Source organism: Leptidea sinapis, chromosome 47 (genome assembly GCF_905404315.1).
Source record: "Leptidea sinapis chromosome 47, ilLepSina1.1, whole genome shotgun sequence".
NCBI classification, from domain to species: domain Eukaryota; kingdom Metazoa; phylum Arthropoda; class Insecta; order Lepidoptera; family Pieridae; genus Leptidea; species Leptidea sinapis.
Window position 1 is genome coordinate 3,793,504 of NC_066311.1, and position 283,048 is coordinate 4,076,551.

The following is a 283,048-nucleotide window of genomic DNA, read 5'->3' on the forward strand; positions in this document are numbered from 1 at the left end:
AGTTGATAACATAAAACCTTTAATAGGAGTAGAAATATTTTAGATTTGGTAGAACAATATTGGTAACTTCGTGCGAGCATGTCGTTCAAATATCGTTGACGCGCGATGGAACTTCAATCATGTGCAAGATTACACGCACACACTTGTTTATCTAAATACATTCATCATCATCATATCTGACGGAAGACAGCCATCATACTGCTGGACAAAGGCCTCCCCCCAAGATCTCCACGATAAACGGTCCTGCGCTGCCCTCATCCAACGTATTCCTGCTATCTTGACCAGATCGTCGGTCCAACTTGTGGGGAGCCTACCAACACTACGCCTAAAGGTACGTGGTCGCCATGCGAGGACTTTACTGCCAACGGCCATTTGTCCGTCGAACTATGTGCCCTGCCCACTGCCACTTCAGCTACGTAATCATCTGGGCAATGTCAATGAATTTGGTTCTCCTACGGATCTCCTCATTTCTGATTCGATCTCGCAAGGAAACTCTGCACATAGCCCACTCCATTGCCCTCTGAGCGACCATGAGCTTCCTCATCAGGCCCATAGTTAGCGACCACGTCTGCGTACCGTAAGTCATCACTGGCAACACACACTGGTTGAAAATCTTCGCCTAATTAATATTATTGAAAGAAACTCAACCGAGTCCAAAGAGTCAGTTAAAGCTTATGGTTACGTTTCAAAGTAATCATAATTATACACTAATAAAACTAACTAATATTAGGGGTTGGAAGACGGGTTGGCCATATGCGCTGTTCGGTGCCCTGTTATGTCATGCCAATTAAAAAGGGGCAATTAAGATTCCTAAAGTATTTAGGGGATCATAAGAAAGGTAACATTGGGTATTATTTCCGTAAAATCTATTGATTCCAGATTTCGTTATGGTTATGATAAAATTCATCAAATCGTTTTTAACACCATATAATACCAGTAAAACTCCCTCGCGTTGGTTCGATGATCAAATTAACACAAGACTATTTTACTAATGATAATCTCACCTCTACTACGACAAAGATTTCAGTAAAAGATTTTGCAAAAATATACACGTATAAGAATTGTTCTTTATATAAATAATAGGCCGTAAAAAGAATAGGGAAATCCCAGGCCCAAGGGTGTCATAAGAGGCGACTTGGAGCACTACTGGGAGGCTAGGCACAGGATGCCGGCTAAATCATGGGTACCACAATGGCGCCTTTTTCTGCCGTGAAGCAGTAATGTGTAAGCATTATTTTGTTTCTGTTTGAAGGGCGCCGTGAAACTACTGGCCAAATGAAACTTAACATCTCATGCCTCAAGGCGACGAGTGCAATTGTAATGCCGCTCAGAATTTTTGGTGTTTCAAGAATCCTGAGCGTCACTCCATTGTAAGGGGCAGGGCGTATTAATAACCATCAGCTGAACGTCCTGCTCAACTCGTCCCTTATTGTCAAAAAAAAACATTTGTGCATCCAATCTATAGTAAGTATTTTCTTTGATTAACGCGAGTGTTACACATTTAAATAAAACACTTTTAAAGGATTACTCACGTTTTAATCCTTTAAAAGTGTTTCATTTAAACATTCAATCTCATAAGTATCTTTACAGGGTGAATTTTCAAGTGGACGTGGACTGCCAAATCCGAAAGCATGAGGAATCCCAATTGTTTTCGATGTATATGCAGAGAAAATAATCTAAGGGACAAAAATCCGGTGGCATCGCTGCTCAAGCCACTTAAAAAATCATCCTGTAGGTATAACATGTTCAAACCTAAATCAAATATTTTCATTCAAAATAGAATTTAAAATCACTTATTACCATTAGAATACCTCAGACCTGACAAAACGGGCGTAAGAAATTTTATTTATAAATGACTAGAACGCTTGGTTTCAATAATATGTGTATGTTTGACATTTTAACAAATGAATGTAAGTTTATATTCATATAAAATAATAATATTCTATTGATTGAGATATACCAGGGATTCACACACTATTTTGGGCAAGAGACCTTTTTTCTAAAAATAAACTGAAACCTTTTTCTTATTTTCTTCACTCTCAAAGATTTCCATATTGTACGAACTTGTGAACGGTAATCGACTTGTTGAGTTTTTAATATGTAGGTACAACTTTCTACTAGAATGTGAATCATTCTTATAACAAGACCAAACACTTATAAAATAATAACTATTAAATACATATCATCATAGAACAACTAAATTATAATCCTCCCGAAAAACCTATCCTTTATCAGAAAGCAACGATCATCGAACCGCACGCGACAGCACAATGTGGTATTTAATGACATTATTTTAAATGTAAATGAGAGTCCATCTGCCACGCCACCTGGCGGTGCAATGCTGAATTAATTAGGATACCGTTTAGGACCGCGCGTGCCCAAGCGCATCTCGAAAACTATGGTAATCGTACAACAAGCATTATGCGGAGGATGAAATTTTATTTTAGTTGTAGCAGCTAAATAAATCCTATATTAATATTTATTTATTTTGAAGGTGAAGCTTAGATAATTTATAAGTCTAGATAGTCTCTTGCTGCTAGACAACCGATACAAACAGGCCAGGAATATTAGTTTGGTGTACGTGACAAGCTACGTCTTACACTCGCGGTTTGTATGACACTTTGTGTAAATTGCTCATAATACAAGTTAGTTCTAAACTCAATTTTTTCGACGTTTTAACAGTTGTCATAGTCTATCTATGTAGACGTATAAATGAAATAACGTTTCTCTAAACGAAAAGTACCAGTCAAGTATAAACCCTAGTATAAATCCACCAGTGCATACGGGTCACTTGAACAGTGATCGCCGCCGCCCACATTTGCAACACAGGAATTACAGGAGCATGAAAGGTATACGCTTTTTTTGAAGGTACCCATGTCGTATCGTCCCGGAAACACCGCACAAGAAAGCTAATTCCACAGTTTTGTTGCACATACGAAGAAAGCCATACATGCAGATGATGGGGATGATGTCATAAATTGTGGCGTGTCGTATGAAGTTGGAATTCGGCGGCGGCACTCCCCGTGATAAATGCAAGATATAAAAAGATCTTGTATAAAATAAACGTATTTACAGCAAATGTTTTTTTACATGCTGACCGTTTTGGTCATTAGTGGCAAAAATTAGGTTTCTTTCTGCAAGCTCGCACCAGACATCCAGATGGTTGGGATGATATCCTTGCGACCTGTCGTTTTAAGGTTCTTCCAATTCTTCATCAGGCACTTATTTTATTGAATCAATCTTATCAAACAAATAAAATTTGAAAACAAAATTTTATGAACGATGTAGAACTCGAACCCGCGACCTCTCGCGATCCGTGCGAGCGCTCTCCCAACTGAGCCAACAGTTCGTGTGACGTATCGTTGATAAATTTTGTATGCTTTGTTCAACTCTCAGGTTGTGGCTTCATTTACAGCATCTACTGTATAGTTGAAAACCTGCTCAACCCCAATGTTTGCATATTAGGGTTGGTGGGTTCTCTCTGCATCTTCTACCGCATTTATCACGGGGAGTGCTCAGAGGAGCTGTTCGGGTTGATTCCAGCGGCCGAATTCCACCATCGGACATTACGTGCAAAGTACCATCCGCATCACGTAGACGTCTGGCATTCCACAACTGCGCGTTTTCTTCGAAATTTCTTGCCTCGCACAGCCACTTTGTGGAATCAACTACCGGCAGCGGTCTTCCCGAACAGATACGACTTAGGGACCTTCAAGAAAAAAGCATACTCCCACCTTAAAGGCCGGCAACGCATTTCTTGACACACCTGTTGTTGCGGATGTCCATGGGCGGTTGCCTCACCTCGTCGCCCCATCCCGTGAGCCTCTTGCCCGTTTGCCCCCTCTCATATAAAAAATAAAAAATAAATTAAGCGACCATTGATAGAGCGACATCTCAGGTCAATTTTAGCGGGTTCGATTAATTTGTGTAATTAATCCCAGAAGTGAAGGTTTTCATTTTAAAAACATATTGTCAATCTTATCATTTCATTCTTATTCTGTGTTTAAGCTTGTGCGATCTTCTCTTCACAGCCAAACCCCTCTTATAATATAAGAAAACTTTTAAAAGATAAAAATAACAGACATGAGTTATACCATGCGTTAAAAAGCAACTCCCTACAAAGGAAGGACTAATAGACCCTTTTACGGTACTCAAAACAAGACCAGTAATTATTTAATATCTCTGATCTAAGACAATATGTATCGCACCCACAGGCGAAGCCAGGTGCATATTACTTGCACCATATGAATGTAGACCTAGGAATATGTAGACGTCGTCAAATTATCAACATTTAACTTAGAATAAATATTAATGACCGGTATAAATACTTTGATTTTTTTTAAATAATACTGACTCTTTTTAATACATATAAAAACATACTAACGACAAAAGATTAGTAGCAAAACTGTATGTTTCAGATGAAGATTAGGTTAAGTATAATAACTATTAAATGTATACACTTTTATAATAAAGTCCTAGCCACTGTTCAGTCATTATCTATAAATAAATTTAATTTTTTTATTAAAAAATGGCTCTGTCGTAAATCCTACTACTCCACAGCTGAATATCTAAGTGATCCGACAGCCCGGGACTGGATTATGATTATGTAATCATATCAATAAATTAAATAATTTTAATAGCAATAGCAATGACAGTACAATATTGTATATTATGTTAAAAAGAGCGAAAAAAAATATACTGGGAGATTTTCTTGTGCCACTTCTTCTCTCTCAAAGCGCCATTTGTTTCCGAAGCGGTAGTAGTATCTAGTATATTAGAAATGCCTTTTTTATAAGTGCTTGCTATGTAATCGTAATTATTATTATTAGTAAATTCAAATATAGGTTTAATTGTTACTCTTTAACGCTTTAGCTACTCAACCAATCTTAATGAAATTTGGCACACACTTAAGAGTGCGTAGATTTATAACTGAAATTTTTAAGAGCTCCTGATGAGCGCGATACAAGTTTAACGGGTGACGTCGCGGGTAGAAGCTAGTATATTATGAAGCATAAATATTTGACATTTGAATTATGTTTAATTTTTTGCTATTTTTGGACTTACAATAATTACTTTTTGTTTTAAATATATGATTGTTTTTCTTTCCCATAAAAATGTAATTATAGTTTTGGTGACCAGTATGCCTTTTTAACATTTTTGTACACATTTTTGTGTATTTTGATATTAAAACTTACTGGTTAAGTTAAACATAAGCGCTTTTGATCAATCTAAGTGTGGATTTTTTTGTGTTAGTGCAAAATTATATTGATTTCAACATCTATTTTTTTTTCGAGGTAACACACATATTTTGTACACAAAATGCTTCGTTCTTTTTCCGGTATTAAAAGAGGACTTAAGGGATTTTTTATGCAAGAGAAGGACAAACGAGTGTACGGGTCACCTGATTTTAAATAATCACAGCCGCAAACATTCTCTTGCAACACCAGATAAATCATAGGAGAGTTGCCGGACTATTAGAAAGTTGTACGCGCTTTTTTTGAAGGATCCATGTCGTATCGATCTGGAAACACCGCACAAGGAAGCTCATTCCACAGCAATGTACGTGGAAGATATATCCTTGGAAAGCGCACTGTAAAGGACACATCGAGATGGTGGGGATGATATCCTAATTTGTGGCGTGTCATGAAGCGTCGTCTATACGCAACGCCAAGTGATCTAGCCATTTAAAGATTGATTGTTATCAATAAGTATTTTAAGTGGTAAGAATTTACATAAATAAATAACAATGTTGCCCTAATAAACAGTTTAAAAATTTAAGACCAATGATGTGCGAATTAATGCATGTTTCAGACATTTTTCATGAATATCCCCTGATAAAAAAATTAAATTCCTTGAAAATGTGTCTGTCTATATAAATTCGTACTCTATGGTGAAGTGAGTAGCAATCTTCAGACAGGGGTAGTCCCAAATGAGCTATTTTCCAATTTGTTCAGCACCTGGAGTCACCCTCAAGACTTTGGAGGGTAGATATTACTTTACGTGAATCTTGTATTTTTAATCTACCCTCTTTAAGAATGTATGCTTAGGTCAAAATGGCCTAATGTTACTTATACATTCGACAATTTTGTCCGCGATTGATGTCAGCGTATTCAAAATTAAAATATTTTTATTCAAAATAGGATTCAAAATCACTTATTGAACGTCAAAAACTACCACCCATTCAAAATAGACTGCCTCAGACCTGAGAAGAACGGGCGCAAGAAACTCAATGGGCTTTTTGTTATAAAAATATGGATTACAATGTAATATCGTACAATAAACGCTTCATTACCAGTCTGGTATCAGTAAGAAAATCGATTATGCTATAGTAACCTTTCCCACACAAACGTTTCTTAACAATTCTTTTAAATTTCGTAACATATTTGTTTTGTACATTGTCTGGGATCATATTGTAGAAGCATATACATCAGCCAATAAAAGACTTACTAACTCGACCTAACCGAGTAGTAGGCATAACAGGTTTATGTTTGTTCCTCGTGTTAACATTATGATTGTCACAGTTTCTAGCAAATTCCTCATTCTGTTAGTTACTTTAGTTAGCTAGTAGTTTTGTGTAACACATATATTTTACGTACTATTTTAGTTTAAAATATAGCATGTGTTCATCCTCTTATATCATGCTAAGTTAATCTCATAAAATTGCTTGACTACTTGCTGTTGCTGTTCTACAGAAAAGAACAGTAGACAAATAGACAGACAGACTTATTTTCATATTTTTAATTTTAGTATAGATATCATATCTATGACATAGTAAAATTATCATAAATAATGGAAGATAATTTTCGGGGAAAAACAAACGGGGAAATACATAAAGGTAATTACATAATTACATATGGGGCAGGCCAAAGGTAATTACATAATTACATACGGTATAATAAGAGATGGAGCGATGACATAGTAGAAACAGCAGGAAAGATGTGGACAAGAATTGCAAGAGACAGGAACAATTGGAAATCAATGGAGGAGGCTTTTACCGCTAAAGGCGGTCCTTATGTCGAAAATAATAACTAATTATACTAACAAAATAGGTATTTTTAATTAAAATAGTGAAATACTAACACATACTAACAATTACAATTTATAAGTAAATATCTAAATGTAAGGAAATAAAGCTATAAATAAATAAAAATAAAAATTACATAATTTACAGATACGAATACACACCATGTATTTTAAATTTCAATATTACAATGCAGTATGTTTCTTCTCTCTCCGAGCACCATTTGTTGCACATGCGATGATAGTGCTTCAAAAGGAACCATTGTGCTTTTTATGTTTTTTAATAATTGATTTCAAAATAAAAAATCTGTTTACCTGGGCACGGTATGAACGAGATGACCAGAGACTGTCAAATGATAGTAGATATATCCCATCAATCAACGCAGAGCTAAAGGCTCTTTGGCGTTGCGTAGATTCTCTTTGATGTGGGTTCTCTCTGCATCTTCTACCGCATTTAACACGGGGAGTGCTCTGAGGAGCTGTTAGGGTTGATTCCAGCGGCCGAATTCCACCACCGGATATTACGTGCATAGTACCACCCGCATCACGTTGACTTCTGGCATTCCACAACCGCGCGTTTTGCAAGAAATATCTACTTTTTACATAATTTGCTTGATTGTACCCACTGGTGGTGGCAGGGTGATCCTGTTGCCGGAGACTCGGTTTCAGATTCTTAAAAGTTATTGTGTATATATATGTATGGATATATACATATTTATTTATTTATAATCGCTTATAAAATGCTTTATTTATTTATAGTGTATGTGGATGATGCAGCTACTGTACTCAATAACTTTTGTATTAATTTACGTTTACTTTTTTGACTTACTCGTGTAAGACATTGACTATTTGACGTTTGAGTGTGTCTGTTGCATCATTTTACATATTATATTGTAATTGAAATGATTTGTAAATCGATGTAAATGTAAATCTTGATATAAAAGAGGGGCAATGAGTTTCTTGCTACTTCTTCTCATTAGCTCAACCCTTTACGAAGTAGCGGTAGATTCAATAAGAAAAATTTTTTTTTTTTACATTCATAAGTGTCATTTCCGTGACCTACATGAATAAACTGATTTTGATTTGTTTTGATTTGTTCTCTGTAATATGCAATTAGCCAAAATATGGAACATGCCACAAATTTCACGATAATATGCTTTGACTGCTATTATATCTATACTATGCCGCATTTACTCCAGTTCTTTAAAATATTATTGTTCAATAAGCAGCAATGTAAAACAGTTATTCAGTTCCGATTACGTATGTTGAATTTAGAACTCGATTCGGACAGTGACAGCGAATTTTATTTATAACCGATAAAGAACAATTTCAAAATTAAATTTTGAATTTAGAATATGTCAAATTATACCACAGACGATGAGTACGCTGCGCGTGCGCGTTTCCGATGCGTAAAATTTATGCGACACAATATTATACAGGACAAGGTGGTGGCTCTACCACAAGGCATTTAAATGGCTTCCTACCAATGATAACATAAGTACCGTTGGAAATATTTTATCACGAACGTGCCAACAAAAATGGCAATATTTTAGGAAACAATTAATAGGTTCAATTATGCTGAGATGGTTTGGCCATGTCGAGAGAATGAATGAAGAACGATTGACGAACGACGATTGAAAGTGTTGGAAGGGATAGACCTAGGCGGACGTTCCAAGATCAAATCAGGGACGTCTTGAAAGTGGACGAAGCGAAACAAGTATGTAAGGATCGTAGCAAGTGGAAAGAAGTGGTCTGTGCCTACCCCTACGGGAAGGAGGCGTGATTTTATGTATGTATGTACAATTAATCGGGTTGGCACATTTTTTTATGTAACTAAGAGACGAGACGAGCAGGACGTTCAGCTGATGGTACCTAATTGATATGCCCTACCAATTACAATGCAGTGCCACTCAGGATTCTTGAAAAATCCAAAAATTCTGAGCAGCACTACAATTGCGCTCGTCATTTTAAGACATAAGATGTTAAGTCTCATTTGCCCAGTAAAATCACTAGCTAAGGCGCCCTTCAGACCGAATCAGGCCGGCAGAAATAGGCGCTGTTGTGGTACCCATAATCTAGACGTTTTCTGTGCAAAGGAGCCTCCCATTGGTAGGCTCCTTTACACATTCTATAATGTAAGACCATTTCGAGTCTTGAAAGCGGAAGGCGTTGAGATTATCAAATTCGTTTTCTCTCTGTCGACTATACTAGTGAAGCCATAACTTCTGGTGGACATATGTGATATAAACTGTTCTCTGTGATCAAACTATCAAACTTTTGACCATAAATACGTCTAGAATCAAGATAGCTTGCTGCGAGAAAACAAGCCAGGTTTATTACTTTAGTGTGCGTGACAAGCTACGTCTTACACTCACGATTTGTATATATGTCACTTTGTGTTATTGTGCGTGCATTGCTCAAAATAGAGATTAACTGTCAGCCTCAATTTTTTTCGACGTTTTCACAGCTGTCACAGTCTATCTTGATGGATGATATAAGCTTTTGAATAGTTAATGCGATATTGTAGATTCGACTGTAGATACTCTAAGGATAGAGATGTGATATTTGAAGTTCCATTGATGACTTACCGAATGTGCCTACAGGTGGCAAGTATTGTCATTTGTAGCTTATCAACTTATTACAGGAAAATGGCAAAAGACAAAAGTAAGTATTTCCTCCAGTGGGAGGCTCCTTTGCACGGGATGCCGGCAAGATTTTGGGTACCACAACGGCGTCTATTTCTGCCGTGAAGAAGTAATGTGTACCTAAATATTATTGTGTTTCAGTCTGAAGGGCGCCGTAGGTAGAGAAATTACTGTGCAAATGAGACTTAACATCTTATGTCTGAAGGTGACGAGCGCAATTGTAGTGCCGCTCCGAGTTATTGGGTTTTTCAAGAATCCTGAGCGACACTGTATTGTTATGTGCAGGGCGTATCTATTACAATCACCTGCGTCCTGCTTGTCTCGTCCCTTATTGTCACAAGTTATTAAGATTACCTTTATAATTTCCACTACGCAATTCAATGTTTGAGGAACTGAGAAGAACAGAAGAAAATTGGAAGGTGAAAGATTTTAATTTGAGCACAGATATAATATTATACTATAACAATAACATTAATTCATACCTACGAAATTACTTATTTATTCGATACATTTCTCAACATCTGTACATTTGTTTGGGGTAAACGCTCTCCCTCATAATACAAAGAAGCTGAACACAAAATGATTGATACCTCATAACCTCAACTGCAGCATAGCATCTGACCATTCACCATTGTGAGCTAAACAGATGTGCAATGATGCCACAACAATGGCCAATCAAAAACCGCCCCTAGCGCATGCGCAAAGCGATCGCGTGCCTGTTACCACAATGAGTAATGAACCTTTTGTTGATAATTAGCGCAAATTGTTTAAGCCTTTGAAAAGGTACGAGATTTTTATGTTAAATTATTCATTGCCACATGATTTTTTTCAGTATTATGCACAAACAGACTGGATAAATGAAAAATCTTTATTGCAGTAATAAAACTAGAGAATTAAACAAACATGATTTTTTTTCCTGACTGAAATTAGTTTTCGTCACCATCAAGATATACCAGTGGGAGGCTCCTTTGCACAGGATGCCGGCTAGATTATGGGTACCACAACCACAAATTTCTGAAGTGAAGCAGTAATGTGTAAACACTATTGTGGCAAATGAAACTCAACATCTTATGTCTCAAGGTGACAAGCGCAATTTATGTGCCGCTCAGAATTTTTGGGTTTTCCAAGAATCCTGAGCGGTACTGCATTATAATAGGCAGAGCGTATCAATTACCATCAGAACGTCCTGCTCGCTTCGTCCTTTATTTTCATTCAAAAAAAGATGTCCGATTTATAAGAAAATTTGCACATGTATCAAGAAACCTTGCCAACAAAAAAAAATAATACCAACCCATTCACTAAACCACGCTACGGATTTTGACGTAGTTTTTCAGTATCATTTAAAACACCTTTCACGGGAGGTTGTTGGTTTGATACATAATTGACCTATTTAACACTATAGAGACTATCCAAAAGATTTGAGTTTTCTTTAGAGATAATTGTGCCAATATTTGTCTTTAAACAATACGAATTATTTAAATACAAATATAGGCGGAATTATCACAAAAGAAAACTCAAATCATTTGGATAATTATTATGGATTTCCGCAAAGTAACGCCTACTTCAATAAATTTATTATAGAAATTTGTAGTCTTACATATTCTTTGCTATAGATTATAACCAAATCCCGAATAGTTAAATGACACGGCTTTCGGAGGCTATCCCTTGAGAGATACAACATGGTGTACCTACAGAATTGTTGTTCTACTATAATATTTTATGCAACAGTTATATAAGAAGAGTCTAAAACACGAGTGGTCAGGGTCAAAAATGACAGACACCACGAGTGTTTTTGACCTAGTAATACAATTTGTAGTACAATAATTTTTCTACGAATATGTAATTTTAAATGACACTGAACAAACAAGATTTCGAGTTGCCGCTTAAATGGGCGGGAAATGTACTTATCTATAATGAGTGGTTTTATTTTTACTTAAAGGAATGGCAAAGGTACACCCATACAGCCAACGCAACGCGGAGAAATGTGAAAATTACAGTTTAAAACGAGCAGAATCTTGGAAAAATATGTATTAATAAGATTTTTTTCTTAAGTTGACATTAAAATGTTTATTTCTTATAATATCTTATTTATGATTCAAACATACAAATATTTTGTATGTAATATAGTATGTACTACGTATAACTTATTATTTTATCAACTTACCATACCTAACCTAGATTTAATTGTCTGTAGCATGTCAAAAACTGTGCTTCAATAAATTTGAAAACCTGAAAGATAAATACTTTGTTAACAGCAAACGGAACTAAAAGCAGAATCTGACTTAAATTTACAAGTAAAATATTCTATTTTTTAAGGCAGAAGATGTCCACTGCTGGACAAAGGCCTCCCCCAAAGGTCACCCTGACGATCAGTCCTGCAATGCCCTGATCTAATCTACTCCGGCGATATTGACCAGATCGTCGGTCCATCTTATGGGTGGGCTACCAACAATACGTCTTCCCGTATGTGGTCGCCATTAAAAGACTTTACTGCTCCAATGGGCATCTATCCGTCGAGCTATTTACCCTGCCCACTGCCACTTCAGTTTCGCAATCATTTGTGCTATGTCAGTGACTTTGGTTCTCCAACGAATCTCCTCATTTCTGATTTGATCTCGCAGGGAAACTCCAAGCATAGCCCTCTCCATTGCCCTCTGAGCGACCATGGGCTTCCTCATAAGGCCCATAGTTAACGACCACATCTGCGTTCCGTAAGTCAACACTGGCAGCACACATTAGTTGAAAACCTTCGTCTTTAGACACTGTAGTACTTGGAACGAGAAGATTTTACGGAGTTTACCGAACGCTGCACATCAGTTAGATTAGCGATAACGAGATGGAACCAGGGACTACCATTTTGGTAATTAATACGTAAGTAAACACCTCTACTCCCTGCCATTAATACTACTTTTATATTACTAAATCTACCATATGTTCGGAAAAAGTAGAGATCGCGAGAAGAACATACAAGAAACTCAATGGCCACTCCTTTCAATCAATAAAATATTTTATAATGGCTGTAATATACAAAACAAATTAGTTTATAAGGTGCTGCATCCAATACTTTTATGATTTTTTAAAGTTAAAAGCGTTTTTAATGTCAAATATTTCATAAAAAGTAATAAAGAACAAACTATATAAATATACATCAAAATCGTATTTTGGATGCATCGACCTTTAGAACTTGAATTCATTGTTTGTGTAAGGATGCTTCGTGAACACGATGGTCGTGATTACTGTCATAATTAGTAATCGCATCAAACTAATCGAAGGTCAATAGCTTCTTAACTTACATCCAATGACATTCTCATCAAACATTTCATGCTCTTTACAATTCAAACACCCTATTTAAAATGTGTGGAGACTGCAGTCCATCTACGCTATGCCTGACCAATCCTCAAAATTACTACTGGTAGAGTATCCGATTATAATGATGCACATGCATGGAAATGAAATGGTTCGAATATACATTGCGAGTAAAGTTTATTTTTGTGTGGTTTTTATTGGTTTAGGTAATCGAACATTGTTTGAAAAACGCGTACTATTCTTATTTGTACAATTTTTGCACCTGTGTAACTTTTTGGAACTTTTCGGTTATCGGTCCTAACTTTTATGGGTTCTTTTTGCGCCCAGATAATGGGAAAGGGCTACCGACTCCGGGATAACGACGGGAGGGAGGTGGTGAATGCTCATGCATACCACCGCAGCCTAAATCTGCGTCGGTTATGGGGGACTCACATAAGAACATAAGTGCCTACCCACTAAACACCACCTGAGGTTGGCTTTGAGCAATGTGCCCTCTAAGAGTTCATCGGAGGTGACCATCTCTTGGGCAAGAGAGGCGTAAGCGGCACTCCCTTGAGAGTGTTCGCTGGAATCGCACAGAAGGAGCTATCTAATTGGCACTTAGCGACATGAGGCTACATGTATCTGCTACCTGGCAATCCAGGTCAGACGAAAGTTTGAAAGAAGAGATAAAACGTGATTTAATGGATCGAGTGACACGCCTCTAGGCTTCACTCATACCGCACAATGTGGTAAGCGTTAGGCACTTTAGGTATTACGTTTTATGGGAGATTTGGATTGTGTTTCTTTACAATTATCCAGATTTCAACAACTGTTGTACTGCATTTAATACAAAGAATAAAAATTCCCGGACTTGATTGGAGCGTAGCGTCATCTATCGACGAAGGATGAAACTTCTTCGACTATAATTTCTCAAAAGGTAAAGGCTAAGTTTCTAAGCTAGCTAATCCTGGTAACGCCACACTGTGGCTTACAAGTGAAAGTAGTGGTTTTATAGATTTTGAAGTTATACTAAAGAATTAGGCGCGTTATGAAAAGATTATGATAATTAAATTTTAAGATGCGCGCGCATCACTGTAACACCAAAGTAACTGGCTGAAGTTGGTTCTTAAAATTTTCTGACGTTTGCGTCATTCGTTATTTTTTTGGGTTCTTCGTCCATTATTAGGACAGGTAAAGGGTTCAAGCCCATACAGCCGTATTCATTATTTAATAATTAATTGTCAAAGCCATCTTTGCAAGATTTCTACAAAGTTGTTCTTTCTAAAAATGTAGAATAGCGCGAGGAATAAATAATTATAATGATTTTTGATCCGTTAGGCTAAAGAAGTGTATCTTCTTGTGTGCATATAGTACATAGTACATAGCATAAGTACACACACACTTTTTTTTATTAAATTATATATTTATCAGCCTATATATTTTGTATGTATATCGTGTATGAGTGCTGACCCGGCAAATGTTTTTTTTTGCCATATAAACTAAGTATACCGCGCCCGCTCATTGTATGAATTGTCCTATGTTATTATTTGTAAATCTAAAAAATATAGGTTTCCGGATAAGAAACCACCATAAATATACTAAAACCTTCTCCGAAACACACAGCATCTTATGGTATAAGTATTATTCCGATCGGTTCAATAGTTTTCGCATAACCGAAGGAAAAAACGGCTCTACGTTTATTAATATAGATTAATTAAAACTTGCACTGTTTTACTTCATCTCAAATTTTCAAACAAGAAAGAAATTGTAAACACATACGCTTTTCTGACTGAATGCAGTATACGAACATCTAATTTACAGAAGCAATCACTTTCAGGACGGACTGCTTTCGTTATTAAAAGTTATATGTTATATTAAAAAGTTTTAGCCGTCGGAACTAGTTTATTATGTTATATAATGAAGTTAGAATAAATGATTTTATTAGGGTCTCTAGATTTTCATCTCAGCTTCAATAATAATAAATGCTATTGTTGATTTAAAAAGCTTACAAAGAGGTGACGAAACTTGTTTAGCTTTGCTGTGGTTGTACGGTACCTCGTGCTTATCTCGTTTCTGTCAACAATAGCCTTAATTAAACAATCAGAAACATTGTCTGGAAATTAAAAGAAATGATTTTTTATGACAATTTGGGGCGAGACGAGTAGGACATTCAGCTGATGGTAATTGATATGCCCCTTACAATGCAGTGCCGCTCAGGATTCTTGAAAAACCCAAAAATTTTGAGCGACACTACAATTGCGCACGTCACCTTAAGACATAAGATGTTAAGTCTCCTTTGTCCAGTAATTTCACTAGCTACGGCGCCTTTCAGACCGAAACACAAGAATCATTACTTCTTAACGGCAGATAAAGGCACTATTTTGGTACCCATAATCTAGCCGGTATCCTGTGCAAAGGAGCCTCCCACTAGTCAAGGTAAGACGGCGGAGGTGATACGCCGATAAACTTTATGTATTCTATCGCATTTATGAAGGGTTCGTGGAGTGTTCCGAAGAACCGTTTGACGTAATTCCTGTCGAGGAATTCCAACATCGCAGTCAACTTAAACATCACCTTCATCATCTGGATGTGTGTGTTCCTCTATATAGCAGTCTCCAAGGAACTTTCTTCCACGTACAACCAAACAATGGAAAATGTTTGAATTCTTCAGTTAAAACGGAAATTTAAACTAAAATATATAACCCTTTATACTACAATAGGTAGAAGTGTACTAGAAATCGTCGTCATTCACGCTAAAATAAACGCCTGGTAGAATTTTATGTCACTATTTCTTTAACGTAGCTTTTGACTACTTACAAGACACGGAGATCTTAGAAACGCCTTATTGAATCTTAAGGCATCTTTCTTCGAATACATTTTTGCCGGATTATATTTTAATACTTTCTCTGTGCGTTCTCATTTTATTCTGTATTTTTGAATGATGGCTTAACAAATATATTATGCACAAAAATATGATACGCCTTGATAATCTTTTATGTATTTAGAATTGAGATCTACTATTGTTGCGATATATCTTTAAATTTGCTTTTATAATAGGAGGCAATTTAGAAGTGATGATAAGAAATCGGGGAAAAGTACCCCATTTTGAGGTATTTCAGCTGTATCACATATTTCCGTTTAGAAGATATTTTAATGCGTCGAATCTTCGACTTATATGCGTGACGGTTTCGTCTTCATCGAGACAGCCTCTTCACTAAGTGTTGTCCGTTACACCTGAGAAAACGCACCTGTAAACGTCTCGTTGTTTCATTAGTACTGTTTGTCCCATTAGCCTCACAAAAATTCGGCCGTGTTTGCACTGAATTGTCAACGGGTCAGTCGGGCAATACTGCAGATGTCGCATCAAATGTCTGCAGCTTGTGAGGTCTACCTATCGTTAAGACAGCGTAGATATGAGCGTATTGGATGAAGAACAAATGCAAGGTGGCACTGGGCCACTGAAGTACTAAGTCAGGTTGCTAGTTCATCCACTGTATCATTATCTAATGAAGTACTGTGTAGGTACAGTGTAGCCAACTCATTGAAGACTAACTTTGTTATAAGAACTCATTCCAAGGATTGGTGAAACTCGTGGTTAAACGCTGATGTAAAGGCGTTCTGTAGCGTAGTTTCTTGGAGAGAATTCTGATATTATATAAGTAGCCATTCACTTTCTTTATTTATATGAAATGACTAGCTGTTGGCTCTGACTTTGTTCCGATTGAATCAGCAAATAAACCCTTTTGCTAAAAAAACGTGCACCCAAAACTTTTCTGTGCAACTATGGAAATCTTATGCAAAAGAGGTTTTATATGCATTCAATTAATTAGAAACAATTGTCTACGTAGGTATTAAAAGTAAAATAAAATATTCCAAATTTGAAAAATTTCAAAGTTGTTTAAAAATATTTTATACAATGCGAGCGTTTGCTCGCAGTTTGTGTTTAGATATTGTGCTATACCTATATAAATAAAAAAAGGATTTTGTTGTAAATTTAAAGAATTGATGTTGATGTAAATTTATTTAAATTGGTTTTTGGTGGCAAAAATTATAACGTAATATGGCAGAGAAGACAATTATCGCTGGTAATATAGTGACTCTTGTTTAAGAAGTCTATGCTCAATGTTATGTGCCGGAACAGTTTGATATCAGTCCTTCTACTAGCAGAGGACCTGGACTAGGTTTCAAGAAACCGGTTCTTCGAAAAGAAGACCGGGATCAGGAATAAAACGATGTACTGAGCTTAGTCTCGATATATTGTGAGCCAAGCATTACGAAATCGGAAGTCTACCTACAATAACATCAAAAACAATCTTGAAGATGATAGAAATGTAACTGTTAGCGTACGGACTCTCAGAAGACGACTTCTAGAAGCCGATATAGTTTACGCAGTTTTAGTTGCTAAATTACTCCGTCGGCACCGTATTGCAAGGTTATGATTTTCCCAAAATTATTCGACGTGGATAAATGTAGAATGGGGCAAGGTTTTATTTTCTGATGAAGCTAGAATCATTTTATTTGGTAAAGACGGACTTCGTAAACTACTAAGAAGAACAGGAAAGCGCTATGCAGAGGTATTTTATGTATAGATTACGCCGTACGGTGGGGGCTCTGTCATGTTTTGGGCTAGCATAACTTCTGAAGATCGTTCGGAGTTAGAATTTAGAAGGGGTATTACCCAAGAACTCATAAAAACCTCGTCCAAAGCATGCCTTCTTCCTTTTTCTTAATTCTTCGAATTGCAGATTAAGAATTAGTCTCCGCTGCGCTTCAAATAAATACCGCAGGCGTAGTCGCAATTAATACTACGCCCAAGTGGGCGTACTCGAGGCAGTCTCGAACAATGTGTGACATGGATGTGTCACATGTTCTCTTAAACTTTGCTAATAATTGAAACTAAAGTACCGGCTTGCATAGTAAAACTGGGACACTGGGATCACATATCATCAGTAAGTATTTTGTATTTTATTAATTTCAATGTAAAATAACACGAAGCGTATGTTACAAAATTTGAAAGATGCCATTGAGTGTCAAGATGCCACTCACACAAGCATCTAATAATTGCCGTAATTAAAGAGCAATTGTTCTTAGGTAGAACGGTATCTAAGTAGTTGGAGCGCAGCGGATACCAATCCTTAATCTATTGTCTTAATCATGTACACCTTTTTATAAATTTAATTCGGATGTTAAATACATGTTTTACTATCGTATTGTGATAGAAGGTCGCGTGCCGTTTGAAATTCTTAACACATTAGTCATGTGAGTTGTTACAGAATGACGCATTCCTCAACCCTTTACTTTTTATGCGGCCCTAGTACTAATGACTCATTCAAAGGTATGGGACATCGATTTTTCAAGTGAGACGATAACTTGCTTTAACTTTGTTCAAATTTAGTTTTCTTCTTGGTCATACTTTCACTAAATTTTTCTCAATAAAAATATAGCTATAACAGTTGCTGTTAAGTCTTACTTCTATACAATATCACCAGTGGGAGGCCCTTTTGCGCGGGATGCCGGCTGGATTATGGGTACCACAACAGCGCCTATTTCTGCCGTGAAGCAGTCGGTAATGTGTTTGCACTATTGTGTTTCAATATACTACGGCGGTAAGGGCGCCGTAGCTAGTGAAATTACTGAGCAAACGAAACCTAACCTCTTATGTGTCAAGGAGACGAGCGCATTTGTGGTGCCGATTAGAATTTTTGGGATTTTCAAAGATCCTGATCGGTACTACATTGTAATGGGCAGGGCGTCTGGTCCCTTAATTACATAAATGAAAAACTTATTTCAAACCTCACTGCACGTTTTAGTCTAAACTAAATTTCAATTTTTACTTTGGCAGTGCCGCCTCTTATTACGTAGTACTTACATCCTCTTTGTTTCAACTCATGATCGCTTCTGCCGATTCTTATTACACATTCGATTGTTCGAAATTTAAATTACAGCATTTGCGGCCAACAATGTAACAATGAGATCTCATATACGAATGTTTTTTTTATAGAAAAGGAGGACAAACGAGCGTACCTACAGGTCAACTGTGTGTTAAGTGATCACTAATCACTATCCTTGCTACTGCTAACTTAGAAAATACTAACTTATAGAAAACCTGAGAGCTCGATAATGCGGGACCCATTTTGATTTGCCAGTGTGTACGTTAGCTAGTTGTTTAATATCCCAAATACTAAGGAGCTAATGACTGTTTGACTGACACTGACAAGCGTGGCTGACTGTTTACGACTTGTCAATCAAAATCAGTTACAGTGACAATAGATTCGCATACCTTGTCTGTCCTGCAGTATTGTCGTTAGAGATGTTCTTTTCTCTCGCATGGTTCGTTTGTCTTAGTATATTAGCAGTCTGGTTAAAGGCCGGCAACGCTCCTGTGATACCTCTGATGTTATAAGAGTGTATGGGCCGCGGTTATTACTTACCATGAATGAGGTGACCCTTGCACTCGTGTATTTGAAAAAAATTCTTATTAAATAAAAAAAAAACTATATATAGATTTAATCCAGTCCTTTTATTTGTGAAGCGTAATATATAACTATTTTACATAATATGTTTTTCTGGTTATAACATACATATCGATATATTTTTTTAAACCGATTACTAACTTATTCTCTAGGTAATGCACCTTATAACTAGATTTGTATGTTACTAAGAGATAACAGTGAATTATTACAATGCACTCCTTTTGAAACATAAATTACTAAAAATTTTTTCGAAATCAATACATAATTTTCAACTTAACGAAAACTTACATAGAAAGTTGTGCATAACCCTTGAATTTTACTAACTTTTAATATAAGCATGTTAAGTATTAATTATTTTTAACTTAAGCACATGTTGCTGTTAAATATAGTTAATTTATTTTGTTAAACTCGGAATTAGTACATCTACTTAAGTACAATCTATTTTAGGAAGTTCTTATTGCGTTTAAGTAAGACTAGATAATAAATACATAAATTAAATATAAACAATTTTGTAAGTAGTTTAATTGATTTAATTTATAAGACTGTATAACTTTTATAGTTCATTATTTAAATTTCTAGTTTTTAATGTATAAGCGATGGACGACTAAATGGTGCCATAACTTACCTGATTTTATGAACCGTAACGCATCACAGAACTACCTATGGCGTAGTGTACCGCAATACGACCCGGCAGAATAATTGATGGGGATTGCAGTGTATGTTATGACTAACAACCGTTTTAATTACCATTAGAAACCATTAGAAAGATGTCACATTTGGAGCGAGTCATATATTTTTCTTAAAATTAAAACTATTTTCTGAAGAGATCATAAATTGATTAAATACTACTACAAAATAATATAATTCTTTGTTATATTCTCACTATGATACAGAAAAATTAACAATGAATTTTTACGAATGAAATGCCGAAAGAAAGAGCCTCGTTAGATTAAGATTAATTTTGAACAACTTATCAAATATATACTATATTATTGCTATTAGTTTCTTATGATATAGATATACCGAGGTGAACACACGCGCTACGCACATCAACCTTTTAACCCAGAAGACTTCTTTCATCGCACGAGTTGAATGCAGAGTTAAGGAATGCGATAGTGATGTGACCCAATAATAATTATTGACTATAATTTTGAATGTGTCGATAAATTTTAACAATGCTTTAAGTTTACCATTTTACACTAGGTTAAAGTAATGAAAAATTATTTTATAAATAATTATATATCAATTTTTTTTGTCTTTATTTATGAAAAAAGAAACGAGAAAAGGATGACGTTCAGCTGATGGTAATTGATACGCATTGCCAATTACAATGTAGTGCCGCTCAGGATTTTTGAAAAATTCTGAGCGGCATGACAATTGCGCTCCTCACCTTAAGACAAAATGTTAAGTCTCATTTGTCCAGTAATTTCACTAGCTACGGCGCCCTTCAGACCGAAACACAGTTATGTTCACACATTACTGCTTCACGGCAGAAATAAGCGCCATGTCTCTTTCAACACTCACGTCTAAAATGCTTGGCGATGAATAAAAACTCGTTTTTTTAAGAACTGAACCTGATGGACAGGGATCCGTCATTATTAAAATCAAAACGATAACCAGGGATCACAGCTTTAGTATTATCGATAACACGGTAAGCGTACGATAACTGTCGAGGACGGCACAGCACTAGACTGTAGGCGCACGAGGCGAGGCGTGCGGACAGCGGGGGGACATGCTCCCGCTCTTAACCTCAGGCCCCGTCTGCATTCAACTCGCGCGCTATCTGTATGTATTTGCATTACAAGCAATTAAGTCAAACAATTGAGGTGAGCCGGAGCGGGGTACTGAATGCTGATTGGTGAGCTAATAATATCGTAAATAATCGCTAGTTAGCCCTTTATTAGGCGTCTTGGGTAATAAGGTCGATGGCTACACAAAAGTTAAAGTCAAGTTTGTGCCAAAGTATAACCAGACGTTAATAATTAATATAACAAATTCCCGACTCTGGTAAAACTTGCGCTTAATAAAATATAATGAATTTACTAATGCAAGCAAAACTGTCTGTTTTTGTTCACCCCGGGTTTTTCTATAAATGTTTCATTCAGTATAAATCTTAATTACATTTTTAATAAATGCTCTTTAATAATTTATAAAAAAAAACTATCAAATTAAACAACATTAACAGTAATTAGTTTTCTTTGTCGCTGGAAGTCGAATCTGTGTGCTTCCGTAGAGTCCAATAATCTGTAAAACAAAAAAAAACATTAAAAATATGATAGGATACATACTAAACTAATCTATGCTAAAGTGCGCGTCATATACACTGGCCTGCAAAAGTAAGTATCACACTTTTCAAATTAATTTTTTTTCTTAACTATAGAAGGTAGAGATTTAAGATTAAAAACGTTTTGTTGCAAATGTTATAGGCTTTAATTCTTAGAAACTAAAATTATACATTTGTAACATTTTTAACTTAAAAAAGATAAAACAATGAAAATAGACATTTTTAGTTTAGTGTAAAAAAATTAAACTAAAATGTATTACAGGTTATTTAACTTTTAATAACTGGTATTGCCTCCTCGAGCTCTGGTTACAGCTTCGAGCCGGTTTGGCATAATGAAGACTAGGTTTCGGAGCCGATGTTGGGGAATATTCTCCCATTCCCAGTAGGTGGTGGTCTGCGATTTCTGACTAGCCTCCCAAGCTCATCCCAGGCGTGTTCAATTGGGTTGAGATCAGGACTTCTTGATGGCCTAGCCATCACGCTGATACCGACCTCCTGAATATACTCTTGTACGATATGAGCCGTGTGTGGCCGGGCATTACCATGCATCAGCATCGATCCATCACCCATATTTGCTAAATACGGCACTGCATACTCATTGAGAATCTCTTGAGCATATCTTTGCCCAGTGAGGGTGCCATTTTCTATGGCTACTAGCTCTGTGCGACGATATGCCAGCCCATACATGTACACTGCCTCCACCGTATTGGACTCTTTCTGAGATGCAGTCTTGAAGGTATCGCTCACCAGGTCGCCTGTAAACACTTCGCCTTCCAGCAGAAGTGTAAAGGGAGAATCGAGACTCATCTCCAAACAAAATTCTTGACCATTCTTCTTCATCCCACTGCATGTGTTCACGGGCGTATCGCAGTCTCGCTACTCGATGCTGTCTCTCGAGTTTTGGGCCACTCGCTGGTCTTCGGGGTTTCAAATTTGCATCAGCAAGTCTTCTTCTCACTGTACTGTCACTAATGTAGTCCCTCCGGGTCTGAAGTAGCTGTTGCTGGACTTCAACTGCATTTTGGTGGCGATTTCTTAACACAGTGAAAATAATATAACGATCTTCTCGGGCACTGGTACACCTGGGTCTGCCATAACAAGGTCTCCTCAGATGGTGTCCAGTCTCTTCGTACCTTCGCTTTACCTTCTGGACCGTTCGCACCGTCACACCCACCATTCTTGCAGTGCGACGCATACTGATGCCTAGTTCCAGAAAAGCCATGATCCTAGCACATTCTTCAACTGAAAGAGGCATGATAAATAAATGTTATGTGCTTTTTAGCATAAATTTTTAAAACAAGACCCATCGATCTTGAAAAAAATTTAAAACAGAAAGAAAAATGTGAATGGTAAAATTGTAATTCGGAAACGTCCACTTTGAAAAAGGAATGGTTTTGTTTTTGATGTTTTTTCCAGCCAATTCTTAAAAGAAGGTTACCGACTATAAAGTTTTTATGTACAAAATTAAATTCTCTTTGGAGTCCTTTTTATTTCGAAAGTATATCTTGTGAACTTAAAACGTTATCCCAATTTTAAAAGTGTGATACTTACTTTTGAAGGCCAGTGTATCTTGGGGATCCAGTTTGGAGTTTTTACTACAAGAGAGAGAATGTTGGCAAATAGAATTTTCTTAGCCTGATTTGGAGAATACTGACAAGAGCGTTATTCATAAAAGCAAATTTGATTAATTAGTCCGGCCCGTAAGAAGTACCATTTATCCGAGGGCTAATAGCATAAACAATATAAAAATATGCACATTCCCTCAAATTCACTGGACAAGCCTTTATAATAAACAAATAACAACAGAAAAAGTATAAAAACAAACAAAATGCCAAGATATTTGTCTACTGAATGCAAATAGTTATCTGAATACGATTACCTATTGCTGTTTGGATCTACGTTTTTAAAAGGATGATAATTTATGCTAGTCAGAATATAAATATTGTAAATTGGATTAATTAAATAATAGTGTTATTTATTGCAGCCATGTTTTCAACGACCTGTTAATTGCTTATAATTAATTCATAGTTCGATTTAGCGGCCAGTGCTACTGTGAAAAATTTATAATATTATTTTAAAACGATCGTTTTTAATTTTCTAAATTCTGGTATTTTAAAATTGAGGGATGCTCGCTGCCTTCTATGATAATTCAATGCAGCAATACATACATAAAATCGAGATTTACCAAAACCTCGACCGCTATCACCGCTCTTCGACAACACTTCCCTTAAAGCCTCGCCTAGTATCGGAATATTGGGTCTCGAAATCTCGAGCGATTGCCAATTTCGTGGTCATCTGGAGGGCAAAGCCAAATTGGCTTCAAAGCAACTAGGCGTCATTAATAGAGCACGATAATACTTCAAGCCAGCCCACATACTAGCGCTACACAAAGCGCAGGTCCGGCCTCACATGGAGTATTGCTGTCATCTCTGGTCTAGCGCACCCCAGTATCAGCTCGATCCATTTGACCGCGTGCAACGTAGAGCAGCTCGAATTGTGGGGGACCCAGTGCTCTGTGAACGGCTGGATCACTTGGCGTTGCGTAGAGAAGTCGCTTCATTGTGTGTATTCTACCGCATTTATCACGGGGAGTGTTCCGAAGAGCTATTTAACCTGTTTCCTGCCGCCGAATTCCACCTTCGCACGACACGCCACAAGTTAGGATATCATCCCCACCATGTGTGGCGGTCGTCAACAGTGCGGTTTTCAAGGAGCTTTCTTCCACGTACTACGAAGCTGTGGAATGAGCTTCCTTGTGCGGTGTTTCAGGGACGATACGACATGGGTACCTTCAAAAAAAGCGCGTACACCTTCCTTAAAGGCCGGCAACGCTCCTGTGATTCCTGTGGTGTTGCAAGAGATTGTGGGCGGCGGTGATCACCTAACAACAGGTGACCCGTACGCTCGTTTGTCCTCCTATTCCATAAAAAAAAAGATTTAGAAAAAATCGATTGTCTAATAATTCAGAGGTCACGAACTGAATAAAGACAAGATGAAAAGTATCTCATCCTTAAAACCAATATCAAAACCCTTTTAAATTTAATCGAATTTTCTAATTATTGCCACCTGCATAATTATGCTAGATATACACAAATATAATATAAATACGCAGACATGTTCCCGTTATAGTTTATTATCACCTCTTTACTTTAAATATTTAAATATGCATTCAATTTGTTATAAAAGTCACTGGACCTGTTATTCGAAAAGAAAATGCTAATGATGTTTAACAATAACACAAAATGAATATTGAATGCAATGCAATCAATTGCCGATCGTAAAATTCGGCCAAATTGAAGCTATAAAAGTAATTTATTTTAAACTGATCGTCCATATTTTAGTGCTCATATATTATCTTGATTGTAACTCACAATAAATTTTAAAAACAGACACAATAAAATTATATTTTGTTTATTAAGAGCATTGGCTCATCAACTCAAACTAAAATACAATAAAAATATTAATATTTTTTTAAATATATTCGATAAGGGCAAAAAATTCATAATTTAGGTGAGACCTCCATTTTTAAACAGACACAATAAAAACCGAAACATTCATAACTTTCTACATATTAATATTGTTCATACTTAAAATAGATTTAATATTTTATATGAGATTATATGATAATTACTATAGCTATAAATACACGTCTATTATAATCTTTCGTCTAAAGAAAACGAATACACTAATATTATTATACACACGCATGATAACAAAATGACTCTGTTATCTTCTTACTTCATAATAATAAAATTATAAACATTACTATGATAAAATTCATAGTAATTAAATCTAGGGCAGCATACAACATTATCAAACAATAATCTACGTTTAGAAAAATCTTTAACCTTTGAGCAACAGGTTATACTACAACGCTACGTCACGTTGACGTAGCAACTCAGCAGTCAGTTACCTAATCAATGTAGGAATTTAAACGTCAACGTCAAATACGTCATGTCACGACTCAGATATCAATAGTTGTCATTCCAATTCAACTTCCAAATTATTCGTTTGACCACCGTGGTGTTAGATTGATCTGTTAATTTAATTATCATCTATAAATTAAAACTGAATAAATTAGCTAATTTGAAAATAATATAAGCCATCTCTAATAATGTCGGAGAAACATTTGAAAACTGGTGAGTAGTTTTATATTTCGACCGGTGCAATTCCTGTCAGAATATTAATCCGTGTATCATTTTTTGTAGATTTTAGAAAACTATGATACCTACTGATTCTTCAAATGTTATGTTTAAATTGCAGGTGATTCTTTGCCTCCGTACAGCGGCAAGCTGCGCTTGTTTGCTATGAGATTCTGTCCATATGCCGAGAGATCTGTTCTTGTTTTAAATGCAAAAAAACTCGCCTATGATTTAGTATTCATTGATCTGGATAACAAACCCGAATGGATATTTAGCTTTAATCCTAAAGGTAACTAAAATCACTGGTTGTATGTGTTGTTTAAAAAGAGTGAATAATTTAAAGTTTATATTTAATAACAGGTTCGGTACCAGTCCTGGAGTATGAAGAGGGCAAAGCAATATTTGATAGCACTATAATTAATGTGTATCTCGATGAAAAATATCCAGAAGTACCACTGCAAGCTGCAGATCCATTAAGAAGAGCTCAAGACAAATTATTAGTAGAACTTTTTGCTCCTGTAAGTTTTTTTTTTTTATTGGGAACAACAAACAACTATACATGACATCTTACTTAATAATTACAATTCTTATAATATAAATACATGTATAATCAACTACGTTATCCACAGATTACTTATTTGTGTTGGAGAAACAAATTCACTAAAATCACCTTATCACAAAGGTATTAAAATAGATACATAGAATCATTCAAATATACATATTAAAACTTATCCACATTATATAACAATATTAGTCAAAGATTACGAAATGATTTTATGCAACTTGTTAAATATAAGTTTCTTAAAGGTACCCACTCTTGTTTCTAGTATGTCAATGTCAAGGAAAAGTACTTCTAATGTTTTGATAGTATGAAGAGGTACCACACTATTTTTCCTAATTATTTGTTCACCAGTACAATCATGTAAAATCCTGCTAGTAAAATTGTTGATACAATAATTATTTTATTATATTGTTTTATAGTGTGTGTTTTAACTAGCAGGGTAATAATTAGTGTATCTACAAAGCTAAGACACTATAGCAGTGTTATTGCCTTGTGTCCAATTGGGAAAGGAGTGTAATATCTATCAGAAAAGTCTTAGTACTGCTGAGACAAGTTGGGCCGTATTAAAATGGGTGGAAAAAATGAGTGAAATTCCTATTCTATGTGGTATAAAGCAATAATTATGTATCATTCAATAGTGTGGTTTTATTACTTGGGTATATTGAGAACTTTTGGTTTTAATGCTTATAAATATAGAGGTCTCATAGAAATTTTTGACACTTTCCCTTTGTAAGATGTTCTATTGTTGTTATGTTATGTATAAAGAGTTTTAACTTAAAAATAAACATTTTTAATCATGAAATATTTACCCCCCTTATTCATAATAGTCTGCTAACTTAAAGCATTGCTAATTCTCACTCTGTCTTCTTCTATTGACCTAAGTCGGAATGAGAAAAACACTCCTTAGCGGCTGTTTAAAGTTAGCGGACCATTATGAATAAGGGGGTTAATGTTTATGTAAAAGCTTAAATAAGTATTCTTTGTTATGGAAAATTTCAGGCTCAATCAGCATACTATACGGCTGCGTTTAATGCCCAAGCATTAACTCCAACCTCAGCAGAAACCTACCATAAGGGATTAGAAATATTGCAAAAAGAGATTGAGAGCCGTGGAACTACTTATTTGGCTGGAGACCAGCCTGGATTGATTGATTATACTATTTGGCCTTTCTTAGAGCGGTTCCTTGCACTACCACTGTTGGGCAAAACTGATTTTGCTATTGATCAATCCAAGTATGAAGTTCTAGTAAGTAGAGAATGTTTAAATTTGATCATTACTATTTTTGACTATATTTTTTTTTCTAACAAAAACATATTTCATTTATATTTATTTATATGTTTTTATTATTATTATATTTGAATGATGAACTAAGATTTCTTTAGAAACTAATTAATATAGGGAATATCTGGATATTAAGTGTAATATAGAATCTAAAATGTTTGTTATTATAATAAACAGCAATAGCGCAAATTTGTCAATATTAAGTCTAGTTTAGGGTTTGTATTCTACAACAATCACACAATCCGAGTAAAGCAATCCCAGACATCACTTTCTGGTAAATTGAGTATTGGAAACATGGAATAGACTACCACAAACAGTGATAATTCCTAATATAATATATATTTTTATTTGTATTTTTTTTTAATGGAATAGTAGGACAAATGAGCGTACGGGTCTCCTGGTGTTAAGTGATCATATTCTCTTGCAACACCAGAGGAATCACAAGAGTGTTTTGCAGGCCTTTAAGGTAGGTTTTTTTGAAGGTGTCCATATTGTATCGTCCCGGAAACACTGCACAAGGAAGCTTATTCCACAGTGTTGTAGTACGAGGAAGAAAGCTCCTTGAAAACTGCTGTTGAGGACCGCCACACATCCAGATGGTGGGGATGATATCCTAACTTGTGGCGTGTACTGCAAACATTTACTTATACAAGTGCAGTGATATACACACATCAGCACTAAATGCTTCTAGTGTATTCAGAATAATAATAATTTTTAAGATACAACTGGATGTGGAAGTGTTTTATATAATTTATTTTGTTTATTTTAACTGTCACACATAAACTTAGGCCGTCAATATGCAGACCACACCTAAAACCTATAATCTAACCTTCCATGTTGCTGATATATCAAGGATATTAAATAAATTTAAATATTATCATTAAAAAACATGAAAGGGGCAAGAAGTTTCAATTCAAATCTTTTAACTATCACTTTATTAGTAGAAATGGTTTGTCTATCACTGTGATTTCTCTAGTTTTGCAAGAGTTAAGTTGATTGCCCATTCAAGTGGGGCACATACTCAAATATGGTACGGTTTATATGCATCTTTATCGTTTAGTAGTCACAATGACTTGCAAAGTTTGTTGTATTAAATATTGCTTATTTTCCTCATATTAGGATTTACTGTTGTTTGAGGTAAAATAAAGCAATTAACACATAATATCAAAGCTTTTAAAAAGTACAAACATAAAACTTATAGTATCCCTTTTTTGGACGTATGTAATGGGTAAAAAAACCAATATTTAGACTTTCAGTTACACCATAGTAATTTCTATATACTTAACATTGTAAATAATGATATATATATATATATATATCTAATATATAACATTCTCATGTCACAGTGTTTGTATTTAAACTCCTTCGAAACGGCTTGACCAATTGTCATGAAATTTTGAGTGCATATTAGGTAGGTGTGATAATTGGACAACATCTATTTTTCATCCCCCTAAATGTTAATAGTGGTCCACACGAAAGTTTTTTTTTATTTTTTTTTAAATTTGTTTGATTATGAGTCAGCATAAAAAAATACATACAACTTCAAAACCAAGAGTTACTTTTGTATCGCGATTTTAATATCGGCAATACAACGTTTGCTGGGTCAGCTAGTATATATATATATATATATATATTTATTAGAGAAGAAAAGATAGTGGAGCAATTGCCCGTACTTTTATCATAATTAAAGTCACAATTTGTAGTTTAAATTCAATATCTTATCAACAATTATTGTAGTGATGAGTCTTGTGACTTCATATCTTGGATTGGCCTTGTTATCTGATGATTTTGTATTGTATAATACTTTGGTTATATATAAGTAAATACACTTTAGATATTTTTAATTTACATACATATAAAAACGCCTCTTTCCCGTAGGGGTAGGCAGAGACCACTTCTTTCCACTTGCTACGATCCTTACATACTTGTTTCGCTTCGTCCACTTTCATTATTCCTTTCATACATGCTCTTCGGTTTAGGGTACTCTTGACCTGGCCTTTTTCCAAGATGATTTTTAATTTACAACTTAAATATTCTTTTGAATTTCAAACATTAATAAAAAAAATACAATTTTTTTATCATTTCTTCGTCTAGATAGGTTGTGACAGCTGTGAAAACATCAAAAAATATAAAAACATTTTTAACAGTTGACAGTTACCTCTATTTTGAGTAATGCACGTGCACTAACACAAAGTGACATAAAAATCGCGAGTGTAAGACGTAGCAATATTTTGATCACTATACATACATACATAAAATCACGCCTCTTTCCCGTAGGGGTAGGCAGAGACCACTTCTTTCCACTTGCTACGATCCTTGCATACTTGTTTCGCTTCGTCCACTTTCATTATTCCTTTCATACATGCTCTTCGGTTTAGGGTACTCTTGGCCTGGCCTTTTTCCAAGACGATTTTTAATTTACAACTTAAATATTCTTTTGAATTTCAAACATTAATAAAAAAAATACAATGTTTTATCATTTCTTCGTCTAGATAGGTTGTGACAGCTGTGAAAACATCAAAAAATATAAAAACATTTTTAACAGTTGACAGTTACCTCTATTTTGAGTAATGCACGTGCACTAACACAAAGTGACATAAAAATCGCGAGTGTAAGACGTAGCAATATTTTGATCACTATACATACATACATAAAATCACGCCTCTTTCCCGTAGGGGTAGGCAGAGACCACTTCTTTCCACTTGCTACGATCCTTGCATACTTGTTTCGCTTCGTCCACTTTCATTATTCCTCTCATACATGCTCTTCGGTTTAGGGTACTCTTGGCCTGGCCTTTTTCCAAGACGATTTTTAATTTACAACTTAAATATTCTTTTGAATTTCAAACATTAATAAAAAAAATACAATGTTTTTATCATTTCTTCGTCTAGATAGGTTGTGACAGCTGTGAAAACATCAAAAAATATAAAATCATTTATAACAGTTGACAGTTACCTCTATTTTGAGTAATGCACGCGCACTAACACAAAGTGACATAAAAGTAAGACGTAGCTTGTCACACACACTAAAGTAATAAACCTGGCCTGTTTTCATCGGTAGTCTAGCAGCAAGAGGCTCTATGTGGATGTATAAATTATAAGATTTTTATGATGACATCAATATTTGGAGATGTGAAAACAATGTAGGATAGTCAAAGTACTGCAGTGTCTTTATAAGTGTGATAATATAATTTATATGTTATATAAATGATATTTCATACCATTTTGTTGGCTTGCTATTCAACAGATACATAATATCTTTAAGGGTAAATGTATTAACTTTCATAATAAAGTCCCAGCCACTGTTCAGGCATTCAATATAAATAAATTTAATTGTTTCATTAACAAATGACTCTGTCGTAAATCCTACTATTCCACAGCTGAATATCTAAGTGATCTGGCAGCTTGGGACTAGATTATGATTATTTTATAGCAATGACAGTACAATATTGTTATTAAAAAGAGCGCAAAAACAAGTATGCTGTGAGAGTTTCTTGCGCCGCTTCTTTTCTTTCCGAAGTGGTAGCAATATCTAGTATATTAGAAATGACATCAAAAAGATATCAATTTTGAGAAAATAAATACCTTTTAACAACAGATTACACTTATATATGATAAGTTATCATACGATCCATGGGCACAATGTGGTGAGATTCAATGCTGCAATCTTTTGCGCCCACAATACCATGATGATAATGACTGAAGGTTGTGGTATTATATTGAACCCTTTTTTAGCATTAATCATGTAAAACATTGAAAATGTTATTAATTATTGTATTTATTAAGTATTGGGGAGACTAAGGCAGGGTTGCATCAGCTCACTTTAGTAATATAAACATGTTCAAGTACCAGTTAAGCAAAAAATGGAAAGCATCTATAACTTCAGCTTAACCGCCCAATCTACGCCGGTTAATGTTCAGTAGCGTTATAACCTGTCAAAAGTTTCAAATAAATATTCGATATTGACTTGTTATTTCACTTTTTAACTTTAACTAGGAATATTATAGTGCAACACATTCCTCAGTCTATGTTAAAGTCAATATTGACTTAAACCTTAACTATAACGGCTAATATGATGCAACTCAGCCTTAATATTTTTAATTAATTGATGTTTTATATTTTATAATTTAGTATTTTTACATTTACAGTTGAAATACATTGAAGCAATGAAGACTGTACCAGCAGTGAAATCGTATTGCTTAGCTCCAGAGACTCATTCCAAGTTCACTGAGTCCCGGGTAAAGGGAAACCCAGATTATAACATGTTGGATACAAGTGATGTAGTTTGTTGCATGCGCCCCAGGAAGAAGAAGGAGTAGAATATATTGTTAATGTTTTCTTTATTTTTTTTCTATAACATTGTCATAACATAATACAATAAAGTACAATGAACATGTATTAAATCTTTTACTATTTGGGCTTTCAACTTTAACCACATAGATTTCGCCCTAACTTCAATTTACTTCTTTGTTTATGAACTGAATGCATAAAACACAAACCCCCTTATTCATAATAGTCTCCTAACTTAAAGCATAGCTAATGCTAACTCTGTCTTCTTCTATTGACCTAAGTCAGAATGAGAAAAAACACTCCTAAGTGGATGTTTAAAGTTAGCGGACCATTATGAATAAGGGGGTAAATATTACAGGAAGTGTTGTCACAATACATCAGGGAAAATGTATTAAAATAGGTTTAGACATTAGAGGTGTTATTACAAAAAAATAATTTAAACATGGCTTAGACAAATGTTTTGTTAGACCTAAATATAGCAATGTCAGTGACCTAACAAACAACGATGTCTAAAATGGAGTTTATCTTTTTCTATTACTAAACAGTGTTTAGCTTGTGTTTAACTAAAACGTAAGCATAACATAAACTGAAGTGTACGGGTATAATTAAAGGAATGGCTTGAGATTTACAAAAAAAATGTGAAAATGTTTCATTATTATTTCTTGAGACCAAACTATGTGGTTGGTGATTTTACATGGTCAATTACTTTGTTTTGTCTAGGGTCACAGTCAGACAAAGCTACAAAATTGAACTTTTAGTTTTCTGTGATAACATAACTTGTATATATATTAGTATCTCTAAAAGATTATTCTATGTGCGGACATAAACACACACACATTTGCAAGGGTAATAAGAACACTTTTTAATATTGCATTAATTTATAATAAAAAGATAGATACATCCACTCCCAGTCACCTTAGGGAGGAGAGGATGGCTGAAAAACAGCGCTGCATGGAAACATAAATCCATAATTCCATGTCAGGTGAAGCTGAGCCTTTTCCTTTTGCCTTTTGTTTCATCGCGTATCCTAATTGTTTATTTTATATTTGTAATGTTTTGTATGGCAATAAAGAATTTAATTATTTATATATCTATGCTCCCAAATTAATCTGTAGTTCTATTCTGGCCTTTTACAATTAACATTAGAAGTAAATATAAACCCGTTCCCTTATTTTATAGCAGAGTTTTGCAATCAAACATTGACTATTATTAATAAGTACAATTTTAACTATTAAAATTAGACTTAAACTAAGCGCTTTTCACTATAAATATTTCTTTTTAATAACAGACTTTACCATATGTTCGGAAAAACTTGAGCTCGTGAGAAGAACACACAAGAAACTCAGCGGCGACTCTTTTCAAACAAATAGTGGTAGTTTTTATATATTTACATTATATAACCAAAAAAGAGACCTTATTAATATCTTTAGAAATTTATTCTTTATGTATTTATAAAGCTTATATACACACCCACACCTTATTAGTGTTAAGTAGGTACCAACTAACCCCCTTATTCATAATGGTCCGCTAACTTTAAACAGCCGCTAAGGAGTGTTTTTTCTCATTCTGACTTAGGTCAATAGAAGAAGACAGAGTGAGAATTAGCAATGCTTTAAGTTAGCAGACTATTATGAATAAGGGGGTTTATGATTATACATATGGAAGAGCGGGATCGTCCGACACAGGTTTTGTGACCTAAAAGAAGGTTCCAACCAATTGCATCATTTGGTACCAATAAAGAAATTTAAATTTGATTAACACTCAATTAAGCTCAAAAGATTACACAAGAAGAACTCCTTAAAGTTTAAATTTCTGAGCAACAAAAAGAAATTTTAAAAACAAAATATCAATTTCGTTACGAATAATGGATTTTTATAAATATAGATTGACGAAAAAATAATCTGATTCTGACTCTGAATCGGAACGCACTAGAAACAAATATGATAGGTAAGTTTTTTATGGGAATAGTTCAGCTGATAATAATAGATACGCCCTGCCCATTACAATGCAGTGCCAGTCAGGATTCTTGAAAAATCCAAAAGATCTGAGCGGCTTACGCTCGTCACCTTCAGACATAAGATGTTAAGCCTCATTTGCCCAGTAATTTCACTAGCTACGGCGCCCTTCAGACCGAAACAATAATGCTTACACATTACTGCTTCACGGCAGCAATAGACGCCGTTGTGTTACCCATAATCTAGCATCCTGTACAAAGGATCCTCCCACTAGTTTATAAGTTAGTAACGCTGATATTTTGAAAAAGATTAAAGATATCCTATATTTTCGAAGTTTCTTTGATAAAGACGCCATTGTACTTTACAAAACTCGAAAAAAATACTCAATTTAAACCTGTGTTTGGTTTTGCCGACACTGACTTGTATTTTTACATGTTTATTCACGACAATCGTTTCTAGAAATCGTATTATAAGAGTCCTATTCTTAAATAGTTATTTATTCAAACAAAAATTTGCGAACAGAAGCTCAAACAGCTTATGCCGTGTGAAGAATGATCGGAGATAAGATTTCTGCGGCATTTACAAAAGATTATAACAATGTTCACTATTGTATTGCAAAATGGGCCGTATTACAATAGCAATACGGCTAAGATGACAGATAAGATACCGTTATGTGATACTTAACGCAGTGCGAATTGCTTATGAAGTGTTTATTACAACTCTAAATGTAATTTATGAATAAACAAAATGGATTAAATCGAATATGTAGTCCTACAAGTGCTATTGAGAAAAGTTTAGGGTTCTATCCTTAAAATAAACCCTTTTAGAATCACTTCGGTCAGAGTCGCGTATTTATTTATTGAAAATAAGGGACGAGACGAGCAGGACGTTCAGCTGATGGTAATTGATACTCCCTGCCCATTACAATGCAGTGCCGCTCAGGATTATTGAAAAAACCCAAAATTTCCCCTTGAGACATAAGTTGTCAAGTCTCATTTGCCCAGAAATTTCACTAGCTACCGCGCCCTTCAGACCGAAACACAGTAATGCTTAAGCAGTAAAAAATATTCAAAGAAAATATTTTATTTATTTGATTCCCTGTCCACTATATCGTTTTCGGTATTGCATCCAAAAATACTATATTCGGTCTAAAAAAAAGTTGGCAGCCTAACCCCTGACGTCACTAACATGGCGTCCTGTCCCATTTAAACGCGCGGGAATCCATTCTCACTTTCGATTCAAATCAAAACTGAAGTCGCTTATAATTCTTACTCACACCCTAGTTTATTATTATTACTATTCTACGCACTGCTCAGGCTTTATGGCAGTACTAAGTGCATAAAAATGATATTTTAGTGACACAAAATCTTTAGGTATGCAACTACAAGCCGCCATTTTGTACTAACTGCTCCACCGATACTACAATATCACACAACTCCGTAAAAGTAGAATAAAATCCTCAACCATGTATGTGGTTCCACAGTGAGAATTTCATCGAAATGTTCGCTACATGGCTCGATACGACATACATCCTTTAAAAAAATTGTACAGAGAGAGTTGTAAAGAGACTGCTGAAAGGAGTGAAAACTTAGAAATTTTAGTATTAAAACTAGAAATTTCATAATTCAATTTTATAACTTATTTTCAATAATATATTAATCAAACAAAATACTATTTCATATTGTACTTTTTACTAAATCCATCACTTATAAGATATACACAGCATTAAATTTGCACAATACGTCAGCTGTATAGCTACAGATAGACTGCTATAAGCATTACGGTGAATTTACACACGAGATTTCACCCATCCAAAAATAATGTCTAACCATATATTTATTATTGCGTGATCTCAGGATCTCCTCGCGATTGTCTTCCGAATGTCTGCGCAGAGTTTTAGAATACTTCGGTCACATCGCAAGGAAGGACGATGGAAACCTTGAGAGGCTCATTGTGGTCGGCAAAATAGATTGAGAGGCCTCGTGGACGCAGTCCAACACGATGGTCCGACCAGATCCGCTCCGCCCTCGACTCTACGGTTCACAATGCCTTTCACACCGCCAGAGACAGGAATAGATGGAGAGCGACCATACGTGAGAAAGTGATACAGAGGGGTGGTCACGACCCTCAGTACTGAGGATTACGACGCAGGGAGGAGGATATATTTATCGCGCGCGCCAGTCATGAGCATTCCGGTGACGCGAACCCTAAGGTTCTCCCTTACCAAAAAGTGCCCACCGCGGCCAAAGAAGCTTTCACTTCAAAAAAAAACCGCGTACTTGAAAGGATCGCCAAGTCAACCGTGATCCCTCTGCTGTTAGAAGAACCTCTGACTAACACACAAGGTTGCCAATATGGTTTGTCTTAGCAATCCAAATAATAATTATTAACGATATAAGGAAATAAAACTCAAAAGTTCAAATCGTATCAATCCTCAATATTTGAACTGGCCACAGAATTGCCATTTTAGGTCACAAATAAAATCTTGATTTGCGATATCTTCGTCGAGTCATTTTTAATTAATATCGTCTAAGCGATGAAGCATACTTCAAAAACCCGTTCTTGGGCCGTGTTGGGTAAAAAAAGCAAAAAATGAGGTTGTATTTATTGAGTGGGCTACCTGAGTTACGCGTTACTTTGTAGTTGGTGTTTTTTATTTTTTACGTAACAATGGTACATGTGGTTTCTTACGGTTACCAGAATGCTTGGTAAATAATACGTTGTTGGAAATTATTTTTGTCCTGCGATTGTGAGAGAAGCAATAATTTGGTTTAGTGGCCGGGAGTCATTCACGGGTTTTGGAGGTAAACAAGCGAAGGTTGGTTAGTTTAAATGTTATTCACGCAAAGGGTCATGGGTTCGACTACGTCGTTATATGATATTTAGATCTTTACATACATACACGCAACGATCAACTTGCCATAAATCACCAGTGGGAGGCTCCTTTGCACAGGAAGCCGGCTAGATTATGGGTACCACAACGGCGCCTATTTCTGCCGTGAAGCAGTAACGTGTAAGCATTACTGTGTTTCGGTCTGAACTGCGCCGTAGCTAGTGAAATTACTGGGCAAATGAGGCTTAACATCTTATGTCTCTATGTGACGAGCGCAATTGTAGGGCCGCTCAGAATTTTTGGGTTTTTTGAGAATCCTGAGCGGCACTGCATTGTAATGGGCATGGCGTATCAATCACCATCAGCTGAACGTCCTGCTCGTCTCGTCCCTTATTATCATAAAGAAAAACACATTGTATAACTAATTATGACACTAATCACGACCATAATACTCACGAAGCATCGTTACAGTAACAATAAATTTAAGCTCTAAAGGTTGATGCATCCAATATACGATAAATTATGTTTTTACAGTTTATCTTATGAAATATTTGGTATTTAAAACGCTTTCAATATGAACATGATTCACATATTGGATGCAGCACCTTACAAACTAATATGTTATGTATATTACAGCCAGTGTAAAATACTCTATTGGTTGAAAAGAGTGGCCGTTGAGTTTCTTGTATGTTCTTCTCACGAACTCTACTTTTTCCGAGCATATCTCAAACAAAAAAATTCAATGAATAATACAACATTTTCCATGCATCTCTCTCAAGCGAATTCATTATATATGCAAGAATCAAATTTTACGCTCACAAAAACCTTTATAAAAAGCATCCTAAAAATGTAATGGTATACAGATCCCGCTTGGCTGCTCGGACAATATGCCGAGAGCTTTACAAGATTAACCTTTTTTCCCTTCATCCAATTTTATGGTTGTACAGTTTCGGCATGATGTGATTCGTGGGCGTAATATGAACAGTTTATTTATTACACCTTAAAGTCTCTCAAATATTTGGAGCCACATTTTATATTAATACCTATATCTTTGTTAAAAATGTGTAACTTTGTATATAACGGATTGAGTGGATCTAGAGGACAAACGAGCGTACGGTCCACCTGGTGTTAAGTGATCACCGCCGCCCACATTCTCTTGCAACACCAGAGGAATCACAAGAGCGTTGCCGGCCTTTAAGGAAGGTGTACGCGCTTTTTTTGAAGGTACCCATGTCGTATCGTCCCGGAAACACCGCACAAGGAAGCTAATTCCACAGCGTTGTAGTACGATGAAGAAAGCTCCTTGAAAACCGCACTGTGGAGGACCGCGATACATCCAGATGGTGGGGATGAAATCCTAACTTGTGGCGTGGAATGATCTCAATGAAATGTGACGCAAGTAACATATTATTAGCTGGATCAAAAAATTTGATATTATGTTTTATGTATCTAGTGTTGACGCGGAGGGACTAACTACCTACATTTATAAAAAAAAGTGTGGGTGTACTTACGTATGCACGCAAGAAGACATACTTCTTCGGCCTAACAAATCAAAAATCCTTAAAACTATTTATACCTCGTGCTATTCTACGTTTGTAGAAAGAATAATATTGTAATAATCTTGCAAAGATGGCTTTGACAATTAATTATTAAATAACGAATACGGCTGTACGGGCTTGCCTGTCTTCCCTTTGCCTGTCCTAATAATGGACGAAGAAACCAAAAAAAATAACGAATGTCGCAAACGTCAGAAAATTGTAAGAACCAACTTCACCCTGTTACTTTAGTGTTACAGTGATGTGCGCACATCATAAAATTTCACCCTCATCATTTTTTCATAACGCACCTAAAGAAGTATAACTTCAATAAAGTATAACGTTGTAGTAAAAAGGCATAAAAGGCATTTATTTTCTCAAAATTGATTCCTTTAGAATTCTTTTTGAAGTCATTTCTAATAACTACTAGATACTACTACCGCTTCGGAAACAAATGGCGCTCTGAGAGAGAAGAAGCGGCGCAAGAAACTCTCCCAGCATTCTTTTTTTGCGCTCTTTTCAATATAAATATACAATATTGTACAGTCATTTCTATCGCTATAAAATAATCACAATCTAGTCCCAGGCTGTCCGATCATTCTATCTCAGAAACGGTGGCTCGTAAGAAAAAAAGTATTGATACATTTTTTATAGATAATTTTATGATCTACAATTTTTGTTTGAGGTACTTTTATGATAAACCTTGCCGTTTTGCTGAAAATCGCGAAAACCTAATTTTTTTAACCTTGAATATTTTTTTTTCCATACACGGGAATGATGGGGAACTTTTAAACATTGTTTATAATTATGTTTTGAATAATTTTAACTGATTTTCAGCTTGTTGGGACTTTATGTAACTGCACTCTCATTTTTTGGTCTAAATTGACCGGACTATTCCTTTTAAAAATATGTTTTAGTTATTATATTATGATTTTTAGTTTTAGGTTCATTGTTCTAGAATATTTCTTTTTATTTCTTTGCCTTTTTATATATATGCATAAAGACATACTCGTTTTAACCGACTTCAAAAAGAAGGAGGTTATCAATTCGATCGGTATTTTTTTATGTATGTACACCGATTACTCTGAGATTTATAATCCGATTTATGTAATTCTTCTTTTGTTCGATGCGAAATAGATGCAATTTGGTCCCATAACATTTTACATGTATATGAAAATTATAATCTACCTGGATGACATAATTGTTTTCTGTGTAGGGCTTTTTTTTTTGGAGTTTTCATTCAGGTTGATTATATATTATTATTAACTGACACTAAAGCGTAAAAAATAAAAAAAATACTACGTTTAAAAAAACCGACTCTAAAACTGAAAAGTATCAAATAACTAAAACATTAATTTAATACACCTCTTATGCAAAGCTTTACGTTTAATATTAATAAAATACTATTATTTGTATGTGCTACATATTGATTTCGAAGTCGGTACCAAGCCAAATGTAATAAAGGTACCTACACTCGCCACGCGTGACTTTGAGCGGGATAGCTTCGTCTAGAACCAAGCGGACAGACACGCGTTGCCAGACAACCTAAATAATTATAGTAAGTAAGCTGTTTATAATATTAAGTTTCATTTTGTTTAGGGCTTAGCACTGACTTAAAACCTATCAATAGGTAGCACATATAAATTATAGTATTTTATTAATATTAAAGGTAAAAGTGTATTTAATTAAATTTTTAGTTATTAGATACGTTTTTTTAATAGTAGTAGTAGTATCTAGTAGTTATTAAAAATGACATCAAAAAGAATTCTAAAGGAATCAATTTTGAGAAAATAAATGCCTTTTATGCCTTTTTATGCCTAATAACGTCACGTAACTGTCGTCATCTTAATATCTTTTCATTTTTGGTGAGTGAACCGCCTAAAAGCCCCGTTAAGGTCAACGGTCGTACAAATGTAGAATACCTCGAACATTGTAAGCATATTATCTTTATTGTTTGTGATAGTAGGATATTTTCCTACTCGTGAATCTATTTAAGATAAATCCTAGCATAATTTAATCCATGTTATAGTAGATAAACACTTCCATATACCAATTAACTCGCACTGGGGAGTTTATTAAATGAAGCCAAAGTGATAAATGCTTGACCAATTTGTGCGTTAGTAAGTGGTTCGATATTCAAAATACTAACGGCATATACTATCTACAGATAGAGATAAATTACTACCTTCTACTGTCAGTAATTATTAGCTGTCAATAATCTGAAGCTGTCCCAATATACACGATAAGTCATTCTTATCGCCTTATATTGGGACGCGTGAATTGCAATTTCCATACAAATTTCTATCGCTGGTAAGCTATACGTCGTCCCATTGACAGACAGCGTGTATGGATAAGGCGAGTTACCGTTGATAAGTTTATTGGGACAGAAAAGTCAACGATAGCTACGATTTTTATCTCAAGTAAGAGATAGACTGCATATTGGGAACGGCCGTAAGGTGGTAATGCCAAGCCTATCTGAATGTTTAAGATTAACACTTGCTACCGCTTCAGCAGAGGCGTCGAACAGCAGATTTGGAGTATTTATGCAGTATAGCGAACAGTAAGATCGACTGTCCAGACTGTACTTAGCATGCTTGGACTAGTCGCGCATGCCTTTCCAATTCGTAACCCTAGCCTTTTACATACTCCCATAGCGAGGTGTAACTATCGTGCAAATAGCTTCATTACTAGATCCTGCAGAAGTTATAACGACTTGTCAAATGACGTAGATCTAGATTTATTTTCTATATCTAGTACTAAATTAAAAATAACCTTAACTAATAAGTACTTCCAATTTAAATAATTGTATTAATATAGTTTTAAAGCGTAAAATTAAATAATATCAATAGTTCTACATAAATGTGGAAACTTTTAAGTAGCCTTCATTAGTTTTAATTATCTCATAAGTTATAATTGTAAGCTAGCTGTAAGTCTCCCAAATATTAATAAACAAAAATAAAAAAATAAATAAAAAATAAACACTAATCAAAATCGGTTACAGTAAGAATAGATTCTTTAGACTTTCCTTTTTTATCTTGCTGTTTCTCCGTTAGAGATGCTTTTCCCTCTCGCACTCGTTGTTTATTGTCTATGGACTTTTTTTTATGAAAATACGGGACGAAACGAGCACGACCTTCAGCTTATGATAATTTATACGCCCTGCCCATTACAATGCGGTGCCGCTGAGGATTCTCGAAAAGCCCAAAAATTCTGAGCGGTACTACAATTGCGCGTTAAGTCTCATTTGCCCAGTAATTTCACTAGCTATGCCCTTCAGGCCAAAACAGTAATGTTTACACATTACTGCTTCACGGCAGGAATGGGCGCCGTTGTGGTACCCAATATCTAGGCGGCAACCTGTGCAAAGGAGCCTCCCACTGATAAAAATAGTATTACCACGATTATCTCCATATTATTTTTTGCGCTCTTTTTTATAAAATACTAGCTGACCCGGCAGACTTCTTACTGCCTCAATCGATAAATAATAATAATAATAATAATAATAATCCTTTATTCAACTAATAATATGTGGTACAAAATGTTTTTGTGCCCTACCCTCTGCGATAGGATACCCTGAGTTGCAGAGGCTAGGTCCTTCCGAAGGGCTATCCATTATTAAACATAATTAGCAAACTCACTAAAAGAGGTATGTGTGTGTGCGTGTATGTGTATGAGTGCGCGTGTGTGTGTGTGTGTGTGTGCATGTGTGTGTGTTGCTGTGTGTGTGTGTGTGTTTTTTTTTTATTTTTTTTATTTTTTTTTTATGTATTTGTTAGTATGTCAAACTGTGCACAAGATTAAATAAATGTTAGTAATTGAGTATTAAGTTTTAAATAAAAGACCTAAACTTAATCAATTTAAAGCTTTCTGATAAACGTTATTTTTTGTTTTGTTTTGCGCTGCGGCTAACCGCACCAGTAAAATTTCAGAACCTAAGTTCTGAAATTTTATTTTATAACAAAACTTTAGATTTATCAATCTACCAGTTTGTTGTCAAATGTTAAATAATACTGTTTGCGTTCAGAAAATGAATTTGTGACAAAACTTAAGCTCATCAATCTTCATAAAAATAATCTGATAGATAGTTAACAGCTGTAGTTCATCTACCAACCATAGTAACTAAAATTAAGTTTATTTATTACCTCCTAAGAAAATTAGAAAGATATAAAAATTCTAATTAGTTAATCATTTTAAATATTATTTTAATTCGATTTCTGAACGACGGGGACACATCTAAGGAAAAACAAAATGGTTATTTTTTTTTAATTCCGAACATTAATCCTTCTCTGGACTTTCACAAATAAATCAAGACCAGAATTAGCCAAATCGGTCTAGCCATTCTCGAGTTTTAGCGAGACTTACGAACAGCAATTCATTTTTACATTGAGCTGTGGATTAGTAGGATTTAAAAAAAATTTTTAGCATCCGACATTTAAAAAAAATGCTTTTAGCATCTGACATTTAAAAAAAATGCTTTTAGCATCTGACATTTAAAAAAAATGTTTTTAGCATCTGACAGATAACGGTAAAAATGTGAGGTATTCAGCTGAACCAACAATCAATGCTTGAGTTGACTTGTCTGAGAAATGTTATCCGTATACGAGTAATAAATAAATTACAGTCACAATTGCAAGAAAATTCCTCGGAAAATGAGTTGAACGACCGGCCCCGTTCTGATAACCGTTCCGCCATGTTTCCCGATAACGCACTTAGCTATTTATACTTTTTATTTTGACAACTGGTCGCCCAATGGTCTTCTTTTTTTTTTTTGGCGTTTATGGCCTGGTATCTAGACCTTTAGGCCAAGTCTTGATTATTTTAATGGGGTCTATTATAATTTCCCAACTATATTTTTGATGAATTTATATAGAGGCACGTAATAGGATCTATTTTTCAACATATCACTCAGGCGGCGGGAGGGATCTTGCCAATGGTCTTCTCATGCGGCCATAAATTATAAAAACTTAAAATTTTTATAGGTGTCATCAATCGACAAATACATTAATTTGAAAAACAAAATTTTGTGAACGATGCGGTACTCGAACCCACGACCTCCGGCGTTCCGTGCCGGTGCTCTAACCAAGTGAGCCAAGCGTTCCAGTCACCAGTGTCGTATCTTTATAAAATCTTGTATGCATTGTTCAACTCTCAGGTTGTGGCTTCATCTACAGGATCTACGTTTCATTTGATAACCTGCTCAACCCCAATATTTGCATATTAGGAAATTGACTTGAGAAGGCGTTCTTGTTAATCTAATCTTTGGTGAAGTCGCGATGAAATCGGTCGAGTCGTTCGAAAGTTATACACACATACAGACATAAAACGAGATCTGATAAAAACTGATTTTCTAAAAACGGCGTAAAAGCAATAACTTCACGATTTTTTTGAAAATATTCAAATTTCTTAGCGGGAAGTAAAAAAAAATGAACGCTCTTAAGGAAGTTTTATCTTTAAGGCTCTAAATGATGTATGCTGTGCAGTGGGTTCAAATCGTAGTCATTTTGTTGTCACTGTTATGGGCGGAGAAAAGAACGATCAGTCAGACCGAAGTAATTTTAGGTTATAACTGGGAATCAAATCTGTCTTTCTAGAAAGTTTTATAATCCAAATGCACAGACATTAAAAGCCCATAAAGGCTTTATAAACGACACTACAATTAAGGTATATAAAAATAAATTATATGTTTTAATCTACGCACAGGGTGGTCGCTATTCTGGAGTTATATTTTTTATTTGATGGTTTTGTGGTGATTTCTTTTAGTTGAGGAATTTAAAAAACCGATTATTTATTTGCAGTAAAAAAATGTTGAGAACCCCTGAACTTGTAGACTCCGTAATTGTTTCGCCCAATAAAAAGCCTTTAAACGCAATAAAATATTCGAAAATCTTTTCATATCACGCAATAATATTTAACATTCTCTTGATAACGGGGGCTTTTAAGGTCGTGTCAGAAGGCTTTTACGGAATACCTTACGTGTTCGGTAAATTGGATACCCGGTTAATTCGTGAGCCAGGTATGTTTATTTATGGATTGGTATGTTTCGAATATCACGAATGTAAAAACATTTATGTGACGCATAGACGAACGAGCCTTTGCTCTCTTTTTGAGGTGATCACCATTGAAATTATGATAACTGATAACTCAAATATTTTTTAAATAAATTTATAATAATATAATAGTTTATTTAATTTTTTTACACTCACTGCAAATAACTCAAATTACTCAATGTACAATGTTAATTATTAACATATTTTTATTGTTAATTTGTAATATGTGTGTTGGTCGATGTTGATGTGTATGTGTGTTATATACCCAAGCTGATGAAGGCTTAACGCCTTATATATTAGTTGTAATGAAAGTGGACGAAGCGAAACAAGTATGTAAGGATCGTAGCAAGTGGAAAGAAGTGGTCTCTGCCTACCCCTACGGGAAAGAGTTTCTGATATAGATGATAGATTATATGTATGTATGTATGTACCACTAGCTGTTTGATTGAAAAATATTATGTTAAAATATTATGCTAGATGTAAGGTTAGTCGGCTATAGTTTCAGACTTTTTTACTCAATTCCTTTGATCACTTAATAGAATCGAAATATATTTATTTACCAAAGTAGCCGACATAGTCCAAACGATTGCGAAACTGAAGTGGCAGTGGGCAGGGCACATAGTTCGACGGACAGATGGCCGTTGGGGCAGTAAAGTCCTCGAATGGCGACCACGTACCGGAAGACGCAGTGTTGGCAGACCCCCCACAAGATGGACCGACGATCTGGTCAAGATCGCCGGAATACGTTGGATGAGGGCAGCGCAGGACCGATCGTCGTGAAAATTTTTGGAGGAGGCCTTTGTCCAGCAGTGGACGTTTTCCGGCTGATGATGATAATGTTGATGATATTTATTTACTATAAGAAGTGACAATAACATAACATATTGCAACACCACTTGGTAAACGTCATGAAGGCACATCAGTTCGTAAAGAGGCTTTGACGTGGGGAGAAGATAAAAATGAAATATGTAATAAAGATAACGAGAGATAGAACGAAACTAGAGAAAAATATGTATATATATACTAGCTGACCCAGCAAACGTTGTATTGCCGATATTAAAATCGCGATACAAAAGCAACTGTTGATCGTAGATGGGTGAAAATTTGAAGTTGTATGTATTTTTTAATGCTGACTCATAATCAAACAACTAAAAAAAATTTGGCGTGGACCACTCTTGACATTTAGGGGGATGAAAATGCGATTCTCAGACCTACCCAAAATGCACTCAAAATTTCATGAGAATCGGTCAAGCCGTTTCGAGGGAGTTAAACTACAAACACCGCGACATGAGAAATTTATAGATTAGATATATAATATACATAATGAAAATGGTCTTTTTTGAGGCTCTTTCACGCCTAAACCACTAATCGTATCGACATGAAACTACCACCATTCGATGCGAAATTTATCCAAAATGGTTTATGGCTTATTTTTTTAGTGTATTTGTAATAAGATGAATAAAATTTAATTTATTTCCTTTTAAAATTCGTCTAGCAAAGCGGGCGGGAACGGCTAGTTCTTGTATTGTATATAATCTGAATCTCGGAAACGGCTCCAACGACTTAAATGAAATTTATTATACAGCTTCGGGGGCGATAAGTCGATCTAGCTAGGTTTCAATTAAAAAAAATGTAGTTTTATCCGTGTTTTAAAGAGAAACTGCTTCAATAACATTAGAATACAAGGGTAAATTTCGCCACTATATACAAGACTATAATAGCTCAGATGGGACATTGGGTGATCCGGAAAGCAGAAGACCCCGGTTCCAATCCAGATGTACCATTAGTTTATTTTTTTGTTAAAGTTTTATACCTTCTTAAAAATCCGAGCAAGGCTCGGTCGTCCAGATATTAATTATCGATATTATGAAATATTCTTGACAAATTCATTAAAAAAAGGGGGTATTTTATTTATTATGTACAGAATAACGTCTGTCGGGTCAGCTAGTGGTTTAAAGAATACCCGATTACATTATTACCGGCATAGTTACAAAGAATGATAATAGTTTGAAAATTTAAAGTAACGTAAATTCCAGGTAGCGTCATAGGATCGGCCAATGAGAGACAAGATGAGTTCCCATAGGCCACGGGGCTACGGTTCGGTTCTCGTCACGGTCCGTGCTCCGCCACGCATCGCGGCACAAGGGGATTTTCAAATTATTCTTTTTAACCGCAACCAGCTTGAGTTTGAAGCTTTACATCAAATTCGGTGTTATATTTCCATCACAGGAATAATAATAACATTGACACACTTTTTACACAAATTATCTTGCCCCAAGTTAAGCATCTATAGCCTGTGTTATGGGTTACAAGACAATGATTTATTTAATACAATATACTTACTTAAACATACATAAATACATTTAAACATCCATGACTCGGAAACAAACATCCATATTCATCATATAAATGCTTGCACCTACCGGGATTCGAACCCGGGACCTCTAGCATAGTAGGTAGGATCGCTAACCACTCGGCTATACAGGAATGAAACAGGTGTTATTGTAACACCATAAATACAATAAGTAAATAATTTCCATAGATAATTTATACGTCTAGATAGTCTCTTGCTGTTAGACAACCGATAAAAACGGGCCAGGAATATTAGTTTAGTGTGCGTGACAAGCTACGTCTTACACTCGCAGTTTGTATGACACTTTGTGTTAGTGTGCAAGTATTTATCAAAATAGAGGTTAGTTCTAAATACCTATTTTTTTTTTCTATGTTTTCACAGGTGTCATAGTCTATCTAGGCGTATTAATGATCTGAGATTATTTATTTATTAATATCTTTCACAACAACGCCTTATTTACGCCAACACACTTATTTTACACAAATTATCTTGCCCCACATTAAGCATAGCCTGTGTTATGGGTTGCAAGACAACGATATATTTAATACAAGATACTTACTTAAACATACCTAAATACAAATAAACATACATAAATACTTTTACTTCTGCCGTGAAGCAGTAATGTGTAAGCGTTATAACTGTGTTTCGGTCTGAATGGCGCCGTAGCTAGTGAAATTCCCGAGCAAATGAGATCTTATGTCTCAAGGCGCAAATGTAGTGCCGCTCAGAATTTGCGGTGAATTGTAATCGGCAGGGTGTATCAATAACCATCAGCTGAACGTACGGCTCGTCTCGTCCCTTATTTTCATAAAAAAAAGATAGGATAGGTACTTTTTATTTCGCTTCGCGACCCTTATTATTTTTTAATTAAAATTTATATCTCTGTGTGATATAATTTTTGACGCACAGTTGACAGTTCTGCTGTGGCATAATTTTATTAAAAATCAGACTAGCGTAACTCTCTAAAAAAAAGCGATTCACTCGATGACTCGTGCAGTCACATTGACAGATGACGGCTATAATCTTGCAAAAAACGGGGGTAGCCGAAATCTGCTACGTTTTAAGCAACTGTTCGCTTTCAAACTTAGCCGGATTATACTTCGTCGCCAATCGCCATACTTTAATTACTACTATTTAACTCTTACGTCAAATCACTGCACGTTTCATACTAAACTAAAATTCATCATATATATACTTAAGCAATCCCGCCTCTTATTACGTAGTATTAGGCATAAAAGGCATTTATTTCCTCAAAATTGATTCCTTTAGAATTATTTTTGATGTCATATCTAATAACTACTAGATACTACTACCGCTTCGGAAACAAATGGCGCTCTGAGAGAGAAGAATAGGCGCAAGAAACTCTCCCAGCATATTGCACAGTCATTTCTATCGCTATTAATAAATCATAATCTAGTCCCAGGCTGTCCGATCATTAAGATATTCAGCAGTGGAGTAATAGGATTTACGACAGAGTCATTTTTTTATAAAACATTTAAATTTATTTATAGATAATGCCTGAACAGTGGCTTGGACTTTATTGTAGAAGTGTAAACATGTACCCTCAAAGCTATTATGTATCTTATGAAGCCTACAAGAATTAGTTACAAGCAATCTTTTATTTTTAGTGTTATAATAATGAAAATCACTATTAAGAGCAAAAAGGTGACGATTTTTGTGAACGTATATTAACGTATATAAATGTACTGACAATGAACAGTCAAAATATATATATTTTTTTAATTTTTCTTTGAGAGACTGTCTCCATCATATTTCCATCCTCTTTGATGCGACTCAGAATTCTGGCTTTTTCAAAAAACAAGCAGCTCAGCGTTGTAATGAGCAAGTCGAAAAAAAAACAAAATATAAATATTTCGTCCGACAGGTTCCACAGCTATTAAAATTAAACTTGTCTATGCAAATCTGATTTATGAAAGCATAGATTATAAAGTAGACGGGCGACTTTTGCCTGCGACTGCATTAAAAAAGAGGTTGACAACCTCGTTGCATTAGAGTTAGGTGATGTTTTTATTAGACCGGTTGACTTATGCTCTTGTATCTTAAAAACTACGTGTGCTCCAAACAAGACGACGGAAAAAACTCTGTTAGGGAAAGGATAATAATACCAAAGAATATGTAATAAATAAAATACAATTTTTTTCAAAACTATGTAATTTTTTTTTATGGAATAGCAGGACAAACGAGCGTACGGATCACCTGGTGTTAAGTGATCACCGCCGCCCACATTTTCTTGCAACACCAGAGGAATCACAAGAGCGGAAGGTTTTTTTGAAGGTACCCATGTCGTATCGTCCCGGAAACACCGCACAAGGAAGCTCATTCCACAGCTTTATAGTACGTGGAAGAAAGCTCCTTGAAAACCGCACTGTGGAAGACCGCCACACATCCAGATGGTGAAGATGATATCCTAACTTGTGGCGTGTCGTGCGAAGGTGGAATTTGGCGGCAGGAATCAGGTTAAACAGCTCTTGGGAACACTCCCCGTGATAAATGCGGTAGAAGACACACAATGAAGCGACGTCTCTACGCAACGCCAAGTGATCCAGCCGTACACAGAGCACTGGGTCCACGACAATTCGAGCTGCTCTGCGTTGCACGTGGTCAAATGGTTCGTGCTGATACTGGGGTGCGCCAGACCTGAGATGACAGCAATATTCCATGAGTACAAGGAAGCTCATTCCACAGCTGTTTTTTCATGGAATAGGAGGACAAATGAGCGTACGGGTTAAGGAAGCTCATTCCACAGCGTTGTAGTACGAGGAAGAAAGCTCCTTGAAAACCGCACTGTGGAGGACCGCCACACATCCAGATGGTGGGGATGATATCTTAACATGTGGCGAGTCGTGCGAAGGTGGAATAGCTACCTATTTATTTCCTATACTAAGTAGGTTTGACTATGTCGTGTTCTTCCACCTTGCATATTTTTAGAAGTTGACCTTGTATTAGGTAGGTACAGTTTTAGGGAAAGAAGACAACCCTAATGTCGTCAGAAGAGATAAGAGTCACGCGATAGAAAGAGACAACTACTAGGTCATTATAAATGTAGGTTAATAACGCTGTGCGATCTGAATTACACCTTATTATATGGCAGCAAGAGTCCCTATAGAAATAGGATTTAATTGATTTTGCGGAGTGAGACTTCTGTTCTTATTTATTTATTTATTAAGTACAACCACAATATGTTCTTGAACTATTACATATTCTGTGACCTAGGAAATAGTCTTGGTGACAAATTTGGTCTTAGCAAGTAAAACGATTAATTGGGAAAGTACGCATCATATTATCTCAAATGGCTAAGGCTGCTTTTCCACCAGACATGTGCGAGGATGCAAAGCGAGGGATGTGTTTGTAAAGAACCAATACTATCGCTTCATTTACCTCGCCTCGGTCAGCACAGCTCTGGTGGAAAAGGCTCAGCGGAGCTAGATTTTTGCGCATACAAAACAAGCGAGGGATGTGTGCGAAGGATGTTTCCGACATACTTTACCAGACAGTCCATACGCGGAGTTTGTTGGAAGTAGAAGTGCGCAAAATAGATATGGATATTTGGAAAAAGAAGATACTTTTATATTCAACCATTTTCAATGAAGAAATGGAAGCAGAAGATGCAGAGTTTATTAGTTCTATAATTTCACAGCTTCGCAACACATCTTCGCACCACACATTTTCCTCGTACAACTTTGGTGGAAACCTTCACACATTTTCACAGCACAGCTAGACATCCTCGCACGACATATTTCATTTGAACATCTCTGGTTGAACGCAGCTTTACAGTGGTAGAAGCTTTATCTGCCAACGGAACGTATGGTTTAAGACTTAAACTTTAAGTGGATATACGTTCTAAAAACGTGATGTAGTAGGTACATGTACTAACCGCACCTTCTGGTAGTGACTCACGGGGAGAATCGAACCCGCGAATGACTCATCAATACCTCTGCCGTTGTAGTTATGTCATCACGGTTTTTAATTCTGATGTGTTTTGTTAATGATTACGAAATATGTTGAGCTTAGAAATAAATACTGCTTAAATAATAATTGACGCATATTAATACAATATATACATTCTTATCTGGCCTCAATTAGGACAATATTTTTGGACCTGTTGGCTTTATTGTATCCAATTGTATAAATATGTTTGCCCGAATATTGCATAGCGTACACATTCTTAATAGTAAATATAAAGATACTAACTATGAACCTCTAAATGTTGTATGGGTTGTATGTTGGTAAAATATTCTTCATAACTTTAATAGTATCGTAAAGTATCAGAGAATACCTTTGCCAAGGATAGTATGGTTCAACATATAGTTATTGGGTCTGTTTGTTTGTTTGTTTTGTGTACTTATTGCTTGGGGATATGAAAATAAGGATCTTGTTATTAAAACATATAGAAATATATTTAAAAGTGAGCATGAAAAATCATCAAAAGATTAGATTTCTTTAATTTTCAAGAGCGTGTTTTGTGCCCTGTGTTTACCCGGGGCATAAAAAGAATAGGGAAGTCCCAGACCCAAGGGTATCATAAGAGGCGACTAAGGGCAGTAACAAGTAGGAGGCTTATTTGCACAGAATGCCGGCTAGATAATGGGTACCACAACGGCGCCTTTTTCTGCTGTGAAGCAGTAATGTGTAAACAAATAAGACTTAGAATCTTATGTTTTAATTTGACAAGTGCAATTGTATTGCCGCTCAGGACTTTTGGGTTTTCAAGAATCCTGAGCGGAACTGCATTGTAATGGGCAGGGCGTATTAATATCCCTTTCAATGATGAAACATATTTACAATTGAAAGCACTGCAATAAGGAGAATGACAAACTAAGCTCCAAAGAAGCCTAACAGAAGATTGTAAATTTATCGGCATCGCAATAATTTCATTCTACCCTCATTTTAAGCTACAAAAAGTACATCCAAAACTAAGCGTAGTAGCTTGTTAGATATAGATTTAATATTATAGTACGTTCTACAAAACATCACTGATTGGTCGAGCAAATATTGGTATTAGATAAACATGCAGACAAACAGACTTCAAGTGGTGGGTGCGTCACTACGCTAATATTGATAAAACTTGTCCTATTTTCAAAGCTAACATGCGATCATGGTGTTACTAAGTAATAAACTAAATCTTTATTTTGTACGAAATGCGCAAGGCTTACTGTAAGACGTACGTGTTAATTAGAATCAATTTTAAGACATACAAACTGAAATCGAAATAGCTAAAGATATATATTTTTTCCTTTTTTTTTATGACAATAAGGGACGAGACGAACAGGACGTCTAGCTGATGACAATTGATACGCCCTGCCCATTAGAATGTAGTGCCAGTGCTCAGGATTCTTGAGTATCTCAAAAATTCTAATCGGCACTTCAATTGCGCTCGTTCCCTTGAGACAAAATGTTTAGTCTCGTTTGCCCAGTAATTTCACTAGCTGGCCCGACAGATGTTGTTCTGTACATAATAAATAAAATACTGTTTTTTATGAATTTGTCAATAATATTTCATAACATCAAGAATTATTTCGAAAATATGAACCGTGCGTCAATAATTTCTGTCATAAAAATTATGTCCATAGAAAACAAATATTGGAAATAAAAATAATTATGGGTCCCAAATCGAATTAAAAACTATCCTAACTCTCAAGTTGGACTAAACTACATTCCATGAAGTAATCCCCATTAATATCCGTTTATTTAAAAGGCATTTATTTTCTCAAAATTGATTCCTTTAGAATTCTTTTTGATGTCATTTCTATTATACTAGATACTACTACCACTTCAGAAACAATTGGCACTCTGAGAGAGAAGAAGAGGCGCAAGAAACTCTCCCAGCATTCATTTTAATATTTTTAGGAGTTCACGGGAAATAAACATCAGGATACTGGATTTATATTAATATATATAAATTACGTGACACGTTGTTTGTCCGCCATGGACTCCTAAACTAATGAACGGATTTTAATGGGGATTACTTCATGGAGTGCAGTTTCGTCCAACTTGAGACATAGGATAGTTTTTATTTCGATTTGTGACTCATAATTATTTTTATTTTCAATATTTGTTTTGTATTGACATATTTTCTATGAGAGAATTTAGTGACGCACGGTTTGACAGTTCCGCTGTGAAATAATTTCATTTGAAATAAATCTTGATGTTTTGAAATATTATCGGCAAATTCCTATAAAACAGTGTTTTTTTATTATCTACAGAACAACGTCTGTCGGTTCAGCTATTATATATATATATTAAGATTATTAAACTCACAACTCCAACACGCACACATAATAATCTTAAATATTAAAATAGACATGAGTACATACTGTGAGTCTTACGTCATGGTGTGCGATTTTTTGTCCAAGAATGAAAGATAGGCCAATAAACTAAAAAAAAACGATGTATGTACCAGTACTTACTTATGAGTCATAGGTATAATAATTGTTGACGCACCTTTTTTATGGAATGGTGGGGCAATTGGATTGGTCAGATGCTAGTAACCTTACCAGTGGGAGGCTCCTTTGCACAGGAAGCCGGCTAGATTATGGGTACCACAACGGCGCCTATTTCTGCCGTGAAGCAGTGATGTGTAAGCATTACTGTGTTTCGGTCTGAAGGGCGCCGTAGCTAGTGAAATTACTGGGCAAATGAGGCTTAACATCTTATGTCTCAAGGTGACGAGCGCAATTGTAGTGCCACTCAAAAAATTTTGGGGTTTTTTGAAAATCCTGAGCAGCACTGCATTGTAATGGGCATGGCGTATCAATTACCATCAGCTAAACGTCCTGATCGTCTCGTCCCTTATTATCATAAAAAAAAAGTAAGTGATCAGATCATAGGAATAGAAATATACACAATATATACAACACTTGGTAAACGTCATGAAGCGACGACAGTTCGTAAAGGGACTTTGACGTAGGGAGAAGAAGTAATAAGAAACTCCCAGCCCATCTTTTAAATCATATATAACAACTTGGCCTAATATAATCTACTATAAGCCTTGTTTGGAAAGAAGCTTTAATATAATTCATGAATTTGTGAATGAGTCTCAGTGAGTCCTAGTATATAGAAATAAACTTCTAAATCAGTATTTTTATAGAAAAACGTATCAACGCCACCCACATTCTCTTGTAACTGTCAATATTTACAAAACCATCCCCACCCCATTTTTTTTATGGAATAGGAGGACAAACACGCGTACGGGTCACCTGCTGTTAAGTGATCACCACCGCCCACAATCTCTTGCAACACCAGAGGAATCACAGGAGCGTTGCCGGCCTTTAAGGAAGGAGTATGCGCTTTTTTTGAAGGTACCCATGTCGTATCGTCGCGGAAACACCGCATAAGAAAGCTCATTCCACAGCTTTGTAGTACGTGGAAGATCTTTTGTCACATGTGGAGGAAGCCCCAACACGTTGTTACTAAACGCGAAGTTAATTTATTCCAAATTTAATACTTTGTCTTCATCTTACCTTTGTCACTACAAAATTACGTGACTAAGTAATTTTAAACTTGAAATAACTTTACATTGCGTATAAATTAGTAAAAATGTGTTGTATTTTGTGAATGTACAAGTTATCGCAACACACAAGAGATTAAAAAAGACGACCTGTCTCAGGATATTACTTGAAATGTACTTGATAAACAACCGCCAATCTAAAAACTAGATTCTTCATTTTGTCCTGAGACTGGTTTGCCGTACTCAACAACAACAGATCATATCGTATGGAGTACAGACACTCAGTCTGTCTGTCAGACAACAAATAGGTGTCGTACACATTGATAGATAGTCCTCAAACAGCGCACGAAAGCTCGCGAAGTGATAACACGCGTTTACTTACGATACGGAACCTCAATGATAAGCGCAGTACCGATGTTTACACTAAATATTGCAAAATCTGAATCAATATTTAACTAAATGCATTTTTATGTGTTGTATATTTTTCATAATTATATTTTCCAGCTTATAAATTGACCCAATCAGAAGATACGGCCTTTTTAACGTCATATTTAATCATTAAACTTTTAAATATTTGCTGACAAATGCCTATCACACACTGTGAAATTTCACGGCGCGAGTTAACACGCGTATCGGCGATATTCATCAGTTCCTGCCTAGCAATATTTTGATCACTATACATAAATAAATAAAATCACGCCTCTTTCCCGTAGGGGTAGGCAGAGACCACTTCTTTCCACTTGCTACGATCCTTACATACTTGTTTCGCTTCGTCCAATTTCATTATTCCTTTCATACATGCTCTCCGGTTTAGGGTACTCTTGACCTGGCCTTCTTTCAAGACGTCCCTGATTTGATCTTGAAACGTCCGCCTAGGTCTACCCCTTCCAACACTTTCATTCACACTGGCCTTATACACTTTCTTCGTCAATCGTTCTTCATTCATTCTCTCGACATGTCCAAACCATCTCAGCATAATTGAACACTATACCCGGAGATAAACAGATAATCAGAGAACCTAGGGCAAACGACCACGGAGTCATTGTGCGTAGGGCTGCCACGTACACGATACAGTCGTACGCGTTTGGTGTTCTCGTGCCTCAGCACGACTCCGCTACTTAGGTTTTATGATCTAACTAGCTTACCTGGCAAACGATGTTTTGCCATATAAATTATATATGTAAACCTTCCTTGAGCTTCAACGAATTTATTACAAAAGATTTCATTGAGATCGGTCATTAGACCGAAACTATTGAGTTTAGGAGTTATTAGGGAACATACAAACATACATTCTCTTTTATATATATAGATTAGTTACTCTTTTACTTTTATTGTTCTACACTATTGTGCTATGAGTGGCGGAAACTCAAAATATTATAGCAAGATTTTGTGACAACCCTATTAGCTGCTAGATATCGAGTCAACGTTGTAGATATATAGCGACTTTAGAAACAAGGAGTTTTCAGCTTACTCTTATGAATAATTAAATCGACTAGCAAGCAAACGAAGTCGCGGACAAAAGCTAGCTTTATTACAAGCGGCAATGCATTAGTATTATGTCCGTATAGTCTTACGTCATGTAACATTATGTACTTTATCAGGACAGGAAGAAAGACTGAGGTTAATGAACTACCAAAAAAACTATCTAATTCTTCACTACAATTACATCACATGAAATGGTCTGTATTGAAAAGCAATAAGGAATAGATGGTGAACAAAAAATCGTACGGCTTAATAGACGGGGCAATGAACTGTGGCGTCACTACCGGCATTGCCACAGAGTAATGTATAGAGAACTTTTTGGATTATAGATTTATCTTCTATATTTCAAGTTTGTTGTTTTTCGAGAAATGGTCCGTAGGTTTGATATTTTGAGATAAACAATCTTTACGTATGGGTTTCATTTATTATTTTGGGTTTTCCTTGAGCATCGTGAAGTATAAACAGTGTTGTGCAGTTCTGTTATTTGTACCATTGAAACAACTTCGAACCGAAGGCATAGAAATAATGATTAATAAATTTTAGGTCCTCGTCTAAACATAGTAAGATTTTATTTTATAGTTTTTTAATAATAAATTTAGATTAATGATAAAACGGAGAATACTATATATGAATTTTGATTCATTTGAGATACGGAACCCTAAAAATAGGAAGTATAATTTTAAAATAACAATGATTTGAATTTTGAATGAAAATAAAGTACGCACAATATAATTAAAAATATCTCGTACATTTTCTGGTCGGTTCAGTTTGATATTCCATATATATATCATATGATAATATGATTAAAGAACTCCACCTTCATACTACACGCCACAAATTAGGATATCATCCTCACCATCTGGATGTGTGGCGGTCCTCCACAGAGCGGATTTCAAGGAGCTTTCTTCCACGTACTACAAAGCTGTGGAATGAATTTCCTTGTGCGGTGTTTCCGGGACGATACGACATGGGTACCTTCAATAAAAAGCGCTTCCTTAAAGGCCAGCAACGCTTCTTTGATACCTCTGATGTTGCAAGAGAATGTGGGCGGCGGTGATCACCTAAAAACAGGTGACCCGTACGTTCGTTTTTCTCTTTTCCATAAAAAAAAAAACCTGAATTACACACATTGCCGGTGACACATACATGCAAAAAAGATATTGAACATACCAGCTGTTCTAGGAACAAGTTTAAGTTTAAGTTAATAAAAATAAAACAATATGCGTGTGTATTTTATACTGTTGTAACATTAATCTTAAATACTTCAAATTTAATAACTTATAATGGCCTGCGACTTGGTTTATAATCTTTAATTACAGCAGGCAATTATTTAGATTGCAACAACAGCTTTTATGATTAAAAAATATACTTGAGTATAAACTTTTAACATCAGTCTACATCTAAAATTAAGGATTGTTCTCCGCTCCGCTCCAACTAGATACCGCATTACCTAAGAACAATAGCTTTTTTATTACGGCAACTATTAGATGCTAGTGTGCGTGGCATCTTGACACTCAATGGAATCTTTCAAATTTTGTAACATACGCTTCGTGTTATTTATATTGAAATTAATAAGATACAAAAAACTTACTGATGATATATGAGCTCAGTGTCTTTTTTATTTCTGGTAGTATACATTTTACAGAGTATTGCTACGTCACCCGGCATTTTGTTTCAATTATTAGCAAAGTTTAACAAAACATGTGGCATGTATATAATAGGCCCTCTTGGACGTAGTATTAGTTGCCGAACTTCGAACTACGCCTGCGGTATCTAGTTGGAGCGCAGCGGAGACCAATCCTTAATCTAATGGTATCGTCCTACACCGTACAACTGATGATATTTTATTTTATTAATTCAATAGGGCTACCGGAAACTCAAGCGCTGGCAACTATTTCGGTCAACGGATCAGCTTAGCTATCCAACGTGGTAATGCTGCCAGTATTCTTGGTACGCTTCCCCGAAATGAGTTTTTATTTAATGTAAACTTAGTACTTTTTGTAAATGTACAACTATAAGATTTGTTTTATTCCAACTGTATCGCTTTAAGACTAAATAAAATAAAACATTTGATTGTAAGCTTATCTTTGAATCATATAGTCCTTTTACAGCTGGAATTATGCTGAGCTTAAAGTAAGATAGTTCAATGCAAAAGTCAAGTTCGCGTTTTGTCACACTCAGCTAATTATAGAAATGATCTCGTGCCAGATTTTGGCGAGACAACACGTCCTGAGGATGCCTCGTGTAGAGGCGAAACACGTGTCGAATTGTTTTAAAGACAAAGTGTAAGTACGCTCTATAGATTTCAGCCATAGATTATTGATAGGTCTCCGCAAGCGCGCTCTGACTAGTCGACGCGCACCCTAAAAGCAACAGCTTGAATGAGACAACCTAAGGGACTACGCACACTTATTCAGCTCCATTCGCGTTTCGCTGAACGATTTTGGTCACACTTATACAGCTCTGCTTCTATCAGCCGCGTACGGAACTTTAAGAGATCCCGAAAACTGCAGACTTTCAATCGGCCGATAGTTTGGTTGAGTTCGGCTGTTAAGTGCGCACACTGGCCCGACTAAACAGTTGGGTATGTGATGAGTATGCACACTAGACAACTATCCGCCGACAGTTTTAGGGACGATTCGCTATTAGTTTTAAATCGGCTATTGATGAGTCTGGCCGACTAAATAATCGGTGGTGTGCGCCTAGAAGAGCGCTGTACTAATTTAACAGTCGGTCGATAGTTTGTTGACGGTTCAGTTTGAAGGAAATCGTGTAGCCCATCAAACTTTTTTGTCGGCCGATACCCAATCGTTTTAATGTGCGCACTCTCATACATTTTCATACTGATTAAGAAACCAACCAAACTATCGGCCGATCTGCAGTTTGCGGGATCTCTAAATCACGTCTGCACTCTTTAATCTTTGCGTGCATAATGATTACGTCAAATCAATGCAGAAACAATACAGGTCGCAACTTGTCGACAAGGAGTCGCGAAACATCCCTGTAAAGAGCTGTTCCGCCGCATTTGACGGCGAACAGCGCCGAACGCTCTCTATAGCATTCGTATAATAAAAACACATTTATACTCATTTTATGCTGGTTTGCCGCGAAAGCAGAATGGACGCGGAAAGCCGAATCGACGCGTACACGTCTCCATACAAAATTGTTGTTTTCTATGGACAAAAGCTGAAAACAGCTGAATAAGTGCGCGTAGTCCCTAATATTGCTAAAGCGTAAATCTTATTTACGAGTCTTTCTTAAATCTTATTGTTTTACTAGCTGACCCGGCAAACGTTGTTTTGCCATATAAAGTATAATTCACGCGATAGTTTTATAAGCAATAAAATATTGCCTATATTATAGCCTGTACATCATTTTGTTCTATTGTCAATAGTTTTTGCAGCACACGCAAAAATAGGTTTTCGATTTTACACCTTGTGTTACAAAATAGCAATTTTATTACGGATCCCTAATTTTGAAAAAAAACCATAGCCTATAGCCTTCCTCGATAAATGGACTACCCAACACTGAAAGAATCATTCAAATCGGACCAGTAGTACCAGAGATTAGCGCGTTCAAACAAACAAACAAACAAACAAACAAACAAACACTGCAGCTTTATAATATTAGTATAGATAAGCATAAAACATAAGCAGAAAACACTTAACAATATGTGAGTTGTTGAGTGTTTTCTGCTACGATGATTCTGAAATATTCGGAAACTAATTACACATTTGGCCGGTTATTAAACAGCTGGGCTAAATAATAATTGTTTATACTTTGTGTTTATAAGTTTTAACTGCACTAAACGAATTCTTTTTTATGATAATAAGGGACGAGACGAGCAGGACGTTGAGCTGATGGTAATTGATACGCCCTGCCCATTACAATGCAGTGCCGCTCACGATTCTTGAAAAACTCAAAAATTCTGAGCGGCACTATAATTGCTCTCGTCACCTTGAGACATAAGATGTTAAGTCTCATTTGCCCAGTAATTTCACTAGCTAAGGCGCCCTTCAGACCGAAACACAGTAATGCTTACACATTACTGCTTCACGGCAGAAATAGGCGCCGTTGTGGTACCCATAATCTAGCCGGCATCCTGTCCAAAGGAGCCTCACACTCCCATTTTACGTGATACTAATTTATTCAAATGATAGTAATGGCCAATGCAATAAATTGAAGAGGTAGCTTAAAAACTGGTGGAAAAATATGTACTTACAATAAATATTCAGAGAAATTATTAAATAAAAATTAACTGCTATGTACCTACCTATCTTTATATATATATTTCTTGTGTGCGTGTGTATGTCACTGAACTCCTCCTAGACGGCTGGACCGATTTGGATGAAATTTTTTGTGTGAGTTCAAGGGGATTCGAGGATGGTTTAGATTCACAATTCAACTACCTCCTAAACGGCTGGACCGATTTTGATGATATTTTTGTGTGTTCCAGTGAATTTGAGATTGGTGTGTGTCTTCAGGTGGATTCGAGAATGGTTTAGATTCACAATTAAACTACCTCCTAAACGGCTGGACCGATTTTGATGATTTTTTTTGTTTGTTTCAGTGAATTTGAGATTGGTTTAGATTCTCAATTCCGTCTATATAATATAATTCTCACCGACCATATAAATAAGAACTCCTCTTAACGGCTGGACAGATTTTGCAAATTTAAGACGTGTGTACAGGACAACGTCTGTTGGGTCCACTAGTCTATATATATAAAAATGAATTGCTGTTCGTTTGTCTCGCTAAAACTCGAGAACGGCTGGACCGATTTGGCAAATTTTGGTCTTGAATTATTTGTGGAAGTCCAGAGAAGGTTTAAAAGGTTTGAATAAACATGAAAATCCTCGGATTTCAATAAAAAACAACAATTTTGATCTTCCTTCGACATGTCCCCCGTCGTTCAGAAATCAAATAAAAATAATACTTTAAAATGAATAACTAACTATCTATAATCTGTCTAACTTTCTAAGGAGGTAAAAAATAAACTTCCTTAAAACACGGGTAACACTCAAAAAAAGGATTCCTATTGCTTGTTTTAAGTTTATTTTATACAAAAGTTTAGGTCTTTTATTTATCGATTGAGGCAGTACGAAGTCTGCCGGGTCAGCTAGTTATAAAATAAAAATTGCTATGTACCTACCTTATCTTAATATATATAAATCTCGTGTCACAATGTTTGTCCTCAATGGACTCCTAAACTAATGAACGGATTTCAATGGGGATTACTTCATGGAGTGCAGTTTTATCCAACTTGAGAGATAGGGTAGTTTTTATTTCGATTTGGGACCCATAAAATTTTTTATTTTCAATATTTGTATTGAATGGACATATTTTCTATGAGAGAATTCAGTGACGCACGGTTTGACAGTTCCACTGTGAAATAATTTCATTATAACAACAGGGAGCATTTTTTACGAAATAATTCTTGATGTTTTGAAAATTTTTTAACTAATTCCTATAAAACAGTATTTTTTTATTTTCTACAGAACAACGTCTGTCAGGTCAGCTAGTTTATGATAAAATATGAAAGTATCTATAACTTTTACTATGAAATAATTTATGTAAGTATTAAATGAACATAGTATTTCAAGTATTCCATTATAACATAGGTTTATACACGGTAATTAGTATTAAATAAATAATTATTTAATTAAAAAACATTTCCCCAAATTATAAGCCAAAAAAGTTATTTTTGTACTGCTAAAAATTTAAGAAAATTGCTTTCAACTTAGATATAACTTTACTTTTACGATAAACATTTTGTGTCCTTGTAATTTTATGACATTAAAGAAAATATGTAACTAACAAAAAAAAAACAATTTTATTTCATTTATATGTAAACAAGGAGGATTTTTTTTTAATATCGTTTGGTTATTATTAGGATTTAGGACCGCAAATGCAGTAGGCTCGTAACAAACGTGAATTTTATTAAAAACTGTAATTTTAATACAAAATTGGAAGATATTGACTGACCTGTCATTTGTAGCTGTCTTCTAGAAGCCGGGGTCCGTGGGGTTCGAGGCGTCCGTGATGCTCTCGGTGTCTTCGGCGTTCTTGGAGTCCTAGGGCTCCTTGGCGAGTTTCCAGCACTCGCACGACGCGATGGTGACCCCAATACACGCAGTTCTGTATTCTCAACACACGACAACGCCTCCAAACCCGTCCGTGGACTTTCATTCTCTTTATCATCACGGAACCTCACAGGCGAATCCAATTTCGAGGGTTTATAAGCGCATTCAGTATCAATATCAAAATTGAACCGTTTAATAAACCTCTTCCTATCTCTGCCATACTGTTCAGCGATTAACCGCATCGTTTCCTCTCTATCTGGTGCACCAAATAGACACTTGCAACTCCCACGCCGCCTTCTCGCCGTGTTGAGCGTCCTCAGAGCCATCCCAGCTGATAAGTCGAATCTTCTCTGCTTAGGTGTTCGTCCGCCCGTTGCCATACTTCGAGTCAGGTGACTTAAAACATCTGAGTAATCTCCCGAGAGAAAACAGCTGTCAGGTAGCGAAGGGTCGCGGGGGCGGCGAAACACCTGGCGTTAAAACCCCGCCAATTCTAACCTAAACGTAGCGTGCACGCGCGCCAGCCGACTGTTCGACTTCGACTGCGGAGTGACGCTTCGTTTCGTTTCCCGCGCTGCGTACTGCGCATGCGGCGATTTTGGCAGTCTCTTGGCGCGCAAACCCCCGAAGCAACAATAGAACCCAAGGACGCTTTTTATACGTCTCAAGCACAGGTGTCTTATAAAGGGCTTCTATGGTGTAACATTAACTCAATGGCATTTGTAAAATAGAACGGTGTTAATAAAAATTATGACACTTGACACGGAAAGTGATAACAATATTACGTACGTAGGTATTTTAGACAAAGATCTAGAGTAATTATTGTTTTTCGATTCCTTATCAGCGACTGACGAGTTAACGAATTGAATTAATTATAATACATAAATACCTATCTATTTCGAGAGTACAGATAAGTATATAATAATTGAATAGATAGTGATTTTTTATTTCAACCTTTACCTATTAATTTCAACTTTCAAGTCATAGAATAAGACTGTTACTTACTTAATAATTATGACAATAATTGGAAGCAAAATATTAATAGAAAACGAAGCATTCAATAATGACAACAGATACCTACCTACATGACAATTGAATAACTTAGTAGTAACTTAGTAAGGTAGGTAGGTACTTACCAACTTTAAGACTCACAAAGTAAGTAAGTATTATAATAGGTATTGGTTGAAACTTTTAGCCAAACCATAAATGAAACGCAATCACAATCAGTCAAGTAAAATCTGTTGTTAATGAGACAATTAGGTGGTAACTACCTAGGAATAATTTTTATTTAAATCCATCATCATGGTATGAAAGGTTTGGTTTTGATTTCCGGTGGGTGCGGGCCTGTAGTCTAATGTAACATGAGTTAGAACACTCAAGTACCACTTAATTTCAGACCTTATCAATTAGGTACTGTCAATCAATCAAAATTCGTCGACTTTCCCTTGCGAGTTTGCGACTAACATGCAAATCAGAAATTCTGACATAGACTAACAATAATTATTATTGTTTTGTACCTTTTTATTGTTACTAGTTTAGTGTGGTGTGGTCTCGTTTATACTTGGTGCTATTATTTGCGTGTCACATCCAGGTACCTACTTCATCCTAGGTAGGTACCTAACTATAGTTTTAATTAGATTGTGATAACTGATAATGCATGCACAGACGAGTAAAAAAAGAAGGACTCCGCGCCGTGATATTAGCAAGTGAAGCACCGTTATCCTAGTGTGTGTGCTGTTACGGGGGATACTAGTTACACAATTTTTTCTCCCTTAAATAATCATATATGGCCACAAATACTTATATAATATCGTTTTTACACTGTTTCAGAACGCATGACGGTATTTTTTAAAATTTTTTATTGAGACGCAAACTGATCTGTCACAGACGATGACAATTCTCATAATGGCCGCCTATCGGCCTGTAGTAGTGTTACTGTGTGCGTGGGGCTATGTATTTACACGTTAATCGGCTTGTTTTGGTGCTACACTGTTATGTAAGGTGACACGGAGTCCTTATTTTTTTACTAGTCCGTGAATGCATGTTAATTATTTTGAAACTATTGTAGGTAAGTACGTAAACTTTATGCGATCAATGTTTTTTTCATATTTTCTATTTCTACATAAAATTTAATTCGACAGCGTAGATTACGCTTTCGATTAGGTAATATGAATTTTTAACCAGTTTTGTTTGTAAGTAACCCTAATTAATTTACTATGAGTCATAGACCGAGGCTTAGTTACATCTTAATTCTTATATTATGTCAAAATCTGTATTAGATGGTACATTCTACGTAAATGTGTAAGTACCTACACAATATTAATATGCGTTCAATAAATATTTGTTATTTTGATATTACAAAAATACACTTCAATAATAGGTTTGTTGAGACTATATTATTATTATTTAATAACTTAATTATGTACCTAGTTTAATTAAAGGGAATTTCGATCGTTGATATTCAACTTAAGTATTTTTCATTAGTACCTAGTACAAAATAGGTACTTTTAGGTTTTACAACATTTTATATTATGTCTTGTAATAACTTAGCCGAAGTCTGCCAAGCGTAAATATTTTTCCCACGGTCGAGCAGGACGTAGATCCCTGTTTCAATGTGTTTGGGTGTAGGTCAAATAAGTACCTACGAATTAATTTAGTACATACATAGTTAGTAACTTCGATTATTCCCCGCCGGTTCACTTTTTTTTTCGAGGTTAATACTAAATCACAATAGTGGAAGGGGCTATTAAATAAAGTATGTGTGCAGTATTTGATTTACACTAAGTGGATATCAATCCAAAGAATTTCAACAAACATCTGGTGTTCCTCAAGGCTCTAATTTAGGACCATTATTGTTTAAATTATTATTTATAAACGATATTTTAATTGTGTAATATGATAGTTGATTAATCAAACTGAGAGTAATATGCAAATGAGTTAAAAATGTGGTTACAGTTAGGTACTTGTTCAGAGGACCAAACAAAAGTACAGAATGAGATGCATCGTACATAGTAACTAAACTATATGTATCAGATTTAGGTGTTGTTTTAGACAGGGAGTTGATGCTGAGATATTGCGTCATAAAAAATTAAATGCATTTTTTTTTGTTATTACAATTACATTTTTTTTGTTATTACAAGTTAGTACTATTGTACAGAGGAAAGTTTTACTTGAAATTAAGCACTGATTATGATGCGTCTTTAGTGAATATTTTCGTGATTAATGAGAATCTTGACCGATTTTAAAAATTCACAAACGTAAATTCACTAGTAGAATGGTATATAAGTATATATTACCACAGTATAGTAATTATTATGACGAATACTCACGATATATATTTATTAATTGATAATTCGATACAATTGCATCGTGTCGCGGCGGAACTGCACAGACGGCGAGGAACTCTTGCCACATTCACACTTGACACTAATAGTACATCAACTGTCCACGTGGCGTCTAATTCGTTTCGGTCTTGATACCCTAATTCACGACACACACTACTAACGACGTCCATACTTTCAGGTCTTTTTGATGCATTTGTACAATATTTCAGTAAATAAGTATTACCTATACTAAATACATGTTCCATCGAACTATTATTCGGTCACCGTGCACACGCGAAAAGGCTCTATACGTAGCCGAGTGGGTAGTTCCTATATAATTTAGAACTACCCGCTTCGTAAGTTACAAGCACTTACCGAAAGGCTTCCGAGGGCTGTACTTCGTCGCAATTTACAGTTTATGGTCTTCCCAAGTATTTTGTAACAATAGCGCATAAAACATGAAAAATTTTGTGTGGTAGGAGAAACAATCTTGTGGGCTGATTGTAGTTAAGTTAGTCACCGAAATATTCTTTTTTTTTTGCAGTGCTCTTCAATTGTGAAAATTTAATAAATCATGAGTGTAATGGAAATTTTGAACGAGCCACTCGAGCCTAAATGTAGCGATTGATGATGTAGAGCATATCCTGTTTCTCGACGATTGGCTCCAAGCTTCTTGTCTTTAATGTCTTCATTGATGATACGCGAAAGATTCCAAGCAAGGATCTTCAGTTCTGGCGATATTTGTTAAGTTTCCTTTAGAGTTGTTGGAATTCCATCTTTAACAGCATTAACGTCTGACTGTCAATGGGACGACGTATAGCTTACCAGCGATAGAAGTTTGTATGGAAATGGCAATTCACGCGTCCCAATATAAGGCGATAAGAATGACTTATCGGATATATTGGGACAGCTTCAGATTATTGTCAGGTAATTACTGACAGTAGAAGGTAGTAATTTATCTCTATCTGTAGATCAGTATATTGGGAGCTGCCGTAAGGCAGCGCGATCTATGAGAGTTAAATTTAACAAATTAATTAATACTTTTATAATTATACTAGCTGATAACCGTGACTTCGATTGGGTTCACTCATGACAAAAAGCACATACCTAGTGCTCATAAAAATCAGTAGTTCTTAAAACTTTAATAACTTTATATTAAATGAAGATATTTCAATATTTTTTTCGATAAGGGCAGGTGTCTGAGGCATGATGAGGTGCTCAAACGGTCGATCGCGAACGACAGATCGATCGCGAGTGCTTTTTGAGTCGATCTCGAGAAAAAAATCCGATATAGAACAATTCACAGATTTTGTTTTAGGTTAATATATCGGTAATTTCCGTACTATCTTATGAAAAGTATGCTCAGGACATGCAGTGTCATGCAGATTCAACATCCAAAGTCACTCTTTAGTTAAGTTTAGAACTCTAGACACTAGAACGCGTTTGTTTTATAAGAGCCAACAAATTTCGCAATTTTGAATAATTATGAGTTTTTTCATTGATATTTTAGAGCAGCAAAACTTATATCTATGCCATTGTGACACTCTACATAGAGGACAATCCTTCATCACACATACTTGATGCCTGAGAGGCAGTCGATCAGTCGTACTCTAACAATTTTGAGGTAGATCGCGAGCAGTTCAAGCTTGAGCACCCCTGGACTCCAAGGAATAAAACTTGAAGACTTAATTGAAATATATCTAGTAGTTTTCAGTGACGCGCACTAATGAAAACCTCTATCATTTTATTTATATAGATGTATGTTATAAGTTCTTATTATTAAACTCGCCTTGGTCGTTTCCCAGTTCTTTCATGTTTTTTAATTTACACACCATTTTTTTTTTACTTTAAGGATATGTACCTCTATACAGGACAAAAGAAAATAGACAAAGGGTGTATTAGAGTGGTATCATAGAAATAGGGAAAAGACAAAGATGGGAGAACGATTTACCAACAGGATGGAGAAGGTTAGCTTGAGATAGAGATAAGTGGAAGAATCTGGGGGAGGCCTATGTCGAAAGACATCCAGACCAATAAAGTGGTTGCTGAACATTAATATAAATTTATGTAAGGTTATTTATAGATTTAAGAAAATAATATGTTTCATAAGTTTTTAATAGCTGTATTGAACATGGCGTGTTTCCTGATCTTCTGAAGTATGGTAAAATTACACCAATATTTAAATCGGGACTCACTTCTGACCCGAACAACTATCGCCCTGTTTCGGTGTTGCCGACCCTTAGTAAAATTTTTGAAAAAATTATTTTAAGCCAAATGCTTACTCACTTTAACACTTATAAGTTACTTCATATAAAACAATTTGGCTTTACTAGGGGACGCTCGACTACGGATGCAGGTGTTGAACTCATCAGGAATATTTTTGAGGCCTGGGAGGAATCACAGAATGCACTTGGTATCTTCTGTGATTTATCTAAGGCTTTTGATTGTGTTCAACATTCAACGCTGGTCAGGAAGCTATGCCACTATGGTATAAGAGGATCTGCACTCGATCTTCTGATCTCATATTTAAATAATAGGATTCAGAGGGTCGAGGTGAATGGCAGGAGATCTCCTGGGACTCCTCTCGGTATGGGGGTACCACAAGGGTCTATTCTTTGACCCTTCCTCTTCCTAATTTATATAAATGATCTACCTAACCTTGTAGAAAAAAAACACAAGGTGGTATTGTTTGCGGATGACACTTCACTTATATTCAAAGTGAAACGAAGCCAAGTTTTGTATGACGAAGTAAACAATGCTCTATCTGACATCGTGTACTGGTTTAGCGCCAATAACTTATTGTTAAATAATCATAAAACCAAATATATTAAATTCACCGCGCCAAATGTCAAAAATGTAGATGCGAATATTTTATTAAATGGAGAGGTGATAAAACCAGTGGAATCTGCTATATTTCTTGGCATTACTCTTGATTCCAAATTGCAGTGGGGCCCCCATATTGAAGGATTCGCGAATAGGCTTAGTTCTGCAGCATATGCGGTTAAGAAAATTAGACGGTTAACTGACATAGATACGGCGAGATTAGTATACTTTCGTTATTTTCATAGTATTATGTCCTATGGTATATTGTTATGGGGCAGTGCATCCGATATTAATACTATATTTGTGCTGCAGAAGAGGGCTATTCACGCGATTTATAACCTAGGTCCTAAAGAATCATTAAGAGAAAAATTTAAAGAAATAAACATTTTGACTGTTGCTTCTCAATACATTTTTGATAATGTTTTGTATGTTCATAAGCACATTGAGGAATTTTCTAGAAACTGTGACATTCATAATGTTAACACGAGGAACAAACATAAACTTGTTGTGCCTACTACTCGGTTGGGTCGAGTTAGTAAGTTTTTGTTGGGCGATGTATATGCTTCTACAATATGATCCCAGAAAATGTACAAAACAAATGTGTTACGAAATTTAAAAGAATTGTTAAAAAACGTTTTTGTGGGAAAGGTTATTATAGCATAAACGATTTTCTTAATGACACCACGGACTGGGAATAAAGCGAACACCCTCAGGCTCTTTAATTATAAATGTTTATTGTACGATATTACATTGCAATCCATATTTTATATTAATAAAAAAACCCGCTGAGTTTCTTGCGCCCATTCTTCTCAGGTCTGAGGCAGTTTCTTTTGAATGGGTGGTAGATTTTGACGTTGAATAAGTGATTTTAAATCCTATTTTGAATAAAAATATTTGAATTTGAATTTGAAAGAAAAAAGTATATAAGATAAAATGTATGTTAAATCTTTTCTCACGCAAAATGCTTATTACAATAGCGGCTAATGATTAGCCAATAATCGTAACAAAATGTTTATCGTGAATCAAATAATTTCAAGTCTTAATTAACAATTGTAACTACCCGGGTGCCTTTGCTGATTGTTGTCGTGGGAACAGGAAATGTTTTGGTCATTCAACTTATGTATTGCATAATGGTACTTAACAAAATGTTATGTTTTTAAAGTGATAACCCTCACTTCTAGGATTAATACACAAATAAAATTTGAAAAACAAAAAAAACCTACGTTTTTTTTACAATAAAATACATTTTTTTTGAATATATATATAATTCAACTTTTTAGTTTATTTTTCCTTTAGTTTTTTAACTATTTTATATTTTTGGTTTTTTAGTCCATAAATGGTGATAATATTGACGTATAATCGATGTATTAGTTTGTTTGAGACAAAGATACTGCCGAGTTTCTAACAAAAAAATCGCTTATCCTGAAAATCCTGATAATAAACAAGGACTACTATTTGCATATTAGGAAACTGACTTGAGATGTCGCTCTTGTTAATCTAAACAATATGTTATATTTTTAAAGTGACTGTAAAGTAGATCCTGTAGATGAAACCACAACCTGAGAGTTGAACAAAGCAAACAGAATTTTATTACGAGGCGGTACTCGAACGTTTAGCTTAGTTGGTTAGAGCACCGGCACGGAACGCCGGAGATCGTGGGTTCGAATCCCGCATCGTTCATAAAATTTTGTTTTTCAAATTTTATTTGTGTAATGGTACTGTGGCGATTTTATCAATGGCTACTTTGCGTGTGTTTTGTTCAAGTAAATGTTGATGTGAAAAGTATTGTACAGAAATATACTCAGTAACGGAGCACAGAGCTATATGATTTGTAATTAACTTCAATCAAAATAACGTCGCATATTTGGGGTACGTGCTTAGGCACGAGAGGTAACTCCAACAACTCATCATGATGGGAAAAGTTGCCGGAAGAAGAGGTGTAGATCGCAGAAAAAAGTCTTGGCTGCGCAACATCCGAGAGTGGACTGGCATCGCGTGTGCAGCAGAATTATTTCGCCTCGCGAAGGACAAACAATTGAATCTACAAAGCTGACCGCCAACCTTCGCTAGTCGGAGAGGCACGCGAAGAAGAAGAAAAAAATAACGTCCACGCTTTTGAATATTTAGTCAAGGAAGATTTTGGGTATCCCTACGCGGTTATTCTGTTGAAAAAATATAATATAAAAGCATCAGTCATACAATTATAATTGATGGTAAAAGTAAGTCGTGAAAGACATCCTCTCTGAAAGTAATCCTAACGTAAAGTCAAAGGTAAGGTGTAAATGTAGCATCTCTGGTACTTGACTGGTAAAAAGAAAAAAACTTTTGACTTTCATTAGTGAAATTTCTTTGTAATAAAGTGATTTTGATTTGATTAAAATTATTTTGGCAAGACAATTCTTCAACAACATGCGTTACGTCAGAACACTGCAACAGATATAATAAGATTCATGAAAATAATTTGGGTATGTTCCGATATGCACTGCGAGCACTGCATAGTGCTATCCCTGTAGAAAAATTCGTTCCGTTATGGACTGCCAGTATACTGCCGCAGTACCCTAGGGAAATATATGACGTCATAAATCGCCGCCATATTCTGCTGTGAGCACTGGCGTTTTCGAGGTAAGGTACTCGCAGTACTTTGATTACGTGATCAGTCAAAACCACTCGAGTGCCTAACGTTTAATCCCAAATATTTTTAATTTGACAGTACTCCAACAACAGTTTTTTTTAATGAACTAGAAAACTTTAATACACTATTTGAATGCTGCGTCAAAAAATGCGGCTGACAGTATACGGGATTGCGTTCCGTTTTAAGTAATAACCAGTATAACTGGCTATAAAAGAACGGCTTCACAGTATACTAAATTGACGTCATGCTGTACAGTGGTCGCAGTGCATATCGGAACATACCCTTAAGGCGACACTAAATGCCGGCGACCTTGAGCGATATGAATTCACGGCTCCTAGGTAACAAAGCTAATATTTTCAAAATTCTTGTGTCGAAAATGTAACGTTTTAACAGGCGCAAACAGTTTAATTGCTTATAATCCGCATTATTGATTACTAATCTGAATAAATGTACCAACACAAAAAAAGTAAAAGCTATAAGAACAACTTTTATGAAAGTAGTATACTAAACAAATGCATCATGCCGAGAAAAAACTTTATTAACTGCAAAGAAAACTGGTACTTCATAATAGCTCTGAAGTATTAACTTAAACCAACAGCAAGCATTAGCAACCTACAAGTAAGATTTAAGGGTATGTGTAACAGGATAAAGTAGTGTTCATAGCTCCAAATGCTATATTTTCACCACAAAACTTGTCTAAAAACACCTTGTTTGTGTGTTTTGTGTTTACCCTACGCCTTAATCTTAGCAGTGAACAGTGGCTATCACAATAGACCACAGTGAAACAGGACAACTCTGAAGGAATAGATCTTTTTTTCTATAACATTAACCAAATATTGCTGTAGTTTCTATCTTTCTTTCGTTTATACAATTTCTACTCGTATCTTTATATGATTCGTGGTTAAAAAGTGTAGTTAGTATATTTTTTTATGGAAGAAGAGGCTTTTTTTCAGTTTTTTTTTCTTTCAACATTTTCAGTTTAACCGGGTAATACAGTTTTATTTGTAACAACAAAGAGGTTATATGCCGCTGAAATCTATTTATATTTTTGCAATAAATAAATGTGGCCTTAATTTAGACGAAAAACATTTACGATTATCAAATTACTTGTAATTATTATGACGGGTTCTCACGATATATATTTTTTTGATTTGATGCCGATATCTCGATCCAATTGCATGAATCGTGGTCCCGACGTGACCACGATATATTGAGGACGGGAGCGAAAACGGGAACCGGAACTATATTAATATAGGACATGAGATAATCTTCAATTCGAAACTTGCTTATTATTTTTAAAACCCCATTATTTACGCTGACGAAGTCGCAGGCATCAGCTAGTATACTATAAAAGACGTTAACTAAATAGTAAAAAATAAATATTATCTCCATTTTGAAATTTATCCCAGTATTTGAAATACGTTAAAAAAAAATTTTAGCATCTAACAAGTAATATTATTATTCAATTAAATGAATGCAAAAAAGAAAACTGGAGGAGTTTCTTGCTCTTTTTCTTCTAACTCTGAAAAAATATTTGACTTATATTTAACCAGTGGGAGGCTGCTTTGCACAGGAAGCCGGCTAGATTATGGGTACCACAACGACGCCTATTTCTGCCGTGCAGCAGTAATGTGTAAACATTACTGTGTTTTGGTCTGAAGTGCGCCGTAGCTAATGAAATTACTGTAGGGCATATCAATTACCATCAGCTGAACGTCCTGCTAGCCTCATCCATTAATTTTGTAAAAAAAAGGGAAATGCTATGTTATTTTGGAACATCTTGCAAATATGAATAACAAACGAGATAGTTCATGGGTGTGGTCATCCACAGACCAGGGTTATGCTAACAGGATATACTAATATATATTTACTCATCACCTACTGTCCTAAGCACACAATGAGCTCCTAATTGGCATGTTAAACCATGATGTAAGATTTGTAAATACACAAAATGGGGCAATGTATCCGGTTTGGAAATAAAAAAAAATGTTTAGCATTTTAGTTAGTACAATCTGAAGGACTTCCCTTTAAGGCCGCTATCCAAAGAAATCGCAAAAATAGCGCATAATTGAAACCATTTCTTGACAGTTTATATAAAGATTATCTCTATATATAAAAATGAATTGCTGTTCGTTAGTCTCGCTAAAACTCGAACGGCTGGACCGATTTGGCAAATTTTGGTCTTGAATTATTTGTGGAAGTCCAGGGAAGGTTTAAAAGGTGAATAAATATGAAAATTCTCGAAAAAAATAAAATAAATATAAACATATAAATTTTTCCTTTGATGTGTCCCCCGTCGTTCAGAAAACAAATTGAAAGAATATTTTCAAATGATTTTACGAAATAATTCTTGATGTTATGGTATTAACAAATTCGTAACAAAAAATATTATTTTATATATTATATTATACAGAACAACGTCTGTTGGGTCAGCTAGTATTTTATAATTTTTTTTCTTTAAATTTAAATAAGTTACATACTTTCTTGTAAGAGATTATAGTATCTATATTTTATATACTTTACAAAATTCACCTTTTTACATACAGTTTATAACAGAGAGAACTAAAGGTTTATTTTATATAGTTTTAAAATTGTTGTATGAAACTATCCTTATATAAATAAATAAAAATAAAAAATAATTATATATATCTACACAATATGAGACGAAAATTAATTTGTTCTTTACATTTCTATTTTTTATAGACAGTGCGAAAAAAATCACTTAACTACGCCTAACTTTTACAATCTTAATCTTAATCATTCAATCTAAATAATAATTGTACACCAATACTATTTAACATGAAATAGTTTTATTTTATAAATAAAATTGTGTTATGTTTGTAATAAATTAAAGCTGCTTCTAAATCTGAATAAAAACTATGGCGATCTTGTGCGGGGGAAGTAACCGAGCTCCTCTCAATTCCTCAAGGCCATCGGCTCAGACCCCAGCCTTAAGGCGAAACGTAAGCAGAAAACACGCAAACATGGTGTTTTTTGACAAGTTTTGTGGTGAAAGTATAGCATTTCGAGCTATGAACTCTACTTAATCCTGTTACACATATCCTTAAGTCTTATTTGTAGGTTGCTAATGCTTGCTGTTGGTTATAGTTAACTCTGCCAAGCCTTTTTGAAGTACCACTTTTCTTTGAAGTTAAACAAGGTTTTTGGCATGGCGTGACGCATTTTTTTGGTACTTCTCTCAGAAAAGTTATTCTTATAGCTTGTACTTTTTTGTGTAGGTTCATTTATTTATTTATAATAGACACACCAACAAGCTATTCTAAACTCAACAAAAATAAGAAAAATATAAAACGAACATTATGAACAGAATAGCTTTATTTATTTATTTATTCAGATTAGTAGTGAATAACGAGGATTGTAAGCATATAAACTGTTTTCCACGCAAGAATTTTGAATATATTGGCTTTGTTACATAGATGGCGGGCCGGCAGCCGTGAACTCATATCGCTCAAGGTCGCTGGCATTTAGTGTCGCCTTAATTTGAAATTTGCACATTGATCAAGGGCTGATGTCAATTTAATAATGTATAAAGTCCCTTTTTTATCATCAGGATTTTCAGGATAAGCGATTTTTTTGTTCGAAACTCTTTGTCTCAAACAAACTAATACCTACATCGATTATGCGTCGATATTATCACCATTTATTGACTAAAACAGCAAAAATATATAATAGTTAAAAAACTAAAAGAAATACAAACTAAAAATTAGAATTATATATAAAAAAATATATTTTATTGTAAAAAAACGTGGGGTTTTTTGGAACTCACTGGAGCTCTTTGTTATCTAACATACATAGATCAGTACGTACATACTATATAGGAAACTTGGTATTAATTTGAAGCGTGGCTGACTTTTTACGACTTTTCAATCAAAATCGGTTACATGGACAATAGATTCGCTAATTCTTTTTCTACCTTGCTGTATCTCCGTTAGAGATCTGTAATATATCTGTATATCATATTATGTTAATTAATTCTCTGCCACGTATTAATATTATTAGTTCCTTCCACTGCTATATTACTCTCCATTTTTGCTACCCATAAGCCGTCAATAATAAATCATAATTTACAAAATGACATATGCTATGGGCCACGTGCCCATGTTGCGATAATATTGGGTGAGGTAATGAATAGGAAAACGTAATTCAAATCAATATTTTGACACAAGCCTATAATAACCTACACGCAATCCAAAATTACCTACAAACACGTGTTAGTCATTTCAAAAACAATATCACCCCGGCGGAAGTTAAATCGAAAATTAATAATCGAATTCGCGGGTCATACCGTGAAATTACACTTTGACAGTACAACCGTTAATCAAATTTAAATTGCTTTCATTGATTAGCCTTATTACAACGTGTTAAGGTCTAAAATATGTTTCTATATCTCCCCAGTCTTGGACAGATATGATTTTAATGACAGTTCCTATTTCGCGGTTACCTGTAATTTTATTGAGAGCTTTTCATTTGGATCACGCAATGCACCTGTAGGTATTAATTGGCTGTTCTTTGGTCATTAATTTTATGTTTATTAACTAAGTAGATATTTTACCATTGGCTCCTTTGCACATGATGCCGCCTAGATCATGGGTACCGCAACGGTGCCAATTTCTGCCGTGAAGCAGTAATGTGGCGGGTCTGAAGGGCGCCGTAGCTAGTGAAATTACTGGGCAAATGAGACCTAACATCTTATGTTGCCGCTCAGAGTTTTGGATATTTCAAGAATCCCGAGGGGCACTCCATTGTAATGGACAGCGCGTATCAATTACCTTCACTTGAACGTCCTGCTCGTCTCGTCCCATACTGTCGCAAAAAAAAATATGCCAAGGAAGACGATGGTGCAAAACATTCCGCAGTCTATGTTAAAGTCAGCGTTACTGTTAACGTTAAATTTGACTTAAACCTTAACTTTAACAGCTAATATGATGCAACCCAACCTAAAAAACGCAACAATTCAAAATCTTCAGTCCTTATCGATTTTCAAACCTAATTTGATAAATATTAGTACCTGGACGACCGTGCCTTGCTCGGATTTTTAAGAGTGTACAAAACAACCAAAAAAAAATAATAGGACATCTGGATTCGAACCGGGGTCTTCTGCGATCACCCAATGTCCCATCTGAGCTATTATAGTCTTATATATAGTGGCGAAATTTACCTTTGTATTCTAATGTTATTGTAGCTGTTTCTCATTCAAACATGGATAAAACCATTTTTTTTTTAAATTGAAACCTAGCTAGATAGTTTTTTCTCCCCCGAAACTACCTGTATACTAAATTTCATTAAAATCGTTGGAGCAGTTGCCTATATATATATATATATACAAGAATTGCTCGTTTAAAGATATAAGATAACGGAACTCAATACTAATTATACAAAAACCCTAAAATTATACAATAACTTGGGAGTGTTTTGAAAATAAAACACCATTAGCTATGTTATCGTCAGGGTCGCTTTAGAACATGCAAAAATGGGTCGGTTTTTGAAAAAATAGCAACAACAATAAAGCTCTCAAGAAGTGCACAATATTCGCTTTGATCTTTTGAAGTGAGCTTTTGAGATGCCGGAAATGAACACAATAAGCACTTACACCGCACCTTCCGGTACAATCACTCACAAAATTGTTAAATTAAAACACCTGTCGTTACCGCAAAGATAATCTTTATTTACAATAAAACAATGCTTATAATTAACTGTTCAAAATTGTTGTGGCTGATTTTTCAGTTCACAGATTTCGGACTAGTTCCACTAGTAGCTTCACTTTTGATTTTTTAACAGTCGGATAAGAGTTATTTGTTGAATATAACCCCCATCGGAGCAATATCTTCTACCTCTTTCAACCTCAAATGAGGCTAATCCACGTGTATATATCATATGTAATACGGAGTAGACGCCTTTTCGACGTTGGCCAACCGCGTACTAATTATGGCAGACATACTGTTTCTGCACAGGATAGTAAATTTATACGAAAAAAAATTAAAGATATTGACATTTTTTCATCACCCGTAATAAATTTATTAACTCAGTGATCGAGCACATGTCCCAAGCTGAGAACGATGCCCATTAGACTGAACACTACACACTACTCACAACCCATAACACTCTCACATAGTCATACACACTATACACATATCTATTTAATAATTATGAATCACAAGCACACATTATTCAGGACTTCTTCTTCTTTTTTTTATATAATTATCATTTATTTGTCAGCGTTATTATTTCATTATAATTTAATCTGCCAAACTATGTTAAAGGCAATACATGTAAATAGTTTATAGTATTTAATCTGTAGAATAGAAATGCTGTAAAGTTTGCTTAAAATAAATAAATGAAATATTGTGTTGGAATAAATGCTGTTTAATTATATTAAATCTTTTGCCTTTAATTTTTTTTTGTCTGTCTAGTCATAATATTATTAATTATTTTCTTATTTAGTTATTATTTAATTGATAAAATATATAAATAATAATTGCATAATGGATCATTATTGGCTTCTACCAAATTAGTATTAATATGGCACTATTTGTGTTTTGTCGAATTTGGGTAAAACACTAGGACACAGAAAAATTCGTAGCTTTTTATTTTCATTAAATAATTTTATTCTTTAATCACTATAATATTTTAATATTTTTTTTTGTTATTTATTGCAATTAAGAACTCGGCTTCCATGAGACACCTGTATAGTATATTTATAGTTTAAATTATATTTTAAAGTAGTATTACTTTAAAATATAATTTCATTCCTAATAATATTTAAAATAGAACAGAACGCCTACTTCAAGTAAATTATCAAATTCTCTGATTGTCACAATATGAATAGCATAGTTTTATTGTCATTCACAAGAAGTATTTTTATACTAAACTTCACGAAATTGTATTAAAAAAATAATGCGGCAATGTGTAGGAAGCTATAATCGCATTTCGGCACACCTGTCTGATAGTTTGTGGTTTTATTTAGAGGTTTATGCGGGTCGAAAAGATGTTTTTAACACATTTGCTCAAACAGTAAGCTTTACCATAAGTGTTTAGCGTGAGTGAGTGAGTGATTACTACACTATTGTAGCTGGATTAAAATGTATTTAATTGATTTCCTTTCGTTGTTATTTATTTTGGAAATGTATTAAAAACGTCGTTAGATGCACTTGTCCTTATTGTTGACCCGCCTTCGGGTTGGTTTACGAATAATTCAGAACTTTTATCGAAATATGATAACATTAATAATATTACACTGAATTTTTATTTTTAAAGATGTATGATATAAATAATATACGAAGAAAAGAGATCATCTAGATCTTCAATTTTGTTAACTGGTTGTTTGCTATTTAGTATAATTATATTAAATATTAAGTGTACTCAGTGAAACTGTTTAAGGAGGCATCCTTATGTCCTTATTTCTATTTTTACGATATCTTTTTTATGTTTAAGGATGTATCTGTATTTGTTTCCAAATAACAAAACTCATTTTAACGGCAATTATATTTAACATTTTGTTTCAATATAGAAAGACATCTGTATATATAAAAATGAATTGCTGTTCGTTAGTCTCGCTAAAACTCGAGAGCGGCTGGACCGATTTGGCTAATTTTGGTCTTGAATTAAGTCCAGAGAAGGTTTAAAAGGTGAATAAATAGGAAAATGCTGCTAAATTAAATAAAAACAACAAATTTGTTTTTCCTTTGATGTGTCCATACATAATTTTTATGAGAGAATTTACTGACGCACGGTTTGACAGTTCTGCTGTGAAACAATTTCATTACGACAGCAGGGTGCATATTTTACAAAGTAATTTTAGATGTTATGATATATTATTGACAAATTCATATAAAAACATTATTTTATTTATTATATACATAACAACGTCTGTCGGGTCAGCTAGTAATAAATATAAATGCTATAAATATACAAGTCGAGATCGCCGGAATACGTTTGGAATAGGGCAGCGCAGAAACGATCGTCGTGGAGATTTTTGGGGAGGCCTTTGTCCAGCAGTGGACGTCTTCCCGGTGATGATTATGACACAAAATATGGTAAAAGTATAGGATTTTAAATCTTATGTTTCAAGATAACGAGCACAATCGCATCGTTAAAATTTTTTTTGCTTGAAAAAAATCCTATGACGCACTTTATTGTAATGGGCAGGGAAGTTCATTCGGAATTAAAATCAGGTGATCGTCTTGTCACTTCATCTGATGAAAACACAGGTATTTCTTATTTTATCCTGCCTTATTTATTATATTATACTTGATACAAATTAAGATAAATATTTAATAAACCAACAACATTTTCAACACGAGTGTACTTCTCGCCTACCTGTAAGCTTTCGGAAGTAGTATTGTCTCACGCCCTAGTCCCGTCTGGTACACTAATGCCATTTTTTTCCCTTATTTATTACTGGGAAAAATATATGTGCTTATGTATTTGATTTTATCATTGACAAGATTTTTATTGATGTAGGCATTACTAATGATTTATGTTTTCTTTACTGTTAATTCCGCTAATATTTGTTTTTAAACAATTCGACACGTGTTTCGCCTCTACACGAGGCATCCTCAGGACGTGTTGAGGCGAATTTACTAGTAAGGTTTGAATCAAATATGTTTTGATGTCCCGTGTCGCCCCACATTTCCTTAACACCCCATGTTATTCAAATGATTTGAGATTTCTTTAGTGTTAATACCGCCAATATTTGACTTTAAACAATTCGACACGTGCCTGATTTTGGCGAGACAACACGTCCTGAGGATGCCTCGTGTAGAGGCGAAACACGTGTCGAATTGTTTAAAAACAAATATTGGCGGAATTAACACTAAAGAAAACTTAAATCATTTGTATTGACAAGATAATAAATATTAAAGAAGGTAGGCGGTTTGAGAGCGTGAATATATACGGCCTTACAAATAAAATTGGCATAAAGTTATATTTGAGAATAAACCAAGAATTAACTTCACCATCATCATCAGCCGGAAGACGTCCACTGCTGGACAAAGGCCTCCTCCAAAGTTTTCAACTACGATCGGTCCTGCGCTGCCCTCATCCAACGTATTCCGAATATATTAATATGCTTACAAATGGATAATTTATTGTTTATTACTTTTTATGAAATAATTTATATTATTTAAACACGATTCATATATTGGATGCAGCACCTTACAAGATAATTTTGTTAGGTATATTACAGCCATTGTAAAATACTCTATTTCATTGAAAATAGTGGCCGTTGACCTTCTTGTATGTTCTTCACACGGGCTTTCCTCTTTTCGAACATATGGTAGATTCAGTCATTTAAAAGATGTATTTATAGTGACTATTCTAAAACGCTTAATTTAAGCCTGATTGAATGAAGTTTTTTTGACTTTGATTGGTTTATTCTTACGGTAGATATGTTTTATGACATAAGGACCTAATAAGGACCACTGTACCTACCTTACTTATAACTAATGCCGCAATTGTTATAAATCCGAACAAACCAATCATTTATTATCAGTTATAACTTTATACCAAGTATATTTCTAAAGTCGATAAAAAAATTTTCACGTCAATTGGACAAAAATAAGTTTCTGGTACAACAATATCACTTCCGCTGTTTCGATTAATACTAAATCACTACCTACTTATTAACTGGTGGCCATCATCACCTCATAGGTGACTTATAATCTAACCTATGAGGTGATGTGTTCAACGCGGCTAAGTCACTTCTAGTACATTCTTCGTTTGATTTCAATGGGAATTCCTAATTGTAAGTACGATCTTTTGCAACACCGAGGAATTACAAGAGTGAAGTTGAGATTTTTGGAGAAAGTCAATGTAACCGAATTACTTGGCTGTCCGTATGGACAGAAAGACAGATACACGCTCCGTACAAACGGCTGTCCGCCAGTTGCAGTAAGTATATTTAAAGTTGATGTTTCATTACGGCCTTTTTCAATAACCTATCTACCCTTAGTTTTACTTAGGGAAACATTGCTGTCACCGTTTAATGACAAAATCTTATCTATCCATAGTTATGTCCAATATCTATACTATATATTATAATATTATAAAGCTGCAGTGTTTGTTTGAACGCGCTAATCTCTGGTACTACTGGTCCGATTTGAATGATTCTTTCAGTGTTGGGTAGTCCATTTATCGAGGAAGGCTATAGGCTATGTTTATTTTCCAAATTAGGGATCCGTAATAAAATTGCTATTTTGTAACACAAGGTGTAAAATCGAAAACCTATTTTTGCGTGCGCTGCAAAAACTATTGACAATAGAACAAAATGATGTACAGGCTTATAATATAGGCAATATTTTATTACTTATAAAACTATCGCGTGAATTATACTTTATATGGCAAAACAACGTTTGCCGAGTCAGCTAGTATATTATATAGTCCAATGCTATAAAAGGATGGATTTGTCTACGTCTAGTAAGTTAAACTAAGGATAGATAGATTATTGAAAACGGCCGTATATCACATGCTATCTTTGACTATCAAAATGAAAAAGAAAATTACGGAATTATATATAATGAAACATTAACTTTAAGGATGCTTTCTGAAACTTTCGGTGTATCTGATAAGCCACGGTAGTAAAACAACTGAACTTTTAGAGTGTGTATTAGGTACTATTAGGTACATACCGTATAACAAACAAGATGGCAGATTCAATAATGTTTATAAAAAAGATATTCGTTTACAAAACTACATAACTTACGATGCAACGGATTCTTCAGGCCGGCTTTAAAAGATTTAATTGGTTTAGATTTTAAAGTGTTTTACATTTTTCGGCAGTCTGTGAAAGAAGATTCATTGGAGCGGCGCTGTGAATGAAAATCAAAACACAATAATGCTTATATTGCATATTACTTGCAGTACTCCTTTACGGCAGAAAAAGACGCCTAGCTGGTATCCAGGGCTAAGCAGCGTCCCACAGCACACTGGTATAAAGTTTTGAATATAATATGTGTGTTACGAAATTTAAAAGAATTGTTTAAAAACGTTTGTTTGGGAAATGTTATTATAGCATAAACGATTTTCTTAATTTTACGGACTGGGAATAAAGCGAATACCCTCAGGCTCTTTAATTATAAATGTTTATTGTACGATATCACATTGTAATACATATTTTATAGTAAAAAAAAAGCCCGCTGAGTTTCTTGCGCCCATTCTTCTCAGGTCTGAGGCAGTCTCTTTTGAATGGGTGGTAGTTTTTGACGCTCAATAAGTGATTTTAAATCCTATCTATATATATAAAAATGAATTGCTGTCCGTTAGTCTCGCTAAAACTCGAGAACGGCTGAACCGATTTGGCTAATTTTGTTCTTGAATTATTTGTGGAAGTCCAGGGAAGGTTTAAAAGGTGAATAAATATGAAAGTGTTCGGAATTAAATAAAAACAACAATTTTGTCTTCAAATGTCTTGTCAATTTTTCCTTTGATGTATCCCCCGTCGTCCGATATTTGTTTTTATTTTTTCTATGAGAGAATTTATTGACGCACGGTTTGACAGTCCTGCTGTGAAACAATTTAATTAAAACAACAGGGTGCATATTTTACGAAATTATTCTTGATGATATGAAATATTATTGACAAATTAATAAAAAACATTATTTTATTTATTATATACAGAACAACGTCTGTCCGGTCAATCAGTTTTGGATAAAAATATTTGAATTTGAAAATAAGTATAATATGACGTATTATGTCTACACAAAATTGGCTGCATTTAGATCATAGATGACTAGTTTATGTAACCAAACCGGGGCTAATAATAGTTGGTACGTGCTCGAACTGTGCCATATTAGGAAATGGCCGGATATTCGATCGCTGAATGTCAATCGATCATGAGTCGGCAATATATCACACATTGTATGCGCACACGCACCATGGAAACGCACCTTGGAAAGGTGTTTAGCGCATCTGTAAATAATCCTTTCAATGTGATGTTCACAAAATTCGGGTTTAAATGATTTACTTGTGGATATTTTGTAAGGGATGAATTATATACAATTTCTAATATGCACAGGAGTCGAGAGGTAGTTTGAGTATTACCGATCTTTTTGAAAGAAAGTTTTATTATTGCTTGCTGTATTGAAAAGAAGTAACTTAAGTATCATGCTCAAAGTAACATTTAACAAAGTAATTAATAAAATAAGGTCAAAAAAGACACCTACATATTTCCACTTCGGAACTAGTTGAGCTTTTATGAAAAGAAGTAGCAAGAAACTTATTGCTACTATTAAATGCATGTTTACAGCTCATCATTTTAATTACAAGAATTAGTCTCCGCTGCGCTCGAACTAGATACCGCAGACGTAGTCGCAAAGTGCGGCAATTAATATTACGCCCAAGTGGGCGTACTCAAACCAGTATTTCACCTTCGCACGACACGCCACAAGTTAGGATAGCATCCCCACCATCTGGATGTGTGGCGGTCCTCCACAGTGCGGTTTTCAAGAAGCTTTCTCCCTCGTACTACAAAGCTGTGGAATGAGCTTCCTTGTGCGGTGTTTCCGGGACGATACGACATGGGTACCTTCAAAAAAAGCGCGTACACCTTCCTTAAAGGCCGGCAACGCTCTTGTGATTCCTCTGGTGTTGCAAGAGAATGTAGGCGGCGGTGATCACTTAACACCAGGTGACCCGTACGCTCGTTTGTCCTCCTATTCCATAAAAAAAAAAGTCTGTGTGTCGTTGACGTGCCATACTTTGCTAATTACTGAAACTAAAATACCGTATCGAGTAGAAAAACTTTGTAATACTACAAGAAATAAAAGTGACACTGGGATCACATAATTATCATGAGTAAGTATTTTGTATTTTATAAATTTCAATGTAAAATAACACGAAGCGTATGTTATAAAATTTGAAAGATGCCATTGAGTGTCAAGATGCCACGCACACAAGCATCTAATAGTTGCCGTAATAAAAAAGCTATTGTTCTTAGGTAGTGCGATATCTAGTGGGAGCGCAGAGGAGACCAATCCTTAATCTAAATACAAATTGTTGAAGCGATCCAACAAAAATAATCGAATGTCATGATAATATAAACATGTTGTAATGTCTGGTCAACATCAGAAAAAATAACGTTAATTTTTAACAAATAATTTGTAACATAGGATATTTAAACACTTTGATTAATGTTGATAGTAAAAATAAATTTTTACTTAATGTGTATATCTACTAGTTAGTCAAATAAATTGATAACTTTTTAGTTATGAGTAAGGTAGGTACGTTTGTCCTTATTACGTACTTATGTTATCTATCATATCTATAGTCACTATCAAATTCAACTTTTAGAAAATTATCATATCATTTTAATATACATATGCAAGTATAGCAGAAATTAAAATAGTCGCTTGAATTATTCGCTCAATATTTATCAAAATTTGATTTAAAAGTGTCAGAAATTTTAGACGCATGTTAAATTCGAAACACAAAGTTACAATAAATTTCTAAGAAGGTTTCAATGCTGCTTATATCTCGCGTTCCCAGTTCCACATATGTTGCGAAATTTAGACGAATTCACAAAATGCAAACCCTTTGCGACAGATGCCAGTTAACAATGTATAACACCGCCTATTGTGTATCGAGAAATGACATACTTAGTGTGGATAAGACTATATTATACGTATTCGGTTATATTTTAAAGGAGCGAGGTTGTTTCATTATATCCGAGCCGTAGTAGGATAGGAACTGACTACCGATTTATATTATAGGTACTTAAGAACAAGTATGTAGAAATAAAACAAAATTACCAGTGGGGGAACATCTTTGCAAAGGATGCGGGCCATGAAGCAGTAATAATATGTAGGGAGGATTATTTTATTTCGATTTATTTTTATGAGACTTCGCATCTTTTGTCTCAAAGTGGCGAGTGAAATTACGATGCCGGCACGAGATCGGCACTGCATTGCGATAGGATGAGCGATCAATTACCATCAAGTTTATGTCTTGCTCATATCGTTACATTTTCTGATAAAAGCCTCTTAATATGTTCAATCAAGCACATGGCGAGTGGCACATCCATAATAAAACCGGTATATAAGAAAGGAAACACATCTGATGTAAATAATTACCGACCTATTGCCCTTCTACCTACATCAGCGAAGATATTTGAAACTGCAATGGCTATACGCCTAAGTAGTTTTCTGGAAAAATATTATATCCTAAATGAAAGCCAACATGGTTTCAGGAAAAACCATTCCACAACTTTAGCGATATACAAATACATACAAAAAATATTTGATTCACTTAATATAGAAAAATATTCAGTTGGCCTACTGCTTGACATGAGCAAAGCATACGATAGAGTCTCTTATGATATCTTACTAGAAAAATTATTTCTCTCAGGAATTCGAGGAATTGCCCATAAATGGTTCAAATCTTACCTTAATAATCGTTTTCAATATGTGGAAATAGAAAATACTAACTTCGAGACTGGAAAGATAGACCACATAAGATCTAATAAAGCTCACTTATCAGGATCTATTCCACAGGGCAATGTGTTGGGTTGTATATTGTTTCTCATATACATAAATGATCTTCCTAACTTAATAGACGATGATTGTACTCTTTTTGCTGATGACATTTCTATTTTGATCCCATGCTCTAATTTAAAACAACTAGAAGAAAAATTAAATATTACAATGGACAAAATCTTTTATTGGCTAAATAATAATAATCTTGAACTTAATATTAATAAAACTAAAATTATACCTTTTAAACCTTATCAAAAATCCCCCTTAAATATATCTTATTCTTACAAAAATTCACAACTTGAAACAGTTGACACAGCTACACTACTGGGAATTGATTTAGACTCACACTTGACATGGAAGCCATATCTACAGAAATTAAAAAGCAAAATGTCATCTTTTACTTATGCTCTTTACCAACTAAAACGCGTAACAGATTTCAAATCTGCCATTGCTGCTTATTATGCATATGCACATTCTAGATTATCATATGGAATATTAATATGGGGAAACTGTAGTGAAATAAAAGATATATTTATTCAACAGAAAAAATGTATCAGAATTTTAGAAAATATTCAGCAGATGGATTCATGTAGACCATATTTTATTAAACACAAAATTTTAACCCTTACTTCAATTTACATCCTAGAAGCATGTAAATTTGTTAAAAAACATTCGGACTTATACTCAACACTACCAAATAACAAGCGAAATAATAGAAATTTAAACAAATTAAAAATTCCCCAAACAAGTATGTCATTAGTGTCATCGAGCCCTCACCACATGGCAATAAAAATTTATAATCACATCCCAAACGAGATTAAAAATAAAGAGAAGCCTTCTCTATTTAAAAGACATCTTAAAATTTTTTTAGTTTCAAAATGCTTCTACGATTTACCCGAATTTTTTAATAACAAGTGTGAGAATTAGTTACAATATAGTATAAGAATGTAAAAAATGTATATGACTTCTTTTTTTTTTATGTATAACGTTGCTGTGCCCTTGCAGGGCGTCACATATTGTCTACCTATTAATGTACCAACCATCCTACTGTAAAATGTGACTTGCAATAAAATATTTTGATTTGATTTGAGTGCAGATCATAATATATCAAACGTATTTTACAATAAATTAATAATAATAATAATAAATTGTTTATTTCTTTAACAAAAATTACTTAAAAACTAGGGGCAGGTGTCTCCCGTTAAGCTTATCGCCTGTGTTGGGAGTCACCGCTCTTTAACCTTTATTTATAACAAACAAAATTAATATTGAAAAATACTTACGAGCGCAATACGCTCGATTGACAAATTGTTATATTTGAACATGATGATTGCAACAGACAGAAGATCAATGTCTTTTGTGATCAGAAGTATTCATTATAAGAGGTATTCAGTAATGGCGGTTATTCCATATAACTTTTAAACAATTTTGGGTATGATTGTTTGTAGGTGCAAAAAACTATTAAACTAAAAAAAATAAAGCTAAGTAACAGTTATAAATAATAGTCATAAAATCTTAGCAATATACAGGAAATAAAATATAGGATATAGGAAAAGACTATTGAGAGTTAAACTGTAAGGTAAGTAAAATAAAAGTCTTATCCATACAATGATTACCTGTGTAGACTAACACAACAGGTAGGTCCACTTGCAAGTCGTCATATTACACCGCCTTTTGTCATAAATTGTCAACAACAGCTGATAGGTAAAATTGTAATAACAATTTTTATGGGGATCATCGTAGTAAAATTAAATTTGGTGGGCCTCTCGATATATATATATACTAGCTGACCCAGCAAACGTTGCCGATATTAAAATCGCGATACAAAAGTAACTGTTGATCGTAGATGGGTGAAAATTTCAAGTTGTATGTATTTTTTAATGTTAACTCATAATCAAACAAATTTAAATTAAAATGTCAAAACAATTAAATTACACCCTTAACATTTAGGGGGATGAAAAATAGATGTTGTCTGATTCTCAGACCTACTCAATATGCACTCAAAATTTCATGAGAATCGGTCAAGCCGTTTCGGAGTTCAATGTTTATCACCATGACACGAGAATTTTATATGTTATATATATATATATATACATATAAGTAAGTGGTGATAGTGATACGTGGTGATAAATATATATATATATATGGTATGTAGTCACCGCAGCCCAAACTCTCTTGTTACACAAAAGGTTTTATATATGAGGGGCTTTGACGTACCATAAGCAACTAGATTCACAATCAAGGCCAAAAATTTACACGCGTCTATTAGACAGAAGTTTCGTTCATTTGTGTTTCGACCGCGCTTTGAACATAAAGCCACGCAACGACAGTGTTCAGTGAATAACTGTTCAAATCTGTATTTCATAACTTAAAAAGGATGAAATGTTTTATTTCAGGTAAGTGCCCCTGTAAATTAATCAAAATTGTGTAAGTAAAGGTTGAGTTCAATTAATTCACAAGAGCATTGCCAACCTTGTAGAGCGTCGAATAAACGAACATAATATTATGAATGTAAGAACTTGATAGGTCAACGGTTCAACCTATTTTACCATCGACGTTTTAGTTCAAACTGACGTGATAATTAATATGGCAACCTGCGCTTTAAATCGAGATTTCGTTTGCAATTTCAATGCGTTTTCAACTTTCGCACGGAAAAGTTGTACTTGTTATAAACATTGCCTATATATGCGACCGAAAGTCCCAACCGGTGTTGCCGTTCCGGAGATTAACGCGAACAAACAGACAATAATAATAATTTTTATTTTAAATACTTATTCATAGTAGGAATGTTTTGAGTAAAGCTGTTATATGGATATTATAGATCAATTTCATTTTATAATATCTTAGATTAAGGATTGGTCTCCGCTGCGCTCCAACTAGATACCACAGGCGTAGTCGCAAAGTGCGGCAACTAACACTACGCCCAGGTGGACGTTGTTCTTTTAAACTTTGCTAATAATTTAAACTAAAATGTATAGGTTGCATAAAAAACTTTGTAGAAATAATACTACAAGAAATAAGAAAGACACTGGGATCACATATCATCACTAAGTATTTTATTTATTTCAATGTAACACGAAGCGTATATATATATATATATATATATATATATATATATATATACATACACATGTTACTCAATTTGAAAGATGCCATGCTGTACGCACGTAAGCACAATACAATAGTTACCCTAAAAAAAGGTATTTATTGTTCTTAGGTAGTGCGTTATGTTTTTTTTTAGAAGAGGGGGCAAACAGGCAAGAGGCTCACGGGATGGGGACAGGTGAGGCAACCGCCCATGGACACCGCAACATCAGGTGTGTCAAGAAATGCGTTGCCAGCCTTTAAGGTGGGAGTATGCTTTTTTCTTGAAGGTCCCTAAGTCGTATCTGTTCGGGAAAATCGCAGCCGGTAATTGATTCCACAGAGTGGCTGTGCGAGGCAAGAAATTTCTAACAAAACGCGCAGTTGAGGAATGCCAGACGTCTACGTGGTGCGGGTGGTACTTTGCACGTAGTGCCCGATGGTGGAATTCGGTCGCTGGAATCAACCCGAACAGCTCCTCTGAGCACTCCCCGTGTTAAAAACGGTAGAAGATGCAGAGAAAACCCACATCTCTACGCAATGCCAAAGAATCAAGCCGATGGCTGGTGGGTTGATAATAGTATCACATCACTTAAAAAACACTTCAATCATGCCTCCAGGTCCTTCAAAAGAGTTATTGCTGACGCGAAGTCGAAGCAAATTGGCAGAATTGGCGAGACACTTGCACGCCTTCCCTCGGGAACTCGTGCGTTCTGGTCGCTCGCCAAGGCTGTCCAAGGAAACTTCTGCCAGCCAGCCATTCCGCCACTGCACAGGGATGATGACTCGCTGGCCCATGACGCGAAAGAGAAAGCTGATCTCCTGGGCTCCCTCTTCACGTCCAACTTGTCTCTGGATGACCAAGGTGCACCACCACCGCATATTCCGCGGTGCGATTCATATATGCCGGAGGTAAAAATCCGGCATGGTGCCGTGCTTAAGGCGCTTCTCACCTTGGACATTCACAAATCGAGCGGGCCCGATGGCATCCCCCCGATAGTGCTGCGGACATGTGCTCCGGAACTGGCGCCGGTCCTTACCCGTCTTTTCCGGCTCTCCTACTCATCAGGCGTAGTCCCGAAATTATGGAAGGCGGCTTTAGTGCACCCGATCCCTAAGAAAGGTGTACGCTCAGATCCGTCCAACTACCGCCCCATTGCCATTACCTCCATTTTCTCCAAAGTAATGGAGTCGATCATCAACCGCCAGCTCTTGGGATACCTAGAGGGGCACCAGCTGATCAGCGACTGCCAGTACGGTTTCCGTCAGGGTCGCTCAGCTGGTGATCTTCTTGCGTACCTCACCCATAAATGGGCGCAAGCGGTTGAGTCGAAGGGAGAGGCGTTGGCGGTGAGTTTGGACATAGCGAAGGCCTTTGATCGGGTGTGGCATAAAGCGCTTATAGCGAAACTGCCATCCTATGGGCTTCCCGAGAAGTTGTGCAAATGGGTCACTAGCTTTTTGGCTGATCGGAGCATCAAGGTTGTTATCAACGGTGCATGCTCCGACTTAAAACCCATAAACTCTGGTGTCCCGCAAGGCTGTGTGCTATCCCCTACGCTGTTTCTTCTGCATATCAATGATATGCTGCAAATCAGCAATATTCATTGCTATGCAGACGACAGCACGGGGTATGCTTCCTACACCGGCCGGGATAGCGTCGACGAGAACCGGATCAAACTTGTGTCTGAAATCGAGACTATGCTTTGCATAGTCTCGGAATGGGGCCGACAAAATTTAGTCCAATTCAACCCCAAGAAGACAAGTTTGTGCGTTCACCACTAAAAAGTCTCCCTTTGTCGTATCCCCTCGATTCGAGATCACTCCTCTAACTGCCACAGACTGTATTGGCATACTTGGCGTCGATATATCGAGCGACGTTCAGTTCCGTGGTCACTTGGAAGAGAAGGCCAAACTGGCCTCTAAAAAGCTTGGTGTACTCAGTAAGGCGAGACAGTACTTCACTAAAAGCCACCGCCTGCAACTTTATAAGGCGCAAATTCGGCCTCACATGGAGTACTGTTCTCACCTCTGGGCGGGTGCTCCCCAGTACCAGCTTCTTCCATTTGACCGCATACAACGAAGAGCGGCTCGAATCATCGACGATCAAGTCATCTCCGATCGGCTTGATTCTCTAGCATTGCGTAGAGATGTGGGTTCTCTCTGCATCTTCTACCGCATTTATCACGGGGAGTGCTCAGAGGAGCTGTTCGGGTTGATTCCAGCGGCCGAATTCCACCATCGGACATTACGTGCAAAGTACCATCCGCATCACGTAGACGTCTGGCATTCCACAACCGCGCGTTTTATTCGAAATTTCTTGCCTCGCACAGCCACTTTGTGGAATCAACTACCGGCAGCGGTCTTCCCGAACAGATACGACTTAGGGACCTTCAAGAAAAAAGCATACACCCACCTTAAAGGCCGGCAACGCATTTCTTGACACACCTGTTGTTGCGGATATCCATGGGCGGTTGCCTCACCTCTCCCCATCCCGTGAGCCTCTTGCCCGTTTGCCCCCTCTCATATAAAAAAAAAAAACATGAGTGTTTTAATACCTAATTATCAACAGTTGAATACAAGACTTTACCTACACCCATAATATGAATCCTCTTTAAGATTCTGAAACAGTTAGCTTACTGCTAACATTAAAACAGCCAGTCCTAGTAGTAACCTTATATCATCCATTACTGGTTATATATAAATAAACTAAGTATTAATGAAAGAATTATTTATTTTAGTAGTAATTTACATTTTGTATAGTGCAATTATTAAAATTCACCTGAATATTACGTTCTTTTGCAGCCTATAAAATATCTAGCGGTGTGCTGTCAAAACTTGAATCGCTCATTTTTTGTACACAAAATAATAAAAATATCGAAGAAATATGGCGGGGATTCGAATAACCTACTTTTTTTTAAGGTGCGCGACGTTCTAGTCGTTCGGTACGAAAATATTATTTTTTTGAAATTCATACAGATACCACGCATCGAGCAATAAGAATGTGGCTGTCTGTTGAGACTCTTTGCGCATGAAGGGATCGAAAAAAAAACAAAGGAGTGTTGTTATGAAATTCAGTAACTACAACATTACAACACTCCTTTGGATGATGTAATGGTTATTAGGACATTGGGTGTTTTAATGTTGGCAATAAGCTAACTGTTTCAGAATCTTTAATAGAGGATTTAAAGCATGGGTGAAGATAAAAATATTTATTTAGTTACAAACTTATTGGATTTTTTTTCGGTAATATTCATCCTTTTTTCTTTTTATATAATATGGTACGTGCCGTTTTATTACCGAGCTTGTCAATATGGGAATCTTATCGGAGGATTTGGACACGATTAATAACATGGTAAACTGTACGAACAGGTAAAGGAAACTAAACATACAAATAAAACACACAGGAATAAAAACGATTATATAATATGTTTTATATCTCAATATCACAAATAAATAAAAAAAATAACATAGGCCGTATTAAAACCAAATTAATCTTCAGTTACAAATATTTTTACTAGTATTAACCTACGGCCAGTGAGAGAAGATAAAAAGTAAACAAACACACACGGGGTGATAACATATATAATTGTATTCTGTTTTCTCGATAATGCCGTCAAGACAAATTTCTAAATAATTAAAAAAAATTGGCTTTAAGATAATGAGACGAATGTAAAATTTCGAGAAGAGGATAATTCTAGGATTTAGTAATAATTATAGTTATACAAAGTATCATAATTTCTTACATTGTATTCGTATGTATTACATAGATTTATTCAGACTCAGAACTTCAATAAATGATGCCGCTGACAGATGAACGGATAGACAGAGCGGAGACTTCGTTATAGACATCATTGGTTACTTTTCTGGTACAGAGCCCCAGAAAATGCATTATCAGAAAGATAATATCCAATAAAATATGTGAAAGATCAAGAAAGTTCTTGTCACTATATTTGTACTATTTTGTGCTATACGACATAAGATCTAATTTCGTTTACAATTGTTATTGTATTGTAGGCTTGCGTACATAGATTTGGAATTAACCTAAGACTAGGCGGTTCTAAAACTTTTTGGTCGGATATATTATACCCGAAGTAAAATGGATTTGTAACTATTGTTTGGGTTTTATTAAAAATGCAACATGTAACTTTAATTATTTACAAATTCGTATTATTTCGTAAGAAAGTCAGGTAATTTATTATATTCTATTCTTTCTACTGTGACTTCTGTGGAAGATATACCACAATTAAGCCAATGTCACGTTTAAGTACAGGTAAATTACTTTCGAGACGTTTTTACTTACATGCTGGTACAGTCAGAAGAAAAAAGATGTTCGTAATATTTTGAAGAAGAAAATATATTGACAATTGAAAGTCAAACATGAATGCCAAATCAATATTTGGTTTTAGTTATTAAATGAATGAATTGATTTATTTGTGGTTTATTCTTATGCTTTAAAATATAGTTCATTGATGAGATTAATATGAGAACAAATTATAGTTTACACGAAATATTCACTATTTTAATATAAGTTACTAGTTCCATATGAAATACCTAGCTGAAAAAATTATAGAAAAAAATAAAAAGTATTGGTTTATTTATTTATATGCTGACCGTACACGTCCACACACACACATAAATGCAAAAACATCTCCAATGTTATTTACCTGTAGTCTGTAGACCACCAAGAGTAATTGTTTTCTAATTTTAATGGTAGTGTCTGTTTATCAAATCTCCCTGGCCTAATCAATTTAAATTTTTGACGTGTTACCAGGTCATACTATCTTATAAAAAATTTTTTTGACGTTTATTGTCACAGTTGTCATTCTAATAATTCATACTATAAAAAGATAAAGTCAAGCATGCTGTTTGTTTGCTGATTTCTGATTCCTTGGAAATAGTCAATAATGTTAGGTAACAATCCGATATTTGAATTAATTGGCTTACAGCCGTTCCCAATATACTATCTACAGAAAGCGATAAACTACCTTCTAATGTCAGTAATTAGCTGTCCCAATATACCCGATAAGTCATTCTTATCGCCTTATATTGGACGCGTGAATTGCAATTTCCATACAAACTTCAATCGCTGGTAAGCTATACTTCGTCCCATTGACAGACAGCTGCAGCGTGTACGGATAAGGTGAGTTACCGTCGATAAGTTTATTGGAACAGAAAATTCAACGGTAGTTACGATTTTTATCTCAAGTAAGAGATAGACTGAATATTGGGAACGGCCGTTAGAATAAGGGTGGAATCTATATAGTGTGTGCATAAGCTTAGTATAAACTTTGATTTCATTTTTATAGTAATTTGACGGCTGAAATTATGCAGAGCTTGACAGCCCCATGCAAAAGTAAAGTTCATGTTTTATCACACTCTAGTTGAGTTTTTCGTAAGTAAAGTCTTAGCAAACTCTAAGTGCGCTCTATATATCTCAGACTTAGTGTTTTTGAATTAATTAATTAAGAATAATTTATGTTGTCTGTGGTCCACTTATGAACATCACTAGTTTTAATAAACAACCCAAATATTTTACTACTCTGTGTTAGCCTAAGATTTGCTCTGCTGTGAAGAATAAATATGGTGCCCGTTTATTAAGTTATTTTATTTATAAAACTTAAAACGCTTCCACTGCGCTCCAAAATGACCACAAGTGTCAGTTTTCCAAAACTAGAAGATGGAACTAATTTCTCCACATGAAAGTTTCGCGTTCATACGTTGTTGGAAGAAAAAGGCCTAGAAAAGGCGCTTAGCAAAGACGCAAACATGAAGTCAGACGAAAAGATGAAATGGACACCAAAGCAAGAAGCGTTATTGTACAATGTACACCTGACAAGTTTATAGACATAATAAGGGACTGTACTGCCGCGGCACAGGTGATCGCAAAACTGGAGGAGGTTTTCGAAAGAAAAAACGTTTTCTCTCAACTGTACCTACAGAAGAAATTGCTGGCTTTCAAATGCAGCAACAATGAAAGCCTGCAGGACCACTTCATGAAATTTGGAAAGATTGTGTCAGAAATATAAGCTGCGGGTTCAACATTAAATGAATGTGACAAAGTTTGTCAACTTTTGTTAACACTACCACATGAGTATGATATTGTTATCACTACATTAGAAACTATCGACAGAGAATTTAGCTTAGACTTCGTAAAATCAAGAAGACTAGATGCTGAGTTAAAATTTAAAGGTCTAGAACAACCGAGCACAAGTTTAGGTGCTTATGTGCCAACATTCTTAGTCTGTTTTAAATGAGGAAAGAATGGGCATAAAGCACATCAGTGCAGGAAAAGTTAAGGCAGAGGATGAGCAACTGATCGAGGTCATAGAGGATACTATAGAGGTGACCGGAATACAAGCAAAGGCCGGAGTTCTTTCTCAAGTTCACGTGGAACATCATATCAAAAGGGACATACAGCACATATAGATATGGATATGGCATTTACAGCATCGTGTGCAGGTGTTTCTGACAAGACTGTAAGTGAATTTATTTATTTAGTTGTTGATTCCGCAGCCAAAGAACATTTGATCATGGCTAAATTTATACCATAATTCTACCGGCTTCGGCCTGCCTTCGGGCTTTACTAAAAACTTTAATCAACGAGGGAGAGCCCCAAGAGGGGGGAACGGCAGTAGGAACTGGCAAGAAGAGAAACCAGTTCAGGCGCCCACTCAACGCAAGAAGGGCAGCCGCCAAATGCGATCGAACCAGCGGATGGAGGTCTTCCGCTTCAAGACGTCTCGTGCTAACGAGGACATTTACCAAGAGGAGCTAAAAGAAACTCTTCGTCGAAACTTCTGCCGAAGACGACGCACTAGCACGCCTTGGTGAATCTCAACAGTTAAAGGCGATAACTTTGAGCATCACTACCAGAGAAATCGGCTTTGGAGTTACGCAGACACTGTTTACCGCGATATCTATCAACGAAAACATAGTGCCACCCGCGTGTCACAGCCTATATCGCATTTTCTTGGCAATGTTCGAAGCCAAGATGGAAGGCCTCAAAGCAGACTAGACAGACCCGCTAGTGAGCAGGTATTCGGCCTCCACAAAGCACCTTGCTAAGAGCGTGACCGTCGCTCCCACCCCGATCATAAAACTGATAAACGCAGTCGGGATTGTAAAACGCGAAGGAACTGTGTACCTTCCTGCTGTTATGGATAACCTGCAAGACTCCTGTCTTGTATGAGATGTACTCAAATCTGAGGCAAGTAGTCACTGCCCTAGCCAACCCAGAGACTCGGAGTTTGTTTTCCTACGGAAAGACATGATTCGTGGAGCGCTACCCGTAGGACCCGTCACTGTGTCTATAGACAGAGTTAAACCAGCTTACACAATGACAGACTGGCAAGCATTTGCATACAGAAAGACGACAGACCGATTAGAGTTACACGTTCAGGTCGTCGTGTTAATTTTCCAAATTATTTACAGGTTGGACTTTGATTCTCCCAGGGAGGTGGTCCCCATGACGAACCAGTCCGGGCGCCCAAGCGGTGAAGACACGGGGCACGGAACCTGCTCCTCCCAGTTCGCCGCCGCCAGCGCAGGCCTCGCCGACACGTCTACCAAGCACCCGCGTACTACTCGATCGCCTCTCACCTTCGCGATATTAAATATTATCCCGTTTTACTTGTACTTACTTGTAATATAATCGCACTATAACCATACTGACTATTAGTTGACAGACAACACCCCAAAATAATACAACACTATCAGTTAGAAAGTTGTTACACAAACGTTTAAAAGTGCAGTTCTACAATGATTCTGTTTGTATTAGCAGCACCAACTATAAAGTTACTGGAAATATTAAGGGTAGGCTATACATAATCGAAATGAAACTTATAAATGAAAAATATATGGTTTCCAAAGATCTATGGCATCAGAGATTAGGGCATGCTAACAGAAATCAGCTGAAGATGATGAACATTCCCTACAGTACCATGTGAGCCGTGTATGCAAGGTAAGTCCACACGTTTGCCTGTTCCTCCAACTTCAAAACCACGTTCTCATGACATAGGTGAGTTGGTGCATACTGACATATCCGGTCCTGTCACTACTCCTACATCTAGTGGAGAGATTTACTACCATACAATCATTGACGATACACATTTTTGTGAAGTATATTTACTAAAAAGAAAAAGTGTAGCAACTAATAGCCCCATTGACTATATCAATAGAATTCAAAGACAGACAGGAAATAAATGAAGGTGAATTTTAAAATGACAAAATTCACCAATTTTGCAGGGAAAGAGGTATTACACAGCAACTTATATCACCATACAGTCCGCAATCAAACGGGGTAGCAGAAAGGATGAATATTTACAACAGAGCCAGGACATTTCTAGTTGAAACCGGATTACCAAATACATTATGGGGTGAAGCAGTCAGATGTGCTGTCTAGCAAATAAATAGGTGTCCATCTTCTGCTATTAATTTTCAAACACCAGCAGAAAAGATGTTAGGAAACAAGGACTTGACAAAACTAAAAGTATTTGGATCTAAGGCTTGGGTGCATATAGTACCAGGACAGGACAAACTTCTAGAAAGAGCAAATGTAATGAGATTATAGACATGGGAAGAAGCTACATTGCCAAGGGGTTATAAGCTATAGATACCAAATGGATTTTTAGGACAAAACAGGATGGCACTAATAAGGCAAGACTTGTAGCAAAGGGCTTTCAGCAAAGTAGTCAGGATAACTATTATATCCCAGTAGCTAAAATATCTACAGTCAGATTAATGATGAGCTTGGCTGTACAACAAGATACATCACTGAAACAGTTAGATGTTCTAACTGCCTTTTTACATGGTAACTTAAGCACAGATGTATACATTAAATGCCCAAAAGGAATGCAAATTACAAAAGGAAAAGTTCTAAGGTTAAAAAAGGCGTTATATGGATTTAAGGAAGCACCTAAGTGCTGGTATCAAAGATTTCACATTTCATAACAGAAAAAGGATTTACACAGTCAAAGTATGATTCATGTTTATATGGAAAAGACAAGAAATGGATATTATTGTATGTTGATGATATTTTATTCCTCGGAGGTGACCATAATATTATAAAAGAATTAGAAAAGCAATTTAAAGTAAAGAACTTAGGAGAAGTATGTGTAACTAAGTAACTACTTGGGATTAGAAGTAACACGAGAAAAAGATGATAACAAGAGAGAAGACTGGAAATAAGACAAACTACAATGATAGAGATAATTTTAGAAAAGTTTAAAATTCAGGATTGTAAAGGAAGCCAAACTCCAATGGAAACTAACTTTAATGCAAAGATAATATCACCTTCGGATGTAATAGAAGGACCATTTAAGGAATTAATAGGTTCTTTATTGTATATTTCTACAAACCGTAGACCGGATATCTTTTATGCGGTTTTTATACCCGAGTAGATTCCTCGACAAGCCCACACAGGAATTATGGACAGCAGGTTTTTTTTTTTTTTTATGGAATAGGAGGACAAACGAGCGTACGGGTCACCTGGTGTTAAGTGATCACCGCCGCCCACACTCTCCTGCAACACCAGAGGAATCACAAGAGCGTTGCCGGCCTTTAAGGAAGGTGTACGCGCTTTTCTTGAAGGTACCCATGTCGTATCGTCCCGGAAACACCGCACAAGGAAGCTCATTCCACAGCTTCGTGGTACGAGGAAGAAAGCTCCTTGAAAACCGCACTGTGGAGGACCGCCACACATCCAGATGGTGGGGATGATATCGTAACTTGTGGCGTGTCGTGCGAAGGTAAGGAACGTTGTGGTCTGAAAGAAGATATTGTGACAAAAATTGAGAAAGCTATGCTGAGATGGTTTGGACATGTCGAGAGTATGAATGAAGAACGATTGACGAAGAAAGTGTATAAGGCCAGTGTGAATGAAAGTGTTGGAAGGGTGGTCCACCTAGGTGGACGTTTCAAGATCAAATCAGGGACGTCTTGAAAAATGGCCAGGTCAAGAGTACCTTAAACCGGAGAGCATGTATGAAAGGAATAATGAAATTGGACGAAGCGAAACAAGTATGTAAGGATCGTAGCAAGTGGAAAGAAGTGGTCTCTGCCTACCCCTACGGGAAAGAGGCGTGATTTTATGTATGTATGTATGTATGGTAAGAGAGGTCAGGGGCTGTTATATAAGAAGACAGGTGATTATACAAAACTAGAAACTTACTCGGATGCAGACTGGGCAGCAGATAGATCTGACTGTAAATGTATCTATACAGGTGAGAATTTAATTACATGGTTCTCTAGGAAGCAGACGTGTACCGCTCTCTCAACGGCGGAGGCTGAGTATGTTGCAGGAGAGCATGCAGTGAGCGAGCTTATGGGGGTGATCTCTCATTTCTTGAATGATAGGATAGTTTCAGCCCGCTTAATAATAGACAATCAAAGCACTATCAAGATTATCAATAATCAGAAAAATACTAGAGCTTCTAAGCATATAGCAATTAAATACCATTATGTAAAAGATCTTATTCATAAGAAAATAGTGTCTATTTCATATATACGTACTAATGAAAATACTGCAGACATTTTCACCAAATCATTGCCAATCAGCAAACATGCATACTTTTGTAATAAGTTAAATTTGATTTGATTTAACTAAATATTTAAAACTAAACTATTGTGGGTGTTGTCCACACTACTTTTGAAAGTTGTTTATGTACCTATCTACACATTATATTTTACTATGATTTTTGTATGAACATATATACAGTTAAGAATGCATATAGTGGACATATTGTAATAGAGTTGATACATGTTAGAGTTATTATAGAATTCTTTAAATTGAGGGGCTGTATTGAGTATAATTTATGTTGTCTGTGGTCCACTCATGAACATCACTAGTTTTAATAAACAACCCTAGGATTTTTCTACTCTGTGCTAACCTAAGATTTGCTCCTCTGTGAAGAATCAAGATGGTGCCCGTTAATTAAGTTATTTCATTAATAAAACTTAAGACTTGTGTAAAAAAGAACTTAAAATCTTCTAAAAATCTTAGTATGAATACGCGTTCTTATTTCGTTATATATATGAAAAACAACATAAAAGTCAATACCCGTTTGACAATTATCAAGATAAATAGATTGCTAATGCTAAACGGCGCCAATTTGTACAATCGGTAGAGTTAACTGGAATGCGTTTTCTATATACTTCGAGCTGTTTCCCGCCTGAAAAAAAACAATGCATTTCATTAGTACCTCGAAAGACGATAATCTTGAACGAAGTCTATGAATGAGGGTAGTTGGAAATAGTCTCACTGACGAAAGGCATTGGATGCGGAATAAAAACTGTACTGGTCGTGTCGATAAGTTGAAACTCCTCCCGCCACCTCCCATTTCATTAGTATGTCGAAAATCTTGAGCGGTGTCAATGAATGAGGGTAGTTAAAAATAGTCTCACTGGCTAAAGGCATTGGGTGCGGTTTGGATTACCGCGGAATAAAAGCTGTACTGGTCGTGCGTGATAAGTTGAAACTCCTCTCGCTACCTTTTTTCACTTTTCCTCGGAGATCTGTGACGTCATAATACAAGTATTAGTACAGTAGCGTAACTCAGCCGTCTGCTTGAAATTTATACGTACGTCTGGGCGGAGGGCGCATACAATAATATTGGCATAGCTCGTAACTCAATAGTTTTATCTTCCCAAGATATATTATACCAGTGGGAGCCTCCCACTTTGCACAGGATGCCAACTCGATTATGGGTACCACAACGGAACCTATTTCTGCCGTGAATCTTTAACTGATTACTATGTGTAAGCATTATTGTGTTTCGGTCCGAAGGGCGCCGTAGCTAGTGAAATTACTGTGCAAATGAGACTTGACATGTTATGTCTCAAGGTGACGAGCGCAACTGTATTGTTCGAATCAGCTCAGAAATTTTGGGTTTTTCAAAAAACCTGAGCGGCACTGCTTTGTAATTGGCATGGCGTATCAAATACCATCAGCTGAAGGTCCCGCTCGTCTCATCCCTTATTTAAAAAAAAAATATTTAAGCAATTATTTATATGATGAATATGAATGTTTGTTTCCGAGTCATGGATGTTTATATCGATTTATGTATGTTTAAGTAAGTATATTGTATTAAATATATTGTTGTCTTGGACCCATAGTACACACTATGCCTAGTTTGGGGCACGATAATTTGTGTAAGAGTGTCAATATTATTATTATTATTAAAAAAAAACTACAAACCTCTAAAAAGACATTGGTAATATAATCGTTGATATGCTGACCGTCTTCTGTGGGGACCTTTTGTAGTCGTTCCGTGAACAGTGTGGCCAGTTCACCGATATGTTTCGTTAGAACTACGGTCAACCTGGATATATTTTATACTCTATATTGGTGAGTGTTTAGAATTATATATACAGTGTATAATCTTATATCTTTAAACTATCAATTCCAAAAATCCATCAAGGTAGAGTTCAATTATTAAAAAATGTAGTTTTATCAATATTATTAGAATACAATGGTAAATTTCGCCACTATATACAAGATAATAGCTCAGATGGGACATTGGTTGATCCGGAAAGCAGAAGACCTCGGTCCAAATCCAGATGTCCTATTAGTTTTTTTTTTGTTAAGTTTTGTACATTTTTATAAATCCGAGAAAGGCATATATCGCTAAAGCACCTTCCAAACTAATTTTTTATGTATATTACTGCCATCGTAAAATATTCAATTGATTGACAAAGAGTGGCAGTTGAGTTTCTTGTATGTTCTTCTCACGAGCTCAACTTTTTCCGAAAATATGGTAGTTTCATTTCATTTTAAAGAAATATTTATAGTGACGATTCAAAAGCGCTTAGTTTAAGCCTAATTGAATAAAGTTTATTTGACTTTGACTTTGAAAAAAAGAACAAAAAATTATACTATTTTAAAGCGAATACCTTCCATCATCATCATCAGCCGGAAGACGTCCACTGCTGTACAAAGGCCTCCCCCAATGATTTCCACGAAGATTGGTCCTCATCCAACGTATTTCGGCGATCTTGACCAGATCGTCGGTCCATCTTGTGGGGGGCCTACCAACACTGTGTTTTCCGATACGTGGTCGCCATTCGAGGACTTTACTGCCACACGGCCATCTATCCATCGAACTATGTCCTGCCCTGCCCACTGCCACTTCAGTTTCGCAATCATTTGGACTATGTCGGTAGTTATGGTTCTCCTACGGATCTTAAGCGAATACCTTACTTTTTTTAAATTTCAATAATAACAGATAAGGTGCTATACTGACTGAGTTAGGGCATCCGCTTCATCAGCAGTGGATCTCCTGGCCTTCACCAGCAACATCTCTCCAGTTTTATGGTACAGCTGCAGAGAGAGCGCGCTCGCTTTGGCCAGCCCGCTCACAGCTTGTTTGTAAACCACTTTCTCGCTTACTTCGCTCTCATTTTCCAACCAAGCGAGTATCTCTGTGTACTGCCTGAAAATTAATTTTTATATAAATTCTTACTAATATATATCTTAATAATAAAAAAAATATTGAATTAGGCGTTACTTTGCGGAAATCCATAATTATACAAATGATTTAAGTTTTCTTTAGTGTTAATTCCGCCAATATTTGTTTTTAAAACAATTCGACACGTGTTTCGCCTCTACACGAGGCATCCTCAGGACGTGTTGTCTCGCCAAAATCTGGCACGAGAACAGAGCCAGGAATTAACACTAAAGAAAACTTAAATAATTTGTATCTTAATAATAGACCACGGGGAGAGTTCCGAAGAGCTGCATGACTCACCATAAATTAGGATATCATCCCCACTATCTGGATTTTCAAGGATCTTTCTTCTACATACCACAAAGCTGTGGCATGAGCTTCCTTGTGCGATGTTTCCGGGATGATACGACATGGGTACCTTCAAAAAAAGCGCGTATACCTTCCTTAAAGGCCGGCTACGCTACTGTGATTCCTCTGGTGTTGCATGGTGCAAGGGAATGTGGGCGGCGGTGATCACTTAACACCAGGTGATACGGGTCACCTGGTTTCCACTTTAACAACAAAAAATTACCAGATATCCATCGAGTAATTAAATATCGAAGTTACTTTTTTTATATGAAAATAAGGGACGAGACGATCAGGACGTTCAGCTGATGGTAATTGATACGCCCTGCCCATTACAAAGCAGAGCCGCTCAGGATTCTAGAAAAAACCCAAAAATTCTGAGCGGCACTACAACTGCGCTCGTCACCTTGAGACATAAATGTTAAGTCTCATTTTCCCAGTGATTTCCGATCGAAACACAGTAGTGCTTACACATTACGGCAGAACGCCGTTGTCGTACCCACAATATAGCCGGCATCCTGTGCAAAAGAGCCTTCCACTGGTAACTGTTAATTAACAATCAATCTTTCGAAGTAACATTTTACTCCACTAAGTGGTTTCTTAGTCGTTAGTGGTTCTTTTCGTTCATGTAAAGATTATTCCTAATTCATCGACAAAATGTTTCAGTTGTTGTTGATCTAAATAAGATTTTTTTTTATCAACAGATTACAACCCGAGATTTAAGATGTCTTGGCAATAGTAGTTATTTTATCTAAACCCATGCTTTAAATCCTCTATTAAAGATTCTGAAACAGTTAGCTTATTGCCAACATTAAAACACCCAATGTTCTAATAAGCATTACATCATCTAAACGAGTGTTGTAATGTTGTACTGAATTTCATTTTTTCGATCCCTTCATGCGCAAAGAGTTTCAACAGACAGCCACATTCTTATTGCTCGATGCGTGGTATCTGTATGAATTTCAAAAAAAGAACATATTCGTTTACGCGCGTTCCACACTACCAGAATGTCGCGCGCCGTAAAAAAAAAGTAGGTTAATCGAATCCCCGCCATTTTTCTTCGATATTTTTGGTTACAACAAATGAGCGATTCAACATTATATTCGAGTGTATTTTAATTATTTCACTATACAAAATGTAAATTACTACTAAAATAAATAATTGTTTCAATAATACTTAGTTTATTTGTATATAATCAGTAATGAATGATATTAGGTTACTACTAGGACTGGTGTTTTAATGTTAGCAGTAAGCTGTTTCAGAATCTTTTAGAGGATTCATATTATGGGTGTAGATAAAGTCTTGTATGCAACTGTTGATAATTAGGTATTAAAACACTCATGTGATACTATTATATATGATAAACCCACATTCGTGTTTCAATACTCCTTATTACACAACAGTTGCATAAATAATTATTAAATGCATTGTGTAAATAGTCTGTGGATGGGCTTTGTAAGACTTCCATTCCATTGATCGCTGGAAATGCAAGCCCTTCCAAGCATATGCAACTAACTTAAACAGGTCACTTAGGCGATCAGTCAGCCTTGTCTCACTCCCCGTTTAAGTACCAGTGGGAGGCTCCTTTGCACAGGATGCCGGCTAGATTATGGATACCACAACGGCGCCTATTTCTGCTGTGAAGCATTACTGTGTTTCGGTCTGAAGGGCACCGTAGCTAGTAAAATTACTGGGCAAATGAGACCTAACATCTTATGTCTCAAGGTGACGAGCGCAGTTGTAGTGCCAATCAGAATTTTTGGGGTTTTACAAGAATCCTGAGCAGCACTGCATTGTAATGGGCAGGGCGTATCCATTACCATCAGCTGTACGTCCTGCTCGTCTCGTCCCTTATTTTCACAACAAAAAAAAATTATCGAAATCGTAAGTACGTGCGGTGGCCCCTACAGAGTAGGCCTGCCAGTAGGGACTCACGAACGAGCTGTGAAGTATACGCGAGTTTTGTTGTCACCTACTTCACAGTCTACTTCGTAGTAACATAAAAGTCATTGTGATTCAAATCATAATTTATTTAGCTTCTTATAAAATTACTTACGATTAAATCCCTATTTATGTTATAGAAAAAACTGAGCTATTTTTATAAGTTGACCTTATCCTAGGTGGGTACAGTTTTTTGGTAAAGAAGACAACCTTAATGTCGTCTAAAGCGGTAAGAGAGTCACGCGATAGAGAGGCAACTTCTAGGTGAATAAAAATGTAGGTTAATAGCGCTGTGTGATCTGAATTACACCTTATTGTATAGCAGCAAGAGTCCCTATTTCTTTAATTAATTGTGCGGAGTGAGACTTCCGTGCGATCAAAATTGCAATCAGACTGTGGTTATTTGTTTCAGTGGTGTTTCCAAGTTGATGCAACATAAAATCCTTACAAAAAAATAGGGGTAGACCAGTCTAAAAAGCTGGCAACGCTCCTGTCTCTACCCAGGATTTGCAATATGGGAGGTTGTGATCAATCTCTTCATACCCGTCCCCTACTTTTTGTAAAGGATACATTTCCAAGATATCTCACTTTATCAGCGGCTGGAACTGCATCTTCAGCCCAATATCCCTGGTGGCTCGTTGCAGCTTCTCATGGAACACATCCTCCTTGGATTTGCCTTCGGCATGCTCTTCATCATCACTGTCCTCGTCGTCGGGCATTTCACATAATTCTGAAACACAAGTGAACTTTTTCTACATTCATATTTATAAATAAAATTAAACTGCTGGTTTATGTCAAAGCTACAATTTTTATAAGCAACTTAAACAGAAAGAGAAAGTTGTTTAATTTTTTTTTCTTTGTTAATGTAGAAAGGTTATACTTTTATATTGATAATGCTGAAAACTTGGCAACACTACTAGTTAAAGGCATGAAGGCATTTATATTCGCAATTGATTATTTTAGAATTCTCTTTGATGTCAGTTCAAACTACCACCGCTTCGGAAACAAATGGCGCTCTGAAAGAGAAGAAACGGCGCAAGAAACACTCCCAACATTCTTTTTTTGAGCTCTTTTTTTTAAATAAAATATGTAATATTATACTGTCGTTGTTATCGCTATAAAACAAACATAATCTAGTCCCAGGCTGTCCAATATTCAGCTGTGGAGTAGTAAGATTTACGACAGTCATTTTGTAACAAAACATTTAATTTTTTTTATAGGTAATGCCTGAACAGTGGCTGGGACTTTATTATAAAAGTGTATATAATTACCCATAAAGCTATTATATATATTATGAAGCCTAGTAGAATTAGTTACAAGCAATTCTTTATTCCTAGTGCCCTTATTAGTACTGCCAAATATACAGAAACTACACAAGTAAATGGCGGGAGATAATTTCTCCATTAGCATTATAAGAATAAAAATATATCATTGTTATATTAGCTTTGTTATATTATGCTTTTTGAAACAAATTCTATATGCCTATTGAATGATAAACACTGACCTGCAACTTGCTGAAGTGTCTCCTTAATATCTTGTCTCTTGGCCGGATCAGCACTTTTGAGTCTATCATCAATCCTCATATTGACCTGTCTTGATAACATCTCTAAAGCCTCCAAATGTATTAACCCTAAAAATAATTATACATAAATAAAAGCAATTGTTTTGTTTTACGAAACCACGACACAAGTGAAACTTTTCTCTCAAAATAACATATTAATATCAGCATAGAAAAAAAACAAATTATATATTATGCTTTACATATTGATTACATTAAAATATGATATTAGAAAAAAAATTGGTGGCAGGTGTGGGGTTCGAACCTACTCTCCCTCTCGGGAATGTTAAATCTGGCGCCTTAGACCGCGCAGCCAATCTGACTTGAAAGCAGTAGTTGATATAACTTCACCCCACCGCGGCCGATTGTAATGCAATAGATGGCCGAAAAAGTTTGAGGTGTTGTAATTAAAGTTTCACTTTTAAATATATAATAAGTCACCCTGAATACTAAGTTAGTACTCGCCAGTATGAAGTATTTGAATGTTTGTTTCCGTGTCATGGGTATTGTGGCTGTTGCTGGAAAAAACTAGTAACAAGAAACAGAGAGAAATGGAGTGAAATAGAGGAGCCTTTCACCTAGTTGAGTTTTCCTATGGAATCCTAGATTCCTATTCCATCGGGAAAAAACCCCTTATTATATATTATTGTAATCTTAGAAGATAAAGCTTTTATTATAATTTACACAAATCTTGACTTTATGCCTAATGTGTCACATTACTCCAATAAAAAAATCACTGCAATTTAATAAGAAATTTTAAGCAGAACAATCAACATGTCAGTCAACTTTTTACACGCTTTTTATTAGCTTCACCTGTATGTTTGTAACCGACTTCTTTGGGCGCGATTTTGACCCACTTTAAACGGCTAGATTTCATTCAAACTTTGTAGATTTATCGAGGACCGATGACATTACACTAATTTGACAAGATTATTCCATTATTCAATATGCAAAATAAGATTTTTGCCAATTTATATAATTTTAGAATAAATAAATCACTAAAAAGCACCATCTAGTAATTTATTGTAAACTACAAAGGAACCGCGCGACATGTCAAGACAGTTCCACAAGCTTATAGTATCTAATTCGTTTAGAAGCGAATAGATGGCGCTGAATTAAGTGATCTTCCAATTAACTTTAACATTTTTATTCGCAGATATTAAAATCCCTGCATTTAATCTAAAAAATTTAACTAAAAAATTAAAAATAAATAATAGTTCAAAAAAAAACTAAAAAACACGCTTTATATAAAATTCAACTAAAAAATAGAAAATAAATTTTAATGAATTTAAATTGAAAATAGTGTAAGAAAATATATTTCCTTATAAACAAAAGCGTGGGGTGTAGAAGAATTATAATAAAAAAAATATATTTCTACGTAAAAAAAAAGCGTGGGGTGCTTTTTAAGATATTATTAAAATAATAATTCTTACACTATTTTCAATTTAAATTCATTAAAATTTAATTTCAATTTTTTAGTTGAATTTTATATAAAGCGTGTTTATTAATTTTTTTAAAACTATTATTTTTTTATATACATAAAAGGGTGCAGACGGGTAAGATGCTCATGTGATGGGATGTGGTTAGGCAACTCACCTGGACATCCGCGACACCAGGGGATCAAGAGATGCGTTGCCGGCCTTAAGTTGAGTATGCTCTAAGCTAGAAGGTCCCTAAGTCATTAATTTCCAGAAGTTTTTCGCAAAATGCGCGTTTGTAAAATGCCAGACGTAAATATGGTGCGCTGGGAACTTCGGTTTTAGTCGTACTTTCCGGTGGTGGAATTCGGCTGCTGGGAGCAACCTATTGATGGTAATCTAAAACAAACGAGCATTTGGGACACCCTAAGTCAAGTGATCACCGCCGCCCGTTATCGGCCCTTTTGAAAAGCGTACGCGCTTTTTTTGAAGGAGTTGTATCGTCCTAGAAACACTGCACAAGGAAGCTCATTCCACAGCTTGGTTGTAGATTGAAGAAAGCTGTAAAGGTTGTACATGGAACACCACACGGAGTGGCGTGTTGGGCGAAGGTGGAATTCGGCGGCTGAAATGGTCAAACAGCTCTTCGGAACACTAGTTAGATTGAAAAATTCTTAATAATACGAATACTTAAGAAAATTCTTAACAACATACCCTCAAAATCATCAAACAGTGTCTCATAATGTACTTCCTTCGCTTCTCTCTTGGCTTCTCTTATCTTATCCTCTTCATCGGCTCTTTCTTTAGCCTCTCTTAATATCTGCGACAGTATTGGCTTGTCACCAGAGTCCAAGCCAAGCATGGCCCGTTTCTTAGCCAGGCCAGGATCACCGTCCTGGAGAACTTCCATTGTCTTCTTACCTATTGTCTCTAATGTGTCAAGGCCACCAGCAATTACTTTTGTGCCTGTAAGTTAAAGTTTTACCATCTAAATTTGAGGTTATAATTAAGTTATTTAAACAATTTAGAGACTTCTTTGTTAAAAAATAACTTGTACAACAACAAAATATATTTAAGTAATACTTATTACATTACAGTAGCTGGTAAATGCTACAACACTTGACATCTCTTTTTTCTTTTGCTTCTTATTTCCTCTAGATGCTTTATACCTACCTACCTACTAAGCTAGAGGTCCCGGGTTCAAATCCCGGTAGGTGCAAGCATTTATATGATGAATATGGATGTTTGTTTCCGAGGATGGATGGATGTTTAAATGTATTTATGTATGTTTAAGTTAGTATATTGTATTAAATATATCATTGTCTTGTAACCCATAACACAGGCTATATATGCTTAATTTGGGGCAAGATAATTTGTGTAAAAAGTGTGTCAATATTATATTATATTATATGATGTTACTGTATACTGTATTTTTACGATAGAAAAATATGGATATATTTTGTTTAATTGTTCTTGAAAATTCTTTCTGATGTCAATTCAATCACTACCTTTGGATTCAAATAAATACAAAAGACAGAAGAAACGAAAACGAAAGAGGCAAGAAACTTCCCCTTTTCGTAATATTTCCATTACATAATTAATACATAATAAAGCAAATTTCTAGGGTGTTTTTTTGTATTCTTAACACTAATTATAACATATTATTAATATCTATCTGTAATAAGTAAACATCATTTTAATCTTACCAGTAGTTTCTACAAACTTGGTGACACCAGATAGAATACTCCCAAATGGGAATCCTATCTCATTGGGTGCAGCAGCATCACCACCAGGTATGTCAGCAGGCTTGTTCTCCGTTTCTAATTTCTTCATTTGAGTTTCCCTTTCCATAGTTGTTGCTCTGGCCAGTTCTTCTGGGTCTGGGGCCCCGATACCAGATTCCAATACTGTTGATATACCCTATATAAATCAACATAGAGAATTTTACTTTAGGAAAAGCATAATGAAATAATTCTAAATACATTGCTATTTTTAAAAAAAATAATAATAATAAAAAAAGCTTCTATAAGTAGTTTAAAAGAATTCTTTAGCCAAAAATAGAGCTTAGGCGGTAGTGATAACACAACATCAAGTGACCAATGTGTATGCTCTTCATGCCAATACCTTTACCATAGTAAACAGTTTTGATAATTCAAATTCAAATATTTTTATTCTAAATAAGGTTTAAAATTATTTATTGAACATGAAAAACTACCAACCATACGAAATAGTATGACTCAGACTTGAGAAGAATGGGCGCAAGAAACTCAGCAGTCTGTTATTTATAAATTTGGATACAATATATGAAGTATTGTATATACATTGCGGCTACTGTGAAGAAAGCCAACTCAATCCTGTACCTAATCAGAAAATCATTCTTCAACATCACCAAGAAAACATTTCTAAAAATCTATAAAACTTATATCAGACCATTACTGGAGTATTCATTTCAGGTCTGGAATCCATATTTTGTTAAGGAAATAGAATTGTTGGAAAGGGTACAGAGGCGAGCCACTAACTTGCCTAGGGAACTGAAAAATCTTACATATGAACAGACTTACACAGCTTGGAATCAGCATCCTCAAAAGCAGGCGAGAAAGAGGCGTCTAATTGAAACATACAAAATACTGAATAATTATTATAATGTCCCAAATTTTGAGAGCATGTTTCCAAGGAATAGCAATCCTAGAAGGGGACATGATATGAAGCTAGAATATCAATTAGCATCATCAAATCCATTGAAACACTTTCTGACCAACAGAGTTGTTCATACATGGAATAGATTGCCCAAGGATGTGGTTAAATCAAAATCTGTTTATCAGTTTAAGAATAGACTGGACAAATATTTGAATAGATATGGCAAATGATATAGACGCATCAGCGAAAGCTGCTTAGTCTATTATAAATAATAATATATGTAAGTATTGATAATTAGTTTGAGTGTGTTTGCTCCATTCCTGGCAAGTTTATTGTATCATTAATCATTTATGTTATAGTAACCTTTACTACATAAACATTTTTTAAGATATCTTTTGAATTTGGTAACACATTTTGTTTCGTACATTTTCTGGGGTCTCGTTGTAAAAACATATATATGTTGCCCAATAATTGACTTACTACCTTGACTTAACAGAGTAATATATTCAAATACCTTTTATTTAATAAAAGAAGAAGATATTTATACAAATATTACCTGCGACACTTGGCTAGTGAGTGTAGTTATTCCTGCAGTTGCTGTGCTGAGCAATGAATCCACTCCCCAGCCCCATCCCCAACTGTCACTCTTGGTACTCACTGACGCCAACCTCTCTGTCACATCTTTCATATCTTTATTTGAAACTGCATTTGATGGTTTGGGCTCCTTCTGAAGTTTTATTAAGACAAAAATACTATAAATAATTTTCCATGATATAGAAAGCAAGGGACTCGCGGTATATATTTTATTAATTTGATGCCGATGTTTCGATCCAATTGCATGAATCATGGTCACAGTAGAACTTTTTTTATATTATTTTGGAAGGTTTGCTTAGATGGTAACAAGCAGTGTTAATACACTTAACAGTTCAAAAGATCTTTCAGTCTTTTAAATATGAAAGATTGGCTTGGAAGCACCTTAAAATTATATTTATTCCAAAAAAAGTTCATAAACATCTATTGCAACAGTTATTTAAAAATAAACATTCTAGTTGTCTTGCAACCCATAGCACAGGCTATGCCTAGTTCTAGGCAAGATAATTTGTGTAAAAGTGTGTGAATATTGTATAATAATATATTATTTAACTTGTTACCCACCCTATCTATTGTTGTTTCCTCCCATTCATCAAAATCATCCCAACCTTCTTGCGAGTCTTTTTTTGGTTTTTCTGTCAAATTCTTACAACTAGTTGTTTTGACATCCATTTCCTCTACATCAAAATTGTCCCAACCCTCTGTAGTATCTCCCTAGAAAAACACAATTAATTTTTGCATAAAATTGAACAAATCAATTAAATGTATCTACGAGTACTAAGATCATAATACAATATATTAAAAAGAACTCTCAAAATTCAATGGTAAATTTAATAGAAGTATATTTCAATCCACTTAGAGTTATGGTTTTCATTGTTGGGTAGCTGCAACTTTATAATAAGTGTTTAAACAACACTATATTGTGATTATACTAGGCATAATCTTGCCTCATTTGACCTATAAGAGCAGTTTGGAAATGGTGTTATCTTAGAAGGTATTATATATTTTACCAAATATACCAACACTTTTCTTGACGTCCGTAACAGTTTTTGTGGTTTGAGACGTATTAGAATCAGCATCTAAGTTATCACTATAATTTGAAGAGGAGTTGCGTTTTTTTCTTTCTTTTTTTCCTTGATTATATTGTCCCTCGTCTGCACTCTCAAAATCATCGCTTTCACTGTGTGGCATTTTTTTTATAAATGAGTAATAATTTAATAATCTTAGGATTTTAATACGTGTCTTCTACGTTGTAGAATTAATTAGAAAACATAAACATTATGCACCTAAACATAAAACTTTGGGATGTTTGACATACCATTACAAGCATGTTTATTCTGTACAAGCAACGTCATTATTGACAACACACCAAAATTGTCAGTTTTTTTTACCGGCGAATTGGCAACGAGGGTATCAGCTCAATGAAACCACAATAATTAACAAGAATATAAAACAGTACGTCAACGTAGTTATTTCAAGTCAATAAGAAAAAACCCTCTTTAGATTTCTAAGAAAAATATATTTCTTAATTTGTCGAAGCCATAATAAAAAGAAATATTATATTTATTTACCATGGGTAGAGACAATAATCTAATGCAATAATACTTGGTAAATATCGTGAACCTAGAAGCTACATCCGCTCGTCAAGGGGCTTTGAGATGGGGAGAAGAGCTGATAAAAACTACCAGCCCATCTTTTAAATCATATTGACATAATTGAATAGCCTACTTAATCTAAAACTATACAATTTTAGGTGGCGTGCTCAGAATCAGACAAGAATCTCGATGCATTTTCATCCTCTGTATACTCAATCTACTTTACTATTGATTATTATGATATTAAGCACATACGTATTATACTAACGTTAGTGGGATAATATATCTATGATTATAAGCCTTCTTTGTCAAAAAAGCTATATAGCCATTAATTTGTACTCGGTGATCCTAGTATACCGTCTGGTATTTTATTATGAAAACACCATGACCTATGAAGGATCCCATAAACCCTAATTAACCTATTACACGACACGTACATCTTATCCTTTCTTCTTGAATTGAATGAATTCAAATCAAATCTGTATATGGACTTGAATACCAAGTGGGAGCGAGAAGCAATTACGCTACATATCTTTAGAGTGATAGAGATTGATATTGTATTTCCTATAGCTTAAATTTATAATAGCGTTTAGACAAATAAAGCGTGCTAGAGAGAAGAACATCTCTAACGGAGATACAACAAGGTGTCTCCGTTAGAGATGAAGAGAAGAAGAGAGAAAAGGTAAGCGAATCTATAGTTACTATAACCCATTTTGATTGACAAGTCGTAAGCAGACAGCTACCCTTGGCATTAACTCCTTAGTATTTATATAAGTCCTTAGCAGAAATACCTATATTATATGCATATTAAATTAGTTACCAATAAACCATCATCAACCATCCTTGGCGATTTTCCCCTACTCCCAGATGCTGTTTGCAATACTTGCGTCAAGAAGATACTGCGGTTCACAAACGCGACAGGGCTTGACGACGAGCTATAAGTATGAGTGGCGAACACAATAGTTCAATTCTGGACGCTGTGTTACTAGGACCCAAACAGGACTAGGCATATAGCCACCCTCTGCAAATAATAATAGTAATACCAATAAAAATCAAAATATGTTACGCATTGTCAGTCTGACAGGTCGTCTATACGGTGAAATATTCTAAGTTTATGGTATTTCCTGTCTTTTCTTCCATGTCACTTTAGATAATAAATGTTTGTACATAAGTGAATTATTGCTGTCTTATGGGCTGGAAATATGATATAAATGCGTAAAATATCTCTAAATGTGTTGTATTGTAAACACAGAAAATGCCTACCTTACTTCATATTTTATTGTATCCCTTACCAGTGTAAGAGTTACATCTAAACTATACTAGAGTGAAGTATCAGCTGGTATGGTCATGCGCGTCCACCCGAAAGGAAAAAGCAATCATATATCCTAACTATAACCCAAATTGAAAAGCAGTAAATCACATTTGATAAGCTTGGCCTTTAAGGTGAAAATAATAAACATGTTGGAACCAAGAGCCTTTGACATTAAAGGGTCTGAACTTCTTCTTTTAATTTCAAATATAACTAAAATAAATTATGTATAGAGAAAAGAAATAACTTAAATAGCGAGACATCTTCTTCGCTCCATTCACTTGGGATATCACAGGGGTCCATTTATGGACCGCTTCTTATATATTAATTACTTAACTCTTTTTTTTTTTTTTTGGAATAATAACAATAGACAATATAACTTATGGATGACTCATCACCTATTTGGAAGTGAAAAGAAACCAACAGTACATAAAATACTTAAGAATTGTATAAATTTGAATTTGAAGAAAAAGTTCATGAATTATCTTAATTCTTAACCAATACAGATAAAAAAGTATGTTAGTTAAAAACGTCATAAAATATTTTTATACAATTAGAGAGAAATTTTTATTATAATTTTAAAACTTGTATATAAATTGAAATTTATTTAATTCAAAAATACTTTCTGTAAAAGTAAAATATTGCTTGTTACATTTGTTGAAATACCAACCTATAAATTTTGAGGAGATCGCTCAATTGTTCATAGATAACATCCTCAGATATGTTTTTTTTACAATGGGACTAATCTGGGAATATAAAATAAACGACAAAAATTCTAATCGATTCATTAATGGAGGAGATATTATGAGGTTACAAACATACAATCAAAATTAAAACCTCCTCTATTGTTAGAAGTTGTTTGATTAGGGTTGAGTGGTTCATTCTTACCGCTTGCGTTAATGCGGATGAAACCTGTACCTCGAAGACGAAAGTTAGAATTAAATTTTGACTCTCACAATATACCTCATCCTTGGATGAGGCCCATTGCAATCACCTTAGAAGAGCTCTTCAAATCGTTTTTGACTGACCTCAAAAACAGAAAACGTTCTCAATTCGACTGTTATCGAAGTAAAACAACTTTAGCCGCGCCTTGAAAGTATTGTATGTAAAGTGCAGTCATTGATAGATTGACAGATGACGGATATATAATCAATAATAAGATATAATCTTGTAAAAAACGGAGATATCCGAAATTTACTACGTTTTAAGCAATTTTTCGCTTTCAAACTAAGCCGTGTTAAAAGCCGCCAATCGCCATACTGTAACTACTACTGTTTCAAACTTATGTCAAACTACTTATACAAAGTTTTAATTTTTTCTTAGACTGTCCCGACTCTTTTTACATAGTACTTACATACTCATAGGTAGCTCAGATATTTTTTGTGACGGCAGTAACGCTTCAAAAAAAAATAGGTATGTAAACAAATGAATTAAAAACAACACAACAATTATTATAAAAACTAAACTTTAACGGTTAAAAAATGTTTCAAATTGCTCAGTTATATATTTTGAAAATCTCCAAGTTATAACTTATAAATTACGTATTTATAAACTTTTTGACGTTTGAGATTGTGTTGTGTTTTGATATTAATTTAACCTCCAGTTTCATAATCTCAATTATTTTATTAGTGAAAATTTTAAAATGTGAAAGTGGTATTCATGAATTTTATAGAATATAAAATATATTTTAAAATATATTTTTTAAGAATATAAAATGAAATAATAATCAGTTAAAATATAAAATGGCGGAGTCCCAGGAATATATACTATTTAACCAATAAATTACAATAAAAGAGAGAATAAACTAACCTGTTAAATGATTTGACCCGTAAAAAAGTAAGTGTTCATTTTTTTAATGAATAATATATCTATTTATCATTATATGATTCTTTGTAAAATATATGAAATCTCACTTATTGTAATAATATTCCTAATTATGAAAGATTTTTTTTATTCTAGGTACAGAAAATGCCCATGCTTCTTGTCCTTCAACTCTTTAATAATTATTTACATAATATTAAACGTTAATTATACCAAAAGTTAATTAATATTAAGTTTTACCTACCTACTTTAATCGCGCGTCAAGACTTACACGCACTCGGTTTTTTTTAATACGGTGTCGGGTGTGTGCTAAACAACACGACAGACTAAGTGAAAATATCGGCAATGCGAGGTTAGTAATACGAATGAAACTATTTTTTTGTTCAATATTCTTAGGTAATGCATTTACAATATATTATTTTGCTGTGACTGATCGTGTTTCCCGAGTATACTCGAGCTGACTCTATCGGAACAAGCGTTACATAGCCAAGCGTGATAGCGCAGTCACATTCAACCCTAAAAAATTACGTGCTCAGCGCGCTAGTACTAGAAGGTACGCAATATTAATGCTAAAAGGATCATTTTTGTTTGCATTGAGGCTTTAGAACAACATTATAACACAATACTTACCTACCTAGTTAATTTAAAAAAATCATAATGACATTGATTGGAAGTGGAACCATTACCAAAGATTATATTATTATAATAGTACCTACAAGCTTAGAATAATAACGCTACAAGTACCAGTAAGGTTAATTTAATGGTTGGTGATCCAACACATTAAGTAGTTACTTACTTCTGCAAATAATAAACGTTGGCAAATTAAATTGGTGTAACTGCCACTACAACTTTCCCTTTTCAATTAGAGCAACTTCTTCTCCCTCAGCTCGACATCGCTTCCCGATTTGGTACAGAATCAGGTCTTAAAAAGACTAGATATTATACAAGAATGAGGTATCTACGTTAGCAAAGCTTTTTATTCACAAGAATATTTACATAAGTATCTAATCCTAATAAAATAAAATAAAAAACTTTAGATACGGAACAGCATTAGGTGTGGTGTAGGTATAAAATTCTATATTGACAATAATTGCTAAACGTAGGTACCTACACTTATCTATCCTCAGGCTACGTTGCTATCTGTAATGTCTACATACGCTCAGGAATGCGCGCCATATATATATCTACACTATCTAGGTATATAGCAAGAATCGTAAATAGATTGAATGGATATTATGTAGTAGCAGTAGTACCTATACGTACTTCTCTATAGGTCGCAGGATGTTGGGTATAGCAAGCAGTTTAAAGCCGAGTTACCAATTATTTAATGTAAACATTGTGGTCACTTAGACAGTAGGTATTGGAAGATAATAATATTATCATGAACCGTGATAACGTGGCGTGAGTCCGCGAGGTTTAGTTGGCGACGCGAGATCGCGTTGGATAGACGTGTGTACCCGTGTCGATTGAGTGACGTTTTAAATTGTGTTAGCGTTCGCGTACGCGCCGCATTCCATCGTGGGGGCCCTTCACCGCCATTGGTCGATCCCGCGTGACGTCACCCCCTCATAATGAGGTATTCAACATGGCCGTGTAGCTAGTTCGCGAGTGTGCTTCGTTATTCGTTTGAATGGATTTAATCAGTGAAATATGCCAAGGAGACGTAACGGTGAGATACCCTTACCCGACGGATGGGATTATGCGAGGGACTTTGACGGCAAACTGTACTTTATCGATCACAACAGCAGAAAAACTACGTGGATTGACCCGCGAGACAGGTAAGTTTTCCGAAGTGAAGTGTTAACCCCAAAGAGCCCCATGTCAAAACTTCGCATTCCAATGCAATTCTAACAATGTCATGTATTAATATGCGTTAGCTGAACGATAAATATGATAATGCTTGGTGTTAATTGACATTCCATTCGGGTCACAGATGATAAACATTGACGTAAGTTAAAATAAATTGTGAAAAACAAAGTGATCTTGCGACCGTCGCGCTCTGGCGTGAAACACGCGCAACTACTCCGATTTCACACGGCATTCCACAATTGACTAACAACAAATGACCTAAACACAAATTGTGGTTATCATTTTGTTATCCTTTGGAATGCGCATTGTGTCGGATATATCGTTTTCGTTGGACTTTGGTGAGCGGTCGGAATGCAGCTAATGAGGCCAAAGAACTGGTTCAAAAAGTCGCTGAATTTGCGTAGAGTATTCGGTTATGCGTTATAGCAGGATGCTTCATGCTATGGAGAGTTTCGTAAGCGTACATGCGCTCCGCTCCGCGCCGAGCTAAGGGGAGATGGAATGCAACACATAGGCAAGTTGTACGGTGTGAATGACAGGCCGTAGAATGCGGTTCCATGCCTGCGGCAATAGTTGCGCCTTTCTAAAGCGGCGTAGGACCCCCCTGCCCACATTCCCCTCGATATCGCATGCAGGTGCTACCCTATTAAATGCCGATCATGGCTAGTATCTATTTACCATTGTTAATTTGACACCTGCATTGTCTTGGGATCCATAAAGATGAGAGTTACACCTGCAGGATAACGGTAAAGGTATTTTGATCCAATTAAAATTACGAAGGGAGCTGCATGTAAGATTACTTCGTCACAAGTCACAACTCACAACGGTAGTATGCTCATGGTTAAAAAAAGTAGAAGAAACGAGTCTCAGATTAATATTATGGGCGACACAACAATATTAATTGTTGAAGCAATAATATAGCTACACGAGTATATATTGCAATGATTATATTGAGATAGTTTATTTCAAATAAACATATCAATGTAGAGAAATATAAATCGAGATTCTAAATATTAAGGTGGTTTGTATGTCTTGTGATTGGTCCATCTTAGCCAACATTCAACATTATGAATATTATAATCAGGAAGCAGATTTTTGAGGTTCTAGCGCTCGAGTTCAAAAATGATTGATCCATGAAATATTATTGTCACAAACGACATTTTGTCACTAATATTTTTGCAAAAACGTAATAGATTAAACTTAAAATATTGTGATAAGAAAATGTAGATACAAATTGTCTTAGGATTCGAGTATTCGACGCTCAATTTGCTCTCCAGGTTGCGGGAAATAAATCACCGATTTATTTCGCCACTTTCTGTGCGAATCTGCTCCACACCTACAAATGACCTGCAAATGTTAAGTTCTCTTAGCCCACAAAACACCCAGGAAAAATATCAGCACCGTGGCTAATTGAGGTCTGTAATATCTGCTTTCTCCTCTGGGTTAATATATAATACAAAAGCAAAATTTAATGAATGTCGAGTTGGTTGAAAAGTGGTCCTTGACTAGGGGCTCTAATCTAAAATGGAGTATTGTACTCCATTTCATGTAGATGAAATTTATAATCTATAATACTATTACTAGAACTCTAATATAATCTTTTTAATTAAAATTACTAATTAGTACTATTCGCTGTTATAACTTTTACGATGTTTGCACAATTCACTTAATTGGGTAGATATTTTGGGAAACTCGGGTGTTGATGAACGCAGCCACAATCAGTCGCGTCAAAATTTATCGCCACTAATGTCAATTTGACAAGTTGTATTGTTAGAAATAAACATATTAATTAATTTTAATAATTGTTTGTTACTCCTTTGTATTTTACAGTACTCTTCCGATGTACTCTACATCTTAAAAGTTGTCAACCTTATTCTTGACTAAGGTACGTATTCAAGAAGGTTTTGTCTCATGTACAGTTCTAAAGACTGCGAACACACAAAAAATACAAAACACACTTTTTCATGGATTACCTAGTGGCACACTTCCTGGAATACGATCCATAATATTATGCTGCCTAAATAAAACTTTTGAAAAAAATGTTTGCCATATTACCTAGTTCTGAAAAAGATGGATAGTCATCAATCTAGCATACCAAAAATTTCGGTGTAAAATTCAATCGATTTTTACACCCACATTTTGGTTTACCTCGGACTATTTAGATACAATATTTCATCGAAATCACTTGGGTAGCTTAGCCGTGAAAGAGTAACAGACGTAAAGTTACTTTCACATTTATAATATTAGTATGGATGGTTCTCATAAGGTCTAATTGAAGCAACGAAGCTATGGATTTCAATTTCAGATGCTGTGAATAGAAATAACCATTTCCGGCACTTTAACTCCTATGAATAATCTGCTTTTCAGTTCAGCTGGATTGACACCTCTCAGGATTCTTGAAAAAACTCATAAGTTCTGAGCGACACTTCAATTGACTTGAATTGACATAAGATGCTAAGTCTCATTTGCTTCACGGCCGAAATAGGTTGTTGTTATTATCTAGATATTATGTAGTTGGCAATAAGTAAAGACTTATCTTTGCTTATTGAAAGCAACTAAGCCAATTAAAAATGGCTAAAAATAACTGGAATGTGATGAGTACACTCGTATGACCAACAATCAACTAAAGAGAAACTAATTAGTGCGGCGAAGTTGACGTTATTGCATTCGAGGTCTCGGAAATTTAGCTTTTTTGTAGTTGATATCGACAGACGGTGTTCGGAGAACAAATAAGTTAATAACAAATAGTTACTCTTGTGTCAATAACAGACTATAATATACTCTATGGCGCTTGCAAGTTTGGGCCACTGAGTCGGACTTGCGGGGAATACTCCACTTAACCGCATGGCACTTTGTACAACGGACGATCCCTTAATATACAGTTAACAGTACATACTCTTTTTTTTTATCAAATATTTAAAATTGTGACAAGTTGGTTATTATATACAAGGCATTGAAGAGCCTAAACAAATGTAGAAACTAACAAACTAGAGTTCAACTAATAGTTAAATCTTTATTTTTTTTGTTATCGGAAGCCAGCCGTTGAGATGTTTCTAGTTAAAAAAGTAAATCAAAAAAGCAAAGGGGAAATTTCGCAGTGAATGCTCCCAATTCGCTCAGTAGTTTTTACGTGATTTTTGCCTCAAAAGTAATTTTTTTTAGACCGAAACACAGTAATGCTTATTCATTACTGCTTCATGGCAGAAATAGGCGCCGTAAATCTAGGGAATCTAGCCGGCATCCTTTGCAAAAGAGCCTCCCGCTGGTCCCAAAGTATTTTACATTTAAAATTTATCTGCAGAAATATAGGAAATAGGCAAAAGCACATATCCTTACTCGCAGAAAATTTTAATTTAATTTAATTAGCAGTATTAGCATGTCAGCTTCATTCGCAAGTGTAACCATTGTATATAACTCGAGGAAAAACCGCCTATTGTCTCGTTAAAGGAAACGCTCAAGACAATGATAGCGCCGATTTACAAGTGAGTGGGAACGTATACCCGGCTTTATTTCTTTAATTATACGCAATGTATCAATGCTAAGTGCATTGTGCTGCTCGCATTCCAGGCGATAGCGTATAATTTGATGTAACAAGAGAAATTTGCATTAAAATCGTCAGACCTGAGAATAAGTAATGCAAACTCATGCGGTGTATAAAGAGGTAGGTAGTTTGCATTTTGTTATAAAGTATAATCTAAAAAATGTGTATGTATGTTAAATTCACCTTGAATTGAAAGTCAAAATCTACCATTGTTCGATTTCAGTCCAGTAGATACGAAATTGTAGGACTTATGGGTTTGAACAAATTTGATGCGGGCATGTTTGTAAATATACTTGCCTTGTCTGTTTGAATCCATAAGTCTTATTTGTTGAAGACTGTATAGTTTGCTTTTCCTTTTATTAACTTTTTTTGTTAAGTTATTTTTCTTTTATTTTAGTGTTAATGTACTTAGATTATAATGGAGCTGACACGTACATACATATAAAAGCCCCTAAATAAATAATGAAAAAAAAAGTCTTTCACATAGCAAAACATAAATAACTCATTTACTTTTTATGTTCTATAACCAACATGGCAAATTATTTGTCCAAGAAGTTAAAACTATTTTAAAAACAGAACTATAAGTAAACATACACAAACAAACTGTTGTTGTTGACAGTGTTGCTTGGTCAATTAATATCTAGAATATCGATATCACTTCTCACTATACTACAGGTTGATTTAACTTGATGGTGTCAGATATCCGTGACGCTGTGCGCGCGCATTGTAGAATTTTTACCCTAAACGCACCATAAGAAGTATACCTTTAATAAGATAAAAATTGGTAGAAATATAAGACACGTTATTTATTTCATGCTTATGTATTTCAATTTTCTACGGTACTGACTTCTAACACACTTCCCTGGTTTTGTTCAATACGCTTAATTATGAGAGAATTTCATGTGAAATGTATTTGTCTCTTATTTGTGTATGTCTTAAATATAAAGAAAATACGCATACTAGAAAATTTATCCAATGTAATTCTTTCCTTTTTTATGAGATAAAGAGACAAGCACGGCGTTCGCCGTATAGATAGGCTTAGCAAGACTAAAAATCATCATATTCTTTCTTTTCGAGTGGCAAATAATGTTCATAATGTAATGGGTTCCAAGTAGGAAAAGAACCAGCGGTTGAAAATGCTACTACTAATTATACTAAATACAAACATAACATTGATACAAAATGCGGAGTGATTACTATATTGAATACTAATGCAATGTAAATCAGAATCTACATCACATTCGGATGAGAAATGCTTCATTTTAGAGGAAAGTTTCGGAACACATCAAGACCCCAGGAAAAGTACAAAAGTCTACTTTTGCTGGGATCTTATTGCTTCGCCCAACGAAAGACTCAATTTTCCCAAGCTCAGCTCAGCCCAGAATATCTTTCGTATCATAACATCCTTTGTTACTAAAAATTCTATATTGAAATTGGTACTCTTAAATGTTACTACAATTGCTTCAAGCGCATAAAACTTATATACGCCAACACTAAGTTTTTCCGGAGACACGATAAATTAATATCTTCACCGTAATAGGTAATTTATTTGTCATTTCGTTATGCAACATTAGTTGTAATTTCCATTTTATTAATATTGGCAGTATAGCTGTGTTTAAGATTGTGTAACATAACCATGTGTAAACATCTTCTTCCCACGCATAGCGTGTGCCTTAGACCATGACGCTGGAGGGGTTAAGGCTTGTCCTACGGGAGAGAATAAACGATTTTTAACCTCTTTATGTATACTTTTATATCATTGGTTAATGAACCAATTAGGAATTCATATAAAAGAACGATTATTAAGAACTTTTATTCCACACTTAAATATTCATTATGACAAATATTTGCATTAATTTCACTTTTTTTAACGAAACTACACCAGTAAGAAGCACCTTTGCACAGGATGCCGGCTAGATTATGGGTACCACAATGGCGCCTATTTTTGCCGTGAAGCATTATTGTGTAAACATTATTGTGTTTCGGTCTGAAGAGCGTCATAGCTAGTTAAATTACTGGGCAAATGAGACTTATATCTCAAGATGACGAGCGCTATTATAGTGCCGCTCAGAATTTTTGGGGTTTTCCAAGAATCCTGAGCGGCACTGGCTTGGCATATCAATTACCATCAGCTAAACGTTCTGCTCGTCTCGTCCCTTATTTTCAATAAAAAAAAACACATGAAGTGACGACTCGCTCGTCTCTCGCATGTATGCCTGCCTGGTTAAGCATATGCAATAGTAGTTAGAACTAACTCTATGGCAAATGTTCGAACATGAATAGCTTTTGATTCCGACCACCTAGAAACCCAAACTCAACGGTTTAAGTTTTTCTCATCACTCTTTTGAACAATATATTGCTGGTCTGTTCTTATTGTGGTTGCTGAGAAATAATATTTCCAACGCCGTCCTTCTGTTTTTTTCTTTTCGTTTTTTATTTGTCTTTTTTTCCTTTCTATATATAAATTTCATGACTTTTTCTTTGCAAATCATCTCTTTTCTCATACGTCTTGTCATATTTAAATATTCCTCATTTTTTTTAACGTTTACGTGTTCCTAGCAGGACGTTATTAAAGCTACATTGTTTTGATTCCACTGCCTCAAAAATATTCCCAAGTTTCTCTATAATATAATATAGTGTTATATATTCCTTCGATATTTATAAATTAAAATACCCCTTTGGTTGCCTTCAGATAAGCTTAGCCCCTTGAAAGAAGGATTAAGGTTTAAGGTTTTGAATTAAAAAAAGAAGACTGTATTCAAAAAGTTATACTTTGACTTACAAAAGGCGTGAAACATTAACTTCGTCATCTATTTGTTCTGTTCTCAGATAAAGTGTTTGGCAAGTCGACGCCATATCTGTATTTTGAAGGAGATTGTACTTCGAATGTCCTTTTAATGTATTTACAACTGTCAACTGTGGTAATTTGTATGTGCTCTAGGTTTATCATTTAGGAATTTCTTAAAAGATTAAAATTATGTTTGCGACAAAAATTATAACAATTTAAGGAACTTCTTTGCATATTATGCCTTCTTATTCAGGGTTGGCTATTGTTTCTGGAAAAAGTTTAGAGTTTGTTTTTTAGAGTTTATCACTTATTTTATTACGTTTTTTATTTCTTTTTGTTAGAGGGGCATTGTAGCTGCTTTCAAAATGCCTATATTGTATGGTTATTGTACTTCAAACAGTATATATAGTTCAGAAAATAGAAAGTTATCTTTTTTGTAATTGTACTTACAGAAATGTGAACTCTTCAATCCTTTATTACTGAACCTTTTCATCTGGCATTCATGTATCTGACATTTTAACTCTTTTTTGATACTATCAAAAAGATCATTCACATTAACTGAATTATTTAATTCATCTCTGTACGATTTCTCTTACTATACTTCTTCTACCGCATTTATCACTGGGAGTGTTCCGAAGAGCTATTTCATCTGATTCCTGCCGCCGAATTCCACATTCACACGACACGTCACAAATTAGGATATCATCCCAACCATTTGGATGTGTCTCGGTCCTCCACAGTGCGGTTTTCAAGGAGCTTTCTTCCACGTACTACAAAGCTGTGGAATAAGCTGCCTTGTGCGGTGTTTCCGGGTCGATACGACATGAGTACCTTCAAAAAAAGCGTGTACAGCTTCTTTAAAGGCCGGCAACACTTCTGTGATTCCTCTGGTGTTGCATGAGAATGTGGGCGGCGGTGATCACTTAACACTAGGTGACCCGTACGCTCGTTTGTCCTCCTTTTCCATAAATAAAAATATATCTCTATGTAAACTTTCACTATCCCAAGTATCATAAGAACCCAAAGTTTTACCAACATTGTAGACTATCGTGAAGGACATTCTATCGCATTTCGTATGCCCTTTAAATATACCACAACTGTGTAGATTTGGACGCACTTGAAGTTTATCACTACAATTATGTGATAAAAGTACTCCCGTTTCTAATCGAAAATAAAATTCCATTCTTATCTTGTCGTAACACGTTACGAGTTATTTATTTAATATTATGATTTATCTTTCAGTGTCGCGTTTGTCATTTATCATTTTTGATTTAAATACGCGATTTCTGTATTTTTTTACTGCCTTCTTTTTTTTAAGAGCGACTCCTTTTCGATCCGTGCCTCGTACCAATATAGTTTCTGTTTTCAAATTCACATGTACGTTTATTTGACGCTTTATAAGGTCGGCAACCATCTTGTGATTCCTCTGGTGTTCCAAGAGAGGATAGCCACGGTGATTACATACTATCATATGTATCTATGCTCGTTTGACTTCCTACTTACCCCCTTCTCTCTTGGCAAAAATAAATGTTTCTACGTTACAAGAAGTCTCGTTCTCAACAGTTGGGTACGTAAAGCCTGGAATTATACTAAAACCTTGCACACTTTATTCCGTCTTTTTAAATGCATCCGGATTGACAATCAGTTGTCAAAATTTGGTAAGAAATCGTAAAAAGTCGTTAAAAATACCAAAACAATATTTGGCATAAATAAGTATATTAAATTTCATCGAATAGTTCTTCCACACGCAACGTTTATGGTTCTGGTTTCCTTTCCAACTGTCCAAACGTAAGAAAGCACTTCTTCGGACATCTCAAAACATTTACAAGAGGCAAGGGCCGAGGCATATATGTACTCGTACAACATAAAATTTAATAGTCATTCATTTGATTTGCATACGGTAGCTGTTGATTATCTTACTGACGCCAAGACATTGGCCACCAAAGAATGCTGCTATAAACAACATTTCCTCATATTTCGACTCGGAATGGATCGGCCACGAACCTGTCGCTACGAGCGCGTTTTAACGCGGAGCGAGCAGCGGGTAAGCATACACAATGTATGAATATTCCTTCTGACAACTGACATCGTTCAAGAGATTCTAGTGTTGCTTGTAACCTGTAGGCTCGCTTGCCTTTGTATTGAGTAAAAAAATGGTGATTTACAAGACAGTGCGAATTGGACTCACGCTCAAAGGGATATAGGATATAACACTTTATTTTTCAAAAACCATTGTTAAACATTTATTTTTAAATTTTATTTAACTTTTCAGAGTAATTACTCTATGGTACTCTGTAACTAATAAATACAGCCAGACAGACAGACGGAATGATGCACTTTGAAGTTAGTAATAGGATCTCGTTGGTTATCAGAATCGGAATCCTAAAATTAAAGCATGCAAAATTGATCTCCAAATAACGCCAGCAGTTTCCTAGCTGGTTGTTGAAACATGTAGGAAAGATGGAGATTTCCTGTAAAGTGTGTTAGACGATCGAGATGTTTAATAACGATTATCCTAATTATCTCAAGAATTTATCGTTTTTTCCTAAACTTTCTAATCTAAAATAAAACCAACTTCCCTTCAGATAAAAGAATTTGTCTAATCGTGAATGACAGACTTCAGAAGTAGCAACGAATAAAAATCAAGCTAATTCGAAAACTTGTACAGGGAGTCGGTTGAAAAGTGTACTTTATGTGTGTTATTCATAAATGCGAAAGTACCTTTGTCGCTACAGAATTACATGACAGGAAGAAGTGTTTTTAAACTTGGACTAACTTATTTTGCGTTTATTATAATGAAAATATTTTATTTGTTGCATTCGTTCGTGGTTAAATCGCCGCGTTAGTGGCCATACCGTAATGGCCACTGGACATACGCGATTCCAATCTGTGTGATGATGGAACGAAAGCGACACTGGACCGCTATCCGGCTTGGGAACATTGTTATTTACGGGTGTGCTTTAACGTACAATTAATAATTGTTGACGTGCAGTCGAAACTGTGGATTCACGTGCCTGTCATGACTGAAGCTGAAATGTAATGTAAGTTTTAATTTACCGATGACTGACTGTGAATTGTTATATATATCTTATACAATTGCTGACCCGGCAAACGCTGTTTTGCTATATACATTGTATGATTTGTCATATATGTAATTATTTGACATGTAATGATAATATATTATCTAATAAAATACAAATAATAGACGTTAATTATATAATTAACTAGCTGACCCAGCAAACGTTGTATTGCCGATATTAAAATCGCGATACAAAAGTAACTGTTGATCGTAGATGGGTGAAAATTTGAAGTTGTATGTATTTTTTAAAGCTGACTTATAATCAAAAAATTAAACAAAAAATGTCAAAAAAATTAAAAAAAAAATTGGCGTGGACCACCCTTAGCATTTAGGGGGATGAAAAATAGATGTTATCCGATCCTCAGACCTACCCAATATGTACTCAAAATTTCATGTCAAGCCGTTTCGATGGAGTTTAACGACAAAAATCGCGACATGAGAATTTTATATATTAGATTATAAAATATGTAAGATATTGATTTCTGATAGGTTACACCTATCTAATTTTTATAAAAGAATAAGATAGCAAAATCGATATCTTATTATTTATTTTACAATACACCCAACTATTTGGCAACCCGGTCCCCTGCTTCTATTGAGCGGGTTAGTAGGTTCATAAGCACTGCTTCTATTGAGCAGTGGTGTAACTTTTTGGACTCAGCTTCTATTGAGCAGAGTAATAACTTACTAACGACTGCTCCTATTGAGCAGAGTATTAATTTAATAAACACTGCTTCTATTGAGCATACATGGACAAACAGACAGACATGACGAATCTATAAGGGTTCCGTTTTTGCCATTTGGCTACGGAACCCTAAAAATTATGTATTTTATTCGAATAAACCTACGTAGGAACCAGACAGTCGCGACGTAGAAAATTTTTTATTAATACCAGCGCCCTCTTTGAGGAATCAAATAGTCCGCTTAGTAATATTTTCTCTATTATATACTTTTAATCGATTAGCTACTCTAGTAATATGGTTGTAAGTTCAAATTTGTTTGTATTCTATTCCTTTTCATTATCCTAACCCATTGAGCTTTATATAGGTAGATTAAGGAAAACTTAATTCCTATATGGCACTACGTGACTATGACAGCTGTGAACATGTCGAAAAAATAGTGGCCAACTGTTGGCCTCTATTTTCAGCAACACGCACACTAAAACAGTGACGTTCGCGAGTGTAAGACCTAGCTGTCGTGCACACTAAAGTAATAAACCTGGCCTGTTGTTATGCATTGCCTATAAGCAAGAGGCTCTATTCAGACTTTTAAATTAAAGTTCCGCTGGTTCAAGTTTGCATTGAGGCTTCCAAAAATGTCACTTTAAGCCGTTCCCATCTGACATTTTATCATTATTAGTTTATCTAGCCATATAATATGGTGTTGAGATGAAAATTATTATTTGATAACCATATTGGGGACATAATATAACCGAGAGGCCAATTATCACTAATCCTTGGTTTTGCATAAATCACACAGCTTTATCCGGAATCGCAAAAATGTGCCTTATTGCCTTGTAATAGGACACTGTTTCTATTAACCATTGATGTTGGTTTTGAGATCGTAAGCGTATTGGAATGCGAACCACCTGTAGTAGAGATAAGGTGATAGAAAAGTAGTCTAGTTCTAATTCCATTGTAATAAGGTTTTTAATTGCTTAGAAAAGTTATGTTCGATTCGGGTATTTTGTATTCAGAATTTGTAACTGGACGAATTTTAACGGAATTTTACGTTATTACAGTTAATGTTTGACTACAGGGAGTATAATATATGTTAGATTATTTTTATTCGCTAGATAACAATTGTGTTTTACAAATTTACATTGATATCTTTGTAAGATATTTACAATTTACTGTTTTTATAATTTTATCTATATTCTATGCGCTGTGCAAATTTCTACCTAATGTGGTTTATTCATAATTGTTTTTATTGTTTGTATGGTACAAAATGTGTAATACTTAGATTAAGGATTGGTCTCCGCTGCGCTCCAACTAGATACCGCAGGCGTAGTGTCAAAGTGCGTCAACTAATACTACGCCAAGGTGGGCGTACTCGAGTCAGTGTCGAACAATGTGTGACGTTGACGTGCCCCATGTTCTGTTAAACTTTGCTAATAATTGAAACTCAAATGCCGGGTTGCATAGTAAAACTTTGTAAAAATAATACTACAAGAAATAAGAAAGACACTGGGATCACATATCATCAGTAAGTATTTTGTATTTTAAATTTCAATGTAAAATAACACGAAGCGTATGTTACAAAATTTGAAACATGCGATTGAGTGTCAAGATGCCACGCACACAAGCATCTAATAGTTGCCGTTATAAAAAAGCTATTGTTCTTAGGTAGTGCGGTATCTAACTGGAGCGCAGCGGAGACCAATCCTTAATCTAAGGTGTATTGGTAAATTGCACAAATAATATTAAAATTCAAACTTTTCACATGTAAGAAGAGGGCTATTTGCGTTATTTATAACTTCCATCCCAAAGAATTATTAAGGCGACACTAAATGCCAGCGACCTTGAGCGATATGAGTTCACGGCTGCCGGCCCGCCATCTATGTAACAAAGCCAATATTTTCAAAATTCTTGCGTGGAAAACAGCTTATATGCTTACAATCCTCGTTATTCAATACTAATCTGAATAAATGAACCTACACAAAAAAGTACAAGCTATAAGAATAACTTTTCTGAGAGAAGTACCAAAAAATGCGTCACGCCATGCCAAAAAACTTGTTTAACTTCAAAGAATAGTGGTAGTTCAAAAAGGCTCGGCAGTTTTAACTATAACCAACAGCAACGATAAGCAACCTACAAATAAGACTTAAGGATATGTGTAAAAGGATTAATTATTGTTCATAGCTCGAAATGCTATACTTTCACCACAAAACTTGTCTAAAACACCATGTTCGCGTGTTTTCTGCTTACTCTTCGCCTTGATAGAAAAATTCAAAAATTCAATGAAAAAAAAATCCTTTTTAACTATTTATTTTCTATTCTTGATAATGTAGTGAGTTTTCTAGAAACTATGACCATGTTTATACCAGGAACAATAATACACTATGCCTTAAACTACTCGGTCAAGTAGGGTTAGTAATGTTTTGTTGGACAATGTTCATACCATGATCCCAGAAAGTGTACCAAACTATGTGTTGCAAAACTCAAAAGAATTGACTAAAAGCATTATTATGGTAAAGGATAATTTTTTTTTAAAGGTTACTTACTATTACACTACATATACAGGGTGTCCCAAAACTCAATGATAACCTGGTACCGGGCGAGAGGCCAAGGTATACCAGTTATGAAAAAAATAAGAAAAAAATCTATGTCACTAAGTCAAGCGATGATAGACATTTTTCGAAAATGTTAAAAATTTGACACCCTTTGTCGCATTTTTAGGTACTATGATCGCAATTTTCACAATTTTACAGTGATTTTTTTAATAATGTTATCTCAAATAACAGTCCTATTAATGGTAACCACAAATGAAAGTAATAATCATTGTTAACTAAGTAAAATAAATTAAATTTTGACGAGTTATGGTTTATAAAATTTATGTCAGTCAACTTTGACACTCTACGTTGGCAAAAAAATGTACTACACTACCTATGGCAAGTTTTTTTAAAAGATGGCCCATTTAGTCTAGATTTCAAAATAGTACAACACTTGCCTTTTCTTGCCAATAAAACTGCTATTTCGTATGCTATGTATAGATCCCTCAGTAAAAAAAAATACCTGATATTCTTTTGTTTGAAAAGTTCGAAGTCTCCATTGTTTGTAATGAACAAAAATGATAAAAAGAAATGGATAGTAGTTATGGTATTTGTCAAAACGAGACGTCACTATCCGTCTCACTCACAACGACTCATCAGTCGTTCATAATAAAATTTAAACAATAACATTTAGTACGCATCGTTTCTTCGTTTACTGCGCTTCTCTCGTAATCGTGTTACTTTCGTACTATCGACTTTGGCTTGTGTTACCCTGGACTTGATACTCTATCCGTACTTGATGACTCTGGCTTTGTTTTTGGACTTTGTGCTGTGCAAACTATGTGTGAACAACATGCCGCATTTGTACACACCGCAAGAGTATGCAAATATGCATCTTATCTACGGTGAGTGCCATTGTAATGCCTCTGCGGCAGCTCGACTGTATCGGGAGAGGTACCCGAATGTGGAGCGGCACCCAGATTATCGTGTCTTCCTAAATGTGCACGCATCATACTCGGAAGGACGATTACCCAGTGCTCGTACATCTGGTGGGAGACCTCAAGGAAACTACGACGCTGAAGTTGAAAATGACCCCAGTACCTCAGTACGTGCGATTGAAATTGCAACGGGTGTGGCGAAGAGTACCGCACATCGAATTTTAAAACGATACGATTTTCATCCTTACCATGTACAACGTGTGCAGAGCTTGTTACCACGTGATCACGCACCCAGAGTTGATTTCTGCAGAACCATGTTAGCGAAAATTCGTGAAGATCCGGATTTTCTAAATAAAGTTTTGTGGACTGACGAATCGACATTTAAAAGAGATGGTTATTTAAACTTACATAACCTTCATAGTTGGCATACGGAAAACCCGCATTTGATGCGTGAGGATCGATCCCAATACCAATTTAAAGTCAACATGTGGACAGGAATATTAAATGGTCAAATAATTGGACCATTTGAATTCACTGAAAATTTAGATGGCGCCACCTACTTGCATTTTCTTCAAAATGATTTGCCGACATTGCTAGAAGATGTACCACTCAACATCTACAGAGAAATGTGGTATCATCAAGATGGTTGCTTGTTGGTTGCTGGATGGTTGTTGGGGATGCATAAAAGAAAAGGTCTACTCAAAACCTATTCAAAATGTAACAGAATTGCGCCAAAAATTGATGCAGCATCAGAAGAAATCAATGCGAGGAGATTTGCAAGACTGGTGAACAGGTCATTTCTGAGGCGATGCAGAGCTTGTATTCGTGCTGGAGGGAAACAATTTGAGCATCTGCTTTAATTTTAGGATAATAAAGTGTTACGATAATTTACCGTTTTATTTTGATTAAATTTTCCATGAGTTCCTTTCGCAAAAAATACGAAATAGCAGTTTTATTGGCAAGAAAAGTGGCAAGTGTTGTACTATTTTGAAATCTAGACTAAATGGGCCATCTTTTAAAAAAACTTGCCATAGGTAGTGTAGTAGATTTTTTTTCCAACGTAGAGTGTCAAAGTTGACTTACATAAATATTATAAACCATAACTCGTCAAAATTTAATTTATTTTACTTAGTCAACAATGATTATTACTTTCATTTGTGGTTACCATTAATAGCACTGTTATTTGAGATAACATTATTAAAAAATCACTGTAAAATTGTGAAAATTGCGATCACAGTACCTAAAAATGCGACAAAGGGTGTCAAATTTTTAACATTTTCGAAAAATGTCTGTCATCGCTTGACTTAGTGACATAGATTTTTTTTCTTATTTTTTTCATAACTGGTATACCTTGGCCTCTCGCCCGGCACCAGGTTATCGTTGAGTTTTGGGACACCCTGTATATATATATATAGTATATAAAATATAATTAATAAATTTTTTATTAAATTAATTAATTATATATAGTATATATAATTAATTAATTTAATTAAAAATAATATTAATAACTAGCTGACCCAGCAAGCGTTGTATTGGCTATTGCCATCATAGTTAACAATTATAGTTAATCTACCAACTATAGGTAGCTAAAATTAAGTTTGTTTTTCACCTCCTGAGAACGTTAGACAGATACAAAGATTCTAATTAGTTATTCATTTTAAACTATTCATTCAATTTGATTTCTGAACAACGAAGAACACATAAAGGAAAAACAAAATTGTTGTTTTTTTTTAATTCCGATAGTTTTCATATTTATTCACCTTTTAAACCTTCTCTGGACTTCCTCAAATAATTCAAGACCAAAATTAGCCAAATCGGTCCAGCCGTTCTCGAGTTTTAGCGAGACTAACGAACAGCAATTAATTTTTATATGTATAGATTGATGCATGATTGTAGCATATATTTTCGAATTTTGGGTTCAATCAAGAATTCAAAGAAGAAGAAGAAGCATTGTAATGAGTAGGGCATATCACGTAGGTACTTTAGGTGAACCACTTGCTGATTTATTAATTTAAAAAATAAAAAATTTGCTAGTCTGAATCGCACTTGATTGGATTTATATGAGAGGTAGCAAACAGCTGGTTCGCCTGATGGAAAATGAGAAACACCGCTCAAGGACATCTGCTTTATAGTCATGCGGCATGCTTATAAGTTGAGAAATTTTATAGTGAACCTGTGCTAAAGATTAATTTATAAAAGAAACCGCTTCAAATTCTTCAAGATCGTTCATGTTCACTGAACACCAAGTAAACAACTTGAATCTTTGTCCCATATTCCATAAAAATATAACAGCTGTGATGGGTATTACCCATCTTAAAGATATATTAATTGTAAGTTAGTGAGGACTTGCCTAATTAGTTTTAAAGATATTTATTTTTCATTAAAACTTTTAAGTCACTTAAAGTTTTGTGAGGACATAACTATTATTTATAATTTATTTTACTTTAATTAAAACGGTTTACACCAATTACGAATCAGAAATGAGGAGATCCGTGGGAGAACTAAAGTTACCGACATAGTCCAAATGATTGCGAAACTGAAGTGGCAGTGGGCAGGGCACATAGTTCGACGGACAGATGGCCGTTGGGGCAGTAAAGTCCTCGAATAGCGACGTACCGGAAGATGCAGTCTTGGTACGCCCCCCACAAGATGGACCAACGACCTGGTGAGGGCAGCGCAGGACCGTTCGTCGTGGAAATCTTTGCGGGAGTCCTTTGTCCAGCAGTGGACGTCTACCGGCTGATGGTGATGATGACACCAATTACATTAATTACAGATTATTCATTATTAATTCAGACATTCATCTCTCTCACAGTACTTCAGGCATTCTGACATTATTCCCGTCCATTCATCCGCAAAGAAGTCACACTCAGGGTTTGATAAATAATTCTTCTTCGTCGGATTACTCTTGACAGAGCAGTCGTGGTCACGTCGAGCGACGAACGTTTCTACGCCAGTTATCCCTGGCTGTTGCTTCTCTGGCACATGTGTTGAGGGGAGTATTGGTTAGGGCTTTGATCTGTCCACCGCATAGGGGAGCGTCCTCTTGACCTACTGCCGTTGACCCTTCCCTGAACAACAAGTCTCTCTATGGCATGATCTCCCCGTCGCGTGATATGTCCGAAGTATCTGATAAATAATAATAATTGATAAATAACAGCAACATATATTATCTATTTGCTACTATATCTTATATCTTTAAACGAGCAATTCTTGTATCAGATTATATATATATATATAATCTGAATCTCCGAAACGGCTCCAACGATTTTCATAAAATTTTGTGTACAGGGGATTTCGAGGGCGATAAATCGATCTAGATAGGTTTCAATTTAAACAAAGTAGTTTTATCCGTGTTTTAATGAGAGACAGGTACAAAAACATTAGACGTATAATAGCTCAGATGGGAAATTGGGTGATCCAGAAAGCAGACGACCCCGGTTCGAATCCAGAAGTCCTATTAGGTTTTTTTTTGTTCAAGTTTTGTACATTCTTAAAAATCCGAGCAAGGCTCGTCCGGATATTTATATATTATATACACACGACGTGATCGTTAACTATGGGTCTTATGAGGAGGCTAGAGGGCAAAGGAGAGGATAATGCTCGAAGTTTCCCTGTGAGATCGAATCAGAAATAAGAAGATCCGTAGGAAAATCAAAATCACCGACATAGCCCAAATTATTGCGAAACTGAAGTGGCAGTGGCCTGGGCAGACGGACAGCCGTTGGAGCAGTAGTGTCCTCGAATAGCGACCATGTACCTTAAGACGTAGTATTAGACTGATTAGTAGACCGACGACCTGGTCAAGATCGTCGGAACAGGTTAGGTTAGCGTATGCGGGTTGATATATATATACTAGCTGCCCCGACAGACGTTGTTCTGTAGATAATAAAAAAAATACTGTTTTATGGGAATTTGCCAATGATATTTCAAAACATGAAGAATTATTTCGTAAAAATACTCCCTGTTGTTATAATGAAATTGTTTCACAGCGGGACTGTCAAACCGTGCGTCACTAAATTCTCTCATAGAAAATATGTTCATACAAAACAATTAATATTGAAAATAAAAATAATTATGGGTCCCAAATCGAAATAAAAACTATCCTATCTCTCAAGTTGGACCAAACTGCACTCCATGAAGTGATCCCCATTAAAATCCGTTCATTAGTTTAGGAGTCCATCGCGGACAAACAATGTGTCACGTAATATACACTGGCCTTCAAAACTAAGTATCACACTTTTAAAATTGGGATAACGTTTTAAGTTAACAAGATATACTTTCGAAATAAAAAGGACTCCAAAGAGAATTTAATTTTGAACATAAAAACTTTATAGTCGGCAACCTTCTTTTAAGAATTGGCTGAAAAAAAACTTCAAAAACAAAACCATTCCTTTTTCAAAGAGGACGTTTCCGAATTACAATTTTAATAATCACATTTTTCTTTCTGTTTTAAATTTTTTTCAAGATCGATGGGTCTTGTTTTAAAAATTTATGCTAAAAAGCACATAAAATTTATTTATCATGCCTCTTTCAGTTGAAGAATGTCCTAGGATCATGGCTTTTCTGGAACTAGGCATCAGTATGCGTCGCACTGCAAGAATGGTGGTCCAGAAGGTAAAGCGAAGGTACGAAGAGACTGGACACCATCTGAGGAGACCTTGTAATAGCAGACCCAGGTGTACCAGTGCCCGAGAAGATCGTTATATTATTTCCACTGTGTTAAGAAATCGCCACCAAAATCTAGTTGAAGTCCAGCAACAGCTACTTTAGACCCGGAGGGACTACATTAGTGACAGTACAGTGAGAAGAAGACTTGCTGAAGCAAATTTGAAACCCTGAAGACCAGCGAGTGGCCCAAAACTCGCGAGCATCGAGTAGCGAGACTGCGATACGCCCGTGAACACATGCGGTGGGATGAAGAAGAATGGTCAAGAATTTTGTTTGCAGATGAGTCTCGATTCTCCCTTCACACTTCTGATGGAAGGCGAAGTGTTTACAGGCGACCTGGTGAGCGATACCTTCAAGCCTGCATCTCAGAAAGAGACAATACGGTGGAGGCAGTGTACATGTATGGGTTAGCATATCTTCAGAAGGTCGCACAGAGCTAGTAGCCATAGAAAATGGCACCCTCACTGGGCAAAGATATGCTCAAGAGATTCTCAATGAGTATGCAGGGCCGTATTTAGCAAATATGGGTGATGGATCGATGCTGATGCATGATAATGCCCGACCACACACGGCTCATATCGTACAAGAGTATATTCAGGAGGTCGGTATCAGCGTGATGGCTTGGCTATCAAGAAGTCCTGATCTCAACCCGATTGAACACGCCTGGGATGAGCTTGGGAGGCTAGTCAGAAATCGCTGACCATCACCTACTACCCTCAGGGCACTAAAGCAGGCCCTGGTAGAAGAATGGGAGAATATTCCCCAACATCGGCTCCGAAACCTAGTGTTCAGTATGCCAAACCGGCTCGAAGCTCTAATCAGAGCTCGAGGAGGCAATACCAGTTATTAAAAAATTAAATAACATGTACTACATTTTAGTTGAATTATTTTACACTAAACTAAAAATGTATATTTTCATTGTTTTATCTTTTTTAAGTTAAAAATGTTACTAATGTATAATTTTAGTTTCTAAGAATTAAAGCCTATAAAATTTGCAACAAAACGTTTTTAATCTTAAATCTCTATAGTTAAGAAAAAAAATTAACTTAAAAAGTGTGATACTTACTTTTGCAGGCCAGTCTATATATATATACTGCACTCGTTAAGTAATTCAAAACGTTTCAGTAATTTTTGTGCATCGTTTCGCATACATTGTATAAAATGTATGTCTAATATATAAAATTCTCATGTCGCGGTGTTTGCAGTTAAACTCCTTCGAAACGGCTTGACCGATTCTCATGAAATTTTGAGTGCATATTGGGTAGGTCTGAGAATCGGACAACATCTATTTTTCATCCCCTTAAATGTTAAGGGTGGTCCACGCCAAAATGTTTTTTTTTTTAATTTTTTTTGACATTTTTTTTTAAATTTGATTATGAGTCAGCATTAAAAAATACATACAACTTCATATTTTCACCCATCTACGATCAACAGTTACTTTTGTATCGCGATTTTAATATCGGCAATACAACGTTTGCTGGGTCAGCTAGTTATATATGAAATTCTCGTGTCACAGTGTTTGTTGCCCTACTCTTCCGAAACGACTTGATCGATTTTTATGAAATTCTATATGCAGGTGTATTTGGTAGGCCTGAGAATGGGTCGTAATCTATTTTTTAACCTCATAAAATTTTTATTCTATTTGTTTCTATGGTGCTACGTTTACCGAGTCAGCTAGTAGGTATAATATAAAATGCTGAAACTGTAAGTATAGATTTTCAAGAGTGCCAATGAGTTTCGTGCCACTTGTTCTCATTAACAAATTTATCCGAAGCGGTGGTAAAATCTTTGATATTCGTAATATGTATAATTTTAACTTAAGTGAATCAATGAATTTACTTTTTTTCTATAGCAATTTATAATACCAAATAGGTAAAAATATACGAAATTATTGTTCGCTGTAACAGTTCCGTGTAGAGCTGTTGAGTGAGGAATTTGTTGACTGTTGCCACTTCCTAAATGTATTCATTCAGCGCAACGTATGGACGATGTTTGGTTTTGTTTTCTGATACAAACTTCGATGGTCCAATAACAATCCGTTGTTTTCACATATCAGTCTTTGTTGCGGACTCTCACCTCGGAGTCCCCGGTTCGATTCTCACTCGCCACGTACCACTGTTGTTTCGGTACAGTACAGTTATAGAACAGTATTCTAACGTCATACTAGGGCGCCTGAATCGACGCACGCACACATATAAATGATTTATACGGCCGCAACGCAATCTTAGCAATATTTTTAAAAGTTGCAACCTGGCGGGTATAGGCCTCTTCGAAAAGTTCCCATGGTTTTCTAGTCTTTGCTTTTGTAGTTCAGTCCTTTCCAGCATTTTTTTTAATTTCGTCAACCCAGCGTTCCTTAGGACGACCCGCAGCTCTGTTTCCACTTGGACCTGCCCAGTTTATAGCCATTAGCCAAAAACGTCCATCTTTCATCGCTCAATAACACGACTGAGCTAATAATAAATCACCTAAATACCTATTACTGTGGTTTTTTAATGTAAAGATTAAAAGGAGGTTAATTGTTATTGCTTATTTTTTTTTAGTTTGTTAAGTTAAGAATTTTGTTTTTCTTTTGTCTTTTTGATGTACTTAGATTATAATGGGGCTGACATGTACATACGTATAAAAGCCCCTAAATCAATAAAGAAAAAATAAATAAAAAAATAAATACCTATAAACCGTAAATTCGGCATTAGAGTGAGAGCACACGCTTTTGTCCTCTAATTCCATAAAAACAAACAATTAACCATGTTCATGTACTTTCTATGATTTGGAAAGTGCTCGTCTGAAAACGACCATTACGACGCATTGGTTGAGTCTTGTTATTAATATTATAACGTTTGTAAAGCATCTCGTACAATGTCAATACATTACATAAGCCTTGAAAGCATAATTTTACCTTTCCATACTTACATCACACGCAGTCGATAAAATTATTTTATCGACACTTGGACCAGAGACAGACAGGCAATTTAATGCTTATTCAAACTTTAGCATTATTGAATCATCAAATAGTGTAATCTGTTGATTTTGCTTCCAAAATTTGAAGAAAATTCTTTGCCTGAGCGATAGAAATCTATTAACTTGAGTCTTTTGATAAATAACGTAACAGTTAAAATAATGACAAATATCTCGGCATTTGAGTCTCGTGCCAGAGTTTGGCGAGTCAACATTTCCTGAGGATGCCTCGTGTAGAGGCGAAACACGTGTTGAATTGTTTAAAGACAAATATTGGCGGAATGAATAGGTACAAAAGAAAACTCAAAACATTTGGATAATTATGGATTTCCGCAAAGCAACGCCTACTTCAATAAATTTTGCAATACCAAATGGCTTTAACTTTTTTTATGAATGCAAACATTTTTCATAAATACCCTTGAAAGTCATCTAGGAGAATCCTTTTACTTCTGAGTAACTCTGCTGTCCTTCCTTCGTACGTTTGTCTGCGTGTATTGGTGAGTTGTATCTCAAAAACTGCAATACTTTGACATCAATTTATACAGGATGTGTTATTGTTGCCGCTATAACAATAAAACCATGAATTTGGGATAATGTGCGAGGTAGGGAACACTATTGATCGGTTTTTTATTACTATAAATATTATCTGTTCATATATGATCATAACTAATCATAATTTCATTCAAATCTGTTGAGCCGTTTATGCGTGATAATGATAGTAGGGTTCAAAGTTAAATTTCGGTTCATTATTTAACAGTTGGTAACAGAGCACCTTATGGAAGGCTTCGAGTCGTGACGCAAACGTATTTGTCGCACGTGCTGTATTTTGTAGTCGTCTCCGTGACGAACTCGGCTGGTATGCATCGTGATTCAGACGGAAAACCTATATATATTCACTGTTTATATAATCCACTACCCGTTTGACTACAACCTGAACGATTGACTGAACACTCTCCAAAACTCAATCGTCGACTGTTTCCCTTGTGAGCGATAGCCCAACGTATTCGCCGATCATCTAAAGTGCAATTTCGGGCATAGTTCGAAATTTATTACATGCCGGGTTCACATATAATGAATTAGCCTTTCCCGCCCGCTTCGCTGGGCGAATTTTAAAAGAAAATAAATTAATTAAGGAACGTTGGAATTAAAAAAATAACTAGCCATAAACCATCTATCAAATCCATAAATTTCGCATCAAATGGTGGTAGTTTCATGTCGATAATATCAGTGGTTAAGGCGTGATTGTGTCTATATTGAGACTACGGCAAAATAAAGCTAAAGAACGAAAGAGAAGAAGGGAGACCTTTACCTAATTAATGTTATGTGGACGCTCTCCGCCGGACGCAACATGGCGGTCTTTTTACACGAGTCAAAGGACCTCGCCGAGTGCGGGTTCGGACAATGCTGAGCCAACGTGAAGAGCCTGTATTGACTATAGACTCAAACTTATAATGTAATGTTATTCTTTTCTGCAAGATGGAAATACTGGTAAAATTTCTAGGAGATTCACAAAATCTGGCCGAGACTAACAATTTAAAAAATCTTATTTATATTTGAGTACTGAAGCGAAACAATCAACAAATGTTTGCACTTACTGTGATTGGTTTAAGACCCCTAGCTTAGTAACCATGGTCACTAACCACTGGGCTGAGAAGTTGTGAAATAATACCACCAAAATGTACTTGGTATGTCCGAGGAATGTATCAGAGAGTACAAATTGTCTAACACCGAGGACCTTGGCTTGTGACGTTCATCGGCTAGATCGCTTCACATTCGTTCACACTCGGCGCTGGAATGTCGTTTGTCAATGATCGAGTGACGTCATACCGATTATGGTTGTCCGAAATTTATAGATAAACGAAGAGATATATGATTTATAAGCCCTGAAAAGGCGGTGAATAGCTTCCAAGAGGCCAATCAAGACATTGCTCAGAAAGACTGTAACAACTGATTTATACCATGACTCCAAAGAATGCAAGTGTATAAATAGTGAAGGGGCATACTTCTAAGAAGAATAAATATAAACATAATATGCGACATTATGTATGACAATCAAGAAACCTACAATATGTCCTAAGTTCAAATACCAATAGGTCAAAACAGAGATGAAGTGAAAAACGACGCCACCAAAGCGTTCCATAGATCGGTTATTGAAATGCTAAGAGCAGGAATCTAGTTAAATTATCAATTCGCATATTTAGGATCGCTTTTATGTATACATATCGACAAAATATTGCTCGCCAACGAGTGACATACATTCATTACTACCTGAGTCTATAGTTATTCATTGTTAGTCTTTTAATTATCACATTTAATGGTATCATGAACTTAATGAGCTTAAATGTTATCTCATTAAAGTGATCTTTGTTATGGATCCTATTTATATTTATCATTCGTAAGTTTATTAAAATCTTAAACTAGGAAAGTTAATACTAGTAATCTTTAGGTAAAACTTTTGGGTAAAAATCTAAGAATCAAAGGTGACGTAAGATGTAAATGTTTATATATCTGTAGTTGTTCTCGTTTGGCTCGGTTCAGGAATTTTATATCAAGTATTGGATCATCCGCCCGACGTGCTTCGTCGAACCCATTGCGTTCTGTTTAATTTGATTATAACTGCGCTGAATGTTGTGTGTCAGCGGATCGGAATGTGAGAGGAAATCACGTTGGCTCCTAAAACACTTCCTTTATCGGAGCGGATAGTCTGGTAATCCTTGAACCCTTTGTCTGGACATTATTATAAAATTTTGCCCCGTTACAATGAATTGTAAATTATAAGACCACATGCCCATCACAATGAAACCTCCTGAATTAGTTCTTAGTCGTGAAATGATAAACTGTAACCATTTTAACTATTGATAAAAAGAGAAAAGTCCTAAAGTATTTTGGCGTATGTGAATGACTCTCAAAGACAGAAAGAAAAAGTAAGAATCTGAAAATTAATGTGCAGTTCTTAGAATGGAAAGACATATATAAAATCCTTGGACCCTTTTGACATCTACACCTATATAGATATTTTAACATTATACACACACATATATATATATATATATATATTTCTCCAGCAATATACTACTTTTAGCGAAATTTTGGATCAAAATTTAAATACTTAATACCAGGTTTGTTGGGCCAAACTAAAAGAAATTTAAAGACGTTCTGAACACTTAGTTTTGAGATCGGAATTAGTCTAAATTCTGGCCATGGTTTAAGATAAACATCGGAGCAATGGGCAGTCCTATTTGTTGCATTACCTTGAACATTTAACTTCTATGTATTTTGTTGGTAAATGATACATTGTTCAAAATTAAATTAACACGGAGGCTATTTTTGGCAATCTTGGTAGGATTCCTGTCTCTGGCGACTAAAAGTGTTCGAAAATTTAAGCGGAGAATTTAGATATGCGTTCGACACAGTTTATTGCAAATATTCAGATCGGGTTGATATACTCATACAAGACCGCTCGAATGCTGGGTGTGCATTATGGGAGCGATTTGGATTAAAATATTTCCCGGCCGATATTTATAGATCAGGAATGTGTGCGTGTACGTCTGTCGGTATGTGTGAGACTGCGTGGCACCGCCCCACAGCAGACGAGCTCGACATTTGGCGCATTCCTGGCGTGGCATATATAGCAGAAAATGCTAATCTTTAATGTTCGTTAGCCGTGTCTACAGTTCTCATAACTTAAAATGCGGGTTGATGCAGCTTCTGCACTCGTTACTCTGATGAGGTTTTTTATGATTTATTTAATTCCTCTTTTTAACATACACAAGTAAGCCGAAAACTTCGAGTTAAACCTTCTGGGTAGAAGAGAAAAATTAAAATTTCTCTTTGCTTGTCGTATATATATTGTATCTACGCTGAGAATAAACTATAAAGATGCAAACTTAATTTTCTTGATTTTTTTATATTGAATCAGTAAGTTGACGATTCTAAATCATTAAGCTTCTCTGCTGGAAATCCGGGATTGCCATGATGGCAAAATGATTTTGCCATTTTTCTCGAAATGCATGACTTAAACTTGTAATATTCCAGTACCTATTGCGAAAATTTTCTAAAATCAAATAAAACATAACCGATCCTATAGTGGCCGGACAAAGATAAAGAAAGAGTGTGGGGCAAAGTGAAACAGATGAAGGCAAACATATATACATCAGTATACTGTTATTGCGAGATTGTAAGTTTTAGTTGGAACATTTCTCAGTAATCCGGTTAGGTTAATACTAATAATACCCCATAATCTAGGGATTATCAGGATCTTTGTAATATATTATGTTTCATTGATAAACATACAGATTTGTGTCCTTTTTATCGCAGAAGAGGACAAATGAGTACCGGTTCTATACCTATTGCGCCACTGACTATTGGCTTTTTATACGCCTATTACTCTTATAAACACAAAGATAAAGAAAGTAATTTCATTAGGTGTGATAGGATTCTATACTATTAATTGTACTGCTGGGTGCAATCACCTCAAATGATTTTCTTAATTCTGCTTATTTTGTGACATTGCCCAAGATTTATTACAGAGTCTCCACCTATGAGCGTATCTCTACGAATCTATTCCTAGTAATGATTTCTACGAAAAAATGCTCTATCGCTTCACAAATCTCGAACGATAAATATTTCCACTCGCGCATAAACAAGTCTTGTTTTAATTCTGTCAATTATTCGAGGCCGTATAAAGATGTGCTCGACTAGAAATGTGATTTTGTCACGGGACTTTTCACCTGGCGGAATGTCGTAAAATGTTGATAAAATAGCCTGGGCCCTAAAGCAAGCAACTTTCGCAGTTCTATTTGCGGCGGCAGTGCGTTGGCCTTCTCTGCTTCCCGAAGAGTTGCAACGACTTTGCAATATATTAGCTACTTTACTTTACTGCTTAGTTTTGATGTATTATTTTAAATGGACAATGAGGAACATATTTAACTTTTTTGGCTCTATCTATCTGTGATTTGCTTTTATAGGTTGATTTTAACTTCTGTTCGTGCAATCACATCACAGTCTTTACATTTGTGAATAGTGCCTAGGTCAATACCAAATCTGGATGTATCACCACCCAAAATACCAATAAGCAATTTTCTCTTGTTTCTTGTACAATGGTATGGAACCCTTAATCTGTGAATTCGACTCGCACTTTACCGCTTTTTAAAATATGCAAGCAAACCATGACACACCTTCAACAAATATTTATTCTAAACAATAACCTTTGCAACACAAACTATCAGTGAATTTATCGTGTGAATTTGCCAATCCGTGTGTAACGCGTCATTGAAATACAATTTTATCATAATTTATCAGAAAAAGCCTAAACCAGCGAATCAATTGCGGAATGCGATTATTACGATAGAGGTTATGCTTTGAATACCTTAGCTGTGACGCGAATTTACCCAATTTATTGCAACTTTATCATAATCAACTTACGCAATGTATTAAATTGTCAATATCTATACATATAATGAAAACTTGATCTAAAATCGATATTTATCAAAAAAAAAATATGCTCGTAATGTTGTAACCGAAGTCTAAAAACAGTTTTAAAATAACAGAGTCATTTGTAATAATACGCTGAAGGTAAATAAGTTGTTGACAAGACGAAATCGTTACTATGTATTTTTTTATGTTATTGTATTGCTTTTTTTAGCGAATGTGATTTATTTCATTGAAATTCACTGATAAATATATTCATAAATTATTTTATTTATGAGGAAAAGGTGGTGGCTGCTGCGAAACGTTGAAGTGTTGAGGCATTCATTTTGGAATGGGTGGTAGTTTTTAGACTTTCAATAATTCACATCCTATTTTGAATAAAAAAAATTGAATTTGAATATTTGAATTTGAATTTGTTTACTTAATTGCGCTTTGTAAGTCGATAATCACGCTTATCAATGGTATGGCATCGCAATAGGTAATCTGTAATTTCAATTGAGTAATTTGAATAATTTATACAAGAGGCAACAGTAATCTAATTTATCATTGATTACGTATTGTTTATTGACAGACCTTAAATTCGGACCTAAAAGAAAATTAGACAGAGTTATATTTTTCGGCTTCTTGCACTGGTATCAAATATTTCGTACCAGAGTTTCTCCGCCTCGTGTAGAAGCGAAACACGTGTCGAATTGGTTTCATAAGAGTTTAACATTACCAACTAATCCGGAACTTCGGTCGGGGCCGATTCTTCCGTGGAGGACTTGTATAACCCCCTACTCAGTCCGTGCGGATGGGAGGGAGCTGCATTCTGCATGTATACTAACGATTTGGTTGGTAATTGAAACTCCGTGCCCACGGTGATAAGCGCAAATGCAGTGCCGCTCAGGATTTTTGAAAAACCCAAAATTTCTATCAGCACTACAATTACGCTCGTTACCTTGAGACACAAGATGTTAACTCGCATTTGCCCAGTAATAGCTACGGCGCCCTTCAGACCAAAACACAATAATACTTACACATTACTGCTTCACGGCAGAAAAAGACGCCGTTCTGGTATCCATAATCTAGCCGGCATCCGGTAAAGGAGCCCACCGGCCTGGTTAGCGGAATTAACACTTAAGATAACAAACATAACAACATAACTAGAGATTATTCTGGATTTCGCAAAATACGGCCAAATTCAAGAAATTTTCTTTTATGTCATTCTTCTTGGCACTCTCTTCCCATTTTAAATGTTCTGTGCCTGAAGGGTACCTTGGCTGTAATTTTGACAGTGTTTACCTATTTCTATTGCCGGTATAACAACAAATACTAAAATGCAACATGGCTGATTTTTAAAAAAAGTAGGTATACTGGTACAACAGTACCTCTTTAATCCGAAGTACGAAAATTTTACCCCCCGTTCGGATTCTTGAAGCGTTCGGATTGTAGTACAGAGACTCCGCAGGGTATTTTTTGTGATATATAAAAGAAATAGTATTATGAAATTTTAAATATATGTGAACATCTATAATCGTAACATTTATTAAACATTTTTTTAGTAATCCAATATTTTGGTTTTTACGTAAAAGTATTTTTCTGGCACAGGAATGTCTCCTTGGTCAGTCCAGTCAAGGCATGTATTTATTGAGTAGGGCGTTCGGATTGGAAGGGGTTCGGAGTAAGGATAAGTTTTTTTTTATAATTAGTGTTTATTATTATATAGCAAGGTGACCCATCCGGATACTTTGCACTCAATCAACGGTCACATTAGAAAAGTCCAACGAAATAATAATACATGGCGCATGCTGAAATCGTCTGGATGCGCGTAAATAAACAAATTAGTTGATCAGTATTTTTTAAATATAAAAGCAGAAAATCTTAGTTGTGCAATGAACCTTTGTGAAATAATATATGGAGATAAGTTTTTTTTGGGTTGTTTATTATGGAAAATTAATCTCGACCACTCGTTTTTCGCAATTTAAGCACTCTAAACACATTATCGCCCCCCAGGTGACCTATGACGGCGTACGAATGCTTGCGACCTGCTTAGGTGTTTCCCAACAATTCCTTCTACATATTATGCTTCATAATTTACGCAATCTACTTTCATTACCTGACTAAACGACTGCACACACACAGAATATAAACTTTTACTCGAGTCCTTAAGTGTTTTACAAATAAAATGCAAGTGAACGCAAAATATCACAAAGTTACGTAAGAAATTGGTACTAGTTTCGTGTTGTTTACTAAAATTATAGCGACAATAAAAATTCCTTCGCGTTTGATTGGAATCGGCGTGTCACACGCGTGTGCGTTTGTGTGTGTGGGTGTGCATGTTTGCGATTAGGGATTCCGTGACATGGGTCACCGTTTCTAAGAACTCGACTTGTCTTTAAGTCCGCGTCCCGGTGACAGGACTGGTTTTGCCTTTCCACTGTACAGAGAAACATTGTAATATCCGTGCGTCTCGCTCTATCGCGCAGGCAACGATGCTCCGTCCCTTTCATCGCAATGCAATGGATGCGCGCGCGCATGCCCTCTATCCCCTCGATAAGAACAATATTGAGTACTTTCAGTAGCTGTCTGAGTAACGAATTTCCATTGAAGCCGTGCTTATGTTAATGTTTTTGATTACATATATATTTACACAATCGGTGAATTCAAACTGATGAAGATTGCAGCGATATATTTGCAAACACTTTATAATATGAGCATGTTTTTTATTTAGATTCAAAGCAATGTGGAAATTACAAAATTGTACAACACCTGGCGTTTAAATGAGTTCTCTTTGCGACCTCTACTTTAGATATATGTTACCAACAGTGCCGCACTTTTGAACAAATTATCTAGTCCCAATTTAATCGTTTTAACAGTATCTATTCTATGTTATGATAAATTCAACTAACTATCCTATAAGTACATTATTCTACATATTTCATCCATGACTCAGAAACAAATATTATTTCATCGTATGAATTCGGGACTCTGAAGATTAGAAGTCAGGGTCACCAACCAAGTTTTTTTTAACATAATATTAAAACACTTTCACGGCCGAACGGTAGCTTGACACGGAATACTGTCGAATTAAGGCTTGCTCTTCGCGTCATTATGCTCGTTTCGCTTGGAGTATGTGTTTAACAAAATCACCAATAATGGCGTCACGCAAAGCAAATGTCAGATTTAAGAGTTCTTGACGAGAAGTGGTTAGTGAAACTGGATTCCAACGCTTGCAAAATATTTAAGTAAACAATAAACTTGGGCTCTGATAAATGGACAAAGCTTTGCTACAACATTGTTGAAGGGAACAGCTTTTATTTGGGTGCTTTTTCCAGTGTTACATATTTGAAGCTCTCTCAATGCCTCCTACTGATTCATAGTAAAGTAATGCAAATAAACTGCTGAAAGATTTTGTTAATGTTATACCAAATTCTATACTTAGTTACCTTTCAACGAACTGGTATGGGTCTAATTTATTCTTACTTGGAACAATTCGTGGAAGATTTGATTAGAAAATAGAAATTGCAGGCTGGAATGTAATGACAATGGTAAAATTCAATTTTTATCGTAACAAAAAAAAAAACTTCAATTACTGAAGAGATTATAACAAAAACACAAACAAAACGACAATTAGAATCATTTAGAACAATTAGAAATTACGATTAAAAATATATATACTCCAAAACACCATCACTTCTTTATTTAGTTTATTATTATCCCAATTGGTCTAATTTATTCCGACTAGGGCTAGTAAATGTTTGCTATTTAAATTAATAAAAAAATTGTACCAATAATTATTATACAGATAAAATATAGAAGCTTCATGAAAGTCGGTGCTATTTAAGTATCTGTGCGTGGTAAATATTCATTTGTATAGTCTCCAAATGATTCACCTATATAATAGGAAGCAGAAAACTCATCGTAAAACCTTCATTTAGTAATGTATTTTCTAATGGATTCATTAGTTTATTGCATTGCTTTTACGCCCGTTGGATTAGTTTGCTTGTATTTAACGGAGCTGAATAGGGAATGACTGCTATTAGCTGCTGTAGAAGTAAATAGAGTAACAGTAATTGCAGAAGATAAATTTTGATTACTACTGTTAGACCAACATTTTAAGGCCTTACATTTGTGAAGGTGGTCATTGCCGTCTCAGAATTTAAGAAAATAATAGAAATTCATTGGAAATAAAATTGCAATGTTTGGACATAAAATCCATTGCACTATGATATGAGCCAAGACACAGGGATACAGTAGGCGCCATTTGTTACTAGTTCTAACAAAGAAGCTGACTTCTGTACCCAAGGTTCTGTACAATTTTGGTTTTTCCTTCACTTGTCCTATATGATACTTTGCTGCTCGCTTAATTTCCAACGGAAAACCTAAAGATTTTAATTTAAATATGGAGTCTTTATAGGACAAACGGTATATGAGGTGATGATATAAAACCCTGAAGACCGAAAGAAATACAACAAAATGTCGTCCTAGCAACATTGTAACATCGTTCCACAGAGCTAAGTAATCTGCGCGAAACAAAAAGGGTATTTGCTTGTGTTCAATTATAAGTCTCGGCTCCACAATATAGTTTTTGTGTGGCTAGGAGTATTCAGGTCCGGTAGTCGGCGCCGGCCACGCCCCTCCCTTCTGCAGCCTGGACCCGTTACAAGCTATCAATAATTACTGTGCCCATTATCAACACCTGGCCTACTAGTTCGTGCTCAAGAACGCCCTTTTATCAACATACCCAACAATCTTATTGTTTCTGAATCCCTCTGGCTTTATTTGGGTTCCTCATTATGTTTGCTAAATATTCTAGGGCTATCTGCTTTAACTTCAAAACTGCACTGGGTTCAGCTCCTAGTGTTTAGTTATTCAATATGGGAATGTGCGAATTGCTCAACTTCACACACATACTTTGAATTTCTTCACATGTGTGTGTTGGTTTCCTCAGAATGTATTTCTTCACCGTAATAAACTTACAAATGAATTCGACAATCGAAAACACATTCAATAAGAGGTTCAATGAGTTGCGACTCGATTTTGCGCTTTCTTTTTGGGTTTGTTATCGACATTGTAAAGTTCACGCTGCTAAATATATTTACTTGCAAAACTTGCATTTGCCTTTTAGGATATATTTAACTTGAATTTAATTTTGTTCAAAACTATGGGTTTTATTTTACTGCGTTTGGATTGTTGCACATAAATCTTTGAATCTATTTTGCTCCTTTCGGTTGGTATTGCATCTTTTTGGACTTTTCTTCCTTATTAGGTGTAAAAATCAATTTAGTAATATTTAGTTTAACCAACATTACTCACAACGGTATTTTAAATAATATTGATGGTACATCTACATCAAGATGGTAGAAAAACCCATGGCAGTATTAGACATGATCTGAAACAAAATATGCTAAATTTGGAAATCTACATAATTAAAGTATAGCTTTATATAACTGTTAGTACCTTAGTTATAACTTATATAAACCTATAGTTTTAACTTATATTCCTACCGTGACTATTTGAAGCAAATGGGCAAAGCTGCCAATTTAGTAACATAAAAAAGCACACGAAATATACACAAAATCAGAACAATTGAGATGATATCGTATACTTTATCATTACTACTTAACTGGCTCAAATTACTATCTAGTCCAATTTTAATGATATGCTATGATTCTGTTTGTCTTAATGACACCGATGGCATGGTGCTATCGTGGGAAAGAAACATTAATGGGGAATAATGAAGGAAAACGTAATTGTAATGTTAACACGTAGATCATGAGGTATAATCTCGTGCAAACTGCTTTGGTGAAAGATTTATAAAGTATATTAACTGAATTTGTTTCTTTTATCCATATTTTCCATAACAGATGATTCGGAATTCATTTAATGATGAATGTTTTTGAATTAAATATTCCGTGACTACTTAGAATATTACAACATCATCAAGATAGAGATTGAGAGATTTTTGCCAAAAACTAAGTGATATTTATGATTTTTTTTGGTTGTTTCAGATACACTAAACCACAAACATTCGCGGATTGTATCGGCAATGAACTGCCACTTGGCTGGGAAGAGGAATATGATCCTCAAATTGGGCCTTATTACATCAATCATGTCAATCGTAAGTATTATCATTTATTTTAGATATGCTCCAAACAATTACTCTTTCAAGAAATCTTCTATCAATATCATTTGCTTCGAAAATATATGGTATGTTAAAGGTTTCATAATTTTTAGTACCTAATGTATAAGTTAGAGTCGAGAGAAGTCGTACAATAAAAATTAAAACACTATTCTAATTTATATGCTATTAATTACATGTTGTACACCTTAAGCACCCATTAAGCACCCACTGAGGGCATGCAGGTCCTTCTTAATCGGCGATCAGTGCCGGAAAAATTTGTTCTATCCACTCTTCTCTTGAGAAGATCAATGGAGTCAAGTGATCCTCGTTCAATTCAGGAATACTCTACTAAAACCCTACTTGTGCTATACCCTAATTGCTCTTAATACGTATAACATTTTTCTTAATACCTCGCCTAGAATCGGAATACTGGATCTCGATATCTCGAGCGAGTGAGCAAGGTGGCGGTTGTCACTTACAATGATAGTGACGCGTCACCTGATCGATAGCGACTCTCTGTTGTCCTTTTATTCTATGAGGACAAAAGGCCTATTGTTTGTTTGACAAAAAATCATGTCTGTTGATTTTCAAATATTGAAAGAATTCAATATTAAAAAGTTGTTTGTAATTATTGTGCCCGTTATATTTATGAAAACTACAACCTTCGCGCAATTTTAATCCTATATTTCTTGTAGCTTCATCCCAAAATGTTATTCCATCTTGTCTTTTTCATCTTTGGCAACAGATATAAATTGTCTTCCCCATATTGCTTATCTAACTCGAGGACGTTAACAATATTCTCCATGAATTTATTGTTGTACAACAACTTCTAATAATTTATTCAAGTTTACATTTAATTTATCCCATTCGCTAAATGCGTATGTCTGCTTGATGGATTTACTGTAGGAAGAGTATTCAGTATCGTGATTATACAAGATACTTAGTGTAATTTAATATTGGCTACAATAATGAACGCCACGTAGACAGGTATCGGTTGTGTGCTTACTTGCAATAACTGTTGCTATTTTATGGTTCTCATTACTAGTGTTGATAATTGGAAATCCCTTGCAATATTTGTTTGGACCGAAAATATTTATATTATGTTTTCGATCTTTTATTTCTGCTCCTATATCGGTTTTTCTTTTTATTTCTGCTCTTATACTTCTTCTTTCTTATATCTTGGAATTTTATAGTCTATCTTGACGTATTGTATATTTTTATCAACAAACTAATATCATTTATTTCCCCATTCCTGCGTGGTTTGTCCAGGTTGTACTTATATGCGAAAACTGTCACTGGTAAATAGGTGTATATTTTTTTAACCAATTTATGTTATATAATACTGTTTGTTTTCCTGATATAATAAATTTAAAAAAAAAAGTAGTGACATGGGTATCTCACCTATAAAAAGCGCGTGTTGGAAAGCTTTCATAAGAAAGAATGAAAATAAAATGGTTGTTAGAATATGTATATGTTGTTATTCATCCAATCCAGCTTTATAACTCTGAAGTAAGAAATTCTTAATCCTCTTGTATTTTGTAATCACGTGTCGTTCGTAAAATTCCGTACATAAATTATAGGAATAAAAACACGAAACTGGTTCCATTGAATATCGTATAATTCAGGCGCGTGGTTCGCGTATTGATGGCGAATTGAATGTTTTATTTCATATTCATTTTGTGACGATATTTTTTGTATTTTGTTGTTGCAATAGATCTCCTTTCAAGAATAAGACAAAGAGCAAGTGCTTGACAAAATACTAGAGAGTTGATGGTTCCTAAGAAATAATTATCTTTGGTTTAAGTAAACTTAGTTACGATGGGATCGCTTTTGATTTTCAAGCGCCTACATCTGATAGATTACCCGAAAAATGCCCATTCAACGTTGCTAGCATTATGGGCACATTTTACAAGTGAGACGATTCTTTGCACAGGATGCCAGTTGGATGGGAAGCACAGCGGTATCTTTTTCTGCGGTAAACCAGTAAAGCATTATCAGTGAAGTGAAATTACTGTGGAAGAAGATGCTGCTCAAACTTTGGATATTTCATAAATTCTGAGCGAAATTCCATCACGTAAACGTATGGCTAGTCTCGTTACTTTTTCTCGAGAAAAGAACATAACCTTAATGCGACTTAGTAAAGGTCATATTAGTTTCTTGTTCTTGTCTCTTTTATAATGCGAATAAAAACAGATGGAAGGGGGAGAGTCTCAACGTTGCCAACTGTTAGAGTAAGCTGATTATACTTGAATACCACACTGAGTATAATATATATTCTATCTTCTGTTTCCAGCGTGGTAGGCGAAGATTAGAAACCTTTATTTGCCATGATCCTGACTTACTTCTCTAGTTTCATTTCTGCAATCTCTCTTATTGTTTCTATCTGCACTTTCTTCAGTATCACCGATCTGATCGTAACATGTACGTCTTACTTGGCATACGCACTTCACCACCTTCACCTACCACGTCCATTCTTCTAAAATTAGCTTCAGGAATTTATGCTGTCAATCTGTTTTCATCACATTCAAATTTATCTTCTCGATAACTGTCATTTATTGTTTTTAACTCTACATACATTTCATAATATTACTATTAAATCAGCAATTTCCACAGCCTAGGTTAAATCCAGTAAAGCACAATAATAATTCAATTATTCCAGCCAGTTCAAATCAAAACTATTTAATTAATGGTTGCAGTATTTCAAAATACCGTAGCAATATTAATCGTTACGGCCTACCTAAAATTGTGCATAGATCATTATTCATACTTAATGCATAAAGTCGTTAGTGTAATACAAGATTATTACCTTAGGCGCGTTTTAGTTTCATGCTTTATAAACACAGATGCTAGATGCTATCTTAATTACTGTTTTTATAAGTGGTTGTTGTCTTAGACGATGTTAGATGAATGTACTACGACTAAATATATTAAAATCTAGTCCGCTGCTAGGTATGTTCTCGTTGTTAGTTCGATTCCCTCGAATAATGCATACTTATCCACGTCTGGTTTTTTTGTGTTTTAGTCGTAAGTGACCAACTTTAGTTGAGATATGTGATCACTTCTACATATTTCATTATTAATATTGCACCGCTGATATTTTTTTTGAAGTAAAAACTTTTTAGGCTTCTTCTGTTGGGCACCTTTGGTGTTGGTGAACTTGCGTTTTCGACACGCATATGAGATAAAAATATTATATAATAGAAATGACAGCGACAGCACGAAAATTTTATATGATAATTTGAAAAATTTACCAAAAACCGCTCCATTAAATTTCTTTAGCGTGACGAATTGATAGGAAATCTATGAGAAATCTAGAATAATATGAGAATATCATTTTTACTCACTTCAAAACGTCGCATAGAAGTGAAACGTTGCACACCTATCAAGCAGCGATGGCAATGCATTAATCTAAAATTTCTTACTTTTATTAGCTGGGTATGTATAAGGTATAAACAAGCGTGGGGTGTATTTTCAGATATCTTCAAAATGACCCCACTTTTACCAATATTTGTGATAAAATATTTACAGCAAAGCGACATGAAGCACTCCATGCTCTTTTACGATAAAATACATTTTTCTGTTACTTAATTACACTATTCGTTGTTTATGCTCATTGAAATTATTTTCGACTTATTGATTTGATTTTCCTTTAAAAGCGTGTTTATTAGTTTTTTTTTCTTACTATTGTTTTATGACTATATTAGTGCATTCATAAAATAATTTCTAATACCAAATGCTTGCTAAAATATTTCCTAAAAACACAAAGATAATGTATACAAATTAATTAAGCGATTTAAATATGCAGTGCTACGTCTTACAGATTTTTTGGAACGTTGTTCTTTAACTATTTTAATTTTTACCAGTCGGAGGCTTCTTTGCACAGGATGCCGGCTTAATCATGAGCGCCTATTTCTGCCGTGAAGCAACTCTGTGTAAGCGTTATTGTGTTTCGTTCTCAAGGGCGCCGTAGCTAGTGAAATTACTGGGCAAATGAGACTTTATATATGTTATGTCTCAAAGAGACGAGCGCAGTTTTAGTGCCGCACAGAATTTTTGGGTCTTTCAAGAATCCTGAGCGGCACTGCATTGCAATGATCAGGGCGTATCAATTACCATTAACTGAAGGTCCGGCTCGTCTCTTCGCTTATTTTAATAAAAAAAACTCGGCTAGCGCTATGGGTTGATAACTTGATAGTCATAAACCTCGTTTATGAATTCGAGCGTTCGAAACTCACAAATCGCCCCTTCATCCAACATTCCAACATGGCGAATATTTCTCTAATGGCTGACATGCTCTACACACTCATATGAAGCGTGCCAGCCAAAGTACGGCCGTAGTCCAATTATTATGTTCAATTCTATGCGCGCAAGGCCATGTTATTGCCACTCAAATCAGATTAGAGACAATTGCAATTGTGTCGTTGGTGCCCATTATTACGACTCGTACTACAAACTATCGTTCTTCGTTAACTCTCCGTAAATTAAGCTTGGCGTTTTAACTTTCGTAGATAGTGACTCTTTTACGGCCGTTTTTAATAACCTGTCTATCTTTAGTTTAACTTACTAGAGGTAGACAAATCTATCCTTTAACGCTTACTTACATTTCAATAACCTATCGACATAAAGCATTGGACTATAACTATATTGGACATAACTATGGATAGATAAGGTCTTGTCATTAAACGGTGACAGCAATGTATCCGTAAGTTAAACTAAGGATAGATAGGTTATTGAAAACCGCCAATGACATAATAGTTAAGCCCTTTTGGAATAATTTTGTGAGGCAAACACAGAACGGTGATACTTTTTAACTTCCTAAAGGAAGTCTATGTCAGCAGATAGGTTATAAGGTTATTACGGGCTACTATCCGCAACTCGACGACTATGGCGCGCCTATTTTGCGTGGCGAGGTGAGTGGCTTATCTTGCTATCCCAGCTCCTCAAGGTAGTTAATCAAAGCTCTGATGTCACCCATGACCTCGGGGGGAGTCCTCGGTGATCCCAGGCGCTTGGCCCCGTATGTGGCCACACTCCTACACTCCAGAATTATATATCAGCAGGTATCTATACAACTAAGTGGAGAGCCGTTTCTTTTCTTTCGGTTATACAGCGATAATCAAATTGCACCCTCATAATGAATTATTAAGGTGTGAATTCAACTTACATTTTCTATTCCGTTCATCTAAAGAAGTAGGAAGGTATTCCCGGTTTTGTCTTCCGCAACTCGAACTTAAGGCTGGGGACTGAGCCAATGGCCTTTGGGAATCCAGCGGAGCTAGGTTACCTCTATCGCACAACAACGCCATAGTTCTTATTAGAAGTATTTTTAATTTATTTTAAACATAATACAATTTTCTTTACAAAACTAACTACATTGAATGATTAGCATGGTTCCAACTGTTAAAGTTAGGGGTATTTTGGTGATTTTTATATCACACTGTCTTTAAAAAGTAGAAATGTAGAGAAAAAATGAATTTTCTTTTCATATTCTGGAAATATATTCCTCACGGTGTTTTCTTTTACCGTAAGGGCACTTCGGAAAAGTTGAGTTTTAATGAGTGGCAAGAAACTGTCTTTTAAAAAAGAGTATTTGATTTAAGTCTATATTTACAGTTTCAGCAATTTACATTATATTTTATGCAATGTATATAAATTTTAAACTAAACCACCAACGTGCTTTCAAACCAGTGCTATTCAGATGAGAGGCAACGGAAGTAGTCTTCATTACCGACGACAATTGTATATTGTAGGGTCTTTTAGGCTTAGCTTTACGTTGACCGAATGAAATTTAGCAGTAATTTAGTTTATTTGTGTTAGTTTGTAGTAATAATTATAAAACGAAACCACTGGAATATTTGCATGTATGTCAAGATGAAACTGTCAAGATGAAACATTTACCTACTTTTGATATTATAACAACTTTACTTGTAAGTGTTTCTGGCATAAAGAACTTTGACTTTGACGCTGTAAAGAATGATCATCAAGAATTGATAAATCATCATCGCGTACGAAGAATGATACTTTTTTTATGGAATAGGAGGACAAACGAGCGGACGGGTCACCTGGTGTTAAGTGATCACCGCCGCCCACAATCTCTTGCAACACCAGAGCAATCACAGGAGCGTTGCCGGCCTTTAAGGAAGGTGTATGCGCTTTTTTTAAAGGTACCCAAGTCCTATCATCCTGGAAACACCACACAAGGCAGCTCATTCCACAGCTTTGTAGTACGTGGAAGAAAGCTCCTTAAAAACCGCATTGTGGAGGACCGCTACACATCCATATGGTAGGGATGATATCTTAACTTGTGGCGTGTCGTGTGAAGGTGGAATTCGCTTTCTCGTTCTTTATTAATAAAAACATTTTAATATGATACTAAGGATTAAAAAATTGAACAACATAATAAAATACTAAAATTTTCTTTAATTCTTAACTCGCATCATGTTAACGGGTTTATGAGTCATCTAAAACGATTGTCTTTGTCTTATTTGCGATGCAAACTTCCGTTTTACAAATGTTACTTTTAATTAATGCAATAACTGACTCATCTACAGTTACTGTTTCAAATAATATTACACTTAAACACTTGAATGTTATTGATTAAGAAGTTAGAAATTTCGACGACACTTTCAAAGTCAAAATCAAATAAACTTTATTCAATTAAGCATAAAGTAAGCGCTTTTAAATCTTCACTACAAATATTTCTTTTAAATTACTGAATTTACTATATGTTCGTAAAAAGTTGAGCTTGTGAGAAGAACATGTAAGAAACTCAACGGCAACTCTTTTCAATCAAATATAGTATTTTGCAATGGCTGTAATATACATAACAAATTAGTTTGTAAGGTGCTGCATCTAATATATGAGTCGTGTTTAAATAATATAAATTACTAGCTGACCCAGCAGTATTGCCATATAAAGTATATAAAAATTTTTGGAGTATAAAAAGTAGATGCAACTGATTCTCAGACCCACCAAATTTATCGTACTACAATTATTGCATTCGATTGCCATCTTGCAACCCTATAGCGGATTTGTGGATGGCACAGAATAATATAAAAATCGCGGTGCAAAATTAGTTATAGATCGTAGAAGGGCGAAAATTTGAAGTTCTATATATTTTTTAATGCAAAATCATAATAAAATGAAATTAAAAAAATTGTCAAAACAATAAAAAATAATTTAGGGATGTTGTTCGATTCTCAGACCTATCCAATATGCACACAAAATTTCATGAGACTCGGTCAAGCCGTTTCGGAGGAATTTAACTACAAACACCGCGACATGAGAATTTTATATATTAGATTTCATAATAAGTTATAAAGAATAAAAGAAATTTTAACACAATACTGGATAAATCGTGGTAAAACAATTTATTTATATGTAAAAGGGCATTTCGCCGTTGATGTAAATCTGTTATAGTATGCTAAGCTGTGCAACTATTCAATGACTGATTACTAAACTTTTACTGTAATTTTGACACTTTTTTACACAAATTATCTCGCCCTAAACTAGGCTATGTACTATGGGTGTAAGGCAACTATATATTTAATACGATATTCATACTTAAATATGTTGTGTTTGCTGTATTTGTAAACATTGCTAGAACTAAAATCCATAGTCATCATATAAATGTTTGCACCTACTGGGATACGAACAAGAGACCTCTTAATAATCATCCAAATGTTGTGAGTTTTCTTTGGAGACTAGGGTCTAGTCTCGTTCCAGAATGTAGCGAGTCAACATTTCCTGAGTATGCCTCGCGTAGAAGCGAAATACATGTTGAATTATACAAATGATTTATGTTTTCTTTAGTGTTAATTACGAGGCACGAGACTCTCGTGCCAGATTTTGGCGAGACAACACGTCCTGAAGATGCCTCGTGTAGAAACGAAACACGTGTCACAAATATTGGCGGAATTAACACTAAAGAAAACTTAATCATTTGTATAATTATGGATTTTCGCAAAGTAACGCCTGATTCAATAATTTTTTTTACATGTTGAATTGATTAAGCCACAAACAAGACAAGTTCACACTCAAGAAAACTCACATTTGGATAAAGTGTGTTGTAACTAACTGCCTTCAGGTCCCAAGTTATTACGCACGACAAGACAAAGGTAGTTAAAGGCAAGACAGAGAAGTATTTGAATTGAAAAGACCGCCACGACACGAGGTTTTATAGCTATATGTGAGGTAGGCTCATCAATAATGGATACTTAATGATTGCATCAAACCTCAATGATATTTCGTACTTTTCGAGTCGCAAAAAATTACTGATTTTGCTAAGCGATGTATTAGAAAGATCCTAATTGAAAGGTAAAGCGTAAAAAGAGCCACCATCGTGGGGCACTTAGTAATTCAGTCGAAGCACCGGGTATATGGAAGTAAACCCGACGTGACGCGAATAAGGACTTGGGGTATAATATAAAAAGACCTCACACGAGTTTAAACTGCGGCATATTTCAACTTATAGATAGAAATTTTTGTATTATACCGATATTAAAGGGAATCTTTACATCTAACTTCTCGAGATATATGCATTCGAGGTACATAGATGTCAAATCACCTTCCAAAACTAAAGTTGTTACATTAATTTACAGCCGATTTTCTGTTCCATCCTTTGATGGTTACTTTTTTATTTCCTCGCTGGTCGGACTTCTATAATCTTTCTTTTTGCACGACATCTTTAGATAGAATTACTAGTATTTTTAGTTTGGTATCGCTTTCTATATTGTGTGGTTTTGAAAATTCGGATTGACATATTGAAATGAAGATTCAGCTTAAAAAATTTGTTATTGAACATACAATGAGAATAATTTACCTACCCCTATTAGTCGAGTTCCCCTTTGCCCTAAACTTTTCGCCTTCCGTTGCCTTCGTATCGTTCCGGAAACACCGCACAAAAAAGCTCATTCCACAGCTTTGTAGTACGTGGAAGAAAGTTCCTTTAATAGCGCACTGTGGAGGACAGCCACACATCCAAATGGTGGGGTATGATATCCTAACTTGTGGCGTGTGTGCAAAGGTTAAACGACTTTCTTGTTTTAGGGATTTCAAAATACACAGAAATGCAGTCGGGTTTTATTGCTTTTTTTAAATTACCTTCCTTTTTCTAATTGATATTTGAAATCGGCCATTAAATAGTGCAAATATGTTGAGTATGTACTGCATTCCTCGGGAACTCTTATTGAAATCTTTCCATAATATTTGAACGATAACAGAGAAATTCGTGTTAAATTACGAATTCACAGCAAAATGTATATTTTGTGGTCTAGGTTATGTTCGCGACGCAAATATTGCCAACGTAGGTAAACCGGTTGTACGGCATTCTTCGACAACCATTCGAAATAAATTACAAATGAGCACAAGTTTATAATGCCCAATGTGTACAGTAATCGTTATTTCGCTATCATAATGATGCATTTTTCAGGAGGTATAATAATAAGCCTTTAATTAATTCCAACAACCTTCAATGTTATTGGAACCCCACTCTGGGTAATGGCCCTTTCCAGCTTACTCCATCTATCCCTCTTCAGTGTTTTTCTTTAAAAATGGCAGGAAAAGATTGTAGACATTCTTTTCCTGCCATTTTTATTATATCATCTACCCATCTGTTTCTTGGGCAGCCTCTTTTTCTTTTGCCAGGTGGTCCTTCCCAAATTGTCATTTCAACTGTCCATCTTTTGTCCATGAATCTCGCGACTGCCCAGCGCCACTTTTGTGTTCCAGGAGGTATAAGTGATAGATATATATCCCATTGCTGTGGTTCTTAAACCAATAATGTAATTTAATATATAATGTGTAAGCATTCAGCAGTCTGAAGGACACCGTTGCTCATGAAGTTACTCGGCATGAGACTTAACATCTTATATCTCTAGGAGACTGATCAGAATTTTTGGGTGTTTCAAGAATCCTGAGGCTGAGCTTCAATGGGTAAGGCGTGTCAATTACCATCAGCTGAACGTCCTGCTCGTCTCGTCCGTTATTGTCATAAAAAAATCGTAATCTTGACAAGCATTTTCACCAGATCTGCTTTTACGAAACATACTTTTATATTACTTAATGATCGTGAAAGTTTTTCATAAGAAGAGCGCCTTCAACCGTCTAGATTTCACGTCCATGAGTCGGTCAAAACAGATTTTGCTAAGAGTTTGATTGGTTTGGTAACCCTTTGAATTTTGGTATGTTCTAAACATGAGTTATCTGAACAATTTGATATGTTTTAAAGTGATATACCTTACTTCTGGGATTAATTGCACAAATAAAATGTGAAAACAAATTTTATTAACGATGCGGCACTCGAACCCGCGACCTCTCGCGTTCCGTGCGAGCGCTCTTCGAACTGAGCCAACCGTTCGAGTGACGTATCGTTGATTGTATATTGTAATAATGGTAAATTTTATATGCTTTATTCAACTCTCAGGTTATGGCTTCATCTACAGAATGAGCTATCTACCTGAAATTCCCATTGAAATTGTCTTAGTCATTCTGAAGCTGGACCAAACAGATACCAATAAAAACTAGTGTTATCGTAAAGTGCCGTGTTAACATTAATATGCATAATGTAAAAAATTGACATTTTATTTATTATATGTTAATATTTATGCACAATATAGAGATAATACTAATTAAATACATTTTTATTTAAAGTTATAAAAGTTATTTTTCATGATAATAAGGGACGAGAAGAGCAGGACATTGTGCTGATAGTAATTGATACGCACTGCCCATTACAAAGTAGTGCCGCTCAGGATTATTGAAAATCCCAAAAATTCTGATCAGCACAACAATTGCACTCGTCACCTTGAGATATAAGATGTTAAGTCTCATTTGCCCAGTAATTTACTAGCTACGGCGCCCTTCAGACTGAAACACGGTAATGTTTACACATTACTGCTTCACGGCAGAAATAAGCGCCGTTGTGCTACCTATAATCTAGCCGGTGAAAAGGAGTGTCCCACTGATGAAATAATAATAATGCCGTTTCCATTTGGTTGGATGCTTCAAGATTTAATTTAAATTATTATATTTTTCAACAGAGGTGACGCAGTTAGAAGACCCTCGGTTAGAATGGCTGAGCATACAAGAGGCGATGCTGAGGGATTACCTCCACACGGCCCAAGAAGCCTTAGAGGTAAGTTCACATTGATTTTACCATGAAAACTGTGTTATGCTGTATGACCCATATTGTAGATGAACTTATGAATCCCTTTATTACAGCAAATCAAACATACCCACATACAAATTACCTTTATTTCTAATACTATTAAGGCTTTTTATTGAATTCGACCGACAAAATTTCACAAGTAAACATCTCCTGAGGATGCTTCGTGTAGAGGCGAAACACGTGTTGAATTGATTAAAAACAAAACATAGCGGGATTTACGCTCAGTAAAAATTACAATATTTGGACTATAAAGACTACTTCTATAGCTTTACTATGTTTTGCTTATCTGAATATTATTTTTTAATTTTAATTGAATTGGTCTCCGTTATTGGTGACGTCAATTAGTGATCTATGGCAGCGGCCTTTCATAATATTTGCCATATTTGTGGATTTTCTTTGACATGTAGTTCCAGTTTTCGATCCGACGGAAAATTATGCCACAAACTAGAAAATTAATGTTTCTAGCAATACGCGTGATTGTTAGATAGTCATATTTAGCGATTTTGAGGGTTCTGTTTGCCGGGTAGACTTACCAATACCAGCGGTCAAAAAAATGCTTTACCAGTTTTTTTTGGGAAACTTACAGCTATTTTACAATGATAACCTATGAAATACTTAAAATTAATGATGGCTACTTAAAAGTTTCCACGTATATTTATAACTATTTGTTCGGATTATTACAATTTAAAACCAACTTAAGGACTTAAGCCAAATTGGCTTCGAAGAAGCTGGGTGTCATAAATAGAGCATGGCAATACTTCAAGCCGGCCCACATTCTAGCGCTCTACAAAGCGCAGGTCGAGCCACATATGGAGTATTGCTGTCTGTCAGGTCTGGCGCACCCCAGTGTCAACTTGAACCATTTGACCGCGTGCACCGTAGAGCTGCTCGAATTGTCGGGATGGTCATGCAGGCGCCACTAGTACAAGCATGCTAAGTAGCTCTTAGGTAATCTAAGATTGAAAGTCCCTTTCCCACAACAGTTCGGGAGTACTTCAACTGGCAATTGATTCCACAAAGTGGCTGTTGGGGGAAAAAAGCGGTGGCTTGAAGTGAAGTACTGTAAACCTTATCGAATACACCAAGCAAAGAGGATGTAAATACTACGTAATAAATTGTTAATTGAATTAAATTTACGTGGCATGGCTACGTTGCAAACAGAGCTGTACTTTAATAATGCTTATATTAACATTCTAGAACCCAATTACTGAACTGATATTGTACTTAGAATCTTTCATATTGAAACCAAAGGGGATGTAAATACTACGTAATAAACGGCGGGACTGCCTAAGTAAAGGTTGAAATTTAGTTGTGTATGAAACGTGCATTTATTTAACAGAAGTTTGAAATAGTAATTACAATATGGCGACGTAGTATAATCCGGCTAAGTTTGAAAACGAACAGTTGCTTAAAACGTAGTGGGTTGAGGCAATCTTCCGTTTTTTTCAAGATTATATCCGTCATCTGTCATTCTATCAATCGCTTTTTTCTTAGAGAAGTTTCGCTAGGCTGTCACCAAGCCTTAAGGCGAAGAGTTAGCAGAAAACACGCATACATGGTGTTTTTAGACAAGTTTTGTGGTAAAAGTATAGCATTTCGAGCTATGAACACTACTTAATCCTGTTACACATATCCTTAAGTCTTATTTGTAGGTTGCTAATCCTTGCTGTTGGTTATAGTTAACACTGCCGAGCCTTTTTGAACTACCACATTTCTTCAAAGTTAAACAAGTTTTTTGGCATGACGTGACGCATTTTTTTGGTAGTTCTCTCTGAAAAGTTATTCTTATAGCTTGTACTTTTTTTTGTAGGTTTATTTATTCAGATTAGTAGTGAATAAGCGAGGATTGTAAGCATATAAACTGTTTTCCACGCAGGAATTTTGAAAATATTGGCTTTGTTACATAGATGGCGGGCCGGCAGCCGTGAACTCATATCGCTCAAGGTCGCTGGAATTTAGTATCGCCTTAAGGTCTGAACTCTGTCTGTCTGTAGTCTGTAAGACCAAGCTAACAGCGTTTGATAATCCAAGTCCCCGCTATTAAGCTATATTACGATTTATCTTAAGGCGCTCTCAATTGGAAATACTGCAAGCATCCACTTATCTTCTATCATCTGTTATCAGTCATCGCATACCGCCCTTATCTCGCCTCTAAGTATCTCTTAATGCTTTCGAGTACGCATTATAGATAGCGCTCATTTATTTGATATCATCTGCTCCACAGCTATTGTATGATTTGAGGTTGAGTACGGAATTTGTAATAGTAAGATTATATATAACACTAGAAATAAGGGATTGCTTGTAAGTAATTCTTGTAGGCTTCATAAGATTCATAATAGCTTTAAGGGTAAATGTATACACTTCTATAATAAAGTCCAAGCCACTGTTCAGGCATTATCTATAAATAAATTTAAATGTTTTATAAAAAAATGGCTCTGTCGTAAATCTTATTACTCCACTGCTGAATATCTAAATGATCGGACAGCTTGGGACTGGATTGTGATTATTTTATAGCGATAGAAATGACTGTACAATATTGTACATTTTTTATTGAAAAGAGCGCAAAAAAAAATGCTGGGAGAGTTTCTTACGCCGCTTCTTCTCTCTCAGAGCGCCATTTGTGTCCGAAGCGGTAGTAGTATCTAGTGGTTATTAGAAATGACATCAAAAATAATTCTAAATGAATCAATTTTGAGAAAATTAATGCCTTGTATACCATATTATAGACTTAATATTCGGACGACCGAGCTTTGCATTTTTAAGAATGTACGAAACTTGAACAAAAAAAAAACTAATAGGACATCTGGATTCGAACCAGGGTCTTCTGCTTTCCGGATCACCCAATGTCCAGTCTTGTATATAGTGGCGAAATTTACCTTTGTATTCTAATGTTATGTTACTTATGTTATATCGGATCCGGTCTGAGAATCGGCCAATATCTATTTTTCATACCCATAAATGATAGAGGTAAATATTTTTTTTTACATTTTTTTTTATTATGATTCAACTTTAAAAAATACATACAAAATCAAATTATCACCCGTCTACACTCAACCTCTGTTTTTTAATCACCATTTTTATATTATTCTGTTCCGCCCACAGATGCGCAATAAGGTTACAATATGGCAATGGAATGCGATAAATTTTATGTACTATTTTTTATTACCCAAAAATTTAATTATTGGATTTTTTTTTCTACGTTTGCTGGGTCAGCTAGTAATTTTATAAATATCATCGCTTACGCTGTTTGCGCCCCATAATACTCAGATATGGTACAAATCTTTGCCAATTAAGTTCAGGGGTTTTTTTTTATGGAATAGGAGGACAAACGAGCGTACGGTTCACCTGGTGTTAAGTGCTCACCGCCGCCCACATTCTCTTGCAACACCAGAGGAATCAGAAGAGCGTTGCCGGCCTTTAAGGAAGGTGTACGTGCTTTTTTTGAAGGGACCCATGTCGTATCGTCCCGGAAACACCGCACAAGGAAGCTCATTCCACAGCTTAGTAGTACGAGGAAGAAAGCTCCTTGAAAACCGCACTGTGGAGGACCGCCACACATCCAGGTGACAGGCACATTTAAGGTGGAATTCGGCGGCAGGAATCAGGTTAAAAGTTTGTTTCGTATCCATCCGCATATTTGTTACGTTTGAAATAATCATTAAAACTTCCGCGAATCGAAATGCTCAGTATGAAGCTTGGCACGCGCGCCTCTCAGAAACCCGTTATCAGATATATCTGCATTTCTTGCTTCTTCTATACGTGATGCCTGATGGGCTCTTAATAGTTATAATTCCCGAGATTATTATGGTTAAAGAACTTTATTCTCATTAAGAACAGAACATATTCACTCACATGAGAAAACAATATAAACAGTAGGTATCTTATTCGTAGTACTGCGAGTCTATACAAAATAATGTGGGTAGAAATGAAAAAACCGCGTAAACATTATGATCAACACATGCATTAAGAGCTACTAGATACGGCATGGCACATCGGGGTAAGTAAAGTTTGATATTTTTTTTTTGAATGACACTAAATACGTGTGTATGTATTTTATGTCATGTAGAAGAGTTGGGATAGCATTTTAAGTAAGATATGTATAGTAAATATATATGTATATTTCCGTAAGTTTTGAATTTATTTTTATTGTTGCGTATGTTATTAGTATTATAGTATTGTACACATATTAATTAATAATATATGTAGGTTTACATCTGATATAATGGAATATAGGATTAAATGAGATAGTCCTAGAATTTAACGCGAATGCTGCGCAGTACAAATACCTATGCATAAGCGAGTTGAATTCTGGGACAATTATAATGAGATTTTCCAGTGGGAAATAAATTAATATCTAAACAATTTGTTATGTTTTTAAAGTGATAACCCTCACTTCTAGGATTAATAAACAAATAAAATTTGAAAAACAAAATTTTATGACCTCCGGCGTTCCGTGCCGGTGCTCTAAACAACTGAGCTAACCGTTGAGAGTTGAACAAAGCATACAAGATTTTATGACGATACGTCACTCGAACGGTTAGCTCAGTTGGTTAGAGCACCGGCACGGAAAGCCGGAGGTCGTGGGTTCGAGTCCCGCATCGTTCATAAAATTTTGTTTTTCAAATTTTATTTGTGTAAATTTAATTTCAGCAACGGGTAGCAAATGCGATGCCCACTGAGAACTTGTCATATTAAAGTGAAACTTTTATTACATCACCTCAATTTTTCATCGCCCATCTATCGCATGTCGCCCTCAGTACTCCGCGGCCGATTATAGTAGAATTTCTATCATTAATTTCAACTACTGCTTTCAAGTCAATTCAAAGGCGACGAACGTGTAAATTAAAAAATATTTTTTTTTTGCATAACAACTTATGAAAAACATTAAAAATAATCATTTATCTTTGCCCATTTCTGCAAAAAACATATTAAAGCCACTTAGATAAATTATACGTCTAGATAGAGCCTGTAGCAGTAAGGCAAAGTTTTAGTGCGCGTGCGTTGCTGAAAATATAGGGTAACTGTTCTCCGCTATTGGAAGTGCTTACAGCTAGACATCGAGGCATATTAATTATCTAAGCCATATAATAATGTATCTAAATGTTATAGGAACAAATCGATTTATAAACTTTTAAAGCAAGGCTTATAAGTTTAAATTTTAGTTAAGGGCAGATTTGTACCGGAACTCTTAATCTGTTTCGGAAACGAAAACCTTTAAGGTTCACGGTTTGTTCCAATGCCATTCGCTCGTGGAATGTTGTAAGTAAATAACATCTATTGACGTCACTTACTGGTGACCATGGAGACGATATCTCGATGTTTCCTTTTGTCAACTAAACGAAGGCTATTTTAACGGAAGTTCCGATGTAGGTGATACCGAATTCTTTATATCACCTGTCATAATATTAACGATGTGAAAATACCCGCGTGTCATCGTTTTTGTAGTGATCTTTAGCATCGTTGTCATTTAAAAGTCGATGAAACGAAAAAGCGCGACAGTAAAAAGAGACAGACACATAAAATCATAAGATTTTAATTAGATAGGAAGTGTAATAAGTGTAACGTAATAGGAATAAACAGTATTTTGGTACCAGGCGATCATCGTTGAAGAGGAGATTGTCATATGTATGACGCGAGTATACTTTAATATATTCTGACGTCATGCGCACGACGTATTACTACATAGACCCAAGGAGAACATAAGCATGGTAGCGGTGATAGTAATGTCTTTCAGAGCGGTTGAAATCATGTGTCATCCTACAACATGTACCAGGACTTCATATGCAGTTTAGAGGTTCATGCACAATGCAGGTTTCACTTCTGACATGTAAACTTTGTACGCACGCAATTTTTTATGACAATAAGGGACGAGACGAGGTGGACTTTCAGCTGATAGTTTTTGATACCTGCCCATTATAATGCAGTGCCGCTCAGGATTCTTGAAAAACCCAAAAATTCTGAGCGGCACTACTATGCGATCGTCACCTTGAGACATAAGATGATAAGTCTCATTTGCCCAGTAATTTCACTAGCTACCGAATATAATAATGCCTCCACATTATTGCTTCACGACAGAAACAGGCGCCGTTGTAGTACCTACCCATAATCAAGCCGGCATACTGTGCAAAGGACCCTCCAAAAAATCTTTAAACTCATATAGAAAATTACCAGTAAAATGACATCCATAACTCTATAAAAATTAAACTAGGACCACAAGCGATTTATTCCTTTAACACGTATTTTATTTAAAATTTAAGGTGTTAAGTATCTCTGATCTTAAATAACACATATACCATAAAAAGAAACCTTATTCACTACACTAGTAATAAAAATGAATACAAACGGTATCTTATTGACTTCGGATACAAAAGATATTATAAAACCTCTATATTTCCGACCTCCTTTCTCACTCCTGTCAATGTGACATCGGTATGTGACCCGACCTCACGTCATGATTGATAAGACGTAAACAAAAACTCAGATTAATCTACCTTCGACCTGTTCAGAATTTAGTGTGACCCCTGGCGTGATGGTGCTGGGTCGACAGATGTTTCGTTGGTGCAGGCCTTTACTGCCTTTGGCATTGAAATCATGTCTTGAAGCATAACTTTCTCTGCTTTGTCGTTAGTCCAGAGGTCATATTATGACCGTATTTTTATTACAATAAACATGCGCGCGACCGCGATAGTATCTGTGTAGAATATGGCATATTGTTTTAATTAATTTAACTTTTTTGTTGGGAAACTGGCTACTAGAGAGCCGTGTTTTTCCTTTCGGTTATACCGCGAAAACTACTGAACCGATCGGAATAATACTTATACCATGTGATGCAGCGTGTTTCGGAGAAGTTTTTAGTATATATATGATACCTATAACTTAGTCGGAACATATATTTATTTGATTTAATACCTGTATATTCACAATACAAATTAATCAATCAATGACATTTTACTACATATGACAATTCATACAATGAGCGGGCGCGGAGTATTTAATTTATATGGCAAAACGACCTTTGCTGGGTCAGCACGTGTTTGTTATATATTTAGTTGGAAAGCCTGAAAAATTAAACCAAATCCATATATCTTACAATACAACAGTAAAAAAATTAATTCAAATTATAATTGAGTGTAAATTTATTTACTGAATTTTGCTCTAACTGATCATCCTTTCTTAGGTGACTCAAGCCATGTCATTTGATATCCCATCAGCGCTCCAAAAGAAACTTACCAGTGAGAGGCTCCTTTGCACAGAATGCCGGCTAGATTATGGGTACTACAACGGCGCCTGCCGTGAAGCAGTAATGAGTTAGCATTACTGTGTTTCGGTCTTTACAGAGCAATGAGACTTGACATCTTATGTCTCAAGGTGAGCGCAATTGTAGTGTCACCCAAAATTTTTGTGTTTTTCAAAAGCATATCAATTATTAGAAGCTGAACGTCCTGCTCGTCTCGTCCCCTATTGTCATAAAAAAAAGAGACTTTTCAAAAACATTCAAGTAAGCATCCAGTCGTCATGCGGTTTCTTCATGTATTTTCGGAACTGGTTAATACAGATTGTGTGACAACTTTTATACTTACCGAAGGCCAACAAGATTATTCCGTTATGTATAACGCCAATGTATTGATTAATCAAACCAAACAATTTGTATTTTGTAACTTGGATTACTTAGTTACTTAGATAGTTTATACGCCTAGATAGAGCCTCATTCTGCTAGATAACCAATGAAAGTAGGCCAGGTTTATTACATTTGTGTGCGTAACAAGCTACGTCTTACGCTCGCGATTTGTATGACACTTTGAGTCAGTGTGCGTGCATTGCTCAAAATAGAGTTTAACACTAAACTCAAATTTTTTCTATGTTTTCGCAGCTGTCATAGTTTATCTAGACGTATAAATGATATAAGCTTAGTTATGTATATTCTGTAACATTAATAAGTAAATAATATTACAATATCTCTTGTAGACTGCAACAATGTTGTTTTAAATTTATCGGTTTTTACCGGTTAAAATCGGTATTCTATCTATTATTTCTCTTGGGGTATGTATTCTTAATGAAGGTAAGCTGTTAGTGTGAGTGCAACTAAGCGTAAAACTGAAATATACTGAAGAATGGCTCGTGTGGAAAAAACCGGTCTGAACCGGTTTCTTCTACAAAACCTTTTAATGAACGTAAAAGTTTCCTACGTACTTCTACTTTCTCCTGTTCAAATTAATTTACTAAAATTAAAAAGCATAGCTTAGCATTTTAAAGAAAATAAAAATCTATGAACGCAGTTTAAATTGTTTTTTAAATTAAAATAAAGTCTTATTTCAGTAAAGCGTTACATATACAATATTTAATGTACTTTCCTTACATGTGGCATAGCGGAGGGACACCCTGTATATATCATAATTAACCATTTGACACCTTTTCACCATGTCTGATGCAACGAACAGTTTTAAATTTTGAATAGAAAGGCCTCAGCAAATGTTTCATGTAAAGCTAATTACTTTAATTAAATACGTTGCGTAACCGCATCAATAAACTGGTCACAATATATCATTGCGGAGAACGGGTGACCGTTAGATATCTTCTTATCTAGTTTACGGCAGCGATGAATCCGTCCGCCATGTTGAATAGTTAGTGTACCCACGATTACTTGTGCCGTGTGCGATTTAATCATACGATACACTGTTCAAAATCAAAATTTTATTCGATATAATATAAAAAAAAACTTTATTCATGTAGGTCACGGAAATACCACTTATGAATAGTATTTTCTTCAATTAACGCGAGTGTTACACATTTAAATAAAACACTTTTAAAGGATTAAAACGCGTGTAAATGTAACGGTTTTACATTAGATGTTTGCGTAAAAGTTACTCAATTCATCTGCAGTCCCCCTGAAAACGAGATCTGGAAAGGTCTTAATGAAACGTCGGGTTAACTAAAATAAAAATGTAACTTTTACGCAAACATCTGATGTAAAACCGTTACAATTACACGCGTTTTAATCCTTTAAAAGTGTTTTATTTAAACACTTATGAATGTCAAACAAAAAAAAAATTCTCTAATTGAATCTACCGCTACTACTTAAAGGGTTGAGCTAATGAGAAGAAGTAGCAAGAAACTCATTGCCACTCTTTTATATCAAGATAACATTTCCATCTATTTACAAAATCATTTCGATTACAATGTAATATGTAAAATGATGCAACAAACATACTCAAACGTCAAACAGTCAATGCCTTAAAATGCTCAATGTGTTTGCCAGTACTATCAGAGAATCATTGAGACCAAAATAATTTAAAGAATTAAGAACCTTAACTTGTGTCTCAGGTCATATTTTATACGTCTAGATTGAAATTGAATGACAGCAATGAATACATAAAAAAAACAGGTTGACAGTTATAGTATTACTATTAGGAAATTATTCCACCGCTAGTATAGAAGGTACAGTAGAACTCCAATTATCCGAACTCCGACTATCCGAATCGCCGATTATCCGAATCACTTTCAGAAAAAAAATTGTCCAAAAAAAGTCTAAGTGCGCAGACAGCAGAGTGCGAAGAGCGCAAAACAGCTTACATTGACGGAGATGTTTGAAAAACAATGATTTTTATTTCTAAACTTGTACATAAGTACATTTTATTTATATTTAAAACATGTGAAAATATCATGTTTCTTTCATTTAATTCAATAAAAAAATAGTGCAATATCAAAACGTAGCTTTTTTTCTCTCCAATGGTAATTTTTAAAAAAAAAACCGATTATCCGAATATTTGATTATCCGAATGGGTCCCGGTCCCCATTAATTCGGATAATTGGAGTTCTACTGTAATGGAATTTAAACACATAGTTTTATTCAAAATAGGATATGAATATTACTTATTGAAAGTCTTCCATTACAAAAAATATGCATCAGACCTGAATAGAGAGAGCACAAAAAAAAAGCTTTTTTCTCTTATAAATATGGTTTTAATGTAATATTGTACAATAAAACTTTAATAGCCTGAGGGCGGTCGCTTCATTCCCAATCTGTGGTATCATTAAGAAAGTCATTTATGTTATAGTAACCTTTATCACACAAACGTTTTTTAATAATTCTTCATCATTTTCTGGGATCTTGTTGTAAAAGCATATAACATCTACCCACATAAGACTTACTAACTCGACTTAGCCGAGTAGTAGGCATTATAAGTTTATGTCTGTTCCCAGTGTTAACATTATGGTTATGACAGTTATACATACATACAAAACTTAGATAATTTATACGTCTAGACAGAGCCTCTAGATGAAGGACATCCGATGAAAACAGGCCAGGTTTATTACTTCAGTGTGCGTGACAAACTATTTCTTACACTCGCGATTTGTATATCAATAATCAATATGTATTAGTGTACGTACATAGTTCAAAATAGAGGTTAGTTCTAAACTCAATTGTTAGAGTCTATCTAGACGCATAAATGACCTAAGTCTAGAAATTAGTTCGATGTAAACTTAAATCGTACAATTTGCCTAACAACGTTTCTTGATCCGGTTAAAAATAGGAAAGTGTACAAAAACAATGCTATTTTTAACTCTAATAGCAACAACATAGAGCTTACAATCCCCAGCCGTATCAGATTCTCATACACAATGCAGTGTTCAATGCAAATCAAACTCTATCCAACGCTAATAAAGTCTGTTATTTGACCTCTGTTCACGTAAAAAGTCAGCGACAAACATACATAAATAAATCCATAACTCGGAAACAAACATCCATATTCATCATATGAATGTTTGCACCTTCCGAGATTCAAACCCGGGACCTCTAGCTCAGTAGGCAAGGTCACTAACCACTGGGCTATATGGGTCAGCGTCCCAAAATTATTGTCTTCACAACAGTATTTAAAAGGGCAATAATACATTATTCATTAAACTATAATAATATTGTCACACTTTTACATTATCTTGCCTCAAACTAGGCATAGCCTGTACTATGGGTACAAGACAACGATATATTTAATACAATATACTTACTTAAACATACATAAATATGTATCGGAAACAAACAATCATATTCATCATATAAATTATTGCACCTACCGGGATACGAACCCGGGACCTCTAGCTACGTAGGCAGGGTCACTAACCAATGGGCTGTACGGGTCGTCAAATCAAAAAAGTCATAAGGTCGATCTTTTACTGCCATCTAAATTAGCTATTAAATTTGTGCAGTAAAATAATTCTGCTATATCGTATATTTGCCTCAATCCTAACAGTAATCTTGTATAAAAACTTTGACAAAACATAGACATATGGCTAAACATAACCATTATACCAACGCGTTTGTATAACCGAATACCAGCGCGTACGGCTAGTGTTGCCATGTTGCACGTGCGATAAATAATTTTTATATTCTGTGGACGTTTGGAATGCGATGACATGTTTTATGCAACCGTAGAATAGGCATGGGACAAATCTCGCCGTGTTTATTTTATTGTGGCTTAGCTAGAAGCATCTTGAAGGACTTGTCTATGGAAGAGGAATGTCTACGTTTTTTTTAAAGAACAAATATTGTATCGAACGTATTGTACGACCTATCGAAACACCGTGCAAGAAAGGTCTTTTCACTGTTATTTGCACGTGGAAGAAAGTCCCTTTTTTTTGGGGAAGGGCTACCCTCCGGGATAACCACGGCAGGGAGGTGGTGAATGCTCATGCATACCAACGCAGCCTAAGTCTGCATTAGTTATGTCGGACTCACGTAATACCAGAGTGCCTACCCACTAAACACCACCTGTGGCTTTGGGCAAGTGCCCTCCCTCTAAGCCTTCATCGAAAGCGCTCTTCTCTTCTTGTTCTGAGTTGGCAGACTTGGTAAACCTAAATTGACTGTACTAAATTATCGAGCGAATATGTATTAAAATTTTGAGAATTCCACGATAAATGATGGCGAGGAATGACTAGGGGGTGTAGTAGTAGGGGGCAAGCAAACCCAGATTTATAGCCTAAACACACACCTAACACATGGCTGGATTTAGTACTGCCATCGGAAGGACCAGTGGGCGCCTCGCGTCAATTGGTCCGGCAATAATTATGTGCGATTAACAATGCATATATCATCAAATATGGTCCGCTACCAGACCGCGTCCGAATGCTGATGGTTCGGACCAAATCTGATCATGTGTTTGGGCTATAAGAGAGACTAGAGAGAGAGCTCGGAAATCGAAGGAAAACAACGCAGCGATTTAAGTCTGGCCTATATTAAAGTCACTAATCAATAAAATAATGTTAAACGTACTTAATATCTTATTAATATCATACCTATTTAAATACCTCGCTGAAAACAACACAAAATTGTGGTTAATTTGAAAATAATTATTAATGGCTTTTTAATTATTAACAAAAACTTGATAAAATGCTTCTTTTAGAAACATTAACTAATTACTAAATCATATTTAGTTATACTATTACATAATCTTTGTTATTAGTAGATTGCGGAGAAAAAATAATGTTATGTTGGAGGTTACTGCAAACAGCGACATCTATTATATAGGTAGCTAACTAAGTGATTGGCGTTGGAAAGAAAACAGTGAACGTATTACTTATTAAGCCTAGATTCGAGACTCGCTCACGATTTCAATATTTTTATTACTGAATTTAATTCTTCGACTGGAAGTTTATAAAAGCATTTTATTGCACTACAAACAGTGTTGAAATTATGCTAGTCTATAGTTTTATGCTCCGTCTAAATTCTAAGGTATTTTTATGGATTGAAGGGACTATTACAACCTTTTCTGCACTCTTGAAACGTGTATAATCATGACGATCGGTTGAGTATTTAAGATTTGTAAAAAACAATGTCATAATCTCATTTACCTGTAATATTGCTAGATACTGCCCCCGACTTTGTCTGCGTTAAATTAGTATCCCAGTCCCTCGGGAACTTAAAAATTTCGGGACAAAATGTATTCTTTATCCATTTCTCCACAGTCTCTAACAATAGTCTCTTGATAGGGTTACCACCCGTACTCTAAAATAGAATTTTATTCTCTGTGTCATGTATGTGTACTTTATAATATGCAATACTATTAAAGTACCTACGTTAAGATAAAAAAATACTAACTAATTGGCACATGCCAGCCATTCCAATTCCAAAAAAATTACATCAACAAAAACAAATATATTTACAGAACTAAATATTTCCAATATTCTTCGTAAATTTTGGTTCATACATGATTTTCTCTATTCCAATGTTTGTCTTCTACCGCATTTATTACAGGGAGTGCTCCAAAGAGCTGTTTCATCTGATCCTTGCCGCCAAATTCCACCTTCTCCCGACACGTCACAAATTAAGGATATCATCCCTACCATCTCTCTGATGTTCCTATGCAGTGCTGTTTTCCATGAACTTTCTGCCACGTACAATCAAGTGTGAAATACTGTGAAATAAGCTTCCCTATACGGTATTTCCAAGCCGATACCACATGGCCTTCAAAAGAAGCGCGTAGATCTTTCTAAAAGGCCGGCAACGCTCCTGCGATTCCTCTGGTTTTGCAAGATAATGTGGGCACAGATCACTTAACATCAGGTGACCCGTACGCTTGTTTGTGCTCTTCCATAAAAAAACATTGTCCAGATTATCTTTAAAAAAAAATTAAAAACGCCGTCGTAAAGCTAGCGATGTTTGAACAATAATTATGCATATAACATAATTAGAACCGCTGTAAGTGTTTCCAGAACCGCGCTTACGAGATCCTTCGGGGAACCATCGTAATGGACTTTTTGTTGCGGGCTCTTACTGGATTTAAATTAAACTATTTTCAACTTTACTGCGATTGTTTTTACATGTTTTAAAACTAGTTATTAGTTGTAGCTTGCTTTTCGTCAATTTTTTTAAAAATAATGCAACAAGCCAGGAATTCGACGTTAAAAGCGTGGCAAATGGGTATATGCAATATCAGCTTTGCCGTCTAGGAGACAGTAGTTTTTATCTATATTTATTTTTCTATTTTTATTTAGATTAGATTAGATTTCCACATAGTCTTGACTTATAACGATATTAGATAGAATTCCACCTATATATTGACTCATCGCGATACTTCAGCAACCATTAAGCCCAGAGACTTGAAATTTGGTAGAACTATTCACGTACGTTTTGACCAGTGGGAGGCACATTTGCACAGGATGCCGGCTATATTATGGGTACCACAAGCAAAAATGTATAAGCATTACTGTGTTTGGGTTTGAAGGGCGCCGTAGCTAGTGAAATTACTGGGCAAAGGAGACTTAACGTCTTATGTCTCAAATAGACGAGCGCAATAGTAGTGCCGCTCGGAATTTTTGGGTTTTTCAAGAATCCTGAGCGGCGCTGCATTGTAATGGGCAGGGCGTATCAATTACCATCAGCTGAACGTCCTGCTCGTCTCGTCCCTTATTTTCATTAAAAAAAAAGAAACGTTCTATAGATAGGTATGCGATTTGATATAAAAATCGGTCATCAAATCACTGTTTGTTTTGAAAAGTATCAATTTAAAACAACATGCACTCAGCGAAATATGTTTTGTATTACGTTTCCAATGAGTAACTCTATCCGATCGCCAAATGTTGACAGTTAATGATGTCACTCATGCCTTGCTGATGAATGATACATCCTAAACCAAAACATGGATCAATTGTCTGGTGGTCGCGTGTTGCTATGCAGATGTGGATAACTAAATAGCAGACCTGATGAAGTAATCCTTAGAAATTTGTGGAACAAATGTTTATGATGAACATATATACATAGATTCTCCATTACACGCGCGAATGTTCGATGTTTTCTATACTTTTACAATTTACGAGTTCATTATGAACGGTCAAAGTTCAAGTTAATGCAAAAAAAGCAGATTTTTGCAGGGTCATACTGAAGTTGTTACTTGAAATTTGTATTTTCTCCATTGAGAATATTTTATACATTATGGACAATAATGAGATAGGTCTATATTTCGAAATATCATTCATCTTACCTTTTTTATGGAGTAACATTATAGTTTTTTTTATGATAATAAGGGACGAGACGAGCAGGACGTTCAGCTGATGGTAATTGATGCGCCCTGCCCATTACAATTCAGTGCCACTCAGGATTCTTGAAAAACCCAAAAATTCTGAGCGGCACTGCAATTGCGCTCGTCAACTTGAGACATAAGATGTTAAGGCGACACTAAATGCCAGCGACCTTGAGCGATATGAGTTCACGGCTGCCGGCCCGCCATCCATGTAACAAAGCCAATATTTTCAAAATTCCTGCGTGGAAAACAGTTTATATGCTTACAATCCTCGTTATTCACTACTTATCTGAATAAATGAACCTACACAAAAAGTACAAGTTATAAGAATAACTTTTCTGAGAGAAATACCAAAAAAATGCGTCACGCCATGGCAAAAAACTTGTTTAACTTCAAAGAAAAGAAGTAGTTCAAAAAGGCTCGGCAGTGTTAACTATAACCAACAGCAAGCATTAGCAACCTACAAATAAGACTTTAGGATATGTGTAACAGGATTAAGTAGTGTTCATAGCTGTATGCTATACTTTCACCACAAAACTTGTCTAAAAACACCATGTATGCGTGTTTTCTGCTAACTCTTCGCCTTAAGGCTTGGTGACAGCCTAGCGAAACTTCTCTAAGAAAAAAGCGATTGATAGAATGGCAGATCTGAAAACACCATGTTTGTGTGTCGCCTTAAGTCCCGTTTGCGGCGGCGCCCTTCTGACCGAAATATAATATTGCTCGCACATTATTGCTTCACATTAGAAAAAGGCGCCGTTGTGGTACCCATCATCTAGCCGGCATCCTGTGCAAAGCCTCCCACTGGAAAAGTAGTTGTCGTAGTCCATTCGTCAGGGATATATTCAATAATTAAAATTTCATCGAATAATTCTGTATGTAAAATAGTTTCAGATGCACCGATTAAAAGTTCATTAGAAATGTCATGACTCCTGTCGCTTTTCCTCTCTTCTGGGATGTTATTGCTTTCCTTATTTCGTCTATTATTGTATCTGGGAAAATAGCTTTCTGGTTACTTTTTGTTTATATATAGGTACATTAAAATCTATAATTAGACACTTACCAGTTACCACCATTTAATTTCTCTAAATAAATAGATATAGATAGAATAGATTTTACTTCTCTTAGTTGCAAATGATCGTAAAAAGTTCTCCATTTGATATTATAGCATTTGCAATGTTACTGCAAATGTACGTATCAACATTTCTAAAATAACAAATTAAAACGAACAACTGTTTACAAAGCCTAGTTACGTATCCGTTCCGAGGCAGAAGTTACCATAAACAAACAGTAGTAGGATGTAGAGATTGTCAGTAAATACTGCTCAAGAGCCCTCTTGTGCTCGAAACCCGTAAACTATCGTATTTTCTTTGACATGTACAACGACGCCCATTGCAACGTTATGCATACTATTGTCAACTTTAAACGCATTCCAATAAACCTGCATTGGAAACATACGGGTGTGAAATGCGTGCGGAGTTGTTTTCGTACAATTTATTGGGAAGGTAAAATAAAGGTCACCAGTGTTTTTTTTATGTTTTTTCATTAAATGTAATAATCTTCTTTTAAATCACCTAATAAGGTTTTCAATACTAATTGTTATTGATGATCCATTGTGATTATTAATCGGTAATAAGTTAATACGTTTTTTAATTTGTGTATAAGTAGGTACTTCATTTGATAATACCATATAAATTTTTGTAAGCTTCATAATAATTGCATGCTGTATCTGCCTTAAAAGATAATATAGATAAAAAACTAACTTTAGATTGAATATTGTATTGATGCTTTTTTTTTAATGATAATAAGGGACGAGGCGAGCAGGACGTTCAGCTGATGGTGATTGATACGCCATGTCCTTTACAATGCAGTGCCGCTCAGGATTCTCAAAAAATCCAAAAATTCTGAGCGGCACTACAATTGCGCTTGAGACATAAGATGTTAAGCCTCATTTGCCCAGTAATTTCACTAGCTACGGCGCCCTTCAAACCGAAACACAGTAATGCTTACATATTACTGCTTCACAGCAGAAATAGGCGCCGTTGTGGTAGCCATAATCTAGCCGGCTTCCTGTGCAAAGGAGCCTCCCACTGGTACAATTAATGGAATTATCACTGGTGGACTGAATAAATAAATAAATAAAGATTAGACTTGAATCTAGCGCAGTGCGAATTTTCAATGGTCAAGCTTTAATTTGTACTTTGTACAAATGTGTCCTGATTCTTAATCTTTCCACTATTGTTCTTTTTACATTCTATTCACTATGCTTTTAAAAAAGTTTTTATCATGATCTTGATAAAAATATTAAAAGTGCAATATCAAAAAATACTAACTATAGCAACATCGGCAACTAAAGATCGCTTCGAATGTTTAAAATTGAATAAGCAAATTCCCTAGAAACTGCAAATAGTAACTTAAACACTTTATCTACAATGAAATGAATGAATAAACCAGATGCCAACCATAAGTGCACAAGTCGCCATCGAAACAGGCCGTAATTTTAAAATTGAATGTGTATTTACATGCGAAATGAAAACAAATTATACAAAACATGAGTATACGTTAGCATTAATATTGCCTGTACTGTTTCATACTGATTGTATTTTTTTTACAGACAATTTAGTTGTCATTTAATGTTAGCTTTGATGTGTTGAAAGCCGAAACGTGGAAATAGTAAATAATAGGACGGAGTTTATTAAACCTATGCGTTTTAATTTTGAATATAGTTCACTGCTACAATAGTAACAGATATATTTTACATCGCAGAACTGGAACATTGTTATGATTAGTCCAAAGTCCAAACCTTTTGGCCTTTTTGCCTCAGATATGTAATATAACATCGTGAATACCAGTAATAATAATAACAATACTATTAATCCATCCCAACGTAACTTTAGTGGATTGATTAATGTGAAAATAAGAATATGTAATATCATTCAGTTTTGAAAAGAGCAAGCTTAGAGTTTCTTGCTCGTTCTTCTCTAAGGAGATCTGCCTTCCTAACGAGCTGTAAGAAAAAAATGACATATTTCAAGTGTAATGGAATTTACCTATGAGATAATAATTTTGTTTGTTTGTTTGATCTTAACTCTTAAATAATAAAATGCAATGCTTTGGGCTATTTTACCAGCAAAGTGATCCTTATTGCCTTGGTGCCATACTGTTACAAGGAATCACGTTACAATTCACTCATGTTTTTATCATATACTACTGCCATAATGTGTGCAAATGTTTAGATGATCCTAACATTTTTTTCCCTGAATAAGTTAAAACATCTCAACTTTCTGTATTCAACAAGCCAATATTATTGAATCCCAATTTAAAAATTATAGAGTAAACCCTAGCCTACATAGATGGCGCTATTTGTATCACATTTTGAGAACGTCTTTTATAAAATAATTGAAATAAAACTTGAAATTAAAAAGGCGACCCTTGCCCTATAGGCATATAATCCCATCATTTAACTGCCTTCATTGTAATGTATAATTTTGCACTCCAAGGCGGTTACGTACGCAATATTTATACGTGTTTTATGCAAAACGTTGTAGCTTTGCATGTCCTTGATTTAAAGATGCAATTATTCAAACCGCAACAAACACTAATACATATTTGATTGCGCACACCCTGAATATTTAGTTATAGTTGCGTAGCTGCGGGCGATAATAACTTCTAATGGTACGAGATTGGGGGTATTATTAACTGGATTGCTTTAGTTTAGTGAGAAATGATGCGATGAGAGCATTAATTTAATTAAGGAACATTTTAATATGATTATATTAATTGTTGCTTTATTATTATTATTTAAATCTATAAATATATTATCATATTTTATCTTTGAGCCCCACTAACGCAAGTACCTACTACTTAAAGGGAAAATTGAAACTTTAGCTTAAATTTTTTCCTTATAATTTAAATTTATTTAATTATACATAAAGTACAAAAGTAAAAATGTTCAAGTTTATAGAATAGGATCAAACTAAATGATTCTTTATAAGAAATTGTCTGTGAAAGTGTTTGGCGATAATGAAATACGTGGAGAAAAAAAAAATACAGAAGTTAACATTAATTCATAATTAATTCATAAAGGCGACGTTAATAATACAAAATATTTGTTTTTGTTGTATATTCATTCATTTAATGCATATGTATGCCCTTAAGGATGGTATTTAAATATGAGGCGTGAATAATCAGGTCATATCGTTCTGTAAATGCCGCGGCAGGACATAAACATTTCGCAGCCATCTGGTCTAATTAGCCAGTTCATTAACTAGATGGCTAAAGGTCGTTTAGCCATTTCGTTAAAGTGCAATTGTAATGTTTAAATGCGTTTGGTCAATATTAGTTAGAAAATTTATTGAAGTAGGCGTTACTTTGTGGAAATCCATAATTATTCAAATGATTTGAGTCTTTTTTAGTGTTAACTCCGCCAATATTTGTCCCCAAACAAGACACGTATTTCGCCCCTACACGAGGCATCCTCAGGACATGTTGAGTCGCCAAAATCTGGCACGAGACTTAAGGTCGTTTTTCTTTGAGGACGAATATTGGCGGAATTAACACTAAAGAAGACTCAAATCATTTGAATAATATTAGTTAGGTTATGTTAATAGGCTAAATATATAATAAAAGGCTAGCCGTTTAACCTACTGTTTTCCTTTTAAGAGATGGCTTTAACGTTAATGGTACCGTTTACTAAAATGTCTAGACCGTTAATTGATTGGCTTATTAAGCTAGTTGGCTGTGATATACATATGTACATATTACATAATCACCGTTCTCTCCCAGAGGAGTGGGAAACGCAAGTCCTCTAACTATTATCTTGCCATATTTTCATCGTATCAACGCGAAGGAGCCACGTCGTAAAAAAAACGAGAATCCCCATAACATATCTTTACATACCTTCAGAAGCCTCTTTCAGAAGCCGTAAATAAACAAAAACGACCGTGGTTACTATTTAATGTTTTGTTGTCCATATTTATGGTTGAAAAAAGGTTAATTTCCATCCGAGCGAGACCCGCCCTGCATCCTGTGCAGCATCCAACTTGGAACAAAAACTTATAATTTGGAATAATATGATGTAATTCATGGAAGTGTATGTTATTTTAGAGCTCTTTTTTCCTGATTGTATGCTATGGTTAAAGAATAGTTGCCTTTTGTGTTTTATGTTTGTTGTGAATGGCGCTATTGCAATCTCAAATTGCTGCCTATTTATTTTAAGGTGCGATTAATAAAAGATTTTAAACCATCTCATAATTTTTATATATTACTCCTTAAAGGATCGAAACGCGTGTTTTACATGATGACAGGGAGTTAATGCAAATAATACAAGGAAGTGACACCTTAACAATCCTATGTAGACGTTGGATGGAGAAAGTAGAGCAGTGAATGGACATGTAAAGTCTACCATAAATATTAACTCTATGAATCAGAAGTCAGAAGTGGGATGTACTGGAATGGGATAAGCATGCTTTTTATCAACATCTGTGTATGAAATCTAAGTATAGCCTACGTCATCGAAGCACACAGTAGCCAGAGCAACATTAAATTCTCCTGCCCTTCATAAATATTAGTTACGATCTCGTTTCGCCGCGGGGCATGCTTGCGGCTGTCCCGTCCTTACTAAGTCTTAGAAGTACCCAGGCTTCGGTCCATTTGTACTTTAGTACATAATACGTATTATATCCAAGCTTTTTTCTTCAAACTCGCGTGCACTTCAAAACTTAGTCCATGTAAATAAAATATACCTATCATTAAACACAATTATATTTTATTATATTACTGACGTCAGTTATATTACTTAAATTGTTTTGGCATTAAATGGCGCGAGAAAGATTTATTTGTTAATCGAGGTTAAGACGTTTCTGTAAATGGCAATGTAATAATTAATTAGAAGAGAGGGTGTATACACCATTGAGTGAGCTTCTGATAAAAAAATTGGTTATAGTAAAATTAATAATGTATCCACAATAATAGCATCCGTTGAACCTTACCCCGTGCTTTCATAGCGATAAATCACAGTTGTATAAATCAAAAACCAGCAACTGCATCGTAAGGAATTACATGACAATAAGTAACGAAGAATACGCATAAGTTATTACTGATTTGTAGTTACTGTACACCCGGTTGGCGGTCATTAGGCTGCGTGTCCACTGATGCGGATTGAGAAGCGAAGCGGTGCGAAAGATTCAAGTTTCCCACTACTACGTAAACAGATCATAGTGTATTGTTGTGAATTCAACACATTCAATTGAATTTTATTTAGATTCATTACAATTTTCAATTGGAAACAGTTTGGCATTAACTCAACTATATAAGCCGAAGTTTACTAGATCTATTTTTGCAATGTTTTTACTCTGATAAAAGAACTATATTCAACTCACTAGGAATCTCAAAGACCATATTATAATATATTAGTGTTCTAATAAGTCAGTGCCTCAAAGGGTAGGTTCGATCCCCACTATCTTCCAATGTTTTAGATTTTTGAATTCATTTGTACGAATGAAACCGTAAGGAAAAAACTGCGAGCAAACCTACTCATACGTGCTAAGAAATTCAAAGTTTCACTGGGGAAGCGTGGTCGGTGGTTGACTAAAACTACAAGCTTGAAAGAACTTGAGCACAGGGTCTTTTTCATGCAAATTAGTCGTGTGGTTGAAGTATAGGCTATAATGTTGTACTACCTACTTAGCCTATCGTGTACATAAAATTTTAACGGCTAATTTTACTACATAACAATGTGGAAAAATATATGAAATGAAAAATATATTTATTGATAAAATGGATACATAAAAATACAAAATTAGCAGAGATTTCCGCACTAGGTATGCCTGTATCGCGGAAAACAAGTGAACATACAAATACAATAACATGTTCATGAGTGAGCTTCAAATTAAAGTTTTAATGAGTTCTGAAAATATTTGATAGAAGTAAAGTACTCCTTTCTCAAATTAATTTAATATATTATAAGTTACCATTATCTGTCTGTTTAAGCACGTACATATTTATTTATGATTTTAGCAGTGATTTGGCAGAGTATGTACATATGGGCGCAAATCAATTGTTTGCAACTGTTGATATTTATGTTTTAGTTTATCGTTAAAATGAATATATTATTATCGATATATCTGAAATATATAAGATTTAAATACAAATAGCTATTTGTAAACTTAAAACTGTTATTTATTAAGGTCTAACTAATTTAATACACACTGTTTTGACTGTTTGAAGATGTTTCATGTTTTATTTATTGTTAAAATACTTAATTGAATGTGAAAATGTTCAAATTAATTTGTATTAGAATTAATATCGTTATTCTGTATCAAACTTTATTATTTTATGCATTAAGTCTTTCTTAATTGTATTTAGAAACTTGCTTGCAGCGCCATCTTCTTACTTCGTAATGTTTGTTCAAATTAAATGAACAAACTATTATATAAATCATTTGAACTTATATAAATTCACTAATACATATATTGAGCTGTATTTAGGAATTATTTTACAATACCTAATTGTATTTGTGTTTTAAAAGAAGTTGTATCTACCCTGTTTCATATATTGTACGGAAGCTATAAAAGCGGTTGTTTTATGTAAAGACGGTTCATATCTATACTAGCAGTTGTGCTTCAATAAACTGAGAAATTATTAGTGTTGTATTTCTTCATGGTGGACCCTGGTCAAGGAAACCCTGGCGTAACGCCGCCATATACGTGTGTTTTGAAAATTTTTAATGGGCTATTTTAAGCAAAGCGTCGGTAGAGTCATCATCTAGGGAATGCAGTATATCCTTAATTTTCATTTTAAATTCATATTTAGGCAAATTAGTAATATTTTCGAGCTTTTTCACTTATCTAAATAAGTAAGGAAAAACAAATGCAGGAAAACGCTTAGCAAAACTGTTTTTAACGAGGTAGTGAGGGATTTTAATTCGTCTAGTTAATACTAGACGAATAATTTTCGGGATAAAGAAGTGTACACGCAGCCTTATGTTTGCGGGTCGCAAGTTCGGTCCGTGTGGAATGCGGTGGCTGATACAAATTATACAGATAGCGAGTGCGACATAACAATGGGAGTGATCGATGGTGGCTGAGATGGATAACGCAGTGTGATTGCCGGTGAAGCTAAGTGTGATGAATTTTGATGGGTTTGTTGCAGCAGCGTCTGCTGCGAGATTAATTGTATTCATAAAGTATTCAACGTCTCTTTCGGCTTTATTTTTTTTAAAGGAAACCTCTTTAGGTCCGTTGGGCACTTTTGGTTAAGCAATCAACTCGCGTCATGCCGAAAAGATAAAAGTATTATGTACAGGGCAACTCTTGGCTATGTCACATGGACGGAAAGGACCTAAAATATTTTAGATGTTACATTTCACTGAAAGATGATTTTATTTTAATTTAAAAAAAAAAATTTAACTGAATTAATAGATTGTTTAATAATAATAGTATATGCGAATAAGAATGTGTTAATATGTTTTTCTGTATCCATCACAACATGCGAACAAAATTCCAATAGAATTTATTAGTGGTTTGGTAGTTTTTGACGTTCAATAAGTAATTTTGAATCCTATTCTGAATAAAAATATTTGAATTTAAATTTGAATTGTATGGAATTTAAATATTTCTTGAGATTAATAATGTTAACAAGATTGTAAAGAATAATTTTCACTTCTGACATGAGTGACGAGTAGCCTTTTTTTTATGTATAATTGTTTTGTACGTACGTTTGCTTAACCGCCGAATACCAGCAGCGAATCACAGGCCAGAAATTGAAATTAGTTTTTTTTTTCAGAATTTTAATTAACTTTGAATGCAAACGCTAAAGTTTCTACAGGAACATAAACAGAAAATATCCCACATACGATCTTTACTTTTGTTATTATTTTTTATGAAGATTTTCCCAAATTCCTTAGGAAAGGCTTAAAACCAATAATATTATTCAAAAACCATAATACGATTAAATTTTACGACTGTGCTCTATTGGTTTTGACTTAATAATATTACCAAAAAGGCGTACACATTGAGGAGTCGTTAAAACTAATCGCCTGTAACCTTTTCAAAGCGATCAAGCCTAATAGCGCCATAAAATATGTTAAAAAGCCTTAAAAAGGTATAAAATCACACAGCAATAAAAGTAATGTAGTGGACTTATATTTATAAACCAATTTAAAATAAGTCTTGCTAGTTTTGTCCTGCTGTTTTATGAGTTTTAATTGTGAGGGTAGTTGTAAAAAATATTTAAACTGTAACGAAGTGATAATCTATTAATGCGGTATCAGGAAGTGTCTGTTTTGGTATGCATTTATATAATTATAGTTAACAAGTGACCCGGCAAACTTTGTTTTGCCACATAAATTGACTACCCCGCACCCACTCATTGTATGAATTGTCATATGTAATGAAATGTTATTGACTGAACTAATAATTGTACATATTGCTAATAAATAGGTATGTAGTTATAATCTTATTTTATCTTATGTAAGTATCATCTTTAGGTATCTAACGGAGCAGACAATTTTAATATTAATAAGTTCATAGGGGCCACCTGATGGTATGTGATCATCCGACAGACCTTATTTATTTATTTAGAAATACCAACATTTGTTTACATTGATGCATTATATATTTATAATGCAGACTAAATATAATGTACTTAATGTAACAAACAATAACAGGTATCTACCACATGCTTTAATAATTTTCACTAAGTAAATATGCATCGATCGATTATAAATTATCGAATAACAGAACAGATGAATTCAAAAATTGAAAATACATTAGTACGTGGAGGGCTAGGATCTGGGGTCTTCGTGTTGAGAGTCAACAGTTCAACCTTTTACTCGATAGAGGCGTTTTTTTAAGCTAATAGCTTGAGCGTGGAGACCGAATCCAGAAATTCCGTAACGAAAATAACCTAACACTTACTTACTAGATCTATATAGATATTTCTGTGTCTTTTTGTGCAGAAGGTCTCAGGTTCGAGCCTGGGGTACCACTTGATTTTTTTTAATTTCTTTATTTTTTTATCACGTTTTTTTAATTTTTATTATTATGACAAGCATTTTTATTTAATTTCACCTGTCCCGTTGTCTGTCTGTAATCAAATCTTGCAAGTTGAATTTTACTCACTTCCCGTTTGCTTTTTTAAAATTAATATTATCAAAAAAAAAACTGCATAAATAAAATAAATAAATAATTATAATTGCATAAGTTGATAAAAAAATGTTATGCAATAGCTTTACCGCGGCAGTCCCCGAGTGCCACACGTCTTTTTTATTTGAATTTTTCTTTTGGTTCTGAATTGTTTTGCTACCAGTACTGCCGCGAGTATGTGTACAGATAGCAATTATAGTGTTAGTGAGAAAAAGGGATATGCCACGACATTGCAAATTGTTTCCTGCATTCAAATTCAAATATTTTTATTCAATATAGACTGTTAAGTTTATCACATATTGAAAATCAAAAGCTACCACCCATTCGAGAAAGTATGCCTATTTACAGACCTGAGAATAACGGGCGGAAGATCTCAGCGGGCTTCTTTTTTTCATAAAAATATGGTTACAATGTAATATTGTACAATAAAATTTACTATTGCTCCATTCCCAATCTTTGGTATCATTAAGAAAGATTACTACACAAACGTTTTTTTAACAATTCTTTTGATTTTCGTAATTTGTTTTGAACATTTTCTGGGATCTTGTTGTAAAAGCATATACATTTATAGGCTTTTATTCGACGGTAGTATTAGGTCAAATCGCTCTTCGAAACACTGCCTTTTCATAATCCTTTCAATCCTGTCGTTCGATGAGTTATGACCGATTACGTATTCTAAGCACATGCAGTTTAATTAATATTAAAATGCGATATCGAAACACTTTAGCAGCGCGCCTGATAAATTGTTATATTTTGCGATCATAAAACCGACATAATGGCAATACCGGTATATTTACAACTATTTACTACTCAAAGTTGGTGATCAATATATCTTCATCGCTCGGTTGTAATTCAAGTTGTTGGCAATATTATTCATGGATTTTTATTGTAGCTGCTATTATTTATTGATACAAAAAAAGGAAGCTTTACAATACAAGTGAATATAAATCTTTATGTATTCATATCCAGTGTCCTGATGTTTGTTTCCAGTAAACCCCTAAACTAATGAACGGATTGTAATGGGGATTAGAGATAGGATAGTTTTTATTTCGATTAGTAAAGTAAAGTAAAGTAAAGTATGCATTTATTCATGACAACACAAAACATATATACATAGTAAAATTAACAAATAAAAAATACGGCGTCATGAAAAGGACACGGCCGGCAACGCTCCTGTGATTCCTCTGGTGTTGCAAGAGAGTGTGGGCGGCGGTGATCACTTAATACCAGGTGACCCGTACGCTCGTTTGTCCTCCTATTCCATAAAAAAAAAGGGACACCCACTCAGTATTTTTGGAAATGATTTCCAACACTGATTTTCAGTAGGTACCTACCAAGTCGACCTGTTGACAGTAGCTGTAGACAACACGGTTAAGATCTATAAGAAAAGGTTATAGATCTTAAAAGTGACCATCCATAAATAGTAGAAAAAGAAAAGAAACTAAAAGATTGAATTGGAAAGCGAGTTTAAAAATATTTTTATTTTTATTTTATTAAATAGGACATATTTTCATTTTTTATTTCATTTATTCATGCTGTTTATTTTAGATTTTATGCCTCTGAACACTTTTGTTTCTGTAATAGAAAATATTTCAGTTTGTTTTTAAAGGAGAACAAACTTTTTGTTCTGTAATAGGTGGCGGCAAATCATTCCAGCATTTGGAGGCACTGTATTTAAAGCTACCCCTAAATGCTGCGGTACCGTGTAGAGGCACTTTAAGTAACCATAATAATTTTTATTTCCAATATTTGTTTTGTCCATACAAAACATATATTCAGTACATATTTTCTGTAAGAGAATTTATTGAGGCACAATTTGACAGTTCGTCTGTGAAACAATTTCATTATAACAACAGGGAGCATATTTTACGAAATAATTCTTGATGTTATGAAATATTATTGAAAATTTCATAAAAACAATAGGTTTTTTATTTATTTCGTACAGAAGAATTTCTGTCGGGTCAAATACATAATAATTTACCGATTAAGTACCGTCAGCATATAAGACTGTTGACATATGAGAACAAATGATTTTAAATTGTGATCGTTTGTAAATATGCAAGAATGCTTTATTTTAATTAAATTATATCAAACAGGAAGAAGCAGTTCTTTCTGTTTGATATAATTTCTGTCTCCGAGTACCAAAATCGGCCTAAACAGCACATACCATCCATCCCATTAAAATTACGGCATTTAAAATACGGCCGGTACTTGTCGTGGTTGTATTATTCTGTCATTAAGAAAAATGCTTTTATTGTAAAATTTAAAGCCATATTTTCCATAAATACCTCAAATGTTTTGTTCTGTACAATGTGTGTGTGCATCCACTGTACTCAATAAATATTGTTTTTTGGAGTTTACTCCTTAAGAATCAATTTTCTTATAAGGCGCCCGGTATGAGAAAAATATGGATAGTAAAATCTGCTCATCAAAATGTCATAGTAACGTTTTTGGTGCGCAACATTTCTCGCGCACCTTTCACTTTACTGTATTTTGAAGCTTTATTATATTATTGAAATTAATTTATTATTATACTTTAATAAAGTTAAGTAAAAATTCTATAAATTATGGAAGAAAGTGGTGTAAATACTAGTGCCCGAAAATCTGATAAGCGCGTGAGTACTAAGTATGTTACAATTCATACATTAATATGACATGTATTGTATATATAAACATGTGTGCTTTGTATTTATTTAATACTAGCTGACCCGACAGACGTTGTTCTGTACATAATAAGTAAATTACTATTTTTTATGAATTTGTCAATAATATTTCATAACATCAAGAATTATTTCGTAAAATATGCTCCGGACTGTTGTTATAATGAAATTGTTTCACAGCAGAACTGTCAAACCGTGCGTCAATAAATTCTCTCAAAGAAAATATGTCCATACAAAACAAATATTGAAAATAAAAATAATTATGAGTCCCAAATCGAAATAAAAACTATCCTATCTCTCAAGTTGGAGCAAACTGCACTCCATGAAGTAATTCCCATTTAAATCCGTTCATTAGTTTAGGAGTCCATTGAGGACAAACATTGTGACACGAGATTTATATATATTAAGATTGAATTATCAATATAGTTGATACAAATTTATATGAGCTATGCACATAATTAAATGTTTAATTTAATATGGAGTGTATATATAGCGCATTTCACGCCAAATAGACAATTTTTAACCTAAACTATTTTTTATTAATATCTATAATTTTTTTTAAATTAATACGCTTTTATTTGCTTCTGCTGTATGTATGTTTGTAACAGACTCCATTGAACTTGATTTTGTTTAGTACCTGTTCAAAGACAATCGTTCTTGAGCAGTAAACTCCAGTCGTGCGTCGGAGCTGACACACAAACTTTTTTTTTAAGTTTTTCCTACATCTTTCACTGATGTAAGTTTGAGTATCCGATGCATCAATTTGCAATTTGCATTAAAATGATGAATCTGTCTTTAGTAATTTGAATGATTTGCAATGAGTTTCTCGCCGCTTTTTCTCAATAATACTTAACTTTTCCGAAGTGCTGGTAAATGGTAAAACGTATAGCTTTGAAATTCATAAAAGTGACTTTTTTTTAAACAACATGAATAAATAAATAACTTTGATCTAACTTGCTTCTTATGAAATATTGCTTAACCCCCTTATTCATAATGATCTGCTAACTTAAAGCATTGCTAATTCTCAATCTGTCTTCTTCTATTAGCGGCTGTTTTAAGTTACCGGACCATTATGAATAAGGGGGTAAGTCTATAACTTAAAACGTCTGTAGGTTTCATGTTCCCTTATACCTTCCACGGTAACAAAGTCGATTTATAAACATCTCACATACTTAGCATGAATTAGTTAAAGGAAATATTTCACTACGAAGAAAGATGGATCAATAAATCTCATTAACATATTCGTTAGACAGTCGCTGCATTTGTCAATGATGCAATATGGCGTATCGATTTAAATATTTGATTATAATCTCGATGAGAAATAATATCTGATGGGAATGAATGATGAAGCTTGACTTATTGATACGTTTTTGTACAAGAAATTTGTAACATACTCCCCCGTTACATTATCTTTGGACTTGACGTCGATGACGTCACATCATCGCTTTGGTACGGTGTGCAAAACAAGCATTTTTTTTAAATAAAACACTTTTTAAAGGATTTATTCGCGTGTGGTTGAGTTTTATTATAATAATTTAATTAAAAAAAATATACGATACTTTGTTTTTGGATATCAACCACAGGTTTGATACTTCTCTTCGATTCTCTTAATAACTAGCTAAAATTATGCTATAGTTTCTTAAGCATATGGAAATATAATTTTTGCGTTTTGTCTTTGAGAAGGTTTGGCAGACGTTATGACTTCTTTATTAGCATTTTTTGTTTTGGTTTTTTAGCAAGGTTGCTGTTAGGTGTATCTTTTGCCGATGCTAAGGCATCTTTTTTATATGACAATAAGGGACGATCAGCTGATGGTGATTGATAAGCCCTGTCCATTACAATGCAGTTGCGCTAATCTCCTTGAGATATAAGATGTTCATGTTTGCCCAGTAATTTCACTAGCTACGGCGCCCTTCAGACGGAAATACAATAATGCTTACACAATACTGCTTCACGGCAGTAATAGGCGTCGTTGTGTTACCCATAATCTAGCCGGCATCCTGTGCAAAGGATCCTTGATCACGTATTAAAAGAGGTATCTATAAAATTATAATCTACAAGTGCATTGTGGTAAATGTAATGTTACTGAATGTGGATCTTTTATCAGTACTGTTACAGTGTAAACGTAGTCCAATCTCCTTTCGTATTGGAAAGCATGCGCCCGCGACGGACACGTGTGACTTGCTTCATACTTTTGGAATGTGTGTTTATTACATAAGGGTCGACATACATCGCCGAGCATGCACAATCAATATTTATATTCTTCCGATATTTTGAAATATTGCACTTCTTTTAGTTATTTATATTACAATGTTTTTTACTATTTTGGAGGTTCATATATTCCAAAATATCTAATTAATATTTCGATGGGATTTCAAATTCAATTACAAATATCTTTATTCAAACTAGAATATAAAATCACATATTGAAAGTCTAAAACCACCCATTCCAAAAAGTATGCCTCAGAACTGAGATCTTTTTTTTTTTTACAAAAATATGGTTAAAATGTAAAAAAGTACAATAAAATTTATTATTTAATAGCTGGTGGGCGGTCGCTCCTTTCCCGATCTGTAGTTTGCATATATTATAACAGCTGTTAAGTTTAATAGATAGATATCCTGATAAAAACTTTCTTTTACGTACAACCAAAGTGTCGAATAACATCCGGTCACAGTTCACACATATTTCACGGTTGAATTTCCATGGTTACCTTAAAAAAAACGTCTACGTAAGCTTCGAATGCTATATCTATACATTGCCGTATTAACTTCAGTTGTTTAAAATTTTCGAGAGAATTAGGGAGAAAAGTGTGCTTACAATGTCTTTAAGCACACTTTCTGTTCCGCTATCAGACATACCAGTGGGCTCCTTTGCATAGGATGCCGGCTAGATTATGGGTACCACAACGGCGCCTATTTCTGCCGTGAAGCAGTTATGTGTAAACGTTACTGTGTTTCGGTCTGAAGGGAGCCGTAGCTAGTGATATTACTGGGATAATGAGAGTTAACATCTTATGTCTCAAGGTGACGAGCGCAATTGTAGTGCCGCTCAGAATTTTTGGGTTTTTCAATAATCCTGAGCGACACTGCATTTTAATGGGCAGGTCGTATCAATTACCATCAGCTGAATGTCCTGCTCGTTTCAATCCTTATTATCATAAAAAAAAATATCGTATAGAAGTTCATTGGGTTAGCCGCTTAATCATAACGCACAGGTAAGCTCTCGCGTGTAAACACGGCCTAACGAGTTCATAAGAGTGAAATAATACGTACTCTCTTTATCCATTTCTTAAGTTTGTGATTCATTTGTGAGGAATTCAGTAATGGAGCCGGGTCGTTTTGATTGCTGTAAAAAGCAATGGCATTTTAATATCCGTACACAATGAGTTTTGTATTGAATTCTAACGAGGCCGAGGCGTGTATGTGATTTGAATGATAGCATATGGTAAGCTGTATATATTAATATTATAAAATATATTATATAAAATTTTTTTGAATCTATTCTTCTTTCGGCGCGTTAGAGATATGTTTTCAGAGTGAATTTTTACAACCTGGCGTTCAGCTGATGGTTACAATGCAGTGCCGCTCAGGATTCTTTAAAAAAAATATTCTGAGTGGCGCCCTTCACCTTGAGACATTAGATGTTGTCTTATTTGTCCAGTATATTCAAGACTAGCTGATACCCCGCGACGTCCGCGTGGTTGCGTACCTTGGGTTACATTACTGGACTTTTAGTAGGGATCCCTAATTTTTTGAAAATGTAATATAGCCTGTAGCACTCGGGGATAATGTAGCTTCCAAACAGTGAAAGAATTATTCAAATCGGTTCTGTAGTTGCGCAGCCTATTCATTGCAAACAAACAAACAATTGCGCCCTTCACCTTGAGACACTAGATGTTGTCTCATTTGCCCAGTAATTTCACTAGGTTCCATATATATACAAGACTAGCTGATACCCCGCGACGTCGTTCGCGTACGTACCTTGGGTTACATTACTGGACTTTTAGTAGGGATCACTAATTTTATGAAAATATAATATAGCATATAACACTCGGGAGAAAGTAGCATCCCAACAGACAATCTAATCTTTCCTCTTTATATATTAGTATGGATTTACACTAAACCGCCACTGTACCACATGATCATCACATCAAAGTTAGTAAACATACATTATCTAAAGCCTATTAGTCACTTACGTCACATTTATATTTCGAATGATTTAAGTGCTTTTAAACAGTTATTCCGTGAAGCTGATTTTAAATTTCGATCGAGTCGATAATGCGCGATCACGATTTTTGTCGAGCATTCTGTCGTTAAAATGAATGTAATATTTATATCGATTTAATGTGATGGAATTCCGTTTATTGGTAGTGTTAATAAGTTGCAGATGCCTTTACTTTTTTTTTGCGCCCAGGCAAAATGGCTATGACGGGAGGGAGGTGGTGAATGCTCATGCATACCAACGCAGCCTAAGTCTGCGTTGGTCATGTGGGACTCACGTAAAACCTAAGTGCCTACCCACTAAACACCACCTGAGGTTGGCTTTGGGCAAGTTCCTTCTAAGCCTTCATCGAAGGCGACCTTCTCTTGGGGAGAGGGAGGCGCAAGTGGCACTCCCTATGGAGTATCCGCTGAGATATGCCTTCACACACATTTAATAATATAAAATATAAATAAATACTCTTTACATTTTATTATTTCACAATTTTTGCTTTTTTGAGGGAATTCCATAACTTGACCGACATGTTCATGACTGGCGAAAGCGATAAATAAATAATTAGAAATATTATACATGCCGTCCTGCCCATTACAATGCAGTTGCCGCTCGGGATTATTGAAAATCCCAAAAATTCTGAGCGGCACTACAACTACGCTCGCAACATCTTGAGACATTTAGTTGTCAAGTCCCATTTGCCCAGTAATTTCACTAGCTACGGCGCCCTTTAAACATAGTAATGATTACACTTTACTGCTTCACGGCAGAAATACGCCGTTGTGGTACCATATTCTGGCATCCAGTGCAAAGGAGCCTCCCAATGGTAAAGGTAACACAAAAAGGCATAAGTCTATTCAAATTTACGAGACACACATAACACTGCCGTTGCTTTTTAAAGCCTTTTTATTGAAGTCACTAACTTATTAAAGCTTAACATGAGCACATTAAACATATAATAGAAAACAATTCACATAGTAAATAGGCGCTTTGACTAACACTGAAAAAAATTTTATTTTTAAAGTGATATCCCTCACTAATTCTGATAGCAGGTTATCAACCGAAAAGTAGATCCTGTAGATGAAGCCACAACCTGAGAGTTGAACAAGATATACCAAAATTTACGATCCATGCGTACTCGAACGGTTGACTCAGTTGGAAAGAGCTGCATGTAATATATAATAGCCCAAACATATGATCGGATTTGGTACCGCCGATTCATCGGATGCGGTCCTATGTCGCCAAATCCATCGCACAAAATGATTAGTATTTAGTATTTACCGAACCTAAGCCACCGACCAAATGATTGTGAAACTGAAGTGGCAGTGGGCAGGGCACATAGTTCGACGGACAGATGGCCGCTGGGGCAGTAAAGTTCTGGAATGGTGACCACGTACCGGAAGCCGCAGTATTGGGAGGTCCCCCACACGATGGACCGACGATTTGTTCAAGATCGCTGGAATACGTTGGATGAGGGCAGCGCAGGACCGATCGTCGTGGAAATCCTTGGGGGAGGCCTTTGTCCAGCAGTGGACGTCTTCCGACTGATGACGGTGATGAGTATTTATCGAGTAGGTACGTCACCTGACAATCCGCTGGTCTGGCCATACCAAATCCGAGCATGTGTTTGGGCTATAAAAATGAGCCACAGGAATGCGTTTAACCATTGGTGAATAAAATTCCATCGACAAAAGCATATATATAATTCCACGAATCTTGAAACGCAACAAGATTGCGGAATAAATTGCGACATTCCGGCATTTTTAAATGTCGATTATAAATATCATAAGCGTTGCGGCGCGTGTAACAAGTCCGACAACTCGGGGGTCGGGGGTTCACGGCTGGTATGCACTTTTGTACACGCTATACAAGCTTTTATGCCCGTCTACTGTTGGTATATACGTATGTCTATCCCAATTAACCTCTTAAACGGCTTTATCGATTCTGATAACGTTTGTTTGCAATTTTCTGCTGAGAGGATATTGCTGTGGGAGATTTATTTTGTATTTTTTTGTCGACCCATATTATAGTGATTAGTGAGGTCCTGGGTTCGAATCCCGGTGCATACATTTATATGAATATGGAAGTTTCGTTTCCGAGTCAAAGATGTTTATATGTATTATTTTTTTGAAAATAAGGGACGAGACTAGCAGGACGTTCAGCTGATCGAAACTGATACGCCCTGCCCATTACATTGCAGTGCCGATCAGGATTCTTGTCAAATTCTGTGCGGCACTACCACTGCGCTCGTCACCTTGAGATATAAGATGTTAAGTCTCATTTGCCCAGTAATTTCACTAGCTACGGCGCCCTTCAGACCGAAACACAGTAAGGCTTACACATTTCTGCCTCACGGCAGAAATAGGCGCCGTTATGGTACCCATAATCTAGCTGGCATCTTGTGCAAAGGAGCCTCCTACTGGTAAATTTATGTATGCTTTAAATGATTTTATGTTTGTAATAAATATATTGTTGTCCAGTATCCATAGGACAGGCTATGCCTTGTTCGGGGCAAGATAATTTGTGTAAAAGTGTGACAATATTATGATTATTGTTAAACGTATATTAGATTTTTCAAATACACTTAGTTACTAAGGGTTTAATAATTTTCCGCCTAAGGGATAATAGTTCATACATATACAGGGTGTCCCAAAGTTATGGGACATGAAGGGAAAGTACCTTAAATATCGAAGATACGCTATTTTGCTGAAAGAAGACTATGTTTATTATTACTTTTAAAATACTATGTTACTTAAGAAGAGGTATTAGTTTTTGGCCATTCTTTCGATTGGCATCATAAGAGTAGGGGTGTTTTTTTTTTACATTTAATTCGGTTCAATTCCCAGACGAGGCAAGTAATTTTTAGAAAATCTTTGAATGCAGAATTACTAACTTTTAAAAATAACATAAAGTCTTCTTTCAGTAAAATAGCCTATATTCGATATTTAAGGTACTTTCTCTTCATGTCCCATAACTTTGGGACATCCTGTAGGTATATCTATCATAAAAGAAATGGCTTCCTATCTTAGATGCCTCCAGTAGTGTCGCAGTTACCCAAAGAAATCTGACACAATATCATTCGCGGGGCTGGTCTATGAAGATCGCAGATTAAAGATGTTTTTTAACAGAAACTGGACCAACCGTTTAAAACTCCATATATTTAGTTTTGGTGGTGGTAAAATACAGTACATAAATTCCGACGGGGCAATCATCCACCGCGCACATATAAGCTGTCAAATTAATTGCAAGTACTTAAAATTGTAATAAACTTCATCATCGGAAAATATACAATGATGTATTACGTGAAAAGATAAATAGTTAGGGTTGAATTTTAAGTAACGAAGTTGGATCAATAATTGTTGCTATAGATACTGTGTTTTATAATAACGGGTTTTGCTATAGCAACGGAGGGTTTTATGTTTTTGCAAAGGGATTTTTAATATAGGTGTCACGGACAGCCCTCTATGCAGGGGTTGCCTGGGGGCAGAGGAAACAGCCGCTCACGTTCTGCTGAAATGCAGTGAGGTGTCAAAATACAGGGCGAAGCACCTGGGGTCTCTTCGGGAAGTCTTCCGAGACGTTATGAAAGTTGGGTGTCTTCTTGGAGGAGCTTGGCTGGTTGGAGTAGCCTCTACCACCCTCACATGCAAAATAGGCGCATATGACGTCGAGTTGCGGAAAGCGCCCGTATGAAGAAGAAGAAGGGATTTTTATTTATTTTTTGCTTCCCAAACTTCATACATGTAGTACCTAATCTTTGCAAAATAACGCTAGTTTATGTAATAGTAAAGTGGAAAAACTAATGATGGCGTGTTATTTAACTAAAATAATTGTAGGATTATATGATACAATAGGTTATTTTATGTTACAAACTATAATAAAATACAAAACTTATGCATATTTCAAAATACATATTTATGAAGCAGTTAAAGATAAGCTGGGGCTTAGTGTTGAAAACTAGGCGTCGAAAACTACAAATACTATAAAAAAACATATCTATAGTGTTATTGATATTTGCTAAATCATTATATGAACGAGATAATCTATTTATAGGTGCATTATATGATGTCCGCAACCGAGAAGTTGATATAAAGAAAGGCCTTATATTAAATTATAATAATTAAGATATACAGGTTGTAATCGTTAAGTGTGATCGCTCGATTATTCCGTTACTATTACAGATATCAAAAAACTTTACAATGATATTGAAAGCACGTTAATTGATCAGTGAAATGACATCAATAACTTTTTAAAAATCCAACGAGAAGTATCCAAAATTTTGATATTAAACACCATTCCATCTTTACATTTGGCTTTTGAACCCGGGATCTCTAGCTGTACTTCAGCTGCTGAGGCAAGGTCACTAACCACTGGGCTATATGGACCATCAAATATTTACCACTCATCAATAGTAGAGGATATTAAAATTTTATAACTTAAAATTGTCGATTCCGCGTACCGTCAACATATTCAGGGATATGAATTAAATGAGCTGTCAAAATATATAAAATATTTATGCACGAATGCAAAATTTTAAGGAAAACTCAACGTGTAAGTGTTAATCGGCACAATTAGTCTCCACGATCGAAACGCGACGTGTACAAGGTATTTAAATGATTGGCCGCTACTGTATGCCTAATTGCAGGCCTTATGACAAATTGAGGGCCTCTGGTCATGTTGGGAAATTGTTGACTCGGCCGTAAACTGTTCGCGGAAATACACTCCTTCCTTAAGCCTAGTGTTTTTGTTTTAAATGTTACTTTATAAATTTATAACACAGCTATATACTAATAATACTAGAAGCGCCGCTCAGGTAAATCCAAACAGAGAAAGACTACTCGACCCGCGTTTTTGTTGATATTAATTTTGTTTGCAAATTTTCCTGGACTTCGTTCGCGTAGCCTTTCGGTGCTTTATATTTTCTTTTCTTATCAAACAATAAATTTGTATGAATCCTAAAAAATGTTATAGATCTAATTTCTCTGTTCAAATATATTCGATTCATAATATCATATATTAATTTCAATATCCAGACGTACATTATATAAAAACTTAGTTCGAAAACATGATAAATCTTTAAGAATTCGTATTATGAAGCATTAGTAACGGGCAAACAGGTAATTTAGCATAAACACAAGGAAAAAAATCGAAAAATACATGATGCAATAATTAGATGCTTTCGTTGCTGACGGTAACCGAATTACAAAAAAGGTATTCAAATAATAAGAACATTCATTTCCATACTACGTTATGATTGCTTGTGGTTCTCAAATGTATGTACATACTTCAACACACGGCTAGTTTTTCTTAACTTCGCAAATAAAAATAAAAAATTAATTAAATAAAATTTACAATAAAAAATAGTCAAAAATCAAAAATTTAAAAAATCTAAAAATCTCCAATAATATAATAGCATAATATTTTATTAGAATATAGAAGGTTCCGTGAAGTTTCACTTCCATCGTGTGATCTTAACACTAATTATATTTATAGTATGTTATATATATCAGAACAAACACCGTTATACGCTTTTTCTGTTTTCTGAATAATATGCGGTTAAGACGTCTGTTGAGTCTCCTTCTGAATAATATTTGAAAAAAAACATTGTACGAGACCGACGCACACTTGACTGTTTTATATTTCTCACGCAACGGTCTTTAATGGCCAATGACAATGATCCCGTTTAAGCGCTGGCGTATTTTACGACTTTTTGATTGAATTCTGTGTCCAATTACCAAGAATATTCCCGAAATATATGCGCGAGACTGAACTTTACGAGTTGTCTTCGTGAAATAATTATTTGTTTTATATGTAAATTAATTCAGATCGTTAATTAGGCGTTGTAAATATATTAAGTTTTATTGATGCATTGCATAACCCTTATAACCGTTTGCTTAACCTTAACTTCGAATTAATTATAACTTATTGAACTTAATTTGAAATCATCCTATCAAGTTTATATTATAGTCGTGGTACTCCCAACTATAAAACCTTAATGTATTTAATTCTTAATTATATTTTAAGAGCTCTTTGGTTACCCCTGCAGAAGATCTTCATGTTCAAACAAGATTTCTATGCCTCGAATTCGTCATAATTTATTTTTAAATCATATTTCATCAAAAGTCAAACTATTTATTTGCATAAACATATGTAATTTTGTTACATCAATATTATAAAGTACATGTTTGTCATATTTAATACGTACAAATTATTCAAAATACACATAATAAAGCCTCAATCAAAAGATCAATAAATAACCTTACCTAACACTATTGAATAAATTACATTTGCAATATAAGAAGGTATATATCATAAGGATTCTACATGATATAAGAAACAAATAAACTCAAATAGGCGACTCCATAGATCTTGCAGTTCTAATATCCTTAAATTCCGTAACCATAAATGTCTCTGTACGGAATTCCTTATAAAAATCGTCGCTTTAAAATAGTCCCTTAGCCGGCATTCGATAGTCGTTATTAATGGAATCTGGTTTTAAATAACTTGTGTCGTGGAATCTCCCGGAGTGAGGCTATTTAGATGGCTCATGTCGAGCCACTGGGCTACGCAGATAAGCTTAATGAGGGATTGTTGCCCAAAATCTGTGATATATTGGAGCGACGGATGGTTGAATGACAATGAAATACACGTAAGTCAAAACAATAGTCGTCAAGTGTGTGTCGGACACAACCAAATCGGAAAAGTGAATTTTAATGTTCATTGCTAGATGGATTTTGAGTCAGTCATTTTACTTATATTATCAAACTTTATATAAAACCGACAACTTATAGTTATAAGGTAGGTACCTAGACTTTTTATATATTTTTAAGTTCATATCTCAAAAACAACAAAAACAATACTCAAAATTTTATAGTTTTTAACCTTAAAAAAACTAAAATTGCTACAAAGTTGAACACCCACTTCCCCCCTAATATTTCCATAAAGACTGTCTGCTTAGTAACCTCAGAAATTAGAGCTGTACCTTTTAATTGACGAACTTTTGAAGGTCATTGGGGACCAATGATTTGTTAGTAAAAGACATTTGGAAATAAAAATTGCAGACTTAATTGTAGGTTTCTGAATAAAATTAATATCCAAATAGGTTTAGCCATGAAAAGTTAGATATTTTATATTCTGGATCGAAGAGGAATGAGATTTTGCTTTGATTAACTTATAAATAATAAAGAACTGATGTTAAGTGTTAAATTTTTAATTATTAATAATAATAATATTGACACAATTTTACACAAATTATCTTGCCCCAAACTAGGCATAGCCTACTGTACTATGGGTAGAAAACGATATATTTGATACAATTTACTCACTTAAACATACATAAATTCATATAAACTTCCATGACTCGTAAACAAACATCCATATTCATCATATAAATGATTGCACCTACCGGGATTCGAAGCTGGGACCTTTAAGTCAGGGTCACTAACCATTTGGCTATATCGGTCGTCAATTAACAGAACAACGTCTGTCGGGTCAGCTAGTATTTAAATTTCAGTTTTTGAAGCGATGAAAATGCACGAATCCAATTAAAACAACATTGGTGGAACTGATCACCATAACCGAGCCTCGTGATTAAAAAAGGAAATCATATAATACCTTGGATTCAATAGGCTTTTTTAGCGCATGGACAAAAATTATGAGTTTATTTGATGTTTTGTCGAGCGGTCGCTGAAGGCTGTATGTTGGTAGGGGGAGGTACAGGGGGAGGGGTGTGAAGGACGAGGGGGCATCCGGCGTCCTCGACCCGCGGCCCTGAGCGTGCGCATTGTTTCAGCTACGCTTGCCTTGTTCATAAAATCGCTGTTCGTGTCACCATAATTTAATATTTTGGTGGGATATTTTTCGATAATATTTAGTTTTCAATAGAAACAATATCTCGACCTAGCGATACATCATATGCAACGTTGCATTAAAATCATAAGATATATAATAATAGTGCTACTCCATAGATCTTGCAGTTCTAAATTCCGTAATCATAAATGTCTCTGTACGGAATTCCTTATAAAAATCTTCGCTTTAAAATAGTCCCTTGGCTGGTATTCGATAGTCGTTATTAATGGAATCTGGTTTTAAATAACTTGTGTCGTGGAATCTCCCGTAGTGAGGCTATTTAGATGGCTCATGTTGAGCCACTGGGCTACGCAGATAAGCTTAATGAGGGATTGTTGCAGGACAATGATTTACACGTAAGTCAAAACAAAAGCCGTCAAGTGTGTGTCGGATTAATTAACTAGAAATCGTAATAAGACCTTAGATAATATTTTATACGTCTAGATAGATTCTCTTGCTGTTAGACAACCGATAAAAACAGTCAAGGAATTAATGGAAATATTCGTTTAGTGTGCGTGACAAGCTACGTCTTACACTCGCGATTTGTATGACAGTTTGTGTTAATGTGCGGGAATTTCTCAAAATTGAAGTTAGTTCTAAATTTTACTTGTTTCGACGTTTTCACAGCTGTTGTAGTCTATCTAGACGTATAAATGATCTCAGAGCTGATTCACCTGATTCTTGCCGCCGAATTCCACCTTCGCCATGCCACAAATAAGGATATAATCCCCACCATCTGGATGTGTGGTGGTCCTCCCCAGTGCAGTTTTTAAGGAGCTTTCTTCCACGTACTATAAAGCTGTGGAATGAGCTTCCTTGTGTGGTGTTTCCGAGACGATACGACATGGGTACGTTCAATAAAAGCGCGTACACCTTCCTTAAAGGTCGGCTACGCTCCTGTGATTTCTCTCGTGTTGCAAGAGAATGTGGACGGCGGTGATCACTTAACATCAGGTGACCCGTACGCTCGTTTGTCCTCCTTCTAAAACAGTTACAATAATTTCTTATAATAAATAGTTTTATCGATTTTTAATTCAATACAATAATAAAATATGTGCAGCAAAATAACTCAAAGAGATTTGATCAATTAACAAAAGTGTGAATTGTAATAAGAACCGGATGAAGACTGAAAGACGATGAATAGTTTTATTTAGAATAGAATAATAAGTTGCGCTTTGTGAGGCTTCCTCAATGAGCTTACGAGACATGCATAAGTAATTATAAATTGTATTTTTATCATATTCGATATAGGCCGCTTACTATGGCTTATAAAATGGTGACATAACCTAATTTTATTTATTTTATACTCAGTTTAGTAACCTTTATTCCATTTCAATTTGCTTTTTTTTTCCTTTTTTATGGAAAAGGAGGACAAACGAGCGGACCTGGTGTTAAGTGTAAGTTAACATTCTCTTGCAACACCAGAGGAATCAAAGGAGCCGTTGCAGTTGCCGGCCGTTTAGGAAGGTGTACGCGATTTTTTTGAAGGTACCCATGTCGTATCGTCCCGGAAACACCGCACAAGGAAGCTCATTCCACAGCTTTGTAGTACGTGGAAGAAAGCTCCTTAAAAACCGCAATGTAGAGGACCGACACATCCAGATGGTGGGGATGATATCCTAATTTGTGGCGTGTCGTGCGAAGGTGGTACACGGCGGCAGGAATCAGGTGCAACAGCTCTTTGGAACACTCCCCGTGATAAATGCGGTAGAAGACACACAATGAAGCGACGTCTCTACGCAACGCCAAGTGATCCAGCCGTTCACAGAGCACTAAGTCCTCGCCAATTCGAGCACCTCTATGTCCTACTTGTGGATGCATTAAACTGGACACTTTTCTTACTTGTATAGTTCTTTGTGTAGCCACAAGAACGCTTTAACATTAATTTTTCGTAACAGAATTATGTAATTAATGACCAGCATGAATTTGGATTATTATAATATTAATAATAATAAAAACACACCTTAATCAGTGTACGAGCAATATGTTATTTATTGCAAATTTCGAGATATCATAAAACTTGTGTCTCGTACAAATTACCATAATCTTCTATATTTTAAATTAATGTCGTGCTATGGCTGATATAATACCGCGTGTTCCGATCGTAAAAGAGCTATAAAATTATAAAAGATGGCGTTTTAGAGTTGTCAAACTTTGAGAATCAAATTCAGATTATCTGCATTCGATACCAGTGGAATGTCTTTTCTACTAGGTGTACTTGTGTTAAAATTCTTTAACGATCACTCAAACTCACGATCTCACCTGAGAGTTGAACAAGATTTATCAACGATGCGTCACTCGAATAGTTGGCTCAGTGGAAAGAGCGCTCGTTCGGAGCGCGAGAGGTCGCGGGTTCGAGTCCCGCATCGTTCAGATATTTTGTTTTCAAATTTAATTTGTGCTATAAATCCCATAAATTAGGGTTATCACTAACAAAATTACAAATTGTTCAAAAATTTGTAATCAACACTTGGATTTTGAAAAAGTATGTCTCAGCCCTGAGAAAAAGTGCTTAAGAAACTCAGCTGTATTTTTTCAGCCTAATGGTATCATCATACACAACAGAAAAGCTTTATAAAGCTTATGGGTATTTAAGAATGCTTGTTTTTGGCATATAGTAGTTGAACTAAGTGTATATCTAACTAGCTGATACCCTGCGACGATGGCCGATGTGTGTACGTGACACGTGACTGACAACGTTTTAGCGACATTTCATTAAAAAATCTATATATTATATAAAAATGAATTGCTGTTCCTAAGTCTCGCTAAAACTCGAGAACGGCTGGACCGATTTGGCTAATTTTGGTCATGTATTATTTGTGCAGGTCCAGAGAAGGTTTAAAAGGTGAATAAATAGAAAAATGCTGCTAAATTAAATACAAACAACAAATTTGTTTTTCCTTTGATGTGTCCATACATAATTTCTATGAGAGAATTTATTGACGCACGGTTTGACAGTTCTGCTGTGAAACAATTTCATTACGACAGCAGGGTGCATATTTTACGAAGTAATTTTTGATGTTATGATATATTATTGACAAATTCATATAAATACATTATTTTATTTATTATATACAGAACAACGTCTGTCGGGTCAGCTAGTTTAAAATAAAAAATAACATTTATGTTGTCACAACACTGTTTGTAAATAATGATATGTTCTGCAAAGTCGTAGTAGTTTATTTTATTCTATTATCAATACTTTTCGCAGCGATTTCATTATTGAAGTTTTATTAAGGATCCCTTACTTTTAACCGACTTCAAAAAAGGAGGAGGTTCTCAATTCGTCGGGTGAAGAATAACTTTCGACTGGGTGAACCTATTTTGATAATTCTTTTTATTTGAAAGCTGGTGCTTCCTGTGTGGTCCCATTGTAATTTGGTCCAGATCTGACAATGGTATCCATGAGAAAACCATATAAGTCTTAAATTTGCTATACGTATGTGCATGATAAATTTACATTTATTTTTAGATGTTTCATTGCTGCATTGAAAAATTTAGTATATCTACACATGTTTAGACAAATTGTTGGTTAGCTGTACGCCACATCTACATTGATTTGGTTTATTCGTTCTGCCGAAAATTTTATTAATATAATCTCTGGATTCAAATAATCAATCAAAAAGCTATCCTCAATCTGGAGATAACAACATTATGACGTAAAAAAGACCGCTCAAGTAAGACCAAAAACGTTTATAGCCAATTTGAACATTAAGGTTAGAATTATGGAAAATTTCATACGGCAAAGTGGTGATCGAGTAAATTGTAATGTGATTTTAATAGGCTCTCGGAATCTCTCAGAATGCATCATGGTGAACCCGGTATTAGATACAATTGCTTTTCAAACGACCTGTGATAATATGAGTCGAGTTCTCATAAAAACTAATTTGTAGTGCGTATTTATCGAATGAGACATTTAAATGCCGCTATTGGTTGTGATGTCATATGTTGATACATTGTTAATGGTCTCTTACGACACATACGCTAAAACACACATACACACACACACACACACGCACATTTAAAATATTATTTTGTTCTCTAAGTATGTTATTTTAATTATTTTAAGGCTGGCACAAGCATTATTTATATGCTTAAAAGGAGGTTCTTGCCACTATTTATTAAAGATTTCTTATTATAGATTATAGAATTTTATTATTTTTATTATTATTATTATTATTAATGGTGGTTGCAGTAAATTTCGTTATGTTTTACAATTTTGAGTTATAAGCTACCATAGCGAGGTAATTTAGTACTTCCAGTAAGCTCGCATATTGTATGAATTTTAATATGTAATGTAATGTCATTGATTGAATTATTTGTATTGTGAATATACAGGTATTTGTATGTTAAAAAAAATATAGGTTCCGTATAAGTAATTACAAACATATCATAATTATACTTAAACTACGCTGCATTTTATGGTAAAAGTATTAATCTGTGGACGACCGAGCCTTGTTCGTAATTTTAAGAATGTACAAAAATTTAACAAAAAAAAAAAACTAAAAGGACTTCAGGATTCGAACCGGGGTCATCTGCTTTACGGATCACCCAATGTTCCATCTGAGCTATTATACTCGTAGTTTTGTATATAGTGGCGAAATTTACCTTTGTATTCTAATGTTATCTGTTTCTCATTAAAACACGGATAAAACTACATTTTTTAAAATTGAAACTAGATCAATTTTTCGCCCCCAAACGACATGTATACTAAATTTCATTAAAATCGTTGGAGTAAGGCCGTGATTCAGAATATATATATACTTACAAGAATTGTTCGTTTAGAGATATCAGATTCCGATCGGTTTAATATTTTTATTTTTGTCTTTCCATTTATTAGTATAGAATATAAATATTAGTTTTTCAGCGAACTGTAAATAAAGTAACTTATAATTAAAGAGCAGTCTTTCTGTGAAAGTTTCGTTAAAATCGGTTCATTGGTTTCGGAGATTAGCCAGAGGGCACAGATATACGAAAAGCGAAAAAAAAGTGTATTTCAGTATAAATGAATGTGTATATAATTTGATATAAATAATCTATACTCTATACATACTACATATAAATATAATTGGAGTGTCTGTTTGTAATATTGAAATAACCGTTTTTTACTACATGTATATGAATATATATATGGTACATACATCAAAATAACATTTTTTCCCAATTTTATCTGTCTATCTGTCTCTCTGTTTGTTCCGGCTAATCTCTAAAATGGCTAGACGGATTTTGACGGGACTTTTATTGGCAGATAGCTGATGTAATAAGGAGTAACGTAGGCTACGTTTATTTTAGAAAAATAAAGTAATGTTGCAATGTCCAAGAAACGGTCTAACTCTAAAAATAATTTATATAGCAAGACAACGTTTGCCGGGTCGGATAGAATGTATATTAATTTGGAAGTAGTCCTACGAAATCATCAATTGATGCGCATCCTAGTTGAGTAACGTGAGATTGTTTTTGCTGCAAGGCGCGTGCCCAAGCACTGCTGTCGAACGACCTCTGATATGGTCCTTGGAGTATAAAACATTACGAAGCCGTACAAATGTCCGAGCACGCGGATCGGCTTACTGCGCCCTTTATGTAAGACTCCAAGAACAATCGGATCTCATTTGACGGTGGCCTTTCACGGCCTACCATTGTACTTGATACGTTTTCAAATACCTATATAGTTATAACTTTTAATTTATACTTCTAGATAGAGCCTCTTGCTACTAGACAACCGATGAAAACGGGTCAGGATTATTTGTTTTGTGTGCGTGACAAACTACGTCTTACACTCGTGATTTGAATGTCACTTTGTGTTAGTGTGCGTGCATTGCTCAAAATAGAGGTTAACTATCAATCTCGACGTTTTCACACCTGTCACAGTCTATCTAGAAGTATAAATGATCTCATAGATATATTAATGCGAGAAAATTTCGAGCCTATTTTATGAATATTGTCGGGCGTGATGAGTATTGTGAGTTCATGAATGGTGATTTTTTTAAATGTCAAACAACGATAGATAAATGTCCGATGACAAAATATAGTCTAAACTATAACCTCGGCTTGTTAAAGTTGTCACTACTGCCGTGTGGATTTGGAGTAAACAGCTTATTTTTAAGTTTCGAAGTCGTCATCTGCGTGTAAACAGTACTTCTTTTTTTTATGATAATAAGGGACGAGACGAGCAGGACGTTCAGCTGATGATAATTGATACGCCATACCCTCCTACCGAAATAGGTTTGAAAAATCCAAGAATTCTGAGCGGCACTACAATTGCGCTCGTCACCTTGAGACATAAGATGTTAAGTCTCATTTACCTAGTAATTTCACTAGCAACGGCGACTCTCAGACCGAAACACAGTAATGTTTCCACATTACTGCTTCACGGCAGAAATAGGCGCCGTTGTGGTACCCATAATCTAGTCAGCTTCCTGTGCAAAGGAGCCATGAATTATCAACTATTTTTTGTTTGCCTGTTTGCCTGCATCCTTCATCGTTTCTCCATTCTCTTAAGTGGATTTCTTCAGCAGCCATGTTTTGATGTGGGCATGAGGTATGGGTGGCAGAGATTCCGGTCCAAATACTACAGTGCAGGATTAGTTTCTTTTTAGGCATAAAAGGCATTTATTTTCTCAAGATTCCTTTAGAATTCTTTTTGACGTCATTTCTCATATAGTAGATACTACTATCACTTCAGAAACAAATGGCGCTCTGACAGAGAAGAAGCGGCGCTTCTTGCGCCTCTCACAGCATTCTTTTTTTGCGTTCTTTTTAATGAGTTTTTAATAGTTGTTAACTACAATCAGCCCAGCTTCTTCCAAAGGATCAAACCATTCCTGAGATCTTTGCCGATTTATCAGACCGACTCGTATCAATACTAAAATGTTGTATTATTATTCATCCAACTACCATTTTACATACGGAAATTTACAATTGTAAATAGAAAACACACAGTAGTGTTACGTACGAAGCACAAACAAAATTTCAACTTGTTTACATTCACCAGACCAATTCAAATTGCAATGTTTACGGATATCGTACTGGCTGCCAGTTGACAGACATACAGACATGCAAATTGGTGTAACTACCGGCCCATTTGGGCTTTCCATCGAATATTCTAGTGCCAAAGGGCTATTCGCAATGGCCTTAATAAAAAAAATGTTTTATAACAGCTCTATTCAACCCATAAACTAGGCTATGTTCTACTTTATCAGTGGGAGGCTCCTTTACACAGGACGCCAGCCATATTATGGTTACAACAACGGCGCCTATTTCTGCAGGGAAGCAGTAATGTGTAAGCATTGCTGTGTTTCTTGAGACTTGACATCTTATGTCTCAAGTTGACGATCGCAGTTGTAGTGCCGCTAAGAATTTTTGGATATTTTAAGAATCCTGAGCGGCACTGCATTGTCATGGGCAGGTAGTATTAATTATCCGTTCCTTTAATTGTTTTCCTGTACACTTCAGTTTATGTTGTTTGTAAGATAAAAAGATTAACTCCATTCTAGGCGTCGTCATTGTTAGTTGTTATAGGTAGGTCACAGTCTAATAAAACACGTATCTAAGCCATGTTTAAATTTGTTTAATTTTTTTGTAATGACACCGAAAATATTTATATCTTTAAATTTTGCTGTTAATGATTCTTTAAGCCCTAGTTTATTAATAGCGCGAATAGCCCTCTTCATGAGCTATATAGTAACGATAAATTTGTAAAAGCATATTATATTGTAATCTAAATGATTTGTAAAGTAATGAAATTGTAAATCTGAATTTTAAAGAGTGGCAATGAGTTTCTTGCTACTTCTTCTCATTAGCTCAACCCCTTACGAAGTAGCGGTAGGTTCAATAAGATTTTTATTTTGACATTCATAAGTGTCATTTTCGTGACCTACGTGAATAAAGTTATTTTGATTTGGAAAAGCCATATTTTAAAATATGATGAATAATCATGTTATTTTTTCACTTTTCTTATGAATCTATTTCTGCTATCCAAACACATTATTTTACTATACTTATATTATATTTACTATTCACGCATTGTAATATCGAAGCCCAACTATCTACCTGCCTCCAAAGGCAAATATCTCTGGAATGCGATAGAAAACAAAGGATACACCCTCGTGAGAAATAGATGAAAAAAATGTCGGGTCCCTGTGCCGATGGGAATTGTGGATTCCTGGAAAACGCGTGCCAGACAATCTTTAGTGATACAATAATGGGCTATTGTTGTTGAAATAGGCAATACCCTTTTTTGCTGCATACTTCTAGTACTTACAAACCACATAGCCCAATAGCCTTATATTCAAATTCAAATTCGAATCTTTTTATTCAAAATAGGATTTAAAATCACTTATTGAACGTCAAAAACTACCACCCATTCGAAAGAGACTGCCTTAGACCTGAGAAGAATGGGCGCAAAAAACTCAGCGGGCTTTTTTTTTAAATATATAATATGGATTACAATGTAATATCGTACAATAAACATTTATAATTAAAGAGCCTGAGGGTGTTCGCTTTATTCCCAGTCCGTGGTGTCATTAAGAAAATCGTTTATGCTATAATAAACTTTCCCACACAAACGTTTTTTAACAATTCTTTTAAATTTCGAAACACATTTGTTTTGTTCATTTTCTGGGATTATATTGTAGAAGCATATACATCGCCCAACAAAAGACTTACTAACTCGACCCAACCGAATAGTAGGCATAACAAGTTTATGTTTGTTCCCCGTGTTAACATTATGAATGTCACAGTTTCTAGAAAATTCCTCAATGTGCATATGAGAGAGAACATTATCAAAAATGTATTGAGAAGCAACAGTCAAAATGTTTATTTCTTTAAAATTTTCTCTTAATGATTATTTAGGACCTAGGTTATAAATCGCGCGAATAGCCCTCTTCTGCAGCACAAAGATAGTATTAATATCGGCCGCACTGCCCCATAACAATATACCATAGGACATATAATACCGTCGAAACAGTAACACGGCGCGTCATTGCGTCCTCACGTGAGATCCGTTGTAAAACAACAAATTGTGTAATTTAAATCATATTGTAATTGGTTGAGCCATTTGCTGTATCCGATGATAATCACTTAAAACAACGTGCGAGCAAGACACTACATCGGTAATACCGCTCTTACATTTTATGCCGAAAATGTATTTTAATTTTCTTTTTTTTATCTAAATCATGTAAGTGGAAACCGTAGGTTTTATTTAAAATAATTTATAAATTGATGAAGCTGAAAATAGTAATTTTAAAAAGTGTCATTAATATCAGTTTCTTGACACATCTTCTCATCAATTTCTTTTGTTTTAAAGTAAACCATACAAGATTTTATCAATGATACATCACTCGAACGGTTGGCTCAGTTGGAGAGCGCTCGCACAGAACGCGAGAGGTAACTAACGGGTTCGAGACCCGCATCTTTCATTAAATTTTGTTTTCAAATTTTATTTGAGTACTTCTTCTCATTACAGCACAACTTCAGTGGTAAATTCATAAGTGCAATTTTTTGGCATTATCTATACATACTGTATATAAATAAAATTGGAGTGTCTGTTTGTAATATTAAAATAACCGTTTTTACTAGGTACAGGTAACATTTTTTACGTTTTTATCTGTCTGTCTGTTTGGTCCGGCTAATCTCTGAAATGCCTGGACCTATTTTGACGGGACTTTTATTGGCAGGTAGCTTATGTAATAAGGAGTAACTTAGGCTACGTTTATTTAAGAAAACATTCTTTTATAGTAATGTTGCAATGTCCAAGAAACGGTTTGCCTCTAAAAATAATTTATATGGCAAAACAACGTTTGCCGGGTCAGCTAGTTGAGTAAATAATTTTGATTTTATACAAATCGTACTATCAAAAAAGTGCAATACAAGTATTTTGTCATAAAATAAAACTGACAACGCACAGTAATCAAACAGCCATCTTCAACGCGATAAAACATTCGACGTAAGATATTTATATTGCTGATAATAAATGTCTTAAACTTCATTGTTATGATAAGCGTGCAGCGTAAAATATTCCATAGATTATAATAGACTTACTCTTAACAATCGGCTGATCCGATACCTAAAGATAACATTAACATAGGAATGGCTTTAAATTATACATTCTCAAAATAACTACGCTTCATAAAACGCTGTCTGTCTTTCGTTTTTTTTTCTCAACGCATTCAATTATGACGCTGTCAATGAGGCATGTGTATGATCCGCGATAAAAAGTCTTAGAAACTTTTTAATAAAAGGTTAAAACGACGCGAGCAGAGAATAAAAAGGTAATATAATTTTTAAAGTGATTTTGTGACAATTGACAAGTGACGTCTAACATTAGATCGGTAGCTAAGTTATTTAGTCTAAATAATTGATACCTAATTTTTTTTATCGCATTAAACTGACTGTTATAGACACGGACGAGTAAAATAAGAATGACTCCGTGTCACCTTACATAACAGTGAGGCACCAAAACAAGCCGGTAAACGTGTAAGTACATAGCCCCACGCATACATTTACACTAATACATGCCGATCGGCCGCCATCATGAGATTTGCTATCGTCTGTGACAGATCAGTTTGCGTCGCAATAAAATATTTTAAAAATGCCGTCGTACGTTGTGAAAAAGTGTATAAATAATACTATAAAAGTATTTGTGGATATAATATGATTATTTAATGGAGAAAAAACTGTGTAACTAGTATACCCCGTAACCGCACACACACTAGTATAAAGGTGCTTCACTTGCTAATATCACGGCGCGGAGTCCTTCTTTTTTTACTAGTCCGTGGTTATAGATAAATAAGTTTTTTTTTAATACATCGCTTAAAACATTGTCTATGCTTTTGTAAAACATATAAAACTAGCTTACCCGAGAGACGCTGTATATCATTAGAAAAAATATATGATGAAATGGATATAGTATGTTATACTTAAGAGATAGGCATATACCCTTCTGGACTTTTTTGTAGACCTATATAACATACAAAATTCCATCATACATTATTTTATTATATCTCAAAGGGTTTAGCCAGGGTTTTCGTTGTAAGCTTCCAGATGGCTAATCTTTTCCCGACACCTTCAAAAAATATCGTTAATCTATACAAAACTTAACAAATTATATACTCAAACCTTCCTCGAGAACTACTCTATCCATTGGTGAAAACAGCATGAAAATCGGTGCAGTAGTTCGCGCACTGACAGACAGACGCGACGGTAGACTTTGTTTTATAGTATGCAGTAAGATTTGATAGTGAAAAAACAATAATATAAATAATTTCCGAGCAATGGATGTTTAGATGTATTTAGGTATGTTTAAGTATATCGTATTAAATATATCGTTGTCTTGCAACCCATAGCACAGGTTATGCCTAATTTGGGGCAAGATAATTTGTGAAAAAGTGTGTCAATATTATTATTATTAATGTAAATTCAAACTAAAATTCAAATTTTGTCTGAACATCTAAATTTTATTGTGCCGGATAAAAGTACCTAAAATGAAGTGGCGTTTTGTATATTATTTGGCTACTTACACTTGCTTGCTTAGAAACTTGCTTTATTAATAAGACCGATCCAATACTGTCATTAAATTCGAACTAATCCGTTATAAAACTTGCGTGTTCTTAAATACGCATGACGATTTGAAAGCATTTTTTCGTCGATATAAAATAATAATGCCGGTTCTGTTAATATGATGTTCTGTGGCACATTCCTCGATCGTAACACCGGGAGCTCCGGGGCTCAATAATAAGAATATTATGAGTGTAAAAAACGAGTAAGTCAAAGCACGCATTTCGTGCGGTGAGCCCGACTCGTTCTGTCCCGTTCTATCACTTGGCTGGCATGCTTTTTCCTTTTTGCACCTTTTTCCCTTCCATCTCACAGATAATCGAGTAACGCTAGAATTTATACGGAATGCTGTCGACCAATTTTGGTTGTAGGCCACTAGAACCTTTGACTCGACATTGAATTGATAGGCTTATCTAATATTGTTATAGTTTTCCGAATTCAAATTCAAATATTTTTTTTCTAAATAGGATGTTACATCACTTATTGAAAGTCAAAACTACCCACCCATTTCAAAACGAATGCCTCAGACCTGAGAAAAATGGGCGCAACAAACTCAGCGGGCTTTTTTCATCAAAAAATATATTTATAAAGTACAATTAAACTTAATATTTAATAGCCTGAGGGCGGTCGCTCCATTCCCAATCTGTGGTTTTATTAAGAAAGTCATTTATGTTATAGTAACCTTTACCACACAAACATTTTTTAACAATTCTTTTGAATAACGTAATACTTTTGTTTTGAACATTTTGTGGGATTTTGTGGTAAAAGCATATACATCGTCCCACAAAAGACATAGTAACTCGACTTAGCCGAGTAGTAGGCATTATAAGTTTATGCCTGTTCCTTGTGTTATGACAGTTTCTAGCAAATTCACGTGCCTATGAACATACATTACATTATCAAGAATATATTGAGAAGCAACAGTCAAGATGTTAATTTCTTTAAATTTTGCTCTCAATGATTCTTTAATAATAATAATGTAACATAATTTAATACAAGTTTCACCCGGCCACGATTCATCGTGGTTCGTTTTTATTGTATCATTCCGATCTTTATAATACATACTGATGCCCGCGACTTCGTCCGCGTAGAGATATTAAAAATAATATACATGTTTGGGATTAAAGATTCAGAAGATCCCATCTCCTATTCCAGTTCCGGTTCCCGTTTTTGCTCCCGTTCCCAATATATTATATAAATCTTATTTCGAGGATTGCTAAGGCAAACTAATCCTACTTGGTACAGTTACAGCTGATCGACATGAATTTCAGTACTTCGAAAATCCCGCGGTAACCATGATTATTTCTGGGATAAAATGTTGCCTATGTCCTATCCCATGCTGTACCAAATTTCATCAAAATCGGTTCAGTAACTCCGGCGTAAAAAACAAACTTACATTCTCATTTATAATATTAGTAGGGATGTTCCTCCTTCCTTAACAAACTCACAATTCACTCGCTGGGCTAATGTAATAATTGCTTGAAAATTTCATTCAAATCGGCCTTTTCAGACCTGAGAATAGAAGATAAGGAATATGCACACATTGGTTTTTAAATTAGATCCCATAACAACAATAAATTCCGACAGGAGATCGAATTATATATAACGTTACACTATTATTACATTGTACATATTAAAATGAAACTATAGATACTGAAGTTAAAAAAAAACTATCGTAATGCAATTAATTACTTGTTAGTTACTAGGGAAAATATATCTAAAGTAATAGACAGTATTTTTTCAACATTCTAGGACCGTTTTGCACCACGAGCCATGTTTCTGGTCTTTGTATATTTTTCTGTGTTTTATAAAGTCTAAAAATAATATTGTCTATTTGAGTGATAGCGACATACTAATAAAAACTTCAAAGTCCTGTGGCTATTTAGAAAATAAAATAGGTCTAGATAACTTATACGTCTTGATAGGGTATCTTGCTGTTAGACAACCGATAAAAACAGGCCAGGAATATTAGATTACTGTGCGCTACAGTTACGTTTACATTCGCGATTTGTATGACACTTTGTGTTAGTTTGCGTGAATTTCTCAAAATAGAGGCTAGTTTTAAATTCAATTTTTTTCGACGTTTTCACAGCTGTCATAGATCTCTAAGAAAATAGGTTATGTTTGCCTGCCACGGGACAAGCAGCGGGTAACTACTTATATTTAATCTCCACCATATTTTGATTCCAACAATAATAATTCGGGTAATCAAATCTTTTGAACTAGTTGTCGTTCAGAGGTCGAAATTCGATCATTATTCATTTTTGTTTTTAATTTGAACTTTATATTTTGTCAAAGACATTTTTTTTTCTTTCTCTCCATATAGACTTTAGCAGTGTTCAATTTCACGTTCATTCGTTCGCGCAATTTTTTTTAAGGTTGTAGAAAGTTTTCGCTTTACGTATTTATAGATATACTATTTGATGATATAACGTCAATCTAGTTGACTGTTTCGTTTACTACCAAACACATCGTATAGCTGTGAAGTCAACGCTGTGGACTTACATCGTGGCAAAGTGCGTTCGATCCCCGGTTTGCATGGTTCCACAGATGGTGTGTTTTTATAGCTACTATCTTCTAAGAACATGCTATAGAATAATTTGTATTTCCTATCAAAGACTATTTCATATAGAAGTAGTCTTTAGAGAAGTACAAATTACATTTTATATTTTAAAAAATTTTGTTGAATTTCTTTACTTTTGTATGAAGATTATTTTATTTATATTTAGTATAATATTTATTCTTCTTTTTTATGAATATTATTTGTTATATTTGTATATAATTATTGAAGCATTTTTAAGAAAAAATATTTGTATGTAGACAATTCTATTGTACATTTTTACTTTCATTTTGCTTTTTTGTTATTCAGAAACAATTTAATATATGAAAAGATAAAAAACATCAATAAATGTATAAATATTTTTCACATAAAATTATTAATACTTCTTATATTTTGTGATAACATTCTCGTTGTAAATTAATGGGCTCATAGGCCGATAGTATCGCAAAAACACTGCACTTCATGTTAAAATATTAAACTACCAATTACCTTGCTAGAGATAGAATACCCTCTGGTCGCTTTGCTCGAAAGGGGCGTAAGGTATTCGTGGAATTTTAATCGCTCCGAAGCCTCTAGCGGGCGAGGTCCGGCGGCCGAATGTAATAAAAAACAAAAGAGCGGCCGGCTTTTTTTCGGATACAGACAGATGGGACGGTTTGTTAAACGCGTTATAGATTCGAATTTCGAATGCATCGGAAAAAATAGTATTATAGCTAATTTTTTTTTGGGGTGTCTGCATTTATTAATTACCTAATCTATGTCTTTTTGAAATACATACTATTATTATAAAACTGTTTTTTACTAAACACAGTTTTCTTTTATAAGGTAGAAAAAAATAAATATTTAAACTATTTAGTTCTTTTAACTATAACATTTAACAATTAGTTTTGTTAGTAAGTGTGAGGGAGTAGGTTATATGTTTGTGTTTGTGTGTTAGAAAGAGACAGGTTGAATCGAAAAACAACCGGTTCGAAGGAAGCAGATGCGATACCCTGGGGCTATCTACAGATTCCAACAATAAGAGATTATTAAAACAATACCGCGTGCTTGCTTCCGTGTACACGGGGCTCACTTCATAGTAGGTAATGACGAGCCTGTTGGTTGGTGCGTGTGTTTCTGTCATTCAAAGTCAAATAAACTATATTCAACTTGGTTTAAAATTTTAAATCGTCACTATAAATATTTCATTAAATGCATCTGGGAGAAAGCATTAAATGCATATGTTGGGAGAAAGTGACATAAGCATCCCGAGTCTAAGACGTAGCTTGTCACGCACACTAAAGTAATAAACCAGGCCTGTTTTCATCGGTTGTCTAGCAGCAAGAAGCTCTATCTAGATTCTAGACGTAATACACTTACCCCCTTATTCATAATAGTCTACTAACTTAAAACATTGCTAATTCTCACTCTGTCTTCTTCTATTGACCTAAGTCAGAATGAGAAAAAACACTCCTTAGCGGCAGTTTTAAGTTAGCGGACCATTATGAATAAGGCTGATAGATGCACGGAAACAACGGAGCAGACATTGTATTTAACCCGCGATTCGCTATTAAACATATTAAACCGCTCATACAAATAATTTATAAATAGAAGCGCGACACACACTTGACAGGTTTTTAATACAGCGATATTTTTGATATACCCTCATATTGCAACGTAAAATTATAAATGCAACTCTATCGATGTGCAGGCTTCATATCTGATAGTGCTATAAATACTTAGCCTTTACCTACAATCCACAGACTTACAATTTATAGATAGATCTAAAACAAAAGACATTAAGTATTAATAACTAATTTGAATAATAGCATTACTTAGTATTTTTTTAATAGTTATTTTGTTATCTATCTATTCTAAATCTAGACATTTAAGTGGTTAGGGGCTCGATGAGCAACCCTATCTTGACTGCAGCAATTCCAGAATTTTCCCTAAGACGAATCAATAGTCGCACACTGATTTAAAGGATAAAATGAGACAGATGACGTACCCATATCGTATCGTTCCGGAAACACCGCACAAGGAAGTTCATTCCACAGCTTGTTTGTAGATAATATTCAACAATATCAAGAGATCTTGTAAAAATATGTCGGTTGTGTTATTCAACGGGATTAAATACAAATATTTTCTGGAATATGGCTATCATATACAAAAGAACTCATACTCATAGATCCACAAATTAGGATGTCATCCCCACAATCTGGATGTGTCGCGTTCGTCCAAAGCGAATAAGCTTCCTTGTACGGTGTTTCCAGGGCGATACGACATGGGTACCTTTAAAAAAAGCGCGTACACTTTTCTAAAAGCTCGGCAATGCTCCTGTGATTCCTCTGGTGATGCAAGAGAATGAAAACCTTAGCGTATCTACGCTCGTTGGTCTTCTTCTTTGATAAAAAAATTCTTGAGTTTAGTCAAACGAACAGCTTCAGCTTCAAAAAAAAATTGTATAAATAGCATGTTATAATATGTATGTATGTATACCTGCCGCCAGATGGAGTATTTAACATTCCGTTCAGAATCAGCGCAAATTGTTTACGCAGAAAATGTGAGAAAATCGCAGCTGGGGTACTTACACGTACGCACTGGTGTCTGCGCAGGCGCAGACCCACGCTGCACGATATTTACATTGCTTCATAATTGTTCCTTTAATACCTCTCTCGTAAGTGCTGATGTTTAGCTTATTTTTTTTTAATTCAGGCGATTCATACCACTATAATTGTTTTTGATTCTATACTAACATATTTGCTACTAAGAATTGAGTTTCATAATTTTTTTAAGTTCTTGTAAAATTGTTGTTATTAGCGAGTATATGTAATTCGTTTGATACTTAGCCTGCGAGATAAGATAAGATATAACATCACATAATGAAAGTCAAAAACTACCACCCATTCCAATAATATAGCCTGAGAACTGGGCAGAATAGGTGCAACAAACCGAGCGGGCTTTTTTTTCATCAAATGTTTTTCATTATGATTACAAAGTAATATCGTACAATTAAACATATTATTTAATAGCCTGACGGCGGTCGCTCCATTTCCAATACGTGGTATCATTGAGAAAGTCATTTATGTTATGTATGTATGTATGTATATGTCTTTACCACAAACACGTTTATTAACAATTCTTTTGAATATCGAATATAGACTTGATTACTAGTGGTTTTATTTTCGTACGCAACTCGATTGAATACGTTTGAAGAAACGTTGAATTAAAAGAAAAAATTAAAGAAAATTATTAATATAATTGTATTTAAATATTATAATTTCTTTATTTATACTTGGTTCCCCTTAATAGATTACCCATTTTATAATATTAATAAATTCGCTACGAGATAACTAAATAGGTTGTTCACTGTGGGATTATCTTTTGTAGCCTTTGGGATTAAAGTAAATTATTTATCAAGTAGGTGCCTGTCACAAATAAATTTTAAATTAAAGTCTATTATGGGAAACCCAGTATAAAATATGCTTCTTTTTCTAACTAGAATATTATTAACATTATTTAATATGAATAATAAATATTTTCTACATTTGGAAATTGGGCCCAATGTTATAACAAAATTACGACGATTAGATATTTCTAACAAAAAGCACACTTCAAGAATTTAATCTTTTTTTGAGTCGTTAGAAAATTGTTGATGTGCTTTGGAATGAGAAATATTGAATGATTCGCGTGTAGAGTGGCCTGAGGTCAGCGCGGTCCGTTAGGGACCCGGGCCACGGGCGTCGGAGTTACGACAGATGCCCCGAGAGGCGGTCCCGAGAGAGATCGACCTCCGAAATGCGCCCGAGATTGCATTCTTTCGACATTCCTGCGCACAGCGCGGCAAACCCGGCTCAGTCGCCGCGCGCCCTTTTGGGGGCTAACATGTGTCCGCGCGAGTCGCCATGTGCTCCCGACCAGAACCTCCCCCCTCGGGGAAATCCTACCTCGCCCCTCGCCAGATCGCCAGAATGGTCCGCAGACCCGAATATGGCGTCAGAGTGGAACCCACGTCGACCCAACCGCCCGGGCTACGCGTCCGCGACGAACCCCAATACCAAAACCTGGAGGAACTCCGCAAGAGACCAGAGTACGCAAACTTAGATGAAATCAGCCGAGAGTTTGGCTACCGGCTCTGTCCTGAAGGCCAGAATCTTGAAGACGAGGCGATTTACGAGAATATACTGTCAGTGCGTCGGATTCGCTCCGCGGAAGTGCGCTTAGTGCCAGTTAGTGAGGTGCCCTACTATGAAGGACAAGGTTACGTGGCCACTCAGGTTCTCAGCAGGAATGGGACGTTTCCTCAGTGTCCCCCGCACACGTGGAGCAGGCTTCACCAGGATGCGAAGGCGACGGGATCCTTGCGCCTGTTCACCGTAATTAAATTTTCCTTACTCAATATTTATTGCTTTTAATCAAAGTTTATAAATCTAAATTAAACATGATTAATAAATAACTATATATTGCCAGAATTGTAGCGTAGATAATAATATTTTATAATTTAATGCTCCAAATTCATAACTTAATGTTCTAAAATGTTCTAAATTTAAAGCAATTTATCATAGATTTAGAATTTAACAAAAAACTAATAAAAACGCGATATTATTACAATATATAGTATATTAAAGAATTTTAATTATTAATTTATGCATGAATTTACACATTTGTCTCGAAAACTGTTGAAATTACACTTAATTTCTGATAACATATTGCTACTTTTAATATGACAATATTTTGTTGAAATAAACTGTCGATATTAACATTTATTTTTTCGATTATTTCGTTTAATTTCATCGTATCGCGTCTTGGCAAGTTTAATTCGGCGTCACTCGAGGGCTGAAGTCAATCAAACTTAATTGTACCAGGGTGTTCGATTCAGGTTTAGCAAGAGGTCGTAGCTTAGCGGTTGTAAACGAATTCGATGACTTGAACCGTACAAAACAGGATACGTTGATGTGCTTACTTTTTACACGCATTCCAAGCAAAAAGTTGTTCATAATTACTTATGCTGCGATCGCAAAAAATGGACTTGCCATTTGTTGCGATGACTACTTCATTTTTCTGAGGCTTTGATTTTTTGGAAAGTATTTATTTTGATTTAATTATGAAATGATGCGAGCGGTCGGGTCGCTTGATCGTAGACGATTACTGATTGCTGTGCTCTTGCAGCGCCAGTGAAATCTGAAGAGTTTTGTGAAGGTCATTCAATGTCGTGTCGTTAAACTTATCTTTTTTTGATGACAGAAAGGAATGAGATGAGCAGGACGCTCAGATGTCGGTAATTAATACGCCCTGCCCATTACAATGCAGTGTCGCTCAGGATTCTTGAAAAACCCAAAAATTCTGAGCGGCACTGCAATTGCGCTCGTCACCTTGAGACACAAAATGTCAAGTCTCATTACTGTTATTATTAATACGGCGCCCTGCAGACCCAAACACAATAATGATTACACATTACTGCTTCACGGCAGAAATAGGCGCCGTTATATCTATATATCTTATGAAATATCTTGTCAGGAAAACAATATATGCCTCCTCACGACATAGGTGATAACTTCACCAAATCGAGGTTTATAATACGAAATCTCTAATAAAGTGCTCACAAATTACCTTTTATTTGTTTTCGGAGTGTGTGGATTGTTGCATCTACTGTACTCAATTGGTAACTATACTCTTGTTTTTACGTATTTATTTACATTAACTTTTTTGACTTACTCGTGTGAGGCATTATCACTTATTGTAGTTGAAAGTATTTGTAAAACCATGAATGCGTGTTTTGACACTCTCTTTGGAGATTCTTGCCACTTCTTCTCATTGGAGCTCAGCTTGAGAAGAAAACTTGACATTCATAAGTGTCAGTACCGTGACCTACATAAATAAAGTAATTTTGATTTGATTTTCAATTGAAATAGGTAGGTACACTATATTTTCTACTGTATTTATAAAGCAATGAACTTTTAGTTAATGTTATATTTATTCATTTTCGTCAAAGTTTTTGAAGTTTCATAAACATGAGTTCACACCATTCAAAGTATGAAGAAAAATTTACACAAATTCAGTTAAATATATATTATTCACTAGATCTATATAATTTTGCTAAATATTTGATTTAAATCTGTGATACTCCCGTTAATAAGAGAAATTCCTATAGTCAGCTGTATAGCTACAGATATACTGCTATAAACATTTCGGTGACGCGAACTCACGAGATTTCACCTATTCATAAAGTGTCTTACTATATATATATTTTTAAACTAGCTGACCCGGCAAACGGTGTTTTGCCATATAAAGTATAATTCACACGATAGTTTTATAAGTAATAAAATATTGCCTATATATCATTTTGTTCTATTGTCAATAGTTTTTGCAGCGCACGTAAAATAGGTTTTCGATTTTACACCTTGTGTTACAAAATAGCAATTTTATTACGGATCCCTAATTTTGAAAAAAAAAAACATAGCCTATAGCCTTCCTCGATAAATGGACCACCCAACACTGAAAGAATCATTCAAATCGGACCAGTTGTACCAGAGATTAGCGCGTTCAAACAAGCAAACAAACAAACAAACAAACACTGCAGCTTTATAATATTAGTATAGATTATTTATTCGTGAGCATGTCGGTGACGCGAATCCATAAGATTTTCCTCTACCAAAAAGTGTCCAATGCGGCTAAAAAAGTTTTCACTTCAAATATAAAGAAAATAATATACGACATAAAAGGTGTCTTTATTTAGATATTATCTATACATCTAAATAAAATTGGAGTGTCTGTTTGTAATATTGAAATAACCGTTTTTTACTACATGTATATGAATATATATATACACAAAAATTTTTTTTTTTTACAATTTTCTGTCTTTCAATTTCATGTCTGTCTGTTTGTTCCGGCTAATCTCTAAAATGGCTGGACCGGTTTTGACGGGACTGTTATTGGCAGGTAGCTGATGTAATAAGGAGTATTTAGGCTACGTTTATTTTATAAAAAATCTTTTATTTTAGAAAAATAAAGTTATGTTGCAATGTCCAAGAAACGGTCGAACTCGAAAAATAATTTCTTTGGCAAAACAACGTTTGCCGGGTCAGCTAGTTTGAAATAATAGTTAAGTTTATTGCTAATACGTTATGTTATTATCAGGTTTATCGCGAGAACACACGACTTATATATTTACAGTGACACGTAATTAAAAATGGACAATTATTTTATTAGCTCGTCTTAACTGTTATTTATTTTCTGAGTTGCGCGTCTTAATAGCATTTACCTGTTAAACGTTTTAATTTTAATAGCCTTGTTAAGGTGAACACTAGCTTTTGTATTTAATTTATGAAGTAATTAAAACAGCGATGTGATAAACTAATTTAGATAAGAGTTTGTATGAATTGCGGTGTAGACAGGGATGAAATATCCAAATGGCTTGAGTTTTTTTTTGTTTTAATTGCGCCAATATTTGTCTTTAAACAATTTGACACGTGTTTCGCCTCTACACGAGGCATCCTCAGGACGTCAGGCGGAATTAACATTAAATAAAACTCAAATCATTTGGATAATTATGGATTTCGGCAAAGTAACGCCTACTTCAATAAATAGGGATGAAAGAGATAAAACTACTGGAATGTCCAGTTGCCACTTGGGGGCGTCCGTTAATGACGTGGGGCCTGAGAAATTTTCGGCACCCAACCCTTGGTTGATCGTAAGATTTTCCTCAACTCTGACCCCCAAACTCACGCGAGATACTTCAAACTTTATGTTATGGCTGTAAAAGTGTTGGACTATTTAAAAAAAAAAGAAAAGCACAACTAATTATTTTATTCAAGTCTAGCAAAGACTAGTATTTGTGAATATTACCGAATTTTACACCGATTTCTGTTAGAAAAATAATTATGTGATATTTGGCCATGACCCCCCCTTTTTAAGCGAGATTTGGAAAGATTTAGCTTGATCCACTCCCCCCTTGCCACAGTCTTCCCTCATGTTGACGTCTGGTACTCTACCACCGCGCGTTTAGGAGAAACTTCTCTCCTCGCACGGCCACTTTGTGGAATCAGCCTCGGTTTTCTAGAACCGCTCGAAGCTTAGAGCATACATTTTTTATGACAATAAGGGACGGGACGAGCAGGGCGTTCTTCTTATGGTAATTGATACGCCCTACCCATTAAAATAGTGCCGCTCAGGATTATTGAATAACCCAAAAAATTTTGAGGTTGTCTCATTAGCCCAGTAATATATATATTTATAGATGTTTTTCTTTATTTTCAGGCGAAACGGGAGATGTACGATGTGAAGAAGCAGAGGTTGTGTCTTGCGCAGGACGAGTACAAACATCTCACTAACGCCCTGTCCACTTTAGCAGCCTCCAGAACCAGCTGTAAGTACCTACCTACTAAATTAAATTAACAAATATTTGTTTAAAAGTAATGTTTACATAAAACACTTTTTGAAGCATTAAAATGTACGTTTGCTGTGAAGGACAAATAACACCTTCAAGGCAAAAAATGGCGCTAAACTTCATAATGACAAATATTATAAATTTTGACTCATTTCAACCGCAATCACCCTGAAAATATGCTCTGAAAAGGTCACGAAACGTTAACTTAAATACCTGATAATAACAAAACTGTAATTTTTGTTTTTTGAACCGATTGGTATGAAACAATAACTAAATGTTACGGAGAGCTTGCTTGCCGTATCACTGAAAAACGCATTCAAATCGGTTTAGCTGTTACCAAGTTTAGTAGGCAGACAATTTTTTTTTTTAAATTGTTTATTGAAAAAAAAAATGTATTTGCTACCATATATAAATTCTTTTACATCGGGCCGTTTTCGATTTTGTTACATGACATATAGATTTAGATCAATAAATGGCACTTTTGAATGTCAATGCCAGTGAATGCATACTTACATTATGTAAGAATCTCAATGATCTCACTGTTTATTAATGTATGCTATTATCTTATATATAAAATTCTCATGTCGCGGTGTTTGTAGTTAAACTCCTTCGAAACGGCTTGACCGATTCTCAGTAAAATTTTGAGTGCATATTGGGTAGGTCAGAGAATAAGACAAACATCTATTTTTCATCCCCCTAAATGTTAAGGGTGGTCCACGCCAATTTTTTTTGACATTTTTTTTTAATTTGTTTAATTATGAGCCAGCATTAAAAAATACATACAACTTCAAATTTTCATCCATCTACGATCAACAGTTACTTTTGTATCGCGATTTTAATATCGGCAATACAACGTTTGCTGGGTCAGCTAGTGTTCAATAAAAATCTTTAAATTTTATTGCAATAGTTACTATTTACACTACTTGCTATTAGAACTACTTCGAAAAGTTTCACGTGAATGAGAAGACGTGGAAAGAATCAAATTGCTACTCTTTTAAAGCACTTTTTAAAACTAAATAATATAGGTTCAAATTCACTTGAGTAAATTTAAAAATATAAAATCAGGATTTGATATGAACAAACTTACAAACACTGCAAGTAAAATTAGGGAAAAAGGCTCATAAAAAAGCAAATATACTGAATGAATGAAAAAAAAAATTTGAATAAAAATACAATATAAAATGTAATTTATAATATGCATATATTCCAGGTTTTCAAACAATAAAGTAAATGTAATATTCCAGTGTGCTCATCAACGACATCGGTAACCACCACATCTACCACTTCTCGCCATGATCCTGATCAGCTACGCGTGGAGGTGACCCAAGCTAGAGGCAGGGTGGCCCAGCTCAGGAAGGAGCTTCGGCAGGCCAGGGCTGAGTTTGCCAGCGCCAGGCGGGGAGTTGATACTCTTGCTGAGTAAGTAATATCTGGAATTTCTTGGCAACTGAAAAGTGATGTGAAATTTTGCTTCCCCAAGGCATAAAACTTGATACCTTGATTCCTTTATGTGTGTGATTCTTTTGTCGAAATATAGTTCTGACTACTTTGTGGAAAATGCTGCAGGCAGTATCCCCGAACTGATACTGCCTAGGGACCTTCAAGTATAGAGCATTCTCCCACCTGAATGACCGGCACTGCATCTCTGTTCCCTTTGGTACTGTTAAACTCCATGAGCTACTGCCCCGTTTTTTATGAAATAGGAGACAAACTTTCTTACAACACCAGAGTATCACAGAAGCGTTGAAGGCCTTTTTGGAAGTTTTTTTTACCCATATTGTATCCTCCTGAAAACTCAGGTCAGGGCAAACTTTAACAATTGTACGTGGGAGAAAGTTCTATGCCAGCTGCACTCTTAAGACACGCTATTAATACATGGTGCTGATATTTAAGATTGGGATGTATGGTGCGAATGGTAGTTTTCTACCGCCAGAATAATGTCAAACAGTCTTAAATATAAGAAGAGTGTATAAGATCTGGGGTAACTTTTGCTGTTACAAATATGTAGTATTATTTTTTATTTTTTTCAATAAATAAATGTTATTTTCAGAGTGGAGCAGAAATTAAGCGCCCAACAAGGCTGCTATAACATAACCGAAGCACAAGCAATTATGACCGAATTAAAGAATATCCAAAAATCTCTGACGTCTGGAGAAAAAGAAAGAGCAGACCTTATGCAATCATTAGCCAAGCTAAAAGACGATCTTACGAGACTGCAACTCGGGGAAGCGTCACCAGATTTATCTACGTTAAGCATACCCCAAGAGAAACTTAGCACTGCCTCGCAGACGGACCTGTGCGCAGACTTAGTCCCAATTGGTACTAGACTGGCAGAAATGGCTCGCGTTCGACTCCAATACGACGAAGCCAGGAAAAGGATCCAGCAGATTCAACAGCAACTTGCAGATCTAGAAGACAAAGTTCAACCTGGTCAGGCTGAGTCAGATAAAGACAGATTACTCCTCTTCCAAGAAAAGGAACAGTTACTACGCGAGTTACGCAGTATTACTCCAAGAACAAGATCGAAGCAAGAGATGAGTGACATCCAAACGGAGTGTAAAAAACTCGAGCAAGACTTGAAAAATGCCTTCGAAATGTCCAATAAATGTATAGCAGATAGGTTAAGGCTACACGAGGAGAAGCAATTGCTTCTGCAGCAGTTAAAAGATGCACTGACGTCAATGACAACGTTGGAAGGGCAGTTGAAGACTTTGTCAGCCTCCACGTTGTCTGTTTCGAGTAGTTCAAGTCTGGGATCGCTTTCAACCGCCAGTAGCAAGGGTTCCTTGAGTTCTGGGATAAGTTTTACAGATATCTATGGCGGTCCGCAGATAGCGAGTACGTTTCAGAATGATAAGCCTATTGATATGGTGGATCTTCATAGAAGAGTCGAGCGGTAAGTTTATCTTTATTTACTTTTAAACTTGCAGACTTCTGACTTCTGACACTAGAATTCAGAGCAAATTTTTTTGAAACAAAAGATCTGTTTCTATACATGTTAGTGGCTGATATTCTTATTTGGTTTTTGTTAGTATATTTTGATACCAGTGGGAGGCTCCTTTGCACAGGATGAAGGCTAGCATGAAGCAGTTATGTGTAAACATTACTGTGTTTCAGTCTGAAGGACGCCGTAGCTAGTAAAATTACTGGGCAAATGAGACTTAACATCTTATGTCTCAAGGTGATGAGCGCAATTGTAGTGCCGCTCAGAATTTTTGGGCTTTTCAAGAATCCTGAGCGGCACTGCATTGTAATGGGCAGGGCGTTTCATTTACCATCATCTGAAAGTCCTGCTCGTCTCGTCCCGTATTATCATAAAAAAATATGATAGTAGATTTAGTAATATGTAATTAGTAATGCGAAATAATATACCGCGACATACCAAAAATAATTATGTATTTATAGGTTACTCCGTGGTACGAGTTACTACGACAGTGCTACTCCTGGTACCAGCAGCTCACCTTCCCAACCCTCACTGTCTCCCAGAAGCAGTTTATCATCGGCCAGTCCACCGCCACCTTCATACAACCAGGTATTATAATAATAAGCAATAGCTTAGCAATAATTTTATAAGCTACTCGAATTGCTCTAAGCGCTCAAAAACAATAGCACAAAAAAATAGAAGACAAGCGTACTAGCAGCAAAAATGACAAGTATTGGTTATAGTTAACATTTTACGGCCGTTTTAATTACCTATCTATCCTTAGTTTAACTTACTAGAGGTAGACAAATATATCCTTTTTACACTTACTTACATTTCAATAACCTATTGACAGATAGCATTGGACTATTGGACATAACTATGGATAGATAAGATCTTGTCATTAATCGGTGATAACAATATATCCGTAACTAAAGATACATAACACATAAATCTTGATATAAAAGAGTGGCAATGAGTTTCCTGCTATTTCTTCTCATTAGCTCAACGCTTTACGAAGTAGCGGTAGATTCAATAAGAAAAAATTTTTTTTTGACATTCATAAACGGCCGTTAATCGAATAGAGATAGTAAGCCGCCAACACAGAAAAGTAACGCGATGGCATAGATGCACAATACAAGTAATAGAACATTACTTACCTTTACAATTACTAGGGTTGGTACATACAAAGATTGCTGTCATCTCTGGTCTGGCGCACACCAGTATCAGCTCGATCCATTTGACCGCGTGCAACGCAGAACAGCTCGAAGTGCTCTGTGAACGGCTGGATCACTTGGCGTTGCGTAGAGACGTCGCTTCATTGTGTGTCTTCTACCGCATTTATCACGGGGAGTGTTCCGAATAGCTGTTTAACCTGATTCCTGCCGCCGAATTCCACCTTCGCACGATACGCCACAAGTTAGGATATCATCCCCAACATCTGGATGTGTGGCGGTCCTCCACAGTGCGGTTTGTAAGGAGCTTTCTTCCACGTTCTACAAAGCTGTGGAATGAGCTTCCTTGTGCGGTGTTTCCGGGACGATACGACATGGGTACCTTCAAAAAAAGCGTGTACACTTTCCTTCAAGGCCGGCAACGCTCTTGTGATTCATCTGGTGTTGCAAGACAATGTGGGCGGCGGTAATCACTTAACACCAGGTGACCCGTACGCTCGTTTGTCCTCCTATTCCATAAAAAAAAAGATATTGTAGGCGCAGACGGCGCGGTGCAGCTATTTTAAGTCGGACAGCGACCAGTCTCAGTAGTGTACGGCGTGTCACTCAATACTTTTGTGTCCCCAAGATTGCTTAGCGGCCGTGATAATCGTGTGTATGTGTGCGTGCGTCGATTCGGGCGCTCGTTTGCCGTGACGACAAGTTGGTCGATTTTGATGCGAAAGGGCGTCAATAGATGTTTCTCAGAAGAAAAAAATGGATAGGTTTTGTAATTATGTCTATCATAATGTTGAATTTTTATAAGTTAACTATTATTTTATTTAAAATAGGTGGAGAGACAGAGAAGACAACAGAGGGAGTTAGAAGAAAAGTTAGCTGAAATGAGAATTGGTGTCGCCGGACTCAGCGAGGTGACAGGACTGGCTAGCAGTTAGTATTATTTGGTTTTTACTATAAACATTAATTTATTAGCTTTTATTTATAAAGGTGATATTAATTTTGGTGAATTTAAATCTTAATATCATGTTTGTTTCATAAATTCTCATATTAATATGCTTACGTGTAAAGGATACTGGCAGCATTTTCGACTTGGATAATTAAGCTTAAATGAATACCTATTAAAAAAAGAAAAAGATAGGCTTGAGACATTTCCGAATGGGTCCTGACACTCTCTTAATGAGGATACTAATTTCAATACTTCCATCAACATTCATCTTATTACTGTATATTTTTTAACTGTCCCAGATTGCATAATACAACTGTTGGCCTTACAGGGTGATTATCCCGTCACTATTACAAACTAATCTACTAATCTCATACTAAATGTATGGGAGTGTTTAATATCAACATTTTGGAATCTTCTCGTTCGATTTTCAAAAAGTTATTCATGTCATTTTACTGATTAGGTAACGTACTCTCAATATCAGTTGAAAGTTTTTTGATATATGTAATAGTTACACACTTAAAAATAGCACCCTGTATATATCATCATCAATGTATTAATACTTTGTGAAATTTCAGTACCAGTGCAGGTTCAAGGACCAGGGCGGCCGTGTGAACCACTGTCCCCGATATCAGAGACTCCGACTAGACTTTCCCCCACTTGCTCTTCTACTGGTAAGTTATATTTCAATCAAATAAATTCAATAACATAAAATTCCTGCAAATAACTACACCCGTGTAATTGAAACCGATTGGGAACATTAACTTTGCGGTCAACATGTTTTCCAAGCAAATAAAAGATAGAGATTAAAATACTAACACAACATGTTAACATTCATGAAAGTGAAAATGATTTTTTTTTACGTAAATATATAAAAGCATTTGTAAATAGTCATAAAATTTTTACAAAAACAAGTGTGCAAAAGCGACAAATACTAAAAATACGATGGTAGTGGATGCTACGTTAGAGACTCGCAAAATGCAAGGAACCGTACGCCAGTCTTCTTCATCCTCAATATACTTTTAAGTGTTATAACAGCCCCATGCCATTTAAAACAGTTTTTACATAATATATCTTGAATATTTTCTCATGCAATTCTCGTATGGTCATGGGGATTTTATTATTGAAACTAACAGAATTTCCCAAAACTTGTCTTCCGAAGCTTAATTCTTTTAGTTTATTTTACTTGTAATTATCAAGATTGCTGTGCTTCTCCTAATTTTTGTATCTTGTTTAACTCTAGAAAAACTTGAATAATATCGGATGGTATCCGACAGGTCGCGTGTACGAGTCTCGCATCGTTTATAAATTTTGATTTCATATTTAATTTGAATAATTAATCCCAGAAATGAGGGATACCACTTTTAAAGTAAAAAAAAGAGCGACTCTCAAGTCAATTTCTAAATATGCAATTATTGGGGTTGAGCAGGTTATCAGCTGTAAAGTAGATCCTATTAATGGAGCCACAATCTGAGAGTTGAATAAGACATACCAAGATTTACGAACCATGCGTCACTCGAACGATTGGCTCACTTGTTAAGAGCGTTTGGACGGAACCCGAGATGTCGCGGGTTCGAGTCCCGCGTCATTCATAAATTTTGGTTCTAGATTTAATTTGTAATAATATACCAACAGGAACCAATAGTAGATCAGTATCAGCAGCGGTTAGTGACGAATCTGTGGCCGGGGATTCTGGTGTCTTCGAAGCAGCTCAAGCTGGCGATTCCAATAATGCTGGTAATTATTAATTCTATAAGATCGGCGGATCCATTTTGCCTAAATCTGCGAACAGTGCTAAACCAATGGAAAATCACACACAATACCGAAAATATAATTTATACCTCTCTAGATCTATGAAGATCTGAGTGTCTGAAAGTAGAAAATTGATATCTTACATGAGTGACAAAAAAAAAACAAAAAAAAACTTGTACACGCAATATCGAAAATATAATACGTCTAACCAATTTGTCTTTTCATCAGGAAATACTGTTTAAAATTTCTGTGTCTGCTTTGCAGGATAGACAAAAATAATAGAATAATCTTGTATTTACATAATATCACCATCATGATAAAATTGTTTAAACAGCCTCTCAAGAATAGATCTCTTTAATAAACGATACGACACCCCTCTTATCCCTGCATGAAATTCATTATATTCTCCGTTAAAACAAAATACAGCTTTCATTTTGGACGCTTTTGTTTTTGCATTTACATACTATATTAATTATTATTAATTAAAAATAACATTCATCGTAACTTTTTTTAAAACCCTCTCTTTGAAGGATATAGTAATATGACTAAAGCAGGTAAAGAACCTTAACTAAATCAGCTCAACTACCCAGAATATATGTATCTACAAATTTGACCATCTACAATTATATTACACGGCATGTTAAGTTTTACGTTTTTTATGTATATGATTATAAAGTATACTAACCGAAAAGTTTTATATTAAAATGTTGTAAAAAATTTCAGTGAACAGTGCCCAAATTGAAATCAAATTGCGGTACTGTGCGGATGAAAGCACCTTGGAAATCGGGATCATACGCGCGCGGAACTTGCACGAGCTTTATATCGATAATGGCACCGAAGTGTAAGTATCATATCAGGTATTTTGGATTATTTTATCATTATTAATAATTAATCTATTGAAGTATTACATAAAAATATCTATTAATAAACATTTAGTTAAAATTTTAAATATACTCTTATATTATCCAGTAGGGATTCCCCAAGGAGGTTAAGTAGGTCCATTGATGTAATTTCATCATATAAATATTGTATTTCACATTGCTATGCGTATTCACACTCATCTATTAACGTCAAATATCAGTTTGAATTAAATAGAAATACTTATTGATTGTTTGTATTAAAAGTGTATATTTAGTTTTGAAACTTTTATATGATTAGGTATACTTACTATAACTACGACTCCTATTGCTTGTGAGTTTAACTTGACTGTAGTGATTCGGTCCTATATGCTTCGTTGATTGGATTATTAAATCTTAATTTTTTTTTATATCTCATCAGGGCAGTACGCGGGGCGTTAGTTGTTGGCGGCGGAGGCGGTATAGTACTGAACACGGTGGCCCTAGTGTGGAAGGGGACAACCCTAGTGTGGAGGAAAGATCATCGAGCCTCTATAGGCCCGCGAGCTCTCAGGGCTGCCACATTGCAACTTAATTTGACCGCTGACGTCGAATGCTTGGTAAGGACTATAGAGTGCTTGTGAATCAATTACCTACATCTAAAAGATTTTGCGATTGTAATTATAACGATTATTGTAGACTACCTTATAAAAACACTGAAACACATTTTTTATGATACATCTTGAGTATTAAATGTTTATACATGAATACATGCACCAATGTTGCCTTTTAGACCTTAGTACAAGTATTACTAAAGTTTTTTTTGCATTTTTGACATACTAACATTTGATGATGATAATTAGCCAAATTCGAGTATTCGGCTAATTGCCTTGAGTGCCTTGCGATTAACCATTTTGGACGAGAGCGATTTTACTGAACAATCAATAAAGATTTATGCTAAAAAATCCCTTAATGCGTGCTTGTATAACTGAGTTTTGTTTGCAGGGCTGCACTCAAGTAAGTTTAGCTGATTTCGACCCGGAGACCACTCTGCAGAAATGGTACAACGTGCTCAGCTTCAGGAGTATGAGGAGAGATGAGAGTTCGGATGAGTCTACCGTTATATCTTCACAAACCTCAACTCTTACTAGAAATAGAGGTTTGTATTGCAACGTACATCAATTCAAATTAAATGTTTAATAATTCTTAAATACTACGTTCTTTTTAATCTAGTATATTATTAAAGAATTTTGAATTAGAAAAAAATTATAAAAAAACTACTTTCACTATTGATAATTTATTTTTATTGTAAACTTAACATCATGTTTTATGTTTCTCAAATTTTGTTTTGGCTGTACAATTTTGTATTGCACTTCTTCAGGCTACTTTAAAAAAAAAATTGTAGTTACATTAAATTTTCAATCTCCCCCGTTGCAGGTCCAGAAAGTATGTTGGGAGATTGCAACGCCGACTGCGGTGATGAATCCGGTTCTGATGATGAAGAGTCTCGAGAGCCACTCAACCAGGTCCGTTATTTGTTGGTATAAATTGAAATTTGGAATAATTAAACCATCTTATTATAATATATTATATAATATAATAAAAATTACATCCTGACCCATTGGTTTGATAATTACCTGGCCAATGAGCGTTCAGTACCTTATGCCCGCTCATTTCAGTTGACACACATCGTTCATAAATTTTGTGGGGATATAACTTTCAAAACAACAAATTGTTTAGTTTTTTTTTTACTTTTAAATCCGTAAACGACTAAATGAAAATTATCGAGTCAATAAATCTTCTTTACAGATAGTGGAAGAAGATTCGTTCGACGACTACACACCGGATGAGTTACATCTGGAAGAGCAGTTCATTCCTTCCACAGCGGAGAAGGAAACCAACACTGATTGCAACTTCTGCCCAGAAGGTGCCAGCCAATTAAGACGGTATGTATTTATCGTCATCATACAAATTAGTACGTAATTTATTAAAAAAAAATTGTTGAAATATCATTGAGATACTTTCACCACCTAGCAGATTATATAAAAATGATTGAAATATTGACAAAGAAATAAAATACTCTCCATCATCATTATCACAATTTTCTAAGGAATAACCTCTGGTTCTATTTAACCGATTATGAACATTCTGTTACCCATTAATGAAAGCCACATTTTTTGTCATTGACTAAATTATATTCACCCGGAAATTGAAAACATTTTTACGTGGTAATCGGATTTAAAAAGTAAGTCGGAGAAAAAACGGCCGAACACTACAAATAATTTATATCGAAAAAAATTGCCAAGTCAGCTAGTATGGGTATAATTTCTTGAGATTATCTTCACTGTAGCGAGCAGTCTTGCTTATCTTGTCTTGCACTGCATATAAAAAAAATTCGGTGGCAACCCTATTAGAATATGGCGTTCGATTATTTATGAAAGTTCAATGACCGCGACCGGCGTCGTCGGTTAATTTCAACTTTATTAATCTACCTTCAGTAACTCCCTTTCAAATTTTAGTGAATAATTAATTTGTAATTTATCTTGTGTCTAACATATGAATGTGTTTAAAATAATTATATATAAATAACGCTACTTTTTTTGCTACGATGGTTTGAATAGCCTTGTTTACTACAGATATTATAAGCTGAGAAGAGAGGCGGATGGGAAGCCTCATGAGGAGAGGAGATTAGAAAAATAGTTAATAGTCACGTTATATCTGTATATAGTACTTAGGTACGTCTGTATGTAGTGTTTGAATTGATGTGTGCACTTACTAATAGCTAACACGATGATAAAAATCATTGATTTAATTAAAACGTAACATTAAAAGTAAACACTAACTCCCTTATTCATAATAGTCTGCTAACTTAAAGCATTGCAAATTCTCACTCTGTCTTCTTCTATTGACCTAAGTCAGAATGAGAAAAAACACTCCTAAGCGGCTGTTTAAAGTTAGCGGACCATTATGAATAAGGGGGTAAAAATAGGCATGATGACAGATTTTGAATTCCTCTTCTATAAACTCTATACGCGTCTTTTCGAAAACAAAAATTCTTTATTTCTGCTGCACGCGAATTAGTGTCACTTTTCAATGTTATGTTGGACGAGATTATTATCGTTACAGAAATGAATATTATCGCGTAGTTAATATATCAACTAGTACTTGAAACGATAAATAATGAGCCAAGATGTCATTTGATTTTGTTTTTTTATTATTTTAGACTTGGAGCATTGATAACAAGACTATCATAAATAATACCAAACTCAAACCAAAATACAATAAACGAAGAATATTTAAATATTTTTTCAATATACTCGACTACAAGAAAACCCCCCGTTAGGTTTATGGGGAAAAAAATCTTTATGAAGGCTTTCATTTTATTACGTCTTTCTTCTTTTTCAATTTGTGACATACATTGAAATTAAGAATTTTTGAATTCTTAATTTCAATGTTGATATCAAAAGTGGCTCGGTTTTTAGAATCTTATCACCGTTTATAAAAATTAATTATTCTTTCATTTTTTGAGTTGCGTTGAGATATGTATGCACGAGTTTGTCTGTCGGTTTTGTGTGTACCAGCATATTAATATTATTTACATCGCAAGATTCAAAGTGGTTTTATATATGCGCTCTAAAGTAAACATAAAATAATGTTTGTAATTGTTTTTAATGTTAAACTTGTGCATGACTTTTTCGTTAATGTATATTATTATAATAAGCATGCATATAAATCTAAATAAGAAGGTTATAGGAAACATAAATGCTAATTTCTTTCCATCACTACCTACGCTTCTACGTTCTGTAGATTGAGAGACTGTGTTGTGCTTGTGTTGACAAATAAATTATAAATATCATAGTGAAAACTTAAAATCATAATAAAGGCATTTATTTTCTCAAAAGGAATCCTTTAGAATTCTTTTTGACGTCACTTTAAACACTACCACCGCTTCGGAAACGAATGGCGCTCTGAGAGAGATGAAACGGCGCAAGAAACTCTCCCAGCATTGTTTGCGCTCTTTGTGATAAAATATACAACATTGTATATACTGTCATTGTTATTGCTATTAAAATAATCATAATCTAGTCCCAATCGCCAAAATTATGTTTCTTTTTTAAAAACGATTGTTTAGTTAGATAGAATTATAGTTATATTATAGATAGACTTATAGGTTGTGGAAGATTTTCTGCAGTTAGATATATTAAAATGCACGATACACGATCCGATTAATACTAAAACACTACTTACGCGTTGCTGATCTATGACCTGTGAAGCGACATATTAAGCGAGGCTATATCACGCATATAGCATGATCAAGAAAACTTATCGTCCCAAATAATTATTCAGTCAATTATTATATTGTTACAATAACAGCTAATTTATCACGACCATAATGTTCACGAAGCATCCTTACACAAACAGTGAGTTAAAAGGCATAAAAAGGCATTAATTTTCTCAAAATTGATTCCTTTAGAATTCTTTTTGATGTCATTGCTCTTGTCAGTCACAGCTCTTGATATATCCAACATACGATAATTTCTATTTATGCAGTTAATTCTTTATTATTTTATATGAAATAATTTAAGAAAATTTATTGAAGTAGGCGTTACGTTGCGGAAATCTATAGTTATACAAATGATTTGAGTTTTCTTTAGTGTAAATTCAGTCTCGTGCCAGATTTTGGTTAGACAACACGTCCCGAGGATGCCTCGTGTAGAGGCGAAACACGTGTCGAATTGTTTAAAGGCAAATATTGGCGGAATTATTTAATTTTATATTATTTAATTTTATATTATTTAAACACGACTCATATATCGGATGCAACACCTTACAAACAAATTCGTTATATATATTACAGCCATTGTAGAATACTCTATTTGATTGAAAAGAGTGGCCGTTGAGTTTCTTGTATGTTCTTGTCGCGAGCTCAACTTTTGACGAATATATGGTAAATTCAGTAATTTGTAGTGGTGATTCAAAAGCGTAAATTAGTCAAAATAGTTTAAGCCTAATTGAATAAAGTTTATTTAACTTTGAGTTTTTAAAAAAATCTTGATTTATAAATTATTTACTTCTCTGTCTCTCAGATCATAAGCGTATTTGTCATACCGAAATAATGTCAATGATAATGTTAAAATCAAAGTATGCTTTAAATTTATTGTAAGGAATTGTTATATGGAATGTGAATGGTTTTGTTTTTCATTTTTTTTTGACTGGTTTATAGAGATAATGAGTGATGTATTTATTTCAGGAAAAGCCAACAAGTAACTCAACAAGAAGAGTCTTTAGCGACTATAAAACGATCTCAAACTTTCTCGCCGCAACCGCAAGGGATCGGCAAAGGACATTACATTTGTAGGTGAGTCAATACTTTAATTATTACAGTCAAGCCTGGCTCGTAGTCTACTTCTTTAGATCTGAATAGAAGGAGATTATTAGGAGAGTTCACGTCATTTCTATATTAAAACATCTCCAAAATGAGAGACAGTTGTTTGTTTCTATTTGAAATTCGTACCTAGCTTTTAGTGCCTCTGTTTTAAATCAATCTTCTTCTTATTCTTATCCAGTCGACGGTCACCTCAAATACGGGCAGCCCAAAAAGCCGCAACCGTGATAGCTCGGTCGGTAGCCTCGTGTAGCTCCTCGTTCGTGCATGTTTTCGAGCACGCAGGGCGTGTCATGTGCGCAACGGTCTGTCTCGGATGACCGCAGATGCACCCCGTATAATGTCCAGATATGAAACCCCACCTCGCTAAGTTTGCCCTAGATTTCCCCACTCCTGCTCTGATGCGGTTGTGCGACTTCTAGATAGGCCAGCTGAGGTTGTATCCTTCGGCTAGTCTCTCCTTCACGCTGTTGTTCGAGTTTGAGGTGCTTAGCAATGACCTCCACTTAGCAAGACGTGTAGTTTCAGCGGACTGGTTGAGAGGCTGCACTGATTGTAAGAAGCTTTTCCTGGAGCGTAGTTAAATCAATAATCACAGCTTATTCTTTAGAAATCATTTTTATTATCTGTGCAAACGAAAATTACTCAAATGTCGACATACACAATAATTAAGGAAAAAATAAAAACTTTAAGAATATCGAATATTCCGATAATTGTGATTTATTATCAATTTGGAAAATAATCCAAAAAAAGTTTCTAAAATAATAAACGCGTTCTGAATTTGAATTGGCAAAAATAACCATTTGAAGTTTTTTAGTATGTTTTTAGTATATAGTTTGTGTTAATGTTGGAAACAAATAGATATATTCACATACTCGAAACATTGGAGTATTAATATTGAAGTATTGGAGTTATATAAATGTAAACTTTCAGACTAAATCGTTCGGAGTCAGATTCTTCGATGTGTCACGCGCGAAGACCGCTGTATCCGCCCGTTACCTCCGGGATCCCCTTCGATAGAACACTGCGTGAAAGGAGATCTCTCCGGTATGTTTTATTTACTTCATTAATTACTTTATTCAAAAACTGTGTTACTTTATTCTAATAGACTTATTAAAAACAGTATTAAAACGACAAATAGCCAAGCTGCAATTAATAATCTAAATACTTTCAGTGGGAGGCTCCTTTGCACAGGATGCCGGCTAGATTATGGGTACCACAACGGTGCCTATTTCTGCCGTGAAGTAGTAATGTGTAAGCATTATTGTGTTTCGGTCTGAGGGGCGCCGTAGCTAGTGAAATTACTGGGCAAATGAGACTTAACATCTTATGTCTCAAGTTGACGAGCGCAATTGTAGTGCCGCTCAGAACTTTTGTGTTTTTCAAGAATGCTGAGTGGTACTGTATTGCAATGGGCAGGGCGTATTAAATTCCATCAGCTGCTCGTCTCGTACCTTACTGTCATGAAAAAAAAAATCATTAAGGGTACCCATTCCTCATTTATACGCTACCCTCACAACAAAATTATTGCTACTTTATCTGAGTACTTGAACAGTAGTACTTTTAAATATTTGTAAAAGGGACCATAAATAATAGATATCGAATGTTTTAATTCAAATTAATATATTAATATCAATTTTTTTTTAATTAATATAATTATAATTGTCGTTTTGTAATATGTATGTGTATCTGAAATGAACATTATTATTATTATTATTTAATTAATTATATTTTTAATATATCGCAAAAATGGTTTACTTAGTGGCATAACAATGGTAATCGAAATTGGACCATTCAATTTTACACACTACTAGTTATAATTTTATTGGATTGGATAGATTTTTCGAAATTATTGTACATTTAAACTCTATACAAAAGATATCCAAACAATTGTTAATTTACAATAAACACTACAGATGTATTCGAATATTTTAATACCCCTTGATTTATTAATATGATTTGCAATAATAACTTGAATTTGGAACAGATGGGGCCGCGTCAAAAGTGCGTCTATGGTCCGTCACTCGACGAAGCGGAGCGCCAGAACATCCCTGGACCTGTCACTGGACCTCAAGGCACATCACTCCAGACTTACAGACTTGAGGAACGAAATAGCACATCTTACACTGCTTAAGAAAAGGTGAGGTTTCAGAAACTGTATTTATTTGACGACCTGTATAGCCGAGTGGTTAGCGATCCTACCTACTAAGCTAGAGGTCCCGGGTTCGAATCCCGGTGGGTGCAAGCATTTATATGATGAATATAGATGTTTGTTTCCGAGTCATAGATGTTTATATATATTTATGTATGTTTATATGTATTTATGTATGTTTAAGTAAGTATATTGTATTAAATATATCGCTGTCTTGCAAACTATAACACAGGGTATATATGCCTATTTTGGGGCAAGATAATTTGTGTAAAATGTGTGTCAATATTAATTTTACTTAATAATAGAACATAAATTATAAATAATAACAAAAATAACATCTACTATGTAAGTGATTGATAGTACCTTACCTTACTTACTTACCCTTAAGTAATTATTGACTGCTCAATTATAAGCTCTAAATCTGATACATTTTTTTTGATAATGCGATATCCTAAAGTGATCGTTTTATAAATAATGCGTGAAGAAAATATGTACCCTTAAGTAATTATTAGATTTTGAAGTTACATAGTTATAACTCTCATCGTTTTTCTTTCCAGGTTGGAGGAGGCTTGTGCCCGCGGTGACCCGACCGTCGCAGCTTGGGTTGCTGAAGATGAGACCCTCAGGCGATTGGTGGCACCCGAGACAGGAAACCAGCGTGTTTCCAAGCTATTCCAGAAAACTTGCCGCGAGGTGTACCGGCTCAGGAAGTCACGCCAGGGCGGGAGGAAACCAGACCTTGTCACTTTCAAGTGAGTTTCTTCGACTATGGGCTGTAAATATTTTCTTTTTATTAGATTGTACATATTGCCCTGTGATTCCCCGGGGCATAATATTAATAGGGAATTACTAGTTAGGGCATTTACCTTTGCACATAATGCCAGCTAGATTATGGGAACCACAATGGCGCATTTTTCTGCTGTGAAACAGTAATGTGCAAACATTACTGTGTTTCTGTCTGAAGGGTGCCGTAGCTGCAAATGAGACTTAACAACTTGTTTTCTTGATATAAAAGAGTGGCAATGAGTTTCTTGCTACTTCTTCTCATTAGCTCAAGCCTTCACGAAGTAGCGGTAGATTCAATAAGATTTTTTTTTACATTCATAATTATACGGAAAGGACACCTTTCCGTGATCTCGTGAATAAACTGATTTTGATTTGATTTGAACATCTTATGTCTCAAGGTGACAAGCGTAATTTTAAGTGCCGCTCAGAACTTGGGATTTATCAAGAATCTTGAGCGGCACTGCATTGTAATTTCGTTCTTTATTGAGCCCGGATTTGAGATATCGATATCATGTGTCACATATGTATAAAATTTACTAAGTACAAAATATTCTTCCAAATAATGCTTAACTCCTGGATAATTTTCTTTATAGAGAAAAGATGGCGTTCTTCACAAGAACGAAACCATCTATGTCTGCTTTGCCTGATGAAGCTAATTCCGAAGACGACTGGGAAGCAGACCTCGAGGAGAGAAGCACCCCAGAAGGAAGATCCTCGAAAACCTCCTTTGAAAGAAACTTGGCTCAAATCGTCGAATGCAAAAACCCCTGCATGCCAGAAGAAACCTTCCCAAATAACGAAGAAGAAAACTTCAAGAACCCCTGCGAAGAATTCGAGAAGCAGGAACTCAAGATCAGCGAGGACGACGAAATTAGGTACGATTTTGTCGTTGACAAATCACTGGGTGTTCAAGTTTAGCGCCATTTTGGTAGTTTTTGGTAGAATGCGTATTATTCTTTCAAATGTGATTATGTTTGAAATTCTGAACGTATAGTTCGATATATATTCTGTAGTAGTCTATTTATATTGACGTAATTCATTAGAAAATATTAAGACTAAGGCACCGTTGATGTATTCGTAATATACTGTGATTATTATTGCCTTTTTGAGATTTCTGGATCTAAGACTGAAGTAAAATTTTGTAAAATATTAATTGGTATTGATTCTGATTATTATACGTACGAGGTGCCATAAGAGGGAGAATGTTCAAAGTGTTATATATACTTTACGATATATGAATTTGAAGAAGTGCTTATATATGTATCAAATGGAGTAAGAATTTATTAAAATATAGTCTCGCTTTATGAAAACAAGACTTAGGTTTTTAGAAAATAATGTCTCGGCGACTAAAGCTATTTATAAATGCCTAAATTAGAAATACCCTCAAATTTAATATACATAATGAAATTTAAATTGTATTTGATGTCCTTAACTAAAGTGAACTTTGTCGATTTTCAAATTTATTTAGTTAGTACCTAAAATGGTGTTTAGCGTAATAAAGATTAAGTAAAAAATAATAATGAAGGGTAACTATGAAACACTATTTGGATTTATTTTCCTTATATTATTTATTAAGGACATACAAGTCAAGAAATATAAAAAAGTCTACCATATCTTACGAGATTTTTATTTTGTTGTTGGCAACACTATAAGCACTTCTACATAACTCGTACAAACGTACAAAATCGTGCCTTTTCGCTGCCTCGTTCGGCCTCTAGTGCCATAAGGCAATACGTACAAACCGGTGAGTCACAAATGAATGCCAAAATGTAATGTGGGTACGATTGTACATAGTAGACGCCCACCGTTAGTTGAGGTTAGTTAGACCACCGAGCAGCATGGCCAAATACGCTTTGTATATGCGTGACTTCATGTAGGTGGGTGTTTGGATACATTTTGAGTAATTTGGGAATTCGTTGTAGGGGTAAATTAGGGATTTCAAATTCCGAGAGTTTTGGTAAACACAATCACCACACTATTTACACTTTAGCAATATCAGATGCCTACAGTATTACAAAATTCTACCAATTTAGTAGTTTTTGACGCATTAAATATGTTTCTCTGATACATTTCAAATGTATTATAAAGGACGAATTTTACATTATGAAGCTTTTGGAACAAACAAACAGAAATAGCTATTGCTAATATTGTGCTTCCGCTTATGCAAACTTATAGTAATGCAAAGACATTTTATTTTATTCTATCTGGTATAGGAAATGTTAAAAATGAGTTTTATGTGCGATAAATTGAATAATATATAATGAATTTATTTTACGATATTACAATGTAATTCATATTTTTACAAAAAAAAGCCCACTGAGTTTCTTCCGCCCGTTTTTCTCGGGTCTGAGGCAATCTATTTTGAATGGGTGGTAGTTTCTTACGTTCAAAAAGTGATTTTGATCCTGTTTGGAATGAAAATATTTGAATCCCTATTTATCCATTCGTAGGACAGTCAAGTTGCAGAAAAGTATTAGAATCCTGAGCTAACTACTTTTACTATCCCCATTTGAACCCCGAATTATATAAATGTATTCCAATACACGTTTATTGAATTTTAAATTATTCATTCCTGATTATTTTATTTGTATTTAAGTTCTCACAAACGGCATAAACTGCTTTCATAGTACCTAAAACAAAATCTGTTAATCATTTAATTAATTCTGATAGAATATAATAGTTTTATAAATATTGAATTGAGTTAAGTTCTTATGTGTTTATTATTTTTAAATTATACAGCCGTCAAACAATCACAATTTTATAAAAAAAAATATCTGGTGTAATTTGATTGAATATACACATTGAGATAATGCTAGATCTAACGCTAATCGACACAAATATCTATTTAAATTATAACATTAATTACATTTAAAAATATTGTATGCATATTTATGGTAATTTATTATTACGCTAACTATGGCGTATTCCAAATGTGGCGTACCATTTGTGACACTCCAATTGTGGCGTACCATTTGTGGCGTACCAATTGTGGCGTTGCAAAATTTGCTTAATGCTACTATGACAAGCAGTTTATGAAGTAGGTGAATCATTGTTATGAGACGTGCAATATCTTAGTGTATTCCGTTCACTGTAACGCGACGATCTGATTGCATTCTGATCATAACTTCTCACTTATTCAACTTAATCGTAATCGGTCCATAACTTTAATGTACATTATGTAATTTATGTAAATACGAGATTAATATTACATTGATTAAGCTGAACTAGTTTTATATTATTTGTATAAATGTATAGTAATTTTGTAGATTAAAATGTAATTATTAAGTAGGTGAATTTTGATTTGCCAAAATAATATATATATGTCAATTCTTCCATTGAAAGGGATTATATTTTGTAAAGATGCCAATACTGGTTAACAGTTAATATAAAATTGAAAATAAAAATTATGAATTATAATATTTTTCGTTTTATTTCGGCGTTTACAGTGCGGTGTTCATTGAACATCTTTCCACTTGCAGCTAAACTGAAATAAACTTCCTCGGGCGGTGTTGCCAATTAAATAATATAGGCTATAAGATACATAATAGCTTTAAGGGTAAATGTATATACTTTTATAATATAGTCCCAGCCACTGTTCAGGCATTATCTATAAATAAATTTAAATGTTTTATTAAAAAATGGCTCTGTCGTAAATCCTAGTACTCCACAGCTGAATATCTAAGTTATCGGACAGCCTGGGACTAGATTATAATTATTTTATAGCGATATAAATGACTGTACAATATTGTATATTTTTATTGAAAGAGCGCAAAAAAAAGAATGCTGGTAGAGTTTCTTGCGCCGCTTCTTCTCTCTCAGAGCGCCATTTGTTTCCGAAGCGGTAGTAGTATCTAGTCTATTAGAAATGACATCAAAAAGAATTCTAAAGGAATCAATTTTGAGAAAATAAATGCCTTTTATGCCTAATACGACATGGGTAACTTCAAAAAAAGCATATCCTCGCGCGGTGTTGCATAGTTGACGGTGATCACTTATTACCAAGTGACCCTTATGCTCGATTATCCTACTATTTTATAAATACTACTAGCTGACCCGAAAGACGTTCTGTACATAATAAATAAAATACTATTCTTTATGAATTTGATAATATTTCATAACATCAAGAATTATTTCGTAAGATATGCTCCCTGTTGTTATAAGGAAATTGTTTGACAACAGAACTGTCAAACCGTGCGTCAATAAATTCTCATAGAAAATATGTCCATACAAAACATACTGGAAATAAAAATAATTATGGGTCCAAATCGCAATAATTACTATCCTATCTCTCAAGTTGGACTAATCTGCACTATATGAAGTAATCCCCATTAAAATCCGTTCATTAGAGTGAGTCCTCTGGTGTTGCAAGAGAATATGAGTTGCGGTGATCACTTAATCACATCAGGTAATTTCTTTTAAGAAAATGAAATAGGGTTGAAAAACAAAAGATAAAATCGTGAACATAGTTAATAAAATATTCTAAGGCTGGGTTGCAAGTTGCAACATATAAGATTTTATACTTGAGGTTTAAGTCAAATTTAACGTTAACAGGAACGCTGACGTTAACATAGACTGCGGAATGTGTTACACCATCGTATTCCTTGGCAAAGTTTAAGTTAAAAAGTGAAATATCACGTCATTATCGAATATTTATTTGAAACTTTTGACAGGTCGCTATTCAGCTATTTAACATTAACAATAGCTTTTAACGGCTGGCTAATATGTATATTACAGTCATTGTTAAATACTATAATTGATTGAAAAGAGTGGCCGTTAAGTTTCTTGTACCTATCTATGTTCTTCACACGAGCTCTACTTTTTCTGAGCATATGCTAGAATCAGTAATTTAAAAGAAATATTATAAATAGTGACGATTAAAAAGCGCTTAGTTTAGGCCCAATTCGATAAAGTTTATTTGACTTTACTTAAATAGCTTATTGCGTTGTTAAATTACTTAATTTCCTTTTTAACAGTTTTAATTATAGGTTATAGGTTATCACGAGCTACTATCCGCAACTCGACGAATATGGCGCACCTATTTTGCGTGGTGAGGTGGGCGGCTAATCTTGCCATCCCAGCTCCTCAAGGTAGTTAATCAAACCTCTGATGTCACCCATGACCTCGGGGAGAGTCCTCGGTGACCCCAGGTGTTTGGCCCGGTAAGTGGCCACACTCCTACACTCCAGAATGATGTGTGCGGCCGTCTCTTCTGCCTCCATGCAGGCTCTGCACAGCGGGCTGTCGGTGACACCTATACTAAACAGATGTTTGTTAAAAGGGCCGTGGCCCGTTATAACATGGGTTAATTTACGTAATCTTTGGCGTGGGAGTTTTAGTAGCTTGCGAGAGAGCCTGAAGTCTACTTGGAGTAGGGCCTCTTTTGCTTGTACTTGCTACACCCTCTCACTTCCGTCCAGTATTTATTTTGTAATTCCTTGGTATGTTCTCGTATGACCATTGTAGGCCATCTAGAGGGGAGGGGGACGATTGGATCTGGTCCTATTGCTATCATCTCCGAGCCTTTCCTGGCCAGTTTATCCGCAGCATCGTTGCCGCGTGAGTCACTGTTACCCTTTATCCATTGAAGAGTTACCTGGTTGCCATTTGCACATAACTCCGTCAGATACTGGTGACAGTCGTATATTAGCTTTGAGGTGATAGTGTTGCTTTGTAGAGCTTGTAGTACTGATTTGCTATCTGAGAGGATGCGGATTGAGTAATCCTTTTCCTTTCGTGCCAAAGTAGCTGTGGCCGCTTCTATGATACCCATGCACTCTGCTTGGAAGACAGTGTTCTGAGCTCTTAGTGGTGCGGCTATTTTTATATTTAGATCTTCCGAGAACACTTCGTATCCTGTACCAGATCTTGTTTTCGAGCCATCGGTGAAAATCTTGAGGTCTATAACATTAAAGTCCTCTTTTGGTTCTTCATACAACTGTATTTTGTATTTCTTATCGAATATGTATTCCTTTGGAGACCTGTCACCGCCGAGCAGCAGAGGCTCCTTTGCAATCACCTCAGTTAGGACCTCTGGGTGTGCGGGTTGATTGGTTCTCTTCTGTTCTTCTCTTTTGTTTGTGAACAATACCAGTTCCGTTTTCGTTGGGTTAACTGTCAGTTCGTTATCTATGCACCATTTTTCCACGATTTTTAGTGCCGCATTTGTTACTTCACATACAGTATTGGCAAACTTTCCGCATATCAGTATAGTTAGGTCGTCTGCGTAGCCTACAGTATAGTAATGGTTTTCGTTGAGGGTGGTAATCAGATCATTTACAACCAAGTTCCATAGAAGAGGTGAGATTACACCTCCTTGGGGACAGCCTTTGGCAACTATAGCTTTCTGCGTTTCACCTTCATCGAGTAAAATTACTCTGTGCTTAAGCATGTTTTCAATCCATAATGTCAGAGTTGTACATACACCATGTCGTTGTAGGGCTTCTTTCATTTTTGTAAATTTTGTCTTATCGAAAGCTCTTTTGATATCCAGGAAGGTTCCTAGACAAAAGATCTTTTCCGAAAGTGCACCTTCTATAACGTTCGTTACAGCGTGTAGTGCAGATTCAGTGCTTTTACCTTGACTGTCGCAGGTAATTTTCCCTCAGTTCTCTTTCGCACAGTCGTTCTAGGGTCTTCAAGGCAAAAGAGGTGAGACTGATGGGTCTGTATGATCTAGCATTAGAGTAGTCGCTTTTACCCGGTTTCGGTATGAAGATTACTTTCACCTCCCTCCATTTCCTGGGGATGTATCCATGCGCTAGACATGCCCTGAAAATGTTAGTTAACCGGATGTGAAGGGACTCTCCTCCCCATTGCAATAAAGCGGGAAAGATCTCATCCGGTCCCGCCGATTTGAAGGGGTGCAAGGAATTTATAGCCCACTTCGTCTTATCATTCGTCACAACCTTATGGGCCAGTTGCCAGTCAGCTTCTTCAGCAGTTGTGTTTTCAACCACCCACTCCGTTTGCTGCGTTATTTTGCAGCCTGGGAAGTGCGTTTCTGTTAATACACGCTCTGTTTCTTCTGGTGAGTTAGTGAAAGTAACATCAGGTTTTCGCAAGGATTCCAGAATGTGTCTAGGTTGTCAGATTTTCTGTATCTGATGCGTTTCTTGTATTCAGACTTACTTTCCTTGTAGATATCCCAGTCGTATTGTTCGCCTGTGTTCATTGTGCGGTTTAGATGTCTCCTCACTTTTTTCCTGAGCCTTTCCAGTTCAGGTCCCCACCATGGCTGGGGTTTAGGTTTGTCAGATTGGGGGGAGATGGGAGAGATGTAGCGTGATAGCTGGCTATCATAAGATCACTGATTTGTGATACTTGTTTTTCGATGTTATCTACGCCGATTATCTTGTCAGAGAGTGTTCCCTCATTCAGACGTGATTCCATCATCATCTTGTATTGGATGAGGTTCGTTCTGCGGGGTTTCCTCCTGGGAGACGGTTTAGTAGTGTTTACCTTCAGGTTAAAGAGTATCCATCTGTGATCTGAGCAAGATGCTTCTTTCGAGACATGCCAGTTGGATATAGAATTAGACATACCCTCCGTTGCCAGGGTAATGTCAATAATTGTTTTGCTCCTCTTGTTAATAAAGGTGGGTTCTGACCCTACATTTAAAATATTAAGGTTAGTAGTGAAAAGGTATTCAATAAGTTGCTTACCTCTTTCGTTAGGTGTCTGCATGCCCCAGTGCGGGTGATGTGCGTTGCAGTCTGCAGATATTATCAGCTCGCTCTTGGTGGTCTCGCAATAGTTCACCAGTCTGACGAGAGCTTCTGGCGGTGGTTCTTCTCCATGAGGCGACCACTATCGCTTTCTGGTGACAATGTTGGTCCAGTAGTTTTATAGCGCATAAATCTCTGGAACAATAAGACTATTAGGGATTGCACATGTAGGTTATTTGAAATGTAAATACAGGCTCTAGGATGTTCTGGCCCTGAGTAATGTATGAGCTTACCTCCAATATTGGAGAGATAGCAAATGCGGCCTCGTCTAACCCACGGCTCCTGGATTAGGGCGAGAGCAGTAGAGTTAACCTCCAACCATTTCCGAAGTTGAGCCGTTGCGGTTTTACTATGGTGGAGGTTTATTTGTATAAAACTCCACTTAGAAGGGGATGCCATCTTTGGAAAGCAAGCCCTCCTCACCGTCCCTGATGCAGAGTTCTTCGATACCCTTAGTGCAGTCGGCATCGCCCTTGCTGCCCGAAGCCAGAAGCTCTTCGAGCTCCTTCAGGCTGTCGAGCGCTTCCTCAGAAGGGCAGCTTGCGGCACAGGTTCCGTCTGCTGGGTTATTCCCTTGTGTTTCCATCGGTTCCGGTGGTGCAGTGTTATGGCCTTCGTTAGGCTCTGCAGGTTGAATAGTAGCCTCATCGTTAGCATCTTTGGAGGGGGGGTCTCAATAAATTTTCCACCTGGCCCCTGGAATTTCATGTAAACTGAGCCCAGCATAAACGATAGCCGGCGCTCATGTTCCATTATTCTGGGGATTTTCTCCTCCGGAACGCATACGATGATGAATGTGTCATCGTTGTGATGGTGAAGAGCATGTAGCAACCAGCAGTCTACCTCGGCCCAAGAGTTTTGGAACCTAAGCATGCCACCGATCCTTGGTGTCCCTCCACACTCCAGGCAGCAGGATGCCGCACCTTATGCGGTTAGGGACTTCACACATGTTCTTTACAGTTAGGCTGTCTCCATTTGGTAGTGTTATTTCTGGGACGGCTGCCTTTAGCCACTCAAGTGTGTTGAGATTGGAGCACCACAGTTTCAGGACGCTCCCGTCATAGATTGGCTTGCCCAGAGAAGCAGGCCCTTCTCTTTCCTCACTTATAGCAGCCAGCATAGCGGCCATCATCTTGTCTTCAAGTTTGTTTTGTATAAACTGGACTGCATTTGCGTCTATGTGCCCTGTTGTGACGGATGTTATTGCTAAAACTGGGTCAGTTTTCGCGGCGTTGGCATATGTGGTAGGTTTAGGCCGATTCAATAGTTTTGCCCTCTTATGGTCCCCCCTTGGAGAGTAAGTATCGTCCAGACGAGAACGTTTGGTCGGTACAGAGGGTTGGGCTACGGCACTGACTTTGTTGGAAGGAGGCCCTCGGTTGTTGGTTGTTGAGGCCTTCCTGGAATCAATTCGGGTTTGGTTCCCCGGTATTTCTGAACCACGAGAGGTGCTGGGTTGAGGTTCTGTTGTTGAGGAGGCCATCGGGGCTTTGGCGTTTTGAGCTTCGGCCTTGCGAAGGCGGGCTGCTATGTGCCTCTGTCTCCTGTTGGGACGATGGTGACTCGTAGGTGCCGGTTGCGTTTGACTTTCCCTTATGCAGGGCTTGTCTTGCTTTCGGCCCTTGTAGGACACGAGGGTCCAACCAGCCTCCAGTCTACTGACTGCTTGGGCAGGCACCACTTGCGCAGTGTCTGTGCCCATAGACGGTTGGGCCTTTGATTGCTCTTTCGCCAGTATGCTCCGGGTGCCAGTAGGTGCTGAACACTCTCCGGATATGTTAGTATCCTTGGTAGATTTCTCCACCAAGGAACCAGTTATGGTACCTTTTGGTTTCCCTCCAGGTCCCATTTTAAGGGGTTTGTTGGATTTGTTATTCTCCATGTTAAAACCTAGGTTAGATTTCATTCCCCGCGTTCCCCACCCTCCACGGAGCCCGCCCCTGGGGATGGTTAACTTTACCATCAGGGCTACGAAGGAAATATAGGTTCAGCTGGTTGGCCTCTTGTGCGACATCGGGAGCTCGAGATGGATGGCTGGTAGATCGATCCAATCCGCCAGGTCCTCCACCCAGTCTTACCCCGTCAGCATGGCCGAGCACCTTCCCCTTAGGGGACCAACCTTACCTCGCCTGTGACCCCGCCGAGGCGGGGACACGTGACCATTACCCACGTGACGGCTCCTCACGGGGCTACCGTTTAGCTTGAAATCAGGGCCAAAGAGAGCGTATTACGTTACAGGGGTAACTAAACCCCGACCCCTGTCCCGCTCAGGTCCCCAGGATTCCGTCATCCCCGCGTATGGCGATCAACTGCGCAGGCCAAAACGCAGGTGAATGCTATAAAATCTTCTGGTTGGCACCCACTAATCGCCGGAAGAGTCGAGCAGATATGAGCCATTAGCCAGCAAGAGTGTAAATCGAGCACAATAACTAATCAATCACTGGACCAATGTTACCAGGGCGCACCGGGGAGGTAGGTGTCGCTCCATTCAGAACGCCTCAAAGAGGTTTCTTTGTGGATCCACTACTCCGCCCACACGTGGAAGTTTCTGCTGAGCGCCCCTAGTTTTAATTATAACTTGGAGGTTATGTACAAAAATATTGAGTATAAAAGTTATAGTCAGGCGTAATATTTATTGTACGAAATATTTAGGTAGGTATTTTATATTAGCATGCATGTTGGCACGCGAAATTCTCGTTTACAATCCAGAGGTAAAGTGTGGCCACGAGATTTGGCGGTAGGCGACAACGAACATGACAAGCACCTTCTTAAGTATTAACCAATAACTATCAAATAATTCCACCTTCGCACGACACGCCACAAATTAGGATATCATCGCCACCATTTGGATGTGTGGCGGTCCTCCACAGTGCGGTTTTTAAGGTGCTTTCTTCCTCGTACTACGAAGCTGTGGAATGAGCTTCCTTGTGCGGTGTTTCCGGGACGATACGACATGGACGACGCGTACACTTTCCCTTAAGGCCGGCAATGCTCTTGTGATTCCTCTGGTGTTGCAAGAGAATGTCGCCCACATTCTCTTGCAACACCAGAGAGCTGTGATCACTTAACACCAGGTTACCCGTACTCTCGTTTGTCCTCCTATTCCATAAAAAAAAATAAGCAAATGCAACAACCATAAATGTTACTCTTGTGTTTCCTTTGGCGCTACAACTACCATTGATTTCTGTAGACAATTAATAAGAAACTCAATATCGGAGTGTCTAATGGGTACCTACAGGAATGCTGATACACTTTTCTAAAAAGCTGGCAACGTCCCTATGATGCCTCTGGTATTATGCCCGTACGCTCGATTGGCCAACTCAACTATGTGTTTGTCTCAAGCAAGAATTTATATTTTTTTTTACGGTAAATTACAAATAATTTTAAGTTATTGGGTTATTAATATTTAGTGGACATGGCTAAGCACGATATCGATCAAAAGTTCACTAGATGGATATTGGTTTCAATTCAAAAAATAATAATTGAAAGATTATCAAACAATATTGCAATAAATATAGATTTTGTTATTTTTGTAACCGAAATAAGTTTTACTAAATTTTTGGTACCAAAACCTGTTTTAAGCTTTGTTTGCAACTGAGCCAACCGTGGCAAATTTAATTAGTATAATTAATCCCAAAAGTGAGGGATATCTCTTTATAATAACAAATCGCTTAGATTTGCAAGAGCGACATCAAGACAATTTCCTAATATGCAAATATTGGGGTTGAGCAAGTTATCAAGTGTAAAGTAGATCCTGTAAATGGAGCCACAACCTAAGAGGTTTTTTTTATGACAATATTCGGGACGAGTCGAGCAGGACGGTCAGCGTTGATACGCCCTGCCCATTACAATGCACTGCTGCTCAGGATTCTTGAAAAATCCGGAAATTATGAGTGGCACTACAATTGCGCTCATAAACTGGAAAATAAGTTGTTAAGTCTCATTTGTCCAGTAATTTCACTAGCTACAGCGCCCTTCCGACCGAAACACAATAATGCTTTCACATTAGTGCTTCACGGTAGAAATAGGCGCCGTTGTGGTACCCATAATCTAGCTGTCATCCCTTGCAAAAGAAGCATTCCACTGGTAAAACATATATAAAACTTACGACCCATGTGTACTCGAACTGATGTTTGAAAGAGCGCTCTGACGGAACCCGAGAGGTCGTGGGTTCGAGTCCTGCATCGTTCATAAATTTTTGTTATATACATATATGCCGTAAAAATGTAACATTTTGATGTCTGTGGCGCATAGCGTCGCTTATAATCTCGCTCGTTTAGAGTTGTTTGTGGCTACACTTTTAGTGGGAAATTCTGCCAATAAGTCGGTTGAAGTATTCCCACATATTTCAGACTACTATTTAGTGGACTTATGAATATTGTAACCATATTGATTTATTTACACCTTAGATTTTGTTTAACGTACCCTAAAATATAATGATCTATAAATGAGCTTAAATAATAATAAACAATACCCGTAAAGTAAGAAACTAATAATAAACTGACATTACTTGCTGGGGCATCGTGTGCCAGGTCATCTCTTTCCCTTAAATATGTTATTTTTTTTAGAAAATAAGGGACGAGACGAGCAGGACGTTGAACTGATGATAATTGATGCGCCCTGCCCATTTCAATGCAGTGCCGCTCAGGATTCTTGAAAAACCCCAAAAATTCTTAGCGGCACTACAACTGCGCTCGTCACCTTGAGACATAAGATGTTAAGTCTTATTTGCCCAGTAATTTCATTAGCTACGGCGCACTTCGGACCGAAACACAGTAATGCTTACACATTACTGCTTCACGGCAGAAATAGGCGCCGTTGTGGTACCCATAATCTAGCTGGCATCCTGTGCAAAGGAGCCTCCCACTGGACGTTGAGAACCATGGCTGGTCCAAGCGTCAACTCGTGAACGATTTTTTTTTAATTTTTTCATGACCATGGACCATCCTTCAGCCAGAATAATAAAATGGCACGCGTGAACGAATGCTGCATGTGGTGCCTGGTAATAAATAATTGTATTTATTTGTTTATTATTACAGTTAACACAACCATCATGTTCACGAAGCATCCTTAGAAAAACAAGGAATATAAGCTCTAAAGTGTAAAGGTTGATGCATCCGACATTTTTAATGAAATGTTTGATACTACATCATACTACTTAGGTACTACAAACTTCATAATATTATATTAACTTTGAACGATCTATTATTAGAGACAGCACCTAACAAACTAATTTATTATGTTTATTACTCATTGATTTGACAGAGTTCTATTCTGTTTATTTATGTGTGTTTGATCTGAATTCATAGAACCATTGTAATTGTTATGCTGCTTATCTTTTGAAAAACAGTTCAACTTTTAAACCAGTTACCTACTATTTTATCGATATTTTAGATACATTCAGTTTTTAAAACGAGTGCGGAGGGTAGATTCAAATCTTTTTGTTGCACTTAATCTATACTAATATTATAAAGCTGCAGTGTTTGTTTGTTTGTTTGAACGCTCTAATCTCTGGTACTACTGGTCCGATTTGAATGATTCTTTCAGTGTTGGGTAGTCCATTTATCGAGGAAGGCTATAGGCTTTTTATGTTTTTTTTTTCAAAATTAGGGATCCGTAATAAAATTGCTATTTTGTAACACAAGGTGTAAAATCGAAAACCTATTTTTGCGTGCGCTGCAAAAACTATTGACAATAGAACAAAATGATATAATATATAATATAGGCTATAATATAGGCAATATTTTATTACTTATAAAACTATCGCGTGAATTATACTTTATATGGCAAAACAACGTTTGCCGGGTCAGCTATTTATTATATACAGAACAACGTCTGTCGGGTCAGCTAGTTTAATAATACTTCTCTTGTAACGGACTTACTAACTCGATCGGTTCGTTTCGATTTTTATTATATATTATTGCTGAAGAATCACTTAGGCCGAACCAAAGCATAGACGACCCATATCTTAAACAATTATCATACTCAGAAACGGAAAGTCTACTGTAACCTACTCAATAAGTATTAAACGCGCACACACACACATACACATTTAATTTATATTTATTATTTCATTGGTCAATGTCATTTGTCGAGGAATCACTGACCCCGAAGACACAGTTTTAACTAGTTTCGGGTTGAGAGGTCCACCCCTTTTAATATCACTGCAAAAACGTTTTCAAATGTTATTATTATAACAATTAACGATAAAAAGATATTAATAATAATTTGTATTATACAATAAATATTGTACACTAGCTGACCCAGCAAACGTTGTATTGCCATAGTATCATCATCAACTATAGGTAGCTAAAATTAAAGTTAGACAGATACCAAAGATTGTAATTAGTTATTCATTTTAAACTATTCTTTCAATTTGATTTCTGAACGACGGGGGACACATCAAAGGAAAAACAAAATTGTTGTTTTTTTTTTTTAAATTCCGAACCTTTTAAACCTAAATTTGCCAAATCGGTCCAGCGGTTGTCGAGTTTTAGCGAGACTAACGAAGAGCAATTCATTTTTATATATATAGATAGATTTAGTAAATCGATTTACTTGCAGTGAGTGTAAGAAAAAGATGACATAAACTAAGTATTAAGTATATAACCCAGTGGTTAGTGACCCTGCCTACTGAGCTAGAGGTGCCGGGTTCGAATCCCGGGACCTAGCAAACATTTATATGATAAATATGGATGTTTGTTTCAGACTTCAGAGTCATGGATGATAATATGTATTTGTGTATGTTTACGAATGTATATTGTATAAAATATATCGTTGTCACTTACCTATAGTTCAGGCTATGCCTAGCTTGGGACAAAAGTATAAAAGTGTGTCAATATTTTTTATAATTCTACTAATATCGTTTCCTTTCTTGGCGTGTGTCCGTACATAATGGGATATCGCTATGCCAACTTAATGGCTGACAGGCTTGCCCTGCATGTTTCAGTATGACAACTCTTTCTATTAAAGATTATTCTCATTTTATTGAGATAAAACCATTAGTTGCGAATGTATCTTTATCAGTAACATTAATTTAAATATCTTTGTTGGTGTCATATTATTATGGACCTAGTCTGATGATAATGAGCTAAGCGAGAACTTTGGGGAAAATACCGTTTTTATTGCCTTTTAAGGACTTTATTAGGGGCGGGAATATTGTATAGTTATTCAGTTATTCAAAAAGCTGACCCAGTTAAGTTATGCTCACGAAACAATAATGCTGGTTTTACACTGCTCTTATAATAACGACTAGCGAACAAAGAAAAACGAAGCAATGCGAATGAGATTACAGAAAAAAACGGTCTCCATTATTTGGTGCATAAAGTATTCATCTTCATTTGTGCCATGTTGGTTATATTAAATAAGTATAATGGGAATATATTTGTGAGAATTCGTCAGTCCTCGAAAAACTCTGGAAAAAAACTCAATAATAGCTAATAACCCAAAAATATGCAAAAAAAAGTGTGTGTACTTGATGTACATTTGTGAAGATGTACGAACGCATTAAGAGGCTTGGTAGCTGACGAATCATACAAATGTTCTAGTTGACCATCTACGTCAGGGTGTCGAATTTGCGTGACATCATGCGTCGTAAAAATTAACTCTGATAATTATTCCCTAACGCGCCCATGTATATATCGTATCTGTTATCATCAGCTGAACGTCCTGCTCGTCTCGTCCCTTATTTTCATTAAAAAAACCCCTATTTTTAGCAATCCACGCACACTAACACAAAGTCTCATACAAATCGCGAGTGTCAGACGTTGAACATCACGCACACTAAAATATTAAACCTGACCTGACTTTTTATCGGTTATCTAACAGCAAGAGACTAGACTATATCTAGACGTATAAATTATCAAAGAACAGAAGTATAACTTTGAAAAGTACGAAAAGTTATCAAGGTAAAGTTTTCGTTTATATGTATAAAAGAAAAGTATGGGAAAAGACAAATATCATATTAAAGTAGATTTTTTTCATATGAATTATAAAAATTGCTTATTTTAATGACACATTTGGCAGTTGTCCTCATTGAATACACAAGAAATTTGTGAATTAAAAAAATGGCGATTATTTTCTATAATAATTTCGCTAGGTACACAAAAAATAAATTAGACTGATGCCATATAAACAAAACTAGTATTAAAATAAAATTGTTCCACTGCATTACAAGTTATATCGCCTATTTATCAATATCGGTACTTTTTCTCACGAACTTGTATTATACAGCGTTCGGTCGATAGTGTACAGACGCCTTTATGTGGTGGTTGCTGAACGCTAACATGTTTTTCACCCCCCTCCCCCCACATCCGGACTGAGTGCACGTGAGTCACGCAGTGCCGCCTACTAATGCTATAATAGTAGCTACCGGATATTAAAGTCTATATAGTTTTATGTGTTTTTACCAATTTTTTGCTATATTCATTAATCCTGTGTTACTTTTAGGTCTAAAAAATGCAGCGGGGCTACTATTCATCACTCCTAAGGCCTTCCTAGGACCTAACTAGGACCTTTTCTAAAGAAAATATTTAATAAATAAAAATATAACATTTTAACCGAAAATTTAAATATTATTTATGCCTCTGAATATATTTTTTTCTTGATAATATTGTGTTATTTACATTATAGTGAATTTTATAGGAACTGGGATAATCATAATTACCAGAATAAATATAAACCGGTTTTGCTGACTAAGCCGAATAAGTCAAGTGTTTTACAACATGATCCCAGAGAATGTACAAAACAAATGTGTTACGAAATTTAAAAGAATTGTTAGAAAACGTTTGTGTGGGAAAGGTTATTATAGCATAAACGATTTTCTTAATGACACCACGGACTGGGAATAAAGCAAACACCCTCAGGCTCTTTAATTATAAATGTTTATTGTACGATATTACATTGTAATCCATATTTTATATTGAAAAAAAAAAAAAAAACCCGCTAAGTTTCTTGCGCCCATTCTTCTCAGGTCTGAGGCAGTCTCTTTTGAATGGGTAGTAGTTTTTGACGTACAATAAGTGATTTTAAATCCTATTTTGAATAAAAATATTTCAATTTGAATTAATATGCGACTGTCACCAAACCCTGGAACAAGTTGCCTCTTATAACCGGGTAACTCTGCAATGGATTAAGGGACATAGCGGTTCGTTGGGTAATGATGAAGCGGATGAACTTACAAGGCGGGCATCGGCAACCCAAGTGACTGGTCCATTGCCACTTCTGCCTCTGCCCTTCAGCCAAATGCGCTCATGGATACGCTCTCTCACCAACAACCTACACAACACCCGATGGATGAATGTCTCAAGCTGTAGACAGTCGAAAGAAGCGAGACCTGCACTGTTGCCCCAACTGACACGTAGACTTATCAGCCTCAACAGACATGACACCCGTATAATGGTGGGCACTCTAACGGGTCTCATATCACTTAACAAGAACCTTTTCACGAGGCTGTCTAGCCGAGGACGAAACGGTCACTCACGTAATCCTGGAATGTACGGGGGTGGCCAACCTACGGGCAAAAACCTTAACCAATACGAGGTCGCTCCAGGAAGTCTGCGAACACCCCAGGAATATTCTGAACTTCTGGAAGGAGCTGGGCTGGTTGGAGTAACTGGCCAATACTGCATGCAAAATGGACCCATACTAATGGCTTAATTGCGGCAACGGGAGCCCCTATACCATACCTCCTCCAGGTTAATTAATGAATAATTTGGACTGTTAGGAAATTTCATTAAGAAAATAAACCCCCTGTCTTTATTGCCCAGTCTTCTCAGGCCTGAGAAATTTTTTTTAAATAAGGGTGTGATGCGATTTTGACGATCAATAAGTGATTTGAAAATCCTATTTTCAATGAAGACATTTTAATTTGAATAAAACACAGGTTCGTGTCATGTCAACTTTGTATAAATGTAATTGTTATGCGCAAGCGCACGGTTTGTCCTATCAACTCATGTACTGTCTTTTGTATGCTTATTTGCGACTCAAACATTTGATGTGAGAAGCATTTCCTTTGTTTTATTCATTGATATATCGTATAAAAATATGTGTAGGTATAAATCCCTACTAATATTATAAATCTGAATGAAAGTTTGTTTGTTACGCTTTAACGCCGGAGCTACTGAACCGTTTTTTATCAAATTTGGCACAATTTTACACTGGAAAAATTCATGTCCCCTGCGGGATTTGTGAAAAATTTAAATCAACGTCGAAGAGCTATAAATATACCAATAGTAGGTTTAGTTTGCCATATCAATCTTTTTCGAAATAAGATTTATATAATATAAACAATTTGTTATGTTTTTTAAAATGATAACCCTCACTTCTATGATTAATACACAAATAAAATTTGAAAACAAAATTTTATGAACGATGCGGGACTCGAACCCACGACGTCTCGAGTTCCGTGCGAGTACTCTCCCAACTGAGCCAACCGTTCGAGTGACGTGTCGTAATAAAATCTTGTATGCTTTGTTAAAAAAAAAACAAAATAAAATAAAAGAAATATATTTAAATCATTTTTCAATATACACGATTACAAGAAACCCCGGTTAGGTTTATGGGTATAAATTCTGAATGTAACCTACACCTCCATTTTATCACTCTTATGATTTTTTTAAAGCTTAAATCCTTAATATATTTATCTATGCTACATTTTATTTCTAATCTGTGTAGTATTCTTTAAACTACCGTCATTTGTAAACAAACCTACGTCATTGTTACGATTTCCATCAATCTGTCGATATAGTGTCGAATAGGAAAGGTAGATGGGTGGAGTGAAAATTAATTTGTTTAAGTGGAACATTGCTTTGAACGTGCTGGTACCATTGTTGAGAAAGCCATTAAGTTTATAGCGGAAAAGATGCGATTTGTGATGACTTGTTGAAAGATATTCGTCGCTTTATTTTGGTTTATTTTTGATTGTATTTATTTACTGATAAATATACATATTAGGGTTTTAAGTATGAAAATACCATCTGGTATTTTACATTGTACATTCAAATCCATTTATATCATCATGATATCTCTGGACTGGAGTAGAGACTTGAAATTTGGTAGGAATATTCCTTTTGCCGAGTAGAGGTCAGATTCAAGACGGATTTTACGAAAGTACATCCGCAAGAGTTTTTTTTTATAATGAACAGAATGTCTGTCGGGTCAGCTAGTTTTTTTATAATGTAAATATTTATATAATCTAACGGCCTTATAAATAAACTTGGAATAAAGTTATAGCTGAGAAAAAATGTTGATTAACGGCCGTTCCCAATATTCAGTCTATCTCTTACTTGAGATAGAAATCGTTGTAAAGTAACTATCGTTGACTTTTCTGTCCCAATAAACTTATCAACGGGACGATATACACGCTGCTTGTGAATACTACGGGACTACATATAGCTTACCAGCGATAGAAGTTTGTATAGAAATTACAAGGACGCGTGGTCCCAATATATGGCGATAAGAATGACTTATCGGGTATATTGGGACAGCTTCAGACTATTGACAACTAATTACTGACAGTAGGAAGTAGTATTTTATCTCTATATGTAGATACTATACTGGGAACGGTCGTATATCGCTGACAACACTGTCAATACAATGATAATATTATGCTGAAGTTTTTCGAATGACAAGCATCCTTTCAAAAAACATATTCTTGTTTTATTCTCAGGTATAAGCTTATACCAGGTTTATTTGTAAGGCCGTCTTAATAAATGTTTATCCTCGTTATTTGAACACAAAACGTATGAAACTACGAGTCCTACGATACCATTTCTTTATCCCCCAATGTGATTAGGCCCATTAATTAGACACATAACAACGTACCTAAATGTTATCGACACTCTGGCTCCTTCTCATGTCCAAGTTACGTCAGTTGGTGCTGGGGCTGCTGCTTCGACTGCCGAAGACAGCAAGCGTCGCAAACATGTTGGTCTCAGTGAGTCATACATCTTTGTGCCGTTTGGTGTCGAGACACTTGACCCGTGGGGCCCACAGGCGCGGAGAATGTTCAAAATACTATCTTCGTGCCTCAATAAGGCAATAAGGAAACCCAAGCGCTGGCAGCTATCTCAGTCAACGGATCAGAAAATGCTGCCAGTATTCTTGTGACGCATCCACGTAATGATAGTTTTAATTTTATGTAGTCATAGTATTGTAAATACAGTAATAAGATTTGTTTTGTTTGAATACATTATGTTATAGTAAGGATCTTACATTAAGGATTGGTCTCCGCTGCGCTCCGCAGGCGTAATCGTGCGGCAACTAATACTTCACCCAAGTGGGCGTACTAGAGCCACTCTCGGGCAATATGTGACGTTGTGAATTGAAACTAAAATGCCCGGTTGCGTAGTAAAACTTTGTAAAAATAATAATACTACAAGAAATAAGAAAGACACTGGGATTACATATCATTAGTAAGTATTTTGTATTTTATTAATTTTAATGTATAATAATAAAACGAAGCGTATGTTACAAAATTTGAAAGCCAATGAGTATCGAGATGCCACCCACACAAGCATCTAATAGTTGCCGTTATAAAAAAAACTATTGTTCTCAGGTAGTACGGTATCTAGTAGGAGCGTAGTGGATGGAGACCAATCCTTAATCTAAAGTTAAGATTTAAATAAAGAATATTTTTCATTCATTTTGATACAATATTTGTTTCCATATCAATGGTTATGCAATTAACGCGTTCCCCAAAATGGCTCCTTCAATAGTTTAAGAGATACCTTAGTTAATATTATATTATACTAGCTGACCCGACAGACGTTATACTGTATATAATAAATAAAATACTGTTTTTATGTATTTGTCAATAATTTTTCATAACATCAAGAATTATTTCGTAACGTATGCTCCTTGTTGTTTTAATGAAATTCTTTCACAGCAGAATTGTCAAACCGTGCGTCAATAAATTCTCTCACAGATAATAGGTCCATACAAAACAAATATTGAATATAAAAATAATTATGGGTCCCAAATCGAAATAAAAAATATCCTATCTCTCAAGTTGGACCTAACTGCACTCCATGAAGTAATCCCCATTTAAATCTGTTCATTAGTTTAGAAGTTTATCGCAGACAAACAACGTGTCACGTAATTTATATATATTAAGATAATTTACTCCTTTTAAATATTTCTACTCGCACACAAAAGAGTCGAGTCGAAATTAGCCTGAAATAAAAAGTTATAAAAGCGTTTGATATTATAACTTGAATAATTTATCACTTAAATTCGAATTTTTTCAAAAGTTTTGATCTGAATTTGAAAAGGCATAAGAATACAAATTATTTAAGTTTTCTTTAGTGTTAATTCCGCCAATATTTGTTTTTAAAACAATTCGACACGTGTTTCACCTCTACACGAGGGATCCTCAGGACGTGTTGTCTCGCCAAAGTTTTTAAAAACAAATATTGGCGGAATTAACACTAAAGAAAACTTAAATAATTTGTATAATTATGGATTTCCGCAAAGTAACGCCTAATTCAATAAATTTTCAAGGCATAAGAAGGCAAAAGGCATAAAAGGTATTTATTCTCTCAAAATTGATTCCTTTAGAATTCTTTTTGATGTCATTTCTAATATACTAGATACTACTACCGCTCTGAGAGAGAAGAAGTGGCGCAAGAAACTCTCCCAGCATTTTTTTTGCGCTGTTTTTAACCAAATGTCCAATATTGTATTGTCATTGCTATTGCTATAAAATAATCATAATCTAGTCAGGCTGTCTGATCACTTAGATATTCGCTGTGGAGTGGTAGGATTTACGACAGAGCCATTTTTTAATAAAACATTTAAATTTATTTATAGATAATGCCTGAACAGTGGCTGGGACTTTATTATAAAAGTGTATATATTTACCCTTAAAGCTTATATGCATCATATTATGAAGCCTACTAAAATTAGTAACAAGAAATCCCTTATTTCTAGTGTTATAATAATTAAAATCACTATTAAGAGCAAAAACGTGCCGATTTTTGTGAACTTACATTAAATTTTCACAAATGTACTGACAATGAACAGTGATAATATTTATTTCTTTAATTTTTTCTTTGAGAGACTTTCTATAACCAAACAACCATATGATATAAATAAACCACTGTGCAAACCTATTCTTCTAAAAAATCACTGACTCTTGCTCTAATAGGATCTACGCTAGAGCACGCGCCATATGACAGGTGCGCACGCGCAGCTGCCCGCACTAACGAGCTGAGCTCTATTCACAGACGCGCCCATAGTCGAATAAATTGTTAACAAATGTCATTACTTTTTTGATGTCTGTGTCATGGCGAAAGTATTTTTCTCTCTGAGCTCTCTTCTTATGCAACGCCAGTAGAATAACAGAATGGCTGTACTCAGGAAAAGTAAAAACAATTTAATACATGTTCAAAAATTATAATGTAGTAGGCTTTTCTTCCGCTGTTAGTTTTACTATATAAAACTCACAATAGCATTGCAATTGCAGTATCTGAAGACTAAGGTGCTGGCTAACTATGGGCCTGATGAGAAAGCTCATGGTCACTCAGAGGGCAATGGAGAGGGCTATGCTCGGAGTTTCTCTGCGAGATCGAATCAGAAATGAGGAGATCCATAGGAGAAGCAAAGTCGCCGGCATAGCCCAAATAATCACGAAACTGAAGTGGCCAGTTCGACGGAACAGATGGCCGGTGGGGCAGAAAAGTGCTCGAATGGCGACCACGTACCGAAAGAGGCATCTTGTGGGGGCCCACAAGATGGACAGGCGATCTGGTCAAGTACACCGGAATATTTTGGATGAAGACAGCGCAGCACCGATTGTCGTGGGGATCTTTTGGGGAGGAGTGGACATTTGTCCAGCAGTGGACATCTTTCGGCTGATGATGATGATGAGTGTGGAAGTTCATTTCACGACGAACCAAGGTTGTAGGTTGTAGTAAGTTCCTTGAAAACTGCACTGTGGTGTTATGCCACACATAAAGATTGAGAGGACGATCTTTGACTCTGGCATATTGCGCGATTTATAATTGCGGTGCAAAGTACACAATGAAGTGAATGTCTCTTCAAAACACGGCCTTTCTTTCAAGAGTGTGGTGACTGAGAAGTAGAAGAGAGCAATTTAGTACAAACTGATTTATAGTATTTTTGTAAAAAGACTGCTAAAAACAAATCCGGGAGAATTTCATGCGTATCATTTTTTGCAGAGCTGTGGTCAAAAATAATTCTGAAGAAGTTTTTATATTGTACACAATTTTTACAAGATACAAACGCGCAGAGTAGATTGCTTTACTGATAGGTTGAATTTCAAATAGGAACTCAAATGGTGATGCAACATACATAATATTAATATTGAACCTAATATTAGGATACTGCAACCGTCATTTCAAAGATAGCCATTAAAGTTCGTTCGGCCATAGAGTGAATATCAATTTTAGTGCAGAGAGAAGCCAGTAGACCCAAAACTCTATCATTTTATGCTCTGTCAGTCTGTCAGTTCGCCCAAGCGTGACGTACATAGGGTTGAGTGTGGTAAAAACAAAATGGCGGACTGCGGAAATGGTTTCAACAGAAATTTAAAAAGTTTTTACAAGGAGTTTTATGTGCATGGATAATATTTTTTTGATTGACTTTTCTAAGTTCGAAGGCCCTTACTTAACAGCTGAAAGGGATCGTCCGGTATTTAGTGTCTAGTTATGAATATTTAATTCCAAGGATTAAGTTTAGTGTGAAAGTAGAAATTAGGTATATTTACCGTTTTAACATCAATTGTTTGTTTATTACAGTTATAGTTTACAATCTAATGAATATAATATAGAAAGCATTAAAAAGATCTGCAGATGCGGTCCGTTAGTTATTTCTTACGATGTGTGATTTATGGCCATTTAGCAGTTTAAATAATTATATAGCTTCCTCTATAAAGAAAAGGGTTGGAGAGGATAATACTTGAATAAAAACATTGGAGTTTGTCACTGAATATAGTAATATGAATCAAGTATATAATAAACTAGCTGACCCGACAGACGTTGTTCTGTTCATATTAAAAAAAAGTGTGTGTCAGCTCCGACGCACGACTGGAGTTTACTGCTCAAGAACGATTGTCTATGAACAGGTACTAAACAAAATCAAGTCCAATGGAGTCGGTTACAAACATACATACAGCAGAAGCAAATAAAAGAGTATTAATTTATAAGCAATTATAGATATTAAAAAAATAAAATAATAGGTTAGGTTAGAAATTGTCTATTTGGCGTGAAATGCGCTACATATGCTCTACATATTAAATTAAACATTTAATTATGTGCGTAGCTCATATAAATTTGTATCAACTATATTGATAATTCAATATTAAGTAAATACAAAGCACACATGTTTATATATACAATACATGTCATATTAATGTATGAATTGAAACATACTTAGTACCCACGTGCTTATCAGATTTTCCGGCACTAGTATTTACACCACTTCCTTCCATAATTTATAGAATGTTCACTTAACTTTATGAAAGTATAATAATAAATTAATTTCAACAATATAATAAAGCTTCAAAATACAAGAAAGTGAAAGGTGCACGAGAAATGATGCGCACCAAAAACGTTACTATGATATTTTGATGAGCAGATTTTACTATCCATATTTTTCTCATACCGGGCGCCTTATATGAAAATCGATTCTTAAAGAGTAAACTCCAAAAACTCTTGCAGGCAGAATTTCGTAAATCATCATAAAAGCTGACCTCTACTCGGCGAAAGGAATATTCCTACCAAATTTCAAGTCTTTAGCTCTAACGGTTCCAGAGATATCGTGATATCGTGTATATATAGATTAGAGCCATAATGCTTTACAAACCGGTCTGATTGCACTGCGCTTCAGATGTGTTATGTGGATGAAATGGGAAAAACTTCAGTACATAAAACAATTAGAAGTGGTTACATACAACAACCGTTAGAAGTGGGACAGTCACGCAGCCGTCTTTTGACGTCAGCACAATCGGGCCAGACTCGTCCGGGTTAATTACCACACTCGCATAGAATACCGGCGTGAAGTAGCGGCCTAGTGCCGCTATGTTTCGCATAGGTTAGTGTCGAGGACCGGAGGCCATTCCCCCCCCCCCATCCCCAACAAAGATTATGAAAGCGGTCCCTAAAGAGATAATACCCCAGGAGGGTACCGGCTCTACCAGACTCGGAGTATCCCTCCCCGAGCACTCTAGCTCGGGCTGCCCTTCGTATTCTGGGGAGGGCACCGTACCGCGCATGACCAAGGACAAACGAGGCAGTAACACCACGGCACCCCGCTCCACACTCAACGTGGACTTTTGCAATATCAGGGGAATTCACTCCAACTTAAACGCCGTCCACCACCACCTTGAAACGGCGAAGCCGGCCTTGTGTTTCCTTACGGAGACGCAGATATCTCGACCTAGCGATACGTCATATTTAACGTACCCCGGGTACAAAATTGAGCACAATTTTTTGCCTCATGCCGGGGTATGTGTGTGTACGTTAGGAGGGTTCGCCGTCTCGGCAATTTTGAGGGTAGGGACCTGTCCACTCCCTGGCTCCGCGTAGATTTAGAGGACCGCGTCCGCATCTATGCGTGTGTCTACAGGTCCCATAGTGGTAACGCAGAAACCGATCATCTCATGGGCTGCGTTCAAGCGGCAATTGACGATGTGCTTGCATCCATAGATCCCCTCCGCTGAAATCGTAGTCTTGGGTGATTTCAACGGGCACAATACCGAATGGCTTGGATCACGTACCACAGACTACGCAGGGCGATCTGTGCATAATTTTGCATTGGCGTACGATCTGTCCCAATTGGTTGAGTCGCCAACGCGGCTCCCGGATGTGGATAGCCACATGCCGTCCTTATTAGATCTTCTGATGTGTTATGTTATGTTATGTGTTATGTTCGGATCCGGCAAACTACAGGCCAATTGCTATTACCTCCCTGCTCTCCAAAATCATGGAGAGCATAATTAGCCGTCAGCTCTTGGTATACCTAGAGGGTCACCAGTTGATCAACGACCGACAATACGGGTTTCGCCATGGTCGGTCGGCAGGTGATCTTCTGGTATACCTAACACATAGATGGGCTGCGGCTATTGAAAGCAAGGAGGAAGGCCTGGCAGTTAGCCTGGATATAGCGAAGGCCTTTGATCGTGTATGGCATAAGGCGCTTCTCTCTAAACTTCCATCATTTGGGCTTCCCGAGAGCTTGTGCAAGTGGACCTCCAGCTTCCTCACTGGGCGCAGCATACAGGTCGTTGTCGACGGACATTGCTCGAACCCGAAGCCCGTGAATGCTGGAGTGCCCCAAGGCTGTGTGCTATCTCCTACGCTGTTTCTTCTGCATATCAATGATTTGTTGGACACCTCCAACATTCATTGCTATGCAGATGACAGCACTGGTGATGCCGTATACACGGGCCATGCACGTTTCTCTCGGGAAATCGTCGACCAGTGCCGGGAGAAACTTGTGTCTTCTATCGAGTCCTCTCTTGAGAAGGTCGCGGAATCGGCTAAATTGAACCTTGTCCAATTTAACCCCCAGAAGACTCAAGTTTGCGCGTTTACCACTAAAAAAACCCCATTTGTCGCATCACCGCTCTTCGACAACACTTCCCTAAAAGCCTCGCCTAGTATCGGAATACTGGGTCTCGAAATCTCGAGCGATTGCCAATTCCGTGGCCATCTGGAGGGCAAAGCCAAATTGGCTTCAAAGAAACTGGGCGTCATTAATAGAGCACGGCAATACTTCAAGCCGGCCCACATTCTAGCGCCGTACAAAGCGCAGGTCCGGCCACACATGGAGTATTGCTGTCATCTCTGGTCTGGCGCACCCCAGTATCAGCTCGATCCATTTGACCGCGTGCAACGCAGAGCAGCGCGAATTGTCGGGGACCCAGTACTCTGTGAACGGCTGGATCACTTGGCGTTGCGTTGAGACGTCGCTTCATTGTGTGTCTTCTACCGCATTTATCACGGGGAGTGTTCCGAAGAGCTGTTTTATCTAATTCCTGCCGCCGAATTCCACCTTCGCACGACACGGCCACAAATTAGGATATCATCCTCACCATCTGGATGTGTGGTGGTCCTCCACAGTGCGGTTTACAAGGAGCTTTCTTCCACGTACTATAAAGCTGTGGAGTGAAGTTCCTTGTGTGGTGTTTCCGGGACGATACGACATGGGTACCTTCAAAAAAAGCGCGTACACCTTCCTTAAAGGCCGGCAACGCTCCTGTGATTCCTCTGGTGTTGCAAGAGAGTATGGGCGGCGGTGATCACTTAACAACAGGTGACCCGTACGCTCGTTTGTCCTCCTATTCCATAAAAAAAATATATATATATTTATTCAATCAAAACCATAAACATAGCATACTTCCTATCTTACACAACTTAACTTACTAACAATCCTTACATAATAGGTGTGAGAAAGAGACGGAATAGATGAAGACCATGAAACCGTTTTGAAACAATTTAGTGTCCATTAATCTCCTGGCAATTTGGACCGCGTATTAATTTTTGTGTTTTTAACGTTATTGTCTTGTGTTTTAACGAATAATAATTAAAAAATATAATGGTGTCGTGATCTGTGTTAGATTATGTTGTTACATATAACAACTATCCAATTAAATTATCATTTCACAGGTAAATACTGAATTTTCAATACTACCTTCGTGATGTCTATTTTCGTAGAACATATGCACTAAAATACTAAAGATTATATTTTATATACGCAGTAAACAGACTATTTTCTTAAGATTTTATTAATTTAAAAAAGTATTTCTTACAAAATTAAATATTGTATACGTGAATATGACGCCGTTTATCAATATTTGTTATAGGGATTGACCAAAAGCAAAGTTCTACACACTTCAGTGACTCACTAACACATCTGTAAAACACACGAACATTTTAAATTTAGTCTCGCCGTAATGCGGAGAGTGTTCGTCTATTACGGTAGTATAATAAGTTTATGGTCAAAATCATTTTGTGAAAGTATGAGGACCTCTCAGGATACAAGTTTCATCGGCTGCTGCACAGCTCACATCCTCTGCACATCCCCTTTTTAGTTAGCACCTGCTTTTATGTTTGAAAAATAAAAAAAAAACGTGTGTGTCTCGGGACGCCTGACAGAACGTATAACTTAAACTAATCTCAGTTAAACTATTTAATATTGAAATTGTTAAACTTGAAAAAGCTTAGGTAATTACTTAAATTTTATGTATATTAATATGACAATGTTACGAAAGGTTATTTATTAATGAAATCTTTTATTGATTATAAAATATATTTTAATCATAGTTACTATTCTTGAATATGTGTATTAGAATTTTGTGTATGTATATTAAAAGTATCATTATTTAATTCTATAAAAGCAACAATTGGAGATAAGAGAGAGTAAGAGATGAGGAGGAAGAGCCTATCTACCGTTGCCGTATGCGTGAGAGAAAGGGAAGCAAGACAGACTGACGCCGTAACGCGTTACGTTACGAAGTAGTGTACTCTCCCAGAAGAGGTTATCACAGGATGCCAGCTAGATTATGGGTACCAACGGCGCCTATTTCTGCCGTGAAGCAGTAATGTGTAAACATAATTGTGTTTCGATCTGAAGGGCGCCGTAGCTAATGAAATTACTGGGCAAATGAGACAACATCGTATGTGTCAAGGCGAAGAACGCAATTGTAGTGCCACTCAGAATTTTTGGGATTAAGAATCCTGAGTGGCCGTCGTATTAAAAAAGTTATCACATCAAATACTGCCTTTTAAATAAATATAAGGCCCCAATGGATATGTCATATTGTTCTAGAAGAAGGTGGTAGTGACGGTACAGTTAAGTGCCTTTTGTCCGATTATTAACACCTGGCAACCCTAGCTGTAATGTACTCGCCACGGGCCACAGAGATCACAATCACATTGCGTTATGTAGATTATGAGTAACGCAATGTTTTAAATAACATGTGTGTTTTGTTACGTTGTTACGCAATCCGTAATGTAATAAGACTGTTAGATATTTTTAAAACAATATAATATTATATACACACGGTACAAACCAAAGTACCCCAGTCCCGCGGTGTCGGATCTCTATGCCTGAAGTACAGTTCAGACAGAAAACTGTTAGGCGAGCTCTGTTTTAGTTGGACGTCAGGAAGTCGAGCGGGCCGGATGGCATTTCTCCAATCGTGCTTAGAATGTGTGCCCCTGAGTTGACGCCGGTGCTAACGCGTTTATTCCGGCACTCTTATTCAAAAGGCGTAGTCCCTGACTCATGGAAGTCAGCCGTTGTCCATCCGATCCAAAAAAAAGGAGACAGTTTGGATCCGGCAAACTACAGGCCTATTGCTATAACCTCCCTGCACTCCAAACTCATGGAGAGCATGAATAGCCGTCAGCTCTTGGTATACCTAGAGGGTCACCAGTTGATCAACGACCGACAATACGGGTTTCGCCATGGTCGGTCGGCAGGTGATCTTCTGGTATACCTAACACATAGATGGGCTGCGGCTATTGAAAGCAAGGGGTAAGGCTTGGCAGTTAGCCTGGATATAGCGAACGCCTTTGATCGTGTATGGCACAAGGCGCTCCTCCCAAAACTTCCATCATTTGGGCTTCTCGAGAGCCTGTGCAAGTGGACCTCCAGCTTCCTCACTGGGCGCAGCATTCAGGTCGTTGTCGACGGATATTGCTCGAACCCGAAGCCCGTGAATGCTGGAGTGCCCCAAGGCTGTGTGCTATCTCCCACGCTGTTTCTTCTGCATATCAATGATCTAACTCTAGACCTCTAACATTCATTGCTATGCAGACGACAGCACTGGTGATGCCGTATACATGGGCCATGCAGGTCTCTCTCGGGAAATCGTCGACCAGTGCCGGGAGAAACTTGTGTCTTCTATGGAATCCTCTCTTAAGAAGGTCGCGAAATGGGGTAAATTGAACCTTGTCCAATTTAACCCCCAGAAGACTCAAGTTTGCGCGTTTACCACTAAAAAAACCCCATTTGTCGTATCACCGCTCTTCGGCAACACTTCCCTTAAAGCCTCGCCTAGTATCGGAATACTGGGTCTCGAAATCTCGAGCGATTGCCAATTTCGTGGTCATCTGGAGGGCAAAGCCAAATTGGCTTCAAAGAAACTGGGCGTCATTAATAGAGCACGGCAATACTTCAAGCCGGCCCACATCTACAATGCGCTGGTCTGGCCACACATGGAGTATTGCTGTCATCTCTGGTCTGGCACCCCAGTATCAGCTCGATCCATTTGACCGCGCGCAACGTAGAGCAGCTCGAATTGTCGGGGACCCAGTGCTCTGTGAACGGCTGGATCACTTGGCGTTGCGTAGAGACGTCGCTTCATTTTGTGTCTTCTACCGTATTTATCACGGGGAGTGTTCCGAATAGCTATTTAACCTGATTCCTGCCGCCGAATTCCACCTTCGCACTACACGCCACAAGTTAGGTTATCATCCTCACCATCTGGATGTGTGGCGGTCCTCCACAGTGTGGTATTCAAGGAGCTTTCTTACACGTACTACAAAGCTGTGGAGTGAAGTTCCTTGTTCGGTGTTTCCGGGACGATTCGACATGGGAAACTTCAATAAAAGCGCGTACACCTTCCTTAAAAGCCGGCAACGCTCCTGTGATTCTTCTGGTGTTGCAAGAGATTGTGGGCGGCGGTGATCACTTAATAACAGGTGACCCGTACGCTCGTTTGTCCTCCTATTCCATAAAAAAAACATGGTCCGACATAGTCCAAATGGTTGCGAAACTGAAGTGGCAGTGGGCAGGGCACATAGTTCGACGGACAGATGGCCGTTGGGGCAGTAAAGTTCTTGAATAGCGACCACGTACCGGAAGACACAGTGTTAGTAGGCCCTATTCGCGCGATTTATAACCTAGGTCCTAAAGAATCATTAAGAGAAAAATTTAAAGAAATAAACATTTTGACTGTTGCTTCTCAATACATTTTTGATAATGTTTTGTATATTCATAAGCACATTGAGGAATTTTCTAGAAGATTTGACATTCATAATGTTAACACGATGAACAAACATAAACTTGTTATGCCTACTACTCGGTTGGGTCGAGTTAGTAAGTCTTTTGTTGGGCGATGTATATGCTTCTACAATATGATCCCAGAAAATGTACAAAACAAATGTGTTTCGAAATTTAAAAGAATTGTTAAAAACGTTTGTGTGGGAAAGGTTATTATAGCATAAACGATTTTCTAAATGACACCACGGACTGGGATTAAAGGGAACACCCTCAGGCTCTTTAATTATTAATGTTCATTGTACGATATTATATTGTAATCCATATTTTATATAAAAAAAAGCCCGCTGAGTTTCTTCCGCCCATTCTTCTCAGGTCTGAGGCAGTCTCTTTTGAATGGGTGGTAGATTTTGACGTTCAATAAGTGATTATAAATCCTATTTTGAATAAAAGTATTTGAATTTGAATTTGAATTCAAATATTCCATCATAAGAGCGCTTTCGCACTACGACCGATCCGAATCCGATCTGTATCCGTGAAAATACGACCCGTTGTAGTCGTAGAACTATTTCTAACGGCTGACGGAGAGAAATCGTATGACGGAAGCCGAATCTAGATCGGAAACTACTATAGAAATAGTTCTACAACTACTTCGGACCGTGTTTTCACGAATAAGGTTTGGATTCGGATCGGACGTAGTGCAAAAGCGCTCTTAGTCTAGAATATTTTCGTTTCAAAGAGTAACAACTAGAGCTATTTTCTTTTGAAACCCTTTTCTGACTTATAAAGTAACGGAAAAACAAAATTATAGACAAAGAATGACAAACAAGCATACGGAGTGACTGGTCAGTGACTGATCACCGCTGTATGGGGGTTTTGCCATAATCAACACGGTTGGTGCCTACCAATGTTTGGCGGGTTGGCCGGTTTTGGGGATTGTGGTTCTCTCCGGAAGATGCTGCTGCCCATCCTTTTTTTTATGAAAATAAGGGACGAGACGAGCAGGACGTTTAGCTGATGGTAATAGGCCTGCCTTTTTCAATGCAGTGCCGCTCAAAACGCTTGAAAAACCCATAAATTCTGAGCGGCACTACAATTGCACTCGTCACCTTCAGACATAAGATGTTAAGTCTTATTTGCCCAGAAATATCACTAGCTACGGCGCTCTTCAGACCGAAACAGTAATGTTTACACATTACTGCTTCATGGCAGAAATAGGTGCCTTTCTTTGTATCCCTTAGTCGCCTCTTACGACACCCGTGGAGGAGAGATGGTGGTGCAAGTCTGGTGCGACACCACACGATTATACGATATGTTGGATGAGGGCAGCGCAGGACCGATCGTCGTGGAGATCTTTGGAGCAGGCCTTTGTCCAGCAGAGGACGTCTTCCAGCTGATGATGATCACCGCTGGCCATACTATCCTGAATCGCCATAGGAATCACAGGAGAGATTTGAGAGATTAGATTGTTACTCTTTAGAACTGAGGTATCGATATGTAACCGAACTTAATTTCAAGAACATCTGTTTGTCGGTTTGACTGCTGTTTATGTATAAAAGTGGCGAATAATTTGTAGATGCTCGCTTATATGCCACTGCTTGTGGCGGCGACGTGGAACAGGTCGTTCCCTTCCCTAAAATATGGTCGAGGGAGGCGATATATAGGCGTCATGCTCGTGAACGAAGCTACTTGTGGTGGCAAGATGATCCTGTAAATGAGATCTTTTTAAGGATAGCTGCCGCTCACATTCTATTGCAACACCAGAGGAATCACAGGAGCGCTGACGGTCTTTAAGGAAAGTATCAAATGAAATGAAATGAAATGGAATTTTATCGCCGTCCTTATTAGATCTTCTGCTCGGTGCAGGTCTCTGTCTCGGAACGTCTGACTATTGCCTGGTCAGGAATGTAGTGCCTATCCAACGCTCACGTCGCAGACCACCAGCGACCCGCCGCGTTTGGCACTACAAGATAGAAGATTGAGATAGGATGCGTTCCTTTTTTGCATGCTACCCCAAGCAAGGCTAGGAAGGGAAACACCCTTCCGTGAATGCTAGTGCCTGCGCCGTTGCAGTAGCCGATACTACAGGGCATGAATATTTTTATACTAAGCTCTGTAGCACCAATCGGTGACTTATCTCAGCCCTGGTTCGATGGGTCGATCAAACTTGGGTTGCGGCGCTGGGCTCAAATGATCCGAACACACAATGAAGCGACATCTCTACAAACCGGCAAGCAATCTAGCCGTTCACAGAGCACTGGGTCTCCAAGCTGAGGTCAAATGATTCGAGCTGATACTGGGGTGCGCCATACCATAGATGACAGCAATACTCCATAAGACCTGCGATTTGTAGTGCGCTACAATGTGGGCCGGTTTTAAGTATAATCAAAATATCATTAGTGAATTGATTAAAAATAATAATATTCAGTAACTTTACTCCAGATATTTTTTACATCCGATATTACACATAATGCTGTCACTGTTTTAAATCGAATCGTCATAAAGTCGGCTGCAAATGAAATGCAATTGCATTGGTGAGCCGATCATTAAGTGAAAATTGGAAAATAACAGCGAGCACTCTCCATTTTCCATCATTACCAATCTGCAAAGCCGTGATACTATTAGCCTGATTTGTTTTTATAACATCAAAGTGTACAAAATCAATGATGAAGAATGAGGCTTTGAGTTAACTATCAGTTATACTCCAGATATTAGTTATACTCTACTGCACAATTCATTTCGGCCGAATCCGTTTTGGTTCAACTTAAAGTGTTTCGGCAATTATAGAAATAAATGTAAAAATATAACAACCTGTGGGTGTTTTTTGACCGACTTCAAAGAAAGAGGAGGTTCTCAGTTCGTTGGTATATTTTATGTTTGTTACTACAGAATTTCGACGAAGAACCTGGTTTTGATAATTCTTTTTTTATTTAAAAGCTGGTGCTTCCCGCGTATCCCATTACAATTTGCTCCAGATCGGACAAAGACTTAGTCTTAATCTAATTCTAGTTATAATTATTGTTATTTTTGGATCATTTAATTAGATTGTATTTTAAAAAAATACGAAATATTTTTTTTACTTTTTAGTGCATATTATATCTAAGGTTTTGGACTAGTATTTTTTGAAGTCGATTGATTTTTTGTTAAATACTTTTAAAAAGCATTCTTAATTTGCGTGGTAGTTATTTTGGAAATAATCATCTCAATTTTTTAAAGAAATAAGAGAGATAGTTATGAAAAGAATGACACCTTATGGAAAACGAACCTGAGCCCATAATGTTGAATTCAAATTCAAATATTTTGATTCAAAATAGGATTCAAAATCACTTATTGAATGTGAAAAATACCACCCATTAGAAGTAGACTGCCGCAGACCTGAGAAGAAGGGCGCAAGAAAGTTAGCGGGCTTTTTTAATTTCATTACAATATATTATGTACTATCGTGCAATCAAATTTATAATTAAGAAGCCTGAGGGCTCCATTCCATGCCTGTGGTAATATTAAGAAAATCATTTATGTTAACACATTTGCTTTGTTTTTCACACATTTTCTAGGATCATTTTGTAGAATTATATATATTTTCGCCCAATAAACGACTTAGTAACTCGACTTAACCGAGTAGTAGGCATAATAAGTTTATGTTTGTTTCTCGTGTTAATATTATGATTGTCGCAGTTTGTAACAAATTCGTTCATTTACTTATGAACATACAGGTCCTTATCATGAATATATTGAGATGCAACAGTTAAAGGACCTAGGTCCGAGTAGAGGTAAATAGCGCGTATTGCCCTCTTCTGCAGCACAAATATTGTATTAATATCAGCTGCACTGCCCCCTTACAATATAGAATAGGACATAATACTATTAAAACTTAGATTAAGTATTGGTCTCCGCTGTGCTCCAACTAGATACCACAACACACTCCAACTATCTAAGAACAATAAATTTTTTATTTCGGCAACTATTTGATGCTTGTGTGCGTGGCATCTTGACACTCAATGGCATCTTTCAAATTTTGTAACATACGCTTCGCTTTATTTTACAATGAAATTAATAAAATACAAAATACTTACTGATGATATGTGATCCCAGTGTCTTTTTTATTTCTTGTAGTATTATTTTTACAAAGTCTTACTACGCAAACTCGGTATTTGAGTTTCAATTATTAGCAAAGTTTTACAGAACATGTGGCATGTCAAGGTCACATATTATTCGAGAGTCAAGTACGCAAAATTGGGCGTAGTATTAGTTGCCGCAATTTGCTACCTGAGGTATCTAGTTGGAGCGCAGCGAAGACCAATCCTTATCTAAGGTAAACACTTTATAAATAAAAATCTATTTAACATCATTATGCATTATCATAGCATAACATTACACCTACCTACTATTTGACAGCGTGATTGCATGAGAAACTTAACAATGAACATTCTGCGTGTCCCACACAAATATTACTTATTAACCATGATTATTGTACCAAAAGCACTCTAAATATGATTTATAACGTAAATAACTTCGAGGGGTGAATAATGAACGGGTGCCGAATGTATAGGAACGTGAGGGTTAATACGAAAGGTCATCACGCAAGAATATTCTGTAATTAGTGAGTTTTTTGGACATTTTTTATTATATTTTCAACAGTTTTATTGCTTTTTAATAATAGATTCCAAGCTTTACAACAGGACAAGGATTTTAAGAGTTATATTTATTATATTAGACGTAGAACGCACTGAAAGATTCAAGAAAGAAAGAACTTCTCGTATTATTGTGGTGTTGGTTTTTAAATTTTATTTACTGCAGTAAACTAAAGCGTAAACCTTAGAGCAATTTAAGAAAACGTATTTTCATCAATGGTTTTTGCCCAACGGAAGACCAGCGCTGGTTTTCAAACCAGCAAAAATGCTGAGTTGGGACCACTTTGTAAAGTATAGAAAATATATTTTTTTAAGTTTTATTTTTTTTTTTTATTGAGATGAAGGTACTGTACTATAACGTTACAAATACACACTTTTCTTTCTTTCTTTCTCTCTTTCTCACGTTAACTTGTGGCATGCCACAACCGCTCTTTTTGCCTCATCTATTGAATGTATCTAAAAGAAAAACTCCAATGGAACGCACACATAACAGTTATCTAGTGCACTACATTCTGCTTTATATACAGAAAGAAAGATATTATTTTCGAGAACAGACATTAAAACAGCAAGATTGATGTGTTTTAGTTACTTCAATAGTATTGTATCATATGATATTGATTCTGTTCTTGTGATACACAAGACAGCTGTAAGAGCTATATTAATAATTTATAAAATTCTCATGTCGCGGTGTTTGTAGTTAAACTGCTTCGAAACGGCTTGACCGATTCTCATGAAATTTTGAGTGCATATTGGGTAGGTCTGAGAATTGGACAACATCTATTTTTCATCCCCCTAAATGTTAAGGGTGGTCCACGCCATTTTTTTTTAATCTTGATTATGAGTCAGCATTAAAAAATACATACAACAGTTACTTTTGTATCGCGATTTTAATATCGGCATTACAACGTTTGCTGGGTCAGCTATTATATATATAATGTTAATAATTATAAATAGATAAAAATTAAAGGATTTTCAAATGATCACTGTTAATAATCAATAAATTAACTTACCTTTTTGAGTTTCCTACCATCTATTAAAGCTCGACTCATCCAAAGTAATGCTAACATGGCAATTTGCAATTTCAACATTCATAAGAGTCATTTCCTTTACCTAGATGATTAAAGTGGTTTTGATTTGATTTGTTTATCATCGTCCAAAAAATAAGTGGCCGTAGCCCAGAAATTTCACTATTATTAATTTAGTATCCTTACCAAACGGATCAGAATATAATCAAGGAACAAATAAAATTTGAAAAACAAAATTTTCGAACGATTTGGGATACGAACCCACGACCTCCGGCGTTCCGTGCCGGTGCTCTAACCAACTGAGCTAACCGTTCGAGTACCGCCTCGTTATAAAATTCTGTTTGCTTTGTTCAACTCTCAGGTTGTGGCTTCATCTACAGGATCTACTTTACAGTTGATAACCTGCTCAACCCCAATATTTGCATATTAGGAAATTGACTTGAGATGTCGCTCTTGTAAATCTAAACAATATGTTATGTTTTTAAAGTGATAACCCTCACTTCTAGGTCTGAAGTGAGGGTTATCACTTTAAAAACATAACATATTGTTTATAATCAATGAATATTGGTGAATGTATAATTCAAATTACGACACACTTGCACCGATACTGCGGTAATTTCGCAAAAAAAAATAAATGAATACAACAGACGTTTAAATATTACGACATCTTTAACAATGTATCTTTGTGTGAACTTGTGAAATGTGTCGGTTTCGCATCAAACGAGAAGAATGAATGCAATTTATGTTAGTCAGATTTCATATAAGCAATATAATCAACAGAAATTGTATATATTTTACACCATTATGTAACAAAAGTTAATGAATCCCTTATTAATTGCGCAATTGTAGTGTCGATCAGAATGCTGGGGATGGCAGGATGTATCAATTACCATTAGCTGAACGTCCTGCTGATCTCGTCCCGTATTGCATAAATTTTTATGCATTTTTTTTATAATAATATACAAGTATTATTATAATAATAGGTAATACAACTATCTATACTATTAAATTAAGTGCCGTTTTTTTCCTTCGGTTATACAGCGAAAATTACTGAACTGATCTTCGACTGCTGTAAAACCGTCGAAATGAGTTTAGAGTTAACCTCTTTTTTGAGCAATGCACGCACACTAACACAAAGTGTCATACAAATCGCAAGTGTAAGACGTAGCTTGTTACTAAAGTATTAAACCTGGCCTGTTATTATCGGTTATTTAGCGACCTGTATAGCCGAGTGGTTAGCGATCCTACCTACTAAGCTAGAGGTCCCGGCTTCGAATCCCGGTAGGTGCAAGCATTTATATGATGAATATGGATGTTTGTTTCCGATTCATGGATGTTTAAATGTATTTATGTATGTTTATATGAATTTATGTATGTTTAAGTAAGTATATTGTATTATATATATCATTGTCTTGTAACCTATAACACAGGCTATATATGCTTAACTTGGGGCAAGATAATTTGTGTAAAAAGTGTGTCAATATTATTATTATTTGTATATAGCAGCAAGAGACTCTACCTAGGAGTATTAATTATCTAAGACTTATACCATAAGGTGCAGCGTGTTTTGGAGAATGTTTTAGTATATGTTCGTTGGTGATTTCTTATCCGGAACTTATGACTTAAAAATACCAATATATTAGTGCAAATAATTCAGTCAATGACATTTCATTACATATGATAATACATACAATGACAAAACGTTTGCCGGGTCAGCACTAATAAAAAAATAAAAAAAACATTTGAAGCTCTATAGCGTAGATAATCTATACGTCTAGAAAGACTATGACAGCTGTGAAAACGTCGAAAAAAAAAAGACTTTAGAATTAACCTCTATTGTCTACAAAGTGTCATACAAATCGCGAGTGTAAGACGTAGCTTGTCACGCACACTAAACTAATATATCTGGCCTGTTTTTATCGGTTGTGTAACAACCAAAGACTATCTAGACGTATAAATATATTATAGTGGTGCAATAAGTAGGACCGTTTATTCTCACCCCGCCACGTATCAATGTGTTTTAAATTTTCGAATTTAAACGTTTATTTGATGCTTTATAAGGTCGGCAACACTTCTGTGATTCCTCTCTTCTGAACATTCCGTGATGCGGTTGAAAATACTACCTAAAAACAATTGACTTTATTTTGTACACACACACACACACACACACACACATACACACACACACGCAACAAAACACACACATACCTCTATTTAGTGAGTTTACTGTATAAGATTTCGGAAGTACCTAGCCCCTGCAAATCAGGATATCCTACCGCAGAGGGTAGGGCACAAAACATTCTGTACCATAATATATTATTAGACTTGAATAAACGAATCTTATTATTAATGAGATTTGATGCTTATAGTATAGTTCTATTTTGATTATTAATGTGCCATAGATATATCATTTTAAAAGTTATTTTGATTGTTTCAACGCTGGAAATAAAAATAAATTAGAAAATAAATCACCAAAAAACCAATTATCAGAAATATAATTATTCCAGAATCAATGACTTGATTAATTAATATTTCTGTGTTGTTTTATTATTATAGTCAATCACAAATATAACTTTTAAGACTGCCGCTACATTGCAAGCTATACTATAATTTTGCAAATAATGTGAGCTTACTCTAGCCTTATGATATACTACAAATAAAAATACATAATATCTACTTTTATCACATAATGTTATCTTAAAAACTAACATAAAATTACATTACATTTATGTGAAAGTAATGGAAATTTCTAGATTTACTTGATGTTCCCTTATAGTAATTTTGATATACGCCACTTAAACTGCTAGGAGTAAAATCAAATAAAACAACATCTTTTTGAATTAAGACTTCTTTAGGCGCGTCTACGAGGTAACTGGACGACAATTGCAACGGAAGTCCGTTACGGCAAGATGGCGTCACGTTTCTGTACCATTCGATTTTTTCGATGGACGCAACGGCTGGCAGCTTTTCTAGTGTAACCAAGATCCTTATACAGGTAGCTAACATAATTTCAGCAATCCTTGGGCCGTGAAGTACAGGCCTTAATAATATATGATTGGTCTTCCACCTTGTTAAAGTTCTATCTAAATGTCTTCGAAATGACCCTCTCGGACTTAAATATCTTGGCATGCTGTGGTGTATATTTACGGGCAGTATTATTCACATTCTCGTGATGGAGTTATTAAATTCATTGGTGGGGTAGTAAATCGTACAGCAGCTAGAGCTCAAATGTAAACAAAGATATACGAAAAATTTACGTTATTATAGAAAGCGCTACTGTCATTATTAAAACAAGTCTATTCTAGGTGCTGTAACTAATTGAATGATACTAATGGACACGAATGAAAAACATTATAAGTTTCCAGGGAATGTGGGTGTTCTTTAATACAGATGTATTCGTGTATTTATGTATTCGGAAGATAAAATGTATAATACTTATATTAAACGTACAAAACAGTACATAATAAAAGCCTGCATATAATGACTTACAAGCAATGACTACACACTGGAACATAGCTACAAGATATATATATATATATATATACAACCAAAATCTCTCTACCACATATAAGTTGACCTTGGCCTGTCGAGATCTACATTAAGTTCTCTCCTAGTACGGATATCTTTTTTTATGAAAATAAAGGACGAGACAAGCAGGACGTTCAGCTGAGAGTAATTGATACGCCCTGCCTACTACAATGCAGTGCCGCTCAGGATTCTTGAAAAATTCTGAGAGGCGCTACGATTGTGCAAGCACAATCTCAAGGTAACCATAATTTTGAGACATAAGATGTTAAGTCTCATTTGCCCAGTAATTTTACTAGCTGCAGCGCCCTTCAGACCGAAACACAGTAATGCTTACACATTACTAATTAACGACAGAAATAGGCGTCGTTGTGATACCCCAAATCAAGCCGGCATCCTGTGCAAAGGAGCCTCCTACTGGTACCTAAAGCTAGGTACCAGTAAGGTAACAGGTTCTTACCAAAACTGGCTCGACATTCAGAAAAGCATGAACAGTGACGGTGATCGCTGTCTACATCGTAAGAAAGCTGAATAAATCCTAGACCAGAGTCACAAGTAGCACTCTGTATCGATATATTATCGCTTGCAGTGTGAGACAAACTTTATTGTCACAATTAACATAAAACTCCAGTAGCGGTCCGTAATAGACATTTTGTTTTTACGTCGTCTCATTGAATATTAAATCCGGTTGTGTTGTTGGCGAATTTATGATGTTTCTTATTTTATTTTATTCTTAATTGTGCACTAACTGTCCTGCTGCTGCTCGTCGAAATGTTAAAAATATATTTTTTCTAATTGAATCTACCGCTACTTCGTAAAGGGTTGAGCTAATGAGAAGAAGTAGCAAGAAACTCATTGCCACTCTTGTAAATCAAGATTTACATACAAAGTGATGCAACAAACATACTAAAACGTCAAATAGTCAATGCCTTACACGAGTAAGTCACAAAAAGTAAATGTAAATTAATACAAAATAAAAGTTATTGAGTACAGTAGCTGCATCATCGACATACACACATATATATAATAACTTTTAAAAATCTGAAGCCGAGCCTCCGGCAACTGGATCATCCTGCCACCACTAATAGCGCCCGTTCACGACGCATGAGCCAGCCATTGCCTCTCTCAACCATAATTTAGGGAAGGGGACGACCCATCCCATGTCGCCGCCACAAGCAGTGACATTTAAGCGAGCATGCCGAAGCCTGTTACTAGAACTCAAGCAAACAACAAAAAAAGAATCTTAATGTATATATAATGAATAATCATATTGTTATGGGGCAGTGCGGCCGACATTTATACTATCTGTGTGCTGCAGAAGAGGGCTATTCGCGCGATTTATAACCTAGGTCCTAACGAAACATCAAGAGAAAAATTTAAAGAAATAAACATTTTGACTGTTGCTTCTCAATACATTTTTGATAATTTTCTGTATGTTCATAAGCACATTGAGGAATTTTAGGAACGCGAGGAACAAACAGAAACTTGTTATGCCTACTACTCGGTTGGGTCGAGTTAGTAAGTCTTTTGTTGGGCGATGTATATGCTTCTACAATATCATCCCAGAAAATGTACAAAACAAATGTGTTACGAAATTAAAAAGAATTGTTAAAAAACGTGTGTGTGGGAAAGGTTATTATAGCATAAACAATTTTCTTAATACACCACGGACTGGGAATAAAGCGAACACCCTCAGGCTCTTTAATTATAAAAGTTTATTGTACGATATTACATTGTAATCTATATTTTATATTAAAAAAAAGCCCGCTGAGTTTCTGAAGCCCATTCTTCTCAGGTCTGAGGCAGTCTCTTTTGAATGGGTAGTAGTTTTTGACGTTCAATAAGTGATTTTAAATCCTATTTCCAATAAAAATATTTGAATTTGAATTTGAATGAAAATCTACTTAATATATAATACTCACCAAATACCTCTACTTACAATTTGAGAATTTAAGTTATTAATTGATACACTTGTAACTCTTTTAAATGTCCATTCATTATTACTCAAGGCAAACTGGACTCGGTAGCAACGGCTAAACTGAATCAGATTAAATTAATGATATATATCCAACTTATCAGATCATAATAAAACTGTCACCATACACAACTTACTACACGTAATCTAATGATTTATTCTACTGTCCTACTCTTGGGCACCTATTTCTACCGTGAAGCTTCTACTTATACTTCAGGGTAGAAATAGGTGTCTATTAGGTAGGATTACACCTATGGGGGAGGCTTTTATCCAGCAGTGGACGTCTTCCAGCTGATGATGATGTGACCGCTCTTACATTTAAAGTCTGCTCAACGAACTTAAGTAGTTCATTTGACAGCTGTGTCGTTACAGTATGCAGTTTTTAATATGAGTAGTTGCTAACTTCCACTTAATTTGAAGAAAACTTAAATTTAGGGGAATCTTAAATTCACCTTTAAAATTACCAAAAAATAGATCATTGCAATTGCTATAAAATAATTATAATCTAGTTCCAGGCCGTTCGATCGATCTGATATATTCTACTGTGGAGTAGTAGGATTTACGTCAGAGCCAGTTTTTAATAATACATTTAAAGTTATTTATAGATAATGCCTTAACAGTGGCTGGTACTTTATTATAAGAATAGATACATTTCACACATTACTATGTGTAAACATTATTGTATCTAAAGGGCGCCGTAGCTAGTGAAACTACTGGGCAAATGAGACCTGGCATCTTATGTCTGAAGGTGACGAGGGCAATTGTAGTGCCGCTCAGAATTTTTAGGTTTTTGAAGAATCCTGAGCGGAACTGTATTGTAATGGATAGGGCAGGTGAGCGTCCTGCTCGTCTCGTCCCTTGTTGTCATAAAAAAAAATCTATATAATATACAGGATGTAATCGTTAAGCGTGGCAAGGCGATTATTCAGTAACATTTACATTTATCATAACGTTACTTAATCAGTAAAATGAAACCTTTTAAAAATCAAAAGAGTAAATCTATGTTAGGAAGAATATACAAGAAACTAAACAATTCCTCATTTAAAATCATATTAATATTATAAAAGTTAGGCTACGAGTATTTACAGATAATGAAGGTTAAATTTCAAATAAAAATAAAAAGTGAATGCCATCTTAAATATACTTTAAAGCTATAGAAACGAATAAATAAATATGTATCATGGAAAAAGAGTTATAAATGGTATTATTATTCACTTGGTCGAACAAATTCATCACTTGTGGTACTTATTTACAGCACAATATGCCTTTTTGAGTTAAATCCGCTTCATATGACTTTAAAATTTATTGAAGCCCAACTTCTCAATGTGTTTTCATTGTAAAAACCTCGCATATGAACGTACGACATTATAATTTTACTGCGTCGGTAGAATAGCACTATATTTATGCTTAATTTAGCTATTTTATACTTAGTCTGGCAATAAATACATAATACATATAAGAATCTGTCATTTTCGTATGATTGTTCATTTAGTTTTCTCGTTTTGGCGCCATTGCACAATATTTTGCGATATTAAAATGAAGTGGGGTGATAAAGAGAACCGAATCGCTGTGATTGCATTACACATAGTAGGTAATAGTAAAATGTTTGTTTACCGGGTTATCACTGAGACCTCCTACTGTTTGTGACAAAAAAAGATCTGGCAGTCCACGTAGTGTTCGTACGAAAAAGGTGGTAAATCCAGTAAGGAAAAGAATTCGAAGAAATCCTACCCGAAAGTAAAAGATTTTATTTCGGGAGATGAAATCTAGAACCTAGAACCATGTCGCGCATTAAAGATGACTTAGGACTTGCAGCTTATAAGAGACGTACTGGTCATTTCATAACTGATAATTTAAAAAAGGATAGGTGGTAAAATCGAAACAACTACTGAAGCGGTACGCAAAAGGAAGGTCACAGAAAAGTTTTGTTTACGGATGAGAAAATTTGTACAACTGAGAACTAACAAACATTTTAACAAACAAAATGACTGAAATGTATTTATGCTCAAAGCTCTAAGCTTCCCAATTAGTCGACAGAGTGCAACGTGGGCACTATCTGACTTCAGTGATTGTGGCGTATTACCTATGAGTGAGCCAATTCTTGTGAAATAGGTATCAAAACATCGGCACAAATATATCAAGATACCATTCTTGAGAAGGTGGTGAAGCCCCTTAACAACACCATGTTCAATAACCAAGAATGGTCCTTCCAGCAAGACTCGGCGCCGGGTCATAAAGCTCGGTCTACACAATCTTGGTTGGAAACGAATGTTTCGGACTTCATCAGAGCTGAAGACTGGCCGTCGTCTAGTCCCAATCTTAATCCGCTGGATTATGTCGGTTTAAAAGAGTACGGCTTGCTCTAAACGCCATGATAATTTGGAGTCCCTAAAACAATCCATACGATTGGCAGTGAAGAATTTTCCCAGAGAAAGAGTGCGTGCTTC

General features: G+C 35.6%; 4 protein-coding genes and 1 non-coding gene across 6 annotated transcripts; 3 read left to right on the forward strand and 2 right to left on the reverse strand.

Moving 5' to 3' along the window:
* Positions 1-19,454: 19,454 nt before the first annotated feature.
* LOC126978196 (uncharacterized) lies at positions 19,455-62,295 on the reverse strand. The gene is made up of 2 exons (XM_050826971.1): positions 61,643-62,295; positions 19,455-21,670 (listed from the first exon to the last, which is right to left on the reverse strand). The coding sequence occupies exons 1-2, from the start codon at positions 62,118-62,120 to the stop codon at positions 21,615-21,617; spliced, it is 534 nt and encodes a 177-aa protein (XP_050682928.1). The 5' UTR covers positions 62,121-62,295; the 3' UTR covers positions 19,455-21,614.
* LOC126978185 (pyrimidodiazepine synthase-like) lies at positions 25,681-32,097 on the forward strand. Its single transcript, XM_050826956.1, has 5 exons — positions 25,681-25,849; positions 25,974-26,141; positions 26,213-26,370; positions 27,414-27,659; positions 31,843-32,097. The coding sequence occupies exons 1-5, from the start codon at positions 25,825-25,827 to the stop codon at positions 32,011-32,013; spliced, it is 768 nt and encodes a 255-aa protein (XP_050682913.1). The 5' UTR covers positions 25,681-25,824; the 3' UTR covers positions 32,014-32,097.
* Positions 62,296-97,551: 35,256 nt separating the features above from the next.
* Positions 97,552-111,336, reverse strand: LOC126978122 (protein FAM114A2). Its single transcript, XM_050826858.1, has 10 exons — positions 111,047-111,336; positions 110,588-110,737; positions 109,989-110,159; positions 108,502-108,715; positions 107,510-107,761; positions 105,324-105,449; positions 104,408-104,549; positions 101,330-101,518; positions 100,285-100,408; positions 97,552-99,259 (listed from the first exon to the last, which is right to left on the reverse strand). Exons 1-10 carry the CDS (start codon positions 111,212-111,214, stop codon positions 99,185-99,187), a joined length of 1,611 nt encoding a protein of 536 aa, XP_050682815.1. The 5' UTR covers positions 111,215-111,336; the 3' UTR covers positions 97,552-99,184.
* Positions 111,337-116,168: 4,832 nt separating this feature from the next.
* On the forward strand, positions 116,169-242,170 carry LOC126978085 (protein kibra). 2 transcript variants are annotated; one of them, XM_050826801.1, is made up of 20 exons: positions 116,169-116,526; positions 149,167-149,276; positions 160,319-160,413; positions 222,674-222,782; positions 224,048-224,222; positions 224,854-225,699; positions 226,209-226,335; positions 227,729-227,828; positions 228,420-228,515; positions 229,477-229,578; positions 230,317-230,434; positions 230,872-231,049; positions 231,435-231,588; positions 231,867-231,955; positions 232,239-232,375; positions 235,681-235,788; positions 236,749-236,862; positions 237,803-237,955; positions 238,525-238,719; positions 239,347-242,170. In XM_050826801.1, the coding sequence occupies exons 1-20, from the start codon at positions 116,399-116,401 to the stop codon at positions 239,669-239,671; spliced, it is 3,459 nt and encodes a 1,152-aa protein (XP_050682758.1). In that variant the 5' UTR covers positions 116,169-116,398; the 3' UTR covers positions 239,672-242,170. The 2 variants fall into 2 exon arrangements, with proteins under 2 accessions (XP_050682758.1, XP_050682756.1); XM_050826799.1 differs by lacking the exons at positions 116,169-116,526; positions 149,167-149,276; positions 160,319-160,413 and adding an exon at positions 218,288-218,793.
* Trnas-gga (transfer RNA serine (anticodon GGA)) lies at positions 164,978-165,051 on the forward strand. Its single transcript has one exon. It is a non-coding gene; the product is annotated as a tRNA-Ser (tRNA).
* Positions 242,171-283,048: the final 40,878 nt, after the last annotated feature.

Coding starts and splice junctions, on each gene's coding strand:
- LOC126978122 (XM_050826858.1), bottom strand. CDS start 111,214: ATGCCACACAGTGAAAGCGATGATTTTGAGAGTGCAGACGAGGGACAA. Junction 107,762..108,501: donor CAAGTTTGTAGAAACTACTG/GTAAGATTAAAA, acceptor TTTAACTTACAG/GCACAAAAGTAATTGCTGGT. Junction 105,450..107,509: donor ACTGTTTGATGATTTTGAGG/GTATGTTGTTAA, acceptor AATTATTTTTAG/GGTTAATACATTTGGAGGCT.
- LOC126978185 (XM_050826956.1), top strand. CDS start 25,825: ATGTCGGAGAAACATTTGAAAACTG. Junction 26,142..26,212: donor ATTTAGCTTTAATCCTAAAG/GTAACTAAAATC, acceptor ATTTAATAACAG/GTTCGGTACCAGTCCTGGAG. Junction 27,660..31,842: donor AATCCAAGTATGAAGTTCTA/GTAAGTAGAGAA, acceptor TTACATTTACAG/TTGAAATACATTGAAGCAAT.
- LOC126978085 (XM_050826799.1), top strand. CDS start 218,323: ATGTGCTCCCGACCAGAACCTCCCCCCTCGGGGAAATCCTACCTCGCC. Junction 231,956..232,238: donor CTCGAGAGCCACTCAACCAG/GTCCGTTATTTG, acceptor TCTTCTTTACAG/ATAGTGGAAGAAGATTCGTT. Junction 238,720..239,346: donor CCAGACCTTGTCACTTTCAA/GTGAGTTTCTTC, acceptor TTTTCTTTATAG/AGAAAAGATGGCGTTCTTCA.
- LOC126978196 (XM_050826971.1), bottom strand. CDS start 62,120: ATGGCAACGGGCGGACGAACACCTAAGCAGAGAAGATTCGACTTATCA. Junction 21,671..61,642: donor AAGACAGCTACAAATGACAG/GTCAGTCAATAT, acceptor TTTGTTTTACAG/ATTATTGGACTCTACGGAAG.